The following is a 260617-nucleotide window of genomic DNA, read 5'->3' as shown; positions in this document are numbered from 1 at the left end:
TGAGCTATGTTTTCCTAGGCACACATATACCACAACAGTCTTTGCAGCATATTCTCTGGATGAGAAATTCAGGGTGTTGTATGGATTTACCCCACCAGGCAATCTTTTACACCAGCTGAGTAGAACCAGTTCTGAAGTTTGAATTTTGATTTAATTCAGACAGAAATATTCTATAAAATTAATTTGTAGTTTTGCTTGTAAATATTTTCATACCATTCTAAGCTGCCACTATTCATTATTTTAATTTTTAGAAGACAAGGACACTGGGATTAAAAGTGTGAACAAAGGAAAGGAGGAGAAGTAAAAAGGAAATCCCAAGCACTGATTTAATATTTTGGTGGGCTTTTCTATCTTTTGAGCAATCTGTTTCAGAAAAACTGAGACTATAAAATTTATTCTAACTAAAACTGAAATGTTGCTAAAAGGATTAGTATCTGATCATCTGTAAAGGGTCATACCCTTAGAACCTTAGACCATAGCAGATTTCATGCTTTTACTGCAAACCCTGCAGTTCTTTCACCAGCCTGTTTGGCTTTGAGTGCAATACCTAATATTTGATTGTTACGTGTCCGTGGCAATGCCTTACCTGACTTACATATGATTCAGACCTGATAGTAGGTCAAATCCTGGAAACCTCATTCTGGTCAGACTCCTACAAAGAGCAGTGGCAGTGAAAGTGATCGATCACAAAAAATAATACCCTTATCAGTCTCCAAAATAAACAGGATTTTCATCTTTCTGAGGTACTTTCTGGGATGCATCTGGGGACTTTGCGTCATTATTTGTAACAGTGAAACCCTTGAGCTGATCCTTCTCTCCATGAGTAGGAATTAATATATATGCCATCCATATAATATTTCTTTGCTGAAGAAACATTTTAAAAGGTTGAAGAGGAGTGAAACAGATTTAAAATATTTTAGAAAGCAAGAATGTCGATGATGTCAATACAGACCCACTTTGAGCCTCAGCTTCAGAAGCATTTAGGGCATTTGTGCTGCTGGAACTAAGGATGCTCAGCACTTCTGACTCACCCACACAATTCTTGAAGAGCACAGACAACATTCACATTCAACTGCTGCTGCTGAAATCATAGATACTGCTGCATGATGCTGGCATTCAAAAGTGCTGCAAGGCTGGCAAGTAGCACCTACCATGAGGACTAGTAGCAGAAGTTATATTTGACTAGGCCAGAATTCCTGATCTCTGTGTTGTCTTCCATCCCCTACAGCTAAGAGCCCTGAAGTAGAAACTTTCAGGCAATACAGATATTATGAAGCTGACTTTAGGAACCTAACTTCATTCGTGCTTGTGCTAGGTATTAGAAAGGGCCCATTTTAACTATCTGTGAAAGGGCTAAATTTGACATTTGATTCACCCTATTCTAGGATTTTAAACTGTGATGTAAATTAGTCAGAAACCAGTCTTTCTTCCATTTTCTCTTTTCAAAATGTAATACAGTTAAATGACAGAGATTAATTACTAAAGTAATTACTGTTGGAAAGCAAAAGGACAGTTGTATGAGACAGTCTCTCTCATGATGACCAAGTCTTTCTTGACAATTATGCTTAATTCCAACAATGATTATTCTGTGTGGCAAAATCTATCAGCACAAGGGCACACAAGCATTGATGCATTCTCACTCACTAGGAAATATGAGAATGAGGTAATTATATTTGACTGCAGCTCAGACGTTTTCATTCCCAGGGGCATCTGTAGGACCTTTTTTGGAGGGATACATATTATCTCCTCCCTTCCTTCTACTGAGTATCCCATTTATTCCACTTCTGCTGCTCCTTTAGTCAGAGTTGGATAAAATTAGCCCCTTCTTATATTGGCTATGACTCCTTGCTATTGTGTACTTACACACACAGACCACACACAGGACCATATGTAGACTAATACCTATGTGAAAATTTCTCCCTACATCTCTCAGTCTTTATGGGATTTGAGACTTGGCTGCATTGTTTCTAGCCAAAGCAAGGAGGCTGTGTTTTCAAATCACTAAAGATCTTGATCTATTCACTAAATAGAAAAAATAATTCAGTTATTTGGAAAAGAAGTCTAAGAAACTATATAAGTAATTGCTGATTGATGTAATTTTTCACAGTGCCCAAGTTCTTAAACTCACTGTAAATTAATTGCAACCACTTCTAAGAGCATGATATTGTATGACATTCATATGGTTGATGATATCTCTTTCAAATAGCTTGGCTAAAATTTGCCGAATGGCCTCTTCCCTATAAAAAACAACCAGCTACCACCTCATTAGTCAGTGCTGAAATGCTTTACCCACAGTACTAGATGCCACCAATATGTCACAAGAGGCAGAGGATGTTATAGTCTTAAAATGAGCAGTTCATTCTAAGTGCTGATAGAAGAAAAATGAATGTACCCTACCACATTTTCCTTTATTTCTGTGAGTGTCTGTCCTTACCAGACACAGCTGCACTTTTTTGAAGTAAAAGCTTTTCTTCCTAGGAGTGTGTGTACCTAATTGCGTGTGTGTGTGCGTGCATGTGCGTGTGTGTGGGAGAGAGAGAGGGAGAGAAGAGGCTTCAGGCTCTAGTGCTTCCTTCCAGGTGTCTTCGTCTGCATGATTTCATCTGTGAACCATAATCAACTTCCTTAATGAAATACGTAATTAACATATTATAATTGTGGTAAAGATGATTTTGACAGAAATCATTTTCCATATCTAATACTATGCTAATTTAATCTGTTCCTCACTCCCCGACATGACCTTTAGTGATTAAGTTTCATGGCAGAATTGTTTGGGTTTTTTTTTTTTTTGTGATGGATTGATTTATCCACAGCAGTTGATACCCTTCTACCTCCATGGCTGTCATTTTTCTCTGTGTCTCTGCCACAAGAGGGAAACAGGGCAGTGAGGGGATATATGGGGAAAGGAACTGAGCACTCACTATGGGGTTTTGTTCTGAATAGGATTCTATAAGGTGATTATGAAAAGATTCAAGGCAGGAGGTGATTAGATTGGTTAGTGACATAGCAAATTCTCCCTCTGGTAAAAATATCTATTACATATCTCAGCAGACAAAAAAGGTACAGCTCGGTAGGCAAGAGGGAACAGAAAAAGCTACATTGGGTGGTGTTTGTACATAGCTAGAATGTTTATAGCCATTTAAATGTTAACTCTCTTTCCACATTCAGCTACATTGAGGTGCAATCTCCAGGAACCATTTTAAAATGAAAGTCATGTCAGTGGCACTGCAGAGAGATTTTGGTAGCACACTGCTGCCTTCTGTCAATGAGGCAATTTTCTGGTTGGCTCCTGAGAGCTGACACTGAGGGGATGCTGGAGGACTGAACAAGTTTATCAGGCCCAGGTTGAAAACTGATTCTAGACAGAATACTAGACTCCCAGTTTGCTTCCCTACTGAGATGATTTACTTCAGATGACAACAGGCAGAAAATAAAGAGGACCTCCGTTCGTCATGGGCACCCCCCAATTCTTTTTTCTGTAGAAGGAAAATGAGAACTTTTCAGCGAACTACCTCAATCCTTGTGAAAAATCTGGGATCCATTTGTTCTGAGATATGGAGCCTATTTATTTTTTATGTGAAGGAGACAGACTGTGGATAATAATACAGAAGGTAAAGCTGGAATACTCATTTTCATGCCACTGCAGTATTGCTCCTGAGAATACATTTGCTGGTGTTTGGGCCAGCCTGCTTTATAACTATCACAGGTGATTTGCCTTATATTATGGTGCAACTGAATGGATCCTATTGCCAAGAAGTCTGAACCATCTTAAATTATTCTTTATCTTCTGGGCATAAATATTACTTTCAGCAATTAGTAGGTGGTTGTCATGCTAACCTCTCTTCCACCTCCATTTTCAAGTGTCTTAGCCTTTGTTTTCCTTTACTGTTAAATTTCTCTAGCAGAATTTCCCCCAATATTCAGGATGCTGGTAATGATGTGCACAAAGCTGAACAAACCACTTTAAGTAAAGTTGGTATCAGTGCACAAAATGGGGCTTTTACCTCCATACACCCCCACCCCCACCAGACATAACCCAACCGCCCCCCCCCCCGTCAGTCTGATCAAAATCACAGTTATGCTTTTACAGTGATTTATGACACCACAGAATTTTGTTCATCATACATCACATACATACATTTTGGCATTATCACTCTCACTTTTCAAATTTCTTATTCTACTTGGGTATCTGTTTTACTCTTTGGATTATCTCCTGTACTCCACTTGGACATGACTTTCAAAATTTATCTCATTTGCATAATCCTGAAGGTTTGTGGTTTTTATTAACTTGTAGTCCAATCCTTATTTCTAACAGTTGTCCAGCTACATTACAAATCATAGCATGATCTGTGCATGATCAGTATTCTTAAACCTAATTAGATATGTTCAACTATACAAATGAAAAAGAAATCCAACAGTTGATGAATATGATAATGTTTATCTTAATGCAGGATTATTTGAGCAAAAATGTCCTTGTGCAGTCTTGGAAAAGATCCTGTAAAGTTAATTTTATTATATAAAAATATGCATGTATTTTTTAATAGCTCTTGGAATGTTAAGCACTTAGGACAAGGAAGGGTGTACAGGGAAGAATGACAAGGGAAATCACAGACTTCTTTATCTGGAAATCTAGACTAGGTCTCTTCACCTCATAAAAGAGGTGAGGCAGAAGAATCTCAATTACTTTTTGTCGCTGGTGATGATCAAATCAGTTCCTAATGGGACTAGGAAAAACAAACAAACAAACAACAGAAAAAGACACCAAGAAACATCAGGCCTACTAGATAGGAAGACACAGGTTCTGATTGAGAAGGACTGATTTCAGAAAAGTACCATGGTAAAACAAAGGCAGTATTTTGACTTTTCTTTTTCTTCTAAGTTTTACCTATGAATCAGAGATTTTCCTAGTTTTTCAATATAATGATATATTATTTCAGATCTTGTACTCATATGATAGCAAAACAAAGTTTGAAAACATGATTGTAATATCATACTCACTTAATAAAATAGTAAAATCAGTGCAGGAGTTCCCCATCTCCTTTAAAATAGGAGGGTTGGTAACTGTCAAAATTATCAATTTTTATGTTGACAGAATTATCATCACACATTTTTTAATTAAAAAATAAGATAGATATTAACAACTCCCACTGTTTATGCTACATCTGGATTTTGATTCTTAATTTTTTCCTGTGACCTGGGCCTGTAGTGTCTCATCTCCAGTCACTTCACAGAGGACCGGTACAGTAAGAACTTGACAGTGTGGCAGATCAAGCGTGAGCAACTTTTGGCTGATCTGTGTAGCAGAGCTTGTATCTTAGCTACCTGTGCAATAGTCCCTCCTGTAATTAGTGGATTAAAGTCTCTTTATTTCATTAGCATAGAAGTCACATACACACTTAGGTAAAGGAGCATACTATTTCCATTAACATGGACTAAAAACATGATATTAAACTAAATACTTCAAAGTAAATATTTCCCCTGCAATAGTTTACAGGGAAAAAAGTGGTACTGAAAAAACCCCATTATTTGTGAGTTTAGTATTATCAAAGAAGCTGAGAACTGCAGTTTTGGGCCCTGTCTTCAACCTGTACACATCAACATTGGTTTTGCTCTGGTTTACAAAAGTAGATGACCATTCCCAGTCTAACCAAATCTTAATTACAGACTACATTCAGGAGTGAAAAATAAAAAGGCAAATCTCTTAGAAGTTATTGCTGATGTGGTTCAGTGCTGTGACTCTGTCCTGTAAATTTGCAAATAAAGTCACCACTTTTTAATTAACTTAGTGCCTTTTCTTGGGGTTTATTTCAACATAAATTTATAAAGTCAGTAAAAGTCCTATTTGCTGAAGATGAAAGTTTATATGGGAATACCTTAACAAGGACAGTGTCCTTCCTGTCAACTAGCTATACTTTTAGTGAGGTTCCTACATTCTGTTCTTTTATATACATACACTGTACTTAACTGAATGCATTTTCTTTAGCTCCAAAGTAACATTCTGAGCAGGGAGTAAAAATTTCCTTTTATTGAAGTCTAAAATACAGTCAACTTAGCTCACAACAGGTAAAGTCCTGAAGGGCACAGGAAACAGTTTTCTGTTGGGTTGTGAATATGCATACCTAGTATCATTTCCAGCTCTGGTTTCCCCAAGGATATTGTTGTGCATGTTTTGCCCTTTTTAGAAAGAAAAGACTTCTTCCCACAGTGAAATTTTCAACGTATTCACATATCGCCATGAACATCTTTGGATTGCTTGGCAGGTCCCCAGAAGTTCATGTGATCATAGAAACTTCGGGCAGGATTCTTCACAGACTCTTGAGCTGCAAGGCAATTTTACATTTGGCATCCCATGATGTCCATCCAATAACTCAGTCCTAGACAAGAAAATTAAATCTAAAATCAGTAATGTGGAACTGTGTTATGTATATGAGCAGTGTGTCATGATTTTTCTGCCTTGAAAAGGCACTGTGGTAAGTCACTAGCGTTACATTGTGTCTCTAAGTGGCCTTTATGAAGCAAGTAAGCAGGTTCTGAGGGAGCTATGAGTTCATGGTTGCTATAAAATGAGTTTGAAAAGGAAATACAATAGTGGGCATTGTGGATCAGATTCTAAAAAGTTTGGTATCTAACATCTTGAGGTATCTGTCTAGCCCCAGATGCCTGTGATTCTTCTGCATTTCTCAGGAAGAGGAGGAGGAGACTGAATGGATATTTAAAGATGTCAGCACAGGGAAGTTGCCAAGTTGGTCTGGGTTTGTAACGGGCTTCTTCATACCTCTTTCACCTTAGGGATTTTTAAATTTATTTGTTTTAAACTATATTGCACTGCTCTGTTTCTTGCTCTCATCAACTTCACGTAACATAGCCTGCTATAGCATAACAATGTTAAGCAATGAAATAGTGAACAAAACCATTTTACTCTCCTCTCTTCTCTTCCCTTCCCCTGCCAAAATAGCACAGGTGAGAGCCAGGCAGAAGATGCTAATCTGGGAGTAAATAGGTACCTCCATGATGAAGCAATGCAAAATAGGTATTTTATTACAACTTTAGACCATTCATTAAAATTAATCTGCCAGTGAGAATGGAGGATTGACTACAATTTCTTTCACACCTTACAGGGAGGAAAAACACAGTTTGTGTCATAATACAAATTTTCCAGCCTACCCAGCGCTATGAATTCTGTAGCCATTAGTGTGCCTGGCTGTAGTGTAACATTTAAATATCAGTTCCATATGACTAGAGATGTGTCAATAATTGTAAAGATAGAGATGTGTCAAGAAGCAGTTGGCTGAATCAGCTAACTGCAATATTTGCTGACTCTTACAGCGACATACAGTCACCAAACCACTTCAATTCAACACTTCAATTTTGTTGGTGTACTGATAAATTGACAACACATATGGTACTGCATCTAATTTGGAGATGAATTGTATTCATTTTCATTCCAGCTCAAACTCCATGCAAAATAACAATATCATGCTTAAGCAGAGCAGCCCAATTACACCAAGGAACAAATACTGAACAAATAGCATGCTTCTCAACTTGATATGTGATTTTTTTTTCCACTGGCAGCTGCACCAATATACCTCCAGGAATGACTTCTTTTAAATTAAAAATGCTGGGATTAAACCCAGTTTAACTGAGGCTAAAACTGTAACTGATGCATGCATATGTGGCATATTCAAACATAGTTTAAAGGATCAGAAAGAATACAAGACCATCCACAGAGTCTGATTTGGATTTACTGCAATTTCAATTATTAGGGTCAGAACAGTTTCAAAGAGTTCATTTACTTTTCCATTGCTCAGATCCTGGAAGATGAACGTTATTCAGTCTTCTCTGATTAATTTTTCTTCATTACTTTAATTCATGGTCACTCTACATTTCACTGAGGCTTTGCACAGTGTTGAGAAGGAGAGATTAAACAAAGAAAGGGATTTCTATTACTGTTTGAGAAACCACCAGACTATTCCTGTTCCTTGTGTCCATGGGCACTTGTGATATCAAGGCTGGGTGAATTGGGCCTGGGAACTAGGACTACAGGAATAACAGAGAATCCACTCTCCCACTGATGGCTTGAGGACTTGTCCTGGATTTCTCCAAACCTTCACTTCTATACTTGTCCTTGCATGGTTTGGGATTTGGCAGAAAAACAAAATTACTGATTGCCATCAATCAGCCCTGCAAAAGTTGGTTTGGACATTTCATGAGGAATCTAACTCAATTCAGTGAATTCCCATTAAAAACTCTAAATCTCAATCTAAATATATTGGATTTCCATTATCTTTGTCCCTTTGTAACTCTGCACCTTTGACTGACCAACTTAAAAATAAATTTAGGTAGTGCCAGTCAATGAGTCCATAAGCAATTTTATCAACATAATATTAAACCCAGATGGAAAACATACAAGATGTTAATAATAATGTGGTGCTCAAAAAGAAAGCTAAATCTCCTGTTGCCCTATCCATCCTGTTGTGAGGAATGGAGGAATCATGTTTCATTTTTTATGTGATAACTTTTCCAATTTTATAGTGACTAATAGCACCAGAAAGCAACATTTTGCTCATTAGACATGTGCATAATTAATAATCAATTCCTCTATTACTAGATGTGCTTACTGGAAATATTTGTAAGCACAACAGAGCTCCATATTCTCTGCTAGTTCCAACTAAGTAAGAGGGATATCCTTAATGGCCTTTCAATTTAAATAAAATGATCACCCTCCTTCTCAAAAAAAAAAAAATATTCTTAAACTTGACCATTAAAAATTGCCAAAACCCAGAAATTACCCTGCTAGCCCTGATGGGTTTCCTCTCACATTCTCTCACCTTTCCCAGATGTCCTAATGTTTTTTATTTACAGAAAATCAGGTACTTCAGTGTCACTGGTGTGAGGAGGGGTGATTCCCATAGTTTGAGGCTTAGCAGATAGGAGACTCTATCAGCATTTTAGTTTATAAGAGTCTGAGAGATTCTTGGTATGTTTTCCCAATGAGGTATTTTTCCGTCTGAGGAAAACCATTTCACTACAAGTGAACTCTCCTGAAGAAATATGACAAAAGATAACTTACAAGTCTCACAATTACATGCTGTACCAATAGTTTGCTTTTTAATTTGATAAAGTAAAATGATGACAAGAAATCCTTACCTTTCCTGGTCAGTCTTTCTACCTATTTGCCCGTCTACATGGGTGGCCCTAGACAGGTATGTGACTCTTCTCCTGTTTAACAAAGAAGGCTTCCATCTAGTGAAGAAGCTCCTGTAAAACAGACCTTATGCTGGAAGTTTCTCCCATCTCATCTCAAATCTCAGACTAGAGCAAATAATATTAAATAAATGCTTGGGTACAAATGTAACAGTCCAGATACAGAGCTGAAGGCCTTTGTATGGTGCTGAAGATGTGCACTTTTAAAAACAATGCCACGATCTACCTGCAGACTTCCAATTTCAAAGATAGCTTTTAATTTCTGTTTTATTATGTATTGAGGCTGATTTACATGAATACTTGCCCAGCATGGAATACTTTTCCCATGTATACTACCTTAAGTATTTTGGTTTCAGATTTTTCCTTCTTAAAAATAAACTCCAATAATCATAACAGGGTCTTTTCTTTCATCGTATTGGAAAGTTTATATATCCTTATCCCTTCCTCCACAAGTCCTTCAGGGATTATTTAATTATGGTCTTGTAGAAAGCTGTGCTGTATGGGATTTGGGTTTATGGGAAGTTCAGTTTTGCCTTTTCTTTTCTTTTATTTCTGCTGAGGGTCTCTTATGCAACATTTGACTGTTTTATTTTTATGATTTAAAGCAATAAATTGTGTTCTAGAGAAAGAAAGGAGACAAGGTCTTTTTTGAATTTGCCTTTGTATTTCCTAGAGTACAGAATACAAGCAGTAATTTCTGGCTGTAACTTATATATATATTTTTGAGGGGGTGGAGGAAGGAAATTACTACCTACTTTTTATATACATATATATTTTTTAACAAAGCAATAGGGATTTATATAGACACAATTGTTTAGAAAGACCCAGAAGAATAATTCTGAGATGATGTGAACTTATACACAAATGCAAGTCTTTCAAAAAGTCCACATGGCCTACAGCCTTCAGATTTTAAACAGCTCCTGACTGTTATACACATAAAAAAATGTTTAGAAAAATGACATATTTTTATTACTTTTATTTGACAATCTAATTGAGTCCCCGACCATGCATATATCAAAAAGCTGTTATCAGCAGTGGCTTAATGCAGGGAAGGGGCACCCATCCTCCCCATCTCTTTTGCTTAGCCCCAGGGCTTGGCTTCTTCGTGTGAAAGGTGTCTAAAGACAGAGAGAAATCTCACCACACTGAATATAGAGAGAAAACAAATCTTTTCCCACCCACCACAACAAAAATATTCTCTGCTATTCAGAGAAGCAATTTAGAATTATGAGCTGCCTTTGACAAACACAGCCCATAAGGACTTTGTCACATAAATCACACAATGTGTGACCCTAAGACATTTTTCTATTATTTAATATTTAACAAAGGATTTGCACAATGGTGACACCATGCCAATCTTAAACCCATTTAAATCTTTAACCAGCAAGTTTTTAATCATGGGTGAGTGGGTGAAATAGCCTCTGCTGAGCAACATTTATTTTTCACCAAACAGATGCAATTTGAATGCTTCTGTTTTCCGTAAGAATTGTTGACCATCTAAGCAAGGTAGTAGTAGGTGATTTACATACCAACCACAATCAAATTGTTACAAGCTAAATAGATTAAGGTTTTTTTCTACTTCTAGAACTAGAGTATAATTCATATTAACGACTGAATGGGTACAGATAAAATAAAAGCCAACCTGAGCCTCTGAATAGAAACAGAACATAGCTAAAGCAAGCCTTTTCACATGCAGACTAGTTCCTCTCATAGCAGAGAAGTTCATTTTTGGGTCACATATTGCCCTTAAACAACTGGGTTAGTTAAGGTCAGTCAGTCTGTGTCCACTGACTGATGAAAGCATCCTGATTGCCGCAGTAAGGAATATTTCTAGCACCATACATCATGTCATTTGTACCCAGAACAATTTGGATGAATCCTCAACTCTATGCATTCTCCAAAAGCAGGAAAGGTCAAAAGTTTCCTTCTTGCTACAGGATACTCTGCTACTATATGTACATCAAATTAGATTGCACGTACGACAAGCTATCGAGATGACTTGTGTACTCCTTTTATTTGACACATATTAAAAAGCATACAGCATGCAGAGGGCTGATAGATCCTGCGGCCAAAAATGAAGTTTAGACTCAGTTTTTCTTTTTAAGCACAGATAAGTTGGGGGGGAGGGGGACGGTGTTGTTTGTTTCGGGTTTAGTGCAGTAGCAGTTCCGTAACATGAGGGAAAATATCATTGCTGCATTTGGAAACAAAATTCTGTTACACTGACAAGGTGAAAAGAAATTTAAAGTTGAACAAAACTATTTGCCTTTATGAATCCAAAAGCTTTAAATTGTGTTTATTTTTTAAGATATTCATGTTTAATGTAAAATAAAACTAAAATTTTAAATAACATTGAAGAACAAATTTTGCTGAAAAATAATTTTCTCAAAGCAAACAATGGTTTATTTATGAAAATACAAACATATTTTCTGTCTAAAATGTTTTCAGTTTTTCAAAAAAATAAATCAATGAAATTTCTATAATTGGAAAAATATAAATAAACCAAAACTTGTGTTTTTATCAAGCTGTCTTTCAAGTAGTACTTTAGAAAATACAGTTGTTTTATAAGAAAAAAATCTTTGATTACCATTTATGTAAAAGACACAGTAACCCATAGATAAGGCTGTATTTGGAGAAGCAATAAAACGTCTGGATTTAAAAGCAAAAAAAAAAATAATCTTTTCATGAAAGCACTAACAACAGCCTTTTTTCTTTCTTTCTTTTAAATTGACACCATTTTACTAAGTTGGTTTTAGAGGTTGATATTTGATTCTGGCTGGCTGACTGTATTTGCATGAAGCAACATGTTAAACCTGAATTGCCTTGCTATTTTCAAGAGGACTTTAAGTTACCATAAAGCTGGAGTAATGAAGAAAAATCCTTAATAAACAATTTTCCATGTTTTTTAAATAGCTGTTCAATCCTGATCCAGCTGTTTTATGTTGATATTACATAATAAAACAACTAAAAACCTGGATTAACCTGCTTCTCATAGATTCTCTCAACACTGAGCTGTCTAAATTGGCATAAAGCCACTTAGAAAGCTTTCCTCATGCCCAACAACAGGGAAGTTAGGAAGGTACATAATTCTTTTTCTAAAAATTAAATCCCAAAACATTTTGTTTAACATTTAAATAGTCTTGCATTATATCCTCAATTTGCAGTTTGGGATTAATTGGTTATCTGGATACACCATGTTTTTCATTACTGACAATGTTACTGCCTTTGGATAATAAACTTTACACAGAATATTGGTCAGCTAGATCTTAATCAGATCCCTTTTGGCTTTACAGAAAGCAAATTTTTGCTATCAATGAAATCAAAGGCAAAACACCTCTAACTTCAATCAGAGTAGGATTTTTAATATTCCAGCTTCTGAATCATAGAGAAAAACACTCTCATAATGAAACAACCTTTGCAGACGAGTAACTAGGCTGCTGTTTCTTGTGTTATTACTTAGTCTTTAAATTTCAACTTTTCAGGTGTATTCTAAGTTGCTTTTCTTTTCCTTATTATCTTTTACATGGTTTGACTTGTAAAACACATTATTAATTCCTTTTTATTCTTATCATATTTAATATGGTTTTATTTAAATTACTCAGAAAACACAGTATTTTTCCCTCTTCTCACATGATCTGATAATAAGATTTTTCACATCTGTGCAAAAATGTATGGATGTATCTGTTTATTCCAGATATAAATTATATATATATATATATATATATATATATATATATATATATATATATATATATATATATATATATATATATATATGTATATATGTATATATATGTATATAAGGATAATCATTAAAAAATTACAAACCTGTGTCTGTGCCTTTCCCAAAGACCTAGGTTCATACTGGGAACACTAGTCTGTTGTGAATAAAGGCTTCCATAAAATTCTGATCAATAACTGTTTAATATAGATATTGATGAAGTTTTATATGGTCTGGATTCATAAAGGACCAGCACTAGAAGTATTGAATTCTATTCATGATTTGCATTCTAAATCACCTTGCAAATTTATGGCACTTATCTGAGATGAAAGTTAAAAAGTTAAGTGTTGAGCTTTCACTGCTCAGGAAAGTAACGGATTAAGTACTGAACCAAACAGAACTATAAAGGGGATTTATGCTACTCAGAACATCTTGTCTAATTGAAAAATAAATATTTATGCCAAACTGTAGGAATTAATGTGTTTATGCTTTCAATTTATTTTTCAGCAGCACGATTCTTAGCATTCTGGCCATATCTTGTTAGGGAACTCTGTGATTCTGGAGGTGATGCCTGCAGACACTGAGAAATAAGTGTGGGCAATAAGTATGCCTTAGATAAGTTATCTGCACTGTGTGACACTCTTGGAGCATTTCATGTAATGACTGTAGGATATATTCAGATCAGCCACTGTGGACACCTTACTTAATCACAGGCATTACTGAGGATCCTCCTACCAAGAGGGAAGTTCAGATTGCTGAACATTTGGGTTTACCAAGTCGGGTTCACCAGCAGTGAAGGTGTTACAGCACTTGTTTGTCATTGTGTCTAGCTTAAAGACTAGAACTACCCTGAAAACTCCCATATACTTAGGAAGATGGTAAGCCTACCTGTATAGATTTTGAATCACATAGATTTGGGAATATGTTTATGGACCAGTTCTTGATGTCTGCCATAAAGAATGTTTATCTCAGTCCTTAAGCATGAGCTTCTTTCCAGAATGTCCTTTTGCTGTGGTGATGCTTCTAAATCATCTGGACCAGTTTGCATTTCTTCATTTCCTTCACATACTTCTTGTCATCTAAAATTCATTACACAAGAAAATAATGACCCAAGACTAGGACTCTATTCAAGACAAAGACTGCAATGTAATTTTCCAAGATATGCATGATACTAGATGAGACCAGAAAGCAGCTAGTATTTTCCATGTCCTGGAAAATGTGACAGTAGAATGGTATGCTGGCTTTATCTCAGGTACAGTTAGTTTTCTTCCCTGTGGCTGGTATGGGGCTGTGTTTTATGTTTGTGCTGAATACAGAGTTGATAATACAGAGATGCTTTGGTTATTGCTGAGTAGGTCTTTCACACAGACAAGGCCTCTTCCACTTTTCATAATGCCATGCTGGCAAGGACTTTGAGGGTGCATGGGAGGTTGTGAGGAGACACAGCTGGGACAGATGACCCAAACTGACCAAAGGGATATCCCAGACCATGTGGCATCACACTAACTATATAAAGTAGGGGGAAGAAGGAAGTGGGGGGGGGGCATTTGGAGTTTGGAGTGATGGTGTTTGTCTACCCAAGTCACCATTACATGTGATGGGGCCCTGCTCTGCTGGAGATGGCTAAACAGCTTCCTTCCAATGAGAAGAAGTGATTTAATTCCTTGATTTCCTTTGCTTTGTGTGTGCAGCTTTTGCTTCCTTATTAAACTGTCTTAAACTAATCTTAATCCATGAATTTTCTATCTTTTACTCTTCCAGTTCTTCCCCTGATCCCACTGGTGGGGGAGTGAATGAGTAGGTACACAGGGCTTGTCTGCTTTCTGGGGTTAAACTATGACAAATGGTTAAACACAAAATGTTTACCTGGGATTTATGAAGGAATCAAAAAAACAAACTCAGTTATACTATTTATCTCTCCAGATTTCACTCACTGTAAAGTTTCTCACATGGCGGACAAACGTATTGCAAACAGATAACAAGAGACAGGTGCGCCAAAGAACAAAAGAAAGCTGAAGCATCCAGAGTAAATCATGACTGCAAACACATTTGGAAATCTTGTTATTGATCTTCACGAGAAAAGGATATGAATGTCTGCATGTGTACACATGAATTTGCAAACTTTAACCCACCTGCTGACAAGAGACTTCTCTGACAGCTGTTCATCCAGTTGGCGTGTGGTTTGTACATGCTTACAAAAGATATGAGCCTGCCAATTTGATAGATGGCCTCCTTTTTATTGTTTAGAAGTGGAAGAATACACTATTCTGGAATATGGACTCTTTTATTCCACAAAGTTGAAAGAATAGTATCAGAAATGTTCAAAGGATTCAGCATTATGCCATTATACACCTACAATTCAAAACACACATACTCCAGTAATGCAAACTGACTACAATGTTCTTAGCAAGAAAGACAAGATTTGCACCCTGGGTAATATTATATGTGACTACCTAATTAAACAACATTTTTGTTATCACTGTATGACAAACCAAAATGGAAATCAGCTCTGTATGTTGTCCAGTCAAATCTTTGTTCTGTTTTTAAGTCCCATGGCAAACAACTCAATCTGTGTATTATTATCACTATTACCAGTACAGAGGTGTTATTAATCCTTACTTTCATACAAATCTCTAACTTTTCTACAGCTAAGGTGGGGAAGGCAGGGTGATATATGGCTGAAGTGACTCAGAATATTAGAATCACTTCCTTTATTTAGGGTTCTGAGTTCTTTATTCTAAAGTAAACCTGATATTTGATAAAATCAAGTGTATTAAACAGGAGTGGTAAGCTATAGTCAATTCTGCTATGGACAGACTTACATCAACATCCTCATACTAACTCCTGTATGCCAATTTCCAAAGCTGATTTTAACAGCATGGTGTGGTACACTATAACATTAAAATCAGTTCTCCACGCTTGCTTTCTTCATAATTAAAAAAAGTTTCCTTCCTCCTGCAGTAGCTTTTCTGCTTAGTTTGTGGACAGAAACACTTTTATGTTGGTATGCAGTAAAGTGTTCCAAAACTCTTTGGAAGCTCTATGAATCACAGCAACACAGGAATTAACACATTTGATTTGTGGTGTTAGGTTTCCAGTTATTCATATTACTAGTTAAAGCCTAGATACTACAAATCTTCAGTCTTCCAATTAGTCTTTAGCTATTGAAGCAAGTTGAGAGATTTTTTTGTATGGGTAGAGTAAATTTACATGAATCAAAGTTTTTGACATTGGCCTTTTGGTTTTATTTGCTCTTTCAGACACTTACTTCAGTACAGCAATATTTAAGCATATCATTTCAAGATCCTTAATGGATTGAATTAGCTTACAATGAAAAAGAGAAAATACTTCATATATCTTGGATACTGCCATTCATCTAAACTCACAGTACCAGTATAACTTCTGATTTGAAAGTCTACATGTTCTGATCCCATGTGGGGGCTGGACAGGGGTTCCCAACCTCCTCTCTTCTCTCCCCCTCTCTTTCTTTCCCACCACATACACACACACACTTCTTCCCTCCCCCTGAAAGAGGGAAACACAAAAACTCCAGGACAGAAAATAAACAAGACAAGGCAGGCCATTTGTCCAGCAAGGACAATTAGGAAGCAGGACCCTCCAGTGTGTCACTGTAAACAATCCCTTGGGAACATCCTTTTGTTCTTCCGCTGCTTTGAGGCCCAGTCTTGCTCTGTCTTCTAAACATAACTGCTATAAATTCAGTAGGAAAAAGGGATGTTATTCTCCCAGTTGTGCTGACAATAACAACAGAGAGCAGCACAAGCTGTTCCTTGGAAGGTGTGAAGCACTGTATTCCATACTCATAAACTCAAGACACTCTAACCCACAAACTTACTTAGTGCTTCAAAAGCCTGGAATACTTGAAGTCTTAGCCATCTTCTAACATATTAAATAAAGTCTTCCCTTTTGCATTACTAATAGCTGAGCTAAGTTCTTAAATGTAGTTAAATGTTATTATTCATTACACAGAGAAATTTAACTTCTGCTACATAGAGAATCTTTATATTTATGCCTTTGAGAAGAGAATTATGTGATTTCATCAGTTATTATCCACTAGCAGTCTTCACATTCTATCTAGTGTTGCAGGTTTATTATATTGACCCCATTTCCATAGCCACTGAATTTTAACCTCTGTATTTATATTTCACAGATATTTTCTGTAATTTTGCAGTGTGAGAGCACTAAGAATCACACAGTAAACTTTGCATCTGATGATTTTCAGTGTTTCCAGCTCTAGGACTCAAGAAGAGACAACCTGAATAAAATCTCATTAAAGTGACAAAAGTGGTCAGACAGAAAATTGAGGGGGAAGAACAGGATCTTTATTATTAAAATAATGGAAATGTTTTCTTCTGAAATATGAAGCATCAGAATTTCTTCAGCTGTGATCCACAGAGCTCATGGAACAGTGTGCAGACAGGGAAATTGCTAAAATGTTGGGTGTTCCTGCGCTGTAAAGAAATAAATGGAATAAGACAGGTATTTCTTCTTAATATTGTCTTGATCATGTTGGCAATTACTCTGAAGGACTGCTAAGGCCAGGTAGAGAAAAAACTTTGTTCACATAGCTCAGTAAAACAATCCCCCCATTAAATACTGCTGTGGACAAACAGACAAATAGAAGATACAAACCAACTGTTTCTCATAATGGTTGAAGCAAGGAGAGAACAGGAAGATCCAATCTGCGAATCTGGACATTCAAGCTGTGAAGTTCTGCAAGTCTGCAGAAGCATGACTCAGTACTCAATACTGAAAATTAAAACTATGGATAAGTAAAAAGGCAGTTGTTTATCTTAAATCAATTTTAGAAATTTAGCAGTTCACACCTTGTTGGTGGTGTGTACCTGAAAATGAGTCTTCTCTCTATGTATTTGTCACTTTCTCATAGCCATCACCCATTTGCTTTCTCTTCATTGCACACCCATTCTGGGAATTCCCAATCCTTAGTCTTAATCAGGGCAGCAAGCTTGTCTAAACATTTTAAAAGCCACTTTGACCTTAAATAGCCTGTATGAAAACCTTCAAAACCATGATTCAAAATAGATAGCATCAAGAAAGGAAAGACAATACTGAACAAGAAATAATTCTAGATTCAGTATGAGAACCTGGCAGATCTGCACTGTCTGCATACAAACAGTCTGCCAAAATGCAGTGCTTGAGCAGTAGACATATCTCATTGCAGCTGATGAGGCATAGACCCAAGCCATACTCTGGTTTCATACCCAAAAATGTCCACAGGCAGCTTAGATGAAAGTATAGGGCCTCTAAACCTAGAAATGAATACTGCCCAGAAGACCCATTTCTGTGGCCTCATTTATGGGCCACTGTTGGAGAACCTGTTTTTGTGACTCTTTTACACCATGGAGATCAGCACATCTACTGTAGGCACAATTATTTAGAACAAACAAACATTGCTGACAAAACAAAACCATATTATTAACATTAATCTGCAAATAAAAAATATAAAACTTACCTGAAATGGACATATACTTACCAAAATGGATATAAAGGCATTAAGTTGTGAGCCTTTCTGAGGGTTGAAGGTGAAAGATATGGAGCCTCAGCACTGTGCCCTTGATTCACTTCCCATGTCTCCCAGCTATGATAACAAGACATGACAGACAGAGAAAGAAATAGTTTCCTTCAGCTGTAAATTTATCCAATCCAATCCATAAAAGTCTGGTATTACATTTTTGCTGGAATTTTCTTTCTGTGAAAACTCCTCTTGCATGTGTTTCTGCCTGGCGGCAGAGTTTCAGAAGGAAAGATGATGACTCACAGCAGAGTACAGTCTGCTAAAAGGTAAAAAATTTGGGTAAATACTCCCTGAAGCTGGGGGAAAAATTGAAAGTAGGTCTTCTCTATCTGCAGTGAATACCCTAGATATAATTACATCACAGAAATGGGAAGCATGATCTTTCAGTAACACTCTTATTTTCCATTGATCTTAGCAAACTCATTGCCTAGACAAGCTTAAGTTAAATATACTATACTAGATCTGTAGCAGGTTTCAGCAGAATATGTGGATCCCAGCTAGACCCAGATATTAAAGTAACACCAAACCACTTAATTAATCTGCTAAAATGATGGTACTTCTATTAATGCACAGCAACAGGACTCTAGAAATTAGAGCAATTCTACAAGTGAAAATGTTGATATCCACAGATTTCTAAATAGATTGTCACTCAGGAACCAAATTCCACCCAGGTCCAGCACTATAGTCAACCAAAACTTTCTATGGACAAGATCTAAATGACTTGAGCAACACATCCAAAAAAGCCCTTGTTGGAGACAGGACCAAGTAATTAATTACTTGCCTCAAAACTGGATTATTTTTCCTCCATGCTACAAGAAGGAGGCTGGCTCGGTGGCTCAAGGGCCCTTTGCAGTCATCAGGCTGCTTATTTATTCAGCACTGGAAGACGTGCTGTACACTGGCATGGATTCTCCACCACAATTGTGTGTATTCATTCAAGCAGAGCATGTTGGCTAATAGGAGAAGTAATTGGGATCTCAAGGTACCCTGTCTTTCTCAAGCTAAAACATTTTTAAGTGGTTGAAGGTTTTTTGAAAATAAGTCTTGTGACAACAATTCATAAACATTTAGAAAGTTTCTGAGCACAATAAAACCATAAAAACCAGTCATGCCCTTGATATACTCCCCTGCTTTATGCTGTGGGAATATAGGAATTAATAGAGGATGCCACTATTTCTGCAGCACATGTGCTGTGGTTTCCACATAGTTCTTCCAAAGAAGATTTGAGAATCTACTATTTTCTTTCATGAAATAATCATTGTCAAAAGTCTCAAGTCATTTATCTCAGTAGACTCATCTTCATCTCATCTACCCTCCCATCATTAATCTTCCACATCTTTAGACAAATTAATTTATTTTGGATACAAATTTATCACAATTTCATTGCTCATAGCAAATCTGAATATAAACCAGGCTTGCCTATCTCAATATCTTTGTCATGGTAGAAGAAGAAAGAACAAGAGAAGTTTAGAGACAAAAAAAAATACTGGAGGAAAATAGAATTAATCATGGTGTATATATTAGATCTGGTCTTTTACTTACAATAACAGATACAATCCAGAGTTCAACACCACACCTGGATCTAAATAGCCAAAAGCAATCTGGGTTGTTCTGCTATGTGACTTTAATTCAGGTTCAATATTTGTTCTGAGAATTAATCTCATTAGGATGAGTGTAGCAGTTAATTGTATCAAAAAATTGCCAAATGTTTTCAAAGGCAATAGTAAATCCTTGCTATGGGTTTTTTGGTCGATCCACAGAAGAGGAAAAATCTGAACTTGCATTCAATGGATTCTTCATGAAGAAGGATATGACACTATTTAATCATCAGTTGTATATTTTGGGTTGCCAGATTCATTTGTAACTTAAATATCATGTGTTGAGCCAGATTTTCCCCAGACAGATCTTGACACTGGCACATTCCAGTGTCTTACCTCTTCTTATGCAACTGATGAATCCTGGCTAAATTCTGTTCTTAAATTTATTCCCCCAGCAGTGTCTGAAGACTAGTCCACAACATTATGGACATTATAATGAACATAATAGATGTAAAGGAAAGTTGAATTGTATAAATTACATTGCATTTGTCTTATACAATTAGTGCTGTAAGTCACTACATTCCTGACAATTTAAATATATTTATCCCTTTCCTGAAAAGTTTGAACACAGTTTTATTCACCAGCTTCATCATGTGCACAGGTCAGCAGCAAGCCCTGTCTTCCTGTGTAGTTATGAACACAAGGATTTTTCAATGCTGAGGAACAAAAAATATTGCCATGTACTGAAAAATTGTTCCCACAAACACACACTCCCCCTGAATTTGTAATTTGAATATATGGCAAAGGAGAAAAGTGAAAAATATGAATAAAGGTGATGAGGCAATGATGACACAATAGAAGCTGGGAGAGAAAGCACAGATTTCCTGGCCACTGCTTGGTGCTCCACAGCAGAAGAGGAACTGATGTGAAGACACGACGTGCTGTTGGGCACAAAGGGAAGGTTCAAGGGGCTGACAGGAAACTTCACACTGCAGATAGTGAAGGCCTGCTGAGGTTACTTCAGGTTAAGCTGTGGGGACTGTCCACATCTCAAGAGCACAGTCTCTGTGGAGGGACCAGTCTGCAAAACTGATTCCTGAGGTGAATGAAATGGAAAGAGCAAACTGACTGCTGAGGATGTGTATGTGCCTGTTTGTACACACCACTCCTTTCTATGCCTTCTCTGCAATGCCAGCTTAGCTGTGGGAAATAGGTCTACTTTAACAGGAGTATCGTTTTTTAAAGGCACCTAGGAAATGTACTCTGTCCCCTACAGGTGCCTGTGCTAATGTCTCTGGAGATTCAAATGTGCATCTTGCATTATTTCAGTGTTTCGGTGCGACCAAAATTAAATATTGTGGAAAGCTTCATTTTGCAGGGGGAAAAAAAATAAAGTCTGAGATTTGGGCTTGTTTCAAATTGGAGTGGCTCCATATGTTAAGTTCCTGGAATTTCCTGTAGGAAATACCATTTTCCAACCAGAGGGTAAGACGAGGCTCATTGGCAGCAGAGCATGAAGGAGCCTCTGTGTCACCATCTTTGTTTTAGTTATTCTTCAGACAAATTGAAGTTTGCCAGGACTTTAAGTAAGACGACCCATTTATTTCATACAAACCACAGACTTCCAGGTGTTGTGGCTTTCAGTCATTACCAGTATTTCTATTTACAAAGGCAAGAGGCCATCTCTAGTATATTTAATCTATCTCATGTACAGCTCCACAAAATTCTCACAGATAGATCTGAAAATACTATCTTTTCTGTTTGCCATTATTCCTTAAAAGTAGAGTAGTTATTTTGCAGTTTGGTCAAACCCTAGAATTGATTCCCAGGTAAATTGAGATTATTCCAAGAATGCCAAGTAATTACAAAGGTCATTTACTAGATTCATGAGCAGTTTCTAAGGAAAATGGGGAAGTCTTTATTTTGGATTAACCTTACCCAGGCTGATGCTGATGACATGTTCCATTCTTGAGGTCCTTTGGGATGAAGGCACTGAGCAACTGGAACAATTATATGCAGTGGAAATATGTGCTTTACACATAGATTGGCAGATACTGTACTCTCATGTCTGAATATATTTCTCCATACTGGTTCAGCTCATAACTTACTATGATCATTTTTTTATTCTTTCTTGCTAGCATATGTCTGCTTTTATCTCATCCATTACTGGCACATGTATCCTCACAACATTATACCACAGCGGCCATTTTAGAATAACAGATGGGAAAGAGGATTATTTGTCTTGATATTTCATTCAGAAACCACGTTTTGTTTATATTTTGTATTGACATTAAAAAGCTTTTCAACCAATGGGGGTTTTCTTTTGAGTTATTTTCATTTTATTTTATTTTTTACTGATCCAAAAAGGCATAGCCTTTTTTTTTTTCCACTTCAAGACAGAATGATAGCACTGCCTGGGGGTTACCCATAGCAGTAAGCTAACTTCTAACACAAATCAAACACAAAGGCTGATGAAGAAGAGATGCAAAATTGGTACTGTAACATTGGAAATAAAACTTAAACAGGAGATTCAAAGGCTGCCTGCTTGATAATACAATGGGAAAAAAAAGAAAACCCTATTATGAATAAAAGCTATTGGAAATACTCAAAGCCAGGAAGAGCAAAAAAAAAAAAAAAAACCTGTCACAAACTAAAATGGATTTTTCAGATTTATCAGATACAATTTTTTTAACTTTTATACTGGAATCAAACAGGCAGACAAAGCAGGGAATAGTTTACTGTTTTGGGGAGGAATGTATAATTTAGGGTATGGGGCTTCTGACTGCATGTAGTCTGTCTATATTTGATTTGTCTCTTTTCCTTTCTTTGGAGAACTGAAAGTTTATGCTTCAGGTATGGATGACCTGATGATCAGGCAAATGCTCTTCATGGTGAGTAGAGCTGTTGTCCCTCTTCATTGAAGGTAAGACCTTCTTTGCCCTTGCCTTGTTCAGGTTTTCCCACTTTTAGCAACTCCTGTACGGTAATAAAGCAAGATTACTGTGCTTAACAAGCATCTGCAAAAAGAGGTTAATATTCCTGGAGTTTGTAGTCCTCGGTGAACAGATAAAGTAAAGTTTTGCTGCCCAAGTAATAGTATGGCTGGAATGTAGCACTGGGAGATTGATACCCCTTAGTTTAAGCAACTGACACTAATTGAAAGGGTGAAATCTGAATTGAGACGCACAAGTTTAAAGTCAATGTATTGGAGAAACCTCCGATTTGAGGGTTATATCTGCCAAATTTTCCACTTTCCATATTGGGAACGAAGTCAGAAATGTTATTAACTCTGATCTTGGGTGGTCAGTTACAGCAATTTCTTTTTGAGTTCAATCAGTTCATGAAAATACCAAGACTGACATTACTGAGAAGCACACTAAAAAATCATTGATAACTGAGATAGTTGCCATTAACAGTGAAATAATAAATTCAGTAGTAGTATCTAGAAAACCTAAAAACATCTGTGTGGACAATTTAACCCTACATCTACACATACATAGTGTTTCCCCATAAACTTATATGTAAACTAAGACTGGAAACATGCTAACCTGTACTTTACATTGCATCATTTCTTCCAAAAGAGAAATGAAATATACTTGATTTTTATCAGAACAACTGAACTAGAAAGTAAAAAAATCATAGCACCTGCATTTATAAATTATACAGGATTTTTTTCATGGAAAGTTTTCAATATTCCTGTCAAAGAGCTCTACTATCTGGAATATGTAGTGAATAAAGTTTTTTCACAAAATGTGATAAAGCAGCTAAGTAGGCTACAGTTTTGTTTTCCTGGTGATATTACTATAACAGATAAAAATTATGTCCTCTCAGCATTTTTACATTTTCCCTCATTTCTTTTGTTTAACTTTAGGTCTTTAGTGGGCATCAAAACAAACATATGTGAACCTAAGTATTTGTACTAGTAAACTTTTGAATGTTGCTATTCACCTGACATTCCAATTACTTCTAGAAAGTTTGGGTTATCTGAAAATGGTACTGTTTGATTCATCTCCTCCCCCAACCTTTTCTGATTTTCTGGATTTCCTGGTTATTCAACTGAGCACAAATTGCTGTTCATACAGATGCACTGCCATGATTTCTGATTTGCAGGCTGTCACTCCCATTAATAACCTACTAGGCTGTCATGCTGTCATTCCTTGTTGCTGCAACGATTTGTTTCAAACATAGGGGCTGATTCATGAAGAATAAAAAAAGCAGTTGTCCTGTTTTACAGGAACCTCAAAATATTTATGCAGAAAATGTGTGAAAAGCACACACACCATTTTTATCCTGAAGTATGTGATTGCTAAATACTCAACTTGTTTTCCTGTGAGAAAAGAAAAAGAATATAGACTCCACTCAATTTTTTCTATATGAAAATATAATGCCTTTAATAAAATCTTTTCCTGGTAAAATATCTGAAGTTCAGTTTCTGTGCTATGATGTGATAAATCCCCAGGATGATGCTATGGCTTAAAAACTGATATCAAAGCTGATTTTAGGGATTTTTTTTTTTCATTTCTCACCCTGTCTTTCCCGAAACTATTAATGGCAGCTGTATTAACAACAAGAAACAAAAGTATATCAGTGCTCTTCAGTGTATTCTTTTTCCTTCTTCATACAGAAGCACTTGGCCAAATTTCACTCTTGATGACACAGGTGCAGCTTCATTGCCTCTTACAGGGTTGTGCTTTTGGAAAAGACAAAACAACATGACCCATTGGACTCACTGTTCAATACCCTTCTATACAGTTGGACTGGGAACAGTCAGATAATTTTCGGGATGGGAAAAAGCCGCTGATGAATAAACCAGCACATGCATCCACACAAAGCAGAAAATGTACTGGGACTGAACCAAAACCTGCAGAGGCTTTGACCCATTGGCAGGTGTCCAGGGACTCCCCTGTCCCTGGGGGCTGCAGGCAGACAGCTCTTTGACAGGTGATGCTGGTGACTGAGGGGGAGCGGGGCAGGTCTCCTCCACTGTGCCTTCTCCCCCGAGCACTTCCCAGCACATCATGGGCATCACGCTGGGATGTCTGTCTCAGTGGCAGTGGGGCTGGCCAGCCAACCCCCTCTTGAAGCACCTTGTCCCGGCATTTCCCATTCAGCTCACATAACCACAGCGTTTCAAGGAGATGGAGCTGCCAGGAGCTGAGCTCCTGCACTTTTTCTCCTGCCAAGGCCCGACAGTTGGCATATCTCCCAAAGAAACAGGCAGAAGAAGGTTTCTGAAGAAGGAAAAGAAATAGGAGAACAACACAGGATGCTGATGTAAATCAAAACTGGGAAAGAAGATTAATGTGGAGGCTGTTTGGATCTCAGCTGCAGTTCTGGCTCCTGGTTTCCCATTTTCCCCCTGTCATCCTTGAGTTGCTTTTCTGCACCCCAGACCTGCACAGTTCGAGCTGTGCAAAAGTTTCTGCTCCCCTCCTGTTCCTCTCCTCACTCCTCTCACAACGCAGCCTGCTCCTAGTGCTGCCTACATGTCTGCTAATGAGTGAACTACTCTAAAACAACTATGTAAAATACTGAAATCATTCGGCCCACTTTGTACCTCATAATTTAAACCAATATTTTAAAGAGGTAGTCTCCCAGTTACTGCATTATTATCTTCCATAAGGCTTATTACGCATTAACCCACTTGACAATTTGTCCCTGCCAAACAGTATCAACAGCCACTCCCAAACCTGTCAATGCCATAGTATTTTCTAAATTGATGCTTAATTAATGAAGTATGATTGCAACAGGTTCTCTCTCTCTCCTTTTTTAATTTGATCTCCATGGCATTATAGGAACCTAAAGATTCCACTAGGCATATATTCCTACTGTTTCCTTGTTAGAGGGAATGTATATTCATTTCAGACTTGTGGAGGCAATTACAGTAGCCACCAGTTGCCTACAGCAGCTAATCAAAGTGATAACCTGCAAGTTCCAACTCCCCATGAGACAGCCCACTTGCCTCCAGCTGATGAATGCCAAAAGAGCAGCATGGGCCTACCAGTAATGACACCATCATCTAAGGCAAGTTTTTAACTAACCCATGGTTTTATAAAGACTCTATTAATGTCTCATAAAAAGACATCTAGATAAAACCCTCTAATAAGAATTTTTTTAAGGGAAATACCAGTGCTGATGTAAATGTCCATTCTAAAATACTAAACTGGTATTTGCTCCTTGTAACCTTTGCACTTCTCATGCTCTGAAGTGATGAAGCCTTCCCTGAACATTTTCAAGCATGTGACTAACCTCCAACTGATCTGCTGTCATGTCCTTGCCCATGTCCAGCCACACACTCAGGCACATGTTTTGTCTTAAACAAATGCACACTTCCACCAATTTCAAAAGGGGCTTAAATTTAAATGTATAGAAGCATCATAGGAAAGTGGGCTATAATGCTGCTGGAAAGTAGTATTCTGGATTTTTAATTTAGGCATTAATTGGTATTGCCTACAACTGCAATAAACAAAACAAATTTTAGAAGTAGAAGAATTTATAAATAGCTTGCAATTAATTGCTAGCAGAAGGGATTCACCGCATTGGTATGAAACATTTAGATTCTTCTGCATGACCAGCCCCTTGTTTTTGCTGGAATTTTATTATTTGCAACATAGGCATACTTGGCAACAATATGACCCTGTCCACAATCTGCCACTCTATTAGTGAGAAAAGCAGCATTAAAGATACAAACTATATTTTTGCTTTATTCCATCAGCATATGTCAGAGTGTTCAGTGTATCGAAATTTAAAGCAAAGAGAATTAAAAGATTTTAAGACTGTTCTGTACTTGTTTCAAAGTAACAGGCTTTTTAACCAAACAAAATGATAATTTTGTGGTCCCATTAATATTCTTTAAAAAAGAACAAATGAAAAAGAAGCCACAGAACCTCCTTCCCCCTGAAATAATAAAGCTCCCCAAATGAAGAAATTCTCTGTGGCTCTGCTGTTACTTTACTCGTGTTCTTAAATAGGGGATTTCTCTTTAAGGCTTCTGGCCAGGTTTTGACATTGAATTTCGGGATATTCTAATTAGCTGTGGTCCCAAAGGAAGCATTCCTGGCTTCTTCACTGCATAGTTGGAGTCCTGAAGGACTCCAGGCTGCAGGCTGCAAAGCGAGCGGGTTAGGTTCGTACATTTCCTACTCATGTCGCTATCATTGTCCAGGGAATGGACTTCTGCTCTACTATTTCCTAGTCTTATTAAAATGTTTGTGAGCTTTTAATGGCTGCAGTTTACAGTTTTTAGGACTGTCACCACCTGCAGTGGTCATTTCGTACTTTGAAAGACACACATCATCATGGTATCATTATTACTTGCTTGCACTAGCACTCAAAGGACCTGAACAAAGTCAGCCCAGAACTTGGAGATCTCCATCTTAAAGGAACAGGTAATGATCACATTGGCAGCTCTGACTATGCACAGCTTGAAGATCACACCAACTCAGGCACAAAAGCATCACCAATCTTTTTCTCCATAATAAATGTGAGGACAAATAATTCATCTTAATTTGAAAAATCAAGAATAAAAAATCTTCCAGCACTTTTCTCTCTGGACAGGACTAAGACAGCAGGTACTCATCCAGGGCCAGCCTGCACGCTCAGCTCTTCTCCAGTCCCAGGGAGGCAAAACCAGTGGTGAGGGGATAAGCAAAAAGCTCAGGCTCTACATCCAGGTCATGAGCTCATCCTCCACGTAGAGGTGTCCATACAAGATTTTGGACTTCAGCAAAGCTTTTCATACTCTTTCTCACAGTATTCTTCTGGACAAAATGTCCAGCACGTAGTTGGATAAATGCATCATGTGATGGGTAAGCAATCAGCTCACAAATCAGGCACAAAGGGTTACAGTGAATGGGGTTACGTCAGAATGGTGATCTTACACTAGTGGGGCTCCACAGGGCTCAATCCTCTGCCCTGTGCTCTTCAATACCTTCATTAATGACTCAGACTCATGACTGAAGTAATACTAAGTAAGTTTGCCAATGACACAAAACTGGGAGTAACCACAAGCTCCCTTGAGAACAAAGAGACCTAGACAAATAGAGGACCGGATAATCACCAGCCATATGACATTCAGCAAGGCCAAGTACTGGATTCTGCACCTGTGACTGGGAAACCCTGGACTGGGGAATGACAGAATGGAGAGCAGCACTGTGGAAAGGGATCTGTGGGTCCTGGTTGATGGCAAATTGAATTTGAGCAGTGCCCTGGCAGCCAGGAGGGCAAAGCCTGCCCTGGAATGCATCAGTCAGACCATCACCAGCCAGGCAAGGGAGGGCATTGTCCTGCTCTGCTCTGCTCTGCTCTGCTCTGCACTGGGCCAGCCTCACGTCCTGGGGGCAGTTTTGGGTGCCACAAAATAAAAAATATATTAAACTATTAGAAAGCATCCAAAGGAGGGCCATGAGAATTTTGAAAGTTCCTGAGGGGAAGCTGAATGAAGAGCAGCTGAGATCACCCGGTTTGTTCAGTCTGAAGAAGAGACGGAAGGGAGAACTCATTTAGACAATGCTTTCAGCTACATGGTGTGGTTCTTGGGGTGTCCTGCACAAGAACAGGAGTTGGACTTAATGATCCTGATAGGTCCCTTCCAACTCATAATCTATGAAGATTGCCTGGCACCAGAACTGCTCTGCTTGCTGAAACACTCATGAAGAGGCCCTGTTTGAGACATAAGCAGTATATAACTGATACTGTAATGCTGGACATTGCACTCACTTAAGAGATTACTGGGAATACTGAACAGAAACCATATATGTTGGTTGAAATGAAATTACAAACCCTTTAATTAATAGACAGCAGACTTACAGGAACAAATATGTATTACACATGTATGCAGCTTTTCACCAATTGCCCCTGGTACAACAGCCATTTCTGAAGCCCAGACACTCTTTGATTGTCTTACTCTCATGAGTTAGAACTTGTTTTGTGGGGTTATGATGGGCCTAGATTTGAGTTCCTGTTTAGTGAGAGAGGCATCTTGTCAATGAAGCCCATTTGATGGGATGATATGACAAGGCTTTAGTTGTCTTTTCATTTCATTAGGAGCTGTGCTTATATATCCTGAGGCTTACCACAGTTCTTGTCTCCAAATTTCTCTCTTTTCAACCTCAGGTTTTTTTCTTTTTCTCCAGTTTCCACCAGTTTTGAATACAATTACAACACAGTGGGAAAAATCATACAGAAATAGGCTGTTTTTTACTCAGAAGTCCTGCTTTATTTTCACAGAGTAGTCAGCAGGAAGGATTTTCTGATGCTTTTGAAAGCAAAATCACATTTCTAAAACTTTTCATCCTCTCAGAACAGTGTGCTGTAGCTTCGAGGACAACCTGGCTAGTTTGGGAAGAGAATCTTAGAATTGCCCAGAAAGAGGGACATTTCAGTGCAGATCTTAACATTTCGGTTTTTGCATTTCAAACTTCAGCAAAACAAACATAAACAAAGACTCAGAACCGCAAACTTCAAAATGCTTTGATTTGCCTTTTGAGGTATTGGTTAGCTGAATTCTACCTGCAGGAACAAACTCACTTATAAACATTTTGCATGAAAAGTAAGAATGTTGTAGCTTCAGAGTTGTGAGACAAATCTGAAGACAATTTAGAAGCAAGAGAAGCAGAATTTGCCCTGTATAATCTCTCTTAGAAATAATGATGCCAAGGAATGTCTTTCCTTGGAGACAGAAATACCTTTTGCAAACTGCATTCATTTGATCTGAGACACTGAGACAATAGCTAAAATAGTTCTCACATTTATAGTTCTGCAGACAGTTTCCAGAAACAAGTTAAGATTTTCTCACTTAGAAAAGTATGCAATAAAATAATGACCCTCTGTATTTCAGATATCTATTGAAATGGGGTGGTGTTCTTAAGATTTAATTTCATTTTCCTCCAATAGCACAGGGAGATGACACCCAACAGATTATACTAGCTGTCAGCCTTACACAACCATATCTGTAGACTTCAGACAATTATCTGTAATCAATAGCTCTAGCATCATGGTGATAAAATTATAGTACTTACATATAATTACACTTACATTCAAATATAACCAGTTCCATTCAGAGCATATGCCAATGGAGTAAATCATGGTAAGTCTGTAATTCTCAAAAGAGAGAAGGGAAGGTCAGATCCATGTTTTCCACGAAATTTAGTTCAGAATGAACTTTCCTTTTCAGTTAACCTTCTAATGATCTTTTATCTTTTATATGTTAAAAGCAACTTTTCTGGGTAAAGCCTTTGCAGAAGTAACCTTGCTAATGCTACACATATAACTCTTTATTTTTCTACTATATAAATTTCTTACTATTATATACATATGAATGAGCATAACATAATTTATCACATGCTGATTCTGTTACTTTAAGTCAGAAATTAGTGGACACTCTTGAATTCACAATTGCTTGTAAATCCACCAAGATGAATTTTTCATGTCAGTACAAAAATAAGCCCTTATTATATCTTTCATTTTGTGCTCTCTCCATTCAGTTTCAATACTAGCTCTGTGCTCCTTTTCTGTTCTCCTTCTATTCTTTCATTTCCTGGTCATCTATTAATTCTGTGTTTCTCCTTTATTTCTTTCTCCTTCTATTTCTTTTGATTCTTAGCATTGATCTTGGAGATAGAATTCTTTGCTGATAAAGTGCATTTGTTTAAAAAGACTTCTGCTCTATAACTTCACTCCCCCACTTCCAATATAAAGACACTTTAATACCTTGGCTGTGTTACAGACCCTGATTTCAGTAGTTACAGAACTTTTTCCTATATAATAAAATCCTGAGTCCTAGTCACTCTGCTGTTAGGAAAGGCGGAAAAGAAAACCCTTAAAAAAATCCTAATATACAGCTCTCTGGACTTTCCCACAGGTCACCACTCCTGCTTAGGTACATTAAAAACCAGATCTGTGCAAGCAGCTACAAGTAGGAAATGTGGAATGACTGACAGGATCAGTCCTTCTTCCTTTATTATTTACATGTGCAGGTTGCTGCTAAGAGTTTCTCCTCTTCCTTGAAGAAGTACCTTTCTCAAAAAGTACAGTGTTTATGGTGAAAGTTACAGTTTCCCTTACAAAGACTAGTGTTTAATCATACCATTATACAGAGAAATACATAGTTTTTCCTAGCCAGCACTACCTGCAGCTGAGAAGATTAAAGCTGTGAACATTGGTGGGGAAGCTGTTTTGGGTATGCCTATGAAGAATTCCAGTCTGTTGTTCCTAGTGTCATTTCTGAGACAATTTTGAACCAGGTGCCTCAGTCCTGCCAGCAGAACAAAGGCTTCTCTCCTTCTCCCATGACCTTTGCAACCCACAGAGGACTTGGTGCTGCAAATGTGGTCACACAGGCAGGACACAGGACAGCAGAGGGTGCAGGCAGACTCCTGCGGGTCCCATGGGCTTAGAGAGAGGATGCCCATGTCCTGGAGAGTGCAAGAACAGGACATGGAGAGACAGCTCACCTGTGGCATGCTTCCAAAAGCTCTTTTTGCAAATTGTCCTGATCCTCACTGAGACAGCCGACCCTGACCTGACCCAGGAGTAAGAGTCACTGCCGTTATTCCTATTTCAGATTTCAGGTGGTTGACATCAAATCTGCAGTGCTTCCCAAAGCTGCAGCACTGAGCTACTATCAAAGTGAGTTTAGGCACTTAAAGCCTACAAAATTAATATTTTGGACAAAGATTTCCTTTTGGAAAGATGGGTCATATCCTAAAAGCCAAGGATACTCAAAAGATGATCAATGCCTCTTAGAATATGGCCTATAACCCCTCAGGTTCTAGCTTAAGAAATAATGTGCCGTCAGACAAAAAACTAGAGCTGTCAGAACCTGAAAAATATGATTTATGAGAGATTTTTAATTTTCTTTTTTCTTTACTATTTTTTTTCACTAACTAGAGGTAAACCAATGCAATCACACCATAATTATAGCTTTGATCAGTTCTCTGCTGAAGACAAAAATGGTTCTATATAGGTCACTTTCTGATATCTAAGAGTGTCAAAACAGATTTATATGACAATAATATCAATCTAAAATCATCTATGGCATGCACACACAAAAAACTGCAACTATTTCAGGTATTGTCACTAATCACTTATTACATATTTCCTTATAAATTGTTCATAAATTATGTTTATTGTCTTATAATTAGTTGTACTAACAGTGTCTAATAGCAATAAGGTCATTAAATATGTAAACAATAAATGATAGCAATATTAATGCCACTAAGTAGCAATGCTTGACAGCATCATGCATATTCAGTCAGCCTATGACTATATTTCTTTGCACTTTGACAGCCAGACATGGAATAGTGCCAGTCACTGGTTTAATGAACATCAAGATGAGTGCAGAAGTTGAGAAGTTAGCAGTTAGTTAGCAGTTAGATAAAAGAAAAAAAGAAAAGCTAACAAAATAAGTGTGTCCTAATGCTTTCATTATTAATATGTGGACTTTTTGGATCCTGTTATTTACCACATCTCTGTTCTACATCCCCTTTTCCTGGACAAACAGGAATACTTAGCTTCCTTAAGCTGTATCACCCAAACTGGTGGACTTAGCTCGTTTGTTATGAGAGCTGGAATTATATCTTTGACCTCTAAATTGCATAAGGATAAATCAAAGACAAAAAATTGAAAAGTAAGCATATTGGATGTTTTAATACCTTTTTTCCCCCACCCAAAGTTCCTTTGGAGACGGTCAGATGGGGTTGTTTTTCTAACAGGCTACACTCTGTAAAGATTTGCTATCTGCTGAATTTTTCTGGCACTACTGGAGAGGCCAGGTAAACACTGAAGGAAAACAAGTTATTTGCAAACCAATGGAAACCTTGTCAAAGCTTTGCATTAGGTGTAATGTTGACTTTACCTCTTCAAGTAGAGAGGGTACATAAAGATGCCTTTATATGTACAGATTGATATGAAGTGTTTCATTTTCCTTGTCTCTCCATCTTAGATTAGAAATCTGTTCTAAAATGAAAATGGAAACTATTTGTCAAAAAATGGACATCACCTTTTTACCACAACTAGGATGGCACATTGACAGGGACTATGCACTCCTTAACATTTGGGATGTGATTCTGAAATACACTGACTCTTTTAAAGCTGTCTTGACTTCTCCATTTTTTCTAGAACTAAAGAGAAAACCCATGAGATTTTCTTTTTCCAGATTTTTCTTCTCATGTGTCACAAATTAATGAGTATTGTCCATTCAGCCCTCATTTCTTGCAGAATTGGAAGTCCTGCCCTATTATAGATCAGCTCTTCCATAAAAATTAGCCCCACATGGATTGCTCTGAATGCCACCACCATGGCAGGTACTAAGAGGGCTTTTGGTCACTTAATAATTAAAGTTTCCAAGAATTAGAGTACCTTGGGAGCTTTTAGGTAAAATCCATCAACATATAATGCAAAAGCAAAAAATAAGCACACTTTAGCTGCTCTCCACCCAGACTACTTGTGGCACTTTGCTGGACACAGCTAAACTCCATTCAGCAGCATTAACTGCATCTCAAAAAATCTTTGATGCCATTCTGGTCTGTTTAACAAGAAGGCGTGTATATCCATTCTTGTCTGTGATGACAGTAACAATGCCATATCTCATGGGTTCAGCTAAGATTGTCTTCAGCTGTGTTACTATCCTGGGAAAAATAGTGTATGCTCCTTGGTCCTACAATGGAGAAATATCCACACAGTATAAAAGCTGCTACTCCAGGCCTGCCCCCTACACTGCCAGAAGAGGGTTATTGCTGTCATACCCAGACCATGTAATTTGAAATACACCATGATAAGATGACTGATGATCCCAGTGGACAGCAAACTGACCATGAGCCAGTAATGATCCCTGCAGCAAAGAAGGCCAATAGCATCCCAGAATGCAGTACAAGGAGTGCTGCCAGCAGCTCAAAAACGGTTAAGCTTCCCCTCTGCTCAGTTCTGGAGAGACACACTGGATTTCTTTGTCTAGCTCTAGGATTCCTAGATCAAGTGAGACATGGATACCCAATGGACAGGAGTGAAAAAGACAGAGTCAGACTGTTACGGGTGGTGCCCAGTGAGAGGACAAAAGGCAATGGGCATAAATTTAAATATTGGGAACTCAATGTGAATACAAGAAAACACTTCTGTACTGTGAGGATGGCAAAACTTTCACAGAGTTTGTGTGAACAGGTAGTGGAGTATCCATTCTTTAAGATATTCAAAGCCCTGCTGGACTTGGTCCTGGGCAACTTGTGTTTGAGGTCCATACTTGAACAAAGGGGTTAGGCAAGATAAGAGAAGAAGTCCCTTCCCACCCAACAGTTCTGTGATTCTGTAGAGACCCTGAGACTGAAGAAGAAATTAAATCTGAGGTTATATCTGGCCCAAGTATGTTAACTACTAGGCATAATACATGAAGTAAATAGTTGTACTGCTGAAAAAGCAAATTTCACAGAATAAGCTGGCTTGGAAGAGACTCACAAGGAGTCCGATGCCTGGGCCTCCACAGAACAGACTAAAGAGTCACACCACATCCCTGAGAGTATTGTTCAAATGCTTTTTGAACTCTGGCAGGCTGGTGCTGTGACCTGCTTCAGTACCCAGACACACTCTGGGTAAGGAATCATTTTCTAACCCAAACTAAAGCTTCCTTGACACAGCTTCAGGCCATTCCCTCTGGTTACTGGTCACCACAGACACAAGATCAGTGCCTGCCCCTCTTCTTCCCATCATGAGAAAGTTGTAATGCAATGAGGTCTTCCTTCAGTCTCCTCTCCCTTCAGTCCTCCTGTCCTCCTCTGGTCCTCCAGGCTGAACAGACCAGGTAACCTCAGCTGCTCCTCATACAGCTTCCCCCTCAAGGCCCTTCACCATATTCATAGCCCTCCTTTGGACACTCTCTAATAGTTTAATATTTTATATTGTGGCACCCAAAACTGCCCCCAGCACTCAAGGTGAGGCTGTCCCAGCTCAGAGCAGAACAGGACAATCCCCTCCTTTGCCCGGCTGGTGATGCTGTGCCTGATGCCCCCCAGGACAGGCTTTGCCCTCCTGGCTGCCAGGGCACTGGTCAAATTCAACTTGCCATCAGCCAGGACCCCCAGGTCCCTTTCCCCAGTGCTGCTTTCCAGCATCTAGGTCCCCAGTCTGTGCATACATCCAGGATTGACCCATCCAAGGGGCAGAATGTGGCACTTTCCCTTGTTTAACTTCATATGGTTGGTATATACATACAGGCTGAAGAGGAAACACTTCCCAGCAGTCCATGCCTTATTGGATTTTTTGCATTTCCTAACTTTCTTCCTACATTGCTTATCTTTCCTGTACACCATGGCTACTATTGTGGATCCCATTCTGAGGTCTCAGTCCTCTCAACTTATTGTTGGAGGAAATCTCCATGCCCGTCTCAATGCTATGGATCCTCTAGGGAGCTGGACCTCAGAATTGTAGAATTTCATTCTGGAAATTGTTCAGTTTGCTATAAAATATCCACATGCATCTAGTAATTTTGCTCCTTCAGAACATATGAACATAACAGTAAATCCTGACAATGCAAAATCCAGCTACTGCTTGGAGGACAAGCTAAGACTTCCACAACAGATACTTTATATTTTCTCATCATTCATCTGTTCTTGGCAGCTAGAACTGACCTATGCATCAGAAATACTCCACATGATAATGAGTAGCACTACCAAGTGGCAGGCACACCTGAGCTAGCCAAGGTTATGGATTAAGCTTCAAATATTTGGACTTGATTTTTTCTGCTGATAGAAGACATCTTGAAATCAATTTTTCAAAAAATAATACAATTACAACATAATTGCTCAAAAAAATACCTAGAAACACTGCAACTGAAATGGTTTGGGAACGTGTCTCTTCTTCTCAATGAGGTATATCAAAGTGCTACAATGCAGGTGAGAACAATTCTCAGATTCAATCCAAATATACCAAATCCATTCTGAAGACTTGACTCTTGAATGGCTTAAATAAAATTAACTCATCCTTTATCTCTTCCTTAAGATTGGCTGTTCACATATTTAGTTAAGAGCGCTTCCTAGCTACAACTTATTTAACAAATACTGATTATTACCCTATCTCAGGACCTGTTTGCTCCTCTTGAGCATGCTTATGTTACAACAGGCGAGCTCCAAGATCCACTCCAACCATTCTTTGTTCCTGAACTATAAACTTTGGTGGGGTGTAGGGACAGTTTTAGCTTTCCAGGCAGGGTGACTTCATTTCTTTTAGATTAAATTTTTCAAGCACATTCTCTTTGTCTTCCTGTTCCAGGATAATTTTCTGTGTGGAACACTTGAAACAATATTTATTCTCTTCCTTTATCTAACTTTGCTATTTCATCGTTTTGTCCTTTTTTTTTTTTTTTTTTTTGATAGCAGGCACTCATCTCTTTTAGGCCTCTCTGCTTGTCAGATTCTCAATGCAGAGCCCTCCTCCATTCTCTCACTAGAAATATGAAGTTAGATGTTTAACATACGGAACTTTGAAAGTGCTGGGCACCCTCTAACAGACAGTGATAGATCTTCCCTGGTTTCTACTGGAGTTGAATTTCCTTGGCACCTTCTATCGTGCCTGTATATTTAGGGCTCTTTAATTTTGGAGCGCAGCCTTCACTACCTTTCAACACTTCTGTTTCTGAGGACTGTCTTTCATGCAGTTCCCATTGCTCTCTTTCAGTCTGCTTAAAATGCTATCTTTAGCTGTCTTCAATTTTATAAGACTCCAATTTTGTTTGGAAAACTAAATCAGACTTTAGCAGTAAAGCTATACATGAGCACACATTCATGCACTTGATATTCCAGGCAGCAACTGAAATGCAACTCAGTTTCTCAGTCATGATTGCTTCCAGCTAACTGGGGTTAAAACAGAGTCCTGTGAGTAGGAAGCAGAGATTCTTCCTTATAGAGCACCAAAATCCCAATATTTCTGATTAAAAAAACCCAGCTACCTTGCTTGCTTTTTCATCCCACATTCCTGGCTTGAAAGCCCTAATGTTCTGATCTTGAATTCCATGCTCAATTCTAGAATAGTATCAGGATGAGAGGAGGGCCATGGAAATAAGCTTCTTCCTTACAGCTGATGAATAGAGGGCATAATTAAGAACTCTAGGCCAAAGCCTCAACCAAGAAAATTCACAATTATCTACTTCACCTGAAAATCTGGCTCACAACACAGAATTGCTGTTGTTAACATCATAAATCACTCCCAACCAAGACAGAAAAGCTGTATTCTGTGCTTACTTCCTCATGGGTACTTCTTTGAATTTTCATTGATTTGCACACCTATCCCTCGGCAGATGGAGATGACCATTTCCTGAAAGAAAGCAAACATTAATTTTAGTAGAGAGACTGCTTGATTTCTTAAAGCAGATCAGAGCTGGGATGATTCTGGGTATCTGACTGATGTTCAGATGCTTACAATCCCTGATGAATCTATAGCTAACTCTATGTGATAGAAATATCTCACATTATTCTTGTGTTTGCCAGCTTGCAGTGTCATTCCAGATGGCAAACACAAAAATAGCATGAAAAAATTCTTTCTGAAATTCAGGCTCTAAAAGGATTTTGTTAACCCTACAACAGATTTTCCAAGATGTTCAAACTGTACATTCTTTATTGACAATAAAACATCCCAACTGGAATATCTTGTAAAACCATTGCTACAGTAAATTTCAGGCCATTACTAATTTCATTACTGCCTACTAACTAAAAGTATATTTATTTATTCATTACTCCTCTTGAAAATCTACCTCTGTTCCATTTTATTCTTTGCTTGATGCTACTTTCATTAGAGTAGGAGTATCTTCAGAGCAATAGAATTATAAAGGTCTCAGTTGTTAGCATGAAAGTGGGACTGCTTAAATTTGATTACTGTGTTTAATGAAGTGTCACATTTATTTACAAGATGACATGATGAATCACATTACAGTTATTATAAATCAGCTTATAAGAATGGACAAATGGTTCAATAAAGCAATGGATTTACAAATTTGAGATGAACACATTCAGGTTCCTTGTCATATTTCCCTTTAAAACAAATGGCAGTGCGCTATTTACTTTATCCCAGGAGCTAAATTGGCAATTTGTTTGAAAAAGAGAGAAGAGAGGGTTCACATCACATTTTGCATTATACTTTCTGTCTCACTGACCAAAAACGTCAGATCATTCACATGGACAAATCCAGTTCACCTCAACATGTTTGTTAACCTTAGAGCCATACATATGTGCTGTTTTCTTCCTCTTCCAATGCACTTTTGTCCTATTCCTTGCTAAAGATGCTTCCCACACCCATACCAGATACAGTATCTCCTGAATAAATTGCTTGGCCTGTCTCCTTCATTTGCCTGTATGCTGGACCTTTTACTGGAGCTCAGATTAGTTCCAAATCCTATGATTAACATAAAATTTTATCTGCTTGCCTTTTGACACTTTCAAGACCTTGCCTGGTTTAGCAACACTGACAAAAATCAAAAAGTAAAGAAGCATCTATCCAGCAACCCCTCCTTGGCCTTGGAGCCTTCATTAAAAAGGTCTTAGTTCACTTCCATATGAAGGAAATTGGCTCCTCTCTCTCTGCCTGACTTGCAAAGAAATTTGTTTGAAACATTTTTTTTTTTTCAGCACATTTCTGTTTATTTGTGTTTGCCCTGCAGAAATGCTAATGCAGGATCATTGCATTAAACAGGCCTGATAACGTCTGAGTGCACTCACATATGTGTAGGCTGAAAAGCAGCCACGTCCTGGCAAGGAGGGGGGCTCAGGAAGATGTGTGTGTTTTGGGGAGTGCGTGCACAGTGAGCGGGGGAGGCTTCCGAGTGAGTGAGCTCAGGTTTTTGTGCCACATCTGCATTTTGCTCAGCTTGAGTGACAGGTGTACATGGATGCCACATCGGCTGCCAATATGCTATGAGACCATGGTAACAATCGCTCATCTCTGGGGAGCTATGCTGCCTCGTTCTTCACTATCAGACATGAAAGAAATAATTTCAGGTGCCAGAAAAGGAACTGTGATAAAAGAAAACATTTCGGCTTTCGTGGCGCTGGAGTTTGCCCCGAGGCAACAGCTTTGATAAAAAAAAGTGTCTCTTTCTTTACATTCACAATTAATCCATGATTATCTACAAGCAATCCTTTGGCCTATTGGATACTGTCAGAAAAAGTTGGTTTTCTTTTTTTTAATTCCTTGTACACTTCACCTCTGTTTTTTCCTGCTACATGTACCTATTGTATCATGCAAATCTTCAAACCCTGCTCAAGCTAGAGACAGCTTGCCACCCCCACTTTGGGAACTTTGTGGATATCAGACATATCTGTGTAGAATAGCTATTGTTAGCTGAAGTATTAGCATATAATGTTTCTTCAGTTGTACATTTCAGAAAGATATGAAAGAGGGCTATTATAACACCGGGAAAGTTGAACCAAGCCTTCTTTTCTGCAGTGTTCTGCGTCATCAGCCAAAATAAAGTTTGGATATATTTTTAAGAGCAAAACAATTCGGAAGACAGTATTATCTCTGTCTGCATGAGTTCACTTTCACTTGATATTAGTTGGATTCTAGCACTTTTAGCATCCATCTGTTATCCACAAGACTATGCTTCACTCTGGAGTTCAGGTCCTAGGGGCCAAGGGACATGAGAGGTCACAATGTAAAGCAAATAGCACCAGGATTTTGACCCAGGCAGCCTCACTCTTCTTTTGGGCCTTCATGAGCCAAACAGCCTCCTCCACAAAATCTTCACTGCCCAACACAGGAGTGAAAACAAAGGAAGACTGAAAGATCTTTGTGAAAAATAACCATTGTTTTAGAGACAATGCTTAACCTGGCATAACCATCACTAATAATGAGGTTAAGGTTTCTCTTCTCATTCATCTCAGTCAGTCATGGTTGACTTCTTGAACCACTTCCAGCCTTCAGATTTCACACCAGTGGCTCTTAGATTGCAACAAGGTGTAACTCCTTCATGTTACTTATTTTGTGTCTTTCTAAGGGGTACAATGACATAGCTTTCATACAGCACATCAGATTTGGCAAAAACTATCCACCTACAGGGTCTAGTAATTAAGTAGTTTGAACATGGAAATGGAACAAAATGCCAGAGAAATTACTGAACTCATCAGCTACCATGGATGTAGAAACTCTGTTACTCCTTCCTATTTTTCCCATTGAGATATATCTGTCCATATAGATGGATGTCTCTTTTTGTTTATAGCTTTATCTCTTCCTTTCTTTCCTTTTTTTTCCCTGCATCAGCATGCATCATTGTCCTCCCCATGAACAGTCTCATGGTGCTGTCTCCTGACTAAACCAACCAGCAATATTTTCAGTGATGGGCTGATTATTGGAAAGGAAGATAAACAGTGTGAAGGATAATAATAAACAGATTGGAGAGATGAAAACTTATCAAGCATGCTATTGCAAAGTTATGTACTCATTGCTCTCTTGCTCTAACAAGCAGCTGCATAGAGCTAGGTAGATTTTCTTCTCAAACAAAGCTAAAGGCAGAAAAACAAAGCAAGTCTTCTGTGTGTATGTTGGTACGTGTTTTGGGGGAAAAAAATCAGGACACTGTGAGCAAACTGGCTCTGCAACGGATCGACAAGGGTTTATTATTCTGAGCAGCACTCAATCAAATGTGGCCCCTATGAACAGAGAGTAATGTTGGCGAATCATCCTGGGGGCTTTTTTTCTGTGTGTGAGTGGTATCCATCTGTCAGCTGTCAGTGCCAGTGAGAGATATACAGAGCTGTCACTTCTTGTCAGCCAGCATTTGTGAGGCCTTTTGCAGCTGCTACACAACACATACTGTCCTTATTGAAGGCCAGCAAGGAGTCTTGGAGAAGATTCTGCCGGGCAGGGTGAAAAGGGGAAGAGAGATGTCAGGACCACTCTAGGAGAACAGCCTTGACCCATCAGAAATTTTTAACTTCCCTCTCAAAATCCTTTTTTTCCCCTGAATATTAATGACAATAAAAGGCATATGGAGAGCTGAGGTAGTGGCACAACTATATGCTCTGTATTCTGAGATTCAAGGCAAGTCTTGCACTTCCTTTGGTACCTCTGGAACCTGTAATATTAAACATGGTGAGATGTGGGTGGTGATGCATTCCAAAGAGTCCAGTGGTGTATCCTGAATGAAATGAGAGAGGGCACAGCCATTCCTCCAAAGAAAAAAAAAATCTCAATCACTTCCAAGTTATACACACACACACACACACACACACACATACACATAAGATAGATGTGTGTGTGTGAAAAACTTAGATGCTTATCCACACTTTTTAGAAGTGTTGGAACTGTGCTGGGCTTGTGCTGAATTTAAGGCAAAACCAAAATTCAGGTTCCAAGGCACTGAAATCTTGCCAACTGTTTTCTGAAAATGCTGGCTCCAAATGTTGAAAATCTCATGAGATCAGCTGTTCTTCTGAGTTTTCCTTCACCATGGGTTGTATTAGAACCAGCTCCAGCAAATAAGAGGCCTTTTGGGTTTGTGATTTGCTGCAGATTTGTAGCATTGATAAGGGCAAAAAGTTTTGCATCCAGCCTGTTTTTTCTCACATATTATTAATCACAGATGGAATTGAAATACTGTTTTTAAGTAAAGGCTCCTGATTTTAGAGCAGTATTATAAATGTGTAGGTATGCCAAATTGATTTGCATAATTTAAAAAGGATAACTGGCTAAATCTATAGAAAACCTTTTGGTTTGGTTTATATGTTTACAGCTGCCTTTGCAACAAAGCTAAACTACCATGGCAAAAGTGCAAGGCAGCAGGGTTAGGAGAAATTAATGTAAATGGAGCTGGGAAGTGCTAAATTCTACTCTGCTTTTCCATCCAAGTTGCCTCAAGCTAGCCATGTCAATTCTCTACCTGTTTCCTGTTTGGTCATAACATTTCATTACCACTCTCTCAAGAGCATCAAGTTGATGGATATTTCAACCAATCTTTGAACTTTCAGAGATCTCTACAGGTACAAATCTCTCCTTAGTATATCATGAAAGGAAGTTGTGTGATTCTGGTTGTGGGTTCATAATGCAAAGCTAGAAACTTAGCTCTAGTTGTGCACCAATAATTTTGCAAGGGGAGAAGATCAAGTGATATTTACAATTCTGAGAGTTCAGTGCAGTTTGGACATTAATAAGTCATTATTAAACATAAGATCTCATACCAGATAATTTTCTTTTAGAAGTTGTTTTGCTCTTATGATGAGACTTTGTCAAGAAATAAAGAAATTCAGAATTAAAAGATGCAATCAAGACTACTGTAGCACTTAAGTCCTGTTCAATTGCTACAGGTTTGTACACACCATATAAACCAAACAATATAATAACAATAATAATATTAATATAATAATTATATAATAATATATAATTTAAACTATTTTACGTGTTTCTGCTACATTACATGTAAATGAAATTTTAAATCCTGTAGAATACTAAAGTATAGTCAGACAGGATAATTGTATTCATATTTTTACTAGGGTGACTGGTTTTCTCAGGCAGACTGCTATTGTTAAGCCCAAGTAGCAAGTACTTCACTGATTTGTTTTGTGCCTGTAGAATTACTTTTTATTTAAAGGATGCAAAAAAGATTTATAATTTAGCTTAGGGTTGCTTGAAAGACTGCTTTGTTTGGTTACCAGTTTCAAACACATATGGTATAACTCATATTGCTGCAAGTAAAACAAGGCTGACTGTTGAATGAGCATAACACTGTAATAGCAGAATGTCTGCATTTAGCCCTTTTAACTCAGATCTGCTTGCAAGCCAAAATCAAATGGGAAACAATTAGTGCCTGTCAGAAAATGATTTCCTCCTTCCCCCTGAGAAAATACAAAAGTGCAAAAGAAAAAAAGAAGAAATTCTCAGATGAAAACTATTAATTTTATTGTGGAGATGCTTTTCCAATGTCTCATGGGAACTGTAGTTTGTATGCCTGGTGACCCAATTCCTTTTCAACACCTTAATCCCCTAATAGTCTGTCTCTTGCCCTAAGTCGCTCCTACACACTTCCATGAGCATTTTAGCCATAACATGGAGGATTCCATGGTTTGTATAGTAGAAGATACAGAAAACTGTGTAAGAGGAAGGCCGGGCATACATGACAAGGAAGCTTGTGATTCTGAACAACAACTTCTGCCAAGCCTTGGGACAAAGTTCAAAAGTCTGGGCAATTTGGCAATTTTGATAAGAAATCACAGATATAATTGTTCTATCTGAGTCAAAATCTAAATTTTATCATGCTGCAGGCTATTAAAGCTTAGGATACCCCTCAATTTATTTTCCTCTTTAGAATAAGAGCAGATAATATTTTGAGGAGTCCATCTCGACAAACCCCTTAAATAAATCATTTGGAGGAATGACACAGAAACCATACTGACAAAACATTGTATAGCTAAAATGTTTCAGCATTTCTTGCTAAAGCTAGAGGTATGTGAAAGAATTCTAGGGCCATAGAAGGGAGCACTTCCTCATGAATCCCTGGAAGTGTGCTGTATTAAGGCCTTTGTCAACTAAAGCACAATTTGTTGGATTACCACAGAGTACTTTAAAAGTAATATTCTTTCCTGGGGGAGAACAAGAGAAGAACACTACTTCAGATAGGAGTAGTGAGAGGAACATAATAGGTATTATTTTGATTATAAAGAACAATGGATCTCTATAAACTCATGTTATTCTTGGTTTTAGAAAATGGCAAGCCTGAAGTAAATTGGGATTGAGACAGAGTAGCTTGTTTAAAGCAACTTGCTGCCTAGCATCTCTTCAGAAAATTCTGGTGGGCACAAAGACACTCTGGTTTTCCTGTGTTGCAATCAAAACAGCATGGTGATCTCAGGAAAATGTGTCTACAATCTTTTTTTCTCTTAGTGACAGATATACATATTCCATACCTCTCCAAACAAGACTAGGAGGACCTTGTACCTTTTTCAGCCCTCAGATCTTGTTATCAAATTATATGACTTCTCCCTCAATACTTTGTGTAGTTTTTGAATCTACTATTGGGCATTTCCCCAGTCTGCCTACACCATCTATATTTAAAAATGGATTTCATTTGCTTCCCAGAATTTCCCTGCTTCTCAGGTTTATATGCTCTATTTGCTGATCCTGACTCCACTTTCCCTATTGCATCTACCTGGACTTCTCCCCTGGATCCTCAGTAGGTGGGCTAGCAGAAAACATGGAACAAAAACCATAATTTTGTAGGGTAGCAGCGAGACATGGTGTAGGACCCAGTCCCAAACAAGAGAGAGACATCTCACAACAGTGTCCATGGCTCTACATTTAGAGCCCAGAATCTCAGCTGTAAGGGCACCAAGCTACCTGGGCCCGTAAGCCTTTGTAGGTGGCGTTTGTTGACACTGATGTTCAGTGGCCCTGATGTTTCAAGTATAAGGACAGAGTGGAATTAAGTCTGGAGATCGGCTGTGCTCTTGCACATCTCCTCATTTTCTGACTGGCAGGGCTGTACAGGCTCAGCGAAATCAGGCAATGAGAGCTCAGCAGAGCCAGAAGAGCTTTCCTGGCCTTGACACCCAGATTTTCAGAAGACGGTGTGGAAGTACCATTCCTTCAGAGTTTCTGATTAAGAAACCTCCAGATAGCCTCGGTGAAAACAGAATCAGGCAGTTTGCAAGAAACCAGAGCGTTATAACAATTTCAAGGTGTATTGAAGACAAAATATAAGTCACTGAGAATAGACAATTCCTAATGTTACTGGGAACGTTTCTATATGTTTCCTAGTAACCTTGGGAATTAACAGGTCCCAAATTAATGGTGGGCTCCCAACAGAAGGAATAAACTCAACTATTTGATCAATAAACAACGATCATCAGCATTAGTTTTCTGTCACCCACAGCAGCAGTTTAGGTTTCCAGCCTCATCCAGGTAACACAAGTGGAGGAAGAACCCCCATGGGAGCTCAGTGAGGAACAGGATATGTGAAAAGCTGTGAGGACACCAGGGGTTAATTATATTAATACAGGGCACAGACACAGGGCCAAAATAAAGTCTGATTGACAGTGCCAGCAGCTAAGAGGACCACTGCTTCTGGCAGCATTTCTCTGTCTAGTGTAGTGATGACTCACAGATTTCCTCATCACCTGTTGATAAACCTGGAAAAAACAGAGCGAAGATGTACATTGTAGCTTTCAGATGACTTTAGCAAAGAAAAGAACAACAAATGGTCAGAATTCATCTCTAAGATGGAGATTATGTATGTCAAGCTACACAGGTACACACGCTTTAGTGGGATTGACCCCAAGGACTGGGAAAAAAGACCGTCTATAAACCATAAATGAGCATGTCTACTTCAGACATTCCAAAACAGAAACAAGCAGGATCATTGGATTGCATAGTGCCACCTATTATTCAGCATTGCTTAACTCCTGGCTTTGTGGGAGAGTTTCCAGTTACTCAAAACACTAATAAACTTTATTCACAGTGGCTGACATTTTCCATGCCTCAGGCTAAGTGCTTGTGGAATAGTGCAGCTAAAATGTGGCTCAACTATTTTGAAGTATTCAGCAGTCATGCTTATAGCTTGAGAATTACCCAGATTCATCCTTTGCCTTGTGGCCAAAACAGTTGATGAGGCTCAGACACATGTGTTTGTCCATCAGCTTGAGACTTGGATATGCATTTGTGCATCTAGAATGTGATATGGATACAACGCTTGATATTACGTGGCAGCTTAAAGGGTTTCTTTGGCTTGAGATCCACTAAGTCATTCATATTTCATGAAGGCCACACCAAGTTAGTCACAGGCCAGCACCTCATCAACAATTTTTTTGATGCAACACTAGAGAGAAAAGCCTAAAAGAGATTAAGACTTTTTTTATGCATTGCCATATTTATAGACTTGTATTTCTTTGTTTTTAAAGCCAAATTGAATCACTGGCTATGTTCAGACAGTTGTGGAAGAGGAAAAATATGAGCTTAAGTTTGAAAATCCCTTCTAAATCATTGAAGATAGTTTTTCTACGCAGTAAAAATGTGCTGTAAAGTGAGATCTGTACCTGAAAGGTTAAATTTGCTTTAAGCGTGCTGCAGTTATCAAGAAGCAACTATTAAAACATAGGAAAATCTGACTTAAGGTTAAACTTAAAAGGAACTCAAGACAGATCTTAGTCCATGAATTCAAGGAATAAGTGTTAGCAAGATTTATTGGGCCAAATTAATCCAAATCAAACCTAGTGTAAGCCAAGAGAGTTTTTAAAGTTAGTGATAAGAAACCACTGCTATGCTAGATAGATAAGAGACACTGACTTTTGTTTTTCTCAGGTTGTTCAAATAAACTGACTTAAGGTGTCTTGGATATCTTAATCAGTACTTTTATCACTGTAGAAATTAATATTCCTTTTCTCTTTTATTTTTCTGCTAATTTAAAAAGATGGGGTTTGTCTTTCTTGATCTTAAGCTGGGCACAGTTTCATTTTATCAATTTTATGTATTTTTTCTTGACCTATTTTTCCTGATTTTATTCCTACCAATTTATTATTATCTTTCTCTGCTGTGCATATGATAATATAGGAAAGAAGCAGAAATATTCAGGGATTAACCAGTTTTTGTGTAGAACCACTCATTTTTACCTCCTCCCCATTCTGGAGACTCCTGTGGTTGTTCAAATCCAGAAAGGTGTCACATGAAAGTCATCCACATTTTTTGAGGTTCAGATTCATAGTCTGAGGTGCTTTCCTGTTAGTGAATAGGAACATTAAATAGGTGAATGCAGATTGAGAAAAGGAGTGCAAAAGCCTTGATTGATTGAGAGGCCACCTTAAGAGCCTTTTAATATTTTTATAACATTTTATACAAAAATTATACAATTTATTATATGCATTACATTTTGATCATGGTTTTTTTCAAGAATCTGAACTAAAATGCAGACATAAAAAAGAAGTGGGGAATAATGTATATCCATCAACTTAGCTTCACTTGAAGCATATCTAAACAGCTGTCTCCCACATGAAGTGTTATTCTTCTTAGTGATTGCCAAAAAGAAAAAGAAAAGCCAGTGGTATTAATGTATAGGGCATTCTAGATTTCCCTGGCACTACAGCAGAACAAAGATATAAGAAAACTGGTGCAAAAAAAAAGAATAAAGGTTACTCCAAAGCAGGTTGTTCACATGCTAGCAGAAGTGTCAGTAATTTTTACTGACATAGTCACTTTAAACAAACAGAAGTAAAAACAGTGAAACACGGGACAAGAAAGATCAAAATACGTCTATGTCCCCAGGATCTTCTTGCTTTTCCTTTACGAAAAACCACAGGATATGAATCACATACATCAGGGCCACCAAGCCCTAGCAGCTGATCTCTGCTCTGCTTTCCTGGGAAAGGAGACCTTCTTTTCAAATTCCTGTCAATATGTCACAGGGGAAAGGAAAGCCATGCAAAAATCTCATCAGATCTTTCCCAGTGATGAAGCTTTTTTACAAAAAGCAAATGTTTTCCTTAGAATTATTACCATCTGAGTTATTTCCATGTTGCAGCTGAAGGCCAGTAGTTTGCAAGTGCAAATACTTGGGGGGGAGGAATAGGGGAAGAGGGATCGTTTCCATTTTTGCCAGTGTGTAAATCTTGTTTTCTGCTGGCTGCAGTTACCCTGATGGACTTCACTCAGTGAAGGCCCCACTGTTTCATGACATGAATATGATTTTGGAGTCAATAATGTAAATGCTTTCTTATACTCAGCATAAGCAGGCACAAGAGCAAATGGTCTCATCTTACAGTGATGTTTAAAATAACCATTATGTTTATCTACCCAAAGCTCCCAAAATATCTGCATATGTGTGTCTACTGCCTAGGTCTTTTCTCTGAAAAAGCTGAGAATGTAGTTAAGTCTCCTTGGACTCATCACCTGTAGTGCTTTTGGCACAGTTCTTCATCACACCGTCCCCTTCTGCCTATCTGTTTTTTCCATTGTCTGCCTATATCATCTGAATCTGTAAATACATGGAATTCTGTGATTATAAACAGGAATGCTTTCTCTTGCAGTAAGGTTAATCGTGCTCAGAAATTGGCTCTTAATACAGCATCCCAAATATCTTCCTTGAAAATGTCCTGTGGGCCCTAATTATCTCTCTCCAAATGAGAAGGATTGAGTCAAGAGTTTTATGTATCTGCTTAGTTTTCAACTGGATTTTGCTGGTGGTTTAAATAAGCATGCTCATTAGCATCTGTCAGCTGCCCAGACTTATTATTTTATTGCTATGTGTTGATTTGACTTTATTAAGACCTACAAGCCTTGATCCTGCCTGAGAGATGGACTCCAGAGCAGATCTGCCGCAGTTACAGTCGTCTGCACCGGCTGCATCAATGCCTGAGTCAGGTGGGGTCTGCTGCCCTGCCCTGCACAAGGTTTTCACTTGCAGGTTTTTTCTTTCTTCCTTCCATCAGCTGAGTCCAAAGCTTCTGGCTGTCACAGCACACTGCTGAAGCCTTTCCTCTTCTCCAGTCTTTGACAGAAGTTTCCCACTTCTTTCTTAAAAGAAAGAATGGATTCCTGGAACCTGGAAGAGCAGATTAATGTTTCTAACAATAAGACAAACCAACCAAATAAGCAGCATATTCACCCCTTTCCTTGTCCTCTTCTCTCTTCCCTCCTCAGCTCTATCTTGCTTCCTCCCAAGTGAGAAATGCTGATATGTGGTATCATTCAGGAGCAGCTTGATGTGTTCCCCACCTGCCCCAGAGCTGATGGCTCTTTGGACTGTAGGATAAATGCTTCTGTGGCTACTCCCAGAACTGTGGCTCCAGGTTTGTAGACATCGTTGTGGGAGAATGGGAAGAAAATATTACCATGGCAGCCCATCTTCTTCCAGACTGGAAAGAAAACTCAATAGTAGTGGTTGGTCATGGTTTTATAATTCTTAAATAAATTGCTGAAGGATTGCTTGTGGGAAAGGGTGACAGACTAGTGAATGAAAAATCTGTACTTGGGCCTACCACGTGACTGTGTAATGGAAATGCTCCCTTAAGAAATGCTTTCATATTATGAGGGCTTTTTCATTTGAATGTTTCTAAAACTTCTTCAACTCACATGGTATATATCTTCCGTGGACATTGATATAACCAACCTCTGTATTATTCAGTTATTTCTTTTCCAGTATTTCTCCTATCCTTGCTTTCTCTGCTAGAGAGTGACCCTTTCATTTTCCTTCTGGCCCCTGTCAAATATTGCTATGATGCCTTTCAACCCATCTGTTGTCTCCCAAAACTTTGGAGTCTGCTCATATTCTGAAGAAGGAAGATTCATCCCAGACTGTCTTCAGCTGAGAGTACTGAGACAGGGCTGAGAGGGACTAGAAAGGAAATTAGTGCAAAAGAACATGCAGGGACCACACTGCTGTTGGAAAACAAGAGTTACCTGACACTGCAGCCAGACTGCAGCCCTGTCGTGCCTGCAGCCCACTCAGAGCTGCCTGTGATGGCAACAAACTCTTTGGCAATCTGGCAGAAAAAATGTCCAGCTCATATCTTGTGCCAAGATCAGGATGAAGAGGTAAATACTGATTCCTTACAAGAAGTGAAAGCAGCTCCCTATCATCTGCAAAGGGTTAGTTATTATTTCACCACACACCTTCCCTGAGAGACAAATACTCACCAGGTCTTATGAGCTGTATCAGTCTAAGAAGAATTAGCATCCATGTACTTAAGAAAGAAATGCTGAAGCAACAGCCTGCTATGCCACTTAGCCTGGGACAATGAAACATCAATGATCTCACATTTCAAGTCCTTTCACCTAGCAATGTTTGCAAGCACTGTCCATTAACCCTCCTCCAGCCCCCCAGTGCCACCTCTAGAAATGATGAAGTAAAATTCAGTTTGAGATCACACTTATTCCTGCATCCAAATCCATCACATATTATAGCCTCTCATGTTAGCACAAACATCCTTTAGAATGAAACTTTCCTATTACCATTTCCATTACAGAATCATTTCATCTGTAATAATTTTCCATCAGAGGCTGGAGAGGAGTCTGCTGCAGCTTTACCTGCATGTTCATACCAAGCACAATTGAGAGATACCATTTTTCTTTGTGTTTGAAACCAACAGGAGGAGGGAAAGGGTCTATAAATACAGACGATCAGGAGTCTTTTACATCGAGCTGTACGCTGTGAAGCACACCTGTAACAAAATAGGAGAGCAGAAGGGGTTGGGGGGGGGGAGATTTAGGAAAAATCGGAGCAGAATTAATCCTTCAGGCTGAACTGCCTCTGCAGAGCACAACTGTAGAGTCCTGCTGACTCGAAGGGCCATTATTCAAGGGTTAAATGTCACTCAAATCAACCTCATTATGAACTGAAGGATGAGGAGGGGCTCGGGGGAGACACTGCTTTCTTATGCATTTACAATTGAGCTGCTCTGGCCTGGAGATGACCCGCCGCACAATTTTTAAATTATCTCTGCGCGCTCTGCTTGTTTTGGAAATGCTCTAAATAAAAATAATGGACTGTCTTTTAATAAGTCTCATTGTGAAGATTCCACATATCAAACAACGCAGCGCAGCTTGGAGGCAAGCAACGGGCATGTGTGATCTAGCTGGAAGAGAGACAAATGGTGATGGGAGCAACTCCATCTAGGGACCGCTGACAAGAAAATGGCATTCGCAAACTGACACATCTGTCAGGGTGGAGAATATTGGCACCTGTCACGCAATTTCAGTCATGACTTTTAATAAAGCTGCTTTCCCTTAGGTAAAATTGGAACTTGACTGTAATATTAGCTGCAAGCACGTCTTGTTTTCCCCTTCAGAGCTCTTTTGTACGTGAGACGTTTCAAATGAATCTTAAAGCTGAAGTAATGATGTTTACTACTTCTTTCCTCCTCCCCCCTCCATTCCCTTTCCAAGTCTGGATTTGAAAGAGATGTTGTGCTGAGTTTTTTTCTTTCAAAATGTCTCCCCTTCATCTACCAATACTAGATTTTTGTTGTATGTGAGTGTGTGTGCATGCGCGTGTGTGTAGTGCTTTTTCTGTATCACTCCTTTTTTTTCCTTTCCTCCTCCTTTTCAGCTGGGCTGTTGTTTGAGTGAATTTAGCCTGGGGAGGCATGTATATCATAAAAACTGGGTTGGGATTTGTTGGCTGTCAGTCAATAAATCAGTCAGGGTTTAATTACCAGGCATGTGATGGGAAGCGGTGACAGGCACCAGGTCTGTTGGATAGCATTTCTTATGGGGCAGCAGCTACTAAAAACAAAAAGTTAGAGAGTATGTGTGCGTGAGTAGATGCCGGATGGGAAGGAGGGGGAGAGACTGGGGGGCAGGGGGGAGGAGAAGTGGAGAAGGAAGAAGGGGGAAAGGAAAAGTTGAGGAGTCCTGCAGCTGGAATCCACTATTACAAGAGGAGAAAAAAAAAAAAAGAAAAAAAAGTTTTGTGTTCTTAAAACAAAGACTTGGAGTCTCTATTTCAAGACAAAAAATAAGGTTTTTGAACTGAATTTCCCATGTTTTGGTTGAAATATGTCAGCATGTTGTGAGTGTTACCTGATGCCTGCATTAACTTATGCTACACTAAAGTGCACCTCTTTGTTTAACACTTGCAAACATTTTATCAGAAATATTTTTTTAAAAGGAAAGAAAATAACTACAGTTGAGAGAACACATAGGGGAGATGGGGCTGGAAGGAGTTGGAAAACTATTGTATTACAAAATGACATAATGTGTTAAAGGACATTTCACAAAGTGAGAGTAAAGTTTTTTAATAAAATATGAAGGTTATATAACATTCCCAATGAGGAAATCAATAAAATTTTTTACCCTTTTCTTTTCCCCCTCCTTCTTCCCCCTTTTTGGAAGTTTTCCAGGATGTCGGACCATGGAAATCATGGACAGTATTTTTTTCAAAGGCAATTCATTCTTGACATGGTTTTTATTATTGACTAGTGATGAGAGATGTCATCTTCTTCCTGTCATATGCCATGAAGCATTATGTGGAGATACTGCAGGATATTTTGACTGAAAAGATGCTCTATTTTCTTTTAACTATCCTCCTGTGGTGTGTCTCAGTATGTGTTTCAGAAATCTTTTGTCCATTTTATTGCATTATGGGCAATGGACACAAAAGTCTCTGTCTTGAGGTAGTATAGCTGCTCTCCTGTCAAGGCATTTGTCCATGAACATGAGGGAGAACAACAGATTTGTGAGAAGAGGAGGAAAATATTCAGCAGAAGAATAACATATTGCAAGTGGACTTCAGCTGGTGAAGATTTAGCTGGAAAAACTTTTTGGTTCAAATTTTATAGAAATTTCTGAACACAAAAAAAATCCAGATTAAATATGGAAAATTGCTGTATTTAGATGTCTAATTTAAATAGCTACTTTATTCAAGAATAAGAAAAATCCCTATATGATTTGATCAGTTAGTTGGACTCCTTTGCCAACAGCCCGTTTATCTCCTTGTCAAGTTGCTCCACAGCTGCCCCTGTGACTTCACCTATGTGATTCTGGATGTCCAGCAACCTCCCAGCAATCACCTGCAGGACCTTGTCCCATCTATACTTTAAAATGCTCCTGTCAAGTACAGCTGAATGCATATAAACTTTCCATAGCTCCCCCTCTACCTTCTGTCAACTTTGCTGCCACTCTTAGATGTCAGAAAGCATCTTGGAGCAGAAAGCTTACTTCTTGATTGCCTCACCAGGGCCAACCTTACAGTGTGGATAACTATAAATGTGTAACAGTAAGTCCAGACCTTGCCCTGTGTACATATTCAAACCACATTGGGTGCAACACCCAGGGTGCAAAACCCAGGGTGCAGAAGCTGTCTCTCAGTTGTATGCACAGTGGATCAGGAGAGGTTGAAGAGGAAGAAAGAAAGTTCCAGGTGGGAAGGGATATAGCCACATGAAGCCACAGTTTTAATGGAAGCTTTTGTGACTATTCCCCCCTTTAACGACCTTTCCCTCTTCATTCCTTCCCTTTCTTCTATCTGTGATCTGGAGATTTTGCAGCAGAGAAAAGCAGTTTTGAAGTTCATGCCTTACTCCCAACTCACACAAGCCACCAGCAGCACTGGCTTGATCAGCCTAAAAAGGCCTCAGTCTTAAATGTCTTGTGAGTTTAAAGGAAAATAAAATTCTTTACTTAAACCTTCTCATTGGAGTTGCTTGCTCCATTCCTAACCCCACATTGGCTAGATCCAGTTTTCTCTCAGACTACTGGAAATTCCTCCTGTGTACTCCCAGAGGTAGTTCGTCCAGCATCAGTAAAACTTTGTGTAAACCGAGCAATGGTAAAACACTTTTTAAACAAGCTGCCCAGGAGCAGCAGCATCTTGTGGCTTGTAGGAATTCAGCCAGATCCCACAGGCCACCCCACCAGCTCCTCCTATCAGAGCCCCAGCTTCCTTGGACAGCATGCAGTTTCATTACATCAAGTTTGCCCTCCATAAGATGGCCACCCTAAATCTCAGTGCCCTGTCCAGAACTGAAGAAAAAAAGTCCAAAAATACTCCAGTGCCTGATGGCACATAAAGCAGGCTGACATCCATGCTAAAATGCTGCTCAGCAGCAATGCAGGGTGTCCGCTCTTTGTCAGTGGTGGCGGAGAAACAGGGAATCAGAGAAACAGTTTCATAGATGGTTTAATCTCCTGCTACACACCAAAGCTACATGAAAACCCATTGGGGTTGAACCTTTAAGCCTCATCTTAACACAGAAATAATAATGGGACCAAAGCAGATAGACTCTGAAGTTGTAAGTCAGAATCCACCTCCCAATGAGTCACTCTGGTTTTTAATTCAATACAAGAATGTCAAATTATTATAATCTTTGTCAGAGGTCAACCTATATTAAAACAGCAGCTCAACAGACATAGGATAAATACCTCTTAATAATATAGGAAAGCTGATTATTTTTGCTGCCAATAATTAACTTTACTCTCCAAACATTTTCCTCTGCCCTACTCTACTTGTATGAGCATGGGCATCAGATTCTCCATTGTGGAGTTCATCTAAATCACAGCCCCATGTGAGAGTACTGGTAGTATCCCTGAAGAAACACTAATTTTAGTTAGTATGATTTTACACATCCCATATTCCACTTTGAGTTTTGGAATAAAATCCTTTCAGGATTTTTACTGACTTTTTACTAGCTTCAAATCACAATCATGAATTTTCCTGGATTTCCACTGAATTTGAATGCCCAGGACTATTCAAGTTTTGTTTATCAGAAAATCACCTATGCCTCCAAATGTCAGAAGATGTTTAGTCAGGCCAAATAACTCCTTAGCTGCCTGGTCTGCTGCAAATGCTTATAATTTGTTACAAGGAGTGGAGTAATTTGGATGTAGTAAACCAGTCCAAGCTTGCCTCTGCAAGACAGGAAATGTGCCGAAAGTGGAAGTGAACAAGGCACAGACTTTAGAAGCCCCATTTACCTGCAAATGTTATTCACTTTTCTTGATAGCCCCAGGAAAACAGGCCTGCTTTTTTTCACTTTCATTTGATACCCACTTGTCATATTGAAAGGAAAAGAAATGTCTGATGCATTCTGCATATGGACCAAAGGCTTCCTTAAAGCAAATTCTCTCTCGAAGTATATTTTGCACAGATCTGTTAGCCAAAGGATCTGAACCCTGAACTGAAGTACTAGTGCTGCAAGAGTAGATTAAAGGGCCCAGGACCCATCTCCTGGAATTCCCCAAAACCAAGTGTATTAATTGATATTTGTTTAGGGAAGTGTGTGATGGCCTCTAGTGGTGCACACTGTTGACAAGCACTGAAACACCACAGCTTCTCTCCTGTGTTTTTTGAGTGGCACTGGGAGAAAAGTGTTGTGGATGCACTGACACTGGTGTATTGCTGCCGCACGAGTAACAAGACAGCCCAGTGACAGACGGGCCTATTTTGTTTATAGCTCCCTCCTTCCCCTCTCCGTGTGCTGAGGAGGAAGGTGCACAGCACACGCTGGGAGCAAGTGCACAAACTGATATTTAGCAGTGACACATTAAGTACTCCAGATTTCCCGTGAACACACCACCATGTTCCTATGTCCAGCATCAGGGAATAAAAACAGATTGACTTCCTCACAGTTTTCTTTTTCTGCTAACCCACCAGGCTTACACCATGCTCCAAAACAAAAAAACCCTTGAATTTGGTTCTTTTTTTGCTGCGGGGTTTTCCCCCTTTATCATGATATATTGATAACATTATCAGATGAAGGCCATGACAGGAATATCACAACTATAGGACATTTCCTCCCCACCATCACAGTGGACTGAACCTGAACAGCGCAAACATGCCAAGGCTTCTTGCTGTGAGTGCAGCCTCTACCATTACTATGGTGAACGTGATAGCCATTAACTAATCGTCATCAGAAAAAAATATAGCACTTTCTCCCTCCTCCACTGCACACTGAGGCGCATACCGTATAAACATCATAAAGGACACACCGAGAGAGAAAAAACACACTAGAGGCCATACTAAACCACATATAACCCTGATCTGAGAAGAGACTGTTATTCAAAGCAGTGAAAGCTTTCATATACTGTATGGCCATAGAGTCGGATGTTTTCTCAACAGTTTTCTAAGCAATAATACATAGATAAAGAGGCTGGAATCTGCCATCTCCTTTATAACATATGCACGTCTATTTATGAAGACACTTAAGCATGGATTTAGTAAGTCCGAGACAAAGCTCTAGAGGCGGCTGTCTCTTTAAATCCGTCTCCTACCAAGTGAAATTTGTGGCCCTGATGAATGGCAGAGCAGAGTCATCCATAAAAGGGCAGAGGAAAATCACACTCATTTGCATACAGTAATTATTCTCTGAATCGGGCCACCTTTATTGCTGCCAGAAAATCTACTGTCAGCATCGCTCTATAGATCATGTTGGAAAAACCCGCAGCTGAGGAGTGGGGTGGTGGCTTTGGACGCACCGGCTGGCACCCCAGCTGGCCTCACTGCTGGGACAAGTTGTGCTTTGCCTCACTCCCCATCCAGGGTCCCCATAGGTCCATCTTCTTTTGGGTCCTGGGTATTTTCAGCAGAATAGCAGCATAGCAGGTGGGTGAATATTTGCCCCCACATAATAGGTGATGGGAGCCATGCAGGGTGGTTGGAGAGGTTCCCAACTGCACCAAGAAAGACTGGGTATTTTTCACCTTTTTTTTCCTTCTCATGTGACATCTTCTTTACAGAAGACTAAAATAAAGGAGAAACATTGTACAAGCAGAGAAACATCACATCACCTTATCGTTATGATACCTATGCTTATGCTCCTGTTTCGCTCTACATCAGTGAGCACCAGCAGACTAAAAAAGGGAAGAGCTGACTGGCATTTCAGCCTGCTGGCAGGAGCAGTAAGAGGGAGAAAGGGCGCAGCCAGGGACTGACTGTACAGGCAAAACCAAACAGGAACCCTGAAAAATGAGTGAAGATCTGTGGGGCCAGAATTTACAGCACAAACAAACCAGTCACCTGTCAGGGTCTCCTGTCCCAGGTCTTCTACTGTGATCCAGCAGGAGGGCCTCAACACACAGCATGAAAACAGTTTATTCGGGTGCCCTTGGATACTATAGAAGAGTATCTTCCCATCCATTTATGTCCATCTACTTGCAATGGTACCAAAAACTGAAGTCTGATAGAAGCTCTGTGACAAGTATGCTCTTGGCAGGAATCCAGCTGATATCACACTTCCTGTGAAACCAAAACCTGACATGCAGAAAACTCTCACTCCCAGTAATGAATCGCAAAGATGAGAGCAGTTTGGAGCTGGAAGCGATAACAGCAGCTTTGGTGCCAGCACTGCAATTTGCCACGCTGCAGAGCAGCTACCACCTGACACAAGGGCTTTCCACCACTGCAACAGCTGGGAACAGAATATTGATGGCTCCCATTTTGCAGGACCTGTCCACCAACTCATGAGTGTTTGTGCACCAGTTTTTGCATAGGCCCAAACTCACAATAAAATGTATATTTGAATTTCCTGTGTAGGGCGGCTGCAAGAGATTTTATGGAATTTGTGTGGCTTTGGGCTTCCCATGAGGGTGGAGGCAAGGATTTAATGGACAATCATTATCCTATGGCACCATGGCATCCCAGGGCATCATTGGTTAGTCAGTTTGATGCAATATTAAGTCTGTCCTTAAAAGAATCCAATTTTGTGACCCATAAGGAAAGCAACAATATGAGACCGAAAAAAATCTAGAAGTCCTGTGTTCAGATACCACAGATTGCATCTTCTGACCTAGAGCCTAAAGGTCTGAAAAATGGGTGATGACTTCCCAAACACCATAGCAGTGTTGCTTGCATTTCATGGATGTTATGTTGGTGAAAAGATTTGGTATTAGCGGGTACTGGAAACACTGGGTATGAGAAAATTAAGTACACTTGAAACTTCATGGGTGAGGAGTGTTTTAAAACATAACCTGAACAAACCTACCCTAATTTTGCTACAGACAGAGAATTGGTTGGTCAAAACTCTGCCTCACATCACTGAAAATAATTTTTACTTGATTGACTGGAAGCAGCCTGAAGTTGCAATTTTTCTCTAGACTCCCACCCCAATTTAGAGACCAACTTAGGATCTTTAATCTTCATTTCATTTGTGATCTAACCAAACACTTTGGGTTTCCAAACAGTCACAAACAGACAAAAAGCTTTCTTACAGCATTTTTATGACGAAGCCAAAATGAAAACTTCATGATAAAACACAATGGCTTTTCAATGTTTCCAGCAGGTACTTTCAGCATTATCATATCATCCAGGCATGGAGTTACTGAGAGACAGCTTAAGTAATAATGTTTTTTATCGAACCAGAAATACTGAACTGTTACAGATTTTGTTAGTGAACTGTTTTATGCTTCATATCTATAACAAAAGTTTCAGTCAAAGCAGAACCTAGTCTTTTCCCCAATAAGTTAGAGGTGATGGAAAGCCATTTTTAATTAGACAGTATTTGCTGTGCTCAGGTATATAAAAATTATATATATATATAGAGAGAAATATCTGCAACCTACCATGGCTTTGTGAATCTTCATGGGCCTATGTAAAACAGACTGTATTTCACAGTCCTGTTTCCAGAGCAGGTGTCTGTCCACATCAAATCCACTAATTTTTTCCTTTGTCCTTTATCTAATTCCTCAGGAAGGGAGTATACCAAGCCACAGGGAGAAACATTGTCTAAAGCAAATTCCCGCTGACCCAAACATGTCCTTCCATGTGCAACAGAAAGGCTTTTTCCTTGATCAGGTTGGAAATAGGCTATTTTGCAAAAATTAAGGTAACTTAAATAAGAAGCAATAGAAAGAGAAAGAGAAAGGAAAGGAAAAAAACCACAGAGAAGGGAAGTCAGCATTGCTGAACAGATACTTCACCTTGCCTAAAGCTCTGTCAAAGTACCTGACCCCTGGCAGATATAAAGTAAAATCTTTTAAATTATGCAAGGGATACAATTTTTTTTTTAAGCAAGCAGCACAAGCTCATGGCTTTGCTGTTTATTAGGGGACGAATCTTCTAATACTGCCTTGCTGAGATGAGCACTTATAAAACCACAGAAATATATGTGTTTGCATTCCTCTTCGGGTAAAAATTTGTCAGAGAAGGAAGACATTAAACCTGTCACCTCAGATAAAGATCAGATGTTTGATTTCAAACAGAAGAAAGCAAACACTCCACTACAGGCTCCATTAACCCCTTGAGTACCCCGTGGAAACTGCTCGATGGGAAGGGCAGCTGGTGCTGTCTGGGTTGTGGACTTGCAGCTGCAGAGTTTTCTTGGGGAACATGTCAGCTACAGGCAATTTCTTTCTGTCTCCTCTGTCTTTCCAGCATTCGTAGAGCAGAGTACATCTGCCTGCAGAAAGGGCTGTGATTCAAAACTGAAACTAGCTTAGATATTTGTATATAGTCTAGTGCCACTTGCTGGGTCTGCTTTTTTTTTAAAAATATACTTTCAGAGCATCTGAAGCAGAAGCAGCACTCAGAACCACTCCAATAAAGGGAGAAAACTAGGGTATTATGGAGATCTCTCTGTTATTTTTCTGGCAACAACAGGCTGTATTTTTTTGTACCCTTAGACATATATCCAGTTACAGATGTTCAAAATGTCCACTGGACAAAACTCTCTGGCAAATCTATTTATGGTAATACCTGGAACCTTACTATAGCTAACTGGCTTAGAGTGAAGTGAATAAACTTTACTGAAGAAAAAAGAAGAGGAAAAAAAAAGCAGAAATCAACCTGTTTCTGGACACCTTCATGCATAAAGTCAGGGGTTAAATCATGCAAAAGAGAGGCGTAATAAAAAGTGCTACTAAATATTTTCATCTGGAAATTCTGATCCATGCAAGACTGGGAATGTAACTATGAGGCAAACTTTTATGATCTCCAGTTCGAGGCAGATCATGTGGAGCATTTGGAAGTATGTGCCACACAAGTGTTTGCTATATTAATCAAACAGCACAATAGTTGCCTGGATACCCACATCATTTCATCAGCTGTGGTGGCCTGTTACCAGTTTTCAGAAAATGAAATGTGACCCCTGAGGACTGTAATTGGGTGAGTATAGTAATTTAGGAACGTTCAGGGGATCTGGAAAATCTGTCCAGCCAATTCACTTACAGCCAGCCATGGCAGAAGGGTATTTCAGCACCAAAGAATCATGCATGTTGCCTGTTATCAGTGCTGATACCCAGTTCTTTCCCGTTGCCTCTTTGCTGCTTGGTGCCAGTTAAGATGAACTCCAGAGTCTTAATGAGACTAGAGATAATTTTGTTTAATGAAGGATTAAGGCAGTGCTTTAGAACTCTTGAAAAAAAGGATGGAAAAAAAAAATAAAAGCCAGTTCTGTGCTGGCAGAAACTGTGGTGCATTTGCAATACAAACTGCTGTATCCTCTTACACAGAATGTTTGTTGTGCACAATTTGAAACATAAAGGGCAGTGATCTCATATTTTAGTGCAGGAGGCAAAAGCCCTTCTGGACTCATCCAAGCTTGTGGCATTTATTTTAACCCAGTGTACCCTGATCAGTTTTGAGGCAGGTAAACTGTGTGTATGTTTTAATTACAGCTGGGCTATGTAACCAGTCCAAAGTTCAGGTCAATAGAGTGATGAATTCTCTAGCCACACAATCTTTAATACTGGCTGGGCTGGTTATTAATTTTCTTTATTTGTACTGTTAAAGACCTATATAATTTGTAGCTTTGATCATTTGTTTTTTAAAAGCTCAGAACTGCTCACACACTTTAATGAATTCATTTTCGTGGGGTAATAAACTTATTGTGCGCTCTTTTCATAATTTATACAGGGTGCTATTATTTACATATCTCTTATTTATTCTATTTCTAGTAGGCTATAAGGCTTCCTATGGCAGCAGATTGCATTAGATGCATGATATAGGAATACTAAAGGGCAGAAGAAGAACATATGCTCCATCATAGGCTGCATTTTAATCCCTGAAATACCAAATCATCAGCCTAATCCTTCCAGTTGACTCGGGAGTGGTCTGTTACAACCCTGGAACTGGGATGGAAGACAAAAGAAGGCACAGAGCCAGAACTTCTGCTAATGTAAATCAGTGTGCTTCCACTGACTTCAGCAGTAATATCTTTGACAGCAGCTGAGGTTTTACCCCAGATTGTTTGGCTCAATGGTGTCAAAAGGAAAGGTGGGCTTCTCAGAGACTGTTTTCCAGGTCAAAAACTGGTAGCAAACCAAACCTCCTGAAATGTTCTGAACACTGCTAGATGTGTATTGCTGTAACAGGTTTTAAAAATTTAATATGCTTTTCTTCAGAAAACTCCTCTATGGTCTTTTCTAAACTCATCAAAGCAGAATGCATCCTTCATATTGTATGAAGGCACCAAAAGTGGCAATATTCCATGTTCTGATTAGTACCCATCTGAGAAACTTGAATCATGCATACATACATAGAAAAGTAGAATGGTTTGAGTTTGAAGGAAACTTAAAAATCATCTAATTCCAATTCTTCTGCCATGGATAGGGATCTCTTTCACTAGACCAGTTTGCTCAGTTATTTACTGTTTTGTAGGGTCAGTCATAAGTTTATAGTAAAGAAAACTTATTCTGCCAAAAAACTTGTGACAATAGAAAGGCTTGCTTCAAGATGGTTTTTTTCTGCCAATTGTTTCATTGAATACTGCCACTCAGCTAGAAAATGCTCTGGCAAGCATGGCTGTACATTTTAATTGTGCTGCCAGAAACTGCATCTTTCCATGATGATTCCAGCTGCAGTGGATACCCTATTGGCATTCCCTTGGCATGTTACCCTGGAAATTTGCAGTTGGATATCTTAAGGTGAGCCACCTTCTCTGGAGTTTTCAAAGAGTCCTGTGGTTGATCATTTGTGCTTCTGCAATACCATTCCCAAGAAGCTATCCTATCACACATGGCAGCATTCTGAACTAGCTTAGGCTGATTCAGTGGGGAGGCTTTCTCTTAGAATATTTCAAAAGAGTTAGTATCAGGCTGCAGAGACACCACAAGTGCAACTTTTCAAAGTGAAAAGTTGCTGCTTCTCCTTCAAGGCTCACCGATAGCGTCCGAGTGGGAATTAAGCAGTACACTGATACTGTACATGATTAGCAGCATGGCTGTGGGATGAGAACAGTTATGTACTGGATAAATTTAAGATGACAAATCTGCATGTAAAACCAGAGACTCTTGTCAAAAGAAAGAAATCAATGAAGACCTGTCCATCTGATGACAAGTTGCCTAGGCTATGCATGACAGCTAACACAACTTTAAATAGTCGGTTCCAATGTATTTGAAAATGTTTTGGGAATGTATTAATAAAAATTACTTAAGGTTTTTTGTATGAATCATCTTGGTGGTGAGCCTTCTGAGAAACAGCTGGGGAACAGAAAACCTTTAACGGATTTTGTAAATATTCTCAGTTCCGAACTGTATGTTATTTTATTGATATACCCTCACTCCAGAAGGCAGATTTCACTGCAACAAGATTTTTTTTTACCCCTAAGAAAAAAAGAAAAACCTGAAACCACAAGATGGGTGCATAATACATGGCTCCTCTGAGGCAGACATTCCTACAGTTATTCAGAGTTTCTGCAAAACAGTATTTCGTATTCTCTGTACTGGAGAAGAAAAAGACTAAATTTGAAACATCTCTCTTCTTCTGTGCACCAATAACATTCCAGCCTTGATACACGGGACTCCAAAAGTGAAGAAAACATTAATGGGTAAGGCCAAAATTTTAGAAAAAATTTTTTTAGCATAAAAGTGATGCTGATCAAATAAATACTCTGATTAATACAGTGCTCGAAATAAAAATGCTAATAGAGGGACAACAGTGGAGGGGTGGAGAGGGAAGAGAACATATGTTACATTGCATTAGGAGTCAGGTGATTTTTGTGATTTTTTTTTTCTCCTTTTGGCAAATTTTTATTGAAGGGGCTGTGGTCTTGGAAAATTTTATTTTTATAGAAATGCTTTGAACCTCTGTATTCATTTTAGCCAATGATTTACTTATTAATTAATTCAGTTTACTGAATGTATTGGATATTTGTGAGTCAATATTTGCACAGATTATTTCATTCCCCCCAAGTCATCTGGTATTATCTTAGTAGCTTTCTTGAATTCTTCAATGGAGCAGTATGAATTAGAAATGGTTTCCAAAATATGTTTGTAAGCAAAGAAAAATCACCAGTTGGAATTTTTGCAAGAAAAAAACAGTCACAAATCACAACTCTTAAGAATTTTTGTAAGCACCTTTTGAGAATATTTTGTCTCTTTAGACATATACATGTTGTCATCACAGTAGTTAAAAATAGCAGTTCTTACTGAGTTTATGCTATGAAAAGAGATTTCTAAGTAATAAAACTATATGACCCAAAGTGAATTAAGGTTTCTTCCCACTTAAACTGTACAACAGTAAGACTTTTCAAATGTTAATTGGACATTCAATTTTTGGATGCCCCAAGTAAGCCCTTTCCATACACCTGATTTTTAAAAATCATCATACTTTAAGAATCATATCCATTGTAAAAGCTCCAAGTTAGATGTCAAAGTGTAAGGACCTAGAAAAAAAATATTTTGTTGTGTAAATATTACCATTCAACCTCTTGTTGATAGATTCATAGCCACCTGTGTTTTCTATTTGTTTATATAAATATATAGAGATATGTGTATGCACATGTATGCATGAGTGTGTACATATGTGCTTATTCGCATATTGGGAATACAGAAAAAAAATAATTTTGTGGACAATCGAATTTGATTACCAGAAAAAATGGTGCTTAAGTGGTCACGCTGAAATTTCTCAATGTGCTGAGACTTTCCCACAAGGTCCTTTCAGTACAGAAGCAACATTAAACATAGATACAATACATATAAAGGACCAGAAACCGTCTCAGTGATGCCATCCAGATACTTGCTATTCTTGACCAATGTCTTAAGAGTTCTTTGCAAATATATTGATCTTCATCTTAAGACTAGCTGAATTTCTGATTAATGTCTGGTCAGAATCTCATTTCTCTGATGACTAGTAATCTGAAAATATCTGGCCTACATTTTTATTTATGCCTAGATTTGTATTCATTTGTTCCTGTCTCAGCAGCTTTTACATATGTATTTTGATCCTCATAGCAAACACAATTTTATAGGGAGAGTGGGGGGATGTTTCTGTTTTCATAAGATCTCAAAGGTTACAAAAGTGCAACTACAAAAAGCTTACAACTCATCTCCTTTGTCTTTTGTTCTGTGCTATCTAACCAATATTTACGTACAGAAAGTTGCAGAGAAACTCTGAGCAATGCAATGCAACAGTACCCTGGCACATCTGGGCATTGCAGAAATATCTAAGTGAACAAGAAGTATATCACTAAAGGACCAACCTGCTGATTTGCTCTTCTTGAGAGCAAATAACCCCGTTGCTGTTCCCTAGAAACTCCCTTTGTGTGGAGGTGATGCCAGCAGTCAATAAAGTCTGGTTGCCCATCTCATTTGTTCCGTAAGGCTATGAGAACCTCCCTTAGCCAAGTAAGAGAAGTGAAACCTCCCTCCCTGCTCCATCACACCTGGCCATCATTTCTGCCTCACATTAATCCTCTGATGGATTCTTCCAAGCTCTTGGTCCATCTCCCTATCTTAGCCCCTTGGTGTCCTAATGCTCTTAAGAGCATTCCCTTGCTGTGCCCTGGCAAAAATCCTTACAGTTTGCCTGCAGCTGGGGCAACATACTCAGAGACCAGCCAATCCTATCTCCATTCTCTATTCTGACACATCCAGGAGTAAAGTTCACCATTTTATATCAATTACTCTCTTTCCTTCATAGAAGTCTGCTGAGTGAAAAGCCAGGCTTACTTCCCCATCATTCAAATTCATCCAGGCCAAGCCAAAATGCTCTCTGGCTCTCTCACTGCATTTTCTTCATGTGTCTACTTTCTCCAGAGCCTGGATTACCAGCAGACTCTGCTGTATTAACAACAAATAATGAATAAAGCAAGTAATTAAAAATTATATTGTAGTCAAGTTTTTGGATGTCAGAATCTCAGACTTCTGATGTGTCAGAGTTTAAAGATGTATAAGCTGAGGAGGGAAATGGTAAACAAGGAGTACTTTGGATGTTTAAGCTCTTGGCACTGGAGAGCTTTTATCATGATGTTTTGGCCAGAGCAGCATCATTCAGAGGGTGATCTTCTACCTCAATTCCTGCTGAAGTTGTTTGGACATAACTAGGGGGATTGTTTCCTCTCTTTTCCAGATGTAGACAAATTACCAGAGAACTGAATATACCACAGACCATAAAGTATTCCCCTCCCTTCTTTTGTGTCACCTCTGATATGATCAAGCTAACTAATTCACTCTGAACATCCATTATTACACTGATGAGGTCTGACTGGCTGCCCTTACTGATTGACAAGGAAAAATGAGCCTTCTGAATGTAGTTCTAATCTATATTTCAGACAAAGAAGAAGGGGAGAAATGCAAGAGGAAAAAATTAATTTTGTCTCTTTAAATTTTGGAAATTATTACAATTATGCCTTCAGGTCTCCAGGTTTTTAATTTTCAATTTACAGATGTGGTGAAGTACAGAGTCACTTGACCTCTCTAAGAAGGAGTCTTGTTGTAGCATCCTCATAGGTATCTGTGTCCATCTGGCAGAGATATTGCAATTCAAATCTCAAACTCCAAGTGACTGCTGAGCTGTGAGCTGTGCTTCTTTTGTGCATCCTGTCATTTCCCCCTCCCTAGCTTCAAAAGATTTAGAAAATGTAAAGGGAACAATATCATATGGTGAATTCTGTTTATGTGGCATGGCTTAGTCATCCTTATTTACATCACTCTGCCACCTAAACAGACCTATTCACAATGCATAGCTGTCACTCAGCCTGAACCTTAGATTATTGTTAATGTTTACAAAGGGATGGTTATGCAACACTACACAACTGTACATCAAATACAGAGCCCAAGGACAACAAAGCTTGGTCCAAACTGACCTCAAGACTCTGGGATTTCTGCTCTGCATACTGATTTATCTGATTACACAAGATACAAAACACCAATAGCATATTTTGAAATATATATTTTTTTTTATATGACCAATTTTTTTTCATCCAAGCTGCCTTTCTTCCCTCATGTTGTCAAACACACTGTGTACCCAACCTCTATGAAAGAGATCAGGTCAGATTTGCTTGCAAACAGGAGCATGTACTTTAATTTCTGTATGAAGGGACCATAGCAATTTTACACACAGGAAACTTTGGAGCAGTGGAGTGAAGGACAGAAGATTTAATGCCCAAAGAAGCATCAATAGAAGAGTAGCTTACACCACTCATAGGAAATATAAAGTTAAAATCAAATTGATAATTACTAATCTGAAGCCCTGGTCTGATTTTCTATCCTGATGCCACTCAGTCCCTCCTCCTCACCCCCCGAAACAAGCATATCCATCAGCATCAAGGGAATACAGTGGATGGCCTGGAGCAAGATGAGGCAGCTCATGGACTGAGAAACCCAAAGCTCACACAGAGGCGATGAGGCATGCCAGAAAGAGGCACATTTCCAGTTAAACTGACCCTTTGTAGTGCCCAGATCTGTCCCTAGGGGCTGCTGGCAGCAAGAAGCAGCCTTAGACAGCTCTGCCATATGGGTCAGGATCTGGCTGGTACAACTCCAACCTAAAACTGTGTGAGAAAAAATATGCAGTTGGTATGCCTAGCTGTGGGAGATCAGGGACATGGGTTTTCCTTCTTCCTTTGCAAATGCCCAGGAAAACTGTCTGAATTACCGGCCCATCCAGTCCTGTAATAGTCAACACAACAGACTCAGCTGGTCTGTTGAACCCAGAATTCAAAGGGGAGACTTTTTCCTTCACACCCATCCTCAGTAACAATGAAGGACAAACAGTGACATCAGGCAAGACTCTGCAGCCTGACTAAAGGCTCTGCCCAAATATCATCCTGGACTTTAGAAATAATCATCATCTTGTTGATGATGCTTATGAAGAAAGAAGCTACAGGGGGTTTTCCATCAAGTATGCATCAGCCAATATTCTTTATCAGTTTTGAATAAAACTTTTTAACTGGTGTAGATAAGGGAAAAAACTCTTTAAAAAACCCCTCCTAACCAGTCCTAGTTTAGCTCATCAGCCATTTCTATTTAAAACAGGTCTAGGAACACTTTTCATTCAGAAGCCACTGTTATTTTTCCAAATGGAGATGCTAATGCACAGAAGTTAACAAGCTCACAGCTGTGTGTTCTGAACACACACAAGTTACATTGGTGAGCTAAAGGGAGACTAATAATAAAAATGCCCACAAATAAGTGTTATTTAAAAAATGAAGGGTATGCATCTATAATTCAGCTTATATTCTTGCCCAAATTGGTTTGGTATAGGGGATTAATGGACACAGAAAGGCTCAAATCCTCAGCTGTTATAAACCTGAGATGTTGCAGTTCACCTTACAAATGTGGAGCTGGTCCCATGCAAACCCACCAGTCAACAACAACAGATTTCCAGAAAGACACGCCCAGGGTAGAAACATAAGCAGAGAAGGAAGTGCCTGGGTAGAAGAAGAGGGAAGAAGAGAACAGGACTGCAAAGCAGAACAGGCAGCAGGAAATTCTCAGTAGTTTTGCTACTACCATTGCAAAGAGTTTTCTAGGCACTTATTTACCAGTCACCCAGAACTGCATTGTTGTTAATGACTTATTATTTATACCTCAATAAACTGAGACAACCAGGTAATTACTTAATTAGGTGTTCCCTCCCTTTTTTACTCCTTTCTTCAAAGAGATTTTAATGTAAAAGCCATCTTCTATGTTTCCAAGCAGTAATATGCACTTGAGCTTTCAAGCCCATGTATCATAGAATATATTAAAAAAAAACCAGCACCAAAATAATAGCGAGCTGTAATTCTACTGATGGTTTTTGGTGATAAGAAAAGCTGCAGTGGCATGGCTTGAAAGGGTTTGTCACCATAACTCTAGGATCAAATTTCCTTGTATTACAGAAAGATGGCAGAAAGAGTCTGCAAAGGACACTCAAGGAGACATGTAATAAATGACATGAAAAGAGCAATCCTTTCTGATAGAAAAGCCTTAACACAGTCACAAAGTGCCTAATCATATAAGTACTGAGTTAGTTCACCCCACCTTGAACTTCAGCAGGATGCAAGGTGCTCAGCGCCCCTTTGCAGAGGCTCAGCACTTCAGAGAATCGGGTCCCAAACCAGGAGGAAAAATCGTTTTCAGAAATACATGTGGCAAGATATAAATTCCTACCTGGTAAGATAAATCAGGTTTTATTTAAGCATTGGCATACAGAAGAAAGAGATCCCAGACAGGGCGATATATTTAAAACAATCCATTTGTTTCCTCCAGTAGAGTGGAATCCAAGGTAAGAGCCATTTTGAGAGTTTGAGAGGTATTTGACTGTCTTTAGTTTGTACTAGCCTTCTTCAGAGGGGTCAATCACAACCTTCACAAAATACTTCATACAAGTGAAGGGCCACAGTTCAGGCAAGTTAAAATTAAATAGCATCAAACCATGTAATAAAAGATTTTGTGCACAAAAGGATATTTCTTGGCCATGATTTCTGATTCTATCTAATTATATCATGGTAAGATTTTTAATGCAACAAAATCAATAGTTTTTGTTTTGTTGTTTTTGTGGGTTTTTCATTTTATAAAGATCAAAAATAGCCTAAGACAAAGATCACATCCAAAAGAGTGGCCTATGAAGGGAAATAAGGAAATGGTCCTAAGGATGTCAAATTCCTTGATCCAATGTCAAATTCATTTTGGAGATCCTCACAGACAGCATAAAAACATCTATGCAAATTCCTTCACAGTGAAGTAGGACGTTCCAGGTAAGTCTAACCTGAGCACAGCTTATCTCTTTCCCTAATCAGTTTTGACTGTTGAAACAAGCCATCTTCATGCTTCCTTCAGATTTGAAATTTGCTTTTCTATCTGGCCTTTAAGCAATGGTGTCAAGCACATCTGTGTATGACTTAGGTATTTTATCGTGAAATTTAAGGCTGGATCCATGAGTGAAAGGTCAAGATAGCAAACATGGAGGTAAAAACATATTTGGTCCTTTCCCTCAAACTTCCATGGTCTATAAAACATCTGGGAACATTTCACATGGTATTTGTGATGCCGTACTGCTTCAAGAAACCACAATTGCAAAGCATCCTAATAAACAAATTCAAACCCCAGATGATTTGAAAAGGAAAACCCCACCCATTATTTCACATTGCAGTTCTACTTGCATTGTCAGAGTCAGTATGTGACTTCATAAATTTTTTCTGAAGAGCAGTCTTAGACGCAGCCATACACATTGAGATACCCCAGTCTCTGAGCCCCTCATAAGTCTCCCCTCAGGCAGCTGTCACAATTAGGGTAAGCTGATATTCATTACAACTTCCTGAATATGCACAAAATTATCTGATAGGGTTTTCACATAAACTTAGAAATGGTCTAGACTCACTCAAAACACAGCCCAGTGAAATTATGCCTAAACTGGGGAATATCTGAGAAATTATCAGTTGTGTTGCAACACCAAATCAGGATCAAGCTAAGCACAAAATATTGCCAAAAATATAAATTGGAAGTAAGTCTGAAGAATGATTCAGTCAGAGTGGTCGAGGATCTAAGGTCACAAAACACTATGTATAAGCCCAACAATAGAAAAGCTTCATAAATGAATCTTGTTTGGAAAGAACCAATGAATACAGAATCCCATTGAATCCTGTAGGAAACCACATCATTCTTTCAGCTGGCCTCTGCTCTGGGCAGGCTTTGGGAACTGTCTGAAACTGCGATCATCGTACTGGTCCAAACACCTCTGGTTTCATGGCCATTCAAACCACATGAGTGTTTATGGTCTTTATTATGAGAACTAGTGTATCCTTATTTTTTTTATTAGTCTTTCTGAAAGCTCCTTTGTTTCATTTTTCTCCCCATCATACACTGAGTATTCTTCTGACTCATAGCACCTCTGCATCATAGCCTTGTTACTCATCAGTAGAGGGCTGTATCTCAAGCTAAGTAAAAAAAGCTGTGTGTCCCCCCTCTATCTTGAAATGCTGTTGTGACTAACAGATACTGGAAATCCATCTTCAGGAGTAACACCTCATTTTCTGGTAATAAGCTGTAGGGTCTATGCACTGGACTGTCTCTTACTGATTGCTAAGGTGCTAACATTAAAGAATCTAGTTTGCCCTATAAAATCACACAGTTGTAAATAGAGGACCTTTCCTACTGAGTTATCTTCATAAATGAAGTTGCTGTAACAAGCTTTTCCAAGAACTCTCAGTCCCACATGCTGTAGTTAAACTGGGATAATGATTTACAGCGTAGTGAAGTAACCTCCTAAAGCTGAACTTTTGGGATTGCACAAGGGACTGTTCATCCACATTCCAGGTTTGATTGCTCAGAATTTATCTTAATTACAAGGGGTTCAATTAGAGTGAAGCAAGAAGGACTGAGAGAGTGAGAGTGAGCAATATTAGAGCTCTGCGTGGAATGACTGACAGCGACATAATGCCGTCATATAACTAAGATGTTGCAGCACAGCGCTTAAGTAAGGCCCCGTTCTTCAGGCAGATATGAAAGGTCTGCTTGGTTCTGCTGTCTCTTGCAGGTAACACAATGGGTAAAGGGGCAGAGGTACACTCTGCAGATGCACAGCTTTGTTGTTGATTGAGTAACTACAGCTATTTAAGCAACAAGACTCCACAAGGTAAAGCAACATTACACAATAAAAGCCTGTGGGGCACTGTGAGACAGGATTAGAAAAATAATAACTTCCTAAACTATCCATCTTTAACAAGGATAAAACACATCATGCCTTGTTTTCTCAATCAGGTTCAGAAAGAAAGGTCTAATCCCCCAAAAATGGTTTAATGGTGATATGGTCCCATCCAGCCTCTCTATTCATTTACTGTCTCAATAGCTGTTTATTTTCAGATTATTGATGTAATTGTCTGACATTACAGACACAAAACCCAGTTACCAAAGAGCATACTAGCACCCTGGACATGGAGCAGTGAAATCACAGAGCAGTGGGTAGAGAACAGGAGGAAAAGGCACAGATGCAACTGTGAGATCATTCAGTTACTCACCACAGACACACATTCATGATGCCAGAGCATGTTTTATAAAATATAACTGAGTGAAAAGAAGCTGTTCCACATTTCCATGATGATCTTTAAACACATTTTAAACCTTTCCTTAGTGGTTTGAGCACACACCATTTATACCTCACCAACAGCATCACCTGAGCAGTGTGCACCATCTGTCCTTCACCCGTGCCCCCAAAGTGTGTGGGACTGACTGGGAACAGCTGCTGCCATCCTCATTATTTCCATGGCAGCTGAGGATTCTCCTGCACTCCAAGAATCCTCAGCTGCTGCTTTTATCCTCCATCCTCTTTTTTTTTTTTTTTTTTTTTTTTTTTTTGCAAGAGGGCATATATTTCCTTTGAAGAAGCAATGGGGGCTCATAAATTAAACTGACTTCTCCCTGTGAGTGTTCTCCTCCATTTTTTTGCATTCATTTACTCATCGTATTTTTTAGTAGCAACTCATGAGAGCAGCACTGCTGACTAGAGATGTGTTTGTTCATCTACATAAGAGGAAACCTTCCCTTCTAGCTGCAGTTCTGAAGAAAATATCACAGTGGATTCTCCATGGCCATAAATGTGGACCAGAGCCACATTCCCAGACAGGGAAGCTTGATGGGACTCTATCCTTTTGTCCAAAAACAAATATGTGCAGAAGAACATGACTACGGTGAAGAAGAGGGGAATATGGGTTGGGACAGAGATTATCTCTACTTCTCACACTAACACATAAAGCATTCAAAGCACCAAAACATGATAAACTGTCCACAACTTTGTGGGGGAGGCTATACAATTGATTCAAGTCCCTCTAGCTAACAAAACTCAGAGGCTCACAGAGAAATTTTCTAATAAACATCTGAAATTAAAGCTCCACTGCTGACAGCAAAATTACAATTTACAGTTTAAAGACGCATTCAATTATAGTTACCCAGAGACAAAGAAGACAAGGAAAATAAAATAAATCTGGAAAGAAAAGGAAGGACTTCAAATTTACATCAAATCTTAATCCAATAATCTGCGTTTAATTACCCATAGCAGACTCTCTCCTAAAGTGATCAGTTTTGCCTCAGATCTCCAAATCTTTTGGCCCAAAGCCAAATGTATAAGTGCTTTATCACTTGAGACTCGGAAAGCATCCGTGTCCGCAGGCTCAGTGAGAACATTTATAGCTGGTATGCTTGGCTGCCATTGTGGATTTGGTTTAATCCACTGAGAGTCTTTTTACATCTTTGACTCTGTTTCATGCTTTGAACCAGTGGTAAGATTTTACTGGATTACTCCATCTCTCAGGATAGAAAGAGTATTGTTCTTTAGCCAACTTATGAAAGTTTGCATTTTAGCCTGTCTGCATTTTTCTGCTATTTGTGTACACTTTGTCTGATACTGGAAAATTTGCCAGCTCAATAAAGGTAAAGGAGCAACATGGATGCCTACTTTGGGCTTTTTTACTTTGGTTTCTTGAGTTTCTTATGTCCTAGCTGTCTAATATCTTAGTAGAAGTTAAAGATGTGGCAGAAGAACAGCGTTCTTAGAGGTAGTCCCTTCTTCTATTTTGTAGTACTAAATCCACCTGATCATATGAGACAGATGTGCAGACTTTCCCTTTAGGGAAGAGAGAGAAGGGGGAGGACCTGAAAGCAGTAGCTCTTCCTGGTGCCAGGAATCTTTGCAAGATAAGATCAAGCAGCAGTCTGTTGTAAAAGCATCACTCACAAAGGTACCAGAAACCTACATTTATTGGATCAAGTCACACACATCTGAATGACAATTCCAACAATTACAGTCCTGTCCTGTCTGTCTGTGTTGATACCAGCAGTTGATGTTATAGCCTGCTTTCTCCTCTAATGATGATAAATCAAAGAATTATAAAAACTGCTGTCATCAAAAATGCAACCAGTAAACAAAACACAGGGTTAAGAATTATCCCAGCTGCAGGACAGACTGGAGCAGAGAGACATCATTTAATAACCACTATATTAGAGTGATCAAATCCAGTTCAACATGGACCCATTTCTATGGCCTCAGAATCACCATTGGCAACAGGCAATTAATTGTGGTTGGGTAAAAAATTGGTTAGACGGGAAGAAAACAGTTTCTGCTCTCTACTGTGCTACCAATGTCTTCTGCATTGTGTTTGTTCAAGAATTTGCTTTGCAAAAAAGGAAGTGATAACTCTTACCTATTTGACATGGGTCAATGGGACAAGTCTGATTTGCATGTGTACACTCTTTTTTTAAATGTATGTTTCTCCTTTCATACCATGAATAAAGCATTTGTGGCAGACAGAAATCAGAATCAGTATTTGTGAAATACTAAGATCCCAAGTACAGAAGATACTATACAAAAATCACAGACTGTATTTACACTGCTGTGTGGATATTGTTGACACCAATCAATCATTTAATCTTTCACTTTTCAAAATATTTATGAAGCAACTGCAGAGTTTTTAAGGTTTTCTATTTACAAATCACAGAACAAGCACTAACAAAGCTAGTTTCTTTCAAAAGAATTACCTCAGGTAAGTTAAGAGCAAAAATTATCCCTTCCTAACTAGGTTCCCTATAGAAAAGATCTTCATTCTTCAGCAAATATGTTTTTCCAAAAAGGAGCCACTGATTGTAAACTGGCTCTTATTGCTAAATTTCTTCTCACTAACAAAGGACTTTCTAGCAGTGCTCTGTGATAAAGCAGCAAACACTCTATTTAAGTAAAAGCAGCCTCAAGGTTTTTGATTTAACTGGGTTTTGCCAGCTGTTTTTTCTTTCATTTGACCATTATTGTGCATCCAATGTTTCCCACATCCAAAACTGAAGTACACCAAGTACTGCACCTCCTGCCTATGGTGTTTCATAAAGTTTCCCAGGTATCTCCCTTCTTTTCACTTCCCTTTTCCAGTGCATCTGTGCACTACCAAATGCATTTGGCATTCAACTCCAGATTATTATTGCATTTTCAAGGTTATTATTATATTTTGGGTAAAGCATATGTTCATACCCAGTGTACTGAACATCATAGCAGTACTCAAGAAGCAGCATGAGTTGGTCAGACCACAGATGAGATGCAGGAAAGAGTCTTAAGAGATTAATCATCACAGAAGATATTTGAGGCTCAATTCTAGTACAAGTCAGTAGTAACACCTTTCTTATTCGCCAGATGCACACCAAAATAAGATCAACAGAGATGAAATCAGAATTGGATCACAGTAATAAGCATGCAAGTTACAGCACAGTCTCTTAAACCTAGTGTTATTTGTCTACCAGGGTGAAGCAGATGTACTTTCTCAGTATCCTGACTTGAGGGATGTTTCTAAGAAAGGACATATATTGTGAGCACTGTAAAAAGAACTATAGTGTAAAGCACTGTAGCATGCAGAGGGTAGTACTAGAACATACTGTTATGGTTGGATGTACCTGTAAAATTCATGAAATTATTGGCTTCTTTCAGCTGCAGTACAGTACTTTTACAGCAATTTGTCACTCTGTTTTCAGCAGGGATAATGGACCATGCCTTTTTCTAGGAGCACATTATTTGGCCACTGGCAGCTCTTTATATTTTCCATGAGGTCCCCAGCAGCTACATGTTCACCCTCACCCCCTCTGCAGGACATTGGAGGCAATAATAGATCTGTGGGGTTAACATTTCTTTACCAGAAGATAATGACATTTCTGATGATTGGTGTTAATTGGCCTGGCTGTCCAGGGTGTCTGTACTTTTCCTTTCAGCATGCCATTCCTCCATTTCTGCCTGCACTAAACAGCATGACAGCACTGCAGCCAAAATAATCTAGAAAAATACCACAGTCATTGCTCCTCCCTATCTCACCTGACACTGCTTAATATTGCCATTTTTATATGGCCAGTATCTAGAATCCCAGTAATAACCTTTTCTATGGCTGGAGATAAATGCCAAGTAAAAATGAATGAAAAGGAAGATCAGGGAAAAATCCCCTTCTGACCTGAAGGCTGATATTTTTCAGCTTTAAAGTCCTCTTCTACCTACACCATAACATCAGAGATGAAACTACTCTTTTCCATCTTATTTGAAAACCCTAACATGTTACTGGCATTATTTTCTGTGAAAAATGGTAAGTCATTAGAATTAGGAAGGAAATTGTTTTCTTGTCTAGTGACATGTTGTGAGATTTTCAGATTTTTCTCTTTTCTGCAGTGCGGAAAATCCAAAACATTTCTCACTCCTCAGGAGAAAAAGTAGGGTGATTTTTGCTCCAAAATGATGTGGAAGCTTGGCATCCTTCTAACATACAGTAACATGGACAACAGGGACCAAACCTCTTCCTCTCATACACAGCCCCTGTTAAAGATATATTTTCCATTACAAAATCTTTCACCCTCTTTTCCATCTGGATTTTGACCACATGTGTGGTCATCCTGATGTTAAAAATTAGACAACTCCCCTCCCCACCAAAAGACATTTTTCACAAAGTGTTTTAGATTTGCTAACCATCACCTTTATCACAATTCTTCTGTGAAGCATGATGCAATGCAGTGTTCCAGAGCCAGAAAGCACATGGTTGTTCTGGAAAGGCTATCTGATTTCAAGGTCAAGTTCTTTTCTCCCAAGGTGAGTATCATTTACACACTCTCCAGAACCAGTGGAGCTAAGCATATGTTTCACAAGGAAAAGGACAAGTTTTTTTTAAGCAATAATGAGGAATATGCTGAAATGGAAATAACACCTTTATTTTAACTGCTTGATGTCTACTACAAGAAAATCCAAATCAAACTGAAGCAAAAGAACAGTCATCATGTTTAAGTTAGAAGGCAGGAGAACTTTGCCCATGTATTTTTCCAAACACTGAAGTATGCCACTGCCTTTAGGTATACATAGTGTCTTTGAACTTGCCTGGAGTTACTCAGATGCTTGAAGAGGAATATTCCAAAAGATAAAAGTGCCACAGCACTTTTCTGAAGTAGTATTTTACCAGTTCAGGAATGGGAGAAGATTCATATCAGTCAAATAGTGAAGCTGGCAGGCCTGGTGCCATATATGGCCACAGAAGAGAATGGGCTCTCACAGAGCTCTCAAATTCAGCTTCTGTACTGGAGGCATCACTCTTTCCATGACTTACCCTGGGAGCCATGCGAAAGTGAAGCCTAGTCTTGGCCCTTGGATTCCTCATCTAGGTTGTGTTACACATAATAATCTTTGTCTTGTTTTACAAATAGCATTTATCTGTTACTCCTGCTAATTCCAGTAAAGTAAAACACACTCATCTTTTGTACCTAATTAGGTAACTCTGCTCACATTTCTGAGAATAGCACTTGTTTACTGTTTTTGCAAAACATTAAACAAAAAATGTATGAAAATTTTGTCTGTCTGCAAACATTAAGATATCCAGCATTATATCTTAATGCTTAACACAAGCCAAAGTCTTCAACCATCACCTGCTGAACTTGACAAATACATTCTTATTGCCAGCAACAGGCTTTTGCTATAAAAGTGGCTGCATAACACAGCCTAATCATCAGACGCACTCTCTCACCCCTTACACTGCACATGGAAAATAAGTCCACTTAAGGTAATGAAATGCCAAGAAGAGCAGAAGTAGCCATTCCAAATCCCATGTTCACAGATACTTCCTGTATTTAGATCTGCTCGTTTATGTATATTCAAGTTAAAATTTTCAAAACTTTCACTTCAAGCCCTAGACACTGGTAAAGGGGTCATTGTCTGAAGATAAAGCTATGCATTTATGTATATCTGAGCTCCAAATTGTTAGAGTCCAGTGCTGAGGGAATAAAAATTGTAAAATTCCTGTAAAACTTTCTGGACCAACTTTGAGGTCACAAAGTCTGAAGGAGGAGAGTTGTAAAGGAGCAGAGGGATAGTCTGCTTTGTGTGAAGCATGTAAGAGTGCCTTAGTAGGATAGAGCCATGATGCTGCCAAACACCATCCTTTGAAGGCTGTGCACTGCACATGAGCTGTAGCTTTCTGCCCTTTTTCTCATTATAAATTCCATACACAAGCAAAGTTGCTCTATTCAGGCATGTGAACTGTATTTGCAATAAAAAGGAGCTGAAGCAAAGGGCACCAAATCATATTTGCCCTGCAATATCTGTAGTGAAGCGATACCCCAGATAATCAGGAATGAGTCTTTCAGGTACCAGCTGCTGCGTAGTCATAGCAGGTAACTATGCCTGGGCATATTTTCCTACAATTGGACTGCACCAAAACCATTGCCAGCAAGCTGCCAGTCAGCAGTTCATTTTGCTCCACTTACTCTCTGAATTTCTTGGTATCCTGCTAACAGAACTATGCCATAAAATCTTGTAGGTTTTGCAGGTGGGCAGAGGAAAACTTTATGCTTGGGCTTTATTTAAAATCCTTGAGTCATTCTAAGACTACAGAAGAACAGGGGCAAGTTGTCCTTTTAATGATTAAGTGAAAGGAGAATGATGTGGTTTTCAGGGTTTATAGCTTTTTCACAGCAGTATTCTGCTACACTGAACACTGCAGTTTGTCTACAGGCAACTTACCTTTGCATGGATATATACAAACAGCTGTCTGATTCTTAGAGAGGTTTCCTGTGACCTTCTCCTTCATGTGGCATGTATCACACCCTCCCCCACCTAAGAGCACTTCTGGTGGCCCTGCTATAAGCTGTGCAGATGTTTCTACAACATTATTGCAGCTTTATATTTGCAAGAGCCTTCCTCGAACAGATGTTCTTTCTGTGTGCATATACCATACTTCCCACTGCAAACACTTTTACAACACAAACAGCAGATTGTCTTGCTTCTGTTGTTCAGATAAGGAGAGAGTAAATGCCTCATTCTAATGATGTGAATTTTCTTCCCACAGTGCTTAATGTTTTCCATTCTCACTGGCCCTGCTCATTTCAGGTGTTTCATTTCTGTTCCTTGAGCAGAAGGAACTTATCTTTACTCTAAAGAGTCTCCCTAAAAATATCCTCTTCTTGAATTTCCTTTCCTGCTTTCCCCTTATTTTAATACCTTTTGCTGTGTCCTTCTTGTTTTGTAGAAGATATTCTGCCTTCTTCAGCTCTGCTCAATGAGGAGCTAATTCAATAAATTTAAAGGAGTGTGTATTTTCTGGAGTAGGAAATAATATAAAATGGTGAATATAACTCCTGCAAGTTGTAGAATAGGAGACAATAATTCAAAAATGAAAGAAAGTTTGTATTGGCTAGGTATTGCAAAACCAAGAGTTGAACACACCAATCCCTCTGATGTTTAATCAAAAGTCTAGCTTGTAAGAGGAGTAATTTGTACAGAGTCTTATAGAATTGCGACAACATTGCATAGATCTTTGGCCTCTTTCACAGTGATTATGATTGCTTTGAGAGGACATCTTCGTTCATGACAATTTCTGATTAAAAATTATCTGTTCCTGTGCTGTTAGCCTCTCCTGATTTTCATCAGATATTTGTCAGTAATATAGCAGCAATAATAATATACATTTTGTAGAAATTACAAAAAGTAACATTTGTCATTCAATAGTAATACATCATGAAGAAGCAACAGTGTGGACATTCCTTCTGCCACAGATAGATTTCTTTGGATACTTGAGCTGGACTGTTTAGAGGTACCCAAAGTATCCTTATGACAACTTGTACAGCAGAGATGTGACAGGATGCTTAGAACATCTTCTTTGAATCTCTCCCAGCCTCAAAGGCATAGAAAACATCAATCCTGTGCTCTGCAACCTCTTGAAACAAAAGCTCTGTCACAGTCGCATCCAACCCACTGTTTCCTTATCATAATTTGCCTTTTTAAAATCTTTTATAATCATCTTACATGCAGCTTTTCAACTGACCATATTGTTCCATTTTTGCTCACATTGCTTTCCTCTGCATCCTCTCTGCTATAGTTCCCTCCCACATAAGCACCATTCCTCTGAAAAATACTGTTGCCTCCTTGTATCAGTTTCAGTTCTCCCTTTACTACTTCCCTGTTACTCCTTACACAGATGGACTAAAAACTATTTGGCATGCTCACTTCCAGCTTCATAGATACGGTATTAGATGGCTGACACCTACTACACAGATAGTCTTTGAGGGTTTTGCAGCTAAAAACTGTATTTACCAATGGCAGTCACACAGCTTAAAAAGTAGATTAGGTTCCACTGACAGCAAAATCAGACTATGTTCATTTTGAATACAAGAATTAAAATAAATTACTGCAGGCTGAAGACAGTAGCCTTCAGAGTTTCATGATAAGTTCAGTAATACCTTTTTTTGCGTTTCTTAAAGCACTGTAAAATTAATAAATTTCTACTTGTTTGAAAATCACTGATTTCCCTGTCTGGTAGTCTGTGAAACTTTACATCTGCTTATGATTATGTTGGAGATGACAATCTTGACACAAATAAATTTTTTTCCTTTTCAGTCTTTTTAGTTGTTCACAAATGAAATCTAGCCATTCTTTAAAAGTAACTATATACCAGTGAATTATTAATAAAGTCTAGCTGTAAAATTTTCTCTCTCATAAATGTTTATAAACCACTTCTACTAAGTCCTATTAATATATTACAAATACAATCTGTGTTACACCCATTTACCTTGAGAGTATGACCCTGAATTAAACATTAGCCCTAGCTAAAAATTATTTTGAAAAATAGCAATTGGGAAGAATGTGTGTAAAAACTGAGGAAAAAGAGATTCCTACTGTCATCCTCTCTGCACCATGCCCATCCATCTCACTGGTATACACCATGGGCCGGTGCAGTTTCCTTCCAAGATGCCCTGTGCAGGCTGCTGCACTGAGGAGCAACACACAAGTGTAGCTCTGAAATTACTGCTCACTTGGGTCATGGCTTAGGATGGTTCTACTTATCAATATTACCAATACTAACTATGGGGTCCCCACTGGGTAAGACAGTTCTACTGAGCTAGACCCACAACAGAGACATTTGAAAGTGAAAATTAGTATTTTTCAAACAAGAAATACTTGCTCTATCCTGTAAAATGTAAAGATATTCCATAAGATAATTATAATTTTACTCTTGGAGTTCAGATGTTATTTTTGAATACTGAGTCAGACCTTACTGCTTGTTATCATGTAAGAGAAAAGGTGTTCAACCTTTTTCTGCCCATGAATAAAAAAAATAATCAGATAAATAATCAGATGCTATGAGCCAAATAGTTCACAGTATTTGTCTTTAAACAGTACTTATATTTCACTGAAAATAAAGGAAGACTCACCTAACTCAAAGAGAACCTGGAGTTACTGAGATGTCAATGATGTCACCAACATTACCAGTGTTTCTATCTTCTTCAGGAAATTACGCTCTAATGGAAGTATGAGAGGGAAAGTGCACCCACAGATTTTCTCAAAATCTCACATTTTCTTAGCCAGTGTTTCTTCTCAGCCATCCTCATCCACAGTCTCAGTTCTGTCAAATCAGAAGACAATGAGCCTCATCTTTTCTGTGTATTGTGTTTCCTCTTCTACCCCAGATTTGCCAGCTCCAGTTTCACTGTGAGATGGGTGTTCTTGTATTTTTCAGGAGGACAGTAGATAAAGCTACATTTACTGCCTGCTACACCCACATAAAATTGAAGAAAATTATTTATTATGTGTAATGAGAACTTTATTTACCCAATTTTGTAAAAAACAAAACAAATTTCTTCAAAAACTAAGAGCAGGACCTACTAAATATCTAATATAAAGACTATACTAATTCAGCTTCAGTTTGTTGAAATACTGTAATGGGATCAATGAATTGGAAATATTTCTCTATTATGGGTTGCATGTAGGGCATCAGCATTAAGAAATGGAAGTCCTGAATGGACACCATAAGTTGCTAGAAATCACATTTACTACCTGAACACATTGTCTTGAAATATTAGTGCAAAAAGTGTGCTGTATTTCCAGTGCCCGTGTATTTTATTTGCTTACTGATTTAGTAGAACTTAGACTTCAGGGATGGAACAGGTATGCAACTACCAAGGTTAGGGAACTGTTTTGTCTAGATTAAGTGGGAGGGTAGAGATTTTTCTTTTCCTTTTTTCTCTTAAGTGAGGAGGATGTGGAGTGTCTGCCTAAAGCAGAAATTCTACAAAACTCATTACCCATAGTAAAATTAAATTAGTGTTCTCCAGATCACCAAGTTATTATCCATGACTCTTTGTACAACAGTGCCTTGTGTCTCTTTTCCTCTCATGTGTATTATTTCTTCATTTGGACTGCTGTTTGATGCCTTTTAGAAAGTCCATGGTTGAGCCATTGAATGAGTATGATCCCTGCAATAAAAAATTGTGGTGATTTTTATTCCACCTCTCCTCGCAGTTGCATGAAATGCTTCTTCTATAGCCCTCTGCTAAAACAGGACACCAAATTCTCCAATATCTCCTATTCCATTTAGTTGTTTAGATCTGCGTGAAAAGTCTCCAGTCCTTGCCTACAGTCGGGGAATTCAGAGCGCAGATAAAGAGGGAAACTGCTGGGATAGCCCTGAAGCACATTTTTGAGCAATGCAGTTACCATGGATGTCAATTACAGGAGTCCAAATGTCCCACAGAGCAGAAATCACAAGTATGGCTCAACAGAGCACTGGACATTTTGTTCCTGCTCTGTTTCTCCCAGCATTAGAGACTGGGTGAAATTTAAGGGTATTTTTAAGGGGCCAGACCAATCTGGCAGTTCCCCTCATGCCCTCCAGTTCTCTGACACGTCTGGCATCTCCACTGCTGCAAAACTGAATCTTTAAGGACTTTCCCCAATAAATTGCAGGAGGATCTCTGCATCCTCCTTGATACATGGAAGAACTGTGAAAAGATTTTGGAGGATTTCAATAATTTCATGGTTTAACTTCATTCTTTCATGCAACATGGGTGGACTACAACATCACAAGAAGACAACATCTGAGCCCCAACTTATAGCCAACACGGAGGCAGCTTGCCCAGTTAGAAGCTCTGCAAGACTTCCAAGCTAGATATTTTGTAGGTGACTGGGAGACAATCAGGAACAACACTTGAGTCAAACCTTCCAATAAATGCTGCAGTGCAGATGCACTCCCAAGTCCTTTCACTCACATTCACTTGCAAAGGCAGCCAATAGATATTTTCTCAATCAAAGTGGTTTTATTTTCATCTGAAAAGGCTTTGCATAAAAAAAGTATTTTGGATTCCTTTTCTACTGCTTGAATAAAAAACTAAGGGAAGTTTTTGGTTTTCAAGATGCTGAGTTAGGAAATCTAATCCTGTTCCAGACTAGCAACAGTTGAATGCCTAAAGGCAGTCTCACAACACACCATCTGATTAACTTAGAACAAATCTGGACAGCTTTCAGAGAATGCACAACAAACTATTCTCAACCATGGGAACAGTAAAGGGAGAGGATCCTTTCAAGGAAGATTATAAGTGAAAAAAATAATTGAAGAATCAGTTTCTAAAAAGTATTTTCCTTTGTAAAATGATGATTAATCAAAGCAAGAAGGAGTTTGTGAAGGGGGAAAACATTAATTTTGACAAATGTCAGCAATTATCATGTTAAAATGTTATAAAATTTTATTTTTTTATTTTTATTTTAGCTGCGATCAGGTTGGGAAAAACTTCCAAAACTCTTATTTGTCACTGCCAGATCAGGACTGTAGGACACTGAGAAAAATGCAGCAAGGATAAGAACATAAATATGTAAGTTTCTCTGAAGCCAATTTTTACATCTATTTCACTAATCTTCTCTGTGTCATTGTGAGGAGTAAACCAACATCCTGATATCAAACATCTACATTAATTGACAGGCAGAGAACACCTGCATTCACAAAAATTGTACCATATGATATAATCACCACACAAGGTTCTAGGGATCTTCTGCTGAACCACTCACTACTCACCACTGTTACAAACCATATCACAGGTTAGACAAATGCACCCAAGAAGCAGAGACACCATTACAAATATTTGAGAGAAGTTTTCCTGGGAATTCTTGAAGCAGTTCTTGCAGAGATGACTTTTGAAGTTTTTCTGCAAAAATTAAGGAAGATGTTGGCCTATCTCAACTTCTTGTTGAGAATCACTGTTACTGATACAGTGATAATCCACCCATGCTAGGTAGCATCCCTGGAATTTATCATCATAATGCTAAAGAACATATTTTAATCCAGACTGCATCAAACCAAGATGGCAGATTTTTTTATTTTTTTGTTTCCCTGAGAAATATCCTATGTGTTTTTTTTCCCATTTTCAGTCTGCAAAAGCTGTCATAATACCAATAAAATTGGTACATCACTAGAAAGTCACAGTTCCCAATCCTTGTTTCATATGTGCAACATGTTGCCCACAAGACTTTCTGATATTGCCTCTTGATACAGTAAATTAAAAACTTAAAACCAAGGCCAACAGAGAGAGCAAACCTGTCCACAAAATGCAAGTTGCTCCTCTGGGGACCACTGTTCTAGAGTGAAAATATTCTCAACAAATCACAGCTTAAATATCAGTTTGTTTGCCAAGTGATTCTCCCAACTCCCTGCTTACAGCCATGAGAAAACATTTTATTTATTAATTATTATTTGTAATTTGGGAAAACAAATGGCTGTATTCCCAGTCAGTCAACTCTCCTATCCACATATGTGCATTCCAGGAGCACAAGCTTTACCTCTGGCTTAGAGAAGTATTTTTTTCCCTGAGATCCTTCATAAAAACATTAGCAGCACATTACTGCCTAGCAGGTGCACAGACCCCATAGCCAAATGTTACTTGTTAACTGTGGTGCAACATTATATGGCCATAAATGTCTAGGTATTAATCACATGTTTTGATTTGTATCCAAAATGTGATTTATGCACTGGATTTCTAAGACTGTATGCTAAACTAACAAGGAAGAGTGAAGGAGTTCAGTTCATTCAGGCAGCTGAGTCACTCTCTGCCATGAAGTGGATGTACCTGTGAGCAAGCAGGGCAGGACTGGGAGAGAAACTGGAATCAACCACAGCAGCAGTGAGGGAGAGAAGGGAAACAGAAGCCATCTTTGACAAATTCACCTAACTTCTTTCACTTGCTAAGAAAAAGAGTGTAAGAACAGTTCACAGCAGGGTTCAGAGGGTAAGGAAAAATACAAGTAAACAACCTTCCCAAACCCAATTTCCTTTCAAAAAAAAAGAACAGAGATGTTCCCACAAGAAGTGGAGGTCTTCCACTATATTCAGAGCATGGTTTGACAATAATATAGTAGTCTGTTGTTAGACATATGCTAATTTATATATGATGCCGAGAGGAATTGCTGACTGGCAGAAGGTCTGTTGTCCAGTTTCACTATGTCTTTCTGCAGTGCTATTTATTCTACTAGAAGCAAACTATGCTGACATGAGGGTCAACTGTAGAAATTTTGTTGCCACTGCTTATACCACCTGATAAAATGGTGACCCCTTGACTCTCCTGAGTTACTTAGTTGTGTCAATGAAAACACAGTACAGATCATGCTCCAAGCACAGCACCCAGCATGGGACATGGATGCATCAAGAAGCATGCTAAGCAAAGCTGCAGAAACGTCAAAGATGAAAGCCCATAGAAAGCTTCTTCTTTCCAAGCAACTGTGGCTTGATGGTTTCCTTTAATTTTAGGAGAAAGTCCCATGTGATCTGGCCTGTAGCAAAGCTTATAAATAGATGAGGATACTCAGGTAGAATTTTGCAAAATCTTCCCTTCATTATTCTTTTGAACTTCCTACATTCATACTTCAGCCTAAGGACAGCATTGAAAAGGTCAGTCAGGAAACCAAGTCAAAGCAGTACTTGCATCCCTCTGCATATGCAATACTGTAAATAATTGGCAACTGAACTCCAAATCAACAGGGGAAAAAAGCATAGGAATTCACTCAAAAGAAATACCTGAAAAAATATACTTCAAAACACCTGAAACGGAGTAAGTGCATCCAGTTTCTCATGGAGATATTCAAGGACTCACTGAACTGCATCTCACTGCATAAAGACCCTTAAGTTTCCAAGGGATTCTCTGTGATATTCTACTCCTCATCTTTCATTCAGAATCCTATTTCCTGGCACTGATTTTACCTTCATCCACCTTTGCAATGATTTGCTGTGAATTCTGTTATAAGGCAGGAACCCTCTTGCTGGCCTAAGACATTACCTAGGATAAGGCATAACATATACAAGATATGGTATATCCTTCATCCTTGACTTCCACTTTCCCCACTCTGACATTCACTCTCTCCCATAATTTCCAAGTCCAGTTAAGCAAATCACAATAATCAATTATGATCAATGAAATTTTTTATCTGTGACCTCCCTTTTGTGTGTGTGTTGCATCTTATTAGCTAATGCCACACAATTAATTTCTTGATAATCCTTTTGTGCTCAACAAGTAGCCATAGTTACGTTCAACCCATCTTTTCAATGTAAACCTTTCTCTAACATGGGAATGAAATCACTACAGATCTATTATTTCTCGGAACAGGATATTTCATTTGCATAAAATATTCTGCACTTGACACAGTGCCAGGAAGAAACACCTAATGTCCATTCTTCATTGCACTCTCACTGTGGCCTTAGGAACAGAAGGAATCACCGTGTTAGTCTCGTGCCTATTACTCCCAGGTTCCCCACTTCTTAGTCCCATCTTTGATTTATACTCCCATGACTCTCTGACAGCCCTGTCAAGTCAGTGACCAAGATAATGGACAAAAAGGAATTTCTTACATGATGTAATTTCACATTAAACAGAATGGTTCACAGGTTGTAATAGAAGGTCAATAGCAGATATTATAACCCCTAAATTGGTAGGGGAAAAAATGGTTACTTGAATCAAAACTAAATAAAATTCTATACAAGTCAAGATAGATGAAGGGAAGTGTCTCCATGCATGTCAGTGAGATGCCTGGTCTAATAACCTCAAAGGAAGGCAGATCCCAACCTTGTTCATTTTCACAACAGCAGGACTTACTGGCAGGGAATGGCATTAGCACTGTCTTCAAATGTACAATGTCTCTTTTTACTTTTAAGTTGGATGGCTATATTCCAAAGCAAAAAAATTATCTAAATGTCATTAGTCCAATGGGAATGCAGAAAATGTACATTTTGGAGACAGATCAACCTGTTAAGCAAGTAAAGGAGACCAAGAAGAAATTAATTAATTGAATGGATTCATGAGTCCCTCATTTGTTATTAATAAAGCACTGAGGAATAAAATGTTGATGAGACACAGTCATTCACCTTGGATCAGTATGCAAAAGGAAAATTCAGTTCACTGTAGATAGTTATCAAGGCCATATGCACAGCTTTTTGTACTGAGTTATGGATGTTATATTAAATGATAGACTCAACATTGCATACGTATACTTTGTCTAGGGATGAATTTCACCCTAGGAAAAAAACCCGATAAGGCAAATTTTAGAGAAGAGAGCTGATTTAATACAATGTATAGCATGTAGTCACTAATGGACTTCTAGTTATTCTCAATGATAACTGACCCCATAAAGGGTTTTAAGCAATTCTTAACATTATTTTCATATACGTCAATGACAATCAGTCTCTTAAAACTATTTCTGTATTTCTCCATATTACAGAGCTATATGCATCTTAGAATGTTACACAATTACATATACACATTTTCTGCTTTCATGGGTGAAAGTGTCCTGTGGTAATGACAACCACGGTATTGAACTTTCCTATTTCAGAAGTCTAATGCATTTTGCCTCAGCTCTTAGGTCTCCTTTTTTTTGTTATTTATGCTTTTCTGTTTTTTATATCAGTCTGGCTGTTGATTTTTGTCTCTTATCAAATACTACCAAAATGAATATGATTTTAGACATTGTAGGTGTAGCCAAGGCCTGCTCTTACACAATAGTGTCCATCTGCAAGATCTGCTGCAGTCCATTCTCTGAAGAAAACAGAAGTTATATTTTATTGATTTTCTAAAACTTGCTTAAGTTACTTGAAACTGTCAAAGAGTGAAATCCACTCTTGAATATGAGGCCAGGAACAAGGCCTAAGAAGTGCTTAAACTCATTTGGAGGATGAAGAAGTGATTGAAGTGGTTACACAGGATCGTCATACAGAAGAGGAGCTGACCATGTGTGAGCACTTCAGGAAATCGCACCAGGCTCTGATTTCCCCCCAAATTTCAGCAACTACACTAATAATTCTACCAGGCCATCACAGCCATGCTACAGGTCAGGACTGTTTCGTTTCATCTAAGTAATTACAGAGGAATAAAACCACTCTAGGTCATGGTAGAAGCTCAAGTCATTAGAAATACCTCCTCACATCTTTAGTGCTATGAGAATTCCAAAGGAAAAAAAGCCTCAAGGCAATTTTAAAAAAGGAAAAAAGGGATAGATTAATCTAATCCACTTCTAATACAGATTTAAAAAGCACTCTGCTTTTCGCCTTTACTTGAAACCAGATCTCCCACATATCCCTGAAGATATGCCATTTGCTGTGACTGGTTTAGGACCAAGCCTGCTAGTCTAGAAAAGCACTTTTTTTGTTCACCAAGTGAGCCCAGACTGTATTGAGTTGCAAAAGGTAGAATAAGAAATGGGGCAAGAGGTTTTTTCCAGCACAGAAAAAACTCAGAAGCTTCATTGCATCTGTTTACGGCTTTATTTCTAAATTTCTAAATCATTGGCAAATTTAAAGAAGAACCAGCTAGTATTGGAAGAGATCCTGAATAGTCAGCAGTAGTTTAGTGAGATCACTCAGGCCACAAAGCTTTGCCAGAGTTGCTCCTCCCTCAGAAATTTTGAATCTATATTTAAACATCCTTGGTCTGGCCACAAAAGATGTGATAGGGCTGACAGTGAGGGAAGAGGGGCAAGGAGGAAATTAGGGTTTCCAACAGAAGGGGGGGTGGAACAGCACTTCTAGAAAATCTGGGCTCTTTGGACATAATTGTCTGGCAATATATAGGTATTACTAAAACCCAGGATTATTTCCAACACTACATCATCATATCCACTACTACTGTCTGCCAGAGTGTTAGTAGTAAATCTGAAGAGCCAGGAAAATAAGTGGAGCCTGTCTGCCTGCAATGAGGGTTTGGCCTCTGTGCTGCAGCAGTCAATGCCTTTCTCAGAGAATCAAATTATCTGCTAAATATCTGAAATATTCCTGAGACAATAAATGTGCTTTGGTAAATTTCTGGGGGTGTAAGGTGGGAGAAATCTGGGATTTGAACAGCAGAACATTTGCAGGTATAAATGGAAAGTGAAGCACTCCTCTAAGTGAAAGGCCTTGTTGGCATCACTACACTGATTTCACTAGCAGCCAGTCCCAACCTGGCAAAAGCACACTTTGCGCTTTCCTTTCTCCTCTGGCATAATAAAGCTGCTGTAAGATTTGGGAGAAACTCTTTCCACTTGAGTCTCTCTGAGGCTGTCACACACCAAGTCAAGACCTTAGGGGTGAGAAAACCAAATGCACCTCAGCCAACACTAGAAAGAATTGCCTGTAGGAAGGATGCTCAAGAAGAGGATGAAGTGACAGACATATAAAATCTGGTGGATTTTGGGTAAAGGAGGGAAAGCAAGATCAGACTGAATGCAACCCCACAGGCTTGTGAGTTCAAACAGGAGATACACCAGTTTCTGAAGTGTAGCTGTGAAGCAAACAATTTTTGAAATTTTAACAAGGAGCATTTTGCCATCCAATCAGAAGATCTTTTTTGCATTGTAGCAGCAGCATTGGAAGAGAGACTGGAACAAATTTAACACAAAGTAAGCCTAGTCTAGTCTCTGCTTAGGCTGTTCTATAGGCCAAATGGGGCCTTATTGTGTCATCAGTGTTAATCACAATTTTCCATTAATATCAATGGGAAGTTTTAGTTTAAAATAAATGCAACTCCATTGCCCTTGCATAGTGCAATTGAAATTGTGAAGGTACTGAACTGGATACCATTGATGGTAGGAACCACCTGAAACTCTATAACACACCATTAGTAGGTGCTGGTAACTGCAGGCGAGTTCAAGCCATTATCTTCCTAGAACCTAGATAATATTAGAGAGGCCTGCCTTTGGAATCTATCTGCGGTGGTGTGTCTTTAATTTGATATTTGTTTAATATCTGTTTCCCCCCCCCCATCCCTAAAAACCCCCTCATCTCCAAGTTGCCAATCCTCCCTTTCCCTGCCCCTTTCCCTGGAACCTTCCCTGTCATGTTAGTTCTGCCCTAAACTCCTCCCCTGCTATTCCCTCATTGGTTGCTGTTCCTACACCCCTCCTCCTGAGTTCTGTATAAAACCTCTGCTCCCGCCCCCGAGGGGGTCTTGGGGCTCACTGAATAAAACCATCCCGTTCACCCCCAAGTCCCGTGCCGCCTTCGTCTGTCCCCGCGCGCCACGAACTGAACTGCAGAGCTTGCAGGGGGAAGCGGCCGCCCGTTCTCTTCCCTCACCGCCCAGCCCGGCACGGCTCGGAGTGCCGCGGCGAGAGGAGCGCATGCCGCGCCACAACATCTATCCATGCATCCATAATGTAATGGTTTTCTCTGGGATAATGGTAATTTTCTTCATACTAGCTGGAATGGTGTTTCATTTGCATCTATGATAAAAAAAGAGTTGATAACACAGTAATACTAGTGTGAGCTATAGCTGAGTATTGCTTGCACTGTCAAGGCCTTTTCTGCATCTCATGCTATGTCGCCAGAGAACAGGCTGCTGGGAGTGCACAAGAAGTTGAGAGACAGCTCCCCAGCTGACCAAAGGGACACCTCATGCCATATGGCCTTGTGCTCAGCAATAAAAGCTGGGGAAGCAGTTTTCCAGGGCTGCAATTGCTCAGAAACTGCCTGGGCATTGATCAGCTGGCAGAGAAAAATTCTGGGTGGATTTGCACCCCTTTTTTTTCTTGGTTTTTTTCCTTTGCGTCTTCTGGCTTTTTTTTTTTTTTTCCTTTTTTTTCTTTTTTACCTTAAACTGTGAACTCAACTCACAAATTTTCACACTTGTACTCTTCTGCTCCCAATCTCCATCCCACCAGAATGTGATTTGAACAAGCAGCTCTGTGGGACTTAGTTGCCCACCAATGCTAACCCACAACACATGTCTAGGTCTGTCACTGTGCTCACCAGAGCACTCCCAAGGGAGCCTCTTAGACCAAGGACAAGCCCCTTCCTCTAACAGGCTTGCTCTAAATGTACAGCACTGTTCCCAGAATTTAGAGTAGAACAGTCTTTCATAAGTCCAGGACTTCTCCTTCAGTTTCCAGGCTCAATTTCTTTCCATTCATCTTCATATCTTTGCACACTGATATCATACTTAACTCAAACAGCTTATTGGTGTTTGTCCTTCACTCAGGAAACAATTTTGTTTCTTGATCTCTATGTGAAGGCCAAGCAAACCAAACTCTTCTAGCTTCCTCTCATTTCACATGCTTTTCATGCTCCCAACCACCCTAGTAGCCAGCCATCCTCTGAAATCTCTCTTCACTTTTTTTAAACATGGGGCACCACAACTGCGTGCAAGGCTCTGTATGAAGTTATCTGCCTGAATACTCTTATGAAAACTAGTAAAATTACACATGCAGGAATTTTTACTGCAGTAAAACTCATAGCCATAAAAAGCAAGTCTTTCATATCTTTTCTTAGTATGGCTGATATTAAATATGTGAATGAGGACAGAAATATGAAAGAAAAAGTAGGTGACTGAAACCTGGAACTACAAGGAAGGTATTTAGTAACTATTTTTCTTGGTATAATTGCAGTGAATATTAACTAACAGTTATACTTCCTCACAGAAAAAAAAAAAAATCAAATAAGCCTAAAATAGAACTTTTCACTGAGAGAATGTTAGTTATAGAACAGAGCAGGATTCTTGGGAATTTTGTATGCCATCAGTGAAGAGACTTGCAGGAAAAGTATGAGATGAATGGCTTGTGGAGAGCCATGCTACCTCCATGCAATTAAAGCCTAATAAAGCCGTTTTGAGAAGCCTCTATCAACACACCAGAAGGTAAGTCCTATTTTCAGACAAAAACACTAACACATCTCATATATGTGTGAACACTTTGTTCAGCCCCTTAACATACCACACTACCACTTTCTAGTAAGTAACCAAAAGAACAGAATACAAAAATTTCCCTCTTACTATAACTCTGAAGTCTTTCTTTAAAAATACAAGAAAACATACAAAGCAAAAACAAACCCCACACAAACCACCAAAACAAACCCCATCACGACACAACAACAAAATAAAAAAAGACCTCTTACCACCATCACATCCCCAGCTGCAGCATTCAGCCAAGAAGTGGCTGTGCTGACTCCAGCACATAGTCTCCCTTGTCATACTGCAGGGTTAATGCAATGCTGCCTACCTTCTCCAAAGAAGTCTGACAGCAACTTCTCAGCAACCATTTTCCTCCAGAGCTGAGCACTGAAGCGTGAGCCTGTCCTCTGAGTCAGAGAAGGTGATTATACCCTGATTTCATTCAGTGCAAGCAGGGGCTTAATTAATGTTTCTCACTTCACTGGTGTAGCCTGTGAACACCAGATCATGGGGCTCACGGGGGCGTTGGCTTCTCTAAAGTGAAGTTCTGGAGCCAGAAACTTTTCCTAACAAAATCTTCTTGAATTGGCTATATTTCTGTCTCCAAAGTGTGTTTTCAGTGAAATGACATGTTTCAATGAAAGTATTTTTATTGAAAGGACTTGCTGGAAATCTTTGATAAGCATGTTAACCATGGTTTGTGCTCCCATATAGAAGAAGCTGAAGGAGACAACATGTTTTGTGCATACAAGCTGAAAGGAAATCTCCAGCCACATCTTATCCTACTCTCAGTTACTCTGATTCCTTGGTGATCTTCTCCAGGTGATTCATGCAATTCATGCAAGATTCTCCAGGAGATTCATGCAATGCATTGGCTTAAGCAGAAGCCAAGGGAAACTGGAGTTCTGTGTGATATTTCACTACCCTTAGTCAAGATGGCTGATCCTTGCTCTAGACAAAGTCCTTTTGTTTTTTACAGGGTTTTCTCCCTCTGCTACCCCTCTTCATGCAGGACAGCCTGGATCTCCTCCAGCTGGACATTTTTCCTGTCTGGTTTGTGCAAGAGGAGAGACTATAATCTTGCCTGCTCCTTTATACATCTGAGACTGCTTTCTTCCCAAGAACAATTCTGCCTGTCTCTCTCATGAGCTATATAAGGTTGCAGTTTCTCTGAGAAGCCCTGGACACCACAACTGTCTTGATTTTCTGTTTGTGGTTTATGTTTATTTGTTGCAAATGTAATTCCTAGATCCTCATTTCTTTCTGTAGCCCACAAACTTGATGATAGCACAACTCCAGTCATTCTTTCCAGCTAAATACATTTTGAACCAGAACAGTTTCTCTGTAGAAACACAGACTTTCACAACCTTTTGAGGATGCACTTGATGCCTACTACTAATGCCTAGGGGTTGAGACTTTGTGGCAAATACCTGCCAGCTCAGCTCCCAGTGCTACTTACATAAATATGCTTTTGTTCTTAGAATATGTTACGCCAGGTTTCATAAAAGCACCCATGTACTGCTATAAAAGATTTAAAAGATATAAATAATAACCTAGGAGCCATTTAAAGTTAGGATCAGCAAATTTCAAGGAGGGGATCAACCAACTTTGGTAATTTAACAACTGTTTAAAATACATTAGCAATATCTAGTTTAATCTTATGGTAATTTATAAGCTATGAGGTTTTGTAAAAAAAGTCATAGTAATACAGGAACACGATAAATTAAGTACAAGCCTACAAGTGAGTTTTTTAAAGAAAAAGTCTAACATTCTACAGGATTGCTGAAGACACATGAACAAACAAATGAGCACACAAAAATATGTATATAAGCATTTCAAATAGCAGTATAGGGTTGGTTTGAAAAAGAGCAGGTATATTTCATTTGTCCCTTATATTTCTATTCTGTGCAACAGCATTAATGAATTCAGGTACTCAGAATTATCTCACAGGTAGTCTTCATGCTTAAAAAAGAATACAGTAAGCACACAGTACCCCTGCTCAAGGAAGACGTGTAAGGAACTGATTCATTGCATACCTGGTGTCTTGTTGCATATATACCTCATTATATCATGTCTGGGGGTTCAGCAGTTTTTTTCAGCTTTTCTTACATACTTTGCTGCCACTAAGGCAAGAAACTGACGTGAGAGCTGTTCACCCTCCTACCTGAACTTGGGCAGAACCAGTTGTCTAGCAAGGTCAAAACCATTTAGCATAGAAAACACAGTACAAGGAGTCTTTTGAAAACATAGCAAGGTGGCCATACACCTGGTGCTCCCCACTGAGGTTGTTTTTCAACACCCCTGTGTCACTTTGAAGCCAAAGTCCTCATCAGGGAAGCAAATCAAGACATGTCTGTCTGCACAAGGGGAGAAGAGCAGGCCTTCTGCTCTGGGAAGGAATGGAGGCTGGGCTGGGACCTGATAGGAGGTCTTGGGTAGCTCTAACAGTGCCATGCTCTCATGTATTGCCAGGCAATACAATACCAGGTGTACCCCACAAGACCCAGGCAAGCCCCTGTGCACAAGTCTCCTACACAGCACTGACTTTTCTTGGTACCCTCTTGCCAGTGGCAGCCACCATGGCACAGACCCACCCGCATGGCTTCTGCTTTGAACAGTGGTTTCATACAGACATTTTCATGGTTGCCCTTCAAAAGTTTCCACCTAAGACTAAAACTTACTGAAATCTAACAAAACTTACTGAATCTTACGTAAGGGTTCATGGAAGATATTACGCTCTTCACTTTTAAATTCTATTTTAAAAGTCCTTTCCATTCTTGCAGGGCTTTATTTTACAAATAATGCTGAAGCTAAATCTATTCTAACAATATAACTGGTGTTTGTGATTTAAGTAATCAAATAGGACCCTTAGCATCAGGAACCTTGAAATCTAGACCTACTTCTGCCTAAACCAACAAGGGGCAAAACAGGGAAGATGATGCTCAAAGAATAATTTTAAAAAATATATATTTATTCAAAGTTCTTTGAAATAGAGAGACTTTCTGCACCCCATTTTCCCAGTCTTGGCTATGTTTGCCAAGTCTTTCCACAATAGAAGAGGTTAACTTGTATTCTGTGGATAATAAAAACAGCAAGCAAGGTAATACAAAACTAGCATTATACAAATGGGCTTGGGGCTGCACAAGAGGAATATCAATATTGTTAAAGGAAGGACTTGCCTTGTATTATATGCTTTCCATTAAAAAAAATTCTTCACATAATTCTGCTGAGTTCTAGTGCTCTGGCAATATAAAATATCTTCCCCTCACTTTCAAAAAAAGTTAAAGAGGCAAGACCAAGGCTATGTTATTAACAAAGTCATACAATGTCAATAAGAAGATAGTAAAGAGAGTAATAAAAGTGCAAAACTCATAGTGCACATTTCGCAGCTTTTAAATATACAGATTTGCAAGGGAATATAATATTCCTGAAAATAAGATAGGCATAGTTTTTTTTTTGGTTTTTTTTTTTTTTTTTGTGGGACTCAGATTGCTGAGAACATCTCAGGATTGAACCCCTGAGTTCAGGAAGACATTGAAGTTGTCTGACACAGCTCTGCCAGCCTACTGCCAACCTGACCTAAAAAAACTCAGGCAGTTTTTGTTCTGACTCTCTCTGGAGAAGAGTCTGCCAATTGTACCAGACTGCAAAGGGGTTTAATGATGTGGACAAATGGGCCTTTTATTTCTCCCGTGCTCGTCTGGGAAAATTTGGAAAACCATACATTGTAGTGCCTTTCAGTGTTCCCAAAAACTGAATAGGGAGCTTTCCAAGGTGTACAATAAGTTGCCAGAGGTTCAGCAACAAGAGAAAACCTTGCAGCCTGTTATTGATAGTTTGCCTGCACATACAAAAGAAATGGTCCTTTATAAATACCTTTGAAAATTCAGGAAAACTGAACATGATTATAGAAGTAAAATTTTTACCAGATGTATTCATAGCCTAAAAAGACTACAAATGTACCAAAGAATTTAAATTATTCCATAAAGTATCCCAGGTAGAATACAGAGATGTTTCAAAAAGAGACTGAACTCCAACCTCCCTTTCCCACATCCACTGTTTTCCATATTTGCCCATGTATCACTTGATTGCCCTTATCACTCCCAAATAATACAAAATATCTTTTCCCTAATGTAGTAGTATAAGTTAGACAAGAAATAGAGAAAGGCAGAACCCAGAGGAACTCCTGCAACTTCTATAAATAGTCTTTTATAAAAAATAAGAGCTTATGAACTGAAATGATACTGTCTATTCCTGAGCAGTTTTCTGGTCAATACCATTGTACATGTCATCTTCTCATAACAGATAGTCCTCCAACCAAAGAATTGTTCCAAATACTGTTTTTACAATTTGCAAATTACTTTGTGGAATTTTCTCTCTGTTATAACGGGAGCTGTGCCTAATCCTCTTTGTAGTTGATAATCACATTTCCCATTAAAGTAATCTTCTCTCATACCCATAGGACAAGCTGGAAAGGAAGATTTCACAAGGGCATGTAGTGATAGGACAAAGGGTAATGGCTTTAAACTGAAAGACAGTAGTCTTAGGTTAGATATTAGGAAAAAGTTCTTTACTATCATGGTGGTAAGGTACAGGCACATCTTGCCCAGAGAGGCTGTAGATGCTCCATCCCTGAAAGTGTTCAAAGCCAGACTGGATAGGGCTATGAACAACCTGGTCTGCTGCAGGTATCCCTGCACCGTGCAGGGGTTTGGAACTAGAGGAACTTTAAGGTCCCTTCCAATGCAAACTATTATATGATTCTGTGATTATAAGACAAATAAGCATGAGGTGGTTCAGGTCTATCTTTGCAACCTGGATGATCTTTGCTATTTGTAACAGTCAGAATTGCCTCCTTGGAAGTTCTCTCATGTCCAAATACACCCTTGCCATTCAACAGCCAGTGAGGCAGGACACAGGAAAGGGAACTCAGCTCATTTGAACTTCAAGTATTCCTTTAAGCCTTATTTCTTAAATTTTAATGTTAAGTAAGTGTATTTTTATGAATGCTAACTAGGAATGGCATAGTTTTTCTTGTCTTTCTATTCTCTCTCCTCTCTCCTCTGCCACTGTCCTCCAGAGCCCAGGCTAGCTCCACAATGTTCTGGGTGCAATGGCAAGAATGGGGAACAGGTTGGGCTAGGGTTTTGCCTAAGCCAGAACCTCTGAGCCAGATGTCCACCATTTGAGATCCCGGGAGGCGCGACGGAGACAAACGAGACAGGAGAGGCTTTTCTGTGGTGTAAAATCCAGCAGGTTGATTGGGAAAGATGAGGGTTAGGTCCCAGGAGAGGAATGCCAGAGGGGAACACAAGCAGAAAAAATGCCCTGAGCACACCTGTGCATGTGTTTTTAAAATCTTGCAAAATAGGGGGAGGACACAACAAGACAACCAATGATCAGTCTTCAAGTTGTGGCTTTTAGGGATACAACGAATCAGAACAAGGGGAGGAGAGAGGGTCCAGATAGGGATCGGACCTGAGAGAGAAGGACAGGGAACTTTCTGGAACAAAGGGTAGGGTTTTAGGAGGACAGGGCAAAGGGGCCAGGTTGCCTTTACAGGCAGGAAGAACCTGGAAAGAAGGGAGGGGATTCTTAGAGGGACACCTGGGTAGGACGGCATAACATAGGGAAACAACCAACTGTAATAACTCAGGGGACATTGGAACACACCATTATACTAGAACATGTAACAGAACATTCAGCTTAATAAATTGATGCACTGTGACATCCCTCCACACAAAATTCTGCTAGGGAATGTACTCCTCTGGAAGAAAGATGAATTCAGAGATTTAGTAACCTTTTTCAAATCACTTGTCTTGTCTGAGTTCCTAGCATCCTGCACACATGCACATACATTCTCTTCCTGAGTTCCTGGTTTTGCTCCAGTTTTCCTTCTCTCTATACCATAGTTCTTCATCCATGGAGCAGCAAAAAAATTTTATTTCCTTGAGAATCTTTGATTGCCTCTGTATGAAAACACCTGTTTTGCAAATAAAAGATACAAAACTGATTTTACCGCTAGTACTGTTGCTTTTCTTGAGACCATCCCTTTGCAGGTTAGGGATTCAAATATGATAATGCTGACATTCAAATCTACAACTAAACTGTCTAAAGACAATCTCCAAACACTACTCCAGTGATTACTCAATGGTACATTCACACAGAAATATTTGATGTACTGCTCGACTTACCAAAGTCTCTTATTATAAAGTCAAAGGTTATTTGGAATTTATCCATTGCCACCAGGCTGTAGCTCACTATTATTAAGCAAAATTCAACCTGGAGGGCAGTGAAACTGTACAAGGAATATGGAGTGTTTTGATTCATAAAAATACTGAAAAGTAGGTTTTGGACTTAGATATAGGGAAGATTGTATCAATATTTCAAATTAGTCCCCCCACATACATGTGTAGTCCAGAGGGGTCACATGGATATCTGTTCCTACTGTCTCTATACACCACATATCCTAATGTCTTATAAAACATCAGGGGAAGCCCAGAAGTTACTGCTATAAATTTCCATGGAAATGTTACCATTATGATGGATCCCTATAATAGCACAAAATTTTCCTTTCTGTCATCTTTCTTCAACTGGACCATTGTTTTAAAACTTGATGATACTTCTTGAGCTCATGGAAAGGAAAGAACTGAAAGACAGACAAATGATAGGATTATACTGCAAAGATAGACTCAAAAAAAGCAGTAAAATTCACACTAAAACTGAGAATCACTTTTTTTTACTGTGGAAGAATCACCATATCTTTTCCTAGTATTCTTTATATATACCTGGGAAACAAGTGCACTCTTAATACCTCACAGGAAAAAAAATCGCTCAATGAAAATTGCACATTTCCAAAATAAAATAATTATATCTCTTTATTGGTTCTGAAAGAAAGTTATAAATACATCTGGCCTTATGATTATGAACTACACATCTCAAAAGATTTCTCAATTTCCATTAAATACATGCTCACTGAAGATCAGGAGTATTTCAGAGACCAAGCCCCCTTGGTGCCTAGAGATTACACTTGCACCCCAGCTCTTACCATACTCATGCACCTGTGTTTCTTCCCCAAAGTTGCTGGAAACTGCTTACCTGATACCGATACCAGGACTCTGGTTCTATGTGGAATGTATTGTCCTGCAGATTGCATACAGACAGGAAGTCTTACTATGGAAATCATTAAAAGTGTTGTTTTTTTGTTAGAATCCTGGATGCTGAGAATGTTAAATTCTGTGCTTAAAGGCACAGACCCACAAGAGCATTTGACCTGATGTTGTAGAACAGACTTTTAAAATTGATTAATAGCACTGGGACTACAGGTGTGTAGTTGGTTAGAAGTCTGTAATATCACAAGTTGGAAAACTCAGAGTTTGGGATTTTAGAATATAGAAATAAATTAAATATGAAGCAGGATGGTGGTTTTAGGGCAGAGGCAGGTTGTTCTTCTTTACCTTCTTTTTCCTTCTTCCTCATGTGTTTGGGTGGTATTTTGTGATTGGACAGAAAAGTCCGCATTGCGGACTTCGGGAGATCAGTTGTTGGGTTAAAAGAGAAAATAATCTAGGTGTCCTTTCTTAATTGGATACTTTAGTTTTAAAAGTCCTTGTAACAAGAGATAGTTAGCCATTTTGTGCCTTGCTAATGAAAAAGCTGCCAAACTCACAGTAGTGAGACTGTAACATAGATAAGAAATAATAAACACCTGAATCCAAACATTAAATACTGTCTCAAGTGCCTTCAATCCCGACCTTGAGAAACCAATAGTTTTTGAAGATCCAGACAGTGACTGAAGCTACATGTCTGTGTATAGCTCACCTTCCAGCTTACACAACTTTTCCAGCTGCAGCTGCACAAGACAACACATTTGACGGGACAAGAGAATGTCACTGCCATAAAATGAGATCCTTTAACATCACTCATTTTCATTCTTGCCATAAATGAGACCAGAAATCAGCAGGAAACCAATGTTTCCAGTGAGACCAACTTTGGAGCCACACATCAACCTGATGGATCTGCCTATTACTATCAGTATTATTCCTTTTAACTGGAAGAATCAAGAAAATCACTATGTGAGCTCCTGACCTTCTCCCAGTTGTTCCAGGGCCAAGGCCAAGTCATTGTCCATCCCACCCAGTCCAGCTCCCATGTCAAGCCACCAGTTCAAACCATGAGGACAATGATGAGCTGAAAAACACTATATGAAATTAGTTACTGCTTTTACTCATCTTCTTATATATGGAATAGTTTACATCACAGAATCATTACGAAAATCCATATTAAGTTGCCATACTTTTATTATACATTCATAATAAATGTTTCAGATCTAAAGAATCTTTACCATCTGGAAAACGCCTCTAGAAAAGGGGTGAGACAGTGGGAAAAAATCACAGAATCACAGAATAAGCTGAGTTGGAGGGAACCCACAAGGATCATTGAGCCCAGCTCTTTGACCTGCACAGGACAATTTCTAAACTGAGGATATTTCAAGCTGAAGAGCTAGAAAGAGTCACTAGTGAGACACATTATGCCTACCTGCCTGTTTTTCTACAAAATATACTTTTCTTTAAATGAAAGAAAAGTTTTGATTTTAGGGAATTTGAATTCATGTGGTCTAGTGATTTGCCACCAAAAAATATGTGCTTCTACCGTAACACTTTATGTGAGAATTCTGAGCCTCATAGACTATTATTTTAGCAATAATGTTGTTTAGTAATGCTTTATTTGAGTTTAAAAAATTCACCATGATCAGTTTTGAAATTTCAAAGTTGTTTGAATAGATTGCCTCAAAGTTCTTTCAGTCTCTCTTCCATGGAGATTATAGTTGCTTATTTATACATTCCCAAGCCCTTAAAAATAACTCAGAATATATATATAGGGCCATAGAACCAAGACAGCTCAACTCTGCTTAGTTGCCAACCATTTCACTTTCACCAGGGAGAACTATAGTGTAAAAGCTAATAACACAGAGGTTATTTACATGGACATCTTGCTGGGACCAGGAAAATTGTGCTTACATGAAAAGTTTGATTTTCCTAAGGTCTAGCATTAAAACTCTGTTTGTTTATATTGTATTTTCTATTTTTTTGTTTGTTTTTTTGTTGTTTCCCTAAACCTCAGCAGAAAACAGGCGCTTACTGTGAAAGTAATCCAACCAGATATCTTCAAAATCTTAATAGGCAAAGTGGATTGACCTCAGTTCATCTTCATGGAGCTTAGGACAAATTGATCAATTTACTTCCTAAATAATTACCATTTGAATGTTGATTTTACCTTCCTAAGATTAGTACATTAAAAAGCCTGTATTCAGGAATGCTAATGCAGTGCAGTTCTGCACACACACACAGGCTCACAAAATACCACAATATATTCTTTATATAGACAAGCCTCAACCGATTCTGGATAATGAGGATTTACTTATTCTTTTGTTGAAGAATGAAAATAGCCTAACAGAAATAAAACAGAGAAATGGATATAGTTAGAGTTCTGAAGAGAAAGACTTTATTTAGCATTTAGATTTTTGAGGTTAGGCATTAAGATTCTATGGATGCAACAACTGCAATCCAAAGTTTATCTGTTTAAAATAAGCCCATGGAAGAAAGCAGGCAAGACATTATTTTTGTTTGAAAGGAGGGATCTAAAATGGAAAACTTAAAACAACATATAATTATTTCATAATTGTAAGTTGTCTAGTAAGATTCCAAAGGAATACATTGATTGAGCAATAACTTTTGAAGTTCACTTGCCATAAATGGCACTTTTTTTGTTGTCCAAACAAGTCAAACATTGAAGCAGGGTACACACTCGGGTGTATATCTGTTCATTTCAGTGAAGGTTGGGGTAACTTAACTGGTATGGCTAGAGTTTCCCAGGTGGATGAAGACTCATCAGTCCAGACTCAGCCACACGCAGGTAGATACGACTCCCATAATCAACCTCCCTGACAGTCATTTTCTTTGTTGAGAAAAGTTTTCTCTGCTGCAGTAGATGCTGACAGATCTCCCTGAGCATCTTGAAGGAAGAGGAGCAGAAGAAGGTTACTTACCTTCTTTGCTTTATTAAAAAACAGCTTAAGAAATACTGTCAATAATTATTTATATATATATATATATATATATATATATATATATATGCATATATACATATATTTAGTGGGAAATGGATGATGTGATTAATTAAAGCCTGTAAGAAATATAATTGTTTGTAAGCTGTATTAGTACTATATATGTATTGCAACTGTAATGGCTTAAAAATATATTTTCTAGCTGTCCATCATGAAATTTCAAAGTTACTGTCCAAAATAGCTAAGTTAGGCACCAGATTCTGGCCAACTGGCATGCTTCAGTCCAACATGTCAGGGAGTGTCATCCAAGGCTGTTAATGCCCCATCACAGAGTTACTTTTATCACTGGGGGAATAATCTACAATGTGATTACAACCAAAATCGTTTTTCAGCACAGGTTTCTCTGAGGGTACTAAAGGGACAGAAACACTGATTCAAGTCACACACAGATTTCCACTAAATTTGGTGTTTGGCAGGGGTGCTGAGAACACCTCACCTTTTCTGTCTTTGGTCACTGGCCTGATTGAATTTACTAACACAACATTGCCACTGTATAGCAGTGGTACTGCCAGACACAAAATGATGCAACAAGAAGCTAACACATCGCATTAGGTGAGTTCATTTTAATCTTGCTTCTTTTATATTATCCCGGCATCCTATCAGACCTGTTTTCATATAGCCAGACATGTCACATGTAGAAAATCTGTGAAATTTGGAGTAGACAGGTTGGTCTTAGTCCTAAGAAGTAGCACACTGAGTGAAAAATGTTGAGAACCATTTATTTAGACAAATAGACTCCAAAGTGACATTTGTATTTTGCTATTGTTACTATAAATACTTTGTCTTTTTTAGGAAAGCTTTTCCTAGATGTTATTCTGAGAGGATCAGTCACAGTGCTTTTGACCTTTTACTGTACACTACTCCATTAACATCCTGTGGAGAAATTCTCTTTATATATGTAATTGATGCATTTTATGAGACACAAATCAAAATAGATAGTCAAAAAAAAAGATAGTATGGGAGCTCAGGAAAAGCTGCCTGCCTGAGTACTTCGTTGGCATATTGCCTATAGTTGATAGTGTCAACTCAACATATGGCCCTTCAAATGAACTGATGAATCCTCTTATGGGAATAAAGTCAGATTGTCTGTGAAATGTTTAAAGTTTCAGAGTCCAAGAAATAAAGCAAGTTATAGCTCTAGCAAGGAGGAGACCTTACAGGCTTGTATGCAAACAATGTCAACTTCTATCACAAATATTTTTTAATTATTTTCATGGGCCAGTGTGAACAGTCTTGCACATGATCAGAGCAATTGTTAAAATCGTTGCTGCTTAAGCACAGACAAACTATGTTACAAGCTGATTTAGTTGGACAAGCATTGAACTTCAAAAAAGACAGTTGTTAAGGTTGTTCTGAAGCCACAGATGTATCTTCAAATCTGAAAGAACTTGAAACACTGCAGAAAAGAAAGGATGGCAGAATTATGAAATTAAAATTCTCATTTAACCTCCTGAACAAGATCCAACAACCACAAAGTGTCTTGAATTATATATTCAGTGTTCATATGTGCCAGTGATAGAGTAAAAGAATTTGTACTAGTTTGGCTTTTCACATAGATATTCAAAACAAACATGGTCTCCATGCCAAGAAGCACAAGGGTACATGGCAAAGGACTGGGAACAGAAAGGCAGCTCTACTGATTGCTCATCTGAATGAAGTGATGGACACATGACCCAAAGGCCATATAAATGACTGAAATTATCACCCTTTTTAGTGTTGCTATTGTTAAAATGAAACAAACACTGCTGCAAAAGGATTTCCTTTCCAGCATTTTTTGCCACTGCTTCTAGTGGCCCTCTCAGGCAATGAATAAAACTTCAAGAAGGGCAGTCTGGTGCACAAATGCTCTTGTTATATTAAAGGGGTCAATGGTCAAAGGTGAAAAAAATTCATAGAGTAGTTATGATTAAAGGTAGGTTTTTATATGCTTTTGATAAAGACTTGTAAAACGGCCAAAAGAGATTCTGCAATTTTAATGTTAAGTGGCTTTTGTATTGGAAAAATGCCCAAGGCCCATGTCTAGCACGGTCACTTACAAATGACTGATGGGAGATCAATACAGACAGAGTGGGGATGCAGCTTTGTCACTGGGAGATGTAGTTAGTATGTGATTAGCCTTAAGTAGCATTGACGTGGATGTAGATGGGCAGTAAAGTGCTTAGTATCCAGTGAGCATGGTAGCTATTTGTACACAAAAGTTAATGAAAGAGGAAAACCACATTATCATTAAACACTCCAAGGCGCTTCCCACACCCATTCAGGGATTTTAGGAGCAGATCAGTCTGACAATGAGCTGTTTAGAGCCGTCAGTCCCAAGAGCATTAACTCTGAATTTGGTTTTCTTCTATGAGGAGCAATCCCACAGGACTTGGTAAACCACCTAGTTAAGTTCTGTGTGCAACATGATTATAGGGGAACAAGTAGGCCACTTTGCCTTTCTGAGAGACAGAAAATCCTCTAAAGTAAGCACAAATTGAAATTTAAGAGTGGAGAGAGGAAACAAGAAGATACCTTGAGGAAGGTAATGTCCTCTGGCACTGATAATATATTATACTAAATCTTCTCTGTTCCTTAGTGCAGGAATCATTATGCTCAATCAGATCCAGAATATCTCACTAGGCATTTCACTTTTATACCCTTTATGTTCAGATGTGTAAACAGGGTAAACAGGGATTTTAAAATGCATTTTATTGCATTTTTAATAAAGCATTTTTACCCAGGGAGGTAGTAGAGTTCCTATGACTGGAAGTTTTCAAGATGCAATTGGACAGGGTACTAGATGATGTCCTCGATTCTCTTTCCCATGAAAGTTTGGACCAGACAATCTTATGAGGTTCCCTCCAAACTGAGTTGTTCCATATTTCTGTGATGTTGCTAAGAAAAGAAATAGGACCTTCTTAATTCACACATACACATATATGCACTCTCTTCATTTTCAAAAAACAGATTTAGTGGAGGACCTATGGTTTTTAAATCATGCATGTTCAACTTGCCTCAATTTGTCTTTCTGGAGTGTTTTGCATTTCCTTTTTCCCACAAGAATTTACCTCTGTTAAACAGCAAAATAACTTAAATAAGATGCAAATCCCACTCAATATCAAATTATAGACTCACTCATTTGTTGCACAAAAAAGAGACAATCACACTACAGAAGAAAGCGACTATGAAATGACTAAAAATAATTTATTAATTTCAAGTGTTCTGATTAATATTTACTCTTTTCTTTTTTCTACATGGTAAAGAATTAATCACACTCTGAAAAAGCATAATCTATTCTATTTTCTCTGACCTCCTACCCTGCTGCTCAGGGTATTAAAAGGTTTGCCTGGGTTTTAGTCACATGTGGTAAACTGAAATTATTTCATGGCTAACCTGATATTTCCAGGGCCATGGTAAAGCCAGAAATCTGTGGCCTAGGGTCATCACACACCTTTCTAATGGACCCTTAGTACACAGTTAATTACAGGGAGAGTTTGGGTATCCTGCTGTCAAAAGCCACTGCAGCACAGCACCAGTTAGAAAAGCTTCTCGCTCAGCATCTCTGCTGCATTCAAACCTGCACAGCCTTTCAGGATTCCCACTAGAAGTGGAGATGACCCAGAAGAGACCAGAAGGCATAATGTTGGACAGTGTGCACGTAAAATTTGGGGGCTTTATAGCAACATCCATCTAAAATCATTATACCCTTTATTAGCAAACGATAGTGCACACATCATCAGCTAATTAAAACTGGGCCAAACTACTAATGGAGCCACAACCTGGGTCATTGATTCCCAAAGCATTTGTTATTTTGCTAAGCTAAAGGAGGAGCTCTATAGTTCAAATAAGGCAAAATCCCTGCTATACTTAGTCCATCTTTTTATCTTTTTTAACTGCCTCAATTTATTGTTGACAAAAACTCTTTTGATGGCATTGAACTGAGTTAGTAGCTCAGGCTTTGCAGTCATAGTTATTTCTTGCCTATTTGAGTGCTCCTAAGTGAAATGTAAAAAACATTATTTATTAATATTTACAAGAAGGAGACATAGTTTGTTCTGTGAAGAATCTATATAAGCATACTCAGAAGACTAAACAATCTATTTTTCAAATTACTTTGTACAATTTATCAAAGCTGAATAGTTTGCCCAGGCAAGATTTGGCCACTTGTCAGAAGAAGCATGGTTGTCCAGTCATTTTCCAATAGGAGCAATAACATATTGGTGTCCTTTGGAGTGTTTTGTTAAATGTGCAGTCAGCTAACACTCAGGGGTAAATATATAGCCCACAGCTGAGGCCTTCAACTTGACATTTCCAGGTTCACAAGTCCCAGACCTGTCACACATTTCCTTTTTGACCCTGGACAAGATATTTAATCTCCCAGTCCCCCATCTGTATAACAGCTAATATATTACTTGCCTTTACTGCTATAGACTGTAGAACAAGAACAGTGTCCAATTACAAATATGTTCAGTGCTGGATATGATGGAGATGTGTTGATAGTTGAGGCCTCAGAAAGCTGCTCTAACAAAAAGCAATCAGAAATTACATATTATGATTTTGTCATGTAGTTTCCTGACTGTGTTTCTGTAATCTATTTACCCAGATCCTCCTTACATGTGATATTTCCTAGACCCTGCAAGTATACAAGGGCAGCTGAAGCTCGACCTAAGGTCTGTTTCCTTCTCCGGATGCATTCAAGAACTATGCTGAAATGGCTGCCCAGAAATTCACAGCCTTTGGAATAGTCCTGAATCTTTATACCTTTGACACAATGAAGGGAAATTGTTCATTTGGTCTTCAACTTCCATGGAAAGTATTCAATTTATTTGCATGGTCATACATTTACGTGTTGGGAGTTAGGTTTCTTTCCTTTCCTTCCTTTTTACTTAGAGAATTTATTCCCATAAGTTGCTAGGAACCACTAATGACTGGGTATTTAAGAAACAAAATAAGTGATCAAACTCAGGAGAGGAGGGCATCTGGTCACACTTTGGTTATCTGGGAGTTTCTCTCCAAGGGGGGAGATACTGTGACAATTGGGCAGGTAAAGGATGGGGCTGGGGCAGTTGTTGGCATTCTCTCTCAATTTCGGAGGAGGATGGCCGGAGCTATTGCTTGGGGAAGGGAATTCGCTGCTGCTTCCAGAGACCAGCTCAGTCCTGTTTCTTCTGCTGTGGGGAGAGCCTCTGCTCCTGAGAACAGCCACTGAACTGGGACCTCATTAACACCCACCTCACTAAAAGAGGGACCTATTACCGTCTGCTGGGGTGCCCAGCGGAGAAGGCTGGGACTGGGTTCCAGGTTCGGTTTGGTGTTAGTGCCGTAGCTGTCATTTTGTTTGCTTTATTATACATACTAGGAAAGAACTGTTATTCCTTTTCCCATATCTTTGCCTAAGAGCCCCTTAATTTCAAAATTATAATAATTCAGGGGCAGGGGGTTTTCATTTTCCATTCCAAGGGAGGCTCCTGCCTTCCCCAGTAGACACCTGTCTTTCAAACCAAGACATTACCCCACTGACTTTCCTAGAAATGCAATACTTGCCAGTGAGTTGTTTCTCATGACCTGAAAAGCTAAGCGATGTCTAATATTGATCAGTGGTTCATACATTAATGGAAATAGCTAAATTGAAAAAGATCCTCTTTATACACTGTGGCAAATTGTATCTGTTTGACTGGAGAGGGCAACCTTTTATTGAACTGTGTAATGGTTTGCTTTTAGTTGAGTTTATTCCTTTCTACAAAGGATTTTCCCCTTTCCAAATTGTTCCTCAAAATAAGTGTTTTTTTTTGTTGTTGTTGTTTCTGCATGTCTGTCTTAACAGTGACTCTCAATTTACCTTCAATCATCCCTGTTATGTAGGGAACACCAGTTTGAGTTTCCTAGTGAAGTAGAGTGCAATAGGGGACTAACTCATTACTACCAACAATGGTCAGGACTTTATTATACCTTTTCCTAGCCTTTTGCAGGGATGAGGAGGTTTATCTACAACACTTTTTATCAGGTGATACTCACTTCTGAAATAATGCTGGCTTCCTCTGGCCTGGGAGATGTTGCTTTCTGCTGTGCCATAGTTATCCTTCCTCTGGAAGAATTGTACAATTTGAAATTTTTGCACCAGAGTCTCAGCTGTTTTTTCCCTAGTCCACATCTATTATCTGTGTCTTACTATTTTACTTTAGCATGCCTATATCAGCTATGTTCTCGCTCCACCTCCTGCCACTATGCTGCTGTGGTTTAACCCCAGCTGTCAGCTCAGCACCACACAATCCCTCAGTCACTCCCAGAAGCATAATGAGGGAGAGAACCTGGAGGGTAAAACTGAGAAAGCTTATGGGTTGAAATAAAGACAGCTTAATAGGTAAAGTAAAAGCCACAGGTACAAGCAAAGCAAACCAAGAAATTTTATTTACCACTTCCCATGGGCATTCAGATGTTACAATGATCCCCAGGAAAGCCATGGTCCATCATGTTACAGTGATTTGGGAAGGCAAATGCCATCTATTCAAATGTCCCTACTTCCTTCTTCTTCCCCCAGCTTCATATAGTGAACATGATGTCCTATGGTGTGATGTATCCCTTGAGTCAGTTTTGTTCATATGTCCTGGCTGTGTCCCTTCCCAGCACCTTGTGCATCCCCAGCCCACTCACAAGTGAGGTGGTGTGAGGAGCAGAAAAGGTTTTAACAGTTTTAGCTCTGGTTAGCAGTAATGAAAGCATCCCTGTGATTAGCAATACTGTTTCCAGTAGAAATCCAAAATATGCCACCATAGTAGCTACTGTGAAGAAAATTAACTCTATCCCAGCCAAAGCTAGCACATACACTAACGAGCATCTTGACAGGAAGACAAAAAACATGCCTTATGGGACAGGGCAAAGGATAGCCCTTTATTCAGGCTGCATAAAGGAGCCAGGTGAGCCTGACATTACACAATAGACGTAGGGGATTTTTCAGTTTAACAGCTTTTCTTATGAAGAGACAGAACAAATGGAGTTTGTGCAAATCAAGCTTAAGGTGAGCTGATGGAGCAGTTTTGTTTCTCAGAAAATGAGTACACTCTGCTAGGCATCAGTCATTGCCTCCTGATCCCATCTTTGAAAGATCCCAACATTTTATATTTATTTACCAACACAAATTACTTTGGCAGCCAGTCACTTCAAGCAATCTGCCTGGTCTAGTACAGCCAAGCACATGGGGTTTTAACAAAGAAAAATAAAATATCTGTTCTTCCTATTCTGAGAGAGACAAATATAACCTATCCCAGGCTCTTGGTCAGCCAGCTGGCAAGAAGTTACATCACACTTTAAAAAAACACCCAACTCCTTTAATTAATACTTTCAATGTGACAAGCTATTACAGAAGACAATTATTGGCAGTGCAGTGTCTTTACTTCAGCTGACTGAATTGCTTTCTGTCTCAAACACATTTTTTGACACAGCACTGAAATGTGATGACCTCAAATGAAGACATATCTTGGCTGTGGTCAAGCTGTGTTCTCCTCATTTTGTTTTGATTATAAATAAAAGAAGCAGCAGAGAAAAGGTCCTATTGTGGATTTGGGCAAGAATAAAGGAGCACAAGCAAGTAGAAAGATGTTCTTTGTTCTGTAGGGCCTTCCATTTCCATAAATTTTTCATTTTCTGCATTTGGTGAATTCCCATCAACACTCACTTTCTCTGTCCCACACAGAATTACTGCCTAATCATCCTACAGAATAAACAAGTAAGAAAGAATCATCACAGTTCATAACAGAGGGGTATTTAAGAACATTGTTGAGAGTAGATGTCTAAGGAGATGTAATTTGTAAAAAGGAAAAAATGTCCTAGGGACAGCATGGTGTAAGAGGTGAAACTTAAGGCAAGTATATATTAATCAAGTGTTAGAAAATGTTGATTTTCAATTTCCCTATCAGTAAAAGTGTTGTTGTTATGTACCAAGTGAATGCTGTGAGGGTTAGTCAAGGAGTCAGATTCTTGCCTTTGCACTTCCTGGTTGGCCCTGTGGACATCAGGAGAATTTTTTTCCTTAGGAAAAAAATCTGACTCAACACACATATAGTGGCTTATATCCATGGAGTACTGAGCTTCATGCAGATCAAAGTGACAGCCACTTCTTAGCATGAGATGTGAGGTTTGTTGTACCTTGTCAAGCAAGACTCATCTCAGAGTCACATCTCATTACTCCCATAGCCTCTTTCTCAAAGCACTTCATCTTCGCCTGCTAGAAGGTACTGGCTCTGTTCAAAAGGTTAAACTGTTGTTTCCAAAGGATCCAGAAGAACAAGTCTTGACAAGGAAGAGAGCTGCAACTCCCTGATAAATCATGCAGAGCACTCAGTTGTGGGGCTTGCAAAGTACAAAATTAAATTGTGTTCACATTGGCCCATGCTGACTCACAGAAATGCAATATGCATTGTTTTAATCAAGTCACATGTGTTAGGTCTTTTTGTAAAATAAAAATTAGAGTGGGTTATACAGACTAAGAATAAATACTAAGGAAAAGAGAGTGGTCTGTGGAAATCAATCTCTCCTTTATATACTCCCAAATTATACTCATAAAGAAGAGGCCTCCAGCAGCTCTGTCAGTCACGATAAAACTATCACTCTCAGATTTATTAGAGGTTCTCTCCTTCTGTTTTCAATGGAAAACATCCTACAGGTGTGTTTGCATTACTACCAAAGCTATATGAAGATTAATTACACGTCTAAGAGATTAAATTCATGGACATATTTTCAAAGATCTAACTTGCAATCAAAGCCATGCCTTAAAAAAACAAAACAAAACAAAAAAAAAAAAAAAAAAAAAAAACCAAAAAAAACCCCAAACAAACAAAAAAAAAAAAAAAGCAGGGGAACTAGCTGAAAAAAACATAATGAGAATAAAATACTTCCAAGGATCAAGGAGCTATCACCCTTTTACTCTTAGATGCAGTATTGTAGCCTGAGCTTTCTCCCTGGTGCATTAAGGAAACTCTGCTTTGTGCTTGACAAAAACCAAATTCTATGTTTTTTACCATGGCTTCCACTAAAAATAGATGTATGTGTACCAAAAGCCTCATTTCCTGTTTCCTAAAGTCCTTGGATCCTCACCTGGGACAGCTATTGGAAATGGAAATCCATTCTACTCAGTCTACACTGAGTGGCAAAATTAAGCTTTTAGGCAAAATAAGTTAATCACAGCTGTCCATCTACAGTGTTGATTAGTTTATTTTACTCTGTGAGGAAATAGTGCATGCTGCTTAATTTCCTGGGATGGGAAACATTGTTATTTTGTATGTCCTGCTCTCTCTCTCTCACTGACCCCTCAATACCAGGTAGAAACTCAAGTTCATTACATTGTGGAATGACTAACAGAGACAAAATCTCTATTTTTCTGCACATCTAAGTTGTTTCCAGGAACACAGAGACTGTCCCTGAATTGTGGAGTAAACTTGCTTGGAAAGGGGAAATGTTTAAGGTCCTCTTTGCCATGGGGTTAGACACATAAAATAGTAATCAGATTTGCTGTAAAAAAGCTGCTATGTGTTTTAAAGCCACCATCTTGACAAACATCATCTAAATAAGTTGCAGCAGTCCAAATGTATTGGTCCTGTCATGAGAACTGAAGGTAGACCACAAAAGGATTTTGATTTACTGCTTTTCAAGGTCTTAGATGAACAAATAGAGAGCAGTGCTTTTTATTTATATTCTTGCAACTGATGCTAAAGTAGCACTTAAGCAATGAAGTATATAGGTTGCAATTGAAATTGGAAAAACTTAATCCCTAAACATTGTATATCTTTGTCCAAGTAAGGAAATGAAAAATCTAACCAATACAATCCGAAGTGTCTGGACCTTATTCAGCAGAAAATCAAACTTTCTGAGAGCTGAATCAGTGGTATGGTGGGGATGGCAATGCCCCGGTGAGAAAAACAAAACAAGGCCCACTACAAAAATAGATGTGTACTTCTCTCACCACCTCCCTTCCCCTGACTCCTTAATTCTCTTACCAGGGTCTGAGTCTTCTTACTCACTAAGTCCTCTCAAAATTGCACAATTAAACACAGTATGTCCCTTCAATTCAAATAATCAGTAAATAATCAGTGAGGAAAGATACTCACAGAGTAAGTCAAAGAGGCAAGAATGAAAGACTGAAAAACAAGTGGTTCATTATGAAGGGTATTTTAACATTACCCAAAGAAGTTTGAAACAGAAAATCCTAACAAAGTGTTTCTAGCTGAGAGCTAGCAACTTATAAGCTCCAATACTAATCTATTTTTTAATCTATTTATTTTCCAAACAGGAAGATTTCAAGATTCATTTCCAAAAGAAAAGATTATTGACTCTTATATTAAATGCCAATGGTAGGTTTTTCCAAGAGACAGAAGACACTTTAAAATAGGACTACATAAGACAGAAAAAGTATGAGAGGAACTTATTGCTATTACCTCTGCCTCCAGCCCTTACTAGTCTGGGAGCTATCTGTGTGCCACTGTAGTGGCAAAAGTTTTATGTGGGGGGCTGATTGTTCTCCATTAATGAAGAAAGTTAAAAGTCTTTAATAAAATTGACTAAATGCAGTGGGGAAGCAGAAAGGCATGTTCTGCCAGAGCCAGCCCATCAATTTTCGAATAATGTTTCCAAAATTACATCTCTTAGGACATAAATTGAACATGAAAGTTGCTGCTCAAGACTTATTGTCATGGAACTACTATCAGTATTGACAAAACTCAAAACCCAAACAGGCACACAACAGCTTTGCAAGGGAAGGTGACAGTCATCTGGCAGCTAATCCATGAAGTCAGCAAGTAAATCCAACTGGCTAAATCTTATCATCCATTTTTGAGCTAAAATGATATGGGAAAAAATGTGAAATCTTACGTAGTCCAAGGGGTAGATTTTGATCCTTCCCACTGGATTATGAAAAAATTAAAGTCAGCCCTCTCTGTCATTAAATCACAAGTCCACAATTTAATGTCAAAAGCTAACTTCTTGCAAGTGTGATACTATCTCAACTCCAATCCAGCAGGTGAAAGCTTTCCCAGTATTATTTTCTGGAATATTCCCTGTTACCAAAGGACTACATTGGCCAGTGAACACAACACATTCTTCTGTCTTCAGTGTCTAGAGCGTCTTTCCATCTGGCTGTATAACATTTGCTGTATTCCTGTACAGACCTTTGGCAGGTACAGCCAACTAAACACAAAGGATGATACATCCATGTCAGACATGTTTATCTATTCTCCTTATACATTAAAAAATTAAAAATAAGAAAGAAAAAAGTTGTTTTATAGTCATTGTTGCACAATTTTTATCAGTGTTGCATGCAGCTTCACTATTTTGCCCATGTAGTAAAATGTTTTGTAGAATGGAGAATCTCTAGCAGAATGGAAGAAAAATATTTGTCAAATTTAAAAATTTGATGTTAAAAATTAAACACTATCAGAGTTGCTCCAGAACAGCTTGGGGATTCAGTTATGACAAACATATATGTTTACAAATCAAGACACTGACTTAAAATTAGATTATTGTAAAACAATATTGTGTGCTTTTCTCATTGTGTGGAATTCAAACTTTTTTGTGTCATTTCATCAAGCTTTTTAACCATTATGGGGTTTAGAAGCATCACATTTATAATTAAAATCAAGCTTTCAGGTAATTTGATTAAAACAATTAGGGCTTTCCAAAAAAAAATAATTTATCATCAAATGGGCAATAATGTCCAAGTATGGGAAAATGTGAAACCACGCTATAATAATTCTCTAATAATTTGTACATCAAGGAGAAATTGGAAGTTTCTTTAATATAGTAAAGAGTACCTTGTCTTATAATAATTTATTAATTTCTCTACTGGCAAGCTAAGGCTACACTATATTCCTACATTTTTAAAAGCTCTTTGATCAGGGCAATAAAGCATAATCTAAAAATATACAATAATGTATTACTGTCTACAGAAGATTGTAACTCAAAAATTTTTGTGTCTTTTTCTAATTTTTTTTTCAAATTAAAAAATAAGTTCAGTAAAGGGAGAAGCTGGACATGAGGAACAAATTGTAAATTCTGATTAAGATCAGAGGAATTCTGCCACAGGAAGACTTGCAAGTATCCAAGAATTCACAGTAAACACAGTGCAACCTACTTGTACACAAAATGAAATCATATTCACCGAAGAGATGAAAACTATTAAATTTCAAAATAATTTTAAATTTTGCAGAGGAGTCAGGCTTAATATAGTGTGAAACACATCAGTGACTTACTCTAAATATAATCAAAATTGTCCATTTCTCTGAAAGTTTAAAGATATGTGATGGAAAATTCACCTTTGGAGAGTTTTGTAGTGCTTTTAGTAAGTTCACAGTGACACCAGGTTGGGTGGTGGGAGTGTTGATCTCCTGAAGGCTCTGCAGGGAGATCTGCTCAGGCTGGATCAATGGGCTGAAAACCACAGAATGAGGTTTCAATGTGTTGAGGTGGTCCTGCCCTTGGGTCACAACAATCTCAGGCAGCACTACAGGCTGGGGACAGAGTGGCTGGAAAGTTGCCCAGTGGCAAAGGACCTGGGAGTGCTGACTGGCAGCAGCTGAACATGAGCCATCCTGTGCCCAGGTGGCCAAGGAGGCCAGTGGCACCCTGGCCCATAGCAGGAATGGTGTGGCCAGGAGGAGGGCAGGGATTGTCCCTGTACTCGGCACTGCTGAGGCTGCACCTTGAATACTGCGTTCAGTGTTGGGCCCTCAGGACAAGAAGGACATCGAGGTGCTAGAATGAATCCAGAGAAGGGCAAGGGAGCTGGTGAAGGGTCTGGAGCAAGACTTATGGGGTTGTTTAGTCTGGAGAAAAGGATGGTCAAGAGAGACTTTATTGCTCTCTACAAGTACCTGAAAGAACATTGCATCCAGGTGGGGTTTGGTCCCTTCTCCCAATTAATAAGTGATAGAACAACAGGAAATGGCCTCAAGTTGCACCAGGGGAGGTTTAGGCTGGATATTAGGGAAAATTTCATTACTGGACATGTTCTCAGGCACTGGAACAGGCTTCCCTACCGAGGGAAGTGAGGGAGTTACCATCCCTGGAGGTATTTAAAAGATACATAGATGAGGTACTCAGAGACATGGTTTAGTGGTGAACATAGCAGTGCTGGGTAAATGGTTGAACTGAATAGTCTTACACGTCTTTTCCAACATGAACAATTCTATGACTCTATGAAAAATCTCATGCTTTAATAATTATAAAGGACATATCACAAATATGTCTAATTGATAAACTAAGTAAAAAATAAAGTTAAATTCAATTTTGATGGATGAAGAACAGTGGCATTATTAGGACAAATTCTTTTTAGAGATTAAACCAAGATTCCAGCTGGTCTTTACACATCATATCAAATGAATCAAATTTTCATATCATATCACATGAAAATACTGCTGGTAAAGACTCAAAACTAGACATTTTCTGATAACAGAACCTTACTCCCTGGCAAGATTAAAATTAAAAAATCACTTGATCTCCCATACCTTCATCAGACAATGCTTCCTCTGAATTTTTCATTTCAGTGGAAGTTTTGCTGTATAAGAATTGCCACAGATAGGAAACACTGTTTCTTGTAGCTAACAGTTGGCATCTTGTCTAATGTGTAGCTTTTAACCCTTAAGGAGAAAGTCTGTCACTCAATTACATGTTTATAAACTGCCTCCCTTAGTATAATTCAGACCCTTATGACACCACAAGAGTGACATAATTTTGTTAATATATTTATATTTTCTCTTCCAATCCAGGGAAATGCAAGCTACAAATAAAAATCCATATCAAATTCATATTTGTTTTAATTCAAAGTGAATTTTACGGTCTGTTTAGCCCATCACTAATGAATTTAATATTTTACATACATGAAACACAGAAGTAAAAAAGATAAGGGATATGTAAAATAAATCTGACATAATTTCTTTCCCCTAAAATTCCACTTCTTTACCTGGGAGTCGATACTGCTCGGAAGCAAAGAAACACAAACAAATGGTCATCTTAATAGTTGAATTGCAATCTAGAGATCAGGAAAATATTTGGAGATATTCACTGAAAAGTGCAGTGTCTTGTTAATTTCAGTTATTTCTTGTCTGTATATCTCAAGCACAAAGGACAAAAACCCTTGCAGTATAGATGTTCTAGAAGTATTTTGTATACATAGAGGTCTGTCTTACCTTGTTAAAGGATTTTAGCGTATCACAAATGCTGCCTTTTGTGTTTCATAACATTTGGTGCCTTGTTTCACTTTCTCCAGCATAAGTTTACAGCACCATTCAGAAAAGTAACCACATTTTAAAAGTCCTTTCAAAAAAACCCAGTGTCAATATCATAATATTTCTTCCCCTCATGAGTATGAAATAATAGGAAAAAAATCTACAATATCCATGATGTCATTCAATTGAACATGTAGAAACTGCCAAGAAGACAAATGTGAAAACTTCTACACAGCATCTATACCATAGCCAGGTGTGATTACTAGTCATTGGAAATTGTTTCTTTCAAGCACTTGGAATATGTTGCTGCACATAGCAGTATCACTGGTTTTAACATCACAGGAAGCTGCAATATCAAAATAATTTTAAAATTTATCTTCCTGAAGGTACTGTATTATTAAGGCTGCATTGGTAGCTGCTGAATTAAGAGTGGTTGATGATGTCTGCAGGGAGCAAGGGGTTCATGTGACTATACTGGTGAACTGTTAGAACAATTCTTGACTGCAGTGTGGCCTCTCCCAGGTAGCCAGAATCCTTCCCTTAGCCATTTCCAAACATTGTTTGCTCTCCAAGGACCTTGGGCCATAATTCATGTGCAAGTTCACTGGTAGACAGTTCGGTAACAGTCACAGAGGCTGTGAGACCCTGCCTTCATGCCAAAGAATATTCCTAAATGTGTCAAATTTTCCAGACTAGACATAACTGATTAATTATAGACCAGAAGGTAATTTTGTTTCAGTAATATTTCTAATGCCAACCTGAATCTAGCAGGTTTGGATGTGATGACACAAGTCCCGCCCACAACTTTTGCACACGACCAGGGGCAAATTCATGTCCAACCAGAGTGATAGTGTAGAAATCTGGTAAAAAAATTCTGATAGTAGTCCTTTTCTTGCTCCAGTTATTTCTGTCCATTGCAAGCATTTGGGACTGCTTGAGGGTTCAATTACATAGAAGGGCCAAAGCAACTTGAAGACTGGAACATTTCACAGTGTTTAGCATGTTTTGTACCTGGTTGCAAATTTATTGTAGTTATTGTCAATCAATTCCAACATCAGAGAGCCTTGCAGAGACTTTCCAAGTCATGAACTCTGCATCAATGTGAATTATCAGAAAAAGGAAAAAAGAAAAAAAAAAAGAAAAAGTAATAACAATAAAAATTGATTGACAGACATGATAGTGCTTCTATATATCTTCACACAACAGGGCTGGTGCTGGTATGGCATGACTAAAACTTTGACATATATACCAACACTCTTCAAATCAGCAATGCAGGACAAACTCATGTTATCTGAGCATTTTAATGTTTTCATTTAGATCTCATATGTTTTCATGTTAAGCACTGGCAATCATTTATCTACAAATCTAGATGTGTCCATGAAGATCTGAAGGAAGAATGTTTCTGAGCCTTGTGTTAGTCAAGATTTCAGTGGGGTGACATCACTCTATATCAGGTGAGGATCTTGACTAATAGTTTAAAAGGATGGTATAAAACAAGAAAGAGGAGAAAGCAAAATGATGGCCAAGGTTACATGAACCCTTGCTACTATTCTTCTGTTAATGAACATAGAAAATGCTTTTCTTAATGATGAGGTAACTTGTGACTAGCCTGATTCTTGCAGATGAAATCAGTATTGCTCCTGGTAAGCAATAAAAAAAACATGCTGATTGTAGTAGTATTAAAGGAGAAGCAGAAGGAAAGGAAAAGAAATTGTGTAATTTGTAGGGATTCAAAACATACATCAGGGTTTAATATCTGAAACTGCAGTGCAGATGCAGATGCAGCGTTTAAAATTTAAACAAATACTTCAGAGGCTTCTAGATATCTTATAGTCTGTAGTTATTTTGCACACATTCCTACATACCTTCAAAGAGTAAAAAAAAGTTATTAAAAAAATCAAAACTTCACATAAACAGAAGCCAACTGCTTCATCACTCATCTCTGCAGCAGTGGCATATTTCCCTTGAGTGTTTCAAAGCCATATGAACAAGGTAACTCCACAAGGCAGTGTATTTTATTGGTCAGCCATGAGGAGCTCATATCTACACATTCTGCTTTACACAGAGTCTGGCAGTGACCAGCCTCTAGCTCTGTCACATGGAAGGAGAGAGACACCCATTTTATGTCCTCTTCTGATGTGAAATACAAAATGGCCACACTGTTCAACATGATAATCATGATTAAATTTTTTGGTAAAATCATTGCAACTGAGTCAGGGAATTAGAAATTGCTGTAGTGGGGTATTTAGAAGACTGATAAACTGACTTTAAAATAAAATTTAATTGATTGACATTCATTGATGACAGATGTGCCAATGGCTAGCTGTTACAAATGATCACCAAATAATTTTGCACACATAGATCTACTAGTCCACTATATCCTGAATTAGCTGTGAGTATGCAATACCAAGGAGATGATGCACCTGTCAAGGTGATCAGGTTTGGGAGCTCTTTTATAGGTAAAGTTCCTCTGGAGGCCTAATACTTTATGCAGCTTGCCTCTCTCCCAGAAAGGGATTCTGCTCCCAGTGCTGCTTATCTTTGTTTTGGCTTTCAGTATCAGTCATCCTGATACTTGTGCAATTAGTAGGATATCCTGCTTCTTTGTTGTCCCTTTTGCTTATCTTGTCCTTTTGTTCGTTTCTTCAGTTGATGATTATATGTTTTCCCACACTTCCCACCTGCCTGCAACTACACAAGTTCTTATTTATTCTTGGGTGGACACATTGTTCATAAACTTAAATGCAACACTTGCTGCACATTGTTTTGCATTGTGTGCAAACATATGTGTCAATATATTTATACCTATATATGTATCTATGTTGTTTGTTACACTATTTTAGTGTGCTTCTAGTTGGGTTCAAGGCAAGCAAATAGGAATTCTATTCTAGCTATGCCTATATTATAATGTGCATCCTGATTCTTAAGTATGGCAATAGTTCATAGGTGCCACAGCCTCTGTTTTGGCTGTAATGCCTAGAGTTGGCACTTGAAGAGATCTCAGGTAAAACCATTCTCTCTGGCAAAAATAAGGAAGCAAAGAGCTGTCTATTAGACAGCTGGAAGAACATAATAATGAGCACACTTCAGTAGTGTGCTTTTAAATAAAATTACTGTACTTGTAATTTTCTTTAGTCAGTATGGTGTCACTGTAGTGGTGGTCTGCACATTTACTGAAATAAAATCTATTTCAGAGCAGCAAAACAGAGATTATGTGAAGATGACATCATACAAGGATTCACTATTCATAAAATTAATCTATTCTCTCTTGTGCTGCAGAAGCTGTTAAATTAAAGAACATAGTAGTTAGTATCTTTGATGTAGAAAACAAGGCAAGAGAGAAGGATAAGTGTTATGATCAGCCTGTCGAAGAGAGAAGCAGAAATAACAGATACAGGAATAGACTGATTTTGACTTAAATAAACCACTTTTTTCAGCCTTAATGAAATGGTTTTTTAGCCCTAATGTGCAACGGAGCTAGCAGCAGAGGCTCTCTGCTTTAATACAGATGAACAAGTGAGAAATGACATGCAAGTATGTTTAGGAAACCTGACATGACAGCTGGTTACCTAGTCTCTCTACTCCACAGATGTACTATTGCACTGGGGAAGAAAAGGCATCAGTCATATTCTGCAGCCAGAAGGCAGAGGAGGATCATTTCAGGAAAAGTTTTCGCAGCTTCTCTGAGAAAAAAAAAAAAAAATAAAAAATAAAAATTGGAAGCAGTGCCAAGGAAAGAGTATTCTGGGAAAAGCCCAGAAGAGCCCAGAGCTGGCTGCCAGGGTTTGCTGTGGTGACTGGGCACAGCCGTGCCGGGAGCCAGGGCTAGCCCCGGCCGAGCGAGCCCCGGCTCATCCCCGGCGCAGTCAGCGAGCGCGGGCACCCAGCGGTGCTGGGAGCTCCTCATCGTGCCCTCTCCTCCGGCTAAACAAGCTCTGCCATCAGCCCCGCGGCCGCGTATGGGCAGCAGGAAGGCAGGCGGGCTGAGGGGTGTGCAGAGCTCCCTGGGGCAGCCACCGGAGCCTCCCCGCTGCCCACGGCGCCTCCAGCCCCCTGCGCCCCAAACCTCGCTGCTGCTGGGCTGCCTGCGCTCACCGCCCCACCGAGCCTTCCTGTGACAAGGAGCCAAAGGACCAAAGGGAAGTTTGTCCCTGGTACCGCACCTGTCAAAGGATGAGTGAGCACTGCGTGTGTCCTTGGGCCGCTTTAAAAGGATGCTGCTGACAGTGGTAGGAATTACTGACCTACCTGCACTGTAAGCGTGGAGGGAGGCATGTGTAATGCGTGCCTTCTGACTGCTCTGTTGGTGATCTCAGTCCTGACCCAGTGGGTCTAGTCTGAAATTAGTGAGCTTCTAATTGCTTTTTAATTTAAAGCAATTACGAAAGGGGACACTACCAAACGTCTTTTGTACTTGTGGGATCACACATGGCATTTAACTGGGAAAATATCATGTTGGGCAAGTTTTTTCATTAAAAATCTTATTCTATCCACAGCAAATGCTGTAATGCTTGAAATTCAGAATTTATATAGCAAGTTGTACAGGAATTTTTATCCACAGACATTTGTTTTGTTTTGAATATTGAAGGGAAAATCAGACTCAACTATTTAGACTGGCCTGAAACTTATGATTCATACTCTCAGCTTTGTGGCATTGTTCTTTATTGTTTTAGCCACTTAAGAAGAGACCACTGCTAAAGGTTAACTGAGCCAAAGTGGCATCTAGAAAGAAAATAAATTCCTGGTGGTCCTTTATCTTCCTTCAGAATTTACAGCAATGTGCAATATGACCTTGAGAAGCCACGCTAGCTGACACAGTGATGACCACGGACTTGCTGTCATAGCAGACAGAGATAAGTTGTGTTCTGCAACAACTTGTGAGTTAGTTCTCACTAGAATAAGGTATTTCTGTGATTGAGAAAACTCTTTGCTCCTGCCTAGGCACACTGTGTAGTCACGGTCATCCTTGCATTCGTTAACATGAGTTCTCAAGGACATGTTTTAACTTGTCATGCTGTTAGAGTGATGTCAAGCCCACTGAGAGGGACATCAAGAGGGTATTCACAAAGTATGAGGCCAGCTCCATCAAAAAGGACAGATTCTCCTGCAGCAGTTCATAACAGAGAAGTGACATCTCTGGATTGCCACTTCAAGCCCACAGTGCTATCTAAAGTGACATCTTCATGTTGCAGTGTGAAGCCTGTAGCATTATGTGGAGTGACATCTCCACAGAACTGACTGAAGCCCATGCTAATTGCAGCTCAATCTTGAGAAAAGAGTTTTGCAAAAACATTCCTGGAAACCCTCTGAGGAGAGCAGCAGCTAGCAGGGCTGGGCTTCAAGCACCAGAAAGTGGTTACTCCTGTTAAACAAAAAATAATGTGGCATCTTCCCCCTGAGTTACAAGAACAGATCACCTTTGATAATAAGAATTCATTGCACTATTTATCTGAAAAGAGAAAAATCACTTCATTTTTCCTCTTGCAAATATGTCAGGGAGAAAGTAAATCTCTTCCCAACACTTAGACCTGCTCAGCTTTGTTTAAGCAAAAGTAAACACGTGACTTTCTTTCCTGAAGAAAATGTGGAGTCTTACCTGATTTCTGGCAGTTTGAGGCTGTGCCTCTATGACTCTGCCTTTAAACAAGTGACCTTAAGCTCTTGCTGGTCCCAGAACCAAGGCTTACAGATTCATATCTATCCTTTACAGCTGAGCAGTTCTCTTTCTTTGAAGGTCTCACCAGGGCCGCCTCTCTAATTCTGGCTTTGATGTCATTATCCCAGCATCCCTAACTCCTTCCTAACAGAAGAGCCCAGCAGACTGCAAACAACCAGAATCCAAAAAAGAGCGGGAACAGAAGTTAAGACTTAGGGGTTACAGCAGGCTTAAAAAGCAGTGTGAGTATGTGTGTGTTTGCGGATGCAGTGACTGTTCATTTAATATCATCCTTCCATCACCCTGGCTTCCAGACTTCATAAGTGAAAGGGCAAAGAAGAGACACTCCTTCTCAGGACATGAATGCTGTTATTTTATATATTCTTATATCATTATGGGATGCTTAGGAATCTGGTTTTGAGCACTAGCCAGTATTCTCAGATGGCTACATTTTAAATGCTTGATTCAAATTTTACTTCAGTTAATGACCCTTACACTAAAGTCACTATTTTTTGCTGGTTTAAGGCACTTCAGAAGTAAAGAATGAATTATCTATGTAGGCATTGACCAATCAGATCTCAGTTCTTGATAATTTTTTTCAGACACATTTTCAACCTTGAAGTGATTCAATTTTTATTGTGCATTGTTTTAGCCAAGCCCTTTACTTACAGGTTTTGTTTTCCTGGTGTGTATTTTTAATAATTCCAAGTATTGGGAAAGGAAATATTTTCTCTTTTCTGAAATTCTCTTTTTGAGGATATTTTACAGACCCTTTCATGCTTTCTTCTGCTATACTAGTGGAAAATTTTTCTCCAGCTAGGGATATTAAAAGTTGTTATATTTACCATGAACACACATTTTGTTTTTCATATCTGGGTCTGGTTTAAATTGGCAGTGACAGAAAAGTTACCTAATATGCAGTACAGGGGAATTCAAACTTGCTGCACCAGTTACTCTCAGTATTGACCTGATGCAATTTAAGGTGCAAGGTGAATACCCATCGTAGGAAAATGTCATTATTCACCACAAATAAATAGAATTACCTGTTCTTAAACAGTAAGGTCATCTGTTTCACATTCTATCCACCTTGGACTGATTAGAGCAAATTAGGTCCTGTGTTAATCAACTCAAGACATGTGCTGAAAATGTAGAAATCCGTTATATGATTTTCTTCCAGTAATTATCAGAGTCTGTATGCCCAATGAAGAATGCAGAAGTATGTAACCTTGGTAGGGCCTGATCCCACAAGATTTTTTGACTTAGCCTGAGTGGTCTGAACAGGTTAAATAGGACCCCTCACACCAGTGGACACTTCATAATGGGCATGGTGGGAAGGTGGTTTTACAACCTGCCAATAGCATCTTTTTAGCTCCTTCCACCAGTACTTTACTTGCTTCTTACCAGCACTTACTATTACTTATTTTCCCTAATTTTGCAGAATTTAGAAATTAGTAGGCTTAGCTGCATCTTTTCACTCCCATCAGGGATGAAGTGACAAGACCAACACTGGACAATTATCACTTTATATTAGAACAAGACTTCATTGAGACATGAAAGGTCAGAGGACACTTAAGTCACTCCTTTTTTAATTTAAATTTCATTAGTTTTTCACATTACATTTGTCATGACTATACTAAGTCCTAATTCAAGTCATCTATGAAGGATGTAGGAATGAGAGTCTAAGTAGATTGTTTCTATTCTTTGCTTTACTGTTTCTTCCCATATGAACTTGGGCAAATCAAATAAACTTCTTTTTCAGCTGCTAAATGAAAAAAAAAAATGTTTAATGTCTTCTGTGAGTTTTCCTTTACTCACAGAATTGAAATGCATTCGGAGTCTCATATATACTCAAAAAATCCATATTTATTAACACCACATAAATGCATTTATAAACAGTATTTTTTTCATTTGTTATATTACCATTTCAATATGTTTCAATGTTGTCCAGTTTTAGGACTTTAATCATTATCCTCCAAGAGATGCACATCTCTGCTTCACAGCCGACTGCCTTAAAATCAATTCACGTTTAAAAAAATCATATTCCTACAATATATATATATATTTTAAAAGTTTGTGGGTATTGTAATAAAATTCATTTAAGCCTGAAAGGCAAAGTGACAAAGCAGAGATTGAATAGGTTTGCAGGTCAGAAGTAGAAATTCTGCATGGACACATATCAGATATCTTAATTTGTGTCTACCACCATATTGCTGAAATTATCCTTCTCTAAAATTTCAAATTAGAAATGTCATTCTGTTATCTTTGCTGTGTCAGGGGTGTGGGGAGTTCTCCCTTCGCATTTATTTGCACAGTTCTGAATACAATATCTGCTGCCTGATTTGTGCAATAGTGTCCCATAGTAAGAGACCTTTTGTTCAAGGTAAAGATGCTGTAGGTTTGTGCAACTAGAGATTTCCTTCATTACAGGTGAATTTAGGGCCACGGTGAGGGGCAGCGCCAGGAGACCAGACACTACGTAAATTCCCAAAATGGGAATGAAAAAGAATTAGTGGCTCTATGACTTGTTACTGGATGAATTTCCCTGTAAACGGGAACTGCTTCATTAGCACATACCCTCTCCTTATCGCAGGACTAAAACCAAATAAATCAAACCCTGGCTAGACTTAACCAATATTTTTTGTCATCATAATGTCTCCTTTTCAAAAGAGTTACATGATTCAAGTTCATTTTAATAGCAAGCAATGAAGAAATTACAGTTGTTTCCATTCACACATAGCTCTAATGGGAAAAGCTTGACAGTAACTGCTGTTTCAAGAAATTCTTAACTTTTTCAGGAAGGGCACTAGTGTTCTTACATAGGTAATTACACCATGATTCTGAGGTTTTCCAGAAAGAAAAAAAAAGAGACAATAACTTTCGTTCCCTAGATTGGAGAGGACTAACTGGGAAAGAAAAAATCTCTTCACGTTAAAAAGTAAGTGATTGTGATGGAAAGAGTCAATTACATAATTCATTTCCATAGAAACAAAACTTGTAAAAGAACAATAATGTTAGTAGAAGTTATTTGAAACAGCTTCCTTGTGAGTTGATATAAAACTCCGGTGAAAATCTGAGATAGATAAACAGAAAGGTTTGCTCCTTCTATTGAGAGCTGATCTGCTATTCGTTCTCCTTCGAGATCTTTTCTCCTTAATATATTGAACTTCTTTGGAACAAAGAAACACTCCTTTGGCTCTTTTGTAGCATAAAAGCAATTTTATAGTTTTTATTTGTTCTTCCTTGGCCCATCTATTTATCCCCTGCTCTTCTGCTTTCCTATTTTGTTTGTTGTCAGCTACCTTTATAATTTTCCCTATCCAAACAATTTTCTTAACAAACTCAACAAAAGAAAATATGTAACATTGCAATAGAAACAAGAAGGTAAATTCCAAAATAAAAATCAAAAAATATCAAAACACTGATGGCTGAGGAAATCCCACTGACAACCTGTATCAGCAAGAATTCCTTCACTTTTACTTTTCCTCTGAAATAGTACCATATTCTTCTCTAATCAAAGCTCAATTTAAATGTTGAGGGAGACAGAGAGAAAAATGCTTATCTATTGAAATCAGAGGCTTCTTGAATTTTCTGTTGTGCCAAAACCTCTCTTTATTCACAATAAATGGAAATATATTCTGTAAGTAAATCCTGTAGGTTTTGCTGTGACTATTTTCAAAGTAATAGCACAATAGTAAAAAGGATACTAGGCTAAAACTATTTGGGAAGTGCTGCACTGAAACAACTTCTAGAAATGTTATGAACTTTCCTTTACATCCAATGACTTTTTTTACATTAAATGTGGAAAACATTAGCTAAAATTGTGTTGGTCTGTACAATTTTATTCTGTTAAAGACAGGTTTTATGATACATTTAGCCTTTTAAATGACACTAATAGTCTCTGGAGACACATGGTCTTTCCTGCAGTTCAACAATTAAGTCTATTTCAATGTTATTTGGATAAGTTGAAACAATTCAGTTACTGTATGTCTGCTCAGTGGCATGTACTGTAAGGCTAATGGAAACCACCTAGAGTTAACTTAATAATAAGGCTTTAGCCAGCCTTAGACATCCACCTAACTTTTGGAGGGAAGGCTGAAAAGTGAGAGGGTGGAAGGGTCATTTTATTGGCAGAGAAAGGAGTGTATTTTTCATCTCTCATTCCACACATATGCACCCCTCCTCCCATCCACCACCACACACACACTTCAAAAAAATGCCCTAAAATTTACACAGGTCATAAGTCTGAGTTGATAATGAGCATGATTAATCACAATTGTGTTTCTGTTTCTCCTCTCTCTCCTTTTGAAATGTGTTACTTGCTAAATTGTACTAGCAAGGTTTTTAGATGTGTATGTATATATATACATATCATGCAGTCCTTACCATATTTATATACATATATCTACACACACACACATATATATATGTATATATGCCATGCTATGAATTGCTCATACTTTTGTGCAGTAAGTGTATGTTTATATAAATTGTCTTATGTTGCTCTGGCTAGACTCCTTCCGCTACCAAACCAGCTCTTTTAGACCTAGCTTAAATATCTCTACAATGAGTTACTGAGTAGACATCTATATAATCAGGTTTTTGCCACATGATTAAAAAAAAAAAATGTGAGAGGAAGTAATTAAGAAAGCTCCATATATATAATCTTGGCTTTATTTCAAATTCCAAATCTTGAACTAATCAGACAGAAGAAGGATAAAATGTCTAGGGGGAACTAAATTAATCACTTGTTAAACTGGTTAATAGCTCTCTATCAACCTGTACAGGGAGTGGGCAGTGGAAAGGTGCCGATAGAAATCTACTTCCTGCAAACCTCGAGTTTTCCCAAACTTTTGGGTCTTGATAATCAAACTGAAAATATTCTGTTAGGGTTGGTTTAATTTCAGGTATTTCTCTGGGCTCAGTTAAATCTGTGTTAAAACTGTGAGGCTGCTGTAGCACATAATTAACATTGGAGTGACATTAGGGTAAACTACAGGCTGGATCTGGACATGAACTATCTGAGGAGACTTGTCTGATTAAGCCATACCACTGGAGATACAGATAAGAAAATAATAGCAATTCCATGTATGAAAACTGCACACAACATGTGGCCATTCAGGTCTAGGGAACCTGAGAAAAGTAAAAACATAGGAAACAGATGTGTTTTGCAAAATTTCAAAATTTTTTGTGCTGCCACAAGCTTGACTTTACACACAGACATGCAAAACCAAGATGGTGGTGAAGACTATTCCAATATTACTGAAATGACTCAGTCAAAGTACTCCTAGGAAACCATCTCGTTCATCAAAACCAAAGGCGGAGAATTTTTGGGGTAGGAATCTTGTCAGACATCTCCAGAGTATTCTTCAGTATTAATCGTCAAGGATGGACCAACGGTGTAAAACTCTTTTTCTTCACTGACAGTGTAAAACTCACTCACACTCAGGTGTTTGAGTGGCTGTACTTCCTGATGTCCTTGCATTAACATCAGGTCCATGCCCGCAATCCAGATCCACCAACAGAAACAATTGCAAATGCACCAGGCTCCAGGTGTGTCTCATATATCCAGAAAGCCAGTAGATCCTGCCCAAAGCAGCCAAGTAGTACCATACAGCTAAAAGGGATTATATAACACCAAATCCAGTATGACTGGAAGGTCTGCAGTGACCTTCTCAAGGGCTTGGCTTTTCTGAAGAGATTTTCTGTGGTGATGACTCTCCTGTGAACAGTTACAACAGGAAGTTTTCCTCAGAAAAGTCCTGAAAAAGCATATATCCAGGCAATGCCATTAACTGTACTGAAGTCTTAACTTTGGGGGATATTCAACACTGAATTTGACATAGAAATTACTAGAATACAGAATTGTAAACAATTAGCTCCTTTGTCTGAAAGGTGTCTTTTTTGCTAAATCGTGGTAGGGTATGAAGACTGGGCTCATCCTTCTGCATTTATTTAAGAATTTTCAAGGGACAACAGGAATACAAAATAAGATCTGCGGCAAAGTTTTTCTTTGATCTAATACAAACAGACTACTATTCTGCAAGCTGCAAAAGTACATTTTAATTACCACAGTGAAAGCAGATGTAAAATCAATAAGGTGTTTTATTTCTCTCATTGATGTGTATAAATACTTACTTTACAGCAAGGTTAAGCTGAGTTTTCTGTCATTAAAAGTAAGGATTGATTCAGACCATTCAAACCAGATTAGAACACCAGAGAACAGAGTATCCCTCTATGTCACACCATCATCTGAAAATATTCACCCACTCTTATAAAACTATTTTCTGGAATATTCAGAAATTTCTGATTTCACCCATTTGGGATTGAAGGCTATAACGGACAAAACTTTATTCTAAATAATTGGGTCAGTAATTCCAGTGTTTATATAACTGTGCTTGCTTGTCTTAATTTATGAAGTAGTTCAATTACTATAGAATTTCTTGGGGATGTCTCATTTTAATCGAATCATTAATTCTATGCTCAGAGGATGTATAGAAATTGACGGTCAGTTCCTGTTCTTCATTTTAAGCAGAGATGGATCTGTTTCAGAGCCTCCCACTGAAACTCAAACTTTGTTGAAAATTCAGGCTGTATTCACAAGTATCAAAGGCTTAGCTTTTTGGTTTGTTTTGTTTTGTTTGTTGGTTGGTTTTTTGGTTTGTTTGTTGGGGTTTTTTTTGTGGTGTTATGTTTTGTTTTGTTTTGTGTATTTGTTAGGTGAAAGAATCATAGACTCCTACTACCCTTGATTTCACTCTGAATGGAAATAAGCTTTGAAAAACTTCATGGAGGAAAGGCTAGCCTATCCAGACCAGCACCACAATGGACCATGCCTCTACTACAACTGCATCTGTGACACTAGAAAAAACAAGAAACCCAGAACTTCAGAAGACTTAAAATATTTAAGCATGGACTACCAAAGCACTGAAATCAAATGCAAAGTTTTGTGTTTTAAATCTTCATAGACTTTATATTCTAGTTTTCTTTTTTAGAAGTAATTTCCCTCCTTGACAGTAGTGCTGGGAATACGCCTTCAACTCTGAGAGGCACACAAGTGTGTTGCTAATAGGTGCTATAGAAGTACTACTGATTCAAAGCCAATTCCACATTATTCCCATAATTTTATGTCTTCATTTAGAAGTTGGTTTAAATGAATATACCCCTATTTACAAGGGTTTTCAACCACACCATTATGCACAGAGTGCCCAAATAACAATCCAATTTGCTCTACAAAAATCTGTAATTTTTCTTCTGCTTTTTAAGAAGTACTTTCTGTATTTTTAAATTTTATTTTAGCTCAGTTTATGACCTGTTTTCACACATTCCACATGTATTCCATTGTGAGGCTTCTTGGAGAAATCTACAGGAAAGAGGTACTTGTAGTGTCTGTTCAATGATGTGCAGAGGGACCCAAACTACAAAACATCTGGTTATACTGTACAGACAGGGGAACCATGGAGGCAAGTTTGCCAGTAGCAGAATTTTAGTCTTGAATAAATTAGAAGGGAGAGATCATTCACAGGCTCTTTTCTAGCAAAATTATATGAATATCAGATTAACATGGGACAAGAGCCCAATGAGAATAGAGCCCTTATGATTCAAAATTCAGAATATCAGAGGAAACATGTCACAGAAATAAGAAACAGCAAGAATAAGAATGTTATGATTCTGGGTGTTTTTCCCTTTTTTTACTGCATTCACATAAGGCAAAATGTCTTATCAAGGCATATGCTTTAAGGGGACAATTTTGCATCTAATGAAATTCATGGAAAAAAACATTGAGTTGAATGATGCGACATAATGTCCTTAATGATAAAAGTAATCTCATGTTAAGATCCACTTTTGAACCCATTTAGCTTAACGGAAATATTTCTTTTGATTTCAGAGGCATTAGATTTAAATACCAAGTATTCAAGAAGGAAGGCATCTAGAAGCTCTCTTTACATGGAGCATACCTCATCTATTCAAAGTTTGAATTAAGTCATGGAGAAACCAGTTCATGATCCTACAGATATGGTTGACTACCCATGTGTTTAAAATGGTCCAGGGCTCATAGACTGCAGGACAATAGCAGCTGAATATTTTTATGTTTAACTCTTTCTGCCAATAAAATCCTTACTGACATTTATGGACCCTGCCATTTTGACTTACTGTGTGCTTATGCTAAAATTCCAAGGAAAAGGTGTAATTTTTTTTCTCTCCCCATATAGTCTACCTTAATAAGGAACAATTCATTTTACCTGGACTTTTCTTTTTAATATCACTGTAGCCCTGAGACCAGGCAGAGAAAATATCAACTGGAATGTTTAAGGCAGGAGATGCTGGCCGTGGGGGGAGGACACAGAGGGAAGAATATAATGAAAGGAAACCACTGTGACTGGTCCATTTTTAAGAAAGATAAACAGCCTGGAGCATGACTTCCCCAATCTGAATTTAGAAGGCCCAAATTTGGGGAATAAAGGGATCAGTACTTCTGCTCTAGGTGTAAAATTTACCTCAGAATTAAAAAAAAAATAAAAACCCAAAATTTCTGGTGGATCCAAGGGTTAGGCAAAGCTTGTTCTGCTCCTGAACTAAACAAAACTTTAAATGTAAAAAGGCAAATTCTTATTGTCAGACATTAATTTTCTCCAAAGCAACAGGGATAACGCAGCACAGGAGAGAAAGCAAATAAACCCAAGTTTGTTTTTTTTCATTTTGGTAAGACCTCCTACTCAGTGTGTGATAGGAAGGTCATCAGTACAGGACCACCAAGGCTGGGCCTCCACACTAATATGCTACAGGTGCACATTGGCCATAATAAATCCCCAACGTCCATAGGGATCATGATGGCATTCGCCCTTATTAGGGCAAACACATCACTTAGAGCTGTTTCAATACTTACCCTGGCACTAACCATAATCTAATCCTCTTTTAATCAACTAAATACTAAAAGGACTCCGACTATTTAATAACACACTTAAAGCTTGGAGGTCAGAAAATGGTGTTACTTTCGTCACTAGAAAGGAGAGCAGCAGAAATTCCATTGAAGAAGACAGCAGAAAGAGGAAGAGGAGCGCTACTCCCACACATCCCCTCAAGCTGCTGACACTGAAATCAGAACAGGGAACCTGAATTTTAATTGCAAGACCAGGCTTCCTAGATTAATAAGAAGCAGAGATATTCCACTGGCAATCAGATCCTTCAGCAGGAAAAGCACGGCATCCATGGGTATGACTTAACCTGGCCAACTTCACTTAAAACCTTGAGCTGCCTGAAACACATGTACAGTTAAGTTATCTGTGTTTTTCTTTTTAGATAGGAAATTTGGAGGCAGGGACTATCTTCTTCCCTATATTTGTACTACTAGACAGCACTAAAGAGACATATTTAACATTAGGGCAGAGTATTCATCCTTTGATGCATATTTAATGTCAGTTATACATCACTGTTAGATCAGTATATAAACACACATATGCTCTTGGACAAAAGCATCCATGCATCAAAACCCTGCATCCATACTTTAATGTATTTAATTGAGTAAGCCATTATCACTAATTATGGTTTATATTTTCATAATACTGTTTTATGGTTATTACCTATTCCTTTCTATCTACCCATCTATAAGCCTTACATGCTGTGGTGCTATCTGAAGGCTCTTTGTTTCATACAAGACAAGAAATCACCACCCAGGCTGATCTCAGAGCTTTGACACCACCCATTCTGCAATATCAGGGCTCCACACTGATTTACTCAATTTCACATACAAATTTCACACTTTGTGAAATGATCACACGTGCATGACCACACTCCCAGGGAGCTTTCCCAGTGCTATGGTGCCCTCCAAAACAGCAAACATGACAGGGAGGGGAAAGGTGGTGCAAAGATGGAACCAACGTTTCAAGCATTTTATTAATTGCTTCTAAGGACATGAAAAAAATGCATCAATCCAGGAAGAACAGCTCAAAAGAAAGAAATTATACTAACTGGACACATGCAGAGAAAAATATTAAAAAATCCTCGATGGTTTGAAATGAAAGCTAAATTTTGGAGAACATTCTTTTGAGAACTTTTTGTATCCTCTGAAAACTTTTCATTTAAAGGACTGTGTCTTTTTAAATGGAGTAAAAAGTCTTCACTTCCAGGGGTATTGTCATGCTACTGACTGGCACAGCCTTTGTCCTTCTGAGGGGCACAACTCAGCTGGCAACATGAGGATATGACAGCTCATGATTTCCCCATCACAGAGCTGTAACAGGACACACCACAGGCAGCGGTAAGAGACCCACCAATGTGCAAGCATGTGACAGAAGTAAGTATCATGTTAGTCCAGCAATTAAGAATTGTTTTTGAAGCGTACTTTATTTCATTTAATTGTAAAAATTTGTATTAATTGAAAAGTCTGATTTTTCTGGGCACCTCTGGTGCACCTCTGGGCACCTCTGGTGGTGCAGAGGCTACAGCCAGAGCAGCACAGGTTCCTCGGGCATACTGCAAAAGCAAAGCTGCCTCCACAGAGATCCACCAGGTCTCCTAGATTTTTGACATCTGATAAATTTTAGCTGGGGTGGTCACTCCACAAAATACACTGGTTTTCCCAGTCCATACCTCGGCCTTTCATTTTTCACTGGTTGCATCTGATATCAGACACAGAAAAAACACAGTAGTGTCTCAGTTGTCAGTACAATGGTGCAGAAACATATCAGCAAAAAAACCCTCAAAAAGTAGAACTATAAAACATTTTCTGGTTTACTAGGATTTGATATCCCAACTCCTGATGAAAAAATTCTCAGGAGGAATCAATGAACATTTTTTAAGGACTTCAACCAATCCATGCAGACTTCAGCAATAATGGGAAAAACAATCTAGAAATATTAAAACAGATCAAATAAAGCTCAGTTCTCACAAATAATAATGGCAATTTTAGAGCCACAAATAAAGTAATGCATGTTAGCATATGTATGGAAGTAGGTAGCAAAAGATCCACATGTAATTCAAATCATTCTACTCTATGGCTATAATGAGCACAGAGACAAATTCAACTTGTTACACTGCAGCTCAGTCTAACACATGCTCAGCCTGACCCTCTCATCTTAACACTGATTAAATAAATATTATATTAAAAAAATTCAAGAGAATAAAAAAAGAAAAACAAGGAGAAAAAAAAAGAAATGGGTAGACAAAGAGACTAAGAAAGAAAAGAAGAACTATTGAAAGCCTGTGCAGACAAGTATGAATCAACTATTCTAAAAAGCAGATGCAAAATGAAGCTGCTTAAACATATAAGGCACTTCTACATTGTATTCAAATAATGCTGAAATTATAGAGCTGTCATTTGCAGACCTGTCGAGGGTGCCTTTCTTACCACATTATGATTTAGCATTTCTCTTAGAAGGTTGTAGCAATTTTGACATTAGAGTCATTGGACAGAAAAGCTATAAAATGTACGCAGAGCATCACCTCTCTTTTTCTGTAGTCTTAAAAAGAGCTCTGAGATGTTTGCTAGTAAAAAAAAAAAAATTAAAACCCTGAAATTATTTGTAAAAGTGCAGAAATGCAAGTCTCAAGAGAGAGAGCACACACATCTGTAGAACAAATGTAACTGTGAAGATTTAAATAATTTGATGTCATGTAACTTAATCTGACATGGCAGGAGGTTATTTTACAAACTGTGAAGGGCTCTGCCCACTGGTGTCATTAAAGCCTCCTTGAGAGGCAACTCAAAGATATGGATTTTTCTGGAGGCAAACACCCAGCTGGTAGAAATGGAGACTGAAGGAGCAGAGAAACTCTTGATGACTCTCTTCCCAGACTGCTCAGCTCCTGGTGAGGCAGCAGGTGTGGCACTTAGACACAGAATCCCTGTAAAAACGAAGGGCAGGTCCGGCCTAACGCGAGCAGTAGGGAAGGATGGCTTCACACCAGCTTCAGAGACAGCACTGGGCATCCCTCAGCAGGGTCCCCTCCCATGCGTGGGAGGGTGGGGAAGGGTGGCAGGTATCCCTGGGAACACACACTCCCCTCTGCCCGCTGCTCCCAGGGCTCTGCCTGGCTACAGGCTGCAGCTCTGGGAGCAGGCACACGGATAAAAGCACCTCTGTCAGCGAGCCTGAATTGCTCAGAGGAAATTGCTGAACCTCACAGGTCCAATTAGCTGCTACACGCTCACTGAGACGCCCCTCCAGACCGATCCTGTTCTGCACGCACATATGCTGAAACTTTCACTGCACACTGTATTGTGCCTACTAACTTTGCACTTGATTTTCTACAAATCAGAGGCATATCTGGATGGCTGAACTGGCTCTGGACACAAACAAATATATGGACATATTCATACATTCAAAAGATATAAGCTGCAAATGCTGATGAACCGTGCAATATATTTTAGGTAGTATTTTTAATCATTTTCTCAGATTGTTATAATTTGACGAGATAATCCTAACCACTTAGCTCTAATAAACTCACAGATCACGAGCAGTGGCTGCATTAAATCCATTGTCACTAGCAGTAACACGAGGAGCAAAGGCTCAATGGCTCTTCTCACAGCGCTTCGTTTTATTCACTCTCTAATTCCACATCAGCTGCCACCTGGACAAAACTCAGAAACCATGACACCTGCTTGAACAATAAGATGCTGATCAGATGGAATAGACTAGGACTTTATCTTGAGAGCAGAAATGTGAATTGTTGGTAACACAATAGCTTAAAGGGTTTGTAAATTATGTGCCTTCAGCTCAACATATGGCTCATGTGAAATATGCACTGGTGAACTTTTCTCAAAACTTGAACTTGGATGATATAGTGTGGTTGCTTCATAAACACAAGGTATAAATAAGTAAAACTTTACATGTAGACAAACAAGAGAGAGTGTCAAATGGGACCCTTTAAAATAATGATACTATTTTACCTTTCCTTAGCAGCATACAAATAATAATGTTACCTAAAATATCAACAGAAACTTCACAATACTGCTGTAAAATCCAGGCAAGGAAACCTGTGGCCTTCTGGTTATCCTGTTCTGATGTGGAAACCATCTCATGCTGCCATTCTTCCCAGGCAAGGAGTTGAGATGTAGGTCTTCCTTTGGTTGGGCAGAGCACGGCCGCTCAAAACACCTCCACCCCAGCAGAACTGTAGTTTCTGCAACAAGAGGTATGGTCAGAACAAAGAATAGTCTATCTGGGGGAAATGATTGTGTCTTTGGAGTCAGCAGGGACATGAACACATGAACAACCCCACCTTCCGCAGACCAGTGACCAGAGAAACTCCTGATATCTACTCACAAATGCATTTGCAGAAGCATAAGTACCAGTTTGCACACACAAGCATGGACAGTGCAAGTATTTCATGACCTCTTTTGTGGATTTTCTGAGCTATATCTCTGTGTGGGTTTTTCACATGTCATGTGGGGATTTCTGGGTACTGATAGTGAAGAAGAAAAATCTGAAGAAATATGGCTTCATATTGCCTTTAGTGACACCAGCCAGTGCTGCTGAGACACTAATTAATTTCTATCCATTTCTTTCTCAATTTTTCAGAAAAAAAAAAAACAAACCTAAATGTTCAGAACTTTTTCAGGAGGATGATACAGATTTAAAAAAATTAGTCCCCCACTCTAATGCCAAGTTATGGTGCTTTATAGCAGCCAGCTTTGCAGTGTTAAATGATCTTCTGTAGCCTCATCTTTCTGTCTGCCTACAAGAAATAGTGACAAATTACAGTTGCAGGGGGAGGGGAACTGAAGAAATATTCCATTTTTAATTGCCTTTTCATTTTCTTTTTATAGCCATGCTTAAACTGTGAGTTATCAGAAGCTGTTCGAAGTCTTTCTTTTACCATTTTAAAATATATTCCTCCTAAAGCCAGATGAAAAATACGGTTAATGGGGTTTTGTGACTCCCACAAAGTCCCCTACAAATTAAGGGACTTTGAAAAAATGTCAGCTGCCCAGTTCCCAAGAAAGAAAAATTAAACAATAAAGGCTTATCGACTTGTTCCTGAGAAGATAAAGCACTTATGAATGAGACCCTCTCATACTCTTTGGTTTGTGATCAGAGCAATTTCCAAGATTCACAGAAAATATTCTGATTAGCCAACAAAATGCTCAGATGAAATGAGGTTTAAGATTTTGCAACTGAATCTCATCCTCCCTTCAACCTGTTTTGATACAATGTGCTGTCTCTTTCAGTCATGCTGCTATCACTACCAATTATAACCAGTGCCATAAAAACATCACATCATGCAGATCAGCTGATTGTGCCAAGTTCAAAAAAGGACAGCAGGATAGAGATGACAGCAGCTTCTGCTGGCTCTGCTCCAAAGTCCCTGCAGGCCTGTTGTTTTTCTCTTCTGGAGACCCCCAGGATTTCAGTCTCTGAAAAATTAATGCCGGACTTCTTTCTAAGAGGAGCTGACTCCCAGTCTACCGACACCATTGAGGGTGTTTCCACTGACTTTGACTTGTCATCTGCAGAGCTCTTCATCTTTCATGTCTTCGTCTTTCACACTATCTTTTGATGCCCCTGCCACGTGTCAGCCTGAGCAAAAGCCTTAAATTGCAAACTCCAGTCCCTCATCTCATGTTCAATACATGCACAACACATACAGATAAAAGTAGGATTGTGGCTGCCACCTTTGCTGTTCATATGGCTTCTAGAAGGTCTAAAAGACCTTAGAACAGAGTGGGGGAACAAGCAACCAGTGGAAGATTTCCAATTTTAAATTTTCTCCCTTGTGAAGTCCTGTCCTATGCCTACTGGTGAAAGGGAGACAACATAAAAGGAAAAGGCAGGCTCACACTACATTTTTAGTGTCCAAGCACAGTAAGCCAGACATCTTTCTAGAATTTTGCTAGACTACTGTTGAAAGCCTTTATGGATTTCTGAATTAATTTATTTGGAAATTGAAAACTATTTCACCTGAAAAACTATAACTGTAGATAGCTAGCTAAATTAGTCAGAATTGAAAATTGCTTTAAAATGTTCTACTTAAGCTAATGCCATTACCGAAAGGAAGCTGAAGAAACCACCTCTTCTTACAATGCTCAAAGGAAAATGAAATTTTAGAAACATTTTTCTTATTTTCTTTTTCTCTGTTACTTAATTTTTCTGACATTAGAAATGTGAAGGCAGTTTCATCAGCAACAAGACAGTGGTCACTTGCAAACAGGAGGATCATTCATATCTCCATATAAGCAGCAGCAAAACCTGGCATATGATGTTCACTGCAATTTTTTTTTTTTAATTCTACAAAAGAATTAAAGATAAATAAGGATTTCTATCTTACTTACTCTAATCTTTAAAAAATAAGAAAATCTAATATCAAGACAGTTGAACACAATGTTCAGCTATGCTTTGGGCTCCTAATCTGCCCAGAGTTGTATATTTTTAGCATTCAGCTGATTTGACCAGCTAAGCAGGGGCAGCATTAATTGCTGCAGGAGGCTGACGTGGAAGAAGAGTCACATTCTTCCCTGAGTGTGGCGCAGTCTGCCATGACTCTGCAGAGTGACACAGCGAACTCAGAATAGCAACTGAACCAAGTGAGTCTTCCTAATGACAAACAGGGATGATAGAAAATGATGGAGTGTCTCTGAAATAAAAACAAGAAGCAGAAACGACACAAAGTCTGTAAAAGCAGATCATGCTGAAGGAATATTTGCTTTGATTCAACTGATGGTAAAAGAAAACCCAGGAGAAGGGCGAGTTTGGATGACATTCAAGTGTGTGTCCTGTGTTAGGAGGAGGATAGAGATACCATCTGCTTACATTACCCTTCATTGCTAGAACCACAATGGTACATTGTACATATGTACCACTATGAAAAGAGCCTTTGCTACATGAGAAGAGGCCATGGCCAACAAAGTCAAAGATTTGCTGCTGACTCAACTGCTGGCCTCTGCTAGGGCTCCTCTGGAGTGGCTGGTGGAAGGCAGAGCTGACAGCTGTGGGGTGCAGCAGGAAAGAGCTACCTGCTCCTTTTGGAGTGAATTTTCCCTGTACTCATTCTCTTCCATAAGGGAGAAATAGTGAAGCAGTACAGTTATGTTTCACTCAGTCCAACAAAAGTGACTCTGGGATCTTTGGTCTGTTAGTTATATGTTTTAATTGATGCATTCAAATTCTAAAAAAATGAAGGTATGTTTTTGTCAAAGGTGATAGGAACAAATGAGGAAGCAGAGAAGACATTTCCTAATCTCTAGGAACAGAAAATCCTTTGCCTCTTCAAACAAATCCAGATTCAAAAAACAGTCAGGCTTTCTGTATCTCATAAGCACCTGATGACCATATCTCTTTCTCACCAGTATGAGATGCAGGAGGTGTACAATCACTTTCCTGGTCAAATGCTAAAGAGGCATTGTATATAAAACGCACAGACAAGCAGAATAGGTTTACATAATGTTAATACAGATAAATGACATGTACAACATATCTAGCTTCAATTTAATTAGATTAATTAGATCAATATAATTAGCAGTGGTATATTACGCTATCAAGACTTAGCCTTGCAAAGAACACCTCTAAAAATGGTTTACAGTCTTAAAGCATTGTAACAGCGTATGCAGTATCCGTGCTATCACGCATCAATATCACCACTAACACACTATTAATACTGGGAGTTTATAGGACACTCAGGAGACACATAAAACACTACCCTTGCAGAGGAAAATTCTGATAATGGAGTCTGGGAAATTATTTCAACAGTTGAAAAGAGCTCATGGAACTAAATTCCAAAAAACAGCGTAGCCATGATTATATAGCAAGTTAATTTAACCCATTGAGGCAGGAGCAGACATAATGAACAAAACAGATCGAGGTAAGATGACTTACCAATGAACACTTTGCTGAGAATTCTTCCAAATTTTTGTACACATAATAAATCACAAGTGGCTGTTTAACTATTACATCACCTACTTGGACATAGACTAGATGCCACACTTGATGAAATCTTTTACAATTGTTATCAATTGTGATTTTGTATTAAACAGGTCTGAAGGATTTTGATTCAACATCTAAACCCCCATAGTGGTAAAAAAATGTTAATTTACATCTGCTAGCACTCTCAGTACACTTGGGCTCAAAACTTACATAATAAATTATGTGTGTGTATCATCTCAAATCAAATATGCTAAAATCATAGGTCTTGCAAGGAGGAAAGAACAAAAACCCAGCATTTCCAGCTTGTTCAAAATAAAAGCAGCCAATAAAATTCAGCAACACAAAGTGATAAATTTGCCAGAAATTATGTTTATTACTTCTCCAACTAAGAAGGAAAATTCATCTTAACAAGTAAATCTGCATTTTTAATCTGAAGTTTGCACTGATGTCTACTAAGAAATAAAGTACGCAGGCTACTTAGCTAGAAAATGTTTGAGTTTTTCTCTGCGTTTGGACAAATGTAAGGATACATCTATTAATGGAAGGGATAAATAATTGAAGCTGCAATGCAGAAGATACACAGACAAGGTAGAAATACCCAAATGCATATTTCCATGTTCTAGCCTTTACCAGTGAGAGATGGCTCAAACTGTATTTTCATTTGAGCATGGAGTACTGAGGAAATAAAATCAACCCATTTCATAAAGATCACCTCATAGTTCATCTGCTACCACATTCACCTCTCTAGAAGACTGAAGAATGTAAGACAAAATGACCATATTTCAGTGCATGTATCTTGACTGCCCACAAGAATTAGGTTTCAGCCATCCTCAAGTATATTTAAAGCAGAAATGAAGAAAGATTTCCAGTGGGTCAGATTTTTTTAGAACAGATGCAATTAAAATGTATGTATCTCCCTACAATTGTCAAAGGAACCCCTCCCCTTCTGCACAGTTTTTCAGGATTATACTGTTCAATATTATTTGATACATTAAGGTTTACACTGCTCCAAGTCATCCATCCTTGGTTAGACATTTTCTGAATTTTACTTTTTATTACTTTCAAGAAAAAGTTATATGCACAATAAATACAGTTCCCCTGTCTGTTTGTTTGGAATATAAATTAATGCTTTACTGAAGAAAACCAGCATAATTTTGGCCTTCTCTCTCCTCAATATAGTGTTATATATGCACTACCTGAGTTTGACTTTGGTTAATTTTGCATCCTTATTACCTACAATCTACAGTCTGGTCTTCAGTAGATTTACACTACCAGATTAATAGAATAAAACACAGAGGACTGAAATAGAGTGCCTTGTGTCTAGAAATAATCACCTATATTATGGAAATTGTGAAAGCTGAAAACAAACATTATAGCTTTCCAGGTTTTTTAATGTGCTGATTATTTTAGTTTCTCTGATAGAAAACTTTGCTTGCTCACTTTCAGTGTGATATATTCAGAAGAAGGTAGTACTATTTTCATGTATGAGTGCAATTAGTAAAAAGCAGGTAGGTAGTCCAGTTGATATTAAATTAAAAACTTGGGAGCAGAAGCCATTTGTGTCAATTTTCCATTATGTCACTCTCGTTTCAAATAGCTAATTTAGGATACTCTGTCACACACTAGTGTTTTATGGTATGCATGTTTTATGACAGCTAAATGACAAATTTGTCTGAAACAAAGCTATTCTTTGAAGAGTTAATTATAACCTGTGTAATATATTAAAGAAAATCAATATATATTTGGAATGAGTCACTATTGAGCCTTATTCCAAACAGAGCAAACCTATTCTAAAAATTAAAGCTCCATTTTTAACTCAGGTTTTGCTAAAATAATCTGAGAGTTAAGTAGTAGAAAATAAATAATTTGGCAATATATCTGTGAACAATCCCTTTCTAATATAACATTATGTAGTCTACTCGTATGAGGTATAGCTGAAAAATTCAGTTTTAATGTTGTTTGACAGCAAAACAATGAACCAGACTAATCTAATTGCTGAGCACCTTAACCTATGTGATATTTGGACTTTGGAAAGTGTCACCAAATTTTGGGTATCTGTTCCAATCTTTCAAGCTCTTTTAAATAATTAGACAAAGATCTGAGAATTGACTGTGAGAGTTTCTCGAGTAGATTAAAAAAAAAAAAACCAAAAAAAAACCCAAAAAAAACCAAAAAAAAAAACCCAAAAAAACACAGTACATTTTTTTCAGCCAGCTCCACAACTAGAGTTTTTGTTCTCAGGTAACTACCAGTAATTTCAGCATACAGGTTTTGTCATTATAATTTCTTTCTATGTGTAACACTTACTATAGCAATAGTCTGCAGCTACAGCTATCCAAAGCATAATGAACTGAAATTTTAATATGAAATACCTCAATATGTTTTGAAGTTGACCCACCTTTTTGTAACAGTGATTGCAACACTTAAGAAACAGACCTCAAATCTATCACTTGTACAAACTACAAATTCAGTAGTAAGAGAGAAAGATCTATCATATTCAATGGTTTTATAGTTCTAAAGGAAGTTTAAGAAAATTAAGGCCATTCATAGAGCCATTCCCACTCCACTCAGAGAAGAGAGGTTTTTAGTTTTCTGTTGATGGTAGCTTCACATATAATTATCTCAATGTATCTAGCATTATCCTGTCTCATCAGGTCATACTTTGTTAAGTAGGTTCTGCAACAACACATTCACTTTAAGAAAACAGGCTTTATCACTGTAGTTGCAAAGAAGGCAGGGGTAATGTAAAACCGATCCACTGTTTGCAGGATTATGGACAGATTATGACCAGGATTACAGGAGCAAATCAATATGCCATCTGCATACAATGAACTGAAATTTATGGAGTTTCCAATTTTCATTCCTTGAAGCAATTCTTTGTTGCTGAAAAAATCTTGCTCAATGTTCCATTACAATTGCAAAAAAAAAGAGGATAATGGACAGCCTCGTCTATCTCCCTGGTGTCATTTTAAAAAGGGCGAGTTTAAATTGCTAGTATGTACAGACCTGGTCAGGATATTACAGAATATTTTTAATCCAATTTTTATGAAGGTCTTTCTAAAGTGAGGAGTGTGAGGGTTTGGAGGGGTTTTTTTTTGTTTCATTTCCATGTTTTTTTTTTTTTTTAAGAACAGTTACCAAGTATTTTCATTTTAATGAGTCCAAAGTTACCCAGTCAGTCGAGTGGACAAATCTATATTATCCAATATCTTGCTTGGTTTGCAAACACAAAACACCTGAATCATCCCCAGTGAACCACAATGGAAATAAACCAGGCTGACCTATGTGGAAATAATTTGCAATGAGCTGGGGAAGTATCTCAGATATCTGAGTGCCTGTATATGCCCTCTTCATGCAGGCAATGTATTTCAGTACTCATAAACAAATTTTGTCCAGCATTTAAGACCAATATTCAGTGATGCAGACAGGTAGGAAAACCAGTTCATGGGGATTGTTGAGTTGTGTAATAATAGTGGTTTTGATTAAAATGTTCAGTTAAACACTTCCAGCAACAGTTCAGTTGTGCATCTATGAATTCTCACTGAGTGTTTACTGGCAGCTCATCTCAGCATGCATCTTTCCCCATTGTTAGACTTTAACAGCATTTATTTTTTCATATTAAGTCTAAGGTTACACTTTGATCCGTTGAAAGTTTCAAGTGCTTTTGTTTACAAACTTTATCTCCTGTTTAAAGCAACTTGGAAGATTAGAGTGTCTGACACTGCTCTTGAAAGTGCAATTTATGATTTCTAGATCATATGTCAAAGTTTGAGCCTTTAGTTTTAATAATTGACACAGTTTGGGATACTTCATCTTATTCTTTACACAAAACATGTGCCAGCAGCTTCTCTTTTGTATTCTTGCTAGTTTGCTTTATACAAAAGCTTTTCTGTAGCCACGGTGTGATGCCGTTTGTTCACTTTTTGTCAGCTAATTCAGCTGAGGGTTTTTTACTACACATATTAGTATTCATTGATTTTTGTCATTTTAGAACTATTATTCAAAATTACTATTGTTGTATCTCTCCTTTTTGAGGACTGCATCATCATTAATTGTGGTTTTTAATGATTAAATCTTGGATTTTATAGCATATTATTACCATCACAAAATCAAGTTTCAAATTAATATTTTGGTCTGAAAAAAAGTCCTCCTTTTTTCAAGAAATTTTTGATGCTGTTCATGCCATTTCTTGCTTGTGACAATTGTAAAATTATTTTTTTCTGCTACTTCTAGAGTGGCAAAACTATCCCAAATATATTATTTTAGTCTTAAAGTCTGTGAGACAGGAATGAAACTAATTTCCTCAGTCTTTGGCAATGAAAATTTTCTGTGGAAAGGAATCCAAGTCCATCCTCAAGATATATCCTCATAAGGTCTGTCATCCACAGAATCCTCACCACAGTGGGCGCAAGACTGTCTTTCAAATGCTGCAAATACCAGGTTGGTTTGGAAGAATGAAGTCCCAAATGAAAAACCAAAAATGTGTGTGTAACACTTTTGTGACATTTTTACCTGGGACTCCTTTGTCTATGAGATAGATCACAACATATTAATCGATTTGCCATGTGCTGTTCATACATATATGGCACAAGACAAAATGAACTGCTGTAAGCTGGAGACAGTTTACAAACAGATCACTGAAATTAATAATTCACTGAAGGAAAATGAGCATGCACTTCTTGCTAACCCCAAAAGAAGACCTTCCTCAACATTGCCACCTGTGTGGTGCTATATGGTTCCTACCATGTACTCATGACTAATGGCACTCAAGCTGAAACTTGGGTCTGTGCATCATACTAACAGCCCATGGGGAAGAGCCCTAAACAAAAGTAAACCTCTTGAAGTATTGCCTTTGCTGGCCAACCTCACATAGTCTTATTGACAAAAAGCTGCACCCTGGTTCTTTTCAACCATGTAATTATTTCTCACAGGCACTGGGACATCTGGGCAATAATAGTGACTGCTTCTGCAAAAGCAGACAGATAGCTCTGCATGTGTGCTCTCGATGATGGATCCCACAAAGATGTTACAAAACATAGAGGTTTGAAAACTACATAGCCCACAAGGGAGGGTCTTTGTCATTTGTCCAAGAGTAACAGGCAGAGCCAGCTCAGAGCTGTGCATCCAGCCCAGCCAGGTCCCGTGAGTAAATCAGCTGCATCAGGACACTGGTGGTGTCAAAGGCAGTTGATCAATCAAGCAAGAGTAACACACACATCTTCCCATATGGAATTCACCCATCAAGACCACTAAAATTGTACTCCAGACTGATGCCTGATTGCAAAGAGCACTGGGGTTCTAGACACTCTTTTCCAAGTATTTTTGCTTAGACATAAGTGTTAAGAAATCTCAGGTACTCACGTTTCATAAACTTGTTGAGGTGAAGATAGATGGCCGAGAGAGGTCTAAGAAGCTTTAAGTACCCTAGCTTTCAATCATTTCTCAGCTTAGCTTCAATATAAAAATCTATTATTTCTAACTGTAAATCATCTGTTAGAATTAAAACTTTAAAATTAAAGGCTTCTTTCTCCTAAGAGATTTAATTTCTTTATGGATTTTTGGATTAAAATACAATCTTTTGATTCTCCTTATTTTTATGATCCTAACTTAAATACAAGGTTCATGGTTCTGTATGAGAAACAAAGAGAGAGAAAAAAGAAAAAAACTATACTTGTCTGATAGTCTCACATAGACAATATTTTCCAGAAATACAGAAAAGAAAGGTAAAAACAATAGCAGCTATATTTTGCAAAATAGTTACTGGTAATTGAGAGAAATGGTGACAAATTTTTTGCTAGAGTGGTGACACATACACCACAGTACCTTGGGAATTACCCAAATTTCAACATATCTCATGTATTAACTGTCCACAAAACTTATATTACAACTACACACCAAGAATGGGCAACTAAATTTACAAATTTGAGATAGCTCAGTCTGCCTATGAAGCATAAGAGAAATTGGCAAGATCGTGAACACCCTTAAGTTGGTCGTCATATATTTATGTCCTAAATTCACATTTTAAATCAACGGGAACTCCCAGAAAATCTCTAATTAAATGCAAAGAAATGCTGAAGGACTGTAATTTATTTCATCCGTGCCAAGACAGCACATACAGCTGATACAGCTACAGATGCAGTGCTAAGCAAAGTACAGCAAAGTACTGATGTGTTGCTTACAAGTATTAGCAGGCAACCACAAGAGCACTAGGAGGAAGGTAGATATTCAATTTGCATAGGACAGGGTCTATACCCTACTTTTATTCAAGTTAATATAACAGATTAAACCAGAGAGATATTGCTAGCAAATAGCTCCTGTTTGGGCAGGATATTAATGGAAGAAAAATTACATGAAGGCTTAGGGTTAGGTTTTGATTGAAGATTTTAGGCTACTGAATCTATTTAGTAATTAGATGAGGACTAAAGGGAACGTTTTATCTCAGAATGAGTACAAGTTATTTGTTGGGTCAAGGAGGCAAAGTCCCAGGTGCTATGTTTTCATCTACTTACAGCAAATGGAGAAAACTTGGCTTCTCAGCAGTGGTCAGTAATCAAATGTGAAAATTCAGTCAACTTAGTATTTTCTCAATCACAAAGCTTTTTAATGTATTGTTTTAAAATAATTGAAAATAAGCATCAGTGGGAATAAAATTCTCACTTTAAAAAGGTTTCTGCAGCAGGAATGTCTAAAGAAAATACAATAAATAGGTCCATACTTAACAGTTTCACTCTGCCTATTGTAAGTGCTAATGTAAATTACACCAGGGTTCAGAGCTACATCATTTTCTCTACTGTATTTTTCTGTTTTCATTCCAAGGGCAATTTCACATAGGAAGGGTGAAAAGAACCACCAGGAGAGGCCAGGATTGCACAGGATGAGGGGCTTTTTTCACATTAATTTTTCTCTCAGAGGACATATCCTTAGAAATTGTTATAATATTTTATATGTAAAGAGATGATTTTTCAAGGTGTAATTCTGCTAGATCAATTATAAATGTATACCTACAAAAATTTGGACATGGGAACTTTGCAGTAAGCTCTTGTTTGGTCAGTATTATTCTGTTCACTATTGCAATGCAATAACAACAGAAAAAAGAATGGCAGGAAGTGATACCAAAAAACTGTATCTAAAAATGACACAAGCAAAAGACAACTCAGCTTTACATCTTCAGAATATGTGCATGCTGGCAAAATCTACAGAAAGGGAGGTGCTGTGTTCAACTGAGGGATACTTATGCTTTCTTAAATAACCAAAATCTCCATTTAATATGTTTCCCAAGGTTCATATGCTTTGATAATTTTTTTTCCTTTGAATTTCACTCTAATGGAATGCAGAATCTAGCAAAATTCATTTATGAATTTGACTTCGGAATTCAAGATGCATTGATTTGCATTTTTTTATAGTAGACCCAAAGGATCAAAAAGAATTGGATTTTGGAACTGTTAATAAACAAACAAAGTAATTAATTTATCTTCTGTTTCTAATTTCTTGGAATCAGTCTCTCTAGTGGAATATTGAAGAATCTGATCCTTTACATTCCTTCATCTTCTGCTGATAAAAGAGGACATATAAAGTGACGTGATTTGCATATTTGCTACTGAAGCATCCATTCTTCTCTTGAGGTGTGCAAGCACCAGTGCCATGGTAAAGCACAACTTTGCCTAAGAACTTTTGGACAAGGAAAGTGTTCAAGATCCTTCATAGAAAACTCTCATGGTGAATAGATTAGAGATACTAAGAGATGGTTCTTAACATTCCATCTGAAATCTGGGAAGCATCAAATGGTGCTATGCAAACTAAGCCAAAATTCCTGAGACAATCATGGAAGTAAGTTCTATTCTGTTGTTTGATTTTTTTGTCTCAAAAAGTTATAATTTGAACTGAAAATTTTCAGAACCTAGCTGAAAAATTAAGAAAAAGCATTTGGGCATTTTAAATGGGATGCACTCAAGAAGAGGATGAGTTTTTAAACTCCTAGAGAAAAAAAAATCCAGCCATGACATTTGTGTATGAAGGCAAACTTATGCCAAAAAAAGAAACAAGTAAATCAAAGACAACATGACTTCTGTCTGCATAGAAAAGTACTTTTCAGAAGGGCATGCAGAACTTTCAGATTTTATTTTAAGTATTTCAGAAATCTGTTTATTTAGAAAGTGAGATATATCTCCATGATGCACGCACCAAAACAGAATTACAAAATTATTTTCTACTCCCCTCTGTTTTGGATATTGAGGGATGTTACCATTAGAAACCTTCAACAAACATACAGCTAAATCAATCAGTTAAAATTGTGATTAGAGAAAAACAAGCTGTAAGTGAAGTAGACAGAACAGCTAATATCAGGCAACTGAGACAGAGAGTAGCATAATAGATTGATCAATTTAATGACTGACTAAAACTCAGTTCTAAAATAAGCTGCAGGACAAATAGGGGTAAAAATCCTTCCTGATTACATAGTCATTTCTTTTTGATCAATTCCTTCATCTGCTTTGCAAAGTGTTGCACAAACTGGTTGAGATTAAAATCTTGATGCTCTGTTTTTTGGATTTGTCTCAACTGGCAGCTTGTTCAAGGTTGTTAGTCAGATCTGATTTATAATTCTCCAAATGTCATGAAGAGGGCTCTCATTAAAAAAAAGAAATATATATATCATGCAAACATCATTCTGGAGATGACTCAGTCACTGTAGGTTGTGCCACAGCTATGTTCCAATATGTAGTGCTGTTTGAGTCATTGATTCTAACCAGGCTTCTTTAAACCTGATTTTTCCTGGAAATCCTACAGATTCTTTTTTTTTTTTTTCCTTTCTTTCCCTACGCAGAAGACCAAGCACACAGATTAATCAATCTCCTGTACATTACTATGACCATGCCATACCTTCAACACACTCCAGAAAGGGAAGGGAGTAATTAAATCTGGATGTGGTTGTTTTCTAACTATACAATAGTTGCAAGCAACAACAACAGCAAGAAATAAAATCAGGAATCTGTGACAGAACATTTTTCCTTTCATTAAGGATGAATCAGATAATGAAGGATTGCAAAGTTCTTCAGGACAAAAAGATCTTTTCTCATGGTATTTCAGCTTCTTGATAAGATTTTCTCAAGTGGATACAAAGAATGTGGAGGCGGAAAAGTCAATGTGGAGACACCACATTGAAGTGGTTTGCCGATATCCTGTGGGTTTGGTTCCATACAATAAACACAGTTCTCATGCTAAATAGGGAAGGTAGGCATGTTATGTTGAATCAGTTAAGTTGGAACCTCAGGAAATTAAGAAACTGAGCAGTAAATTCTAGAGCCTGACCTTGATAGCTGAAACCTGCTACAAAGTAGGACGTTGTCTAAAGACCTTCTCAGGAGTTAGCAACAAAAGGCTTAAGTCCTGATTATAATTCATTAAAAAGTGTTTTTCTAATTAAAATTTTTCCAGGAAAATTAGTTACCCTTTAGTAGTAATACAAACAATAAATTTTTTTTTATATGTAAGACATTGTCTACTCTCATTCTCTTCTGTTGGTCCAATTTTCTCTTCTTTTGGTCCATCCCCAGAAAGTAATATCAAACTTTCCTCTAGGATAATGCAAAGGTAGTGTGCTGCAAAACATAACACGTCTGGCTTCAGCACCCGGGTGATAAATGCTGAGTATCTGGAAAGCCTGTCCCTGAAAGAGAATGGAGACAAGAAACCATATCTCCACAATTCTCAAAAAGTCTGATTTGCAAATCAAAACACATAGGTTTTTTTTGCAAAACTGTATACAAATTCTGTTAGGCTTTAAAGAAAATGTTTGGTTTTTTAATGATCTTTCAATAAACTAAGAAAGCCTGATTAAAATAATTCAACCATATAGTCACCCATGTGCTTTGTATTTCTATTTTAAATAACAACAATTTTGGCTACAATAAAAATGGGTATAATAACCATAGGTATTTGTAGAAAAATTACTAGAGGTTCAACTAAGACTGATATAAAAAGGTTCATATACTTCTTAAGAAAAAAATCCAGAAATCAGAAATTATATTTCAGAGTTGCCTTATATGAAAAAGTCAAGACATAATTTTATATTGTTTCATATTTCAGAAGAAATTAAGCTCCATAAAATATAAAATCCATCTTTTACCTGTCTGTTATATAGTGTCATGAAAGAAAGGAAATAAATGTTTTATCACTGTCAACTTGAATATGCAGCTTAGACCTCTCTTGCTCCATTTTAAGAATAGTCAAGATGGAAAAACACACTCAAAAGTTGATTAACATCTTGAAAAGGTTGAAAGGTGTATTTCAGTGTCTTCTGCATGAACATACCCTGGAGTTTTACTAGCTAATTCTAAAGTATATTTGTTTTTCATACTTAAGCTTGTAAGTAAACCAAATTCAGCTTATTTCAAAGTGCCAATACAATAGAAATAATACATTTATATTACTACATCGTTACCACAGCAAATCCTGTACACCTCCTTTAATACATTAATTTATGCTACTATTATTTCAATATTATTAATACTAACACAATTTTTATTTAAGTGTACATATTTTCCTAGACAGGAATATGGAGACCAAGCACTCAAAAAATTGAAGAGCATTACCAGTACAACTGGCTGGAAATACTTGTGATGGAATAATTTTTCAAAGGAAAATTCAAATTGTCTTAAGATGTTTTGAAAACTTACACGGGGTTTTGCCAACATTTTGTTTTGAAGAAAAATGAAGACAAAAGTTCCATGAATGAAGAAAAATGTACTGTTTGGATCTCTTCCAAATTAATCAGTTTAGGGTTGTTTTTTTTTTTTAACATGTGTTCTTCAAAGCAAAAGCAGCAAGAGGCAAAATGGTAGCAAAAGGATGGGATTTTTCCAAAGTGACATAGCTTTAGTGATGAGCAACACTTTGATATGAGCAGAAGACAGGAACAGAAATTATTCACTCTGTGGAAATTTAAACCTTGCATCTCTTACATTTTCTTTCTTTCGCCTCAATTGTTTGAAGTAGGCAGCATAACGTTAAAATTCAGGTTAAATGTCTGCCACAGGAAGTCTTTTTCATAAGGTGTTTTTTCTTTGTCTGCAAACTTCAGCACCAAAACCTTCCCTATAACAAGCTGAAACAGCCCCTATAATGTTCAATAAATGACCAAACAGGTACAAGTGTAGTTTAGTCTACAAAACTGCCAGTAGATGCTGTTTCCCAGGGATCCAATTGCAGATCAGGATGCATTCTGGAGATGGTTCTGCATAGGTAAAGTATCTTCACAAGGTACATACCACCTTTCACCCAGTAGCATTGCCAATGGCACAAAGATTTTCTCAAATGATTTTGCTATAGTTGCAAATTGGAAAGACATTTATATACTTTAGCAAAGGAATATTCTGGGTACAAATTGAAAAGCCTCCTCCAGTGCATAAGAAGAAACTTGCAAGTCTACATACAAATCACCAGGGAAAAAAAATACATTAGGAATAACTTCTGCACAGTTTTTTGGCTGGCATCAGTTGTTTTGTCTAAGGATATTTTCTGTCTAATGCTGGCTGCTTGCTGCTTCATAACACTTGACAAATTCTTGGTTCCTAAAATCAACCATAAATGTTTTGAGAATTGCTTCATTTAACAGGGAGTTTTCAGGACTCAGTATTCAGTGTAGTTCTGTCTTCCCTCTTTAGCTTATTTCTCTTTTTATACATTTTCAAGTTGGAAAACTTCCTTTGTCTCCCCCCTCTCCTGGACCACAGGCAAGATTTAGTCTGTAAACTGGAAGTTCCACAAGCATGAGAATTTCTCCTGGAGAGGGCTCTGTTTTGGGAAGGCTAGGGCATACAGAAGTGAGATTTCTAAATCTAGTGTTTAAGGAAAAAAAAGAAGACAATAGAGCAACTAGGGGTTTTTTGCAAGTGTATAACAGTTGTGAATTCCTAACAAAGTAGTATAAAGTGATTACCAAAATAGCTATTATATCAACTCTCTCCAGAACCACAATAACATATGTTTTGAGTAACAACCATTCAAGAGAAAAGAAATTATATGCATTATTTAAAAAAAAAAATAAAGGGAGAAGGATAGTGAAAAAAGGAATTTAGGTAGGTAACTTAGCAAAAATTGCATACTGAGAATCCACTTGAAACAGAAAGATAAATTGACAGACCTCCTCCAAAAATTAGCCTTCAGAAGGCAAGATATCAGCACCCTTTCTGGAATATTTTGCTAGATTAATTCTATTCAGAATAATATACCATACTCTAAATGTAAGATCATCTGTTCAATGGTTGTGTCAGCACTCAGTGCTCCTGCTCATTCCTCAAAGTACAGTATACCAGATATTATACCAAGGCTGCATCATACAGGTTTCCATCACTCAGAAATGCTACATTTTTAACCAGAGCCTGTAAATGAAATATTTTATTCTGCAAAACCAGCCTTAGGACTAATGTGACATAACCTTGATTCACTGCTATCTGCAGTACTACTGAAAGTAGAAAACTTACAATAATGAAAAAAATTATGCCTGATTTTACTAAGAACCTAGACAGCCACTTTAATAATGTCTGTGTTTCTAACAAGATTAGTGAAGCAACACCCAAATCAGAATGAAAAAAAAAATATAAAACCAAAGAGCTCAAGCTCTTAATATTTGCTTATGAGTTGCTCTGAGTTTGCTTTGATTGTATGCTTGAAGTTCACTTTCTGAGAATTCTATAATAATTGCCTGTATATTTGTTTTGTGTGTGACTAGAGATTAAGGCAAACAAGCTATTTTCTCTATTACCTTTAGTTGGTAGTCATGGTAATACCTAAACCATATTATTTTTGTAGGCTTCTTGAATTTTTGAGTTCAAAAACTGTGTCAGAAGACAGCAATTCCTCAGCAGCACAAGCAGAGCAACACAATTCAGCCACATAGACAGCATATTTGCCAGGAAATACCATGTGAATCCTTGGAGATGCTGCTAGGATCTCTTACTCATGCCTAGAACAGCCCTGGCTGGTGTTTCCTTCTTATGAAAACACAGACAGAGATTAAGGAGAAAAGGAAACCTCTGACTTTCCCTTTTAATGTGAAATAATCTATCCTCTCACAAAGCAAGAAACTAGCCTTGAAGAATTAATTGCTTTATTTACATCAAGAGAACAAATAGTTTCTTGAAATTTGGGATCGTCAGGGCATTGAAAGGCAAAAACATTGATTAGGAGAAGGAATTGAATGTCATGATATCTGTGGAAATCAAGCTACTTTAAAACAGCAGGATTCTGGACGGTTGGTTGGAGGTGGTGATGGCCCTTTCTTATTCTTTTCCTGCACTTTACTTACCAGCCATGCAGTCAATATATGCTTATCTGCTCCCAAGTCACTATTATGCATGAAAAGCCATGTTGGACTGGACAATATTTAAAAAATAACAAAAGTAGCAAAATTCAAATGTTTCCCAGACAGCAAAATTGTGCCTGTTTTTTCATCTGTATCTGTCATATTCACTTTTCCCAGATTTTGTGAACAGGTTTGGTAGAGCCAAGCCTGCCCGTTTTGGCAAATAAACTGTTATCTCTCAAAATTTTATTTTCTTCCAATCATAACAAAAGAGTGCCAGCACTGAACACCTCCAAAAGCTCTCTGAGTTTGAGTACAATGCTTACAGAGAAAGAAAACCTCCCTGACAACTGCTGTTTTCTTTGCAGATGAAAGAAGAGTTCACACCATTTGAACTTTGATCACCCACAGACCTGTACCATTTTGACCTACATGTTTTATTGAAATAGACTAAAATATATTTCATCTTATAGCTAGCTATAGAAAAATAATTTAATATCTTGTACATCCCTCTGTAAAAGTATTTTCTTCATTCACTGATGCATTTTGGAAAACCTGCTACTTTGCATTTAATTTTTTATAGATTCCAAAATTTATTAGGAGTCTGCACAGGTAAAGAAAAAAATCAGTAGCAAAAGTTGCAAGTACTCCTGCAGATAACCTCCCCTGTAGACTGCTCAAGATTTGACTGCTCAAGGACAACTACTTTACCAGTCAGTGAAAACACTCTGTTACCTACAAATAAGTTAAAATGGCAAAGGAGCTTTGAGAATCAAAAACACAGCACCACAAGCACTGGCTAATGCTGGAATGCGAAGCACAGTCCTTGGAAACAGATGGTTTAATACATCACAATAAATCTCTTACCAGCCTTTGAAACATAGTACTTCAGATAAAAATACATTTAAGTTACAATCTATGGACAAAATGTTGTCCTCAGAGGCAGAAAGGAAATGCTTTTGACTTTACTGAGAGTTGCAGCTCAGAAAGAATTTATTAAATGTTTCTAAAGAAAATGGTCAAAAGTTCCTTCTAAACTTATTTCATAATTATGAAATTCAGCCTAGGAGACTACATAGTAACATAACACTCAAACACCCTTCAGCTAAAAAAATTGCTATTCAGCATCTATTCTCCTCAGCCAGGGCAACTGAAAGAGCAGCTGATGATATACCTGTGTCACAGGCAATGGCAGGACAATTATCAGAGCAAAGTACGGTTGTCATTTTAGATGTGTTCACGTTACATACAGCTGACACATCAGAATACCTGACTGGATTTGCATAAATGAAAGAACTATGGACCATGACTGTCGCAAAGATGTCACATCATTTGGACCATGCCCCCTTCCTTGTTAGGTTTTTATGGGGTCAGTCCTGGGAAGGAGGAGGAACTAAGGCAAGAAAGAAGGGTGAGGTATCTTGGATGACTCAGTACAACTGCAGTCTGAGTTTCTGGCAAGTTAAAGATTGCATCTTTAGAATTAAGACTTTAAAGGAGATTGGGTACAAGCTGGTAATTTCTCGATCTAAGGAATATTAACTTTAATTTCTAATTCATACAAGATGTCATGCATCGTCAATTGCATCTGCAATGTTTATTCCATCATTTGCTTCGTTTCACATGAGTTCTTTCATTTAAACAATATTCTTATACAGTAGGGGTGATGGGTCCTCAGCTCTCTCCAGTGGCATCAGCAGCTTCTTATGTCTCCTTTGGTGAAGTTAACAGCAGGCAGACTTTTCACCACATAATTTGTCCTACTCAAGAATGCAGTTTGTGAACAAACCGCAGTTTTTGCAAGTTCATTTTCTATTTGAAGCTGTCCAATAGAAGTTTTGGGCAAACCAATTTCAGTCTGCAAATTGTTCATAAACAGTGTGTAGTACTGACATTATTTGCTACTTGTAATTCGGCAGTCAGACTTTTGGATTGGTCAAGCTGATCATAAGGCTTGCTTTCCTTCCCTGAGCATTGATTTAATCCTACCAAACCCCTAGCAGACCAGAAAATGGGAGGTAGGCTAGGTAATAAACCAGAACACATGCCCAAGGGGACTGGCAAAGAAATGAAGGTCAGTAAAGATAGACTACTAAATATTAAAAAACAGTGTCAGCTTGGATGTTAGAAGTAGATGAAAGTGGACAACAGTTCCCAGTAAGGACATGCAAGTAAGTTTATTCTCTTCTTTATTTAGGAGGATGACTCACACCAAGAAGAAATTCAGGTCTGATATGACCAAAATTGCCAAGTTTCCAGTGATGACTAAAACCATTTAATTTCATCAATATTATAAAAAGTCACATTTTTCACTTCTTGTCATGTAGTCAAGTGCCCTTCCCAGAATATTTATTTCAACCATCAGTTCACAACAACCAGGTAGGAAAGTAGAAAAGTTTGTGAAAGAACATGAACACTGAGTTTTCAAGAGTTTTCAAGAAAAATAAAAATAGGCAATTTAAAAATGATGTGTGCGAGGACACTGTCCCCTACTTCAGGCTCCATGTTCTAGAAAATAAAAAAATACCAAGCATGCTAAATCCCCTCCCACTCCTGAAATAGTTGCCTTAGAATTGAGAGAGAAAATAAAAATGTTATTTCTCCATACTACACATAAGACTAATCACAGTGCATTTTTCATTCCATTATTCTCAAGGCAAAATAGCAATTTTAGAGAGGATTGAACAGTTACCAATAGATCATGGAAATAGGTAGAAAGGCAAAGGAAAGGACATAAAGGTATTTTTGGCAAAGCAGAGTAAGCAAAAGTGGACTCAGTAGAAGAAATGTAGGTCAGAGCTAAGCTCTTCATATCTCTGGAGGCTTGCAAAGAAAGTCTGAAGCTACAGCAAAGTCACACAGAATAAGTCTTTTCCAAAGTGTGATTGTGCACTTGACTATTGGTGCTGAACAAATTACTATAATAATTACAGTAATTTCTGTAGCAGGTATTGTAGGAGTTAAATTCTAAAGCACTCTGACGTCTGGTTCCTCACAGAAAATGGTACTAAACAAGGTCTAGAAGCACTTTTCTTCCAGCCCTGTAATCAGTATTAAAAGAAAAAATAAACTCGAGGCAGGTGAAAGGAAGTCCAAAAGATCAGGCATTTGCTTCATTTCAGATGTGTGGGGGTTTAGGAGATTGTGTGTGCTCACATCTTGCCAAGGCCTCAACAGCTGGCCTCATTGTTTGCTGCTTCACACACGGCAGAGCCCAGAGCTTCCCACGGTAGAAGTGCCCTTGTGCACAATGCAAGCCTCTAACCCAGACTCTGCCCCAGACTCAGACTTTTTCAGTGTGGTGTCCTGCCAATCAGGGTCACTTAGTTATCTGCAAATGTTAGGGAGAGGAAATAATGTGCTGAGGAGTACAAATAACCCATGAAAGTATTTTTAGCTAATGGGGTGAGATTTGGAGGTATTCATCATTGCTTTTCAATAACCAATGATGAAGAGAAAAATTCTGCTCCAGCAGAAAACTATCACTAGAAATTTGGTAGTGTAAAAAGTCAGAGTTCAGAAGTGAAGCAAGTATGAGGTAGAGATAACACCAATCACCATTCTGCCATCAGTTAGTGGCAATAGCACTGAGAAGCCAAATACTCATCACATCCCTTTATACAGGTGAACTGTAATTTTACAGACTGGAAAAATAGTATTTTTCAATCATATTTTGTTTTTTGAATAGGTAGCAAAACATTGTCATCATGTGTAGACACATATCATACTCTTGGTTCTTATTTCTCATGTAAAATTTTGATCTCTAGCATCTAGATTAATTAAATTGGGTCACATGTAAAATACTGTTACATGAAAACCAGCAACACCTAGATTACATCAACACAAGTAAAAAAAGCATCATACTAACAACAATAACAAAACCATTTGTCCAATATTGCTGGCTACACACATTTTCAGCCACTGTGGATAGTAGTTATTGTTCAGAGACTTCTAGAATAATAATGCATTGTGCATGTAACTCTGTTAGGAGACATAAAATAGGGACAAGATAGATGATCTTTCCAACTTTCACTCACTGGATTCTTCTCAGCACTTGGTTTCCCTAGTCCATCCATTTCATCTGGTCACTTGGGATGTCAGAAAGCAGTGATGATACAAGCACACAGTCAGGTGCAGCTATTTACCAAGCACTGTGCTACACCTATTGCTTGAATAAATCTGAACAGCATCTTAAAGCAAAGGAGACACTGCTGCAGTAACATTGACAGAAGACCTAGCTATTAAGCTGTCTACAGAGTCTAGTATCAGTGAAATGTTTGACAGCCGCAGGGACAAATATGTATTAGCAACATTGCTTAATCCATGTTTCAAGGGCAGAATTGAAACCATGCCTTCACCCTATGCAGGAACAGATTGCTGGAAGGATACTGTCATAAATAACAGTGCTGGAGGCCATACCATTATGCACCTCCTCTTCTCCCTCATCCCTCCACTTAGCTCCCCTAGGCCAAGTATATCTCATAAAGCAGAAGATGCACAAGCTCCTGGAACACCACAGAGTGCAAAAGAAGTAATCACAGCATACCTGTAGTTCCTGGGTCTTCCTTTATCAGCTCAGAGTGGGGCAGTACCTCCCAGGAAAAACTCAATTTGTCTGTATCATGGGAAGAATCTGTCCATTATGAAAGGTCTATAGGTGTCATGGGAGACCTTTTCATATGCTGGGAAGTGAGAAGTTGACTTTCGAAAAGATATGCTCTAGTTCAGACAGGAATTAATTCAGCAAAGCCTATGGCCTGTGTTAAACAGGAGGTCAGATTTGATGATTGTAGTGGTCCCTTCTGGCTTTATAATCTATAAAGACTAACTACTTTACGGGGTGGGGGAAGGGAAAAGACAAAGAAAGAAACCAATACTGGTACTCACATATTGGATACCCCACTATCCAATATGTGCTCAGATCTCTTTTTCAGGTATGTATCTGGCACTGAGGCAGATCGAAAAAGTGGGTTTAATAAACTACAGCATAGAATACCTCTTTCTTATGGGAGTAAATTAAAAAGCTTAGCAAGTTAAACTTGCAACATGCAGGTGACTCTTTAGCCTAATAGAGGAGATTGCAGAGGAATCTATCAATCAAAATTCTTACAGAAGGTGAGGAGACATTTTACCAAGTGTAGTGCTTACACTGCTAGTCTCTTTTTCCTCACTTCCCATATACTATAAAAAAGATTGTCTCTACTATCTGCTTGAATAATTTTGCAGAAGATAAGAATTGTGCAAATCTCTGTTCTGTGAGAGCTTTTCTTGAAGCTTTGATTCACCTGGGTTCATAAATCTATGGGTTTTGCTTGGAGGTTTAAGGACATGTGAGCTGCAAAACTGCAAACTGATCTCATATTAATAGCATGCAAAATTGCAAAATTAGAAAGACATAAATGAATTTATATTTTCAACTTAGGAACAATAGGCTGACTTTTCCGTTTGTAACAAAAATCTATAGCCAGGCACATTTTACTGTATATCCACAGCACATGTGCCCACAGATACACATGCAGACAATTTACTTGCTGGAAATTTGTGAGTGAATCCAAAGAGTGAAAGCTCATAGCAAGTAAACAATTTGTAGAGCATTCTTTCTCAAAGTATCTCTTATTATAGGCTTCTGGATTATTTCACTTTTATTTTCTCCTGTAGTACTGAATCCTAAATCAAATAAAACCCATACCATGTAAAACAAGAAATCAGTCAAACTACTGAGACTGTAAGGCTTGTGTTTGCACTAGAATATTTAAACAGAAAATACAAATTCCAGGTTTAAATGTACACCTTCCGGTAAGTTCAGCAGGTATGGTAAAATGAAATAACCTCTATTTTCACTGGACTAATTTCATAACACAGGAAGCTCCTTTCCAGAATAAACCAGGAAAGAGCAATTGTACCAATACCAAAGTATTATATTTACATATTTTCACTGAAAGCAAACTAAGTAAACTGTAATAAAAAAATGGTAAATTTCTCTTCATTTGAAAAGGAATAATTTTGTGAAGATATTTATGGTGGCCAAAAGGTCGTATTTTGCTTTAGTAAAACCAATTTGTCAGAAGACAGAGAGAATAAGGTATTTGATTCCCATTTTCCATTCAAACTTCACCTTTGAAACAAAAAGGGAGGGATCTATCTCACTTTTGATGAATTTTTAGCATTTGAGAAGTCACCCAACACAAATTCTATCATTAATCCACATTGCAAAGACAAATATGTGTTTCCTCAGCTATTATCATTCTTACTATTTTTATCTGTATGACAAAGAGGAAAGCTAGCTTAAGGTTCATTGTCTTAAGCTTTCTTCTGAGGCTGGGTCCCTACAAGTGTTATCAATATTCATCAAATGTGTAACATTCAGGTTAGGTGCAACTCTAAGAAACTGGTAAATTGCAAAAGTTAGTAATATGAAGATGAGAAAAGATGCATAATCAGAAACAAATATTTTCAAAGAGATTTAGAAGCGTAAGAATGCCGACAGTTTTGAAAATCCCACCATCAAGGACATCTATTCTCATGAGGTACATACAAGTTAGGAACATGCAGCAAGATACCGGATAATGCTACAGGTTTTTCGGGTTCCTGAGCCATGCAAAAAATTCAGCTAAACTGTCCAGAGGCTCCTTCACCAAAAGTTCTGACTCTACAGATAGGTAGATGCTCCTCTCCTGAACAGGAATGCCAAAACGGCTAATTTTTCCCTCTAGATACTGCAGTTTGGAGGTGCGTAGCCTGTTACATTAAATTCATTATTTCCATGACTCCCTGTGTCACACACTTTACAAGGATCACATTACATTTCTCATGGGGGATTGCAAGGGTTTATGCTTCCTGGTGCTATGTGTAGGGGAAAAAGACAGTGTGGGTGGAGATGGGGCAGCCTGACCAGAAAGCAACAAATCCTCTTGACCCAACTCTCTGCAGAAGGGAAGAGGAAGAGTAAACACTTCTTGCCTGCAAGTACAGCTCCATTTCCCATCTCCCAGCTGTGTGGATGCTCTGAGCAGTTTAATCTCAAAGATACATGCACACAAACTCACAACCACTAGGCCTCCTAGAGCAGGTCAGGGTTACGTTTCCTCTGCCACTCTCAAGACAATTTAATAAAGAAAGAAACTTCTCTGAGACCTGCTGCAGCCAGACAGCTTTATGAAACATACTAGGTAGCTTTATGAATGCTCATCAGGAAAAACTTAGACACTTCAGGGCAAGGAGTGTGTATGTCTAAAATACATGTGACTTGGAAACTTTTCTGCCTCTGTGTTCTGGCAACAAAGCTGCTGCAGTTCTGGGGAGGTGAGTGAGGTTTCATCAGATAGCCATGGGCACTGAAAGGTTTCCAAGGGCCAAGGTCTAGAGCCTTGGCTTCACTAGCAACACTGAGAATCCTAATGCAAAAGTAATGATCTTTCCTGTTGTCATTGTATAGACTACATTATTTATTCCCACTTGGAACAGATAAAGTTAACACAGTATTTAAAAAATACTTTTCCTTCCTATATGAGACCTTTCGGTGGCTTTGAACCTGTGAAGCAATAGAGAGAAATATGTACCAAAAAGTCCACTCAAAGCAGGAAGCATTAGGAAAAACTCTCAGGAAAGCCTAATCCCTCAGTATTTTTAATTCAGAAAAGTTTGGCTGAGTCTCCAAGCCCCTGGATGCTTATGTGGATTGGAATCACTGATCTTTTTAAAAATCCAGTTTTCTCTCAGAAGGTTCAAAACTCTCTTCTTGCTACTCCTTTGAGTTTAGGTGAAGTCAAACAAGCTTTATTTCCCCACTGCTACTGGGGAAGGCATGCCTACAGCACAGATAGCATCAGGGTGGTAAGGGTGATGGCAGAATTTTTGGCAAGGACTTTAGATCAGGTCACGGGATCCCACCAGGACTTTCAGGTATGTGCTCTGATCACCAGTCCCTACTGAAGTCTGTACCAGTGTGCCTTCATATCTCTCGCTAAAACTCAGCAAACTCCACAATTTCTTGTCCAAGCAACTCTGTAAATGTGGATCACCAGCAGTAAACCAATTTTTTTTTTTTAATGAGAGGCAAGGGGAACCGGATTTTGGCAATCCATGCTGTATTATCACTTGCCAACTTTGCTTTCCAAGGGTGGCAAAGTTCTGGCAAAAATAAATATATAAATAACTATCTGCAGCAATCAGCATGAGGGAAACAAACAGAGGAGGAAGCTTTGCCCAGCAGCAGGCTGAGAGGGGCTGATAATGAATGACTGATGATGATTACGTGTAATTTTTTACTTCCTGCAAAATGATAGATACTGGCCAAGTCAGCCCCACAGCACCACTGTCATAGAGCCAGGCTGGAAAGCAGTTCAACAGCAAACCTCTGCTTCCACAATATGTAGAACATCCAGCCTCAGGAGGTGAGCTGCCCTGGGCACCTACGGGGCACCTTGCACACAGCAGTAACTGGGCCACCACCATGGGCAGCACAGTCCCTTGGCAGGAGCAGTCAAGGGAAAAGAATGGCATGGGGATGCGTTCAGAAGGGAAAGGGGAGGAGAAGAAACGCACATTACAAAAGTGTTTATGATTAATGAATTGGAGATGAGAGGAGAGTTTACATATGCACTTGGAGAGGAGGAAAGGATGTTCACAAGCTTCTTCCATGACAAATGCAGCAAGAAACAGGGAGGGAAGAGCTATTAATCAGTAGTACAGAGATTTTTTTTTTTCCCCCAGGACAAGCCAGTACAGGTAAACTGCTTGAAACTGCTACTTCCAGCTTGCCCTTTACAGAGGTCTGCTCGGCAGGCCCCACCACTCTCTGCAGTGAGCCAGTGCCCTTTAAGTCCAGCACCTCCTTTATCTCTTCACACAAAGTGGAAAAGAGTCCTAAAGACAGCATATGAGTAAAATCCTTCATCTTCATGTTTAAGCCACTCTTGTTATTGAAAGCGCACCTTGCAAGCATGGCCACCTGCCAGTCAAACAAATACCACTCTGCCAAGTCCCCTAAACAGCCATCTGATCCTTTTCTAACTGTTGTTTAGAGTTGTTTAGGGGTGCCCATGGAGTGATGATTAACAGCCCCAGGCGCTGTGCAAGCACTTGGAATATGCATTTCCTTCTAGTAGGGACATTTTTTCTTTCATATTTTTATTGGTTGTGTTTTATTAGTCACATTGCTCTTCAGCCTCCCTGCAGCATTGGCAGCAATGCCATTAGCTCGAGATGGAGGTGCATGTCCTCCCTTCATGGCTGAGGTGAGGTACCACAATAAAGGCAATATCAATAAACAGTACATTGCAGGAAATTAATAAGCAGTGTAGAGTTGTCAGCCAATAGTGACTACAGAATTGGTAACATGTTTAATATCAAGTCGTTTCTTGTTTTGGTTGCTAAGAAAGTATTTAGGAGTCTCAATAGAATGTAGTAACACTGACTGGAGTAGGCACACAAATATTAAGGGGAGTCCACGAACATTAATTACTTAATAAGAGCTTGTAATTATCTGACAACTGGAGTACCTTGCTTGATCTGACATATGTAGTGCTACTCCCTTGCACCAGCCGCAAGAAATATTGTGAAAACTTTGTGTGATAAAATATCCTGATCTCTTATCCCAGTATCTCAGAGATTCCCACAGCAGGGTAAAGCCTCTCAGCATCCCAGCAGTTAGATAAGCCTTTCTATACCATTTTACAAATGGGCAAGGACAGGTAGGGACTCTTGGAAGGTCTTAAACAATACACTGAGGTAAAAAAGAAAAGCATCATCATGCACCAAGACTCTCATACAGAAATAAGGGTATCTGCTTTTCAGTTCTTGGCTTTGTCTGCAGCATCATTTTTCCCTACATAAAATAAGGGTGACACTACATCTCATCATGTGCACAGAGGTCTACCATAATGACGATTTACACGTCATCCACCTAAAAGACACTTCCATGTCACTACTATCACAGTTTAGTACATGAACATCACTGCCTACAGGAGCGCAGTTTCTTCAGTAGTGAGGACATGCTTTCCCTGCACATAGGTGCAGAACAGAGCAGAGAAGGAGGCTGATTTTGCCTGATATTTTTAGGTGCTGCTTCAATCCAGCCAACAAAGAGCATGAGCACACACAGAGAATTCTCAGGTACTATGGCTGAGGCACATGAATGGAGAAGACTTTATACACTGCCTGCAGATTTGCAAGGACAAATAAGAGAATCTCCTACAGCTAACTCCTTTTTCTTTTTTTTTTTTTTTAATTTCTGCAACTTTCTGTAATGCTTTATGGCTTGCTCCTTTTATAAACTTGTTTAAAGGTATGAAGGGAGAAATTATGTGAAGGAAAGAACAGAAGATTAACATATTTCCAAACATGCTATAAAAAAAATTTAGATCACTTGATCCCTACCAGAACTTCACTGACTAAATTGTTAAGGGGAAGTTGGGGGGGGAACCCTGTACAACATCCCATCCAGATGGTAGTTCCAGTGCTCCATGGTCAGCCTGTTTATTAATGAACATCTGTTTTTCTTACAAAATGAGATGGACTTCCTACTATAAATTCTCTTTTCATATATTTCTTGGAAAATGACATTAGGAGTTACTCGCTGTCACAGAGATAAGCCAAATTTATTTTAAATTTTGGAAACTGCATATTAATTATAACATTTCTGTCACTCACTAGATTATTGATTAATGTATCCCTAAAACATACAGCTAGTTGAATATTGAAAAAGCAAAAATATTACTTTCTCTTTGAAGATATTTGGCTACAGTTCCTTTAGTTGTCCTTTCCTTTTAGCTTTCTGCATAACTGGATCAATGCTGCTGGTAAAAATGGTAATGGACATCAGACTTCAAAGTACTATACACATAGTGTTAGGGGTCCCTAAAACAATCACTGTATTTCAACTCATCACTGTTTGGTCATGGATAGTTTTTGAATAGAAAAATGGCTATATTGTAATTCAAGATAAGTTTCTCCTCAGCTGTAACCATTTCTTATAATTCAATGAATATTATACATTGAATTACATAAACTATTGAGATTTGATAACCTAAAAGGCAATTAAAATTTGAAGACAGACTAATTATAACTACAGAACCATATGTAGGGCAATATTTTTATTACAAATGAGAATGTGATGGAAAATTTCAGTCCTGTCTCACAATGTTGAAACACAACATCAAAAGAAGTCGAAAAAGAATTTTTGGATGCAACCACTTGAGAACTAAGGTTTTGATTTAAATCTGAAAAAGTTTAATTGTCTATTAATGATATTCTCTTCCTAAGGATCTGGAAATTTATCTAGAATTTTTTATTTTCTCTCAAGACAATGTCTTTTTTAAATCTGTGGTTCTGAACAATAGTAATCTTCCGATATCTTTCTTTTTGTGCTCTGGAAAGAATCAATCTGGGAGCTGGTATATCTGCTTATGAAAAAGTTTCAAAGACAAAGACAAAGGATCTTTCTTTGGTTTTTTAGGTTTTTTAAACAGGAAAATTAATGCCTTTGCAGTTATAAGGAATACATGTATATGCATGGGGGGCTGTGTTTATAAGCATGTCTTGGATTCTTCTATGTTCAGCCTGGTATCCAAAGCAGATCTTTTATCTGCAGTTCAACAACTATTACTATGAAATAACAGATGCGATAGTAATATCCATTATAACAGATCAAAACACTGTGAATGTTGTTTGTTTCCTAAAGCCATGATATTGAGGGCGCTGGAACTATGCTACTTAGAAACCATGGCTTCTTGCTACTTTCAAATTATGCAGCACAGCTACCATCAAACTTGGCTTTTCAGTTCCAAGGTGGTAAGCATTTCTGCTAAAAAATATTTTAAAAATAGGCAAAAACACCCCAAGAAATAAAATGCATCAGACAAGACCCAGACAAGACACATGATTAAGTTGTTGTCTGTGTTTTCCATCCTGCAATCTGTTCTCTCAAAAAAAAGTGTGGATATTACCAAAGAGCACAGGGCAAAGAACAGTACTTACCTCCAGAGAGGAGCTCTTGGAAAGATGTTTGAACTGGGGAGCTCCCTTTTTTCTGACTGCTTTCTGTCCCAGGTAATCAGGATTGCCACACCAGGACCTAACCTCACACAGGCAGAGAGGGACTGGCTCAGGTGTAGCTGTAGCTGGAGGGCCCAGCCAGCTCAGATGCTGAGCAAGCCCCAGACATCCTACAGCAGCAACCAGGCAGCTTCCAGCTTCCCCTTGTGTTTTCCATCCCCTCCTGCCCACTCCTGTCACTTGGAAGGTGTGCACCATCCAACAGCAAGATGCTCAGCAATGGGTAAGAGCTCTGCCTCTGGTGCAAAGTTGTTGCTAGAAAAGTGTTGGCATTCAACCTGAAGTTTTAAATAAGCATGTAGATACCTAAATGTCCCAATCTACACCCACATGGACTTCAGAGAGCAGAGTTAAGCCTAAGATTGTTTTCTGTCTACAGATGACTAGCAGAAAAGTAGTTTTAAATATCTGGCCTTACATGCTCCTACTGCAAGTGTAAAACCGCACAGAAAGATCTTCCTTGAGGAAGGCTTGGAGCTGAATCAAGGAGCAGAAACTGCTCTTGGGTCTGTTCCAAGTCCATTACAGATGACACAAGTCATATCATTTTTCTGTGCCTCTCTGCCACCTTTGGACTACTCTGTTCAGGCAGTAAACAGTTTCCAGAAGGAATCGTCTCTGGCTGTGTCTGTGCTGCTCTGAGTTCAGTGGGGCTCAGTGGAAGCAGTATTGTAACTATCTGTTTCTCTGCTGCAGCAGCAAATCTCTAATTATAAGCTTAATTGAATGGCCTCAAAAACAGGGCAGAGCATCATCTCCTATGTATATACATTTAATAAAAATGGGACTGTGAGACAGAGCTGTTACAGCTTGCATCTTTCAGAGAGAAAATTAAACACAATGGGATATTTCAGGATTTTCAGGGTCAGATCATGATACCCCTGCACTGCTGTGTGTGGGAGACATGCATTTTAAGCCCCAAGGTTCTTTCAAAAATCCTGGCCTCAGTAGTTAACACTGTTTTATCACCAATCAAGCGATCCTTCTAACCTTAGGCGAAGTCATTGTGATCTGCTGGATAACAGAGTGGCCTGGAACGGTACAGATTTGCTTTCTAATGCCAGCTATGCTATTAGTTAACTGAGATGACCTTGAGTACATCATCTCACTCGGCAAAGCTTTAATTCCCCATATGAAAATGGAGATCCTGACAGTTGCTTCATTTTTAAAGAACTTGAAGATCTACTGGTAAAGATGTCTTAGGTAACAGGCTAATATTATCATTAATAACTTACAGTCCTTATGCAATATTCTCTGTGCCAAAGATTGAAGTCATTCAATTTGCAGAACTGCTATTAATTGCTCTTTTGCTTTTAAAAAAGTAGAATAAGCCTTGAAAAACTCCTGCAATAGAAGTAGTGGGGGTAAAATCAAGACCAGCTTTTATATGAGACTGGTGGAAATTTTTTTGGTGCAATTTCTTACAACAGAAAGAAGGTAGGTCAACTGACCTGAGGAACTTCCTCCCCATACTCTTTCAGGAGTGTCCTAAATGATCTTAAAAAGTTCTTTTTTCAGGTCCTCAATCACCAAGTCTCTAATTAAGCTGAAAAATATTTTCACCCTTTGCTCAATTAAAGTATTTTAATCAAAATAGTGTAATGCGTTTTAATTAAATGTAAACTTTAAGGTGTGAAGGTTTTTTCTTTCCTCACTGGCACCTTCAAGTTACCAGGAGGCTGCAAAATAAAGTAGCCTGTTTCCAGGGGTTTTTAAATGAAAAATACTTTAAAAATTAAAACTTTCATGTGTGCAAAGCAAATGTTTGGTAGGTAAGTTGCAAGCTCTTCTTCTTATTCCATAATTAGAAGTGAAATGTTCTTTAATGTTCAGTAATAACATTCAAGTAATGCTATTTTGCAACTAATAATCATATACAGCAGCACGAGGCTTGACTGCTAGCAAAGTTTTTCCAGTGAAATGTATTGGCCACATGTATCTGTCTTATTTTCCAGTTCCTTGGCTTTTCAATCCAGCTTTTATGCTAGAAATTTGAGACGGAGTGGTGAAGGAGTGACTTACCTTTTTAAGGACAGAGTTTTAAAGAAAGGCTGCTGAGTAGCTCAAATCATTCCCATACAGAGCAGTGTATAATAGATTTCTCTTCCTTGTTTGTTTGAGTCAAACAGAAAAGCTGGAAATGTGACTGCATGATTCCTTTAGTCCTGAAAGGAATTCTTTCCAAATCTCACACAGTGTCATACAAACAGGGGAAACTTACAGAAAAAGCAGAAAAAAAACCAAACCCCTCCCCCCACAAAAATAAAAATTAAAAAAAAAAAAAAAAACACAGGTCATCAAGACCTAGCAATGTGCATCAATTTTGCTTGCAAATGAAGGAATAAATTTATCATTGCAAAGGCAGCATTAGTTACCATAGGCCTGCAACATTTCCAAGATTTCTCCGGGGGTGAGAATACAGCTTTCCGGAGCCAGCTTCTCCATTAGGCTTTTAACCGCAATGCTTCCTTGTTTTCCCAATGAGGAGTTAGATTTAGAAGCACAGGGAGGAGAAGTAAACACACAGGAAAAACACCAAGCCTGCAGTTAAATTAAACTAAAACCTAGGTAAAGCCTCAGTGGGAAGCCTGCTGCACAAATTGGATCTCCAAATGCAGAAAAAATTAATTATGTGATGCACAGCAATGAAGTAAGCAACACCTTGAAGTCAACCTGGACAGAGTTATTGATTCAGAAAAAAAAATAAGCACTTTGTTTCACCCTCTCTGTTGTTCTAATGTTAGCTTGGACTGTTGCCTGACCATTTCCAGCTAGCATTTAGTTCATTTGCAGCTGTTCTAAATGTGCACTCTTCCCCAGCAGGTCTCACAAAAAAAACCTGATCCCATCTGAGTTGATGTGTTGGTTTGGGAGAAGACACCACGTGTGCAAAAAGGAGTTTGTTGTAAACATAGAACAGACCTTGCCACCAGCCTGGAGCTCAGAAGTGGATGGGTCTTAAAACCCCTAAGAAAGCAGATAGAACTGCTCAAGCAGTTTTGATTACCACTGCTCCAACAGCAGCAGTAAATCACTAAAAAATTATGAGTCCTCTCTTACCTCGAGAAGTCACATTTTGCCCTGTCCTACACAGATTTCTGCCATCTCCACTTTTACATGCTGTGTAAATGGGAATGTTTAAGAGAGATGATTTGGGCTGTGTATGTGAGTGATAGGGAACACATAGCAGGAAGCACATAGCTGACCCAACACACTTTATACATCTCTTGTTAGTCTGTTCTGCAGCCTGGGAGCCCTCCTGACTGGCAGTGCCTGTCTCACTGCTCAGAAACCCTCGGGGAGCCACGGCTTTGCTGACCAAAAGCGTTGTGTTCCCAACCCACCGTGCTGATCACAGCCAGCATTAACTCCTGGGGCAGCTCTGCACCGAGGTGCTGCCAGGGCTCACTGTGACACTGACCCTGTGGGGACAGTGCCACATTCTGCCTCTCTGCTCAGCCACACTCATGCCTCCTGCCCGCCTTCCATGCCACCTTCCACTTAGTGACATTGGTCTAAGCACTGACTTTAAGCTTTGAATCCTTAAATAATTTGGATCCATCTCCTCCTAGAGATCCATCCAGTGGTATTGTCTTACTGACAGAGCCCTGAATTATCTGAGAGTAAGCTCGGCTAGAAGATAGTTCAGCTCATGTGAGGGGTTTTTTTGGTTCCAGACTTTTTATTTCCCTCCTGGGTTTAGCAGAGCCAAGAATTACTGACCTTCAAGCCATGCCACAAAACCTTGCTGTTTTCCTTGGCTTTTCTCAAGGAGGCTATGGAGGCAGACCAAGGCACTATGGAACTTTGTGTTGGAGTACTTTTTCAGACATTGACCTATTAAAGTCTCTGTACTTTATAATGATGTGCTGCTATGTGCTGTATGAAGTTTCAGTCAAGTGCCTTTAAACAAACCAAAAATAATCAATCAATATATCGATTGTTATTTATGGACAATGTACAATTCCATTATTTGTTGGTAGCTCATCTTTTTTCCTTCAGCTTCCACTGTTTTTCAGGAATATGAGAGAAATTAAGACACATTTAAAAGAAAAATTTACCATTTGCTTCTTACTTGGCAGACTAGTCAGGACCAAAACATTGCACATAGAAGGTTCTAATCAAGTTTCTCTTTTCCTGTCCTCCACTTTGCAACAATGAAGACAAAGTAAAATTTTCCACTATCATAATCAGGAAGAAAACAACTTTGTTGCAGAATGAAAATAAAGCCCTCCCCACCAGCACTGCGGAGTCCTTTCAGCTGACTCACAAACAGACCAGAAAGAGCATGATCTCACTTCACAGAAAATCCTAACAGCTGACATCTTGTGGATTGAAGTGTGTCAACACTAAAGCATTATCCTTTATGGTGGGGAAAACATGACAGTCATGAGGCTGGAATGAGGATGCAGGACTCTAAGTATGGTGATGCATTATTTTACTTTAAGAAGAAATTAAATTGTAGATTGATTCCCTGAAAACTTTTCCTGGGAGTAAAGCCTGTTAGACTATGAAACTTTTTACACAGACAGTCCATAGTAGATGGAGGGGAAAAGTAGTAAAAGAATCCATGAAGCCCTTGAAGACTTCTATTGTACTTATTAATTCTAGGCAAAGCCCCAAATGAACTAGAGTCACAAAATTAGTTATACCTGGCACTGTAAATTTCATCTTTGCTACTTTTGCCATTAACCTTGGCACCCAATGGAAATGCCAGCTGTGAGTCAGGTGCAGTAGTCAGGTGGAATTCAAAGAAAATGGTATGGTCCTCCAAACAAAGCCTAAGACAGCTCAGGTGAATTGTGCTGACAAGAAAAAGGACTGGCATAAGATCTGCTCCTATCCTAGTCACAGAATATTGCATGTGAGTCCTACTAGGTCTTAAGCACAGGCTAAGCTCAAAGTGCTTTCACATTATCAAAACAGCTGATTTTCATACAATACAAAAATAGCCAAGAATATATATAATTAATGAGGGTCTCTCTAGCATCAAAGAAGAGCTCTGAGATTTAAAAATTCATATATAAATATCTACAAAGACAGATATCGCACAGATTCTCCCCTGCCCTGAGTTATGATGGTAGCAAAATGAAAGTAGAAAACCCTGAAACAGAATTACTTTCTGGCTTGTACTTTCAACTACCAACATTTGACCTTGGATTATCACTACTAGGAAATTTTCCTTTTCTAAAAAGCTCTGCACCCACGAGTCACCCATGACTCTGTCCCTCTGAATACCACACTAACTGACTATGTCAAATATCATGACCCAAGAGCATGGTTTGAACTTCAATTTCTCCAGTTCAGCACTTTCATTTCCAAGGGGGAAGGCAATGACGATTTTCAATAAATAGAAAATAAACCAGTTTTCCTATCCCTAAATCACTGACCAACACAGGAAACAATGTATTCTCAGAATTTTGAGACCTGGAGTAGAAAAAACACCACAGGGCATTAGATACAAAGTGGGCTAAGAGAACAAGAAGCATATGACCAATAAAAACCTTGACGGTCTTAATATATGATACTACATCATTATGATTTCAGGAAGCCAGTTCAGTTAAATACAGTTAAGTGCTTAAGTGACAAAAAACCAGAAAAGTTAGTCAAAGTTGTCATTGACTTTGATGTCTATTTTTAACACAGTCCCTTGGTGCCTCTAAGTTGTTGCAGGTTAATTAATGACTGCATAAATGTAAAGAGTTTTACATTTCTTTTCATTTAGGGAATGCAGACTATGTTTCAGGGAAAACAGAAAGCTCACCAACCTCAGTTATCCAAAATGATTCAAGGCAAAATATAGACACAAAGTCCATCAGTAATACAGTAGGGCAAGGACATTGAGTGTGACTTTGTTCAGAAAAAGGGGCATACCATTCCCAGTGAATAAACTTAATCAATTCTCTAGGCTTCTTTTTTTTTTTTCTCCATGAGTTACCTGTTAAGTCCCAGTTACTTCAAGTTTGCTTAATGTAGCCCTTGGATTCTTCATAAACATATGGCACAAATATTAATGAGTCACTATTGCCCCAGTGTAATTGGTCATCTAACCAAATGACTCTGTTTGCATTCCTTGATTGGATTACCTCATTTTCTTTACAGAAGTGTCTAAAAATTGATTGTAGCTTGTTTATTTCAGGAGGTTTTTTCATTACCAACCCAATCTTCACCCAAACTATCCTAACTTGCCATCCTTAAAATTATATCTTAACCCTTATGATCCTATGCAAAAAGATAATTCTTTTTCTACAGTTTAAATTATCTACCTATGATATCTGAGCATCATTGTGGTAGTTTTAGCTAAAATTATTCCTATGGATGTCATTTGCACACTTGTGATTAACACTTTTCCAATTTTTCCTTCCTTAACTTCAGTTGCCCAGCTAAACAGCTAAATATTCACAAATAAGAGCCTACAAGAGGGTGTATATTCCAGTAAAACAAGTATATGTATTTTCTTTTTTTTATTTCTTCTTTTTTTTTTTTTTTTTTTTTTTTTTTTGGTATATTCATCTTGCTGGAGGCAAAAGAAACCCCTAGCATCTATAAAAATCTGAACCACACACGACAACAACCATTCCTCCTAGAGTTAAATGTTAATACTTTTAGATAAACAGAACTTATTTATAATAACACCATCTGCGGGATTCTGATAATGTTGGGGGAGGAGATTAATTTATCTTGCATTTTAAATAGAGATGGCCGCTGGCATAAAAATCCAGATCTAGCTTTTACCCACCCAGTTATCAGGGAATTTAACATTCAGGGTACGGCATCCCTCACTGGAATGTCCCCATAATACCAATGGACAAGTGCTAGGAGGTGACATAATTGTAGCCCAGATCTTTCTCCCCAAGCATACAGCATGTCCAGATGGAGCACAATGCAGAACTCCCCCATCAGTGAAAAGATCTAAGAGTTAGGACTGGATCCTATTTCTAAGTTTTTAATTAGCATATAATATGACATAGGGGTCCCACCATTTTTTTTTTTGTAATCTTCTGAGATTACTATTGTACTTAATTGCCTTAAGAAAACATTATGGAGCTTCACTTCTCAACAGAGGATTTCAGACCCAGCAAATCTTGACTAAAAGACTACATGATACATACATAATATATTCTACTCCAAACCTGCTGCCATCTCTTTGATTTCTCATTTTGTTCAGGGTCACTTGTGCAGCACAAATGAAAGAATTGCACTTAGGACAGGAAACCATGTCAGCCACTGTACTCGGTTAACCCTTGCTCAGTATTTCACTTGCAAAGTTGCTAACTTTTACTGTCCAAAGTAAACTCGATAGCTACCACAGCCATAGCCACCAAAACAGAAGAGAATGCTATGGGTGACTGATAAAGGAAGTCCTCTCTCTCCTAACAAGGCAAAATGACCTGGGAATTAAGTGTCCCATAGAACACTGTGGAGACACTGGCTCTGTGACACCCCATAGTCTTCACAGCTGCAGCCTGTAGGGAAAGGAAAAGGATGCTGTGACTTTAGATCCTATATCCATGTGCTCCTTTACCCATCTGAACAGTGACAGTAGATGGTGTATTTAATTAAAGGAATCTGAAATGCCACAAAAAATGCATGAAGCAGATAAAATCAACATTAAAATCAATCTACAACAATTTTAAACTCAGAATCACTGAATATTCTGAGTTGGAAGGGACCCACAAGGATCATCAAGTCCAACTCTTAGTTCTGCTCAGGACCATCCCCAAGAATCATAACATGTTCCTGAGAGGATTGTCCAAACCATTCTTGAGCTCTGTCAGGCTTGGTGCGTTTACCAGTTGTCTGGGAAACCTGTTCCATTGCCCAACCTCTAGGGAAAGAACCTTTTTCTAATATCCAGCCTAACCCTCTCCTGACACAACTTTAGGTCATTGCCTTGGATCCTCTTACTGGTCAAAAGAGAGAAGAGAGCAGTACCTGCCCTTCCACTTCCTCTTTTGAGGAAGTTTTTCAATATCTGCCAGAATATTCTTCCCCATAACTTTAGCAGGCACGAGAGGAGAGGAGAGGAGAGGAGAGGAGAGGAGAGGAGAGGAGAGGAGAGGAGAGGAGAGGAGAGGAGAGGAGAGGAGAGGAGAGGAGAGGAGAGGAGAGGAGAGGAGAGGAGAGGAGAGGAGAGGAGAGGAGAGGAGAGGAGAGGAGAGGAGAGGAGAGGAGAGGAGAGGAGAGGAGAGGAGAGGAGAGGAGAGGAGAGGAGAGGAGAGGAGAGGAGAGGAGAGGAGAGGAGAGGAGAGGAGAGGAGAGGAGAGGAGAGGAGAGGAGAGGAGAGGAGAGGAGAGGAGAGGAGAGGAGAGGAGAGGAGAGGAGAGGAGAGGAGAGGAGAGGAGAGGATAAAATCAGATGATTGTCAAAAATTAAAATTAGGCTCATTAAAATAAGTCAAAACAAAAGTCAGTTATCATATACCAGCATTTGCTTCTTGTAACCTTTTAACTTATTGACTGCATCCCACCCACAGCCCTTTTGATTAGAGAACTTGTATTCAGTCTGTAAAGGCAGGTGAAAAAGGGCACATTTCAGTAATGAGTGGCTGTATATGCACAAAGACATCATATGAACAAACAGATATCAACAACCAAGATCCTTGAATTTTGTTAACATCTGAGTATTTAAGTAAAGTTGAAAACCAATATTCTTTTTATGTTATTTTTTTATATAGTACCTAAGGTGTCCAAGTGTGGGAAAAAATGGATCTATAAATAAACTGCATAAAATTCTTTACATTCATCTCTGAGTTGGACAAGAGGGTTGCAGAGGAAAAATGTCTGCTGTTCGTGCCAGACAGGATGCATTGAAAACATAGCCAAGCTAATTTATGTACTGGGAGTAACATAAGAGTGTGAGTGTCACCAGCACCATCAAGGTGAATTTTCTCCCAGGTGTCTGCACCTCGTTCAGGTACCTCCCCACAGCACTCCACGGGGATGCACTGCACAGACACACACACACCTTGTGCGACACGCTGCGAGGTGTCTGAGATGCAAAGTTGGTAAGTAGATGCAATGCTGCAAGAGGAGAGATTGAAAGACAGTCGAGAAAGGCTCTGATGCGTTTGAGGCAAGATCACGTACGTGTGAGCACTATGTGTGAACCTGATACATGCCAGGCAGCATCATGCAAGGAGCAGTGAGTAAGTGTGCCTAAGGATTTTTCAATAAATAGCCAAATATATCCATATCTCCTGGTCACGCCACGCCAAGCTCCCACTCCAGATCTTGGGAACAGCAGCAGTTCAGGAGGGCAGGACCTCCAATGCTGCTGCACAGCCAAAAGGAATGGATCCGAGAGAGCAGCAACAATCATCAGGGAAATGAGGATCGGAAGCGAGGGAAGGCACTTGTATTTGTGCTTGGTTTCCTAAGAGCTGTGTACGTTTGTGGCTGTATGTCCCTGGAAAGCGTGCAGTGGAAAGGAGTGGCAGCAGCTGGCTGATCCCCGCAGGAGAGGGGAGAGGGGTGCTGCAGAAAGCAGACTCGCTGGAGCTCTGCACTCCCTTAGCCCAGGCAGAAATCCACGGGAGGCTACAGGGAAGTGAGAAATCACCCTGACAACAGATTTCACCTGGCAGTCTGACATTGTTTATCAGCATAATAAAAAGTGCCAATACTTACCACCTGTCTAAAATACGCAGTAATAATAAACAGAGTTACAGGCCATATTATGGTCAATGATGAGATATTAATTTATAGCCCTGGAAGGAGAGAAGGAAGGCAGAGGCTACAGTGCCTTATGGGAGCAAAGCTTGCTGGGGATGAGGCCAAGGCCTTTTCTTCTCTGATGAGAATGAATGGAAGATTGCATTAAGTTTATTTTTTTTTTTTTTTGTGAGACCTTTTTTCTAGTCTTAAAATAATATCCCTGCTAATACGATCAAGTTACAGAAACAAATGGCCAGGATATTACCTTTCCATTCCTATGTCAGCTGGTAATATCTGCACAAGAGCATGCGTTGATTTTGTACAGAATTAAAGGCAAATTAATCCAGGCATGTGTATAGGGGGAGGTCAGGGCTGCCTGGGGCCAGGACAGTGGGGGACCCCCATGGGGGTCTTTAAGGGAGCCAGAACGCATCCTACCCTCCATATAGGAACTAGGAAGCCAGGGACACCGAGGCAGTCCCGTTCCTGGTGGCACCCTGGAGACTGGGAAAATGCAGGTCCAGACCAGGCTTAAGGTCCATAGCCAGGCAGGGTCAGGCTGTGGGCACCAGAAGACTGGTTCTGGGACAGGGGATGGCAGTTCTGAGGGCTGAGGTGGGGTCCTGGGCCATGAGAAGGTGAGGGGTGGGGGAGAAAGAGGTAGGGCTGTGATACCCTGGCAACCAAAACATGCAGTGCCCTCTCACCAGCCTCTGTCCCATTGACTTAGCTTTTTTTCTATTATTTTCTACCTGCTATTCCAGCTCTGAACTAGAGCTTTTGTGGGGTGTTTTTGCTGTTTCCCCCATGGACATTGAGAAGCCATCCATGAGCTGCCATTGCCACCAGCACCACATGCCCACTAAAGGAAGGAAGGTCTCAGGATGCACAGGGCTCTCCCAGTGCTTCCTAAAATATAACTGAAACCTCCTTACTTCTGATGCAAACATTTGGATGTATGCACTCTCTGCCAAGCAAAAATAAATAAATTCTCTGTGCAAGGAAGCATTTTTAACTAAAAAGTCCAGAGTCACCTTCTAGCCATGAATAAGAGTATTTGTGAGTATTTCAGCATGACAGAAATTGCAGGTGGTTGTTATATGTGATGTATTCAAAGAGATTTATTCTCCTTCTTAATTTGGAAAAGCAACAGCTATCTTCCAGGGCAGGATTTCACTTTTTTATCCTTGGAGTTTATACAGAAACTTGCTGTGGTCAATCAGGCCACCCATGTAGGACATAACTTCACAAACATCACTGATTATCTGCGTAATACAAAGAACTTACATTCTGTTTTGCCTTTAGGGTAATGTCACCTGTAACAACACTATCATTTGAAAAGACCAGACTATGTATAGAATGGTAAGAGCTGACACTGACTCAGTCAACAACTGCATGTTTTTCTATGTTATGGTACTGGTTAAGAACACAGATAGCTGGGAAATTTTGGAAAAAAAGGCTATTTTTTGCCACAAAATTTCAATTAGCTCAAGTTTAATTTAAGGTCATGGCTATTAAAGGGGTTCACTATTTTTCAGAAAATTGTATGACTCAAGCTCATCTTAGGAAATAAATGTAAGTTTAAATCAAAAGAGATCAAAGTCTTCCTACCATATCAACAGCTTCCTACAGGTAGCTCTCAACCTATAACTTGAGACCTGCTGTGAAATGGGGATGTATCCCGATCCATAGAAATGTGGTTAGGTACAGCAGCAACTGAGTGCTCCCTCAGGGCCATCTAGGATCAGACCTGGGTTTCATTTCACTGAGGTTCCACTTGACTGTCTTGCAGCACAGCTGGAAGAGGAAGGCAGATGGAGGAGCACACCTTCCTCTGACTTGTGCCTGCCTGTGGAAAGGTGAAGATGGAGTCCAAGTGCTCATGTACAGGAAGGAAAAAGAAAAAGAGAAGTGCCATGTGAAAAGCAGACATCCTTAGGCCATGTGCAGGTTGAGCAGAGAGGACAGTTATAGCATTTAAAGTGGGAGGTGCCTTAAAGCCTGGTTTAAGCTCTTTGCCACATGTTCCCAGGGTTAAGCAGATTAATAGTCAGGTCTCTAGCCATGTTTTGGCTAACTCCAACTCATTCATGCTTAGATTTAGGTAAAACAAACAACCCCTAGCAGTCATGTTATGTACAACTTATATTCAAATACCTGTGGCCTGATAAAAATCCTCCTGCAGTGAACAATAATTAGGGCATTATAATAAAATTGCAAGTCCCAGAAGAGAGAAACACTGGGATGGTGCTATTTAAATGTAAATACAAACTTTGCTAATGGTTTTGCAGGAAGATTGGGAGCTTCATTCAGCTTTTGGGTCAGAAGTGTTTTACTACAAAGAACATTAGAGAGCAAAGATGCATGAAAACAATTTGATTATTTGGGGCAGGGATTAGACCCATTCATTGCTTCCCTGAACATTTGTTCCATCTTTCTGTAGCATAATATGTGGTGTCATTCTTGGAAATGAAATAGTCTCACATATTGGTGAATTTGAGAGCAAACAAGTTCTAGAAATCCCACTTGGAAATTGTGTTGGCATGCTATGTGAAGTCAAATGCAAGATTTCCACATCACTCCCCCCTGCCCTTTAGTCCTCTCAAAATTATTTAGAACCAGCCTCGCTGCCTACCAAACATCTATGCTCTCTCTCTCTCACACACACACAAACACACCCCCCACACTGCCACACTGGTGTGTGCATTCATCTCTCCAGCTGTGTCCTGGAGGTTCCCGGGAGCCTGAAGGGAATGCTCATGAAACATGACTTTCACAGATTCTCCGTCCATCTGGAACACTAGGGCAGCATATGGCAGGCAGCACAGTAACTGTTTGTGGACGTGTCAGACTTTTTTGCCTTATGTATTACCTGATTAAGGTAAGACAAGACCTGCTGATATAAGCCTCTTTCTCCCACATTAATCCTCTCCAATTTTATTTTTCAATTTAAATGAAGCATTTTTTTTGGCTAGCCCTGAAGGGGTGGTATCCCCTGAAAGCTACAAAAATGTTCACATAAACACATTGCTGATACAATTATACCAGCTTTGCATAGACAGAGATTAAAAAAGAAAGGTGTGCAAGGGAAGAATGTTTTTTAATATAAATTGTAGGGTTATCCCTGAGGCTGGAGAAAAAAGTACAGTTAAAAAAAAAAGATTAGGAAATAATAACTAAAGCTGCATGCTTTATTACTTCAGGTAAAAATATCTTATGAATAATATAATCATTGTCTCTGGTTATTGGGTATGAAAAAGATAAGTGTAATCAGTGTACTGTGATACAGGAACATTAACACTTTCACATTGACTGGATACAGACTTAGAAATGAGTTAAGAATCACTGGGTCATCTAAGTGGAGGATTATTCTACACACAGGCCCCTAGGTCAATTTAAATTATTTAATTCATCTTGGTGACTGCAGGGGCCTAACCATCCCTGTGCCTGCATTTTTATCTTGCAGTCCTCTTAGCATAAGTTTAATTCTAGGGGACCAGAAAGGCTAGACTAACAAGACAGTGCACCAATATGCAGACACTGGCTCTTGTAGGGTTAATTGTAGAACCACAAAGAGAAATGACTCAAATTATACCAAGGACATTTTATTACCCAGCAGCCTTAATCAGTATATATATTTTTTTACACATTATTATACCAAGGGTCCTTTCAGTGCTCATTGGCTTGTTACAAGCATTAAAAGAGGGGACGATGCTTTGCAATTAAATCCATATCTTACTCTGAGTCTCGCTTTTTTCTTTGAGAAGAGCTGGGAGGAAGCAGACAGATGCGGCTAAAAGCTGTCCAAATACTACTGGAAAATAAGGTGGATAAGTTCACTGGCATGCCACAGTTTCACTCATTTCTTTCACAGACAGTTAAGATCAGTAGTCATTTACCCTCAGACCATATTTAGTGCCAGGGCAGGCAGGGTTTTTGTAACCCAGCCCAACCCCACCACTTGTGAGCACCAGGCTGGTTTCACCAGGCTGGGTCAGTATTTGTAATACTCACATTGTTGTGTCTTGGAACTGTGAAAATTTAGCACTTTGGCTCTTTTTCATCAGGTGAAGGATATTTTAAGATAGCTAGTAGTTAGTAGGATATCTCTAGAAGTTTCAGCTCTGGGGTTTTGTAGCAAAGAGAAAGAAAGAGTACAAATAAAAATACAAATTGGAGAAGAGTTAGTGGCTACAGTCTGTATTGAATTATTGACAAATATAGTCACGCTTCAATTTGAATTTAAATTGTCTGCTACACAATCAACTGTAAGATCATCTTGATCCCAGAGAAAAAAAGATGAAAAGCCTGCTCTCAAGTAAGATGCAACTCTGTTGAAGAAACAAAATCAATGAATCTATGGGCTGATACAATATGCACCCACGCTGTGAAATTTCCAAAGGCCTTGTGCTTATTTTCTGGGGAGCTAGGAAATTCATGTTATCCATTTAGGTATACTTTACAATGGATCAATAGGTTCAAGTTTCATATTGGTTTTGCTTGTGAGGTGAAAGCTGATGTTCTCACAGATATTAAGGTATTTACCTTTGTCTGGTGCTCTTTGAGCAAGCAGATGGTAGGAAGCTACCAGGTCTCTGCTGTGAAAAGTGTTGGCTGAAGAAATCAGTTTAGTCACCAAAACCCAATTTTTAAAAAAGGAGAAATTACCTGGACTGAATATCTTCCTAGTATGATATTTAAGGATGAAACAAGTAATGGAGAATTGGCAGCTATCTGACCTCCTTATGTGAAGCGTTATACTCCAGGTTTGGGCTGCAGCAGCAGCCAAGCAAGCACCATCCAAGGCAGTGTTACACATCATGTTGAACGTTGCCTATCAGTTAGGATTCAAAACTTCATTCACATTGCCTTGTAGCTCCAAAAAGTAAACTATGCCCAGGAAAGGAAACTATGTGAAGAAACTTGGCTCTCTTAATATTGCACTTTTCCTTTATCCAACTTACATTATTCAGTTCACTTTAAATTCTAAGCATAATAGCATCCCAAAGCTGATGGATAATTTACCAGGAACAATCAACGTTTTTCTTTTTGTTGCCTGCAGATCTGTACTAGCTCAAGGTTGTGTGTTGAGTGACTCAGCTTTGGCTTGCTGGAAGCAAATTCACAGAAGGTTTTCTCTCGGGAACTTTGTTTTGAATTAAAGCCAAAACCTGGTTCATATAAAGAGTTAAATCTGGTAGTTTTTTTGGTTTGGGGATTTTTTTTCCCCAAAAGTAGAACAGAAATCTCAGGTACTTCTGCAGTATCAAAGAAATTCAGATGTAAGTAAAGATTCTGCAATTTTAAATCACATTAATATTTCAGAATTGGTTAAAAATATCTGATAAAAAAAAAAAGCAACAAAACCACTTAGTTTTGGAGTAAGAAAATAAAGAGTTGTTTTGTTTTGCTGAGGTTTTGGGGGTTTTTAAAATAATTAACTGCTGAGAAATCAGCCTTGACACTTCCCAGAGCTAGTGTTCCTCCTCTCGCCTGGGTTAGTCTTGGTGGTTTCACACAGTTTGCTCTTTTTAGTGAGCCAACATTTTCCACCAAAGTCAGAAAAAGGACTGTTCTACTCTGCCTGTAAAAACCTGTTTATATGCAATTTATGCAGTCTATAGGTAATGTTTCAGGGGAAACTCAAGGCAGAAATTGTTGACTATATATGCACTGTTCAATGTCCACCTGAAATGATGGTTGATAAATGCTATTCAATGCAACTTGATAAGAGCTATATTTTTAGTTCTTATTATTTCTTTTTAGTTGGAAATTCATAACAGTAATGATATTTTAAAATAAAACCAGTTTCATTTCAAAAGATTACTTTTCCAGAATTCATCCAAATTTACATGCTATAAGAAGGGTCCTACAAGAACTACACTTGTAGTCAATTTGCTAGAAGAACACAAACATTTCCTGAAATTAAATCAGAGTCCTAGACACCATGAAAAACAAAGAAACAAACAAAGAGCCCAGAGGAATCTGGACATGACAGTAGTTTAAGTAGAAAATTGCGGAAGTCTTGAACAAAATGCTGTAGGTCAGCCACAGAGCATGTTAGCTGGAAAACTTTAGAGCACCTATTGGAAAGTATTTTGACAGCATCCTTGGGTCAAATATTCATCTATTGCTTATCCAAGATGCTTAAGAGAATATTTTTATTTATTTTATTATCTTCTTTGAATTGGCCAATGGGCCTAGGTGCCCACAAGTGTAAAACTGCCTCTTCAAAAACATTACAGAGGAAGGGTTTCTTAATACCCAAGTGCAGCAAAAGTCCTTGTTGCAATTGGTATTTTCCTTTTATTGAAAAAATTCCTTGTTTTCCATTGCTGAATAAGTTACTTCTCCAACTTTAGTCCTCTTATCCCTCAAATTAATGGAGGAAAGTGAAGTTTATTAATACACTGGAGCTTGTAACATTAGAGACACTTGCCTGTGTTTGCAGCTCCCCAAATGCACAGCCTCATTTGCTGCCCAATCAAACTCAGTAGTTGTAACAGTTACCTATGCAGGTCTTACTCTAGAGTTTAAAATTCCCCAACTACAATATATATAGTTAGTCTTAATAAATAAATGACTTGGAGTATGCATTATATATCATTCAAATCCATGAGGACACAAATTATGTATAATACATTGGCTGTGTAATTTATTTATTAAGCAAAACGTGAATTTTCCATGGTTGTGTTTTGAGGCACAGTTTGTCACATACAGCTAAATGATGTATTCTTATTAGTCCCACTCAATTACCAAGTCATCCCTCTGTGCACTGTATATTTGTTAATGATAGTGCCACAACGCTGCATCTACAATACCTGTGATTTTAGTGATTCATAACCACTCACTAAAACTGTGAAAATGATAAATTGACTGCTGTTGATTAAATGCCGCCAACAGTGTGTTTCATATGTGTTTGTTGCAGTTAGGAGTTAAAGAAACAGCATTGCTCCAATCATTTAAATATCTAATTAAGCAGAACCCTGTCTAGATAGAAGGAGCTTGTTGGAATGAAATATCATTAAAAGAAAAAAGAAAAAATAGTATAGCACTGATTTTTTTCATGTATGTACATAAAGACTTTTCATCTCAATCCCACTGGTCATAAATATGTCATGAACAAAACAAGACCAAAAGATAAAAATAAAAAAGACTGACAAACATGGAGTGGAGTACTCTAGACTCATAGCACAGCTGCTGATAGTTGATTTGATGGCTTTAGCTGATCCCTGAGATTAGCTTGAAACAACAGTGGACTCCAGTAACATTAAGGCAGCCCTTAATGACAGCCCTTAAGACTTAAGGGGCAAACAGAGAGTGGAGAGGAGAGGATGGGGAGAAGCTATATTCCAGTAAAGCAAATAGCACCTCTCAGCCTCCCACTGTAGGGAAAAATGTTTGCACATTTGTAGCAAAGGAATGGCAGAAGGAGGGGAAAATATTTCTTTCAAACTTAGATTAATTATTTTTATTGCTTTGCTTAATGCTTTTTTTCTACCTTTAGATTAAGCCTGTATAGAGTCCTCAAACTGGAAGAAGAGTGGAACAAGACCAAGAAAAGTGGATGTTTCTGTGCCAACAATAGACTTCTAGCTGCGGATGCTGGAGTAGACAGGGTAATAAAAGACTTGTCAACTTATGTCATCTTATTAAGATGAATTGGAGGGGGCTTTTCTCTCCTCCCTCATTTTGAATTTGGAGGTAAGTAGATAGAGACCACAGAAGATTAGAAATTTCTCTTTTTTCCTAACCATTCTCCACACAAGCAATGCTACCATATTTCTGTACCTAAATAGTGATTTTCAGCTCAAATGACTTTGTACACTCTGTGGTCAGAAAACTACCTGGTTAAAATGAAAAGCAGGGGTGGAGGGAATATCTGGTGCAAAGCTTTTATCTTCTATTGTCCATTGTACATTTTGTCTTAAAGAGAAGAGGCATGCCATGTCCAAAAATTCTTCACACTTGAAATCTGCAAAGAACACATATGTGCATTTTATTACAATTCAGGAGTGAAGGTCTAAGCTGAATCTACCTAAACTTTAACTTGTGTCTTCAAAGATAGTAAGTATTTTAGACATTATGCTTATACCACAAAATCATGTCCTGCAGCAGTGTCATACTGTTATGGAAATTATTTTTTTTTTATTTTGTTTTCATTATGTATTCTCTTACTACAGAAAATGTGTCCATCCACATGATTTCCTGCTCCTATACCACTGGACTCCCAGTCAGAGTTGTGTAGAAGTCAGTACATTAGGAGCAAAGCAAAGATATTTTTATTTCCAGCAAATGCTTTTCACAAGGTGAACAAATATCGTGATAAAGAAAGTAGCTCCAGGCAATTCAGCCCTAACAGGGAGAAAATAGTTGTTGAGGTGGTTAACACTATGGTTAAAGTGACATGCCTAAATTAACTAAGAAAATAGGAGTAAAAACTGAAATTTAGACTAACACCCTATGTTCAGAGCAACAAACCATCCAATCCTTTTGTTAGTCAAAGGGACTGTTAAAAATACTTTGCCCTTAAAACATTTTTTTTATCTTTAGAATTGAAAGTATATATTCCTCTTTAGGCTGTACACTTATATGCCACAAAGACTAGAATATTAAATATTATTCTCTTACAGAAATCTCAAGCTTTTCCCTCCAGTCTACTAAACAGTGATATTGGATAAATCACTCCCCTGAATCATACAAGTCAGAAATGAGACTTATTTATGCAGGTTCCACTCTTATACCTCCATGGGTAGCAGTGGTTTTATCCCAACATAGTAGAGTAGAATTTCTTGTTCCATGCTAAATTTCACATAGCAGCAAAGCAGTTAAACAGTACAAACTAGAAACAAAGTGCAGCACAGCAGCAAGGCCCTCATTCCTTGGGATCAATGAAACTCACCTTCCTAAAACACGTAGTCTTATAGCTGACTGTAGTTTAGAAGGACCAAAGGGCCAGTCTGGTTTTTAAGTTTATTGTTTGGCTACATGTGGCAATGTGGGCAGAGAAGCACTGACCTTAGCACAGATTAATTCATTCTCTCAAGGAAAAAGAAGCTCTGACAGAAGCCCTTGTGTTTTTTAAGAAATGACTCTGTCTGTGAGTAAACATTAAAAAAAAAAGTAGCTAAAAGACTTGAATATGGTTGAAGGAAAGAAGGAAAACCTGTTTTAGTCCATGCTAAGTGTGGTCAGAGGCTTTTGTTGGCACAACATTCCCACTATAACTTCCACCTGAAGCTCTGATCAGTTTGAAAAATCTTTATGAATAATTTCTTGGGCACTGAATTCTTCCAATACTCCAGAGGATAAGCCATCCCCAAGGACAGTTACGTCAAGTACCAATGAGGAGCTGGTTACTCACTGTAGACTTTCAGAAGCCCTTGCAAAAGGCCACATCATAACAAAAAAAAAACCAAAAAAACAAAAAAAAAAAAAAAAAAACAAAAAAAAAAAAAAAAAAAAAAACAAAAAAAAACACAAGAACTTGAGGACAAAACTCACAACTGCCAAAGAACCCCATTGTAAACTTATTTGGTAACCTGCCACAGGCAGAGAGGAACTTGATAGAAAACACAGAAGTAGAGAAAAAAATAAAAGAGGCAAATAAGTATCCAGAAAAACCTCTGACATTTCTGGGACAGGACAAGCTAGGGAGAATGTGTATGTGGGGATGGGTGGGCGACAGTTCATGTGTACTGTTAGGTACATGCACATCAGCCAATTGCCCATGGAGAGGGCAGGGAGAAGAGAAAGATCAAGGCTGCTAGAAAACCTCCAGCTAAGATTAATTAGTTCTTCCAAGTGGGTCTTCCACAAGGAAGTATCCAAAGCACATCCCCCAGCTTTAATGCAAGCAGATATAGGAAAAAAAGGCAAAATTTTGCCTAGGCCAGAGCCTGGAGAGATTGGGAATTAATGTCTTTTTACTGTTTTTTTTTTTCCCCATTTTTACCCTAACCGGACCCTAAATGCAAACCCCGAGTCTTGCCATAATAAAAATAAAAATCTATTATACACCAATGGAAAGGAGAGCTGGAAGTATTGTTGTATGTCTAAACTGGCAAGAAAGCACTGCATAATATAAGTCTTCTGATTTTTCATGACAGATTCACCATCCCAGCAATTAAATACTTTTAAAAGGCCAAATCTCATGTTATTTTGCATCTGAAAGCCTGAAGGAAAAGAATAAATAAAAAGCATTGCATAGAAGTGCCACACATTAATACTTCAAACACAAAATTCTACACTATAACAGGATCCTATTGAAACTTACCTTTCAGACAAAGTGCCTAAACAGATCTTAACTATAAATAATTGGGGGAGAAGGGAGTAAAACAACAATTTTGACAAAATAAAACCCCAAAGTATTAGGTGTCATAGAAAATGCACATGTCATTCTTCCATAAATAAAGTTGCTAAGCAGATTTACTGTGAAACAATTTACGCTGTGTTATGTAAATGGCAAAATTCTTAAGCCCGTTTGGTTGTAAAGAACAAACCTGTGAAAAGAACCCATTTTTACCATCAGTCACACCATACATTTAGCAGGTGTCTATTTTACCCACAAGCCTTGCAAATATGCAAATAAATACATAAATTGCCAAATGTTTCAGTTATTGTAACAAAATTTTTCTGCTCATTATTTTCTAAAAGAAATGAACAATCGCTTTATTAGACCTGGATGGATGTCCCTTTCCAATTTCTTTGTAATCAAACAGAAAGTTGGCAGTGGCCCAAAGCATTTACTCTTTAGAGAGCACAGTGTTTTAGCTACTGCTTAGCTACTCCTTCTGTAAAACACTCTTGTCAAGGACTCTATCATATCATGAAGTATACTCATTATAGAGAATAAACTTCTCAGCTGGCCTTTTGCTTACCCACTGCACAAGCAACACTGACAGGCGGGTCAGAGAAGCGCAGATATTACTGGTTAAAACCCTGGTTTTGTTTGTGAGTATGAAAGTAGATAAGTGCTAAATGAGAAGAGTGCTACAAGTTACTCCTTGCATGGCATGTCTGTGAGTCACATTATAGCTTTCAATATCTATGATTAGCCATTACTGCTGAATATGTGCTTCCCTACATTTTCCAATATTAGCTCTTCTTCCTTCGTCAAAAGGAAAAATCGGAAAGCTTCCATCCCCTCAAGTTTCATATAGTTATAACAGGAAGATCAATCCACCTTTCAGTTTATTTCTGCTTCAGGCCCTGTATTTATTTTCTGTGCACATCTACAGAACAGAAACATCAAATGTTCAAATGCCTCTGAAAAGGGTGACTGCAGTCATAATTCGACTGGTTTGAAGCCAGTGCATAAGAAATTATTCTTCCATACTTGCTTGGTCTATATGGCAGTGTCCAAAAAAAGGGTGGATCGAAGGTAGGCAGAAGATGCACTGCTGACACAATGAGAAATAAAATGCCAACAGTTAAATTTGCCATGCTGTCACCGCACATCTTTGATATCAACATTTGAATTCAAACCCAGCACATATTCTTCTACCTACCCAGACCATGCAAATGAAGAAACTAGGCAGCACAGAGGCATAAGGTGATTCCATATCAGTCTCTGACAGAGACACACCCACAGAAACACTGGGTTTGCACCTGCTAAGCACAGACAACATCCAAATAGTGAGAGCAATCTACTCTGGATTTGCTTTGAAGTTTTAAGACCAAAAAAGCCAGAAGAGATTTCTTTTCACTGGATGTTATTTGTTTTCCATTCTCATGGCTGTTCTCTATCATTCTCTATTGTTGCTCTGCCTCTGTGATTGACCTTTGAATGAAGCTTCCCCTTGCAAAACTGCAGCAAATGATTATGCAAGGTACTGCTATAAATTCAGTCTTTCAATCAAGAATGTTGCTAATGCTAGATTGTTTATTTAAGAGTGTTAGTTTTTTAAGTTAAGCAGTTCCCAAAACTTCTATGGATGTTACTTTTCTAATATTTTTCATTCTTTTTCACTGATCACTAAGGATGATTGGCTGGCAGACTGTCTCAATCAGCCTGAGCAAGGATTTGCACAGTTCTGTATTTCCAAAAAAAGTGCAGTGAATATTCAGGCTCTATCCTTACTGGATACCCTAATTAGTCTGTCTGATTGGATCTTGTCTTCCATTTTTAAGCTGTTCAATAGCAGCAAAGGTGTCACTCAGTTCCAGACTGGCGTCAAGTAAAAGAGAAACTTCAACATGTATGAGAAAGAACAGTACCAAAAGAAAGTGGGACATACAAATTAATAAAGATGTCAATTATTAATAAATAAATTTAATATTTCTGTTTTATTTCTGACTTGTTTGCCTCCAATTAACGTCTACATGGAAGTAAAGTTCCTGTCTCAATTTTTCCAACAATAATTCATTTGTGGTTTTGGAGGTGTTGTGGCAGCTCAGCCTCACTCACTTCGCCCTGGTAGGATGGGAGAGAGAACTGAAATTGTAAAAGTGAGAAAACTAGGTAAAGAAAATGCCATGCATGCAAGTAAACTAACACAAGAAATTCATTCACCCACTTCCCATGGGCTGGCAGGTATCCAGCCATGCCCAGGAAAACAGGACTCCATCACCCATAAAGGTGACTTGGGAAGACAAACGCCAGCTCTCTCAACATGGCTCCCTTCCTCCTCCTTCCCCAAGATTTATATGATGAGCATGCCATTGGTATAGAATGTCCCTTGTATCAGCTGGGGTCAGCTGTCCCAGATGTGTCCCCTCCCAATTCCTTATGTACTCCCAGCCTCCTCTCTGGTGCGGGGGGGGTGAAAAGCAGAAAAGGCTGTGACTCTTTGTAAATTCTGCTCAATAATAATGAACATGCCTTGGTCATGAACACTATTTTTAGCTCAAATCCAAACCACAGTCCTATATCAGCTACTGTGAGAAAAATTTATTCTACTCCAGCCCAAACCAGCACAGGAGCCAAAAGGCTCCATTATCAAATTCTAAACCACAACACAAACTAAAACTCACTGTGATTATTGCAGAAGAGGCATGCACAAATGTTATAACAGAGGAGATCTGTGAAGTAGAAACCATTTCAGAAGAATCAATATGGATCAGAAACTGATTTACCCTCAAAATTTTGTCAAGCTGCTTGGGGTGCTGAATGGGTGGTATTACTTATATCTTTACATTTAAAATGTATTTAAGGGTATTTTCAGTTAACATGGCATGCCTTCTTAAACAGTGTGTTCACTTATTTTATTTCAAAGTATCTGTTGTAATTTCTCTACATTTAAATAAAATGCTAGTTTCATTCAGTGCTTGAGCCTACATAAATTTATAATGGAAACAAAGTAGAACTTTTTATTGATGTTAATACCTTTAAGGAATTCCTTATAACAGATACACTAACTTTCCTGTTTACTGATACCTTCAGGTTTCATCAGAATTTTTTTCAGAAAAAAAGTTTGAAATCATGACTTAGGTATTTAGCCTTCCAATTTTCTCAGTCTTAAGTACAGGTAATACCTCATCAAAAACAAAACCATAAATCTAAACAAACAAAATCCCATACATTTCTAGTGTGACTGCTTCCAAGACATACAAAGTTATAAAAGGAGTCTGTCATTTATAAAAGGGAGTAGGCTTCACTTCTAATGCAAGAAGTAAACTTCGATTTCAGGGGAAATTTACCCTGAGACAACTGTATTAGTCAATACATAAAATAATGACAGTTCCCAGGGAGTAAGGGAATTAAAGATTAGTGATGTATCACAGGCTGCCAGAATTAGAAACACAGGGGCTAGGAGAAATTTTATTCTGAGCAATAAGTTCAGCTAACCTGGAAATTCTCTTTCTCTCCCTCTAAAAAGAAAAAAATGTTGACTGGAGCCATATGGAGCAGACTTAGCCAAATAAGGACACAAAAGAACTAGAGAAACCTCAGGACTATTCATTGCAGGTACCCATTAAATTAAAAAAAAAATAGTAAATAATAACTAATACTTTGTTTTCTTTTCACAGAAGTTTTAGAGATATTATGTTTTTTTCCTGGTTTCTGAGCCTTTGCAATTCACTTTTTGATCATTCTTTCTCAGTACAAGAGCTAAAATGCTTTTCTTCAAAATCTGAAAGCTGAGAGGGTCACCCAAAATCTGATTCCAGAAGCTGTAGGTTTAAGAGTTGCAGAGAGAGTGCTGCTTTTCCCCTCAGAAGACTATGAAACCCCAAATATTGAGGGCTCCGTAAGTCCCATGATGTGGTCGTTCCAAACCCAAAGAGATGCAGGTGTTAAACAGTACAGCAGCTGTTATACATTCAAATAACTTTCTGATATCCCAAGTGAATAAAAGGTACCAGGACACAAAAACTCCAGCTATCTTCCTCCAATATATGTTGAACCTGAGCAATAAGAAGGCTTTCTGACAATCTCAAATCACAGTTACATTTCAGTGCTTTTGTTCCTATTTTTCCACAGTTCTAAATATGTAAGTTTTCCCCATGCTGCCAGAATAGACCTATGACTTAACGTACTCTAAAGTTATGTTTGAATATATATTTGGCACTCTTCCATGCACTTCTTGCTCTGTTTCTTTAAGAAGCACATTAATTACCAGGATGCATTTCAAGAGAACACACTATTTTGAGTACTGTTGCCTTCTTGATAGAAGATTTCAGTTCACATTTCAGTGAATCTACAGAAATCCACCATAAATCAGAAATTTCAACAAATCCGAAGTCTACCAAATCCTATTTCAAGTGCATGGGATATGAAAACAAAGTATTTGCACTGTGAAAGCTATTATAAATTTCTGTCCTTTGTAGGTGAAATCAGGATCTGGACCATTGAATTTATTTTTCCCATTTGTCTCTTGTGAAAACCAGTTCTGTGTAGGTGTCCATAGCAGAGACTAATCTGTTCAGATTCAGTTGTTTGAGCTACTTTGCATCAGTTTAGGTAAATAGCAGCGTGCCTTCCATTTTTATTTTCTCAGACATTTTCTTTCTTCTTAGAGAAAGCTTTAGAGAAAAAAAAAAAAAAGTGCTTTCTTCGTGAATCTTCGGCCTTACGTAGTGGCCTGTCCTCCCAGTGTCCTTCCCCAGGCCCCAAGTCATGCATCACTCATCTTGTCACATTGAACTCCAGATGCTCCTACCCTAGAGAATGCTCTGACTCTGGCAATTTTTCTTCATTCTCACTAACAATTTGGTAATGAAATATTGATTTTTAGTTAGATTCATATTGATGCTATTAGGTTTGCATTGATAAATCATGCTGGCCTCCTGTCTGAGAGGCTAGAAAGTGCTACACTGAACCCTGGAGATTACAATCAACTCATTGATGTGTTAATTTGATGGATTTTTTCGTTCTCTTAGAAGAAGTAGGAGGGGTAGGGGAAGATTTTTCAGTACTGCTGCTGTAAAGTTTTCACAGCAAAATCAGGGACAGTAATTGTGGGTTTTTCTATGTGCGTTTGCTTTAAAAGTATCTTTCTCCCTATTTGTCCAGAACATAAAAAATCAGGAGGGGGAGAAGGACTCTGGGGTTGAGAGGATATGACACACCTTGTAAACAGAGCTCCAGACTCCCACACAGAGTGAAAAAATAGGAACAGTTAAATCCCAATTAAACCCTTCAGAGGTCGTAGTCAAAAAACATTTCCTTCTGCTAAACAGGTCTTCACGTTGAGCTAAATCCCAGGTGAAGTGAAAATATTGTGGACATGGGAAGCCCCTCTGCTGGCCCTGTTCTACCATGAGCTGCAGTGGTGAGATAGTTCCCCCTCCCCTCTCCAGTGAAGTGCCACTTAGCAAACGTCCACATGCATCTGCAGCCTATTTAAAACAGCCCCTAGTTTGATTTATGGTACTGTGCAAATGTAATGCCTGTCATTAGGGGACAATACGTGCCAAACCAAAGGATTACATTGTGATTTCCTTCAAAGGCTCAGGATTTCAAGGGGGTGCAGCAGCCACTACAGCACAGGAGGAAAGGCTTTTAGAGAACACTTACGTCAAATTTAGCTGTATCATTATTTTGTAAAACAAAACCATTTCACATTTAGTGATTCTTTACTTATTTCCCCCAAAATGTTATTATCTCCCCTTCATCTTCATCTCCCACCATGACCCACTGTACTAAGGGACAGTAGAAAAGCCTGTTCAACAAGGGACCAATCCTGTAACCTTCATTAATGAAACCATCTCCCCCAAAGAACTAACTTCTCAAGTCCTTAAGCCAGAAGCATTTTACTTTATTTTATTTTGGTTTTTAGTGTTTCTGCCCTGTCTTTTCCTAAGACCAATGATTAGCATGCCAGGTCAATGACATCTTAACCGAGTTTGAACCTTGTACAACCTATGGTTGACCAAGAGAGTTACCAAAAGAACCTCAATGAAAGACACTGCAGCTACCTTTGATTAATAATTATTGGATGGGGCTGGAGGGAGCAGAGGGTGTGTGAAAGAAACTCCTTTATCAACTCTTCCTGCCCTTCCAAGAGGTTTCTCTCTTCCATTCAAGGTTGAACTACTAAAAATAATAATGCCACTTCACATAGAAGAGTTTGTTATTACCTTAGCAGCTCTGTTTTGGTGCCAGTTGAAAGAAAGAAGGAGAATTTGAACTAAAATAAGAAATAAAGCTTTTTATGCCATATGGAAACGGGAATGTTTTTGCTGGAACTTGCTTAAATAAACCACTTATGTACTAGGATATTTTCTAATTAGCTTCATTTCAAGGCTCTCTCCCCACCTCCCTCTCCTTCTTCGCCCTCCCAGATGAAAGCATACAAAGAATCCTGTCCTAAAGAAATATGTCCTAGTACATAAGGAGGTAATCATCTGTACCTTCGAAAGATGATGTCAATGATGAAACTGTTCGTTAAATTCTGTTGTACTATTGACATCTTAATGCCACAAACCCAGCTGGTACGAGATCAGTAACGTAAACAGTCAAGTTCAAATTAATCTCTTTGAACCTCACTGCTGAGCTGAAGCCTCTGTTTGACAGTCTAAACTGCCAACTTCATCTTCTTCTCCCAGTTATACAGTAGGCTAAACATGAAAAAAAGAGCCCTGTTAATGGGAAAAGGTTTTGCATGAAGCAAGGAATTTTAAGCTCTGGCAACCATTTCGAGCACAGCTCTTACTCTTTGCACACATGTAAGTATTTTGCATTACCACATATGCTGTTAAACAATTTACTCATTTATTTAGATTTTTGCAGCACTTATCCCATGCTCCAAGTGCTTTTAGAATTATTTAAACATTCAGTGCAACACTTAACATTTAAATTTACAATTCAGTTAAGAATACTTAGGTTATGGTAGAACAACCAAATTTAAAACTAATTTACTCTACCAAAGCACCCTCACAGAAAACCCACAGGGAGTTAAAGCTATCATCCTAGCTCCATCCCACATGTTTGCCTGAAAAAAAACTGAGGAAGAAAGGCAAGGCAAGCAAGGCTCTGTGCTGCTGTAGCTCAAACCACTACAGACCCTGAAAGGGGAAAGGAACTATATTCCAAAATCAGAAACCCATTAAGAAAGTGCCCTGCCAGCTACTCTATTCCTTTTAAAGTCAGTTCCAGCCATTCTGTCAATGGCTTACCACATCCCAAACTACTTCATCGTGAGTCATAAATCTGTGTCTGCTGAAGTTCACATCAGCTCTCTCCTATGAGCACAAGGCCGTTTAGGGTTTATACCCACAGTCCAGCTACCACGGCTAAGCAAGTTACCAGAGATCAGCTGAACCCAGATAACTCTCTCTGGGTGCCCTTATAGCCCATCATAAATATGAGGTAATTCAATTTAGCCTGCAATGAAAATAGATTAAGCTAAGTCAAATCACCTTACATTTGTCAAAGGCGAGGAGGACACACGCGCCTGTTTCTGCAGCTTAGCTGATGCATGGTAACCTGTTAAACTGCAGTAACTCAATTGCAGGCCTGAGCCCTCACCTGCACTCATTCAGAGGGACTGAACTGCTTGATGTGAAGCATGTCACTTTCCAGTAGGTTTTTTTCCACCAACTTTAACAATTTCAAGTGCCCATAGCATGAGCACAAGTCCTGCCCCATGGTTTCAGTGAAGTCTTACTTAATCAGATGCGGAAATGCCTGCACCAGACTGCACATTCAAATTTAACTTGAAGTTTTTGTGTTTTCTCCCCTTATGACTGAAATGCTCCCACTGGCAATTTAAGAAACTTTTATAGTCTGTAGAAATCAATGCAAAGTTTTTGAGACAGTGCAGAATGTATTTGAAGTCGAACTGCAATTGCACTATTACAAAGACAAGAATTACAGGAATGGTGGGAAGAAAGGGGAAAATAAGATTAAGGGCTAAGATTTAGAAATTGAATCTTTTCTTACCGATTATTTAGTATTTGTTGATATTTTCGTGGACTGGATGACTAGGAAAAGCATAGGTGTCTTGAGATCTGTATGTTTTACATTATAAGGAGCACCAGGTATATACATATATATACCTGCATCCTTATAAGCATTAAATTATTTTCTGATTATTATTTCTTTTCCTAATTACTTCCATATCAGATTTCCTCAAAATTTCTTAAATAATATTGATCCACTTTACAGAGTTTTTGGGTTTTTTTTATGTCAGCCCTAATGCTCTCATATGGGATTTCTTCAACACAGTTTGGAGATAAAATCCATCATAAAACAGCTCCTAGAAATCTTGGGACACTTCATACTTGATCTTCACAATTTCCACACTTTGGACCTTCTGCACACATCTCTTCTTTGATCATCTGCTATTTTCACCTTGCAAACATTGCTTTCCATTTTGCTTTTAGATTAAGCCATTACATCCCACACACAAGACCCTGGCCACCAGAAGAGATCCAGACTTGTACAGATGTCAGCCATGACCATGGTGACTTTCCAGTGCAGCAGAAGTTCACTTGGCTCAGGAATGGAAATCTCACAAACTCTGGCAAATCTTTGCAGTACTGTAGGACACAATGATAGGACAAGCAGGAAGGTCTTTCAACTGAAAAGGTGTAGATTTAGATTAGATACTTTACTATGAGTGTGGTGAGGCACTGGAACAGGTTGTCCAGAGAAGTTGTGGATGCTCCATCCCCTCCAGTGTTCAAGCCTAAGTTGGATGGGGGTCTGAGGAACCTGGTCCATCGGCAGGTATTCCTGTCTATGGCAGGGGTGTTGGAACAGGACAATCTTTAAGGTTCTTGCAGCCCAAACCATTCTATTCTTCTGTGTATATTTAGTTAACAAACCTGAGGGACCCTTTGGGGAGACAAAGGAAATGAAACCATCTGTACCAGTAAGCTTTTAGGGAGTTCAGCCTGAACAGAGGATGAGATCCAAGCCCCCTCTCCAAAGAATGAAGCAGGGAGCAACAGCAACGTTTTTCCACCAGCTCAGCTCTCACCTCCTTCCACAAGGTCATCCTGTTTCCTAGGGGAGAGCAGGGACCAAGGGTGCCCAATGGAGCCACTAGGATCAGCTCTGTCCAGGAGATGTTTTGATGCAGAGGCTTATGTGGCTGGCCTTCCCCTGACCCTTCCCCTCCCCAGCCATGCTCCACAATTAGATTTCATTAAAAGACAAAACCTTCTCTTCCTCTTTCTCACTGTAGGGGTCCTGAGGAGGGGGAAGGGATAGAAACATCATCTACATGGAAAATAATTTCCTGCTTGCCAGCATATCTGAAATTGATGCAGCCAACAGCATTCCTTGTGAATGTTAAATTAATTTGGAAAGTCTTCATGTATTGTTCCTTACCATGAAAAGCACTCATCACTTCTCGCTGGCGCTCTGCCCTGCCTAGGAACAGGGAGGGAAATTTAACAGGCCGCAGCAAAAAATGTTCATGAGGCTGCAGCATGTGGCTTAGCATGGGAGCTGGGAAATTCCTATCCCCCAAAATATAGGACAGCAATGACAGCTTGTCTCAAATGCAGAGAATTCAGAATTTATTAATGCTGCTTCACCAGCTGTGAAAGGGAGATTGAATTGTCCTTAAAGGAAAATAAAGGTAAATAATTATGGTTTTTGGCTTCACACTTACTTAAAACCTGCTTAGAGGTTTTGTACCAAAAAGCCCTCTGGACTAAAAACTGTGTGGGTATGGAAAACAATATTATCAGAATGTCAAAAGAATCTAGAAATATTTTAAATACCTAATAAATCTTCTTCTGATGAGTTTGAACTGTGCATGGGAAATTGTACTGGGTTTGCTTAAATGCTATAAGGAAGCAAGAAGGATTCAAATTAAATTCTGGAGAGCAGGTTTGTTTCTTTGTTCTTTTAAAAACCACTATATTGTCAAAATTTGATTCTATATTATATTTAATTTTCTACTGCTGTTTTACCTCACTCTAGATGCCTCCAAGTGTAGCCAGTTTCTCTTCCAGTGCCTCTCAACTATTAGGTCTATTTATATTTTTTGTTATTGAACTTGCTCACGCTTTCCACCTGCCTTATATTTCAGAGGATGAGGTTACATATTAAACCATTCTGTCTTTTACCTGTCTAGTAATTTTGACTTTTTTTCTTTCCTTCTCAGAATGGATTTTCTTGTTATTAAATCCACATTCCGCATCAGCCTGCTAAGTTGAAGATTGACCTTTAATTTCATTTTGCTTTTAGCCTTCCATTTCCTTCCCTAAAAACTATTTACGGTATTTCATTTCTAATTAGAAGTAAGTCTGAGTAGCAAAAAATCTCTAACCTTCCTAACCTCCTGAGCATTTGGATCCAGAGGTTTGGGCAGCCACAGCCCGGCTGACCAGCTGTGGAAGCTGGATCTGGACACAGATTTCCATTGCCTGAAGGTCACAATTTTAGGAACCAGCATTTCCATTAAATTCATTATTTAGAGAGGTTTCAGCTATTTTATTTTAAAGAGTTTATAGTACACTAACAAGAGGAGCACAAGTCTGGTTTTCCCAGCAATTACACAATTCCCATGCAAGAGAGAAAGGTCTCCTAGTTCACCCACTTAGGAACTAGAATACTGCCTCATAAAACAGACCAGAACTCCCCTGTTATTGCTCAACTCATTCACTGAAGTTTAATTATGAGATATCATGAAAAGAAGCATTTTAAATGCCCATTTTTTAAAACTGCCCTGAGTAGCACTCATAAGAGACCAGATTAGGACAAAACAAAATGGCTGCAACAGCATTATCTCCTTTATTCCACAGAATGTGGAAGTCTCCTTGTAGATGAGGGACTGTGTTAGAAAGCCAGAGGATTGGCTGAGCTGCACTATCCTTCACCTTACCCCTCCAGACAATGTGTGCTGCCTAATCAATTTTAAAACACTAGTTAGAGCAGGAGGTGGCTTTTCCTTCCTGACCTCAAAATTTTCTTCACATCTGTTGAAATGCTACAGCACATATTAAAAGGTACATGTTTAATACGTTCAACATCCTAAACAATCTTTCTCACTCTTCCCTCCCCCACTTTGTGCCACCATATACATATGCCTGCCCCAGAGGCACTAGCGGACTTGATGACTTTTCCAACCTATGTTTCAGATCATAATGTGGGTAGCTGTTTTTCCAAACAGGGCGCTTTCAATTCCTGCTTTGCAAACAGAGCTTGTGCCCATGGCAGGCCAAGGAACAAAGCTGGAATGATTGCTTTTAATTCTTTCCTTTTGAGACTTTTTAAGACTAATTTTCCCTCACAGCTCTACCTGAAAATCAAGTCTTTTTTTGCCAGAGACAGTGAAAAGTAAGTCATACTCCAAATGGCTCCCTGGCAGGCAGAGTAGACTAAAGCCAGGAGTAAAGTAGTATCTCCAGCTGATAGTGAGAAGAAAGACACAGAATGATTAAACGGCTTGCCTAGGGGATGACCAAGAAACAAACCACTTCCTCAAAGGTCCCGCTTTTAAGGTGAAGCTTTATTATCCATATTTGCCAACAAAAGCACAATAGAACTGGCATTTAGGTGAAGAGGTAGGAGGAGGAAAAGGCCTAATCTGAATAATCCAGTTCTAAAGACAAATTAGTAATGGTAGATAAAAAGGAAGCATACTCCCCTGCTTTCCTTTTCCAGCTCCAGTAAGGATTTCTAAATTGGTTTTACTCATTCCAGGTGACCAGGAAAGCTGGAAAACCTGGATTTTAATAGCACACACTATCAGGTATATAGATCAATCACAGGGACATAGAGAGACATATTGATGGCTCTGTAGATTAATAAACTGAAGGTTACTTGCCATTAGAGATGAGGGAAAGGCTACTTAGGCAGCCTTCGTAAGCAAAGGCACTTTAGCAGCCACATTGATTTCCTGCAAACACCTCAGCAGCAGCAACAATTTTGCTTCACCAGGGAGGGCCTGACCTTCAGCCTGAGGTTTGCCTTCCCAGAGCATCCTGTATAACCCCAAATGATGATACATGAGAATAGAAAGAAACAAGAAAGATGTTAACAGGCTCCAAGTGCCCAGAGGGTTTCAGAAAAGGGCTTCTCACACGTACGTTGCCAACCTCTGATTAAAACCAACAATTCAATGTGCTGCATTGGCCTCAGCATGCAAACACCCTGGTAAATCTCAGAGAAGCCAACCATTCTCAGGTCTCTGGAATGTCACTCAAATCTCTGTAAAAATAAGTACAGGAAGCAATGAACATCTCTCTCCTTCCTTTTATAGTTAAATTGCAAGAAAAATATGGCAAGGGTTTCTACAAAAGCATTAGTTAAAGGGGAAGACATTTTTCATTTTCTGTATCAATAGAGAACTAATCCTGGTGGTGGTGGTTGTGGTTGTTGTTGTTGTTTTTGTTATTTATGCACCATCTTTTTTCAGTTTGTCTTTTGTAGCTTGGCTATACCAGAATCTTTATTCCTTACCAATTTCTGGAATAAACTTTAGCTAATGAGCTTTTTTTGGGTGTACCATATGTCAGATGAAAGACTAGAGAAATTAATGTATCAGGTATGTCTGACCAAGTTAAAGAGTACAGCAAGGGGGTGTAAAGACACATACCTGTGACTATCACATGCAAAATCCACACCCAATAACTCCTTCCCATTGGTCATGGAGAAAATCATACTCACAGATAAACAGAGAGGATATTTGACATCACAGCTAACAGCTGAATGAAAATAAATGCAAACTAATAAAATAAATTAAATCCTGATAATTCTTTCTAGTGGTCTATTCCATGAAGATGAGGTGGATATTTTTTAAGGATTATGTTTTAAGCATTTTCAAAGGGAAAAACTGATCACTGCCGTGTATGTTTTCCATCCATGTTGGCCTTGTATTGGATCATCTGTCCTAGGTAGATTTTTTGAGCAGTTTGATGAAGAGGTAAGGTAGAGATTAAGAGATTTCTTTGTACAAGTCACAGCACTTTAAACAAGATTTCAGCATGGCCCCCTGGACATGTAATGCCTGTGTGTTTCCTTTGTATGTGAATCAGGTAGAAGTCCATAAGCCATATCAATTGGATTGCAATTTTCTAGTAATTACCAATAGGCAGCCCATCCCTTTGTGCATACCCGCTGGGAAAAATAGTATTTATCTCTATAACCTCTATCCCACATTTTAAAATCTTGCTACTTATTCAGATTAAATCTTACTGTCATTGTTTCTAGAAGATATCAGGCTTTGTTGGGGAAGTAGTTATCTTGCTTTTCCAGTCTATTCTCTATGAGAGATAGGATTTTTTTGCAAATGAGAAATAAAAAAATAAAAGTCATCAGTCCATCAGGATATTACGAAACCAGCTAATAGGTGACAAAAATAAGATGCATTGCTTCAGCAAATGAATAGAAAACAAACAAAGGAAATGCTTATCTTCCTGTTTTAATGTGTTAGTTCACTTTTTTCTAATATTTAAAATCTGACCACCTGCAAAAGATTATGAAGAGCCTCTGTGGATTTGCAGGAATGCTTGCAGTACTTGGAACAAATGAGATACTCTCACTAGCACACACTACTCCCTGTCATTCAGCATGCTAACAGTGAGAGACAGGGCTATCAGCAATGCAATTGTTATTATTTGGTAAAGGCTGGTGGTGACTTATGAGTTTCAGAATGCAGCTTCCTCATTTGTTTAATGTTGAGAGATTACAGTCTCCATTTAGTATGGTTTTATAACATGCAGGTGGGAAAAATCTCTTTTCTGAAAGCCTACCCACAACTGGTGCCAATGCCAAAATATTCCTGCTTGATTCTTGCAAATGAATCTGTGCCGTGTTTGGGTAGAGCACAAGATCCAGATCCCATAACCAATGGCTGCTGCCAGCTGCTGCCATGGGCTCAGACACCGTGGCCATGGACAGGGCACACTGGCCACACAGAGTGGGACAGAAGCCAGGCTGAGATCAACCTCTGGGAGCTGCCGGGGTGCAGCCAGAGCTGGATGGAGATGGCTGGGTGAACAGTAGGACTGCTCCTCTCTCACAGCCCTCCAGCATGACTCCTGGCCCTGGTGTCTTCCTGTCTTGGCTTCCTCACTACTGAGCAGGATAAATAGTGTATTTCCTGATATTAGAGGGGTCTTGCACTGAGGAACTCCCGTGTCCTGGAGAAGAGATCCATCTGAACACTTTTAAAAGGCTGGGGAGGATTTTATGGACATCGAAAGAGGGGGTCTGAATAGCAAGCTGTTTGAGGCATGTGCCCTTACTGTATCTTTCCCCTGGATAACCCCAGCCTGATGACAGCATGCATGGTTTCACATGAGTGCCTCTGTTCCACTAATTCATGTGGTGCCAGCCTCATCCTCCAGGCTGCCAAAATCAAGGCTTTGTTTTGGGGGTTCAGGCTGAGCTGTATCTTCATGCTCCAGCTCAAACCCAGTCTGTTGAGGAGGTTGGCAATGCTCAGTCAGTTCATCAGAGGGCAAGGTTGGGCAGGCAGAGCTCTGCCATGAAGAATGTCATCCCATGCTCTTTGCCTACCTCCAGTCCACTATCTCAAGAAGTAGAATTGGCAGCAGTAGTGTCTGTGCTACAGCATGGAAGTGGGAAACAAGATGGGGTACTAACAGGATTCTATTAGTCGACATTAAACATGGAAAGGTAGTAAGGCAGGACAAATTTCAGACACAAAAAATCCTACAGTTCTTCACTAAGGAAGTGTCTTTCCTTCTTCCTGGGAAGAGTGAAATAGGACACTCCCACCAGCAGTAAAAGCTCAGCAGGGGCATGGTTCATTCCCATGTCGAATGGGTGCCCACAAACATTTGCTGAGTGTGGGTAGACACAGGTAAAAATACTCAACAGAGGTGCTGGGAAGTTGTGTGACAAGGACGATTAGTGGACTTGCAGTCTACACCTGCCCTGCAGACTGATGTGTGAAAATAGACTCTGTGCTGAACAGGCCCCACCCAAGGGATCACTGGTTGCATCTGAATTGTTACCGTGAACCAACAACAGGATATAGAAAGGGAAAGTTTGGGGTTAAATTCAAAAGTTTGCAGAATAATGTTTCAAGTTGTGCTCAGGTTCAAGAAAAGGAAAACTAAGGTGGGTGAGTTGATAGAAGGGTTGTATTCTTAGTGCCCCTACCTTTATGTTCATATTTGCTGGTTTTCCTCATATTTCACATTTGCTGTTAATAATAATGTTATAAATGTAAACTATATGGTCTTAGCACTGCTTTGAAATAGTGACTGCAGTGAGTTCCTGATTTACCGTGAATGTAAGTATGTAGGCATAAGCATGTCTTGTTTAGGGAACTTTCTTCTTTTGACATGTGCTTGTGTTGTCCAGCTTTGCATCATCACAATATCTGCCACAGCATGAAATCAGAGTCACAGAGGGTCCAGCCTGAAAGACTGTGGGTCAGCTTAGTGAAAACCCTCCATGCTAGAGTAGAGGGCCCAAGCCAAAGCAGTCTGATTCCTGTAAGCCCTGAACTCCAGTGAAACTGTGATCCAGGTGTTGCAGCTGCAGATGATCCCAAATTAAAACCTCAGTCAAGGTTAATCTCAGTCACATTAGCATTAAGATTCTAAATATAGGCTTTCATTTGTCCCTCCTCATCAGAGTCTAAAGGTGCAGTGTATTTAGTGTGGTTTTCCTCAGCTCTACAGAAAAGGGGAATGCTATTTCATTCCTATGTTCCAAGCAGGGAGTTGGTGCATGCTTCCATAGGGAATTTACCCAGTGTAATACAGGTAGTTTGTAATAGGAAAAGGAGCTCTCCTGGGTTTTATGTTTATTTACTAGACCATTTCTCCCTTGCAGTTATGAGAAGGGTCAAAAACCATATTCAGATTTCACACCCTTGGTTCAGTCACAAACAAGCCTGTAGAACACAGTAGTTTCACCCAACAGCAACTTCCATTTTTGCCTTTACTTTTAACACTGAATCTTCTTTCCTGCTGCTGTTTGTAAAGGCTGCAGTGCTGATCTAACTGCCAGGTAAAAGATGAAAATAAACTTAAGAGGTTGGTGAGGGATTTAGTGCTTTACCTCCCTGACCTTTTTAGAAGATGTCAGTCTGGACTTTTGAACACAGGTGATGACCTTCATTTAGTCATAAATTACATGTTTGGGCAAACTGGAGTCTATCATAGTTGGCACTGAAATAGGAAGGACAACAAAACAGCTTTATTTGCATGCCAGATCAGGAGATCACCCTACTAATTTTAAGATCTGCTAAGGCAGGGATAGTTTACTTGTCCCTTAGAAAAATAATGGGGTTTGTTTGAAAAAACACAAAGGAAGAAAGAAAGCATGGCTTAACATACTTCCTTTATAAGTTAGACTGATGCAGACAGGTTATCTATCCCTTCCCCATATACAGGATTCTGCAGTGTGTGTTTAATTATATTTCACATTTATTTGAGACTTTGTGTCCAAAGATATCGTAAGTTAAAGGAGAAAGATTACTTCACCCATCACTGAAATTCCATCACCTCTGGGATGAAGAATGGCAGTCAAGGAGACAGCTAGTACACAGTGACCTTGACCAAAAACTCTCATGCAGAAATCTGCTACCACCAAAAGTGCCATGGGACCTAGCTTTGAAAGATTTTCCCATAGTAAATTAAATGAAAGTGTATTTATCTGCTTCAGCAAAATGAAATGTTAAGTTGATTCAGCCAAGCCTCAATCTCTCATTTTAGAGGCTCTGGGCATTTTAAGCATAATGCAGAAAAGACCATACTCTTGCACTTCCAGCTTATAGCAATAATATTAAAAAGTTGTAACAATACAATGACCAAAAAGGATTTTGAATTTATCAAGATCTTGGACTCTCCAAAACCACAAGGTGAAGGCAAATTCAGACTTAGATTCTCCCTATTACTTTTGCTCATCCACACCCTATCAACTGTTTTAAAAAACTAAAAGAGCACTTTCACCAACTCTGGGACAGAGACTTACATTTAGCTGGGATGAGATATCCATACACATAGCAAACATGCTAATTCAGTGCTATTCCAAGGCAGTGTTATTCTCCACACCAAATAATCCATTTGTGAAGCTACTTAAGCACTTATGTGCATATAAGATTCTTCTCAACAAAACAAGATTCTTCTCTTGTTTCAATAAGTTTGTGATGGAGAAGAAACATGATATATTCTTTTGAGCATATTTAGCAGAAGTACAGATAATGGACACTGACATTACTGGGTTTTGTTACAATCACCAGTTTTTTTTCCCTTCCATCTTTTTAGGCCCTGGAAAGGCACAATTTCATTGGAAGAACAGATTTAGTAAGTGATTAGAGAGTAATCACTATTCTCTCATAATATGCAAAGGGGAATTTTGGGTTGTGAGGTAGTCTGTGGGTCATGTGAATTTAATTGTCATATCCAGAGACTTATGTCACATTAAGTGTATCCCTAGTGAAACAGCAGAGTTGTAAATCTGTGATATATATATAATTATATATATTATATATATATATATATATATATACACACACACTATTTTTTAACAGAGCTATGGGAATAGTACATTACCTATAAAATAAAGAAACAAACGTTAAATATGCCAAATCAATTTCCTCATGAAAACAGCGACAAATACTTAGCTAGTTATACTTAGCTAAGAGACTCAAGTGTTGAGGTCAGGTTCCACACACTGTTCCCCTTTACACCATTTTAGCTTGTGCTTGCAATGCCTATATAGAAAGTGTCAGGTTAAACAAACCATCTTGGAAGACCTGAGAATAAAATAATGTGTCGAATTTTTTTCCCATATTTCTTTGGATAAAAATATTTTCAGTAGGAGAAGCTGAAACAAGATGAAAGGGACCACAAGACTGCTTGGACATAAACTCCATATTGACCATCTTGTCTGGGAACTTCTCAATCTAAAGCTGAAAACTACTTTTTTGACTCTGCTTCTTTCTGGAACTTTTAAATGATCTCTTTCCTTTCTGAATTGTGGTTGAAGTAGGAGGAGCAAAACTAGATAACATGAAAAAAGCATTTTATAGACACAAGGGCACTCCAGTTTGTTACTTCAGATACCATGGCACACCAGTTTGTCAACACACATCCCAAGATAGGAATCTTAAAAGTTTTTTAGTGGGCAGTGCTGAAAAGATATTTGCCATTTCACATTACTTTGATATCACCACCTCCACTTAGAGAAAGGTATTGGACACCACAGGTATTTGAGCAGTGTTTGAGAAAAGTTTGCTGTAACGAAAAAGAGTAAAAAAAGTGACTGAGGAGGAGGGTGCTGTAAAGAAAAAAGGCCATAGTGGAATCTGAAATCTAGTGTGCCACTGCAGTCTTAATGTAATTATTTTTACATTATTGGTATTATTTTAGTATAAGGCCTTGTGACAAAACCAGAGCTGCAGCCAGGGTTTTCAGCCTGAACACTCAATTTCCTGGATTTTACAGATCTAAAGTAAACTTTTAATGTTACTTAAACAGAGCCTTAATGTAGCTGAATAGATTTAAAAATGTGCTAAAGCAAAATGGAGAATCTCCACAGCAGTAAATTCAAGAGGCTCAGAAGATCATCTCCCCTCACAGAGCTCCAAGGCACCCTTTCAAATGTGCCTCTTAATAGTGTTCTTATTCCTGGACTTCATAGAAACCCTATGCTAAGTATTATTAAAATAGCAAAATAACTGCACTGGTTGTTGTTTTACACATACTGAGTTGTTTGGGACCCATTGTTTTGCACAAGAGAACAGCAATGTCTGCCTCAAATTTTGCATCCATTCGGTTGTTAATGAGCAGATGCAATGTTTCCAAGTTGAAGCTACTTCAAAAGTAATGCCAGATTACCAAAACTGCATGTCAGACATGGGGTGGTCTCACAACACTGAACGAAGAATGAAGAATGAAGGTTGTATACATTGCACAGGACATGGTGCATACTTTACACACATGCAGCTTTAGGTAAAAGGGAAGTGATTTAGTATTTCTATCTGGAATCTTCCATGCTCAAAACCCCTTAATTTTTGTAGAGGCATGAACTACATTAAGGTTTTCATTCTTGTTTTAAGGAACATTCTGCAGACAGAGATAACTGTTCAAAAATTGCTCCATTGTACAGAAGTGGCTTGAACTATGGTGCTACATACATTAAGTACTAAAAATGAACGTCTAGTTACATTTTGCTTTTGGCAAATCTCGTATTTCTTTTTCTACTGGGTTTTGTTTTGCTCTAGCCTCTAGTTATGTATTTTGTGATCATAAAGCAATCTTGCATGCTGTAAGGCCAAATGTGTTTAAAACACAAATCATGATTCAGTGTGGAGATTTGAAGTTGTTTTTGAAGCTGATAATTATTGGCTTTGGCTCCTCATGACTTATATCTGAAAACATAAGCCTCACTTAAAAACAGAAAGTTGTCCTCTGTAGAAACAAAACAAAAACTAATTCAAAAGTGGCCTAATGCTTTAACTGAGCTGGAGGCACTCCATGTGGCATGTGCACATGAACAGAGCACACGTGATCTAATGGGAGCACTTCTAGGTCAGTTCACCTGGTTAGCCACATTCCAGAGGAGCGTTCTGCTCTGCTGTGGAGTCCCTGGATAGAAAGGCTTGGTTGGTTTTGTAAGTAATGAGAAAGGAGGAGGGAGAAGACTCTCCAGAAAGATGGAAGGAATAGCAGGTATTCTTGCAAAATGTTACAAATGTTGCATTTAAATAGAAAAGTCTCAAATTGCAGAGCCGGTCCATATAATAGAAGGGTTGGTAATTTTAAAAGAGTGCCAGAAATGAGCCAATTTCATAAGCTATTTGAAGGATATTTTCATGTAACTTTTAGCCAAAGCAATGTTCCAAAAAGTCTGAAAATTGAATCCTAATTAGTTGCAAGTATCCCTCTGGCTCAAGTTGACTATTATATTGTGCTCCATGCTCCCGAAGCAGATGAGAGCCATCACACCTTGCCAACATATGACAAGGAGAAAGGTAAACTCACCATGCCATTGCTTTCAGAAGAGTTTAAATCAAGAAAAGAGAAAATTACACAAATCTTGAAGGAGAATTGCCATTCTTTCCAAATAATAGCAGTCATCTGGGATAATACACCTGTATTTCACTTGTCAAAGCATGCTGTTTACTATTTGGTCTTTTAATAGTGAATTTAGAGAACATTAAGAGACATTAAGGCAAAGCAGGAATTTTGATGTTATATCAGCTCACTCCCCTACCCCTTAGTACACAGGTCTTTACATTTTTTTGCATATTCTGAAGAGACTTTATACATTTTTTCATTTAGGTTCAGCTGACACTGCAGAAAAGAACCTGACTAATTTAAATCTTTATTAAAAATATACATGTATCAAATACTAAAACTGTCTATTCATAAATGATGAAAAAGTTTGGGGGTTTCTCTGGGGATAAGAACATTCTTTGAGTTTTTGGTTAGTGTTCCCCCTGCACCCACCGCTTCCTCGTGAATTTTTTCTTGTTGTTCTACAAGAAATGAAATGCTAATCTCAGCTCCACCTCTGCTGGGTCACCTCCAGGTCAGCATATTAGAGAATTCAGCAAAAGAATGAAGACAGTCTACTTCAACTGCAGGGCAGGATGACCCAGTTATTAATCAATCTGATGGCAGCATTTGAACAATGACAGTCATCTGTCAGGAAGCAGAAGGTGGCTCCTCATTAACACACTGCTCACCTGCCCTGAGCTACAACTCTTTTATAATAATATCTATCATTCACCTCCAAGGTGTTGCTTCTTTCTTTGGCTACATGAAATAACAGGCATGATTTTCTGCCCCCTTGCCAGTACTTCATTTTCTTGAAGATACTCAACCAACATTGCCTTGCAAAAAAGAAAAATAAAAAAGGAAAAGAAAAAAGGGAAAGGGAAAGGGAAGAGAGAAGAGAAGAGAAGAGAGAAGAGAGAAGAGAGAAGAGAGAAGAGAGAGAAGAGAGAGAAGAGAGAGAAGAGAGAGAAGAGAGAGAAGAGAGAAGAGAGAAGAGAGAAGAGAGAAGAGAGAAGAGAGAAGAGAAGAGAAGAGAAGAGAAGAGAAGAGAAGAGAAGAGAAGAGAAGAGAAGAGAAGAGAAGAGAAGAGAAGAGAAGAGAAGAGAAATCCTAAACTAGTACAAACCAAAGAGACCAAATGACTTCTAACGAATTTAAGACTATCAAGTGTTCAGATTAAAATAAAAGTAAAATTAGTTATTTAACACAGTAACATACCATAGTTATAAATTGGCTTCTTTCTTCCAAGTAACAGGTCAACCCTTATTTTTGCCAATGTGATTTCACCACGACTGTCCCAGTAGGTTACCTCACACCATCTTTATACTGTCATATACCTTTTAAAATTACTCTGTTTCACTCTGACAGTTTCCAATCCACATGCAGATGTTAAGCCAGAATAATATATTAAGCAAATAACTCTTCCATAAAATGCTGCTTATCAACACACATTTTTGTCATTAGATGCACACATGCACAGAGGTCAGATACAGGGCTGATGACTAACAACAAGCAGACCTGGTTATGCCATTATCTATGCCTGGGAAGGGGCTCACTGCAATTGCCATCATGCTCCCCAAAAATCTGACCACGAGACATATCATTAAAGGGAAGGTAATATAGAGATGCACAGTTGCATTCGGTATAATACACTGGACCAAAAAGCTGCAAGGCAACTGTAAATGTATTTCTTGTTCCCCTGCCCTTGATTCCAGTGTGGGGGGAAAAAACAGGAACCTAAGTGGCCTTTCATTAAAGAAAATCCCCATGACATTTGATACAAACACAGTAGGTGCTATTATTTTACCCAATGGTCTATCCAGCATTCAGCTCTACATGATCTGCCACTGCTTTCCAGCAGCTCCCCCTGGCCCCTCAGCCCATGATCTTCTCCCCTTTATTCCCATACCTGCCCTGCTGTTGCTTTTGTGTGGTTTGCATGAGGAGAAGTTTATACAGGGTAGGAGGAGTCCTAAGAGGCATCATATTATCTGCAGTGGATGCAGTAGCACCTCTCAAACCTAGAACTCCTGTGATGCAGTTCCTGAAATGACACTGAACACCACAGTGGACAAGGGGAGGTTCAAGTTTCTCAGGCTTATTAAACTATTACTGATCATACAAAATATAGCAATGCCTTAGCACCAGCCAAAATGAGAAGGTTTGGTGTTGAGAATAAGCTGCCTGGGGTTGACTCTGTATCCTGAAAATCTTGCAATGAAAATGGATATGAGAAACAAAATGATGGAGGGAACTTCCAAGCACAGCAAGCAACGTATTTGCTGCCAACATTACATGAGAGCCACAATGTCCTTTTGCAGGATGTGCCCATGAAAAGGAGATCTATCCCCAGCTATGTGGGGTCTCCTGTACCAAAACCAGGTGTGGACAAGCCACCTTCCTCACACAAGCCAACCGGTGGTGAGCAGACCAAGAAGTAAAAGGCAGCAGCTGCTTAGCAGTCATTAGTACCAGGTAGTGCTTCCACCATGTGTTGGAGGAGCTCTGCAGTAGGGCAGCTGGAGAGGAGGGGGTAATCACTGATTTGAGTGCCCCAAAAACACTGAGCCAAACCCCATCACAACTATATCTGTCTGCTCAAATGGACTGGAAATTTTGCGGAATACAGAAGCACTGGTATTTCTGGTCCCCTTTGCACTTCTGCAGGAAGGACAGCATCTTTCAGGCTGTCTGAGCCACTTCCAGTTCCAGCTGAGCATTACTACCACATGCTAAAATGGGGAAAAAATAGAATGATAAATGTTTTCAATATTCAAAATAAGAGATTAATTTCAAAACTGGGAGTCCAGATCATTTTTATTTCTCACTGTCTTGTTAGCAAGCATGAACTTTACTTTAGTAAAAGGTGCAATTTCATATTTTACTTTTGTCAGTAAATCAAAGCAGAATTTTCTGCATTATGCTATTTATTAGCATTAGATGCAGCAAAAGCCACAACACAAAAACCCAACCCAAAACTTACAAAAAATATGCAACTAAACAGACAAAAAATACATGACCAATGAACCACTCAAAAACCCCCCAAACACAACCACAGTCTAGAAACACTAGAATTACAGTTTTTCTGTCTAAACTCTGTTTGTTTAGGCAATTACAGCGCCTGCTACTTACCCATAATGTTCTCCTTTTAGTTAGAGTGCTCTGTGGATGATTTGATGCTGGTAATATCTAGTTTTCTGGGGGGAGAGATGAGAAAGGAAATGTTACTCCCGAACTCTGACCTCTGTGGATGGCTTTCTGGGGAATGCACTCCGCTAATTGTCTTCTTTTTGAGCACAGTGGATGTAATTGCATATATAAGGCTTCTGTTTTGCTTGCGTTACTCTTTTATGGTACAGGACCATGTCCACAATGGTGCATTAAAGTAATAATAATGAAAATAGTGTCCATCAAGTAATTTCAATGCTGTTACCACACTGGGATGGAACTATCCTGCAAATTCTATGTGGTTACACCCGGACTCCATCTGCCCCTATGCCATTAGCCCTCTGCTCTGGATGGCAGGGAAAGCAGCACCCACCTTGCAATTCCCAGGCTTGCAGCCTTCTTTCCATCTAAAAGAGTATTTGGAGGTGCAGTTAGTCCTCCCTCCTCAGCTATAGGCACACGTACATTTTGGTGTGTGCACATCTTCAGCACAGCTGGAGCAGGAGCTGTCAGGGAGAAGCTCATGAGCCCCCAGCTTCACCCTTCTATGAGGGAGAAAATATTATCATGTTACAGGTGAACAATCAGACACATTTAAGCAATACACCAAGCATTAGCATGTGAATTAGTTTAAAACTAATGAAGGTAGCCACACTGTTACTGAATCTTTCTCTTACTCTGCAGATGTGCCTGCAAACCCTCGCTGACTGTTTGTGCAGAAGGGTCCTGAGGCACATACTGGGACTGACTTCTCCCCTCAGAGCTTTTTCCTTCTTTTCCTCCAGGGAAAAAAAGCAAAACCAAAACTAAAGAAACAAACAGAAAAACCCCACCCAATATACCATCAACAACAACAAAAAACCCAGCTTCCTTTTATTCTTCCTTTTAGTCTCATTTCCTCCTTCTCTTGAACAGAGTTACTGTTAACTCTAGTTCCAAGCTAAAGTGACATGTCTCATATTTCGTTGGGCTTTTTTTCCCTCAGTGGAAAACCTTAGAAATAAAATATTCATAAGAGACCATCCACCTATTTTTCCAATATTGAATTCTTCACTAAACTTCTGTATGTATTTGAACAAGAAATTTGTATTAAAACTCTTGTTTTCTCTTATTAATTTTATCCAAGTGGATATGTTAATTACAGTACAAGCATGCACGTATTTGTACTGAGCATCCCTTTTATATTGCATATATAGATGTCGTCTCCCTCTACATACAAATAATACAGCAGTACATCTCCCTCTCATGTTCTTTGTGTTTATAGACATATATCTACATATGCATGCATGTTTATGGACATATCTTTATGTGTGTGTGTTCCCCCGTGTATATATGTATATATATATATATATATATACACATCTATATGTGTATATATATATATATATATATATATGCATCTATATGTGTATATATATATGTGTGTATATATATATATATATATATATATATATATATATATATACACATATATATGGATAATACATACATAATTGCCCGGGCTTTACAAACAGATGCCAGCAAGCAAATACCTGTCTATTGCTCTGTCAAATGTGACTCACTGGGAAAGCTATTGGGTTTATAGAAGAGACAAACATTTCAGGCACGCCATTCTGGGGTAATGAAGCATGGCAACAAAATATACCTGTGCAACATTTGATAAAGATGAGCTGACACACCAGTCCAAATAGGTTCTTTTGTGTGTCTGCACGTGTCTACCATCATTGCTTTCATCTTAAAACAGGAAGGTAGCAATAGCAGCAGCAGCTGGCAGGAACCACAAGAGGAAGAGCAGCTCACACAATTAAACGTCGTTTACCTCTGGCCTTTATTTCACTCCTCTCTCCTCCTAATTTATTATGTGTTTTCTCCATCTCTATGCAAAAAAACATAGGCTCAATTTTTCTTTCTTTCTCCTGCTATCTAGCTCTTTTTACAGAGGGACTAAACAAGACAATAGGCAAAATCCCATGGCATTTAGCTTTGGATCTTAACTTGAAATGCTTCTTAGTGGGGTTTTTATGGCCTTTATTGTTATTTGATTAATGTAAAGTAAAATTAAACCCTACAGTTACACATTAGAACATCAACTAGAGAGAAGGCAAAACTGCACTGTGTACCTGGCTTTACAGAAAACATCCTTTGTTTTATTTAATCTTCAGAGCAAAGGAAGGGAAAAGCCTCACCTGCTGTGGGGACTCTTGAGAGGTATGGAAAGGAAAGGAGGCACTGAATTCAGCTGTGGTGCCAAGCCCTGAAAGCAACCCAAGTTACAGTACTCTCCTCATTAGAGGCTGGGCAATAGCCCTAATTTAGGCACAGCTTCCATTAAAGTCAACGGGAATTGTCCTGGAGTCAAACAGAGAGGTGTCTCATGCTCTGCCTGACTGCCAAAGATCTTACTTTCAAGAGGGCTGGTATCTAGACATAACCATACTTTATGGTGGTTCTGCACCAGTTTTTACCTATAAGAAATGGCTGCATAAATCTTTCTTCCAGGGTAAATTTAAAACTAGATTTTCATTGCCTAGAGATGTTATACATATGTGTATTCTTGCAAATATTTGTATTCAACTTAAATGAAAACTTAATTACTTCTAGTATTCTGGATAACATTTTCTACTGAAAAGGCTGAGAGCTTTCTTCTATATATCGTATATGGCAGATATGTGGTTTCTTTTATTTTTTCTTTTCTTTTTGTTTTAATAAATATGGCCTGCTCTCATCTCTTCTCCTTGCACAAAATCTCCTTGGTATGTGTGATTTTTCACTTTGCCAGCTGCTAAATTCATTTCTGCTCCATGTTTCCAGTGGTTCTTTTCTTCTTCTTTTTTCCACAGATGTTTCTAGGCAGAATGCGTAAAAGTCCAGCATATCTATACTGAAGCAACACAGAACTGAAATGGATCTTTTTTTCCCCCCAGCCAGTAAAACTCCTGCTAAATCTTAAAGAGGGTTCACACAGGTTTGGCACTGCATATTCCTCAGAGCAGCAGTATCTTCATTATTTACTACTAGTCACTGATGCTGATTATAAATGCTTCTTAACATGCTTATTCTTTTCAATTTTCATTGGTAGTCAGAGCATGGGAACTTCAACTTCTGGTTGTCCCCCACCTTGCACCCATTTCATGAAATCTATTGTATCCGTAGCCAAGTTCACAAGTTAAATGACACATATGTGGCCTTTCTGCTCATTTTATCTGACACTAAGACAATTCAATTGATACTCAGCACAAAAAAAAAAATCCCCAAAATTACAGAGTGTCTCTGCCAAGGGTAAGAAGAGGTCAAGAGCCAAAGGAATTTAAGCAAACTGTCTTTATACACAGGAAGCAGTTAACATATGGAATAAAAGAACAGGGATAGCAATTGATGAAACATTTGGGAGAAACTTAGATAAACAATCATAAAAAAGATTTAGACAAGTGCTTGGAGTAGCCAAAAAAATAAATAAAACTGGTATATAGTGTGTAAGTAACTTCATCGTCCTTCCATTCTGAAATAGCTGAAATAAAATAGCAATGAGCAGATAAACTGCAAAATATCATTATGATTTAGTAGCCATTTCTTTCCATCAGAGCTACTGTTTTAATTTTCATTCTTCCAAATTACAAAGTAACAATAAAATATCATTTTCGATTTATGGCAATGAGTCCCTTTTAATTGAATTTTAGAAATGAGCTGATTTGACTGATGGGTAGGTAATGGGAATATACTATTTACAGTTGGAAATGCATTTCCTATGGAAGGATGTGAAAAAGCACAACAAAATAGATATTTATAAGTAGGATTTTGGAAGGCTTACATACACACACACAAAAATATATATCTGGACCTTGAGGCACAATCAACAATATTACTGTTTCATCCTAAAAGCCTCTACCTATGAAAAAAGTTCATGGACACTTAGACTATTTATTTTAGTAACAGCCAAATGTACAAGCACTATGACCTCATTATAACTCTAACTTTTTCTCTCTGTACAGAATCATGGGATTGACAATGTTTTCTCCCTGAATGTTATGCCAAATCTGGAAATATTGGCAACTTATAAGCCATCCCACTCTGCCCGAGAGTTAATGTGGAGTAACCTACATCAGCCATCACTTTTGCATTGCAATGGCAAAGTTCCAGCTGACTTTAATGGAGCCAGAATTTCACCCCAGGTGCATTATTACAATTGACTAGGATCTGATAGATTGATTCCTGAGATGCTCTGGATTCCAGATGTGGATCTCATAAAACTGTAGAGTGTGCTGTGTGCAAAGCTTTTTTTTATTTTTTTTTTATTTGCCTTCTTCCCCCCCATTAATAAATAATAAAAAACCACAGTCCTTGTAAGCAGTGCAATGGAGAGCATGTGCTTTTTTCTCCTCTGTCGTCCAAGAAATACCTCCATTTTCTTTCTCTACTACTTATGATCTCACATTTATATAGCAAAGAGAAAAAACAAAACAACAACCATGAAACCCAGCCAGTGAGCTGCATCTGGTTTAATGTATATGTAGAGCTGAGTGTGTGCCTGCTGAAATTTTATCAGCAACACCTACAATAGAAAGTCTAATCAGAAGCCAACTGTGTTAACAGAGACTGAAAAATAACTTAAAAATTCATGCATTGTAAGAGGAATAGAGAAAAAGAAGCCTTCCTTTTCAGGAGAACTTGGTGTGATAAATAAAGGGAGAAGAGAGGAAAGGAGGACAATTCTCCCAGTCTGAAAAAAAAAACCCAACCCTCAGAGACTGGAAACCACATGATGCCATCATCAGGGCAGGTGTTTCCTGTTCTTGCTGGGCCTGTCTTGCCTAGGGGAAGGGAGAATGGCTGCCCTTCTGTAACTGGGTATTTGTGCTGGCTCTTCCAATTCTCCTTTCTGTTCTCCTTTGCCCTTATAAATATTTGAGGTAAGTCCATCTACATCCATCTGCATTTCTACCAGGAATCTAGGGATTTCCAGGTGGAAGAAAAAAAAATACCTCTATTCTCAAGACCCAAGTAACAGTGTGGCAGTCATGTCAGTAAGAACATAATAAAAAAAATCTTTTTTTCCACTTCACTCAGTAGTAGCAGAGAGAAATAGTCCTCATGCCTCACAAGACAGAGATGGGGAGACAGGGACCACAGAAAAGCATGGAAGAGGACAATATGCAGCCAATAGGATTATCCTTCTGCTGATTTCAGCTTCCATGGGGCTGGGAAGCTGAGGCAGAACACAAGTGATAGAGGCCAGGTCAGAAAATTATATTCAGTGCTGCTGTAAGGGCATTTTTTTCCTTTTTCTCACAACTTAGTGGAGCACATATGTGCCTCACATAGGTTAAAAAAAAAAGAGATGGGAGGAACATTGTCCATGTGTGTAAGCAATAGGAAACATCCTTATGTAGAGCATGTTTCTAGAACAACTACATGTTCTACATGCTATGTAGAACTTTGAAATATTTCCTAGCAAGGATATATTGCCAGAAGCAGAGGACTGCTAAGAGAAAACAAGCAAGGCCACCAAAAAGAAGAAGCATAGACCTCTGTCCTTCCCAACAGACTTCTATGAGCATCATGAGGTAATGCTACTCAGAGATGTAGAGCCTACCCATACTCAAATCACTGAGTGCAAAGCAGCAAAAGCAGACTGCACAACACGAGGTGAAATCCCAGAAATTGTTAGATCATGTGTTAGATGTGATTGAATGAGAATTACAAAGAAGGAAGAGGTTTCATGAGGTTACATGGAGCAGAGATTAAAATCACTGTACTATATAAAAACCCCCAACATACCCAGTATATATGCTATCAAGGAATACCAACAATAACCATCTCTGTTTGTGAGCAATACAGTGGTGTTTTAAAACACTCTGTAGCCTCTGTATTAAAAGACATGTCTGGTCTTGTATTTCTCAACAAATGTCCCTGTTTACAATTCCTACTGTGGAGACAAAAATATTTTGTGTGAATCTGTGTTTGTGTGGAATTATCAGATGCACCAGCCCATGGAAGGACAAACATGGACAAGGTCAAAGGAAAATATTCTTTAGAATAGCCTTTAAGCAGGCAGAGGAATTAGGCCTGATTTATGAATGTATTTCCACAATTCACTTGAAAATTTGTAATGTCTGTACAGCCTGGCAAGAAAAAAAGGTGAGGGTAATGTGAAGGAATGCTTCTATTCCACTTTATTGTAAAATTATCCCATGTTACCTGCTCTAATCCCCTGAAAACAAATTAAATCCTCACTAAGCTGACTTTAAATCAATAGTTTCATTTAAGAATAGTGTGACTTAATAAAAATAAAAAACTAACTGGTCCAGCCAATTTAAGAGGGAAATAAATCATTGCCCAAGGAAAAAAGCAGATTTGACTTGTATATGGGCCACAGTTTTGTTGATGGGCTAACCTGCTGTCTAAATTAACTTGGGGTATATTACAAATCTCATCGGCCTCATTGAGAAATCTACTCCACTGTACTAGGGAAGAAGATTGCCAAAAAAACAAAACAAAACAAAAAAACTGACCCCCCCAAAAAAACACGAAGTGGAAATGTTATGAAATGAAACAATATTTCTGAGAACACTTAGTAAATCATATAAGAAAACATGCCTTTGAATTGCCCTGAAACATCACTTCACACTCCAGCATCTCCCTTGTCTAACTTGTTTGGAGAGGATGTTTGTGAAGTAAAAAGGATGTTGTATTTGCAGCTAGGGCAAGAGCAAAACATTAGAAATGGGAGGGAAAGGAGCAGAGCAATGAACAGACAGGCAAGCTGCCAGCTGTTTAATTCATTCATACAGAAAATCTAGTTAAAATAAAAACTGAATAAATTATTTGTAAATCTATAGATTGAAATATCCCTGCAATCTCTGCAGTTTGGTGAAGATATTACTTCAACGTTATTAAGTGTGGACATATTTATCACTAATTTACCTTTTAAATGTTATGAAACTTGCATAATAAAAGTCTTAAAGTTTCAGAAAACCAGAATATAAACAGAGGCCACAACAGAGCATCTTACTCAAGTAAGTGCAAGTTATGTATTGCAAGCCACTGACAGCAGGAGAATTTAATAATCCTGACTCCAGTTGAGTTATTCTAAGCATTCCCAGATGAATACCTTTCTCTGTCACCATGTTTCTAGGCAAGATTTTGAAAAGTATCTTTTAAATAACCAGTGTAAGGGCACCCCACAAGTTGGCAACAAAGGACAGGGCTGGCTTGTCCCAGAAGCTCAGGAAATGCTCTAACTATGCACCTGTCTTGTAGCCCACTGTGATAATCTGTAGGAGTTGACAAGGTTTCTGGATTTGCCTTAAATACTTTGATAGTTGAGGAAGGGATTGTGGTGAATCTATGAGCTTAGAGACCAGGCTTAGAATACAGGACTTCTCATTCAGCATTCCTTTACATTTATCTGATTCCCCCAAAACAATCCAAAAAGATATTAGTATCTTCATCTCATTTTTTCTCTACAACATTAATGGACCAGCAGGAATAAACACTAATGGTTCTGGTGATAAGAACACTAAGAAGTCATGGGATGAATGGGGAAGAAGACTTAGAAGCATTTGAAGGAACAGTGACAGGGTATAGACTTTAACTTCTGTATTCTCCATGCTGCACCAACAGCACAGGCTTGCCAGCATTGGCAGGTCCAACATAAAACTACCTCACAGAAATGTTTCATTGCAGGAGGAAAACTAATAGTAAGATGTCCAAGTTCATAAAAATGAGGAGGCTATCCTTTACTTACTTTTATTCCTAACACAAACATTACCATAAAGAGCAATTATATTAAATTAAAAAAAAAAAAAAAAGATGCTGAAGAGTGCTGAGATTTTCAAGGAACTGGAAGAGTTGGACTTTGATGGCTCCAGGGGAAATTGGAGAGTATATTGCAGAGGAAAAATCTGCAAACTGCCCTGAACCTGCCTGACAGAATACTATATGACTGTGTTTAACAGGTAGTTTGAAGTTGCAGTTATCCATATTTGTATTCCCCAGTAAGTGCTCCTAGGCTCTGCTATCCCACTGTGATTTTGAGATATGAGATCTTAAGGGCAGTTGGATCAAGTAGTGTCTCACAAGATCATCTGCACTGGGACTTTTTTTCTCTTGGTTATAATTTTTCTTATCCTTTCTCAATTCTGAGCCTTCCTATTTATTTGTTATAGGGATAACCATCTGTGTTAGAGCTAGAATGAAGGATCATTGTACATGTTACATTTGTATTTGATGGACTCGTTCTTGCTAGATAAAAATAGAGTGTGCAGTTGTACACAGTGTCAGACTAAAAATACAGAAGTTAGTTTTCTTTCTGGCTACGAATTATGTAAGGAGCTTTAAGATGAGCTTCATATTCCTGAATATTTATGGCTGCACTCTTCTGAGTGGGAAGGCCTTCACTATCTTCTAAACTTCGAATTTCTTTTATTTCCAAATTCCTTAGAAATGAATGGTTTCCTTCATGCCAGCCAGAATTCTTCAGGAATTTGTGAAGAGAGCAATCAAAGCTGCCCAACTGATTGGGTCATTCAGTTCCCACAAATTAGTATTTTCAAAGCATACTCTCCTTTTGGACTTCTCAATTTCTTTTTTTATTTTTTTTTTTTTAATTCAGCATCTCCCAACCACAATCAGCACTCTGGGAAACTGACAATATCAGAAATTAGTGGTATCTTTTTGAAAACTTTTCCCCAAGCCATAGGTCATGACATTTCTGTTTGAAAAGCCTTTCTGTCTTTTTGGTCCTCCTCTTGTTTCAAAGCTGAACATTCAGCAAAAGGTGTCTATTTTGCATTTGCAAGGCATCTTCAAATCAACTGCTGCCTGTAATAACTTGCAACTTAAATGTGCAAATTCCAGCCTGTTAAAGAGAGAAATGTGAATAATGCAAATCAGGTCAGAATTGTACTGACAAAATGATAACACTCAGAAAGCACTTGTAAGGTTGTGCAAAAGGTCCACACCTTGAAGCTGAATTTTGAATACTTGCCCTTTAAATTCTATTATAAGTTTAAGGCAAACCTCCAGGTTTCTTAACATTCAGTTTTGACAAGTGAATAAATTACTAAGAGAATATAATTCATTGGTTTAACAGAAAGTGAGACTAAGTGAGCATATAAAGACAATAGTAAATGATACATTACAGACACCATCATTGTGGTGCTTACATGATATTGTGCTGGGGCAGATTATTTATATATTTTTTCATAGAAAACAGACAAGGACACAACTTCATTGGTTAAAAAGAAATAAATAATTAATAATAATGAACTAACGTACAGAATATACTACATGCACATATGGCATATATACTGCATAGGGAAAAGAAGCAAATAATTGCATTTTAAAACCAGAGTGTTGCCAGAATCTTTACTTTGTTACTTGTGGTTTTTGTTTCAAAATTCCATGGTCCCATTATTGGCAAAAAGGATTTGCAACCCAAAATAAAATTGTGTGCTTTGCTATTTAACAAGGTTTACATATCCAGAGTCACTCCATCTTCCTGGATTCAATCTACTGTTCAGACCTTCAGATTACACTTGGCTGTAACAACCAGTACATAACAACCAGTTGATAGCACTACCTATTAATTTCAGAGTGCTGCATAAATTAGATTTTGTAATCTGTTTGCTTTTACATTTTAATGTCTTTGGCATCTAATGCACCATCATATTAGTTTTTAATCTGGATAACATAAACTACAAATGATCAGACATTCCAGATCACCTGGATGATGAGAAAATAGAAATACTCATTCAAACTTCTGGAGATGAAATTGCAGGAGTTGCAAATTTCTGAGAAGCTCTGGCACAATCTGAGGATATGCTTAGCTAGTGCAGTCCACCGTGCATCCCCACAGAGGGATGTTCCTCTGCAGGTGCTCAGCTCAGGAAAGGTTGTGTAGTGATTGCAGAAACCCAGACACCCACTCCCACGATAGAGTGGTTTTTTGTGTTACTTGTACATACCTAATGCAATTGGAGCTAAATTTACAGCCTGCAAATAGCTTCTCCTGAGAGAGCTAAATTTGAGGGTCTATGCAAAGTTTTTCCTTTATAAGGGTATTTGTTGTTATTTGAAATAAACAAATACTCTAAATATTTAATCACTTCCTTCCTTTCATGTGTGTTTGTGGAATCACAATAAATATTTGGGGTTCCAGATTGTTTTTGGCCACCATTCTCCCCTATCATTGCCCACCATATAGCTGACTATACGTGAAAACTTACCAAGAGACCAAACAAAGAACTATAAATCTTTCTAGCTCATGGTAATCTCATGCATTCCTGGCTCCCAGCTGATCTATCAAGAGGTCATTTGGTTGAAAGCCAACTTGCCAGACCTCCTCTCTTGTCACTGTTTTAATTTCCTCTTTTGCTTGTTTTATTCTCAGTACTGGTACATTTTAAAAGAAATAGCATTTGCATCTTTACAAGGAATGCCATTTTAAATAAGACATTCTTGGGCAACAACAAAAAAGACCCTCTGTCTCTGAGGATGTGTCTTGACAACTTGGTTTTAGTGTTTGGGAACACATACCACTTTGTTCAGTTCTGTACAAGCAGATAGTTTCAGACTACTATTTAATACTACCCCAAGGAGAAGAAACAAAAAAAAAAGAAAGGGAAAAAAAAAAAGAAAAAAGCAAAGGGACCACAAATCATTAGCTATTTATCCCAAGCCTGGATACTTACTGTAGACAGCAGTCTTCTCCCTGTCTGATGGCAGAAGTATTTTAAACACACAAGCAATATCTTCTCTTGCAGATTTGTGTATAGTCTGACACACAGAGAATCAGACAAAGGATGGGGGCAGCAGTCTTCCAACATTGCAAAGGACAGACTTCTTGCCTGGCTGGTTTTCTTTTAGCTTTTGTAAGTGAGAAACACATCTTGGCCATGATTGATCTAACAGTCTGGTTTTGGCTTTCTAGTCCTTGGTCTCTTTCCCAAGCTGGCTGTTGACAGACTATGGAGTATTACACATGGGTTTTAATCTTCAGGAAACATAAAGCATATGTAGCTGGCTCCAAATCACCAGCTTTCCCATACCACAGAAAAGGAAAGATGGGGTTTAGGGGAAGGGCTAGAGTACAGGGGGGTGGGAATAGTGGAAGCTTAGAGTACTCCATATAACCCCAGCCACTGCCATGATCCAAATGAGACTGAGACAGTTAAAATTACTTGACCAATGTTTCAGCTATTTGAAGCTAGGCCAGGAGCTGCTTGGTCTTTACAAATATCAGAAAGATTTAAAAAAATGCAGCATAGTGTCATGTCTCCCTCTCTTCAACTGCAGGTATTTCCATTTACACTCAGCTGGTGCATTCAATCTAATATCATGTTTCATTCTTACCTGAGATACAGTTGGAAATCAAAACAGTCCTTCAGGCAGAAACAAAGGGAAACCTTTTCCACAGATTATGTCACTTCTTTCTCTCCTCTCCCAGCATTTGTTCCTGTTGTTGTTCTTTGTGGTGAAGGAAAAAAGCCCAAAGAACTCATTTGATTTGCTGCCAGTCAGAGGATGGCAATGCTCTAATTTGATCACATTCAACCCTAAATTCGGGTGATGTGAGTTGAATTCTGTCCCAGTTCTGCAGCTCAGGCCTTTTCTAGACTAAGATCTCTCCAGCCAACAGTGCCACAGCCCAGGGTTGGTAGCACCACCAGCTCAGCAAAGACCACTGTCGCCTCCTTTGACAGTCTCACAAAACGGGGACTCTTTAACAAGTTACTTAGGAATTTTTTTGCTGTATCTAGGCCAGCCTTTGACAGAAGAATTGCCTGTAGGTATTTGCATCAGTCCCAACACATTCCACAATATAATCCAGCAACTGGCCCAGACTTTCTGTTATTAGACCAGAGTAATCCTGGCTCCTGCAAAACCCCATGTCCTTTCTCCGTCAGCAACTCAACAGGTGAGGAACAACCTCACTGATCGAGTTATGACTCTGTCCTACTGTTATTTGATAGCTTTGGGGGGTGTTGGGGAGAGGAGGAATATCAATACTTTATAAGGGCATTCCTGGAAGAAGAAGCCAGGAAAGACGAGATTGGTGGGAGTGTCAGAGCATTGGCAGATCAACTACATGAAGGATAGAATTTTGTACCTCCAGCCAGCAAACACATCCTAAGACTTTTTCACCCACATATCCTTATATTACAGTATTATTGCTTTTTACAGTTTAATAAGTTTCCCCATTGTTGTGACATATGACAGCAGCACCTGTGTTGGTGGATGAAGCAAAGTGGGAACAATGCCTTGTTTTCTGTAACAAATACCTGTCAATTCCAGATTGACAATTTTTACTTAAGATAATTTACAAAAGGAAAGGTAAAACACCCGCTCCTGGGGTATTATGAAAAGAAATAACAAAACATTTGATATATGCTTTTACAAATGGAACAAACCATAAAGCTTTATATTAACAGCATAAAAGAAAATAATAGAATGAAAAAAAATTACATGTGACCTGACTGACAGTTACTACAAAAAAAAATTATGTATATATTCTTAACTATGAAACAAATGTGTACATTTGGAATCTAGGTGAAAGTCTTTCTCTTTCTCTTCTGGACTGGCCTAAAAGGGCCACAATCCACTCCAAAACCATGATCTGTAGGTGATGAAAATGGCTTTGGCCTCCAGGACCAAGTTTCACTCACTCATTGAATGCAAGGCCATGCATGTGGTTTCTATCAGTGCAGCCAGTATGTTTATAATATTTACCAGAGCAGAGCAAAAGCTCTCATAGAAAGGGCTGGATACTCTTCGGCAAGGGACTGATTTAGCAGTGCCCTCCTTCTTTCCACTGCTTTTGGGGATTTGGTGATGGAGTTTGGCTTTCTCAGGCTGCTGACCACCCTCAACTGGACCCAAACAAGGAAAAACCATTACGTGTCTTCCTCCAAACACCCTGTCTTGGGCAGCAGCATGCAGAGGGTGCTCTGAAAGAGAGAATGAGCCCCATTTTCCTGCTGCCATATGCGCCCCAGCGTCACGCGGAGCGCGGCAGCCCCAGAGCCCGCAGGAACGCGCTGTGCCTAATGGACACATTAACGGGAGGCCGTGCCGGCTGGGATTCGGGCAGACAGACGGCGCGCTTCCAGAACGTATTCTCTTAAACACATCGCTTCCCTATTGCCTACCTTCGGCAACTTAGAAAATGGGACTTCATTAATGTTATTCTAGACAAAGAGCGGCAGAGAAATGTAATGTTAAAAAAGCCTATATTTTTAAATTGAGAGAGACCAATTACAAAAGCTATAAACACTTTAATCATTTCTCTGAACATGTGGAAATACATACATTGGGAACCTTTTTCATAGGAAATGCTGAAATCCTTTTCTTAATGGCACATTTTCTTAATGGTTTTACAGTTTCTCAGTTCATTTCAAAGGGCTGTTATTTGTTATGTGGACATAAGTTTAGATTATGGTTTAGAATGCTGAGAGATGTTTGAAAGAATTATCTTGTGGATAGTGGCAGCTACTTTTGCGTTGCCTTCTGTTCTTGCTTTGAAATATATGGGGGTGGAGATACAAGGGGGTGGAATGTCTGTGTGCTAAATATTTGTCATAAAAATGTGGGGTGAAATCCTGTCCCAAGTCAAATCAAGAACATATCTGGTATTTCTTCATCTTCCAGATTTTTTCCAGGTATTTTGCTTTATTAAATACTAAAAGTTTATTAAAAAGCATGTATCTATTATTTGCAAATAGTTATTTTTACCTTATGCTGCAAGTCTTTGATCTTTGGGGGCATAACAATGATATATGCAAGATTGAAAGAAAAAATAAAGAACAAAAATGTGTTGTATAAAAAGAAGTCATGACAGGGGCTTTGCAGATTATGAAGTCAGAAAATTAGAAAACATTGATAATTTCTGGAAACAGAACATTCTTTCTAAAAAGAGTAATCTAAAAGATTAAATGTGGGCTACATGATTGTCTTAGAGTAATGTGGAGGTCTTGGATGAAATCCCAGCCCTGTTGAACACAATGGGAATTTTTCTTTTCACTGTAACAAAATCAAGTTTTCATTTGCCCTTCACTTTAAAAGCATGTGGAGGCACACTGGAATTTCTCCTTTGGACACAAATCTTGTCTGGTTTAGACATTCTAACTCCTTTCCTGTCCTGGATTCTGCTCCATGTCTTCTAGAGCTCTGAGTCTGAGTTCTTTCACTACTCAAGTATCTCACAGAAGGGAATTCTCGCCCTAAGTCAGACTCTGTACTGATTCCCCAAACACCTAATTTATACAAATTGCATTGAATAACTATCAACACCCCTCTACCTTTGGTAACAAGCCCATTCCAATGACTCTGAGCATTTGTACAGACTTGGGAAATTCTGAATGAAATTTTTGGGAGGTCCAGAAATAAACCTATGTTAAAATCCTCTTGTCAATATTTAAGTCTTGCTGGAAACCCTAGAGTATTTAGGGGTCCCTGGGAAAGAAAAAATTAAAAAATTAAATAACAATGGCACACTTGATGGTTTAATCAGCCTCAATGTCTGGATTTGCCATTACTTCAAAGCAAGTAGGGATTGCTCCTACAATGCCACACCGTGCCTATGTAAAGCAAGAACTGCAGCTCCCTTGGAAGCCTTTGAGCTCAAGTGGGTGTCAGCCTTCATCATCCTCTGTTCTGATTTCCATCTCACTGAAAGGAGAAGGGATGTGATTTCCTGCAAATCCTAAATGTTTGTAGTTCTTAGCACTTTGAACATAATATCTAAGACATTATTCCACTGCTACAGATATTTTGCTTCTGTTTGTTTATGTAAAGGAATAGTCTGGGTCATTGATCTGATGTCTTCCATCACAAATCCAGATATTGCACATAACACCTCTTCCAAATGACAAGGCAGGTTTGACATGATCAGTGAGATACACTCTGTGAGGCACCACCACTTGGTCCAAACCACAGACTGTAGAGTTCAGCTGATGTGGGCAGAAATCTGTTAAAAGTTTGGTGGTTTGTTCCCCTTACTACTGTGTCTGATTTCACAAGCAACAAAGAGTTTTATTTGATGAAACACTAACATCTGTAACTTTAATATTTTCCCCCACCACCACCCACACACAGTGGAAGTCCACCTGGCATTTGGAAGACAGCTACACACCCTCCATATTACATAGTATTGTGGAAGACTATATCCCACTGCTTTTTTTTTTTGATCAAAGTCTCACATTACCTCTTCTACTTGCAGACTACAGTCCTTGAAGAACTTATTCTAGGCACAGGTAGATGCAAATTGCCTCCCCATCTGTATCACGGATTGCTTCTTGCCACATGCAGGCTTTCCACATGCCCAGTCATCTCAATTACAGTGTTGACAGGGCAAACATTACCCAAAAATTTTAGGATAATTCATGTCATTTTTGAAATTAATATGTGGCTTACACAGTGCACAAAAGTGTTGGAATGGTCTCACTTGTTGGAGGATAGCAGATAAATTCCCCAAAATGTCAGCCTCTAAAGAACATATTCAAACAATGACGTTGTTCTTTGTCTCTGGGGCTGAAGACTGAGCCTGGAAACCAGATGTCCACCATGTTTTACACCCAGAGAAAGAGAAGGAGTGTGCTTGTGTGCATGTTTGCCCAAGCATGTATGTCGTGGGGGAGGGAGGGGAAGAGAGGGAGAGAAAAAAACCTTGGAAATGAAGAAGTCTTCCTGCCTTTAAACAAAACAAAACAAAACAAAACAAAAAAAAAAAAAAGTTTGAGGGTATGCCTCACTTTGAATAAAGCACGCTTAAAATATGGTGAATTTGCCTTCCCCATTTAGCACAAATGATCCCTGTATTTTAATCCCAACCTGTATAGCAGAATATTCCAATGACTTTTCTAAGATGTTTGAAACAAGCTGGGAGGTCTGCAATATTTCATGTTGTAGTTCTTCCCAATAAATTTGAAGTTGGATTGCACATTGCAGCTGTGTGTTGCACATCTTAACAATTATAACAAGCACAATATGAACCACTTCAAAACAATGTGCAAATGGTGCCTGAAGAGCCAAAAGCTTCCTCTTAGGCATTCATATAGCCTGGGAATCTCTGAGAAAAATAGTGACTGAAGCAGCATGCAACTAATGGAGAAGTTACAGGGAGTTCTCAATAGTGGATATTTGATGTATACCACTTGGAGAGAGAAGGGGGTCCAATGGATGTGGGATGGGGGAAGATTCTCATGCCATCCTGCCCTGGGGCAGCAATACCAGTCATAGTTTGGTGCATGAAAGCCTGTACAAGAAAATTGAACATTAAATATTTGTATGAACACTAATGTCCATGCTCAGTCTGCCTCTCAAAGTTGAGGGGAGGACCTGGCATTTTCCAGGAAATTACTGGCATAACCACATGCACCAGATTCAACAAATTCATGCTTCCTACCTGAAGAATAATGAAAGGCAGAAGGACCTTTATGCAAAAAAAGGGATGTGCACCACTCACATAGTAAGACTGAAGCAGCAATTGGACTCTCAGGAGAGCCTGTAGCTCTGGGACTTCAGTGAACATCTAGAAATGCTGTACACAGCCCTGAGACAACTTTATCAATATACAAGAATAAAATACAGAGCTTCTCATGTCCAAGAAATCTCCATAGCCATCAATAAGATTAGATAGCTTTATTGCTTTCATTAGCCTGTGTCAGATTTTTATGCCAGCTGAGGCACAGGTAAAGAAAGGATTGGCTTCCTTTAGATATAGTGCTCATATGATTAGCCTTTCCACCCAGCCCAGCACATGATGCCTTATGTATTTACATGATGTCTTATAGTACTGCTCAGACAGCACAAAGCCTGTAATTTATTTCTTCCCCCTAATGTCTCTAAAAGGCAGGGAAGTGACATTATACCCATCTCACAAACAAGAAAAAAAAAAAAATCACTGAGAAGCTCAGCAGACAGAATCACCCCAGAAATTCACCCAAGATGAAAGAGGGTGCTAGAGTCTTTCCTAACAGACTGACCAAGCCTATTTCTTCTTGACATCTGTGTGTGATTTCCTAATATTCTCAGAAGAGCAGATGTTACAACAGTCTTCCCTCCCACCAGTTTGCAAGCATGCTGGGAGGCCCTTCCACGTTGAAGGTTTCAGGTCACATTTAGCCTAAATCCATCTTTTTGCAATCAAACAGAGAAACACCTGTCAGTTTTGGGGAGCACACTTCAGCTTTAGAAGGTGAGGGACACTGAATATGGAGAGAAGAACAAAAGAACATCTGCTGGTGCTCACCCCGGGGCAGGAGATCAAAGATCATCCTTCTTCAAAGGTGGTCATACTGTCCAGAAACAGGAAACAAAAGGCAAACTGATTGATAAGTAGATTCTATAACTCCGTAGACCCCTAACAACAGAGAAAATATTTATTTATAGTTTCTATATCCCTTTACCTATTGCTTCTTTCCTCTCTCAGTCCCTGTCTTTTGATTTGGACTTGCTTATATTCTTTTTCACTCTTGTTTTCCTTCCACCTTGGATTCTGGTTTAGGTTCAAATTTTTGTTTTACTAGAAGTGCAACATCCTGGTGGAATTAAAACCCAAATTGGATTTAGAATACTGCTTAATTTGAGCTCCAGTGTCCCAGATGTTGGTTAGGTGCTCTGAACACTGTAAAATCTAATAATATTTTTCATCTAAAAAAGATCCATTAACATAATGCTAGGAATGAGATGTGCTGAGAACCAATGGAAGCCAAAAGAAATCTGAGTAAATGTTACAAAAGTGCTTTTACTCCCCTCAATTCCCACCCTCTCCCTGGGCTTTAGATAGTGCAGCACATGTGAAAGGCCCTTGTAACACTAGGAAATGCTATACAGTTGTGGTTTCACAGAACAAAACAAATTGTCTTACCTCCTCTAATATTTAATCCAGATTTGTAGCTTCTCAGTGCACCACTGTAAAATCACCCAGTGTGGTGGGGTCCTTTGATAGCACAGGAGTGCCAAGTCTCAAGGTGGCTGAGCTGAGGGTTATGTTTCAATTTGGCAGTGGAACACCGTTTCCATAGACAAATTAACATTGTTTCATTTCATTTTGACACCATAATGTCTTTTCCATAGACCTGCACTGACACTGTCGTGAAATCATTGCATCCCAATCAAGTGAATGGGAAATTAGCACCATGACACAAAACATACTGAGAAAGTAACCACAGCTTAGTTTATTTGTCAAACTGAAATACCTCAGCCACCTTCAAATGCATTTTCTGAAGCACCAGAAGACTCAAGTGCTGGATTGAACACAAATAAAACATAGCCTGTTAGATATGTTCCTTTAATTCAAAACTTAGGAAAGGTGCTACAAACTGTTGGTCCTTACTGCTGGCTCTGCACATTAGGGTTCATGCCCTTCTTTCCCTCCCTCTCTCCCCCAACTCTCTCAGCATTTCTCTTTGGTGCTTGCATCTGAGCTAAGGGTTTGTAGTTCCAAGGAATCAATGCAATCCCTGTGTCCCTCAGCTGCCGGGTGTGCTCAGTTGCAGCAGGTGCTGGGAAACTTCGGTGTTAGCATTTTGATGGGACTTGAAATGGAAATAATCTTGGGATTTACACAGCTTGAGCTTGTGGACTTTGGTAATAATGCTACTATTAAGAGCTAATTTTAGAACCACAAAAATCTCTGTTTACATGGGAAACATCCTGTTTACTTTAACATAGAGAATATGCAGGAAAGGGGAAAAAAAAACCAAAAACATTAGCTCAAATCACAGATTTCTTAAACTTTTTGCTCTCAGACACATTCTAACAATAGAAATCACATCCATCTTCTGGTCATATTAAGGGGGTCACATATCCAATATTCCTCTATGCCAATGATAGTGCCAGAATACCAACCTGCATAACAATTTTACTTTCTCTTCATTCTATTCATACATATACACTAATATTAAAATAAGTCAAAGCTGCACAGCAAACACTCAAAAATATCCAAATTTGCCCCTCATGCATATCATACACTATTACTCCACTATTGATATAACCTTTTTCACTTTTTGATGTCACCTTTTTCTTTTGAGCCAGTCCACAGCAGACCTTTCTCAACTCACAGAATCTACCCTCTCTTCATTTCCTCTCCCAAGCCCTTCCCAGTGCCCCATTGTTTCCCTCAACTCTGTCTTGCACAACCCATCCATCCCATCTGATGGAGGAAGCATCTCTACTGCCCTGGGCTCTGATTCTGTAACATTATCAGGTTACACTGGATGACAAAAATCGGTTTTATTTTGCCACAATCGTGTATTTTGGGTGGACAACTTCCCAAACTCCGAGATTACAATCTTGCCAGCAGGACTTTGGTTCAGTAAGGAGAAGCTTTCAGATAAGAGGAAGGCAGTACTTTTAAAAGTAGTGGTAATGTACATCAGCATAAACATAAGCATTTAACAGTCATTCACCCCATCCATGGACCCCTGCCAACAAGGTACCCCTGAGCAGAGTTCAGCCAAGCTGATGCCTAAGTGGGACTGTACCATAATCCTCTCTCTGCAGCCTGGCCCCAGGCACTTTTGCTTGCTTGTACTTGTGGAAAGGGAAGGAAGAAGCAAAAAATGCAGGCAAAAGGTTAAAACAAATAATTTCCACATTCAACAACAAAGCAATTTTCTTTCACTCCTACCGTCTCAATCTAGTCCATTTTGCATAGGGAAGAAGTGAATTAGATTGAGCCAAATTCAGTCTTTTAAAAATCATCTAGGCACTGCCTTTCAATTTTCAGTGTCTTTTCCTCTTTGATGTGTTCATATAGTTTCCACTTACACTAGACAAGAATCTCAGCTATTCATGAAGAAGCAGCTGAGCCAACTTGCCTGTCACTTCACTCTCTTTCACGCTGCCCTGACAGCATGAAGCAGATGAACTCTTGTGGGTATCACCCTCTGGAATATTTCTCTTGCCTGATGAGAACCCTCTGTTGTCATCAGGCTGTTGGCCAAAGCAGTGACTTGGGAGGTGTTTGCCTCTTCCCAGCTGGCATCAAATTACTGTAACAGCCTCTTGGATCTTCTAGAATAAGGAGTTCAGGATTAAACTCCCACCCTGTTTGTAAAGACTATATCCAGAATTGCATTTCTCATATTCATCCCACCCCGAGGGTGAGCACTCATATGGAGCTGGGCCATGTCACACTGTGGATATTTGTCCACCCCAAATGCCAGCCCTAGGGAGCACCTAGCTGAGCAACCCCATACCAAAAAATGTGAACATGTTCCTCTCACTCCAAGCAGAAAGTCCTTGAAAGGCAGCCTCTGACCTTCTGGAACTACACTGGCACTCTCAATTGCTTTTGCAGACAGAAACATGGTCTGTGCTGGTCTTCAGACCACTTTACCCCTCTATGGTCTTTTCATGCAGTTCTAAGTGGCCAGGATAGGTGGACAGATCTTGCTCCTAGACCTTGCCCTTACTTCTGTGTGCCAGTTTTTTTAAGTATTAGGTGGTGAGAGACCTATTCAGGGTCTAACTATAATTTCAATTTCTTCATTCCTTCACCTTAGCAGAATCACTCTTAGTTATACCGTATGCTAGCTCCTTTGCATGGAGAATAAACCACAAAAATCCAGTCTGGCATTTGTGATTGTTTTGAATTGCCTTTCCAGCATTTTTTAATCTCAAGTTTATGCTTATTCAAATTCTAGTTAGTCTGTTTATCAAAATCCTATGTAGAAAATATGCTAATTGGCACAGAAGCCCTTTTTTCAGTGTCAGCTTGCTCACACTGCTCTCCTTACAAATAGAGCTGTAGTTTATTTTACAGGATACCTCCCAGCCCACAACTTCCTCAGGTATCTGATGCAAACCAAGATGATCACCCAGCTGACATCCTTCTGGGCTCAAGCAGATTCATGGGGTGAAACCACACTGTGATAAGTGCACTGAAGAGATTGCGAAGTAGGAAGCTTCTCAGAACAAGGCTGTAAGGCACCACGTTGCTTTTGTTTTAGAAAAATCTAACAGAAAGTTGCCACATTGATATAACTCTTCCAAAAATTGGCACGTGTCTGTCCTTCAGGACCTGTGATGTTATTGTGTTGCTTGGCTGGTATCCTGCGTGCAAAGGAACAGAGAAAGGGAAACAGAGAACAGCTAAAAAATACCCCTAACTTAGGAATCATTTCAAGGCCTGAGATGTGGACAGGTTTGCTGAAAGATATCTTGGAACTGTACAAGGTAAACATGGTCTAAATCACCTGCTTTGGGAAGATAAGTACCACGAGTTCTCTAAGCTAAATGTACACTGCTGAAATTTGATTGAAAACTTTGCGATGTGAAGACTGAAAATCACAAGAAGAAGGCAGGCAGCATTTAATCTCCTGTTGGATGACAATTCAAGATAGACTGATAGAGATACCTGCTGCCTGATAAACCAGTCAATATTGTAGACGGTAGATACTTGCAGGAAACAGACACTGTAAAGGGGAGAAAATTCTCAGTATTTTTATATTTTCATCCTGTTCTCAGGTCTCTGCTAAGCAGGATGAGACTTGTATTTTCCTCTGTTTAACTCTGTTAAGTTATTGCACTTCAAATGCTGTGAGCACCCCAATTTCTTTTCAAGGGCATGTTGTTTAAGGTAGAGTAATGTGTACAAAATGTATGCATGAAATCCAAGGAATTCTAAATGCCTGGAAAGTACAGGATGATAGAAACTAAAGGAGACAGATCCATCCACTATTCTGTACTAATTTTTTATCTTGTCTAAAAGAAAACTTATTTGCCCACTAAACTTGGTGGTGGTGTTTAGGCTAAACAGTGGGTCTTTCAAACAAGTTTACCTGAGTGTGAGACCAGGAAGGAAAACATATGAAGTTTTAAAAAGCATGGGGAAATCACAGACAAGCAGAAAACACTATTTACACTTCTCTTTGAAAGGACTTGGACAAGTCACTGTATACATATTCTCACTACAACACTTCAGATCTTGTGTGCAACAATCCTTCGTGTTATGTTTATTACGAGAGCTAAGACAGCAGGCTTTCTAGCAGCTCTCTGCTGCTGCTGTCTTACTATGATTTTCCTATCTTTTAATTAAAAGTATATTTCACAGCCAAGCCAAATGTTTCATAATAACAAGAAGGAAATGCAGAGAAACAGCAAGGAAAACTTTTGACCTGCTGCGGACTGAACATACTTCTTCTTGCCATGCAATGAGACTAAATCATCACATGTGCTGCTGATGGACATTCATCATTATTTCTTCCCAAACTGAAGGCATATTTCATTTTCCTGAAGCCTGGATTTTCTCCAACTTTTGCAGAGAAATGTTGTTGCCATTGGAGCTTGTTGCTATGTGTCACCACCTGCTGGCAAACATCAGTTGAGGGTTTCTGTCTTGATTGTGCTGCTAAAACAGTGCAGACAAGGACTTTTATCTTCCTTGATAGAAACAGATAGGTCGCCACAAACAGAACATATGTTATTTAAACAGATTTTTGGTCTTGAATGCATATATTCAGACCAAGCCTGTTTGTATAACATGCAGTCTGCATCCTGCAAACCATTACTCAGGTAGCTCTTAATGCAGGAGCGAAGATGGAATTGCATAGAAAAGTTTGTCAGTGTGGGAAAATGTTCACAGACAAACCTGAACAGAAAAATAACTAAAGATTAAATATACATGGCAAATTCTGCTGCAATATTTAATTAAAAATAACATAGAGTGAAAACTTACAATAACCTTCTAGACACAGTCTCAGGTTTAAATATCCTGATCTATGCTATTTATGTTATAGGCTTACTGATTGGAGTTTGGGCTTTTCTCTTTTTTTTTCCCCCGACAGATATTTTTAAGAAATCGGACCTTTGAATATGAAAGTATATTTTGAATCATATAATATTTATTCTATCCACCCTAATAAATAAACGTGCATTGCAGTGTGGGCTCTAATGCTGATAATTCATATCATTTATCTGATAGATCAGGAGCCATTACGGCTTGTTGTGTAAATTCATATTTTGGCACTCTTTAAAAAGTGGATTATTATTGACCCAATAGACCGTAACAGCTCCAAAGAAGCCATTACTGTCTATTGTGCAAGTCCTTCATGGCGCGTGTTTTATTGACCCTTTGGAGCCATCGTGGTCTGTCTTGTCAATCCGGATGCCATACGAGCGTATTAAGGCTGCCTGCGTAATATCCGTACAGCATCCTAGTCACATTATTGATGTGTGCCCATACGAAATCACATTTTGAACCACATCATGCAGCTGGTTTTCTCCTCAGGTTCCAAAACACCTATTGTTCTGGTTCCCATCCTGAACTAGAGACAAGGGCTACAAAAATCGCCCAAACATAATGAAGCCATCCCTCTTTTTTCCTTTTAAAAAAAAAAAAAAAAAAAAAAAAAAAAAAAAAAGAGTGAACATCAGGCTCTCGCTCACCAGGAAGAAAAGAGAAATGGCTGAGGGTGATCAGATCACCCCAGTTCTTCATGACCCCTTCTCCTTTCCCAGCTACACATGTATAGAACAGCACAGTCCTTCCTTAATAGTCCACAAAAGCCACCTTGCTGGACAGCAGAGTGTCCAGCTTGCCTGTGCTGGGGGAAGTCAAGCAGGGTTCACCCTCTGTGAAAAGATGAACACCCTGCACAAGGAGCACACAGCCCTGGGCAAAAGGTTTATGTGCACCATGTGCGCTGAGGGGCCTGGACCTGAGGGCTTTAATGAGAAACAGAAGGGACAAAAACAAGACCCCAGTAGAAAATCTGTCCAAAGGGAGTGCCTACCACTGCTTCCAGGCTGGAAATAACTCCCTGGACAACCCTGCAAACAAAACTCCTGCAAATCCTTTCTGTCTGGCTGACCCCTCCATTAGGGAGAAGACAACTCCACCCTGAGCATCACTCTGCTTAGCACACATCTGTCAAGACAAACACAGCTCACTGTCAGGAGCCTGTTACCTGCAGACTGTCTCACTCCTTTTCTTCCAAACAAAAACTGCACAGAAACCACACAACCTAAGCCACCTCCAAAGCAGTATCTTCCTGGGGCCAGATCAAATTCAGCTGAATAGCCAGTGGGGTTAAGTTCAACCTGCAGCTGCCTAAATGCTTGAATTATTCCCCTGCCTGGCATAATAAAGATCTAGTGTTGGCAGTGCTTGCTTGTCTTATACATTCATAAATATTTATCCAAATATTAATGAGCAGAAAAACAATTTATTTCTTTTTTTCCTAATTGTAACATCAATTCTAATATATTTTGTTACTTAGTCACCTCACAAGTATATTGATTTTCTTATCCACCAATAGGTATTTAAATGTTTTACAAGTGCATGCCAGGATCCTGAAATGAGAACTGTGTTTGGAACTCATAGGAGGGCTAGTACTTTTAGATTTATTTGGGGTTTTTTACTAGCACAGTGGAAGCTATACAATAAAAATTAATCATGGAGGATGGGTAGTGGTTTCATGCAATGTACATCTCTGAAGGCTTCCTCAGACAGTACACAAATGTAACGTGCACATGCAAAATGCACACAGGGTTGCAGAAGAGTGTTTGCTCCTAACGCTCTTCTGCAAACATTGCTTTTCTCCCTTCACACTAACATACACACACCCCACTCTTATGCATAATATTGACATAATTTACAATGTCTGGTTACAAGTGAGAGTATCTAAGTTCCAAGACAGCATTCAAGAACTCATAATTTTGTTTCACCTTCAGCAGCACGCTAAAGCACATGGCTAGCTGAGTGCAGGCAGAGTCTCAGCAAAGCCAGCTACCTACTTAGCCACCTTGCTGAATTGAGGACTCACTTTTGATAGACCTTAATGACTTTTCATCACCCACCTAGATAACAAAAGATGCAGGTAATCTGACCTTGCATAGTAACTGAAAACTTTTTCAGTGATATTACTTGTGACAGCTGTATATTTCCTCAGAGAGGAAGATAAAGCCTTTGGTCTCTGCAATTCACTAAAAGAACAGTTTATTAGTTCAGCGTTTCCTTGTGTGTGGATAGAAATTTTATCAGGTGCTCACCAACTACTGTGCAGTGATACAGAGGACCAGAGAAAATAACCCCTGGTGCTGATAAGAATTAGTCATGAAACCCTCTTCTTTCTGCATAGGTACTCATAAGCTCTCTAGGTGGCATGTACAAAAGATGGAGATTGTCTGACATTAATGGAGTTGCATTTCTGATCCAGGAGGCCCATCTATTTCAGGCAGTTCAAAAATGGCTCTCAATGCCTTCCAAGTAATAAAAAAAAGGAAAAGTGGAAAATTTTATATATCTTTTGTATGGGCATATTTTGTCAATGCCTTTTATCCTGATAGTGGTTTATTTGTCATTATTGTGGCAAAGAGAATAAAAAAGTCTCCTGATTTATCCAAAGTATGCAAAATTTTTTTGCCCTTTCCTTAATAAGCTCAAGAAGAATTTAGGAAGAGTTGGTATCAATAAAGTTCATACACGGATTACAATGTTTACCAAATAAACACATTTATTTTATAAATCATAACTTTACTTCTTTTCTAATTCACTTATTTTTAGAGATAGGAATTGATTTGTTCAGAAGGAAGAATAGTAGCTTCATCACCAGCTTCAGGGGAGTTATATCCAATACACATTGTTGTAAGCACAGGCAAAATTTCAACCCAGAATCCTGGTTTAAGGGCTCCTTTCTTTCTCCTCACAGGTTTCTGAGATAAGGAACAATTTGTAATGCTGCCAATTAAAGACCCTACAAAAAGGGGGCATGGGGATTCAGCAGACCTCAAAGTCTATGAGAGAGCCAGGTCTTAGTTTACTCAGGAATAAGGACTGCATCCTCTGGACGTGTTTTGTACATCTCTCTCATCCCCACGCTGGCTAAAGGTAAGGGAAACTAGACCAGGCAGCTTCATCTCAACACTGCAAAAAAAAATGCACTCATATAATGCCCCTACAGTTCAGTTCAGAAAATTGCACAAACACCTTTGGCAACCATTGTCTTGGGTTATAGTAGAAACTTCCAGGGTCTGATTCAGCATATAGCCTTATTTAAGACACAAAAATGGTCGGGGATTTTGTATTTCATATATCCATTGTAGTGTTCCAATTCTGCTCACAAAACCATGGACATGCAAGCCTTTGCCTGGCTTTCTCTGGGCACACAGCTGATGAGCTGCCTAAAACAGCAGGGCCACTGAAAAAAAATACAACCAGAATGTTCAGCATCAGGATCACCTCACTCATAAACTCCTGACAGGCTGAATACATCAGGGCTGGAATTACTGGAAAGATGATGATTTACCTTTTTCTCAACTGCAGACAACTCTAATCCTGCCACAAAAGGCAAACAAAAACCAAGAAAATATTTGATGACTTTGTGTTTTTCTATGACAACTAACATCATTTATGACCCATTATGTAATGACATGAGCATTACACATTGAAAAGATGTCTAGAAAGATGTTGTAAATAAACATTTCTGGTTTGCAAACAGGAAGCCAGAAATATTACTGTGGAAGCTGAGAGGATGGGGTTTGATTCTTGAAACATTAGTGATTTGTTTTTTCCTTCCATCTCTCCCAAACTCAGGGTGCAGTCATATTGTTATTAGCTAATGCATGTCATTTTCTCTCCACTGTTATACCTAAAATATAACTTGGGGGAAAAAATGAACAGCAGTAGAAAGACAGACTAGATAGACACAAGACGAGAAGAAAAAGTGGCAATATGCTAAAATAGGAGGTATAAAGTATCTGAGGCTACAGTGATTCAAACCAACTGCTGGAAGAACATAATCTCCAACAGTGGACCATTGCAGGAGCTTAGGCCAAGACACAAAATCACCAAGAATTAATATTATGATGAGAGAAGAATCTTCAAATTCCACATATTGCATATGTAGGTATTTTCTGTCTTACAGGAAGTGTTTTTCAGATGCGAGTCATCATGGCAGTTAGAAGGGCACAAAGAGAGGTAATACTTTATGCTAGCTTAAGTATTTCTGGGAAAAAAAGCAGAGTTTGGGTCTCAAAAATCTTCTTTGAGACTAAGCCAAGCAACAGACTTCAAGCTAGGCTTTGCTGATTCCATTTCAGACCTGGAGAAGGGTCTGTACACTCAAAATCCTGTCTGGTTTTTGAGCTATGTTTCTCAGTCCAGTAACAACCTCTCCACAAACCCTGCTTGGCTCCTGTCCTTAAGCCATTACAACTACTACAGCACTTCACCTGGCCCTGGCTGGAGTGACTGAGCAAACTCCTGACAGCAGTAGGTTTTGGCTGGCCACACCACACACTTTTCTCACTGCAGCCTGCACAGGGGGTCACACTGCCAGCTCCTGCCCAGCCCTCCATGTCAATGCAGCCAGTTAACACTGGAGCTGGTGGAGGGCTCGCCACCAGCTTCCACCAAAGCAGGATTAGGCCCTTTCTGCTTCTGACATATTTCAAAACATCCCTTTTTTTTCTAGCTGCTCATAACAGTTGCCCGATCCAGGCATCAAATAAACACTGGGTTTTTTTTATCCTGGCATTGGTGTTATTGTGAAGGAAGTTTTCAGTCAAACAATACCACTGAATAAAATCTTTTTTCCTGCTGATGTCATGTGACAATTTTTTTTTTTGCTTTAACCTGAATTTCCAACCCATTTTAAATCTGCCAATTTTTTTCACACATTAATGGGAAGAATTTTTTTTCTTCTTTTTCTTATTTCTCTGCCTTTTTCCCCCCTTCAGTAGATGAACTTTAAATGCAATAGTGCTCATCCTAAGTGACCCTGCCTGCTGGGAGTAATTGTCTAGAGGAGAATAGAAGAATATAAGAGCTTTTGTGCAGGGGAATAGAGAAGACAGACTTTATTATGATTCTGAATCGTAAGCCCGTTCTCTTTTTTTTTTCTTTCTCTTTTTTTTTTTTTTTTTTGGGGGGGGGGCGGGGGGGCTGGTTTCTAACAGCTGTTTCCCATCACAATCGGTGTTTGAAAGACACAGCAAAATTGAGTGTATCAGTATCACAATTAGTTTCACAGGCGGCTAATAACTTACTTGCCAGCCATGCCTGATTTAATCAGGACAGTCCTGATTTATGGTTGTTTGTCCCAGTGTCCGATTTTCTCTGCCAGTTCCAACACAAGGAGATGCATGCAGCCTGCTTCTGCACTCTATCAGGGCCACCAGTTCACTTCAGTGGGCTCGCTGTACTGGAGGGGAAAAAGGAGGAGGCAGCCGAAATGAGAAGTCTGGAGTCCTCTAACACAACCCAGGAAACAAATTCTTTTTCCTGTGATAAACAGAGCAGCTCACACTGGTGCAGGCATGCCAGGCTGACATGCAGGGGCTTGTACATTTATCAAGGTATCTCACAGTGGCCTGCTACCCCCCTCTTCCCTTGTGACCTGGAGGAACCTCCTGGGCTGGGGTCAAGAGGTGATTTTAGCAGCACATTATCTCAAGCCTGCAAGGCCCTGAGCTGCTTCGAGTGAGTCTTCTGTCAATGGTGCCAAATTACGCGTGGCTCATTTTTGTGAAGTGATCTACTGCTGCTGCTCATTGGGGACAGAGCTGAGACCATCCAACTCATTTTTCTTAAGACTGCAAGCTGGTCTGGAGGAAGTCCCAGCAGCAAGAGCCCGGCTCATGCCTTTCACACTCAGCAACTCTACTCCTCGGAGCTGAAAAAAATGTCCATGAGAAGACATTTAATGGATCAGTTGTAGCACTTAAAAGATGAGATCTGAGGCAGTCTTGCCTGTGGCTACAAAAGGGTAGGAAAAAAAAAAGAAGAAAACAGGTTTGTAGGAAGCTTTTGGCTGGGTTGGCTATGTTTTCCCTATTTAAAGGAAATAGGCAATCTTTTCCTTAAAGAATATGGAAATGTAAGAAATATCATGTTATAAACAAGCATCTGAAATAACACCCACAGGGCTCTTCAGGGTAGATTTCTCCATGGTCACCTGCAAATTGCTCCAGTGCTCTCCTTCACATCTCTGCAGCACTCTGAACTGGAATTGCTGTAAGACCAAAGCAGTGACTAAGCCTCCACTGAGCTAAGCCCCCTGCCCACAGCTCTCTTACTTTCACCTTGGGCTCCCCAAAATATGGCAAGGTAAAAGGTCTGTTTATATTCTCTGTTTCTTTCTCATCTTTTGGTTTAGTTTGGTTTGGTTTTGCCGTTATTTCTGAAATGGAAAGAAGGCTGATGCCCAAACCCATAGCTGTGGTTTCTAGATGCCGCTGCTGTATTAATAACGCTCAGGGATGTCTAATCAAGAGAGCTGGAGTAGGTTCATGTCAGAGGGAGTCTGTGCACTGTGATTAAGAGTGTTTTCAACCTGTGAAGAGAGGGTTTTTGCTTTAGTTTGAAAGATTGTCAAAGAAAATCCCTTGTGTCACCTCTTTTAAAAGGTGTGTGTTACATTCCTATAGTTAGCTCTGAAACGTGAAAGACAAGATGGGCCTTGTCATCACCTTAAGTCAAGAATCCAGAAGTCTCAGTCCCCTGGTTTGAAAGGGGACATGCAAGCAGATGCTTTGCACCTTCCATGTACACACTGGGGGATCACACTGCATTGGCAGCGCTTGTGGCTGCCACACAACCCTGGTCCTTGCCCTAAGGAGCTTGCAGTTTGGGTAGAAAGGCAGCAATTTCACTGGGAGGCTTCAAAGAAGCCTGCTAGTTGTGTTGTTTTTGGGGTTTGGGGGTTTTTTTTGGTGTTTTTTTTGTTTGTTTGTTTGTTTGTTTTGTTTTTTGGGGTTTTTTTTGGTTTTTTTTTTTTTTTTCTTCTCTTAATACCTTATATATGGAATTTGGAAATGCATGACAGAGAACATGCATCTTGGTTAGCTGTTATCCGAAGCATAGCAGCTAACCAAGCTACAAGAGACAGTACCTATTAGTTTCCTAGAAGACAAGACATGAGCAGAGGTCACAGTACCTATTTTTCTCCAGCTCAAAAAGCTGAATCTACATTTGCAAGTTCCTACTGTCCCAAGGAGCAAGAATAGAGGTATGTCAGTTGCAGATTTCACTTAATTTTAAGTAGAGTCAAAATGCAAATTTGTATTCATGTTTTGTCACTGAATAAAAGATGTCTTGACCAATGCCTTTTACAGGAGGTATTCACGCTGCTTCACCTGGAACATTCCTATCCACCTCCTGGCTTTCCTACCAGCTGTGTGTAGCTGGCCCTCCCTTGAGTATGGAGACATGCTGACTTGCCCTAAATCAGGGACCATTCTCTCTATAAGGTCCATTATGGAAAACTTAAGATTTTCTTAAAGGCCTTTGGAGGGGACTCATGCTCTTCTTTGTTTCAAGCTAAAGGGGATTTGAGGCAGTCTGAGCACCTTAACTGAGGCAGAAACCCCATTTTTAGGTTTTACACTACTCATCTGAGTTCCTAAAGCAGAACCTGGGCCTAACATGTCCATACAACCAGGTATACAAGCACATGGATTTGAGTGCTAATGTCTCTGTCATCTTTCAGAAGGACACATGACTGTTTTCTCATCAATGGTGGCAGAAAGTGGGACTGGTGCTGCAGTGACTCCAGTAAGAAATCTAAACTTGCAATTCCTTCCTGCAGTTCTCTTTTCTCTCTCTGTTTACACAAAAGACAGACCACATTCAACGATATCAGTGCAACCCAACCATGATACTCATTGAGCAGTTAACACACACACAAATACAAAGAGAAAAAGAAAAAGAAAAAGTGGCAGTCTATCCATCTCACTTGGCATGTTTATATGTCCTTCTTAACCATAAAAAAGAAGCCTGTTTACAAAGTGGAGTGTCAGTAATATTGTGTAAAGGAACACTTATCTGAGAAACTTTGATCTCCTTCTGAAGCACCATTACTCTGAGACTGAAGGGCTAATGGCTCTTTGGGTGGGAGAGAAAGTTTTTCAGCAGGAAAAGAAGGAAGTTTATTGTGCTATCTAGTGGACACATTTAGAAAATCCTGCTCCTTACTGAAATAAGTCGTGGCCGTATCACCAGCAGCATTATCCCACATTGCACAGGCTGCTGAATGGGGGGAAAAAACAAGACATGGAGGCCTCCTGTAATGGGATAGCAGAGTTGTTGTTTCTCTAGGGCAGGCCTGATATCTCACTAATTTAAGTAATGGACATATTAATGGAGCTGAGAGCTAAACCAGACACAGAGCCCTGCCTATTGGAGTAAGCGTTTTCCATTTACAGACTGCGGAACACATTTTACCATTCTGATTCACATATTTAGGTCCTACTTGGGTGAGTAATCGTGTTGGCTCTGAGAGCACTAGCAGAACATTGGCCCCAACAAAAGGAGTGACAACCACTGCCAGGAGAGTGATGGAGTTGGATCATAAAACATCTAGTTAGATATCACTAAATATATATATATATTTATTATTATTATTATTTTTTAAAGATTTAGAATTCCTGGGATGCAAAAAGCATGTTGAAAAACATACATGAGATTCAGGCAGATTCAGTTTCAGATAGGTCTTAAATCCCACAGGAACAACATCATTCATCCTACTGCCTTTGTGAAAATAGCATAAAATCCTGCCCAATCCTTTTTTCTTCCTAATTTCAAGTTTTCCAGGTCTCCCTTAAGATGCTGAGCTTCACTTGATGCTTCACTGCAGTCAGAGATCTGGGTATCTCTAATCTTTCCCGCAAACACATTTCTCTAAAATGTTTGTTAAAACGTACTGTCAAATTGAAACTTAATAGCACAGACCTTCCTTGCAAACATAAACAGCACCTCCGGAGGCTCACACATCACTGCTCTTCGCTTGCATCTGTCCTGCTGCTCTCCATTTTATTTCTCTGCGCTGCCGCTTGCACTTTTCAACTTCTTCTATCTGTCGCTGAGTCCTTCATTCAAAGACCGCTGAAATCCTTGGGAGCCCATCCAATACCTGCCGCTGGCTTAGGGCCCCACCACAGCAATTCTGCCCTGCCAGCACTGAACACTTCCTTCAAGGCACTGAACAAACCCATTAACTAATCTCGTTAAAAATACTCCTTCGCTAGCCGGCCTTTAAACAGTGGCGTCTATTGTATAAATGTGTATTTCTCTTATAAACAGTCCTGGGGAGACAATATAGAGATAGGCTGGAGCTGCCTTTTGCCAGTTGCTTGGCCTGTGGAAACAATTAGCTTGAAAGACAGACTTTAAAAGATGAGGGGTTTGTGCCCGCAAAAGAAAAGCAGCAGCTTCAAAAGCGTGTGATTTATTCGAACGGGAGAAAAAATAAAAGGAAGCAGAATAGTTAGGCTCATTGAGTTTCCATCCTGTAGTTTCCTTATTTTGCTAGACTGTGAAAGACCATGGCCAGGCTCTATAGAGAGTGCACATTTGAACCCAGATTTATTAATGACTGATACGGCAGTCACAGAAGTTCAATTTATGTCTTTCTTTTCCCAAAAAACAAGGCATTCGTAAACCACCGCATTTTTTTGATGGGAGACCAATAAGGTAACTGTTATTGCAAGGTTTTTAAAATAGATAATACACCGTTTGGAAACCAAGATGAAGTACACTTCTATCTGGCATAGCCTTGAAACATTTACAGAAAGCCTTTTAATGGAGATTTAATGCATCTATAATAATAACACAGAATTTGATACCCTCTAGGAAAAACTGCCTGGTGCTCCCTTAACAACCACAATTACTGCACAACTTGTTATACGTAAAGTTAATAAACCAGAATTAAGGTTGCGAATAAACTTTATTAACCAGCAGGAACCTGTGTCTTCTCCCCCTTGTGACTGTCCCACAGGCACCGAAGACCCTGTGTTTGTCCTCTGGTTTACCTTTTCTGGGGCAGGTTTACCTTTCTAGCCCTGAAAGCTCTGGATGTGACTGAGGCATACTGAGGCTGAGGCAAAAAAAAAAAAAAAAAAAAAAAATCCAACCATAACAAAACAAAACAAAGCAAAAATAACCCACCACCACCAACAAGAAAAAAAAAAACGAAAATTAACAAACACATGAAAAAATCAACGAAAAATTTTCCTATTACAAAAGGGAAGGGGGGAAGGGGAAGGGGAAGGGGAAGGGGAAGGGGAAGGGGAAGGGGAAGGGGAAGGGGAAGGGGAAGGGGAAGGGGAAGGGGAAGGGGAAGGGGAAGGGGAAGGGGAAGGGGAAGGGGAAGGGGAAGGGGAAAGGAAAGGGGAAAGGAAAGGGGAAAGGAAAGGAAAGGAAAGGAAAGGAAAGGAAAGGAAAGGAAAGGAAAGGAAAGGAAAGGAAAGGAAAGGAAAGGAAAGGAAAGGAAAGGAAAGGAAAGGAAAGGAAAGGAAAGGAAAGGAAAGGAAAGGAAAGGAAAGGAAAGGAAAGGAAAGGAAAGGAAAGGAAAGGAAAGGAAAGGAAAGGAAAGGAACAAAAAATTAGAATGGAGTGGAATTAAACGGAATAATAAATAAAAAAATAAAATAAAATAAAATAAAATAAAATAAAATAAAATAAAATAAAATAAAATAAAATAAAATAAAATAAAATAAAATAAAAATAGCCCAGCGCAGCCGCTCGTGTCCCGCCGCCGCGGCCAGCCCGGTGCCCGGCGCGGGGCGGGCGCTCCGAGCGGCGCGGGCGACACCGTGTGGCCGCCGGCGGGACTGCCCCGCCGCGCCCCCACGCCGGGCTCTCCGAGCGCCCCAGCAGCGGAGCTTCTTCCTCTTGGAGTTAAATGAGTGTGGAGACAGAACTTGCTTCGGACTAACCCTGCGTGCTGCCGGGGAAGACATCTGCTTTACGCTCCACTTTAGGCGGCTGTGGCAGGGGAGCCCGGGCGGATGGAAGTCGCGGGAGTGCCGCTGTTGCCGGCGTCAGCAGCCCGGAGAGGGACGGGTTCTCCCCGCTCAGCCCCGGCTCGCCGCCGCCTCTGGACCCCGAGCGCCGCAGGAGCGGGGAGCGGCGCTCCCGCCCGGGCCCCTGCGTTCCTGGGCCACACACCCGCGCGGGGAAATGGCTTTATTTACACAGAGTAGGTGGTGATAAGATAGGCTGTGCTGGGCCAGCACAATTACAATGCCTGCGGTTTGGGCCTTTGTGAGTCTGTCCGCAATTATTTCCGTTTGTTTTGGTGCTTCCCCAAGTCTTTCAGATAGAGTGTCTTCACTCATGTTTTTGTTCTTCCAGGAACAGGCAGGAGAATCCAAACTCCGAGCCTCGTCTGACAGCACATCCCTGTGCCAAAGAGGCCAAGGGAGTTGTAATTGCTGTCAAAAATGAGCTTTCAGCAGGCCCCTGACAGGAGAGACAGTGAAGAAAAAAAAAAAAAAACACACTCCTCCTTTTCCTTGGCCCCTAAAATGCCTGTAATCTTTGACCTGCTAACAGAGAAAGGCCAGTGGTGGAAAGGACGTGCTGTGGAGTCATGACCTCTGCTAATGGACCTCCTGCTTGTGAAGCTGTTCAGTACCGCCACCTGCTCTCCCCAGAGGTATTAAATAAAGTATTAAAAAGTTTTGTAATGTACCAATCCTCACAGGTAGAAAAAGGGGACTAAATGCTTTATGCTCCCCAGGATGCTGAGGATAGTAAATGTAAGGTATATAAATATTTTGTGCATAATGGCAAATCTCCCGTTAACCTTTCCCCCTATTAAACACCATAAGAAAGTCTGAGGTTACTGAACATAAATTTCTATCACTATTTTACATGTTGTGGTATTTCCAAAATATCTTCATCATCTGAAAGAGATTACATACAAGTTGCAGAAGATCCATGTCTTTCTAGAGAAGTGGCTGATTGACAGGTAGGTGGTCAAGAGCATGGGATAACAGGATGGTTGGGAAGGTACCTTACAGATCATCTATTTCCACCCCCAGTGCCATGGGCAGGGACACCTTCCATTTGACCAGGTTCCTCATAGCCCCATCCAACCTGGCCTTGAACACTTCCAGGGATGGAGCATTCACAGCTTCCCTGGGTAACCTGTTCCAGTGCCTCACCACACTCAAAGTAAAGAATTTTTTCTTAATATCTAATCTAAATATTCCTTCTTTCAGTTTAAAGCCCTTCTGCTGATCTTGCCACTACATGCTCTTGTAAAAAATCCCTCTTCAGCTGTCTTATAGGCCCTCCTTAGCTACTGGAAGGCTGCTGTAGCATGTCCCCAGAGCTTAACATCTAAAATAACACTAGAAATAGAGATTTAGGCAATTTTATCACACCCAATTATCCAACTTTTTTCTCTTAGGTACAGACACTCAAGAAATCTGGGGTTTTTTAAGCATCTCCAGCACAAAAAAGAAAAGAGTACATGTAGTGTTTGAATTAGGACAAATGAGTCCTCTTTGCTAATGCTCCAAGACTTCAGCATAGATTTTTGCTTGCAATGGACAAGTCTTCCCCACAGGTTTATGTCTTGTTGCCCTCGATTGACCTTATTAGTTTGGTGAAAGGAGCATACACATCTCCTGGCCATCAAAACCCCATCTCAAGCTGTGGACACCAAAAGACTGCACACCTCCAGCTGTAACCAAGTCAAACAAATCACCCAGTGTCCATCCAAATCCTCTCTGTTGCCAGACTAACTGTAAAGAGAGAAAGGAAATTACTTGCACTCCAGCAAAATGTATTTTCACTCCATCAAAATGTATGTTGAGGTGATCACAAAATTGGAAACAAGGTCACAAAATAGAAAAATAATGAAGAGTATTTATAGGTATGGCTTTTCAGAGCAGAGCTCTTAATACCCAGTATCTAGGTGTATAATGGAAGAGCCATGTCATCTTCAGATCAGTGTAGAGAAACTACACTGATCTGAAGATGATCAAAGTATCTTCTTAAGAAACACAGTGGGATGTTATATAACACAATATTATAATAAAATAAGACTAATATTAATGACTATATTATTATAGTTTAGTTTAAACTGCCTTCCCTGACTGATGTTTGCTCCACTGACTGGCACAACAGCAAATTCCTTCCATTTACTCCATGATATGAAAGAGAAGCAAGTGTCAGCACCTCAAAGTACCACGGAGCCCTTGATTTCTGTATTGGTTCATGTGGATCCATCAGGAGCACATTTGCCTGTTCTGTGTGATGTTTGGCAGCACTCTGGAAACTCAGGTAGTAGGAGTCTTGCAGGAGGACTCTAGTTCTGCTGTACAAACACCTGAAGCTTGTCCTGGTGGTCTGAGAAACCGGTGATATCCCTGCCATGGAACTTCTTCACTTCCTTCTTGAACCCACTGACGCCGAGTCCATGCCAGACTGGTCTACTTTGACAAGCTCTGGGGGAGGAAGACACTGATACTGTCCATTCATTTTTATCCTCTGTGTCAAAGCAGAAATGTGACAGAGATATGATTGCCCCAGCTCTTTGGAGAGAGATTGATGAAGGCCTGGAAAAAAAAAAAATACTGCAAATATTGATATGATATCAGCACTCAACAGCCTTTGATACTGCAGACGGAATCATGATGTTACTGATCAGTCATGATACCATGATGAATCCTATTACCAGTACATCACCTCCTCCATGTTACTCTCCATTCCAATGGCTAATGTGGAGCAAAAGGCCACTGAATGCAGGGTTCACTTGGTGCCTCAAGAGGAAACCTAGAAAAAGACTAGGCAGTGTTAAAGGAATAAAGTAGGTATTAAAAAGGCCTTTAAAGGATACACCTTGGGCAGTACAAGAGACCGGCCATGGCCAAGATGGACAACTGGTCATGAGTTTTCACACTTTTATAAATTTTGGTCCATTGCCCAATTACAGCTTCAGGTTATGAAGTCCCATCCTCCCAGATTGCTCTCATCAATTTGCTGTTGTTTATACCTTTTGGGCCTGAAGCTGCAATGGTGTCCTTGGTTCTCAGGCTGGAAAAGGATTGTTTTGCCTAACTAAAGTGTGAAGAGAACTTGCTAACACTTTATATGAAATTCAGAGTTACATACTAATGCAGTACAGAATCTGGATAACATGAAAGCTAAAACTTAAGGCATCACACTCAAGTAGATTTTTTGGCTCACCTGCAAGGTCTCAGAGGAATCGGTTGAGGGCCTAGAGGTCAGTGCCTTCAGAGGGCTGGAGCAACCCTTTCACCTCAGTAAATGGTCTTCTCCTGACTCTTATCCTGCCTGAATTTATGTTCTGGGCTTGAAGTAATGTCATTGTGCATGAGAGCTTTCAGGCAGTCTGAACAATGAAATCAGCCCCTTGTTGGTAGATGTGTGGTGAAGGAACTCCTTGATTTGCTCTTTTCTTCTGTGTCTCAAAGCAGACAGTTCATAATGTCCAGAGTTATCACAATGTAACTAGATAACTAAATGGCTTACACTGCTCCTCCAATCCCATTGCTAGGAAACATTTAGAAACCCATCAAAGGAGGTGGGTGCCTATCTAAGCATGGGAAGGGAGTTTCAGATTAGTAAAATCAGAACCTAGAAAGCCAAAGTGGAAAAACCATTACAGAAGAGGGACCCTTCCAGAAACCTTCCAAGTCTGAGCTTGTGTCCTCTTCCTAAAGAGCTGTGGCACCTCCAATGCCAGTCCAAATACCATGGCTCTCTTCACATAAGGAAGATAATACTTCTTATTAAGAAGCTTACTTAGCCCCTCAGGTACTGAGATCTGAATCAGTAAAAACCAGAATACTGACCCTAGCTGAAGATTGGCGATTGACTGGATCCCAGCTCAGACAACAGGACTATGAAGACTTCTTTTAAGACCCCTAGTGTACTCTGCACTGATTTGAACTTTCTTTGCAAATTCAAATACCATGTATTCCAAAAGTGTCAAAAATATGAACAATTGTGCCATCTCAGGAAGGAAAAGTTATATGCACTGCATTTGCCAGATACAAATGAAAACATTATTCTTGATCACAGCCACTACCTTGTGAGTTAAGTCCAGCCTAGAATTTAGCAGGGTGTTAAGACAGCCCTATATCTGCAGCTGAAAAAAGTTTTACTAGTTCTTTTCCCTCATCTGGGCATTTGGTTTTATGTAATTAAATATGCCAACAGAAAAAAAATAGTCCTTTGTCAGATTGACAGCTAAGCACTGACTTAAAATCATAAGCTCAAGTGTGTTCAAAGCTGAAATTCCAATCTGGCTGACATTTTGTCCTTTAACACATGTTGTCATAATCCCAAATTAAAGGCTGCCTTTATATTGTACCAAACTAAATCACACACATTTCAGAAACTTTGGCATGTAAAGGAAGCACAGTGTCACTAAAGATGGTGTCAGACCAAATTTTCAGCCTTCTTTGTTGGTGTTTTGGATTTTTCTCAGACCTTCAAGGTTATATACATTTCACGGTTTAATTTCTGTTATTCCCTAAGGCAATGGTGCATATTTACCCACTAACAAAAATAATTCCTTTGAAACATAATAATTTATAATAGGCATATTATGATCCTTTCAGCTTTATTGTGATCTAATCACTAGGCACGTATTTCGGAAATAGAAAATCCTTTCAAGACTTTTACCTTGAGACAGGCTAAGAATGCACAATGCACAAATCCATACCAGTTCCCAGTTTGGTAAGATGATCCGTTCTCCAAAGCCACATAGATAAAAAGTTAACTGAAAATTAGCCGCCTTTCAAACCTTAATTGCAATACTTAAAAAAAAAAAAAATCTTAAAATAGAAGATTTTGGAGAAATGTTTCCATAAATTAAAGGCATGTTCAAACTGCAGACATAGAGAGAAATGGAAAAAGACAATTTTGGCCAGATTGTCACTTTGGTATGATTTTCTGTTTACAGATTTAAGTCAGAATCTAAATACAACTCAAATAATGGTGTTTTCTTTCCACTGATGGCCAAACTTCAGGTATTTTACCTCAAATTAAGAAGAATTCCTTATCACCATATGCTGCATCAAAACCCCTTTTTAGTGGTTTGGTTGTTTTTCCTGCGAGTATGGTGAACTCTCAAGCAGCAACCCCTGTGCAGTGGAGTTTTATCAGCAGAACACAGTCCTGGCACACCACACCATTTTTGCTTGCAAGAGATTTTCTGTATTTGTGCTACACCAGCCTGAATGTTCCCTGTTCCTGCTAAGGTGTTAATGATGATCAATAAGTAACTACAGTGGGGCAAGTAGGTGATAAGAGATGGAAAGATTGGTAAAGTGATAATATGCAGTTTGATATGATGGATGGATTTATTCAATTTCATGTCATGGGATACAAACTTGATTCTTCAGTGGATGAACTTGAGCTAGGCTAGTGTCTAAAGGTATAGAAACTTTCTGACTACAATGAGTATATTTATTACTGCTAATAAAGTATGTGCTACCAACATTTTCTTAGTGAAAGAACCTCTTCCACCAACATCTCATAATTAAGCAGTACTCATATTGTATCACTACATTTTTTTAAACTTCCAGTTGCAAATATCTACCAGGATGTCTGGCAGACACTTTTTGAACATAAATATCTAATTGTAATGTCTACAAGATAAAGCATGATACCTGCAGATAAGTAAAATAAATCCAAATCTTTGCAATTTAAAAACCAGTTCCGTAATCTCTTCCTTATCATCTTAATTCAAATCCTTCTTTTAAAATTATTCATCTCTGCAGACAGATTTACATAGTCCATTATTTTTGTTTGAAACTCGCCAGGGAAAAAAACCCAAACCTGACAGGCTACAAAGTTGGTATTTCTTATGAAACCCGACAATTCTTTTGCTGATATTGCCCTTATGTAGTGAAAGTTAAACAAGAGGAATGGGTAAAGGTGGTTCTTTGGCCAAAAAATACATCCTCTCCCACAGTTTGATTTTCCAGGTATTTATACTTTTTTTCCTATTTAATCCACTTAGAATAAAATCCTGAAGCAAAAATACATTTTGAAAATATCCCATCAATTTTACCATCCCATACATCCTTATGGCTTAAGCTGCCCTTGGTGGGTTCATGCCATGCTCAGCAAGGAGAATAAAGCAGCTTAGGGAGGGATTTGATGAGTTTTGGTGCAAATCAAAAGTTAGAGATTTCTCCAGTGCTCTTTAGGGCTGTACTAACATTATGTGTTGGGGGGTAGGAGCGCTGTGAACAAAACAGGGGAAGAAAAGACAAAAAACAACAAGCCACTGGGTTAGGTGGGGGAAATTGCAGAAAGAAGGATTGCTCTACAACCCTCAGCCATGGCTCCAACTCAGGCTGCCTAGATTTCAGATGTAGATATTGTTATGGGTACCTCAGCTGTCTCCATTTTGAGTTACTTCTTAGTGTCCTAATAAATAAACTGTGGGTAAAAACTCTTTCAGATTATCAGCCTAAAGAAAAGAACATTACTCCTTTTGGTATCAGTGAGAGCTTTTCTTGTTTGTTTGTTTGTTTTTTCTGTGGCCAGTAATAGGAACCTCATTAAACTTTAATCAAATTCCATGGAAATTTAGATGGACTTCAGGTAAAAGATTCAGTAACAAAAATAGAGATAGATAAATTGATAGATAGACAGACAGTTATAGACAAAACAGATTTTTTTGTGTGATTCCAACTTCCATTGTAGATGGGTACTTCCAGGATAACACATACACAAATGTTCTCCCCTCCTCCTTCTTCTCTGCAGCCCTGCAGGACAGGGCATAGCCTAACCTTACTCCAGTTTCTCTGTTTTCATCTGCTGAGGGACAGTGAACAGATCAGGAAGCCTGTTGTTCCAAATCTGAAATTCCAAGTGCATTACTTGTTTAAATTAAGCCATGTGATACTGTTTTAGTTCATTGATTTGACAACTGTGACATTTAAAACAATGTTTCTGATACAGAAACTGCTTGAAAAGCAAATGAAAAATGTCCCAGAAGCAAACTGTTGTGGAAAGTAAGCACAGTTGGACCCTAATTCTTTAATCAATTGAAATGAATATTCCCAGAACAAATTTTCAGTATTTAGCTGTGTTTTTAAATTGGAAGACTTCTGAACTTGCATGACACCTGGAAAACATACCATCCTCCCTTCTCTCCACAAACTGAGTATTTCAAGAAATTTTCTTATCTGTACAAGGAAAAGCCTCTAAAGTCAAGCATGATTATCCCTAATTTGTAGGCATAAAGTTTAAAGCTACAATACACTGAACATTAAAATTATTTAAGCATCTAATGGTACAAATTTATTGAAATGTTCAAAACTACCTAAGCTGCTTAAAACACCCAAAAAGTATATGGATGTCACTTGGGGACATAGTTTAGCAGTGAACATGGTGATGCTGGGTTAAAGATTTATCACACTGATCTTAGATATCTTTTCCAACCTTAGCAATTCCACTATTGTATGAAAGTGATTTTAAAAATGTTGTTATCTGCTTGTACACCTGCTTTCTGCGCTTCCATCTCCTGTCTTCTCTTGCCCCATTGTCTCCATTGCCAGCCTTTTTTCCCTTACTTTCCTCCAAATGCCAGACTACAAATATTTCCCTTCTGCTTTCTCCAGCTAGGTCTCAGCATGCTGACCATACCTTTGCCTTGATTCCCAAGACCATTAAAACAGTCCGTGAGGGATATTGCTGCACAGCTTGATCATGTAAGCAGCAATGCTCTAGTGTACCTGTAAGATGCAAAGGCACTGTAAAAATAGAGGAAAAAAAAAAATAAAAAAAAAGGTGCTGTTCTCATTCCTCCCAAATAAAGTAAGAGGTTTTAATGGAAGCTCAGTTTCCAAACTCTCTCCCTACCCAATTTTTTTGGCCAGTCTGCTCTTCCTTCCCCACTCATCCATGAGGAGTTGAAAAGGGCAAAACCAAAAGCAGCACGAAATGGGAGTGAGACTTGTAAAGACAATGAAACAAAATGAATAGACATAAGTAAAATAATCCTAAAACAATGACAGCTCTCTTTATTGTAAAAACCGAGATGATAAAATGGATAGTAAAACTTTTAATCTCCTCTTTACTGCAGTGCAAGACTGCTGCTGTCAGAGTCCTGCAGTCAAGCCGTGGTGAGACTGAGCAGGTTTTTTAGAATTTCATTCTTCATCTGCAGATTTCAGGAATGAAAGGATTGTTCCTAAGAGAGGAAGTTAAAATTTAAATTGCCCAATTTCTTCCTTAGGCTGGCATATATCAAAGGTATCAATTGAGTTATGCTGGTTGGGAAGAGATGAAAATCTGGTCTGCAATTTTTAAAAGAAAATGCATTTCTCTTGCACATTATTAGAAAATTAATTTTTGTTACCTCTATAAGACAGCAATAAGAAAGGGAAGGAAAATAAAATGTTTTAAGTACTGTAATATGTCCCATGGACTCCTTTTGGAGTTACAGTCAGTCATCAGTCCCAAAATAAGGTTCTTCAAGGCTGCAAGGGATTCCAGGTATGCAGGAATCCCAAACTTGTGGCCAGAAGCCCAGGGTCCTGACAACTGACCAGGAAAAAAAAGGCAGACTTCCACCACAAATCTGTCAAACTTGAAACATTTCCATGAAGTATTTCAAGTTAAACTAATCATATTTTTTTGAGTTTTGTCCTGGCTCTAGTCAGGGGGCCTGTAGTTGTGCCAGAAGGTTTCTGTAAGAGAACAGGAAAGCTTTGATCAAACCCATTCCATTTTAGATAAAGGTGATCTGCAAAGTCCTGTTCTGAGTCTGGCCTGAGGGGTATTCCAGCTCTTCCTTTAGCATTTATAATTTTCCCCTACATTTATTTCAAAAACACAATCTTCTCTTGGACTCATTTAAAGAACTGAAGGCCATCTGCCACTCCTGATGACTGACTGATGAAGTCTGCTTCTATTTCTAAAATAAAGCCAGGAGCAGACTAAAGCATGACTGAGCCAGGCTAGAATGAGAGGGATGCTTGAATGAGCGGGATGGTTGCAGTAAAGAAAGGACAAGTCAGACATTTAGGCTCTGTGTTTTTTCTTGGGCTGGTGATTTAGGACAGACCACTTTGCCCTTTACCAATAAAACAGAAACAGAACTACCACTCTCCCTGCTGTTCTGCTGCTTTATGGCACAGAAAGGGGGGAAAGAGAAGAATGTATTTGTTTGGAGCATCCATCCACCGTTTAGATCCTGGAAGCCCCACCCCAGTGTTATGACCTGGCCACACTGCTACATCCCAGGAACAGTCCTCCTGGGAGAACAGGGCCCCTCCTGGCTGCTGCTGTATGTCTGACAGAGTTGGCAGGCAAACTAAGATGGATTTGAAACTTCTCTTCCTAGCACAGGAGGGAAAAAAATTTAAACAAATGGGCAACAGGATGTCTAATGGTGCTAGTACAATCAATGGCAATAGCAGCTGTAATAGAGTCAGCCTTGAAGCAAGCTGGAGAGTGGTGATGTTACTTTATTCTTTGTAATGATCATTGTTAACTAATATTTGTCTGGTGAATGCCCACAGGTATTTGTCAAGGAGCAGGCCCCCACTATGGCTGGCCCTGAATACAACCTAATAAAAAGCTGCCATCCTCCAGAGCTTGAAATTGAAGCACAAGTCAAAAGACAATAAGTGAATTCTGCAAAGAAACAGGTGGACCCCAGGGTAACAATGAGACAAATGTGTCATGACATGGCCTGAAAGTGGCCAAACAGTTACATCCAAGAGAATGAGAAATGCTGCTATTTCTGTTAATTTGAAGAGTCTCTCAGACAGTCTATCTAAGTTAAAGTTGCCAGGTCTTTTGATGCCTTTTCAGAGTTGAAGTCCGCCTCCTGGTAAGCAGCTGTCAGCAAGGCAGGGAAGAGGTAGCCTCTCTCTCAAGGTGACATGAAGTGAATGTGGGAGCAGCAATGTTGATACCTAAGGCTAATTCTCTGCACACAGTCCATTTGAACTGCATCTTCCAGAAGCCAAACTGGACTTCCCAGGCAGCTAATAAAAGGGATTTGTCTTTTGTACAAACTGGCTGCTTCCAAATGGCCACTGCAGAGTGAACAGCCAGTCCTTCCCCAGGCTTGCACTCCTCAGAATATAATGATGGCTTTGCTGTCTCTGCTGACCAGCTCTGTACTGAAATGGGAAAGGATCCATACATGTAATAGGAGCTCAGAGACCGTGGTAATGAGTATGGTGTAAAAAATGATAGATAGGTGGATGGACAGATACCTCTTTATCATTTTTCTGAGCCATCCAATTTCCCCAGGCACAGAGTACACCCCGGAGATTTGGGTTTAAGGCAGAGAAAGCTTTACACGATGGATTGAGTGTTGTGTAAATATGTAAATAAAGAATAGCTCTTTAATTTTTTATGAGGATTGCATTTTAAAGCCCTGCTTTGGTCTTCTTACTCAGGAAAAATTGCCACCTAACAAAATGGCAGTCATACCTGAGCAAACACAACTATGTTCTGCACATAAAACACCTGTATTAAAAATTAACTAATGAAAAAATATTTGGATAATATTAAGAAAAGCAAAAAGCTTGCGCATCAGACAAAACTTCCTGGAGTATGAAGTGCATTTGGCTATCAAGATGCTCTTTGTAGGCCACATGCTGCTTGCTGACATGCTTGAATCCTAAATAAACAGACTTTATACAGGGAAGCTAACAGGGTTCAGGGGCAAGTGGAATGTCACAGCCACCCTACTGCCATGTGTGACGTGTCTGGAGGCAGTCTGTGCACAGCAGCGTGTAGTGGTGGCACCGTACAAGACTGAGCTGTTCAGTTGCAAGACTGGCACCTGAGCACCCACAAGATGCCAGGCCCTCAATGTGACTCCTGCAGGACTTCAAGAAAGGCTGCAATGGGATTTAAGCACACCAGCTCCCAAACTGTAAGCTGGCAGAAGGAAGTAGAGGGCTAATCAGTGCCCTCTAGTACTGTCCGAGCTGGCTGTAGGGTGCTGGGTCCCAGGCAGGCACATCTGCAGCCTGTGTCTCAAACATACAGCCTGTGCCCCAGCTTGTCAGCTCAGGGACACCTGATGTGACCCCATTTTTTGTGGTTTCCTTTGTCCCCACACAATCCCTTGGTGTCGGTGCTGCAGCAAGGAGACCTGCATGGCTTAGTTCCCAACTGCAAGAGAGGAACTGGCCTGCTCCTGCCTGCCTTCCTCTGTCCTAGTCTGCCCTTAGACACTGAAACTGGGAAGGGAGAGGAAGCAAGCCCCCAAAGCAATACAGTGCAAGTGGTTTACATGCAGCATAGCTAAGGCAAAGCAATGTGTGCATCTGGGAACAATCCTGAGCTGGTAGGAACACAGAGAGCACAGTCCAGTCATAATTGCTCTATTCCCCCTCCAGTATCTCCATCAAGATGTGAAAGGTTTCAGCAATTGATCGCCGTCATTCAAAGGGAAAAAAATAATTTTCAGAGTTCTGGTTCTGCATGCATGTAAGAAAAAAATCTTAGAACAGTTTTACTGCTAGAAGTCCAAGTGTAAATATCATCCATGAGAACAGACTCTGCCATTAAAACCATCCTTGCTTTGTTCATACCACCAAAGACACAGTGTTCTGCCTAACTAAAGGTCACAAAACAGCAGAAATTTGAATGCTTCTATCAACGCTTCTAGCAATCCAGGATATTTCACATGAAGCCTGTAATCCACCCAGTAAAACATATCTACATACATACATACATACAGACATTTATATACATACACATACACACAACGAAGGAGGAAATACTCCCTTTAATAGTATGACCTTGTTGTTTTGTACCACTGTTTAAGAAAGGGATTATTAATGAAGCCAGCAGAAGTGCAGCAGTGTTTGTTAAGGCATCAAAAACACCCATTCCTCCTTTTTTCAGCAGAACAGAAACCCTCACATACATCCAGACTCTTGCAGTGTTTAGGTGTAAATAACACCCGGTGTGTACAAAGCTCCCCCTTTCATATTCATTACTGTCATAGCTTTGAAAGGAAAAAAGCAGAGGTCATTTATTAGAGGTTACTTTTCATGCAAAACACCCTGTGGTTGCTGTCATTCAGAACTACTTAGTCTACGCCCTCAGTCATCTATTAGCAGGGCTTCAGGTCATAACCTTTAGTGGCATTTGGAATCCCAGAACCTCTGATTAGTGCAGGATTTACATATCCTTCAGTAAAAAATGCTCAGCTATAGAAATGCATGAAGTGTTGTAAATTTGTTTGGCCTTTTGTCTGGAATACATATGAACTCTGCATTCAAAGTAGGGTGCATTAAACTATATTTGTTTATCGTGTTGTAGCTCCTTTGTTAATGTGGCGTCCATTAACCCATTAAAGACAAACTGTCCTTTCAAAATGGGCTCATAATTGAGCACAAAGAGGAGGTAGACGCCAGTGCAATTAATAGGTTCAGATCCCACAAGCCAAATGTTGGTGCTTCTTTAGGCCTGTTCTGTTTTTCTCAGAGAAGTAGCCATGCCTGTACGAAGTTTGATTTAATGGTCTCTGCTGGGATCCATATTGTGAATTTTTACTGGAAGGTGTGAAAGTACTACCAAGTTGCTGCCTTGGCAGATAGGAGCAAGGTGTAACCAGTCACACATTTTTGAGTTTCAGTAGCATAGAAACATCATTCATTTGCAATACAGGATCAATACATGTTGGGGCTTCTTGTTGCTAGAATTTAGAAATAGAGCCAAATTATGCTGTTCTTCTAACAGAAATGCCATTAACAAGCATTAACATGACTAATTGGCTGATTTAGCTCAGCAGAGAGAATTTGTCAAACAATACTAAGCCAGTTCACTAGATATTTGAGTACTTGGGGTGCTCTTCTACATTCTGATATATTTTGAAGAAGACATTTTTTAAGGGTGTAACATTCATGGCACACGGCTGGAATCAGTCATCTGTGTGTTTCAGAGGACCTCACCTGAACTGAAGTTCTCTGAATCATATGCAGTGAGACACCATCTGTGGTTTATTTAGGTTGGTTATGACTCTCTTGCCTGGATGTGAATCCTAATAGTGATAACAAAAATGGTACCCTGTGCATTGGGGGCTTCTCTATATCACCACACAGCTTCACCTGGGCATTCCAGCCTTTGAGTAAAATGAAATTCCAGCCAGAAGTTCATTTAGCCTGTGGTCTTCCTCCTTGGAAAGTTCATTCAGATGTCAGTGAGTGCCAGTGAGAGCACAGCAAACAGAATAATTGCCAGGAGTATTTTTTATATATACATTATGGCTTTGTGTGGTTATATGTCCTCTCTAGGTAAAGCTGGAGATATTTTCACCATACATTTACCAAAATAAATATTATTTATAAGTATTATTAATACCTTCTCACACCAAATTAATATATGACCTTGCATACAGGCTGGTAGACATCTCTGGCCCCCAGTTTCTTTCCATTTACAATCCAGCTGAGAGGTTGGTTGGTTACAGTCTAAAAACTCTTTGTTGAAAGAGCAACCTCGCTATCTCGGCCAAATCCATCCTTATTTCTGCATGTCTTGGTGTTCCATACACTCAGATGTGAGAGGAGCTGCTTCATGCCCTGCAACCAATATCAATGGGAGCTACAGTCTGAAGGGATGCTCCCTGTATGGAGAGAGTTTTGGCAGACTGATCCATGGTCAGCAAAGAGGATATCACCTTTGCATATCTATCACATGTCAACATCTAAATGTCTGTCCAGTTCTGTAGCTACTCTTTGATTTTCCTGAAAGTTGAGAATGTCAGAATGGCCTGGCTTTTGAGGTCACATCTATGCATTGCTTCATTAAAAGGCTGTATCTCTGGAGGAGTGAGGTCAGGTATTTAAATGTATATCCTGGTTTAAAATAAGCTCAGTGATAAGAGGCAGAGAGACACCACATTTGGGTGATTTGCTGCATTGATGGGCTTGGAACCAGCCCATCCCCCAGGAGAGCAGAAAATTGGAAGCAATGGGGAAAGACTGAAAGACTGAACCTGTGAGCTGCATCTCAGGTGATTACAGTAAACTTGACTTCCTCAATTCAGGAAAGTACTTCAAGGCGTACAGGCTGAAACTGAGAGCACAGATCTAGACACGGCCCAAGAAGAAAACCTGGCCCTTTGTCTCTTTTTTACCCACAGAAGCAATACCTTTTCAATTATAAAAGAAATCAAAAGGTCTGTCTGTGACAGACAGAAAGCTAAAATACTTACCTAGAAAATGTCATTTCCCTGCAACATCAGGTTGTGGCATGGATATCGTCACTAATCAGGCTTTCTGACTTCTCAAGGTTACCAAACTCTTCAGGGTGGAATCATGTGTGCCCTTCTTATTTTACCTTCCAAATTTCCAGGCAGAGCCAGATGAAAAGCAGAGTGCCGTTTTCCATTCTGCAGGATCAGAAAAGAGAATGATGCAGACCCTACAATTATGTGGGCTTATGAGCAAAGCTGAGGACATTTCCTGTGGGAATGTGCAGTGGAGAATGATCAACCCCAAGACATGCTGCAAATAATATCATGGGTCCAGCCATGTCTTCCATTCATTTTTTAAAAGCCTGAAATGCTACTGATTCTCCAACATTGTAGTCAGAAGTCATAAGAGGCAGGATACTGCCAGGTGAACATGCCATCTGATATACCTGATCCACACAGAGAGAGCCTGAAATGCTCAGGAAAAGCTCTCTTCCACTCTTACCTAGATGTGTTACTGCACATTAATACCTAGAGTAAACAACACATAAAAAAAGTTCATTGGTAGCTGTCAAGGTTGTTCTACAGGGACACACACGAGACATGGTTTTCTGAGCTTTCATGGGATTTCAGAAACGAACCTCATCAGTCAGCACCTGATGACAAAAAAAAAGCTTCATGCATGGGACAGCTCTCACCACCCGCAGAATAAGAGCCCTGGGGGCCATATCAAGGGTAAGGAAGGACTAATAATGGGAAACAATGAAAAGTAATAGAGAATGGAGAGTAAGAAGCAGTAAAAGAGATGGAGAAATGAGATCAAAGCAGTAAAATCACTTTGAAAGCAAACTTTCTCACATGGTCAGTTGAAAAGAGCAGATGGCACATGGACTCAACTTATTACAGCTTCTTGTCAGAACAAGTAAGAAGGCAAGCCTACAGATACCTCTGAGCCCAGTGACTTTGGCCTGCCTGTAGCAGGCACATTTATGCAAAGTTAAAATGGTTACAGTAGCACTCTAAAACAGTGACTTTTCTGGTAATATGAAGAAAACTGGAAACCTCTGTTCCACAGTGGTAGAAAAGGTGACCAGCTCCAGCAATTTGTAAGAGAATTTGCCTTCTTCTACAGTTAATCATCATTCATTAAGGCTTTTACACTGACTTTTGGGCTGTTTAACAACAACAGCACTCTAGTGCACCTTAAGATGGAACACAACTGTTTTGCTAAAATGACATCCAAGGAAACCATTGTTTACATCGAAGTCAGGGAATGCTTTGTGGCCACTATCAATGAAAGAAGACTGAATTCCACGTTGAATGATTACAAACTGTGTTTTAAAAAATTAATTTAATTTAGAAATAATTTCATTAAGATAAACACCATTTTCTTTCTCAAATAAATCCTCTATCTTTTGTTTTCCTCAAATCCTGGTTATATGAAAGAAAATGTTCAGAAAAATATTTGAAATACTGCTGTTGCTTAAACTGAAGATGATAAATACATTCAAGCATTGATCTGTCCCTGATACTGAACAGGAGGAGCTGCTGTTGAGGTCAGCACTGAGATGAGTTGTCACCAGATCCCTGCCATGTTCCATCAGTTACTCATGCAGTTTTGATGTACCAGACACCCACTGTGGTTTAGTTAAATTAGATGGATTTAGCTTCTGTTGGACCTTGAATGTGAATCACATATTTTCAACTAAATAAGGAAATAAAATTAAATACAATTTTGGTCAACCCTCTACCACAAGTGAAAGTTTTGTGTTTGTATATACAGATGCTTAAATCTCCAAAAATGCAGACAATTTTTGTGGGTTATTCTGATTGCCTGCCTTAGAGATGCATCACATTTGCTGTGTTGAGAACACTGTGACCTTCCCCTGCATAGGAGACTGTGACTGCAAGAGAAGACACATCCATATGTTCTCCCCTCTGCTTCTCCTCCTCTGCTTCCGTACTCCCTCACATCCTGACACTTGCTGAGACAAGAAGGTCTGATAATTTTCCTACTTCATTGGTTAACTCATTTCATTACTCCACCATTCTTCAAAATTCTCCACCACTGCCCGTGTTTGAAGTGCCTGTGCACTGCAGCACCTCCAAATATAACTCTGCTTTCTTAGGGGCTTGTGCACCGACCTTACCAACTTCTCTTGGAATGATAGCTATAAACAGCACTTTAAACACCAGATTTATTTACAAGTGAAGTGATCAGGAAGGCACAGCAGAACCAGAGCTTGGGGAACATGTTTTTTCCCTCTGGCTCTCCCACTGACTGGCTATTAAGAGTTCAGGCAAGTTACTGAGGTCCTCTGTGCTTAAGTTCTGTGCTCAGACATGTTTCTCTCTAAACTTGTCTCAGAGACAAGATATATCTTTTGCTCCAGATTTGTAAAATGACTAGCACAGTAAGGCCTTGTTAGTAGCTGAGGTCTGTGGCTATTATGGCAGTACAACAGATGCTGCTAACATTTCATAATCAAATACTCCAGTGCAAATGCACTTAGCACCTGATAGTCAAATAATGCAACAGGTCCCTGCTATATTCAAGATTAGGTTTCACTTAATAACACTAAAGAAGTCATCTGAATATGGAAACTGCATCAGACTTCAGATACAGCCTCTGTGACATCTCCCTGGCTATACACAAGCATCTTCTGCCTTCCATCTGAGCTGCCAAGGCCTGACTTGTTTGCTCTGATAAGAGAAGGGGTGGTGGGCTTAGGGTCACAGTGGCCACAGGGCTTTTTGTCAGCCAAGCCTGTGGGCAGCGTGGGTGCTTCTGCCTGAAAAAGGTGTTGTGTAGAAATATCCTTACTCAGCAGATGACTGAGAGTGAAGCTGCTCAGCAGAACACAAGGTGAACAAATGGAAATGGAGGGAGGAGGAAATCACCATCTCCTAAATGACCCTGCAATACCCTGTGCCCAGCCAGGACTCTGCTGTCCTCTCCTGCAAAGAGGAAGAGGAGCTATGTAAACATCTACTGATCTCACTGAAGCACGTGGCAGAGATGAAGTAGGTGACAAACAGCAAAGGCATGATTTCCTAGACAGCCATATTTATAATTTGTAGGCATACACACACACTGTAGAGCAAAACTGGGACCTAAACAATTTGTGCACATTGATTTTTGTACTAGACTCAAGCTGTTCAGTTCACCTCTGACATCTCTTAGAGGATTTTTTTTAAACTACCATGTGACACAAAGTGAAAAATCCCTGTTGAGCTGTCTCCATCACAAGTGTCTTCACCTCACTGAACTTTGCCAGTAAAGCATCCAGGAAACACAATGATGCCACTTTTAGTCATTGTCTCATTTTCCAGCTGTTGGTGATGGGCACACTGTGCCTTAGCTTGCAATGATAAAACTGAAACCACACTCTCTGTGTTTTATAGGCCTCTGCTGTTTTGAATTTGTGACATCCGTGCTAAAAGAGGTCTTTTTTGACTACAACTGGAAAAAGGCACCAATAAGCTGAAACACATTTTATTGCAAAAATGTGAGAAGGATTATTTTTAACAAATTTCATAAACAGAATGGTGTATTTTTTTTTTTTAAATAATAAAGATTTATAAAGAAAAACAAATAGCAGTTCCCTATGGGTTTTGTCTTTCTGTATTATAGGGAAAAATTCTTTGAAATATTTTAGATGTAGATGCTGCTCAGTGAAATGTCTCCTAAAGTGGTCAGATTAAGGATTTTTTTGGAGGGGAGAGGTGCAAAGCCAGCAAATCCAGCCAGAACAATGTATTTATATCCTGTGTGTGAGCAAACCACAGTGAGCTGGAACTGAGACTGCCTGGTGAAAACTAAGGAAAAAGCTGTAGCCTGGAATGGGGAGGTTCCCACTCTCTGTTCCTGGGAGTCTTGTGCATTGCCATAAATGACCATCTGAAGGCTTTTCCAGAAAGACAAACAGACAGCTGAGGTAGCAGGTGGCATTTTAAAACCAGGCTGTGGCACAGTCCTAGCTTGAGGGACTCCAGCAACACGGGGCTGTTGAGAGGTGACTGGGTCACACTTGTGACTACATTAAATTACAGCAGCTTTGAACTCTCACAAGGGGCTAAGATTTGGGGGACCTCAAAAAATATAATGAAGTGGCCAGTGCTGTGCAGCCCCCTGCCCCAGGCTGTCAAATGGCCCTCGGGCTGGAATTCCCCAGCCAGCTAGAACCCTTTTCAAGGTGTTCTATGCACCAGAATTACCTCCCCCCATAAACTGTCCTACATTTATCCCTCCTTCTTCCACTACCCACAGGGGCAAGTGCAATGGATGCAAAGGAAAACTTCCAGCTTCTATTCAGAAGCTACCAGTGATAATATCTAGGAATTACTCTTTTTGTTTTCCCATTATAATAACGGGAAAACAAAAGGATGCATCACAGGGGATAACCAGGAGGCAGGAATGGGAGAAGAGAGACCACCAGCTGTTTCCAAAAACTCCCAGCTGATCTATCTGGAAGATGTTTCACACCTGGGAGGGAAACTGCTGGTGTGTGAGCAGCAGGAGTTAATAACTACAACCCCTGTAGCACTGGAGGAAAGCATAAAGGCTGAGGCAGTTCTGCATGTTCCTATTGCCAGCCCCTGTTTTAGCAGCCCAGCACCATTTCTCCCTGATCTTGCCCCTCTCTCCACTCTCTCACCCCCAGTTTAAACTGGAAACCAGTCAAATGTTTTCCTTAGGCCTGCAAGTCTAATTCTTTGTAGGTTTGGGTTGTTGGTTTGTGTTGGAGTTTTTTTCAAATAAAAATGCCTAGTTATATGTAACATATGGATTTTATAAAGGTGGCTATGTATTAAAGGTAAAACAGAAAAAGAAAGAACAAAGTTTATTATTTTACACAGTGGAGTAGACACCTCGTATGCCTAATTCGTGAGTTAAATGAATTTTCCAAGAAAATGTTTAGTCTTTAATTGAACAATTATTTTAAATACTCTGCCACCAAGAAGTAAGGCAGTGTAAGTTTTATGAACATGTATTTTTTTTTTCCTTTCATGGAAACATTTGCTTGACTGATCCCTTCTAGTTCCAGAAACAAATACGAGTGCATTTGCTTAAAATAACAAAACCACACACAATACTTAACTCATTAGAATGATTTAGCGGTGGTTCAGTATTTCTTTTGGCTGAGTGCTCTGGATGAAATCCCATGTACACAGCCTTGTATTTTACGCTAATACTTTACTTCAGGTTATACAGTAATCTCTGTCAGGCGCTGTGCCCCAAGTACAGTATTAAAAGCTATCTGCTGGTGGAAGGTCTCTGTCAAAAGGGCATGTGCAAAATAGATTCTAAAAATTAAACTTGTTCAATGCATTACACTTCATGGGTGTTAGAGCAGAGAATTAACTGAGATAGTAAACCCATACTCCCCACCACTTAAAAGATAAACACAGTCACTGAGCACGGGATATATTTGTAACTATGAGAAAAAAAATTGCCTCAGTTCTAGAAATACTGTCTCAAACTGTCCTCTTTCCTTTTCATGCCTGACACATGTAGAAATTAAACCTGTTAAGTTGTAAATTTAATTAAAAGAAACCTCATAAAATACATTAATACAATCTCGAGGAGCACTCCTCTGTACAAAACTTTTTATAGGCCAGAATAATCCTTTGTGAAACTTCCCCTTAAATATATTTAATTTATATCTCTCTGGCTGGTGACACTCACACTTAACATCCTTGCAGTATGGAGGCAGCTGGCTGTACCCTACACACTGTGTTTTGAGTGTGTGGTACAAGCTTTTCAAGCTGAAACTTCCCAAATGCTGTCCTGTGACTGCACAATCCACTGCCTGCTGCAGTGGATTTTTAGGTACCAAATTTTTTAGGTACCAAAAAGTTACTTTGAGGGAGGGTGACAGAATCTTGACCTATAGAAAACCATGTATTTACAGGCACCATTCTGCCATCCTTCCTCATGTTTTTGTTTTTAGTTTCCTTCTGGCTTAATTAGAGCTGCAGGGGAGCTTCTAATTTTTCTGGTCACACTTTATTATCTTCTGATTACTAATCATTAGCCTTCAACTTTCTCTAGGGCTTGGATTTTTTTTTTTTTTTTGGGGGGGGGGAGTGGGGATTTAGGGTTTCTTTGCTTTTTTTTTTTTTAATGGCCACAAATAAGATATATATTGAAAATCAATTTCCTCTTGTCAAAGTAATTGCAAGCTGGGCATGATAATTCCTTTGTTTGGATCAGATACAGAACTATTGTCTTGGCCTCCTAAATTGGTACGCCATACCCCATGCTGTCTGCAAGCATGAGTGTGGAGCCATGCACAGTAGATGCTGAATATCCAATATAACGGTGGTGTCCCTGTCTAACAAAAACTAACTCCTTCTCCTTTTTTTTCCTTTTTTTTCTTAAATGGAAGAGAAATAATGAGACAACCGCACAGCATTTTAGTCCACATTTCTCTATTTCCTTCTCATAAAAGGTCTCAAAGAAATGCAAAGCACCATTGAAGAGTTCAAAGACATACCTCAGAATGTGACTGCACATTCAAGGCACACTAACATATTCAAGACTGGATAGCTCTATTGGAGGGAAAAAAAAAAAGGGAAAGAAAGAGAGAGAGAAAAGAAAGAAAAAAGCTCAGCATACAAAACACAATACACAATATCTACTTCTACTGTGTGAAACCCACTGCATTCATTTTGCTCAGTGAGCAAACTAGGTCCCAGAGTATAACACGCACAATAAATCAAGCCCTTTTTTTTTTCCATAGGACCTGATTTCAAGAGGAGCTAAAAATTACCCAGTGTAAATGATGCAGAGGCTGATGCAGCTGAATTTATAAATTGGGTTGAAAAGTTTGACATGCTGAATTAGATTATACTATATAATGCATCACTAAGTAATTGATATGTACATTACGAGCAAAGAAAG

At 38.9% G+C, this 260617-nt stretch overlaps 1 long non-coding RNA gene across 9 annotated transcripts; it reads right to left on the bottom strand.

Moving 5' to 3' along the window:
* Positions 1–17246: 17246 nt before the first annotated feature.
* LOC110470892 (uncharacterized) lies at positions 17247–223783 on the bottom strand. Of its 9 annotated transcripts, XR_014952825.1 has the most exons (10): positions 217169–223781; positions 216508–216781; positions 206190–206361; positions 205781–205845; positions 133369–133568; positions 37246–37318; positions 30056–30121; positions 18441–18545; positions 17579–17695; positions 17247–17397 (listed from the first exon to the last, which is right to left on the bottom strand). It is a non-coding gene; the product is annotated as an uncharacterized LOC110470892 (long non-coding RNA). The 9 variants fall into 9 exon arrangements; XR_014952827.1 differs by lacking the exon at positions 216508–216781 and having other exon boundaries at positions 217169–223783; XR_014952822.1 differs by having other exon boundaries at positions 216508–223780.
* Between the last annotated feature and the right edge of the window lie 36834 nt (positions 223784–260617).

The sequence above is a fragment of the Lonchura striata genome, chromosome 2 (assembly GCF_050655825.1).
Source record: "Lonchura striata isolate lonStrDom1 chromosome 2, ASM5065582v1, whole genome shotgun sequence".
Taxonomy (NCBI): domain Eukaryota; kingdom Metazoa; phylum Chordata; class Aves; order Passeriformes; family Estrildidae; genus Lonchura; species Lonchura striata.
Note: the sequence above shows the minus strand (reverse complement) of the source record. Positions and strands in the feature narration are given on the sequence as shown.